Source organism: Spermophilus citellus (assembly GCF_964194105.1).
Source record: "Spermophilus citellus genome assembly, chromosome: 9".
Classification (NCBI taxonomy): Eukaryota; Metazoa; Chordata; class Mammalia; order Rodentia; family Sciuridae; genus Spermophilus; species Spermophilus citellus.
In genome coordinates this window covers 20,692,074-20,980,431 of record NC_138191.1, presented here as the reverse complement: position 1 = coordinate 20,980,431, position 288,358 = coordinate 20,692,074, and the positions used below count along the sequence as shown (strand labels likewise).

Sequence of the window (288,358 nt, the reverse complement as noted above, 5' to 3'; positions counted from 1 at the left end):
TGTCAAGAGTGAAGGGGAGCTTGAAATTTTTAAGTAGGATCCCAGGGCTGGTCTCACAGAGGAAGTGACTTAAAAGGCAAGTGGCTCTTTGGGGGATAGGCATCTCACAGAGGTCCTGAGGTGAGGTGAACCCCTAAAGCAACCAGCAGGGCAGGTAGAGCAATAAGGAGAATAGTAGAGAGAGATGAGGTCAGAGGGGGTGGAAGGGAGAGGGGACAGGTCATCCAGGGTGGCACAGGCCATTGGAAGGATTTTGGCTTACACCCAAGGGAAATGGGAAGCCATTGTCAGGTTTTGAGCAAAGTAAGAACGTGATCTGACTTGTATTTCAACAGGATGGCCCTGGTCACTGTGCTGGAAATATAGTGAAGGGGGCAAAGCTAGAAACAACAACACTGGTGCGAGGTCCCAGAGACCAGGATGATGGCAGTGCTGATAGCGGAAGTGACAAGTTCTGGATATAGCAAGAAGGTACCGACAAGAGCAGATAATGTTTTAGATGTGAATGGAAGAGAAAGGGAAGACCCCAAGAATGTTAACCAGGGAGCCGCCATTAATTCAGACAGGGAAGACCACAGAGGGTCAAGTCCAGAGGAGAGGAATAAAAAGGGCTCAGTCTTTTTGGGGAGGGAGGGCTGGAGGGGCGGTACCAGGGAGTGAACTCAGGGGCACTCAATCACTGAGCCACATTCCCAGCCCTATTTTGTATTTTATTTAGAGACAGGGTCTCACTGAGTTGCTTAGTACCTCGCCCTTACTGAAGCTGGCTTTGAACTCCTGATCCTCCTGCCTCAGCCTCCCAAGCAGCTGGGATTATAGGGGCATGTATCACTATGACTGGTAAAGGGGCTCATTTTTAACATGGCCCTTTTGAGATGCCCAGTGGAGATGTAAAGAAAGCAACTGACTGCTTGAGTCTCTAACTCAGGAAAGACGTATCTGAAGTCCTACATTTCAGCACAGAAATGTCACTTAAAGCCATGAGATTGGATGAGACGATGTCCCACCTTCATCAGGGATTTGCAGATGGAACTATAACCTGGTCTATGGTGGGGCAGGTCCTCGTGAAAATCAGCAGTCCCTTCCAACTGACCCTCTTCTGGAATGATCATTACAGGTTGTGAGGACAGGGGAGACTAACTTCCTCTGAGGGAAGAAGGTTGGCTTGAACCACAAAGAAGGCTTTGCAGAATTTAGGGTTTGAGGTCCTCAGTTGCATCAGGAATTATCCAGAGATCACCATCCCAATCTTCAGGATCCATCTTCTTTCCAATTAGTGCCCTGACTTTATTGTTATTGTTTTGTGTTTGGGGTATTTGGGGCAGTACTGGGGATTGGCCCAGGGCATATGGTAGGCAAGCACTTTAACACTGAGCAATAGCTCCAGCCTAATGCCCTGACTTTTACATAAAGGCACTTCAAGGTTTTGAATTTTTTTTTTCATAACAGCTTTTTAAAGATATAAGTGACAGGCCATACAATTCACAGTTCAACAACTTTTCTTACATTCACAGATGTAAATTCTCTTTGCACTATAAATCAGCCATCTTCAAGATTAGACCTTGGGTTTAGATTTCAAAAATCTTAGCCCTGCACCTACAGAAGGTAAAGTTTCCTTTCAGGGCAGTCATAGAAGCTTTCTGGATCATCACCTGGATGTGGATCTGGGAATGGAAAGCATTGAGCTCATTTTAGTTTTTACTTGAAGCGCTGGGAATTGAACCCATAGCCGCACACATGCTAGGACAGAGCTCTACCCACAGAGCTACATTCCCAGCCCTAGTCTTTTTTCTTTAACCCAAGCTTTCCAGTTCATTTAGAAGTAACTACGTTCCTTATATCTTTTATTTGCACTAAAATCGTATGTGGCAGCAACCTCTTGTCATTCAATGCCCCGCTTTCTCTAGGAGCTTGATTACAGGGGACTGTAGGCAGTCGTTTAGGTAGTTTTGACACTTCATTCCAGTGGATACTTGATCATCGGCAGTGTGGTACTTAATGTCATCAAATCTAGTTGGAAGGGCTGGGGCTGGGGCTAGCATATGTGAGGCACTGGGTTCGATTCTCAGCACCACATATAAATAAATGAATAAAATAAAGGTCCATCAACATCTAAAAAATATTTTAAAAAACTAGTTGGATTAGTGACTCAACTTGAGACTCCCCCTTAAGGTTCGATTCCTCTGGATCCACTTTTGGAACCAATAACTGAAACTTTGGGTGTTAGGATTTAGTGAGGGGGCAGAGTCGTCACAAAACTTATGGAATAAGGGAATTATTATAAGAATGAGACCTTTCAAAATTGTGGAAGGAGTTAGGGAAAGACCTGGAAGCAGAATTGGTTGATGAGGGAAGGAGCTGATTAAATGTGGGAAGGCAGAAACGTCCAACTCCTATGAAGGGGGACCTGTGGCTATCTGTGTGATGCTTTTTGGCCTTGGTGTGGCTAGCGCTTCCCTAGGACATAGTCAAGTGTTCAGTGGCAAGCCTGAGGCCAGACTTTTGGTCAGTAGGGCCAGCAGTTGTGGAGAAGAACTGGACAGGGACAGAAGGAGAGCAAGGGTCTGCTGGAAACTGCTGGGCATCTGTGCACTTGTCCTGACCAATGACATCTGACTATGACAACTTCCAAAGCAAAGCCTGCTGTTTCATTTCCACTTTCCAAATCTCATGTAAGTTCCTCTATGGCCAACTCCAATGTGGAACTATCCAGAGAAAGGGATTCTAGGAAAACAAATTTCCAGGTAAATTAAATGACACACGACACACTACAGCAGCACCCAAGGACCGGGCTCTGGGTATTGGAACATTCAGAGGTCAAGAAGATGAAGAGGAAAAGGAAATGAGTGGAAAAAGTCAGGTACCAGAAAATTCAGAGAAAAAGCTAAGAGAGTTTGTTGTCTCAGATGCCAGTGGAGAAAAAAAAAAAAAAAAAAAGCATCTCACAAATGAAAACAATTCAGAGTGTCAGATGCTGTGTATGGGTCAAGAACATTGACTGAGAAACAATCACTGACTATAGCACCATGAAAATCATTAATGGCCTTAAAGAGAACAGTTTCAGTGGGATGAGGGCAAACCTTGATTGGAATGGGTTCAAGAGAAAATGGGAGAGATCTGGAGACAGCACATATAAACAATGAGTTTAGCTGGAAAAAAAAGAAAGAACAAAGGTAGAGGCTGAGGGGGGATGGGATTACATAAGGGTTTCTTTGGAACATAAAATAAAAATCAGCATTTTTGTATGCTGACAGGAACGATCCAGTAGTAAGAAAATCTGATGATGCTGGAGAATATGCTTGAGGGGGCCAGGATTGTGGGGTAGAAGCAGGTATCCAAATGCTGGAGAGGCCTCAGCTGACAGCAGGGAGTGGCCATTGCCCCTTTAGGAGGGAAGAAAGAATAGATGCACAGAGACGAGGGAGGACTGGGGGATGTGGCAGTAAGAGTTTGTGGAAATTCTCTACTCCTTGAGGCAATTTCTTAGTGAGATTGAAAGCCAGGTCCTGATCAGAGTGCAAAAATGGAGTTGGGATTATTTGGAAGCTTGAGGAAAAGAAAAGCTTGAAGCAATTACAGAAGGTTATATTTTTCAAAGATGTCCAAAACAGTCGCTATCTCACTCTGCATGGTCTTCTCGAGATGGGATGTTACAATCTCTCCATTAAGAGATGGGAGGGTTGGGTTGTGGCTCCGTGGTAGAGTACCTGCCTAGCACATGGAGGCACGGGGTTTGACCCTCAGCACCACATAAAAATAAATTAATCAAATAAATGTATTGTGTCCAACACAATTTTTTTAAAAAAATTAAACAGAGAGAGAGAGAGAGAGAGAGAGAGAGAGATGGGGGTCTGTGTTCCCTCCTCTTGAACCTAGGAGGTTCTATGTAACTATTTCAAACAATATGATGCAGCAGAAGTGACCCCACATGTTTTCCAAGGCTAGGTCAGGAAAGATGATAAAGATGACTATCTCTCTCTCCCCGCCCTCTCCATATGCCTTTAGAACTCTTAATCACCATGCAAGAATTTTGGCCACCCTAAAGCTGCCATGCTAAAGAGATCACATGGAGAGAGGTAAAGAGATCTCTTTACAGATGTAAAGAAACCTAGCAGGTGCTCCAGATGCCCCTGCACTGACTCAACATACATGAGAATGAGTGACCCACAGATAACCCCAGCCCTCAGCCTTCAAGACACCTAGCGGAGCAGAGACCAATTATCGTCACCAAGCTGTGCCTCATTTGCAGATTCATGAGCAAAAGAAATATTGTTGGAGTTAAGCCACTAAGTTTGAGGATCATTTGTAATACAGCCAACATAATTGGATCAATACTTATCATTCTGTAGGACGCCATCCATTGAAGCTGTGGGTTTGGATTAATTTACCCAGGAAGTATAGTATAGATCCCAGTGACCTGGGGAACATTTTCAAATTATATATGCTAGCCACTTTTCTGTCCTAGGGCCTATCAGAATTATAGGGGAGCAAGAAAAATGGGGAGGTTCTCTTCAACGCTTATATTTTGAAATAATTCCATAGTAATTGATGCAGACTTCCAAGTTGAAAATCATCCGCCAAAAATCAGGAGCAAAGAAGGCTGGGGACCAAGTTCCCTGGGGACTGGCATTTGAGCATGAGGGAGAAGTGGGGTTGTTCTTGAAAAGCGCCTCTCAAACTTTCTAAACACTGGCTTTATTGAGGTATAACTTACCTATTATAAAAATTCACCCATTGTGAGTATATAACTTAAAGATGTTTAGTAAATTTATAGAGCTATGGATCCAGCATCAAAATCTACCCCAAAGCATTCCTTTGTACCTCTTTGCAGTTAATCCCCGTTAAATAAATAGGCAAGCACTAATTTACTTTCTGTCTCCACATCTCTCCTTTCTGCACAGTTCACATAGATGGAAACATACAATATGCAGTATTTTGCATTTGGCTACGTTGATAAAATGTAATGTTTATGAGATTCATCCATATTGTGGCATAGTGTTCCATTGTGTGGGTAAGTTATATTTTATTTATCTGCTCACCAATTGGTAAGCAATTGAATTATTTCAGGATTTTCGACTAGCAGGATAACACTGCTACAGTCAGTTGCGTACATATCTTTGTGTGGATAGGCATTTTGTTTCTCTTGGGTAGAATTCAAGAAGGGTAATTTCTGGATTTTATGGTAAATTTAACTTTTTAAGAAATTGACAAGCTACTCTTCAAAGAAGCTATACCATTTTACATTCCCACCAGCACTCAAAGTTGGCCTTGTAAGGGGCTTTTGTTTGGTTAGTTGGTTTTGATTTTTTTATTTTGTTTTTGTAGGTGATGCTGGTGAGAGGACCCAGGGCCTTGCATATGGGAAGCAAGTGCTCCACTTCTGAGCTACATCCTCAACCCCTATGTATTGGTTTGATTATAGCTGTTCCAGCAGGTATGGAGTGGTATCTCATTGTGATTTTTTTTTTATTGGTTGTTCAAAACATTACATAGTTCTTGATATATCATATTTCACACTTTGATTCAAGTGGGTTATGAACTCCCATTTTTACCCCGTAAACAGATTGCAGAGTCACATCAGTTACACTTCCACTGATTTACATATTGACATACTCATGTCTGTTGTATTCTGCTGCCTTTCCTATCCTCTACTATCCCCCCTCCCCTCCCCTCCCCTCCCCTCCCCTCTTCTCTCTCTACCCCCTCTACTGTAATTCATTTCTCCCCCTTGTATTATTTTTCCCTTTCCCCTCACTTCCTCTTTTATGTAATTTTGTATAACCCTAAGGGTCTCCTTCCATTTCCAAGCAATTTCCCTTCTCTCTCCCTGTCCCTCCCACCTCTCATCCCTGTTTAATGTTAGTCATCATCTCATGCTATTCTTCCCTACTCTGTTCTTAGTTACTCTCCTTATATCAAAGAAGACATTTGGCATTTGTTTTTTTAGGGATTGGCTAGCTTCACTTAGCATAATCTGCTCTAATGCCATCCATTTCCCTCCAAATTCTATAATTTTGTCATTTTTTAATGCAGAGTAATACTCCATTGTGTATAAATGCCACATTTTTTTTATCCATTCATCTATTGAAGGGCATCTAGGTTGCTTCCACAGTCTTGCTATTGTGAATTGTACTGCTATGAACATCGATGTAGCAGTGTCCCTGTAGCATGCTCTTTTTAGGTCTTTAGGGAATAGACCCAGAAGGGGAATAAATAGCTGGATCAAATGGTGGTTCCATTCCCAGCTTTCCAAGAAATCTCCATACTGCTTTCCAAATTGGTTGCACCAATTTGCAGTCCCACCAACAATGTACAAGTGTACCCTTTTCCCCACATCCTCACCAGCACTTGTTGTTGTTTGACTTCATAATGGCTGCCAATCTTACTGGAGTGAGATGATATCTTAGGGTGGTTTTGATTTGCATTTCTCTGACTGCTAGCCATGGTGAGCATTTTTTCATGTACTTGTTGATTGATTGTATGTCCTCCTCTGAGAAGTGTCTGTTTAGGTCCTTGGCCCATTTGTTGATTGGGTTATTTGTTATATTATTGTCTAATTTTTTGAGTTCTTTATATACTCTGGATATTAGGGCTCTATCTGAAGTGTGAGGAGTAAAGATTTGTTCCCAGGATGTAGGCTCCCTATTTACCTCTCTTATTGTTTCTTTTGCTGAGAAAAAACTTTTTAGTTTGAGCAAGTCCCATTTGTTGATTCTAGATATTAATTCTTGTGCTATGGGTGTCCTATTGAGGAATTTGGAGCCCGACCCCACAGTGTGTAGGTCGTAGCCAACTTTTTCTTCTATCAGACGCAGAGTCTCTGATTTGATATCAAGCTCCTTGATCCATTTTGAGTTAACTTTTGTGCATGGCGAGAGAAAGGGATTCAGTTTCATTTTGTTGCATATGGGTTTCCAGTTTTCCCAGCACCATTTGTTGAAGATGCTATCTTTCCTCCATTGCATGCTTTTAGCCCCTTTATCAAATATAAGAAAGTTGTAGTTTTGTGGGTTGGTTTCTGTGTCCTCTATTCTGTACCATTGGTCCACCCGCCTGTTTTGGTACCAATACCATGCTGTTTTTGTTACTATTGCTCTGTAGTATAGTTTGAAGTCTGGTATTGCTATACCACCTGATTCACACTTCCTGCTTAGCATTGTTTTTGCTATTCTGGGTCTTTTGTTTTTCCATATGAATTTCATGATTGCTTTCTCTATTTCTACAAGAAATGCCATTGGGATTTTGATTGGCATTGCATTAAACCTATAGAGAACTTTTGGTAATATCGCCATTTTGATGATGTTAGTTCTGCCTATCCATGAACAGGGTATATTTTTCCATCTTCTAAGATCTTCTTCAATTTCTCTCTTTAGGGTTCTGTAGTTTTCATTGTATAAGTCTTTTACCTCTTTTGTTAGGTTGATTCCCAAGTATTTTATTTTTTTTTGAGGATATTGTGAATGGAGTGGTTGTCCTCATTTCCATTTCAGAAGGTTTGTCGCTGATATACAGGAATGCCTTTGATTTATGCGTGTTGATTTTATATCCTGCCACTTTGCTGAATTCATTTATTAGCTCTAATAGTTTCTTTGTAGACCCTTTTGGGTCTGCTAGGTATAGAATCATGTCATCTGCAAATAGTGATAGTTTAAGTTCTTCTTTTCCTATTTTTATGCCTTTAATTTCTTTCGTCTAATTGCTCTGGCCAGTGTTTCGAGAACTATGTTGAACAGAAGTGGTGAGAGAGGGCATCCCTGTCTTGTTCCAGATTTTAGAGGGAATGCCTTCAATTTTTCTCCATTCAGAATGATGCTAGCCTGGGGCTTAGCATAGATTGCTTTTACAATGTTGAGGTATGTTCCTGTTATCCCTATTTTTTCAAGAGTTTTGAGCAAAAAGGGATGCTGTACTTTGTCGAATGCTTTTTCCACATCTATCGAGATGATCATATGGTTCTTATTTTTAAGTCTATTGATGTGGTGGATAACATTTATTGATTTCCGTATATTGAACCAGCCTTGCATCCCAGGGATGAATCCTACTTGATCATGGTGTACAATTTTTTTGATATGATTTTGTATCCGATTCGCCAGAATTTTATTGAGGATTTTTGCGTCTAGGTTCATTAGAGATATAGGTCTGTAGTTTTCTTTCTTTGAAGTATCTTTGTCTGGTTTAGGAATCAGTGTGATGTTGGCCTCGTAGAATGAATTTGGAAGTTCTCCCTCTTTTTCTATTTCCTGAAATAGCTTGAAAAGTATTGGTATTAGTTCCTCTTTAAAGGTTTTGTAAAACTCTGCTGTATACCCATCCGGTCCTGGGCTTTTCTTAGTTGGTAATCTTTTGATGGTTTCTTCCATTTCCTCAATTGATATTGGTCTGTTTAGGTTGTCTATATCCTCCTGTCTCAATCTGGGCAGATCATATGATTTAAGAAATTTATCGATGCCTTCACTATCTTCTATTTTATTGGAGTATAAGGATTCAAAATAATTTCTGATTATCTTCTGTATTTCTGAAGTGTCTGTTGTGATATTGCCTTTTACATCCTGTATGCTAGTAATTTGAGTTCTCTCTCTTCTTCTCTTCGTTAGCATGGCTAAGGGTCTGTCGATCTTATTTATTTTTTCAAAGAACCAACTTTTAGTTTTATCAATTTTTTCAATTGTTTCTTTTGTTTCGATTTCATTAATTTCAGCTCTGATTTTAATTATTTCTTGCCTTCTACTACTTTTGCTGTTATTTTGCTCTTCTTTTTCTAGGATTTTGAGATGAAGTATGAGATCATTTATTTGTTGGTTTTTTCTTTTTTTAAGGAATGAACTCCATGCAATGAATTTTCCTCTTAGAACTGCTTTCAATGTGTCCCATAGATTCTGATATGTTGTGTCTGTGTTTTCATTTATCTCTAAGAATTTTTTAATTTCCTCTTTAATGTCTTCTATAACCCATTGATCATTCAGTAACCTATTGTTCATTCTCCAAGTGATGCATGATTTTTCCTTCCTTCTTTTATCATTGATTTTCAGTTTCATTCCATTATGGTCAGATAAGATGCATGGTATTATCTCTACTCCTTTATATTGTCTAAGAGTTGCCCTGTGACATAATATATGATCTATTTTTGAGAAGGATCCATGTGCTGCTGAGAAAAAAGTGTAACTGCTTGATGTTGGGTGGTATATTCTATATATGTCAATTAAGTCTAGGTTGTTAATTGTGTTATTGAGTTCTATAGTTTCCTTATTCAACTTTTGTTTGGAAGATCTGTCCAGTGGTGAGAGAGGTGTGTTGAAGTCTCCCATGATTATTGTATGGTGGTCTATTAGACTCTTGAACTTGAGAAGAGTTTGTTTGATGAACATAGCTGCACCATTGTTTGGGGCATATATATTTATGATTGTTATGTCTTGTTGGTGTATGGTTCCTTTGAGCAGTATGTAGTGTCCCTCTTTATCCCTTTTGATTAACTTTGGCTTGAAATCTATCTTATTTGATATGAGTATGGACACTCCTGCTTGTTTCCAAAGTCCATATGAGTGATATGATTTTTCCCAACCTTTCACCTTCAGTCTATGTATGTCTTTTCCTATCAAATGCATCTCCTGTAGGCAGCATATTGTTGGGTCATGTTTTGTGATCCATTCTACTAGCCTGTGTTTCTTAATTGGTGAGTTTAAGCCATTAACACTTAGGGTTATTATTGAGATATGGGTTATCCTTCCAGCCATATTTGTTTATTTATGTTACTGAGTATGGTTTGTTTTCCTCTTTGATTATTTTCCCCCCTTTACTGTCCTACCTCCCACTGTTGGTTTTCATTGTTATTTTCCATTTCCTCTTCCTGTAATGTTTTGCTGAGGATTTTTTGGAGAGATGGTTTTCTAGCTGCGAATTCTTTTAACTTTTGTTTATCGTGGAAGGTTTTAATTTCATCTTCCATCTTGAAGCTTAATTTTGCTGGATACACAATTCTTGGTTGGAACCCATTTTCTTTCAGTGTTTGAAATATGTTATTCCAGGATCTTCTAGCTTTCAAAGTCTGTGTTGAGAGATCAGCTGTTATCCTGATTGGTTTACCCCTAAATGTGATCTGCTTCCTTTCTCTTGTAGCTTTTAAAATTCTCTCCTTATTCTGTATGTTGGGCATCTTCATTATAATGTGTCTAGGTGTGGATCTCTTATGATTATGCACATTCGGCGTCCTGTAGGCTTCTAGGATTTGGGATTCTGTCTCGTTCTTCAAGTCTGGGAAGTTTTCTCGAATTATTTCATTGAATAGATTGTTTATTCCTTTGGTTTGGAGCTCTGTGCCTTTCTGTATCCCAATGACTCTTAAGTTTGGTCTTTTAATGTTATCCCATATTTCTTGGATGTTCTGCTCATGGTTTCTTAACAGTCTTGCTGAGCTGTCTATGTTCTTTTCAAGTTGAAATACTTTGTCTTCATTGTCTGATGTTCTATCTTCTAAGTGTTCTACTCTGCTGGTAGTATTCTCAATTGAGTTTTTAAGTTGGTTTATTGCTTCCTGCCTTTCTAGGATTTCTGTTTGTTTGTTTTTTATAACCTCTATCTCCCTGTATAGTTGATCTTTTGCTTCCTGGATTTGTTTATGTATTTCATTGTTGAAGAGATCTTTCATTGTCTGATTTTGCTGTCTAATGTCTTCCTTGAGACTCCAGATCATCTGAAGCATGTATCTTCTGAATTCTTTATCTGACATTCCATCTGCTGCAGATATTACCTCTTCTAACGTTGAGTTGACCTGCATTGCTTGTGGTCCTTTCTTTCCTTGTCTCTTCATACTGTTCGCGTTTCTTTCTGCTTACTGAGACTGTTGTGTTGTTGAATTTTCCCCCTATATATTTGTATTACTCTTGTATAGTTGCAAAGTCTCCCGCGCAGGCGCGGGCAGGGGCTCTGCTCCTCCTCCAATTGGGGCACTGTGCCTACCACATCAGCAGGCCGCTGGGCCTGTTCTGCTGGTTGGTAGCAGGTGCACCTACCTTGCAGGCGCGTGGGGCGGCTCTGCCACTCCCAGGTTGCTGGGCCTGACCTGCTGGTGGGTTGCAGGTCCGGCTACCTTGCAGGCGCGGGGGGAGGGCGCACACCTATTTGTATTTAGACAGTTACTCGAAATGGAGGATGTAATGCTTGGGATGAAAGTTGGGGGGAAGGGGAAGGTAGGTGCTCTTGAAAAGAAAGAAGGAGAGGGAGATAGATAGCATAGAGGAGAATGGAAAGAGCAGTAAAACTTGGAAGGGGAGAGAGAGAGGGAAAAGGGAGAGAAAAAATTAAAATGAAATAGGAAATAAAATTAGGTCTTAGAGATCCATTTTCTTCTCTTCCCGTAGGCAAAGCTGTGCCCTCTGGGCTGAGTTTTGCCCTCAATGTGTCAACAGCAATCCCTGTAAGGCGGCTCCTGGGAGTCTCTCAATCCTGTTGGTCCAGAGCTGTTTCACTTCTACGGCCCCTCCTCCCCTTCCTCCTGCCAGCCAGCCAGGTCCTGCTCACCGGAGGCAGTTCCCCAAGGATTTGGTTACACTTTCAGCCCCACCGAGTGCTCTATTTCCCTAACTACTGAGCACTCTCCTGTCATTCATCTAAGCCCCAGTGCTGTGGAGCTGTGGTCTGGGAGTCAATTGTTTAAGTTTTCCGGACCCCTTTGGTGGGCACACCTTCGGAATCTGGCAGCTAAGACCATTGGTGTTGCTGCTGGTGGTAATAGGAGTTGGGGGTCGAGGATCCCCTCTACTTCCCTCAGCCCCTACAGTCACAACCACACTGCTGGCGGTAGGAGGAGTTGGGGGTCTGGAGTGTCCTCTGTTTTCCTCCGCCCCTACCGTCACACCCTCTCAGTTCGTGGTTGGGGGATTTGGGGGTGGGGAGTCTTCTCTGCTTCCCTCTGCCCCTACAGTCACGCCCTCGTCACTGGCAGTAGGGGGAGTTGGGGGGTCGAGAGTCCTTTGGCCCTTACGGTCACGCCCACAGAGAGATTTTGAAGTTTCCCGGTTGTTTGTATCTGGTGTGGGTGGGAGTCACACACCTGCTAAAGTAGATTCCGCTGGGAAGGTATCTCTTTGGCCGAACTTTGGTGACTTCCCCTCTCTGCTATGGCGGGCCCCTGGCTCCTTGCCAGAGTGTCCGAAGGGAGGGGTGGAACTGGCTTGTCTCTGGTCTGACACAATCTCTGGTTTTAGTTCCCAGTTCGCTATTTCGTAAAGGGTTGGTTAGATTCCCTTCACGCTGTCTCAGGGGGGGAGCCATTCGCTGGGTGGGTGGGGCTGTTAGTAGAGCCGGGAGGGCACGGGCTGTCTGCTGGGCCAGGCAGGGACACTTCTCGCTGGGCCAGGCCGCCGGGAGCTGCCTGTAGAGCCGGGCAGCTGTGGCCGCGTGGCTAAGATCCGGGCGGGCGGGCGGGGTGGCCGTTCGCTGAGCGAGAGCAGGGCCACCCCGGGACGGCGAGATGGGGGGTGCCGTCTGCGGGTTCGGGCGGGCCGCGCCGCTCTGGGCCACTGGCCGCTTGCAGAAGTGGCTGGTGGCTGCGGGACTGGACCTCCGCGCCCGCGTGGCCGGCCAAGATCCACTTGTCTGGGACAAACTGACACTTCTAATAAACCTACCAATTCCCGGCAGGTCCCCTCTTAACGGAATTTTGCTAGAAGTTCCTCAGTAGGTAGACTGCCGCTGTTCCAATGGATCTTTCTGATCCCGTTAATGTGGAGACATTGGAATCGCTGCTTCCTCACCAGCGCCCATGTTGGATCCCCCCTCTCATTGTGATTTAAATTTGCATTTCCCTAATGACTAATGATGCTGAGCATGCTTTATGCCCTTATTGGCTATGTATCTTCTTTAATGAAATATATATTGAAATCACTCACCTGTTTTTAAATTGGGTTGTTTATCTTATTATTGAATTCTGTTTATATATTCTGGACACAGGTACTTTACCAGATGTTATCTGCAAATATTTTCTCTCCATCTTTGGCTTTTCTTTTCATCTTCTTTATTGTGCCTTGTGAAGTGCAAAAGGTTTTAATATTGCTGAATTCCAATTATCAATTCTTTCTTTTATGGATCACATTTTTTCTTTTGTTTTGTTCTTTTTGTGGTAGCTAAACTCTGCTCAACCCAAGACCATGAAGATTTTTCTCCTTCATTTTATTCTAAGAAAATGACAGTCTTAGATTTTCACACTTAGGTCTATGATCCATTTTTAGTTAGTTTTTGTGTGTTTCTCAGAACATCAATGTACAAATTACTGGGGATCTTGTTAAATCCTGAAAACAAATGTGCATTCTGATTCAGTAACCTGGAAGGAGACCTGAGCTTCTGCATTCCTAAAATGCTCCCAGGAGATGCCAATACTGTAAGGTCCCTAGGCCACACTGGGTTTTGAGGATATTAGATTAAAATTGTCAGAAATGCAAAAGGGAAACTAGAAAAGATTGAAATCACAGAACTACAGGGAGCAGAGCATTTTAAAAAGCAGGAATTGGTCAACTGAGTCAAATATCAAGGACGTGATGGGGGGGTGCGGAGAATGAGTCTGAGGGAAAGCTGTTTCCAGGGAGTGATATTAAAATTGATATCTCAGATGGACCAAAGCCCAATAGTGGTAAATTGAGGAATAAATTAAATTAAATTAACTTTCTCACTGTAGACTTGAAGTGTCCTCTACTTTTCAAGGAAAAAGAGATGTAGGTGTTATAGTTTGGATCTGGAATGTTCCCCAAAGACTCATGTGTTGAAGGCTTAATGCCCCAAAGCAGCAATGTCAGAGGTAGGGCTTTGAGAAAGTGATTGGATCATGAGGGTTATGACCTTATCAATGGATTGGATCATGGATGGGTTTATACCTGAATGGATTGTTGGGAGGTGGAAATTGTAGGAGGCAGGACCTAGTTGAAGTGAATGGGTCCTTGGGGGTGTGCCCTTGAGGACAACATCTTGTTTCTGACTCCCTTTAATTCTTCCCTGTCCCGATCTCTCTTTTCTCTCCCACCATTAAGTGAGCAGCTGTGCCCCACCTCACCCTGTCCGCCATGATCCTCTGCCTCACCCTGGGCTCACAGATGTGGGCAGCTGACCACAAAACCTCTGAAACCATGAGCTAAAAATATCTCTTTCCCCCTCTAAGTTCTTTTCTTCAGCTATTTTATCATCATGATGAAAAACTAATTAACACAAAGTACAACCTGTAAAAATCCCAACCACCTGTTATTCAGTCCTGCACAAATCTGCATTCAAAGAAATAATGGAATGGCAATTCAAACTAATTTAAAGCAATTAAAATCTTTACAGTAGGTTTTCAGTAAAATTCTAGGAGGCAAAGACCATATTGCACTTTTTGAAAATAGATTTACTTACCTCTCTCATTTAAATAGCTCCTCCAAGGGCTGGGGCTGTAGCTCAGTGGCAGAGCTCTTGCCTAGCATGTGTGAAGCACTGGGTTCGATCCTTAGCACCACATAAAATAAATTAATTAAATAAAGGCATTCTATAAAAACTTTTTTAATAAAATAAAAAAAAAATAGCTTCTCCAAAATCAGTTACCCACAAACTTCCATTCCCCCTCCAACTTCTTATCGTTGGTGCAATTCTTCCAGTTTTCCTCCATTGGCCAGATTCTGCACAGCAAGGAAGACAAGCAAAATGCCTCCGGGAAGAAGGAAGGGAGAGAAATGGCTCAGCTGGCAACAGCCCAGTTCTCCCTGGAGGGTGGATTGAGGAGTCTGTGAATAGTCCCTTGTTGATATTTTTCTTCTTGTCCTACAGTACAGTAACTGGGGGCAGGTGTGTAGTGACAAGAATCTTTTGAGGAGAAAAATTTGAGCACCTTTATACACTGAAGAAGAGTTGGGACCGTTGGAGCAGGACATTTTAAAATTTAATAAAGAAATCCAGCCCCTGGGATCCCAGTTCCTTGGGGGCGGGGCCTGAGTCAGAAGGATCATGAGGAGTTCAAGGGCAGACCTGGCAACTGAGCAAGACCCTGTCTCAAAATTTAAAAAAGAAAGAAAGAAAAGAAAAGAAAGAGAGAATTCTGGGACAACCAGAGTGAGGTCATTGAGGTGATGACTGGTTGACGGCACAGGAGGGTGACATCTATGGCCCAGGTTGTGGGGGAGGGGTCCATCACATCACTAAGGGGAAATTTGGAAGAAAAATCACCTCTTGCACTGAGGGAGTTAGGGAAAGGAAAGGTGAGCACACTCTGGAGTCTCTGAGCTGCCAAGGAGCCCAGAGAAGACCTTGAAAGATGGCCTCAATTTCCCCAGAGAAGTAAAAGGCAAGGAAGGTCATTGGGGAGATCCAGGAAGATGGAAGTGTGTGTTTCAAGATGGACTGGTGGCTAAGGAGATGGGAGAAAGACTAGGACACATGGAAGGATTTCCAGGCAGCACCAAGCTCTGGAGAGTTGGAAAGCGGGTATTTGTATGTGACTTTCTTCAGTAATAGTTACTGATCTGTATGTAGAAGGCTGAAGGGCTGGAGTGTTTTAGGGTGGATGGACAGAAAGACAATAGGGTTAAGAAGGTAAAGGGAACAACGAGAGTGACCAAAGCCACAGGCCATGGGAAGAAGCAGCTAAGTCAAAGAAAACATGAAACTGGGCCAACTGAGCAGCTCTGGAACCAGAGTTTGCACTGGGGTCCAAAGTGTGTGTTAGGAAGCAGATGAAAGGCAGGGGCAGGGCGGGGGGGAGTTATAAATACAAGGAAATGTGGATAATACCAAGCCTCGGGTCAGAGCAGTGCTAGGGGCTAGATCCCGGCCCTGGGAGTGAAGGAGAGTCAAGTGAGGGTTTTAAAGTAATGGGGAACCAAAAAAGGGCTTGGTCCTCGTAGCGACTGTCAGACGTTTGTGCTGTAGACTCCACATTAACTTAGAAGTATGTAGTCACTTTCTGGAAGGAGCAAACACAAACCCAAGCAATGGACAAAGGGAAGGTAGGCCTCGGGCTAAGAAAACTCCCTCCCGTAGGAGGTGTGGGGCCCAGCTGATGGAGAAGGAGAACTAGGTGAGAAGGCTGTGGAACATTTGCCTGGGCCCTGGACTGGTCCTGAAGGAATGAATTGTCTGCCTACTGTCAACAGGCGTCATGAAAAATATGGGATGGCAAAAGGTGAAGGGAGGAAGGGAACCAACATTTCTCAAGGGACTGAGAGGTGCTCTTCTCTGCTCTGACGGCTTTATATGCAAAGGCCTTAGCTTGTGTCTCTTCAGAAAACCCACTTTACAGATGAGGATCTTGAGATTGGAGAGAACAAGTAACTTGCCCAAGGACACAGGACTAAGAAGGCCGTGAGCCAGGATCCCAAGTGCCCAAGCCTTTTGCATTTTTCTTTTTTGTTTGAGGAGCAAAATCAGAAGTCTGAGTTGCTGGGAGAGGCACCAGCTCCACCTTCACACAGGGCCTTTGTGAGGTGCCTTCTCCTACATTCACTCATTGATCCTTGTCTTAGAAAGGCTTGGGGGGCCAAAGAAATAGTCTGGCAGTTAAAGTAATTTCCAGAAGTCCTCAGACTCTTGACATGCATTTCTTAAGCACCACAAAGTGAACATATGGCTCTGGATGACACGTCCCAAAAGCCTTCTTCCCAAACTCACCTTCTTCCCTCAGCACCATTAATCCACCTGTCCTCTCTCTCCTCCCAATTCCTGGAGAGAAGATTTAAAAATCCCTTGCATTTTTCCCCAGCACAGAACCCTGTTCATCTTCCTCCGACCTGGGAGACACGTGGGCCACACAGCCTCCTAACAGTCAGGGGAAGCAGAGCGTCACGCACAAATTGATGGGTGTCGTGAGAAGAAATGCCCTCCTTAGTTTCTAGACTAAGAAACTGAAGTCGGGAATGGGAGACCAGCCCACGGTCATGCTGCAGAATTGAGGAAAATCATCATCAATTCCACCTTGAACTTCTGCATCAGTACCTTAAACTTGTGGAGCTGACACCATATAATTTACTGGTTCATTTTAGTTTGCCTTGTGTTATTCTTGTTTTGTTCTCTGGATGTTTTGCGTGCAATTGGAATAGCTTTCCTTAGCCTTGCGTTTCTGGTGTAATTATTCCACCACTGTCTCCCTTAATTACGAGGCTGTTGTCTTTCAACTCTTAGGTCCACGTGTCAGTATCATTTATTCTGAGCTTACTCCAATCCTTTTTTTTTTTTTTTTTTTTTTGGAAGGAAATGGAGCACAAAAGCATAAATAAAGAAAATAGCTGTTTCATGTGCATTCCTATTGCATCCCCAACTGGATTGGGAGCGCTTTGAAGACTGGTCGTGTATCTGCCTTTGTTTGCTCATGGCCCTCAACACTTACAGGGGTACCTAGAGGTGTTCCACAAACCTTGTTTCACAAATACTTGAATTGACTGAGGAGGGCAGGAGCTAGCATGTATTGGCTACTCACTCCCTGCCAGATCCTCAATATTTCAAACAATATTTCAACTCATCCATACAAGAAACAAGGTGTTAGATAGCGAGTTAGAATAAAAAGAGAGATGAGTCTCAAAGAAAATGCTCATGGGGGCTGGGGATGTGGCTCAAGCGGTAGCGCGCTCGCCTGGCATGCGTGCGGCCCGGGTTCGATCCTCAGTACCACATACCAACAAAGATGTTGTGTCCGCCGAAAAACTAAAAAAAAAAATAAATATTTAAAAATTCTCTCTCTCTCTCTCTATCTATAAAAAAAAAAAAAAAAAAAAAAGAAAATGCTCATGAGCATTGAGAAGAATAAGAGTGATCAGGAAGCATTGTAATTCCTGAGCGACATGTCCTTGGCCTGGGCCCTTGTAAACTGAGGGAGATGGACAGGCGCAGGGAAAACTGGTGTAAAATCACATGGCTCCAACTTCAGTCCAGCCTCTAACTACTGACCTGCTATAAATTCTGGAGCCCCAAACAAGGAAGGGCTGCTCGTTCTCTGGATAACCTGCATTCTCTCTTGAATGTGTATCTACTTCCTAAATAAACCTGTCTGTGCCTTTGGCTGATAGGTGCTGAAATTCTTTTCCATCACATATGCCAGGAACCCCACTGGTCCTGAGTCGAGTTCCCCTTCCTCTCTGGGAACTCCTTGGACCCCTCTTTGGAGATGTTTCTTCTCCCATCTCTTTTCCCATGATATTACTATTCCTGTTTTTTTTTTATTTTTTGTGTGTGATAAAGAAAATGACACATCATTTATTATCAGGTGACACTAGATAATACTAAAGAATCACTATTAATTTTGTCGGCAACATATAACAGTAGTATTGTTACATACTTTATGGCTATTAAGTCCTTACAATTTTTTTTTTAAAGAGAGAGTGAGAGAGGAGAGAGAGAGAGAGAGAGAGAGAGAGAGAGAGAGAATTTTTAATATTTATTTTTTAGTTCTCGGCGGACACAACATCTTTGTTGGTATGTGGTGCTGAGGATCGAACCGGGGCCGCACGCATGCCAGGCGAGCGCGCTACCGCTTGAGCCACATCCCCAGCCCAAGTCCTTACAATTTTTGAGGGAACCAATTATAACACCTGTTACATGGAAACATCTAGACCTTCATATTGTTCTGTTGTGGAAAAGCAAGCCTTATTTCAAAGTAGGAAAGAGAAGGGCGGTCAGGGGAAACACATTTACAAACTGGATGGGACACACAGACACTGTATCCATTTGGTCTTTAAAGGCTCAGGCAGAAGTCTCAGCAATTCCTGCTGATCCTCCAGTACCTACTCAGTTTCCCTCTTCAGGCTAAAACGAAAGAGTAGTCTTGAAGATGCCCTTGATGTCTTTGTCACCCGAACACACTCCCATTTCAGGAAAGAGGACACCTGGGTCTACTTTCTGGGAGATCTGATTAATTATTAAAATAAATATTTATATTGAGAATATAGTTAAGCTAGTAGCTTTCTTCACATTTTCACATTTTAAAAAGAACCACAGAGGTTTCATGTTTTAAGCAGGTGAGTTGGTAAAGATCCTGTCTCTATTTTATAGGAGATGGATTACATTCAATTACTCCTTACAACTGAAAGATCATTCCATGGCTTTTGAAGAACTGAATGGGCTGGCATCTGCGATGGTAGCGAAATAAATGAGATGTCTATGTAACACGCGCTGGTACTGGACACACTTGTTCTGATAATCCACCATACAGCAGGTCAGCTGGTCATTCTCCTCCAGAAGCTGCTGGATCCTCTCTTGATTGACTTCTGCCTTGCCCCTCATCCAGTCAGGTACAAAGCCCACCAACATCACGGGGATGCCCAGGTCTGCACCCCTCCTCAGAAAAAGACGCCCACCGTGCAACCAAACCTCCTGTTTTATTATGTTCCCAATTTGCTCGAGGTCTTCCCAGTTTTAGCACTTGAAGTCCTGGATCCCAGGCCAACCCAAGCTGGCTGCTCACTCTACATTTCAGAGATGAGGCCACTGAGTCTCAAAGAGATTTCTTCAACTTGAGGACTTGGATTCAGACCCAAGTCTGTCTAGAGTGTGGGATTATTAATAGGAGAGATTGGAGTAGGGAGAATAAGGAAGTAGAATTGTCCAGGGCACCTGGTAAAAGGCTCTGGCACATCCCAAACAGTGGTCCCTGGGTACAGTTGCAGTACAAAAAGAAAAGAAAGGCCTGTGGAAGAGATTGGGATGGTTCCAGAGCTGTAGCTGGCAGGCCCAGGGCAGGTTTGAGGACTAATCCAGGGGGATAGTGCCCCAACAAGCAGCCAGACTCCAGAGGAGTCTTCTCACTCCAGACTGGCCCTCCCAAACCTCTTGCTGCACCACCCACGGTGTGTCCACCCACTGATTGTATATGTCAAACTTGATTCAAGCTGACTGCATCCGAAGACACTCAATTTTCCATTTACAGAGTAACAAATGAGTAATTCGGACCCGATCGTTGCTCCCTGCTTACTACTCACGTGTCAAATATTTATAGAAACTAGTACAGCACTAAGTCCACAGCTGATGATAGGGCGGCCATTGGCTCCCCCTCGCCATCCTTCTGTCCTCTGGCAGAGAATCCGTCAGGCTTGAAGGAGCCCAGCTGAAGGCTCGACACTGCGTGAGAAAGATCTTGCTCCCTGCCTGCAACAAAGAAATGCTTTCAGGGGCTCTCTAGGTATCTTGCCGCTCCTTCATTTTTGCCTATTCAAGTTCTCTACTTCTGAATCTCTAAGTCTCTCACACACAAAGAATGGGGCCCCGTGGTCCCAAAGACCTGAAAGATGTGACTTCCACGCTTGTCCCCAGCACAGCTTCTGACATTTCCAGACAATAGGATGATCTACTCGGTGGCTTTCCTCAGGCTCAGGGATATCCAGGGCTGACTGTGTTGGGGCCTGGAGTTCAGTTGATCCCAGGTTCAGGGAGCTCTCCTCCTGGCCGTGCGTGGAGCCTGGAGCTCAAATTGCTCATGGGATATCAAGCTACTTACAGATTTAAAGGCACTTATGAAACAAGAAATATACACACCACCATGATGGTTTATGTTGCTGGTGTGATTAAAAACCAATGTTAGGTCCTCCAAACGACCCAGGATGATAATAATACGGAGCCACACAAGGACATGCTCACCAGTCATCAATTCAGCAAAATATTTCAACAAAATCACAGGGTAAACTAATTTATTATGGCCCTATGTGGAAAACACCAGAGAATTCATATACCTACAATGGTTTGTGATCCAATATTTTTTCCAGATTCCCTTTTTAAAACTTTCTTATCCAAACACAAAAAAAATTTTAAATGATCCAGGATATGTTATACACTCCTGGGTTTATTAGATAAACAATCCTGTGATTCTCCATCTCAAGCTATAGCAGGTGCTGATTCTTACAGTCTACAGCTGCTTTGACAGACTTTCATAAATCAGATTTATCTACAGTCATATAATTCTGATTACATTTATATTTCTTATTGTAAGTGAAATTAATATCAAGTGAAAGCTTACAGTTTTTAAAAGTGCTGGCTGAGCTCCCCTGATTCAGGAAGAATGAACTCTCACCTCAAATTGCTTTGATTTGTAACTCTTTCAGCAGTCAGAGCTCTAAAAGCCAATTTATGGGTCTGGATTTGAGAGTTTGCTCCTTTTAATTAGGTATATAAATTCCCCTACCTCGTTTTCCATTACAACCATGTGTGGACCCAACCTTGCTCTCCTGAAGTACACAATTCATCATGCATTGACTAGCAGTAAATCCATCCTGGGAGAGTTATCAGGTGGCCATGATCTATCAAAGGTGCTCAGAGATCAATGTTTCAAATACTCTCTAATGTGGATAAAAGAAACTTAGCCAATAATTTTTTTCACATTAGGTTAGATTTACTGTAGGCAACATGATATTATAACGAGCTGCCAATAAGATTTTTTAAACATTATAAATGATCCAGAGAGAAAAAAAGATACTAAGAAAAGAAACTAAGTGTGGTGTAGAAGGTAAGAGGAGATTGTTTGGTAATATTCCTTACCTGTAACCCATTGGAGAGTTCTACTAGCTTCTCCAGGTTTATTTCTTTGTTTTATTTCATTAAGGCCAGAAGATTAGCTTTTAAAGTTTCTGGTTTTTAGAACAATTCCTTCGAGAAGTTATGGGTTGCTAGGACCATCTAGAACTTCCACAAAATAAGCCCCTGACAAGCTGTCGGTGGAACTGGATTAACAACAGATACATGCTGAAAGAAAATGTGCATAAGAGACAAGCTTCCTTCTGGGAAAATGGATGATTTTAGTGCTTACATAAAAGGAAAAAAATTTACAAGAAGAATTTTACTCCCTCAAATAATCCGTATTTATCCCCAGGAGTTCTGTGGGGAAGGAGAATTGGCCCAACACATAAAGATGGAATTCATCCTTTCATCCTGTTAGCCAGTTTTACATCCTCTCCAAATGACCAAAGCCATCTCAAGGTCATGAGCTGTTGATCACAAAGCAAGAAATTATTCCTTTTTTGCTTTGTTTTGTTTTTCAAGACAGGGGTCTCACAATGTTTCCCCGGCTGGTCTTGAACTCTTGAGCTCAAGTGATTCTCTTATCTCAGCCTCCCAAGTAGCTGGGACCACAAGTGTTTGCCTCTATGCCCAGTTTAGGAAGTGATTCTGAGGTCTAGAGGGAAAAGAGTCAATAGTGGTATAAAATGCAAAGGGAACATTGAATGGCCCCAAATTTTCCATTAAACTTTCAAAGAGAACATTTCACATAATGCCTGTCACTCAGATTCACAACTCAACATTGAACCCCAAAGTCTGTAAATTATTGGCCCTTCAAAGTCAAGTTCTATTGGTTTTAACTTAGAACCTGGTGGTAATTGATGCCAAGATTCTGGGATCATGGAGAAGAACACAGCCTAGCTGTGCATGCTGGAAATCAGGGGGATTTATGTGGCTCAGCACAGGCAATGAATGAATGAAAACTGTTTCAAGGGAATATGAAGGTGGAGGGCAACCATTGTTATTGAAGACCTGCTGTGCCAGGTGCATTACATGTGTACTTCCTTCTAATCTCAGCATAAATGTGATTTGTTCCAAAGAAAATAGACAAAAATGGGAAGGGGGGGTCTTTCTACAGACCATAAGAGGTTTTTAAAATATGACATGCAAACATAAATATGTGATTATCAACCTGTCTGCTTTGCTCATAACTGGATCCCCAGAGTTTGTACTGAGCCACACACGTAGTAGGTGTTCAATTAATTCTTTTGAATGATGCATGTTTCCTCCTTCAGAAAAACAAAATGCCATATTATATAATTTAAAATTGTTAAATATCTTAATAAAAAATTAAAACTGGCAATTCTAGCTGCGGATGTAACTCAGAGATAGAGCACTTGTCTGCAATATGCAAGGCCCTGGGTTCAATCTTGAGTGCCAAAGAAACAAAGAGGAAAATGGAAAATCTGAACAAAGGCTTTCAATATCCAAACCTTGGCCATCCCTTCCGAGTGGCTGAGACTGGACTGCTCGAAAACTACCTTCTTAATTTTAGAAATAGTAGTTTTAGAAATCTAGCCAAGCATAGTGGTGCAGGCCTGTCCCAGTGATTCAGAGGCTGAGGCAGGAGGATCAAGTTCAAGGGCAGCCTGGGCAACTTAGTGAGACCCATCTCAAAATAAAACATAAAAAGGGCCGAGCATGTACCGCAGTGGTAGAGCATGCCCCTGGATTCAATCCCCAGTAATGGCCAAAAAAAAAAAAAAAAAAAAAAAAAAGGTCCTAGCTGCAGTTTAAAAATGAGAGAATGAGGGGCTAGGGTTGTGGCTCAGCAGTAGAGTGCTTGCTTAGCATGGGTGAGGCCTTGGGTTTGATCCTCAGCACCACATAAAAATAAATGAATTAAAGATATTGTGTCCAATACGACTAAAAAATAAATATTTTTTTTAAATGAGAGAATGATCATAAGGAAATTGTCACAAATATATGCCTACAGGAACTTTATACAGAGGTATCCATTACAGATTATTTACACAATCAAAAAGTAGAAACCATGATGAATGATATCCATAATAAATTATGTGACACCCATAAAATAGAATGTTGTTATCTTTACTGAACATCTAGAATTTTAAGAATATTTAATGACATGGAGAAATACTACATAAAATTATGTGGAAAAAGCATGATACAAAACTGTATGTGTATTGAAATTCATATACATCATGTAAGTGTGAGGATGTGTTAGAAGGAACACACCAGAATGTTAGCTGTGATTATTTTGGAGTAGTGGAATTATTAGTGATGTTTAGCTCTTCTTCATAGGTATCAGTATTTTCTATTATATAATGTAGACTATTATATTATGTATAATATAGAATATTATAGAATATAATAATATAGAATATATACAATATGCATAATGGAAAATACTGGCCAGTATGAAGAAAAATTAAACACTAATAATTCATATATATGTATACATACATGTATATGATATGTAGATAATTTTTAAAGTTTGAGATTTTTTTAAAGAGTATTTAGATAATAGATTGATGAAAATATAAAATATGAAATTGACTTTTGCCTGTGTCACCATCTGCTCTATGAAAACAGCAGAAGAAATTTTATACCAAAGAGAAGAAATTTTACATCAACTCTTTTTTGCTAAATAATTTTTAAGGGATTCTCCCCCTAATTAGGCTCATGACCAACACAGTTAGACTCTTTGCTGATTTGATTCAATAATTTTGTCTTTGTATTTTTCCAGTTCATCCCAGAATACAGTTGCTCTGAAACTTTGCAATCTAGAGGAAAGGCTTCAACGGTTAATAAAAGTGTCCCTTATTCACTCCAAAACCACTGGGCTCCAGGAACCTTGGTGAGTCCTGGGGGAAGCTCGTTCATACTGAGGTCTTCATATCACTCTGTAGATGGGAGCTTGAAAAGCTATTTACTTCTTCTTCCCAGGTGCTGCCACATAGTGGGGTGTGCAAGTAGAGCTTCAGGCCAAAAGCAAGGGTCTACACAGGTGACAACGAATTGGTCCTGCAGGCAGCTGGAGCCTGCCTGAAGGAGGTCTCTCTGTGCCTTCCTGTTCAGCTCAGAGGGCCTTGGAAAGAGCCCACAGGTCCTTACTAACCTTGCAAACCTGGATGGGCAGGTTCTTTGTTGAGGGGATCCATGGAGGACGGGGGAGTGGTGTTCAATTGGAAGGAAATACCATTTTTCGACTAGACTACTATTCTAGCTTCTGGTCCAGCATGCAAAGAGTGTGAAAACCACCACTCCATCCTAACAATAAGTAAAAAGCTGAACAAATCAAAAAATCAATAGCTCCTCTTAGATTCATCAGAGAAGTGAGGTTGCAGGCAAACCGCTGGCCCCCAAATTAGGAAGATTCGGGGAATCACAACACACCAAAGCAGAAACTCAGGAGCACAAACCCCTTCAGGAACCAGAGCCAGGGCAGGAGAAGCTGAACTGTGGTTGATAGATTGCTGGAGGCTTAGTAGGAACGAGTGAGGGAATTTAAAATTCCAGCACTTCATCACAGAGGAGTCCCCATGCTCCTGTGAGTTTTACCTGTGGGGGTTCAACTAGCTTCTCAGAGTAAATATAGAAAACAAATCTCCTGCATTTCTGGAGGGGGGAAGAGAAGTGGAAGCCACCTGAGCTAGGCCAAAGCACTCTGTTCTTAACCAGGTCTGTCCTCAGAAACTAGTTAACCAGAACCTCACCTGATGGGATTTTACCAAAACTTAACCACCTTGGGGGAAGGAAAATACCCAAATCCATCCTCCATCCTGTCACACTGAAGGTCAGGGGGACAAGAGGCAGGTGGAAGGTTCAAAGCCCAGGTCACAGGCTTACTAAAACACAGAGACCTACTCACAGGACAATGGAGTGCATTTCCTCCCCAGCACCTTATCACCTCATTACTAAAGGTCTGTTTACATCAGTACCTTTACCCAATACATCATGTCTAGCTATTAGGGGAAAAAAAATTAGAACACATATCACAAGGCAAAAAAAAAAAAAAAAACCAGTTTGAAAAGTGCAATAACTCTCAGAATCAGACATGGCGAGGATGCTGGAATTATCAGAGAATTTTAAATGACTATAATTAAGATGCTAAGGCTCAGCCAGGCATGGTGGTGGCACATGCTTGTAGGAGGCTGAGGCAGGAGGATGGCAAGTACAAAGCCAGCCTTAGCAACTTAGCAGGGCCCTATGCAATTTAGTGAGACCCTGTCTCGAAATAAAACATAAAAAGGGCTGGGGATGTGGCTCAGTGGTAGAGTGCCTCTGGGTTTAATACGAGGTACCAAAAAAAAAAAAAAAAAAAAAAAAGATGCTTAGGCTCTAATGGATACGCTAGACAGACAAAAAGAAATGCTAGAGTCCAAAACACTGTAACAGAATAAAGCCTGCCTTTGATGGGCTCTCTAGTAGACTAGACACAGAAGAGCTGTGTATGTCTGGGCTTGAGGATATCTCAAGAGAAACCTTTAAAACTGAAATGCCAAAGGAATAAAGACCGAAAAGGAAAAAAAAAAAAAAAAAAAAAAAAACAGGACAAAATCTTCAAGAGCCATTGGACAACTAGGAAGGTATAATGTGTAGATAATGGGAATATCAAAAAGAGAAAGGCACAGAAGAAATGTGTGGAACAATAATGACTAAGAATTTCCCCCAAATTAATGTCAGATACCAGTTCACAGGGTACAGGGAACTCAGCTGGACAAATGGGAAAAAAAAAAAAAAAAGACACCGAGGCATATTATTTTCAAACTTCAGAAAATCAAAGATAAAGAAAAAAGTTCTGAAAGAAGTCAGAGGGAAAATAAGACACACCACCCGTGGAGGACCAGAGGTAAGAATTACACCCAGGTTTTAAAGAAACCGTGCAAACAACGAGAGAGTGGAGTGAAATATTTAAAGTGTTGAGAGAGGAAAAAACACCAACTAGAATTCTGCATCCTGTGAAATTATCGTTTAAAAGTGAAACAGAAATAGACTTTCTCAGATGAACAAAATTTGAGGGAATTTGTTGCCAAAAGACTTTCCTTGCAATAAGTGTTCCATGTTCTTTGGAAGAAAGGAAAGTAATATAGGTCAGAAACTCAGATCCACAAAACAGAAAGCCAGAACATAGAGAAGGAAAAAAATGAAGGTAAAATAAAAGCTTTTATTTTTATTATTCTTAATTTACCTAAAATATAAATTTGTTCGAATATTAATACAACACTGCATTCAATCATATATGCTTTATGATATATGTATATATATTACACATATGCTTATATATGCTTATATATAAATGAAATGAATGATCGCAATAATACAAGGGATGGGAGGAAAGAGTTAGGTTATTAGAACGTATCCACACCACCTGGGAAGCTGTATAGTGTTATTTGAAAGTAAGCTCAGAGTAGTTGTGAATGTATGTTGCAAACTCTATGGCAATCACTTAAAATTTTTTAAATTAAAAAGTATTATTAATATGCTAAGAAAATAGAGAAGATGGAATCTTATAAAAAAGCTTAATTAAAACTCCAAAAGGCAGAAAAAGAGTGGAAGATAAAAAAATAGGGACAAAGAACAAGAGCAACTAATAGAAAACAGTAAAAAATATATCATTAATCCAACCATATCAATAATCACTTTAAACAGTAATAGTCTAAATGCACCAATCCAAAGATGAATTTTTCAGAATAGATCAAAATACAAGTTTCAATTGTATGTTTAAACAAAAAATACTTTTTTTTTTTTGTAGCAGGGGTTAAACCCAGAAGCCCTTAACCCATGAGCTACATCCCCAGCTCTTTTCATTTTGAGACAGGGTCTAGCTAAGTTGATAAGGCTGGCTTTCAACTTATGATCCTCCTGCATCAGCCTCCAGAGCTGGGGATTACAGGTATGCACCCATACACCTAGCAACAAGAAACACGTTTTAAACATAAAGGCAATTATAGATTTATAGATTTAAAAGTAAGGGAATGAAGAATCCATCCTGGGGGCTGGGGATGTGGCTCAAGCGGTAGCGCACTCGCCTGGCATGCGTGCGGCCCGGGTTCGATCCTCAGCACCACATACCAACAAAGATGTTGTGTCTGCCGAGAACTAAAAAAATAAATATTAAAAATTCTCTCTCTCTCTCTCTCTCTCTCTCTCTCTCCTCTCTCACTCTCTCTCCTCTCTCACTCTCTCTTTAAAAAAAAAAAAAAAAAAAGAATCCATCCTGTACCACGCTAACACAAATTGAAAAAAGCAAAATAGGTTCTGTTACATTCAGTCAGAGCAGACTTCAAAGTCAAGAAAGGTATCAGGGATAAAGAAGAACATATAGGGATAAAGAGGTTGATTTCTCAAGAAGACGTAACAATAGTTATACCTAACCAGAGAGTCTCAAATTGTATAAGATAAAGACTGGTAGTAATGCAAGGAAACATAGATAAATCCAACATCCTGGTTTGGAGATTGCAACATCCTTTTGTCAGAAATGAACAGATCTAACAGACAGAAAATCAGAAAAGGACATAGTAGTATTCTATAATACTATCAATCAATTAAGAATAATGGACATCTGTAGACTACTCCATTCAACAAAGGCCGAATATATATTTTTCTCAAACTTACATGGAACATTCATCAAGAAAGATTCCTTTCTGGCCTATAAAATACATCTTAACCAATTTTAAAAAATAGAAATCATACAGGATCTGCTCTCAAACCACAATAGGATTAAATAAAAGAAAAATATATAAAGTCAATGGTTTAAGCTTCCACCTTAAGAAACAGAAAAAGAAGAGCAAAATAAGCAGAAGAAACATCAAAAATCAGAAATCAATGAGATTAGAAATCAATAAAATTGAAAGCAGAAAATCAGTACAGAAAATTTATGAAACTCAAAGCTGGCTATTTGAAAAGATCAATAAAATCAACAAGTCTCTTGCCAGACTGAGAAAGAAAAGGAGAGGGCACAAATTACTAGTATCAGAAATGAAAGATGGAAGATCACTACAAAGTGTATGATCGTTAAAAAGATAGTAAAGGAGTACTACATGCTCACAACTTTATGCTCACAAATTTTTTGATTAATTAATTTATTTATTCTAATTAGGCATTGATGACATCAGAATGCATTTTGATTCACTGTACACAATTGCAGCACAACTTTTCATTTCTCTGGTTGTATAAGATGCAGTGTCGTACCATTTGTGCAGTCATACATGTAACTTTAGGGTAATGATGTCCATCTTATTCCACCATCTTTCTTATCCCCCTGCCCTCCTTCCCCTTTGCCCAATCAAAGTTCCTCCATTTTTTCCCATGCCCCTCCCCCCATCATGGATCAGTTATCAGAGAGAATGTTTGACCTTTGTTTGATTTTTTTGGGGATTGGCTTACTTAGCATAAACTCCAACTGCATCCATTTACCTGCAAATGCCATAATTTTATTCATTTTTAATGCTGAGTAATACTTCATTGTGTATATATACCACAGTTTCTTTATCCATTCATCTACTGAAGGGCATCTAGGGTGATTCCACAGTTTAGCTATTGTGAATTGAGCTGCTATAAACATTGATGTTGGTGCTGTCACTGTAGTATGCTGATTTTAAGTCCTTTGGGTATAGACCAAGAAGTGGGATAGCTGGGTCAAATGGTGGTTCCATTCCAAGTTTTCTAAGGAATTTCCATACTGCTTTCCAGATTGGTTGCACCAAGTTTCAGTGCCACCAGCAATGTATGAGTGTACCTTTTCCACATCCAACACTTATTAGTTGCTTGTATTCTTGTTAATTGCCATTCTTACTGCTGTGAGATGAAATCTTAGAGTAATTTTGATTTGCATTTCTCTAATTGTTAGAGATGTTGAACATTTTTTCATATATTTATTGATCGATTGTATACTATCTTCTGAGAAGTGTCTGTTCAGCTTCTTAGCCCATTTACTGATTGGGCTGTGTTGTTGTTGTTGTTGTTGTTGTTTGGTGTTAGGTTTTTTTAGTTCTTTCTATATCCTGGAGATTAGTGCTCTATCTGACGTGCTTGTGGCAACAATTTACTCCCAAAATGTAGGCTCTCTCTTCACCTCATCGATTGTTTCTTTTGCTGAGAAGAAGCTTTTCAGTTTGAATTCTCCCCATTTATTGATTCTTGATATTATTTCTTGAGCTATAGAAGTCTTGTAAAAGAAGTCGGGGCCTAATCTGATGTGGTGAAGATTTGGGCCTACTTTTTCTTCTATTAGACACAGGGTCTCTGATCTAATTCCTAGGTCCTTGGTCCACTTTGAATTTTGTGCATGGTGAGAGATAGGGGTTTAGTTTTATTTTGTTGCATACAGATTTCCAATTTTTTCAACACCATTTGTTGAAGAGCTATTTTTCTCCAATATATGTTTTTAGCATCTTTGTCTAGTATTAAATGGACCAATTCTTAGAAAGATGCAATCTGCCAAAATTAACACAAAAAAATACACAATCTGAGTATACATAACATATATAAAAGAAATTGAATCAGTAATTAATAACATTCCAAAACAGAAGACATTATACCAGATAGGTTTTACTTGTGAATCCTCCCAAACATTTTAAATTAAAAAAAAAGAAAGAAGACTTCTAAACTCATTTTATGAGGCCAGCATCACCCTAATACCCAAGCCAGACAAAGACATAATAAGAAAACTACAAACCTATATCTCTCATGAACATAGGTGTAAAAATCCTCAACAAAACGTTAACAAATCATATCCATCAATGTATAAAAAGAATTACCCAACACAACAAAGTAGGATCTATCACAGGTATGCAAGTCTGATTTAGCCATTTTTTTAAAATCAGTTAATGCAGACCATCACACAGACAAGTCTAAAAGAAAAGATCACAGGATCATATTAATAGATGCAAAAATAATCTATTTAATAATATCAAACACCTATGCATAAAAAAAATAAAAATAAAAACCACCAGTAAACTAGGCATAAAAGAGAACTTCCTCAACTCAATAAATAAGATCTACAAAATCCTACAGCTAACACCATACTTAATGATGGCAAACCATAAGCTTTCCAACAAGACAAGGATGTCCCCGTTACCACTTGTTTTCAACATTATACTTGAAATCCTAGCTAATGCAGAAAGACAAAAAAGAAAAAAAAAAGAAAACGTATACCAATTGGGAATGAATAAATAAAACTTTTTTGTTCACATGACATAATTGTCCATTCAGAAAATTCAAAACAATCAACCAAAAAACTTCTGAAATTAAGAGTAAGTCACTTTCTAGCATATCAGCAATGAACAAATGAAATTTGAAATTAAAAACCAATACCATTTACCTTGCATCTCCCAAAATGGAATAGTTAAGTATACATCTGACAAAATACATACAAGATCTATATAAAGAAAACTCCAAAATTCTTATGACAGAAATCAAAACACTAAATAAACGGAGAGATATTTTCATGTGGATGGATAGGAAGTATAGATAGCTGTCAGTTCTTCCCAATTTGATCTATAAATTCAGTGTAATCCCATTCAAAATCCCAACAAATTGAGCTGGGGATGGAGCTCAGCGGTAGAACACTTGCCTAGCATGCCCTGAGCCCTGGGTTCAATCCTCAGGAAAAACAACAGCAACAAAGATACAGCAAGGGGCTGGGATTGTGGCTCAGTGGTAGAGCGCTCACTTAGCATGGGAGGGACCCAGGTTCTATCCTCGGCACCATATAAAAATAAAGGCATTGTGTTGTGTGCATCTACACCAAGAAATAAATATCTTTTAAAAATACAGCAAGTTATCTTGTACATATCAACAATCTGAGAGGCAAAACCCCACAATAGTCAGCAATGTTGAAGGACAAGAACAAAGTCAGAGAGCAGGTACTACCTGACTTTTGATTTATTGTTAAACTCCCATCATCAAGACAGTGTGCTATTGTAAAAAAAGAAAGAAATAGATCAAGGGAGTAACCAGAGAGCTGAGGAATAGACCACATAAATATAGTCAACTAACTTTTGACAAAGGCATAAAGACAATGCAATGGAACATGATAGTCGTCTCAACACATCTTACTACAAGACACCCACAGGCCAAAAAAAAAAAAAAAAGATTCTGTACACAGACTTTTACACCTTTCACAAAAATCAATACAAAATGGACCTCAGGCCTAAATATAAAATGTGAAACTATGAAATTGCTAGAAAATCACATAGGACTTTTTAGTTGCAACACCAAAGGCACAATCTATTGGGGGGGGGGGGATTGATACACTAGACAACATTAAAATTAAAATTTTCTGCAAAAGACACTGTCACAAGAATGAAAAAATAAGCCACAGTTTGGGAGAAAGTATCTGCAAAAAACATATTCAATAAAGAGCCACTTTCAAAAATACTAAAAAAAAAAGAGTGTTCAAACTGAACAATAGAGCTGGTTGCAGTAACACACACACCTATAATCCCAGCAAGAGGCTGGAGAGGCTGAGGCAGGAGGATTTCGAGTTCAAAGCCAGCCTCAGCAATTTAGTGAAGCCCTTAGCAACTCATCGAGACCCTGTATCTAAATAAAATATTTAAAATGGCTGGGGATGTGGCTCAGTGTTTGAGAGTCCCTGAGTTTAATCCCTAAAACCAAAAAAAAAAAAAAAAAAAAAAAAACTGAACCTAAGGAAACAACTTATTTTAAAAGTGGGTCAAAGACCTTAATAGATTCCTCACCAAAGAAGATCTACAGATGGCAGATAAGCATATGAAAGGATGCTTCACATCATTTGTAAAAAGGGAAATGTAGATGAAAATAACAGTGAGATACCACCACACACCTATTAGAATGGTCGAAATCCAGAACATCAACACCACCAAATGCTGGTGAGGGTGGGGAGCAACAGAATTATCACTCATGGCTAGTGAAGATGCAAAATGGCCCAGTCACTTTGCAAAACATTTGCTTACAAAACTGAACACATTCGACCATATGACCTAGGAGTCCACACTCCTTGGCATTGACCCAAAGAAGATGAAAACCTATGTCCATGCAAAAACCTGCACACAGATGTTTACAGCAGCTTTATTCATAGCTGTGAAAACTTGGGAGAATCCAAGTCCTTAGGTGAATGCATAAATAAACTGGGCTTCTAGACAATGGAATGTTATGTAGTGCTAAAAAGAAACGATGCATGAAAAGTAGCAGGACATAAAATCAATACCCATAAAACAAATGCATTTCTATACATCAGTGATGAACCCTCTGAAAGAGAAATTAGGAAAACTACCCCATTCTCAATAGCTTCAAGAAAAAATAAAATAAAATACTTGGAAATCCATCTAACAAAAGACGTGAAAGACCCATACAATGAAAACTATAGAACACTAAGAAAGAAATTGAAGCAGATCTTAGAAGATGGAAAGATACCCCTTGTTCTTGGAGAGGAAGAATTAATATTGTCAAAATATTGCCATACTAACACATTATACATATTTAATGCAATTCCAATTAAAATCCCAACCGCATTCCTTGTAGAAATAGAAAAAGCAATCATAAAATTCATCTGGAAAAATGAGACCCAGAATAGCCACAGCACTCTTTAGCAAAAAGAGTGAAGCAGGAGGCATCACAATACCAGACCTTAAACTATACTACAGAGTTATAATAACAAAAACCACATGGGATTGGCACCAAAATAGATGTGTAGACCAATGGTACAGAAAAGAAGACACAGAGACAAACCCATATAAATACAGTTACCTTGCACTAGTCAAAGGCACTAAAAACATACATTGGAGAAAAGATAGCCTCTTTAACAAATGGTGCTGGGAAAACTGGAAATCCATATGCAGCAAAATGAAATTATATTTTTCTCTCTCACCAGGCACAAAAATCAACTCAAAGTGTATCAAGGACCTGGGAATTAGACCAGAGACCCTGCGCCTAATAGAAGAAAAAGTAGGCCCAAATCTTCATCATGACAGATTAGGTCCTGACCTCCTGAACCAGACTCCTAAAATGAAAGAAATAAAATCAAGAATCAATAAATGGGATGGATTCAAACTAAAAGCTCAGTCTCAGCAAAGGAAATGATCAATAATGTGAAGAGAGAGCCTACAGAATGGGGAAACATCTTTACTACAGGCTCTATCAGATAGAGCATTAATCTCCAAGATATATAAAGAACTCAAAAAACTTAATGCCAAAAATCAAATAATCCAATCAACAAATGGGCTAGGAAACTGAACAGACACTTCTCAGAAGAAGATATACAATTGATCAACAAATATATGGAAAAATATTCAACATCTCTAGCAATTAGAGAAATGCAAATCAAAACTACTCTAAGATTTCATTTCAACCAATCTGGAAAGCAATATGGAGATTGCTTAGAAAACTTGGAATGGAACCACCATTTGACCCAGCTATCCCACTCCTTGATCTATACCCAAAGGACTTAAAATCAGCATACTGCAGTGACACAACCACATCAATGTTTATATGCAGCTCAATTCACAATAGCTAAACTGTGAAACCAACCTAGATGCCCTTCAGTAGATGAATGGATAAAGAAAATGTGGTGTATATATATATATATATATATATATATATATATATATATATATACACACACACACACACAATGGAATATTTATCAGCATTAAAAGAGAATAAAATTGTGGCATTTGCAGGTAAATGGATGGAGTTGGATTTTATGCTAAGTAAGCCAATCCCCAAAAAATCAAAGGTCAAACATTCTCTCTGATAACTGATCCATAATGGGGGGAGGGGCATGGGAAAAAATGGAGGAACTTTGATTGGGCAAAGGGAGGGTAGGAGAGGGGAGCAGGCATGAGGGTAAGAAAGATGGTGGAAGCCAGGCATAGTGGTGCCCGCCTGTAATTCCAGCAACTCAGGAGGCTGAGGTAGGAGGATAGCAAGTTCAAAGACAGCCTCAGCAAAAGCAAGGTGCTAAGCAACTCAGTGAGACCCTGTCTCTAAATAAAATAAAAAATGTAGCTGGGGATGTGGCTCAGTGGTTGAGTGCCCTGAGTTCAATTCCCAGGACAGAAAGAAAGAAAGAAAGAAAGAAAGAAAGAAAGAAAGAAAGATAGATAGATGGTGGAATGAGATGGACAGCATTATCCTATGTACATGTATGATTGATGATTGCACAAATGGTGCCAGTCTACATCATGTACAACCAGAGAAATTAAAAGTTGTGCTCCATTTGTGTATAATGAAACGAAATTCATTCTGCTGTCATGTATTACTAATTAGGAAAAATAAAATAAAATAAATGATGCATAAAAGGATGTGCAGGAACCTTAAAGACCTATTATTTTTTTTAAAGAGAGAGAGAGAGAGAGAGAGAATTTTTTTAATATTTTTATTTTTTAGTTTTCGGCGGGCACAACATCTTTCTTTGTATGTGGTGCTGAGGATCGAACCCGGGCCGCACGCATGCCAGGCGAGCGCGCTACCGCTTGAGCCACATCCCCAGCCCCAAAGACCTATTATTAAGTGGAAGAAGCCAATGTAAAATACTACATACTGCCGGGTATAGTGGTGCATGCCTATAATCCCAACGGCTTGGCCAACTGAGGCAGGAGGATGACAAGTTCAAAGCCAGCATCAGCAACTCAGCCAGGCCCTAAGCAACTCAGCAAAATGCTGTTTCTAAATAAAAAGGGCTGGGGATGTGGCTTGATGTTAAGCACTCCTGATTTTTCAGTCCCTAGTACTAAAAATCAAATTAAATTAAAATAAATAAGTAAAAGACTACATTCTGTGATTCCAGCTCAATGACCTTCAGGAAAAGGCACAACTGGAGATAGTAAAAAGATCCACAGGTGCCAGTTGTTGGGCAGAGGGGGCTTATGATTAGGTAGAGCCCAGAGGATTTTTATGGCAGCTAACCTACTCTGTATGATACTACAGTGGTGGGTGCTAGCACCGAGAGTGAACCCTAACACAGACTAGTAGTTCTGAGGGATAAAGATGGCAAAGTGTGTTCATCAGCTGTAACAAAGGTACCCCTCTGGTGGGTGGTATTGAAGATGAGGGAGGCCATGCATCTGTGAAGGCAGAAGCTTAGAGGAAATCGCTGTAAATTCCTCTCGATTTTGCTGTGAACTTAAAACTACTCTTCAAAAAAAAAAAATAGTCTTAATGTGTGTCCAAGTTACACACACACACACACACACACACACATACATACACATACATCTGTAATGCTTTTGCCCAAATTAATTTGATAATAAAATGATGGTGGTGATGATGGTGTCAAGTGAGGAGGTAAAGGCAGCTACAGCAGAAGCGCAGGAGGCAGAGGTGCAGGGCCCTGGTTCAGGCAGAGGTCTCCCCAGCTTACACATCGACCTCGCAAAAGTGATGGGACTTCTCAGAGTCCTTGTCTGCAAAGTGAAGATAACTGTATCCCTCTTGCAGGTGTGTTTTGAAGAACTGGGAAGAATGCATGTAACATAACAGGACACAACGCATGACAGTATCAGTCATTCAATCAAGACAGCTCCAAAGCCCGTCTTACCCTGCACCCCTTCATCCTCTTACAGTTACCTAGAGTTACCTATGTTTATACAGCGAGGATTTTTTTTTTCTTTCTTTCTTTCTTTTAATGGCAGGTGAAACGCTGTCGGGAAGCTGGGAGAAAGTTCAAAATCAGGTGTTGTTGGAAGAGTGGAGGGAATCCTTGGGTCCCTCTCTCAAAGCCTGCGACTCGTGCAAGAGCGCCCCCTTCTGGCAGAGCGTGGCGTGACAGTAAGACCTGGGGAACTCAATCTGCTTCCCTACTTGGTTTCTTTTTCCATTTAAAAAAAAAATGGTATTATTTAATTCAGTCTGATTTGTGCAGCATTTGCAAAAATTGCTACACTTAGTATTAACTTTATCTGTGTTACTATATTGGATGATACACGGTTTAGAGCAAGTTAAAAAAAATGCTAATACCGTGATCTAAATGGGTCATCTCTCATGAACCTTGGGTATTAATCAGTACTTTTTTTTTTTTCACCCAAATTTTAAGTACAGCGAAATCCCCCTGAACCTTTATTAGCTTATCGGAATCCAGTTTGCCATTTCTCAAAACCACTGGCACCATTTCCATTTCATATGAAAGGAGCGAGCACTTACTGAACACACTCTTTACACAAAAACATTATTATTTTTTTTTAATATTTATTTATTTATTTTTTTTTAGTTCTCGGCGGACACAACATCTTTGTTGGTATGTGGTGCTGAGGATCGAACCCGGGCCGCACGCATGCCAGGCGAGCGCGCTACCGCTTGAGCCACATCCCCAGCCCCACAAAAACATTATTCTAAATATTGAGGAGAACACAGAAAAGTGCAGATTCTGCCCTCCAGGACTTTCTAATCTAGAAGACAAAATATACACACGTGAAATGCGTAAGTCAGCACGAGGATCTCCCTGGGTGACCCCGCGCTCCCCTTGGCAATACCTGGCACAGTTGATAGCACCCCACAGGCATCAATTGGTGTTGAGTAGCCTGTTAACCACAGAAAATAAAGAGGAGACACTGGCTACGTATGGAAGCGCACGCCTCTAATCCCAGCCGCTCGGGAGGCTGAGGCAGGAGGATCGCGAATTCAAGGTCAGCCTCAGCAATTCCGTGAGACCCTGTCTCTAAATAAAATACCAAAAAGGGGAGTGGGGATATGGCCCCGTGGTTAAGTGCCTCTGGGTTCAATCCCTGGTATTTAAAAAAAAAAAAAAAAAAAAAGGAAATACTGAGTGACTAACTGTAACCCCTTATTTTTTCTCTTTGCCACCTCCTAATACATTCTCATTTATTTTCTCTATCATCTGTTTCCTCCTCTAAATGAGGGCATTCTGAGGCCGGATAGTTGATCTGCTTGATTCACTGCATAACCACACAGCATAGGCTTGTATCTGAAACATCATAGTCACCTGATAAATGATGAATAAAATTTCTAGTGAATGAATAAATGCATGTTTCAGCCATAATTTACCAATAGAGTGTACATAATGGAGATCAAAGTTCCCAGAGTCTTGGGGAATTTCAGGGTCAGGATGAATGAACACAGGATGAAGCATCAAACATGTATCAGGGTGTTTGTTGCAGCCATGTTTATGATTATGGAAATTGGAAACAATTTAAAATAAGAGAAGGGCTATATTTAATCGTACATCTCTATAATGGAATCTCTAGAATCAAATACAACAAACCCACTAAATATAGCAGCATCAGTCTATATTCTTTTGGAGAGAAATTATGATATATTAGACGTGATAAAATGAAATCATAAAATACAGTCCTGTTTTCAAAACAATTGTGGGTGCCTAGAGGTATATGAACCAAAAAAGTCCATAGAATTTATGCAGAGTGTTATCAGCGGGTAAATGGTGGGATTTTCATTTTCTTCTTCAAACTTTTCATATCATCTGATTTTTGAAAATAATAATAATATGCATGCCCTGTTTTAAAATCAGAAGTAAAAAAAAAAAAGAGGGGGGTGTTTTTGTTCTTGAAAAGCAGCTGTGTGGAGATTCCATCCTGCAACATGCTGGCTGCCACCTGCCTGGGTCCCAACAGGGTCCTGGGTTACCACCTTCCCACATCTGCTTCCCTACACCCTCCCCAGGGGCTCCTCTGTGATGTAAATTACAGCTGACCCTAACTGATCCAGCCAGTCTGGGATCATCGATTTCAGATGGTGGTCAACTTTAATAGCCAGCCGTCACAAGGAGGCTTGCGACTCCATCGCTCTTGTTGACACACCGTCCTGCATTGCCAACTGAACTTCCATCACTGAAAGCCCTGGAAACTGCTGGCTCAGATCCCGACAGCAAGACCCTGTGCCCAACACCCCCTTCCCAAAGATCAAATAGCACAGACAGGGCCTTTCTTGAGTTGGGAGGAGGAGATAAATTTATTCCAAGGGATAAATATGCCTTAGAAGTCCCGCTAATTGGAATTGAGAAACTAAAGCATATTCCCCCTTATCTGAGGCTATGGGGGGACATTGAGTGTCCTCCAGACTTACGGTAAGAGTTTCAAACAACCACTTTTTCATGGCTCTGATTTAACCACCAGCTTTTAGAACTAGAGACAGGAAACAGGTATCCTCCTTTAATTTTTTTTTTCCTGGAACCCAGGGCCTCATACATGCTAGGCAAGAGCTCTACTACTAAGCCATATCCATAGCCCGGTATTGTCCTTTAGGATATAGTTTACTGGTCCTGAGACCCAGGGTGGTGCAGGCAATAAGAAACAGGAATAACATTTGCAGTTAGGTTATCACTTTGGACAAGGTCTTAAATTCTATGAACTTCAGTTCTCTCAACTATAAAATTGTTATTAATAATTCAACATCTCTAGCAATGGGGGAGATGCAAATCAAAACTACTCTAAGATTTCATCTCACTCGAGTCACAATAGCAGCTGTTAAGAATACAAACAACAATAAGTGTTGGTGAGGATGTGGGGAAAAAGGTACACTCATACACTGCTGGTGGGACTGCAAATTTGTGCAGCCAAAATGGAAAGCAGTATGGAGATTCCTTGGAAAGCTGGGAATGGAACCACCATTGGACCCAGCTATCCCACCCCTTGGTTTATACACAAAGGAGTTAAAATCAGCATACTACATGGACACAGCCACATTGATGTTTATAGCAGAACAATTCACAATAGCTAAACTGTGGAACCAACCTAGATGCCCTTTTAGTGGATGAATGGATAAAGAAATGTGATATATATATATATATATATATATATATATATATATATATATATATGATGAAATATTACTCAGCATTAAAAGTGAATAAAATCATGGCATTTTTGCAGGTAAATGGATGGAGTTGGAGAATATAATGCTAAGAGAAGTTAGCCAATACAAACAAACCAAATGCTGAATGTTTTCTCTGATACAAAAAGGTTGATTCATTGTGGACTTGGAGTGGGAGAAAAGGAGGATTAGACGAACTCTAGACAGGGCAAAGGGGTGGGAGAGAAAGGGAGGGGGCATGGGAGGGGTTAAAAAAGATGGTGGAATGAGATGGACATCATTACCCTAAGTACATGTATGAAGACACAAATTGGTGTGAATATACTTTGTATACAACCAGAGATATGAAAAATTGGGCTCTATATGTGTCGTATGAATTGTAATGCATTCTGCTGTCATATATAACAAATTAGAATTTGAAAAAATACATAAATAAAACACAAAATATGTTTTTAATAAATACTTCACATCATTTCAGCCAATACAGGAGACTCTATGAGATAATAAAATGTCCAACCAGTACATGGCATACAGCAGGTGTTCAATAAATGTTTAGTCTTCTAACAAGTTTTTCTATGGTCATGTAAAGAAAAAAAAAAGGAGAGGGACAGTATAAAAAAGGAGAGAATCACTAAGTCCAGTCATTGTCCTGGGTGCTATGCTTACATCGCCTCCTCACCCTCAATATCACTGTGTAAATCCCACTGCACAGAGGAAGCCAAAGAAGCTAAGTGACTTGCCCAGTGTCACAGCAACGTGCGGTACAGCTGACATTTGAGTCCAAGTCTGTATGCTCCCAAAGCCCGTTACTATAAACCATATTTAGGTTGTTCTAAATGAGAGCTATAGTATGAGATCCTATCACTTTCCAAGTGATAAAGTCCAATTTTACTTCAGTCATGAGGTTCTTGCCAAGTATTCAGCTGAAGGCTGAGTCTGAATATAATCCTACAGGATAGTAAGAGTAGCTCACATTTTTTTTCAGAAACTTATAATTTATCAGACTACGCATATCATACAGTTCATGTGGAATCTTATTTCATTTCCACGAGTCCACAAAGTGGGCATTGTTATTACCCCCATTTTACAGATGTGAAAACTGACACACAATGAAATTAGTTCACATGCCCAAATAACAGAGCCTGATTTGAGTACCTTATTGCTGAACTTCCTGCCACCTCTGGAGAGACACATCTTGAGGCAAGGAGGCTGGCGGCCAGCCTGCAGGGGAATTCTCCCTTGGAACTCCCGTGAGAACTAAGTGGCACCTGTTCACAAGATCTGGGAATGTCAGTCTGCAGACACCTGCTTTCTGTTCTCCCTTTCTGAGGCCTGGGGTGGTGATGAGAACCCCCAATCCTGACGTGGAGGCTCACCCCTTGTGGAAGGAGTGAAGGGCCAGGTCAGTAGGGGGTCTCTGAGCCTGGGGTCAAGGAAGGCATCAGGATCAGAGGTCAGGGAAGGGATCCTGGCAGGGAAGAGGGTCAAAAGGATTTGAAGCAGACCATTAATCACATGCTTTTCAACTTTCTGTGACATGGCTCACTGATGAACACTGCGTTACATGTGGAGCAGTTACGCAATTTTTCTTGCACAAAAAGAAAAATCATTGTCGGACTAAGAAATGACACAAACAAAAATACATACAGGAGACAGAAAACCCTAAAACCATAGATTAAATTTCACAGTATGAAGAAATATATGTAGACAACTACATTTCAGTATTTCCCATTATGGTACAGTAGAAAATGGTTATTTTTTTTTTATAAAAGATGAATTATTTTTGCAAAGGCTCACAGCACACAGGAAGGTCTTTCAAGGAACAGCATCCGGATACTGTTGATGAAGAAATGCAGGTTGTAAGTGAATCAAATTTTTCATCTCAGGTCTGTACACATTAGCCATCGGGTCTGCCCAAATGACAGACTCAAATAACAGGCCTGGGGTTGGTTAAAACAGAGCTAGTTCCCTGAAACAACAGCCTTCGATGTTTTTCAATCACGCACAAAACTTGGGGGCATGCGCCTCAATAGAGCATATTTATTCATCTATAAATTATATGCATGCACTCCCTGACTAGCTAATATCTCAAGGCCTGAGGTACACTTAGAGTGAGGTTTATCATGAATGCAGTGAAGGAGAAGTCATTGACCTCTTGATTATTTCCAAGTTTGCTTTCGTCAGCTTCTTGTCTGATCTGATCAGATGGTCGTGGTTTCTAACCTCATGTGACTGACAGTGAGCCTAGATTGAATTAGGGACAGTGCCACTTTCTTTTGTCTACATGGCTCTGCGTTATGGGTGTTATTTCTTCCTTCCTTCTTTGTAGGGTTCTTCTTAAACCACTCTTCCCTTTAGTGAGGATCCATTTAGTTCAAATTCAATAATACCGCCTGCCCTTCCTCTCATGTAGCACAGATAAGCTACAGTACTCTGAAAGCAGATGAGCTGGCCTGCGTGCTCGTAGCACACGTGTGTGTCATGTGTATCTGTGTGTATGTGTCTCCTCAGTGTCCCTCGGGAAGCCCCTTGAGGGGTTGATGTGTAACCACAGCCACACAAACCAAGGAAGCACCCATGGGTCAATCTGTATATTCACTTTAGGCAAGAGGGAGTTCTGTTTTTATTTTTAAATCAAATATTAGCAGACATTCAATATTCCCTTCCCATTTCTCTCGCCAGTCTCCCTCCCCTGGGATAGCACAGGCTGTTTTTATAGACTTGGGGTCCAATTCTAAGGGTAGATTTGTGAGTCCTGATTTCCCCATTGGCTCAAGTTACCTACAAAGAGGCCTCAAACTTCCCATCATGGAACAACCTTCTTCAGAAAGACTCTAGAAGGCAACAGAGAGGATAAAACTTTCCATCACCCTCCCTTGAGCCAGCCCAGGACAGCCTCTAACCTGAATCTGGTCATTGTTAATAAGAACAGTAGTTAGAGACTAAATGACTTTGGTAGAAAAGTCCATCCCAACAGGCAAATGAGGAAATTAGCAGACCTACAGATTTGAAGGAGAAAAAAATGGGATTTTAAAATTTTTTTTAAAAAAAGATACAAGTAGGGGCCCTGCTCCTACTCCATGACCTTCCATCACAAATACCACACTGGGCTTTTTGGAGTACCAGAGTTTATGGTCTCCTTCACTGTATTACAGGTTCCCTGAGGCAGGACCAACACAGTTTTGAAATCTCTGCTCCAAGCATAGTGCCAGGCAAATAGTAGATGCTCAATAAATCTTGTTAAATGAATAAACTCTTGGGGAATCCAAAGGAGCTACTGTATTAAAGTGCTTAATGTGGGGTAATAGCTCAATAAACACAGATTAATATTGCATAAAATAATACAATTGTTCAGTGAGCAATTTACAAAGTTATCATAGACTGCAAAACAGTATGTGAATTTATGGTTTTGAATACCCCAGTCTACATTGCAGAAATGAATTTTCTGAGAAATGTCAAGGGTCCTGAGTCTGTCTCGGGCCCTTTCCCCTCTGCAGGTTGAGACAGGCTTTGGATCAGGGGCTTGACTCTGTACTTGGGGAGTTATTGTTAATTATTGCATTTTACCCAGGTAAGATGTAAGATGAACAGTCCCCCTCCCGCCCCGCTTTCCCCTTGCACCCCAATTCTAGGAAAAACTTTACAGAATTTTGTGTGATTCACTCAATTCTAATGACATGTTGTTATTCTTATAGAAATAATATAACCACCAGCTCGTTATTCAGCGGCTCATACATTGAAATTCCAGAGGTCTCCACCTTTCAACAGTATATTCCAGGGCTTTCTCAAAATGTTTTACTCCTAGCAGGGTACAGTGGTGCACACCTGTAATCCCAGTGGCTCAGGAGGGTGAGGCAGAAAGGATTGTGAGTTCAAAGCCAGCCTCAGCAAAAATGAGCACTAAGCAACTCAGTGAGACCCTGTCTCTAAATAAAATACAAAATAGGGCTGGGGATGTGGCCCAGTGATTGAATGCCCCTGAGTTCAATCCCCAGTACCAAAAATAAAAATGTTTTACTTCTTTCTCAGAAATCCCGTTCTATGGGATTTTTAACTCTATGGAAGTTATCAAGAATACAAACAATAATAAGTGTTGGAGAGGATGTGAGGAAAAAGGTACAGTCATACATTGCTCATGGGTCTGATAATTGGTGCAGAGATTCCTTAGAAAACTTGGAATGGAACCACCATTTGACCCAGCTATCCCACTTCTCCATCTATACCCAAAGGACTTAAAATCAGCATACTATAGTGACATAGCCACACCAATGTTTATAGCAGCTGAATTCACAATAGCTAAACTGTGGAACCAACCTAGATGCCCTTCAATAAATGCATGGATAAAGAAAATTTGGTACATATACACAATAGAATTTACTCAGCATTAAAAGAAAAGAAAATTATGGCATTTACAGGTAAATGGATGGAGTTGGAGAATATTATGCTAAGTGAAGTAAGCCAATCCCCAAAAACCAAAGGCCAAATGTTCTCTCTGAGTGGATGCTGATCCCTAATGAGGGAAGGGGGGGATGGGAAGAATAAAGGAACTATGGATTGGACAGAGAGAGGTGGGGTTATGGGGGTAGGAAAGATGGTGGAATGAGATGGACGTCTTTACCCTAGGTACATGTATGATTGCACGAATGGTGTATCTCTACACCTTGTAGAACCAAAGAATTGAAATGTTGTGCTCCATTTGTGTACAATGAATTGAAATGAATTCTGCTGTCATGTACAACTAAGTAGAACAAATAATAATAATAATAATAATAATAATAATAAAGTTTAGTGAGCAAAATATTCACCTAAGAATTTGTTAAAATTTTTAAATAAATAAATAAACCCCTATCTCTTACCATGCACAAAACTCAACTCAAAATGGACCAAGGAATTAGGAATAAAATCAGAGACCCTGCTTCTAATAGAAGAAAAAGTAGGCCCTAATCTGCATCATGTGGGATTAGGCCCCAACTTCCTTATAAGACTTTTTTGGTGCAAGAATTAAAATCAAGAATCAATAAATGGGATGGACTCAAACTGAAAGTTTCTTCTCAGCAAAAGAAACGATTTTTGAGGTGAATAGAGAGTCTACATCTTGGGAGCAAATCTTTACCCCTCACACATCAGATAGAGCAATAATCTCTGGGGTATATAAAGAACTCAAAAAGCTAAACACCAAAAAAACAAATAACCCAATGAATAAATGGGCCAAGGACCTAAACAGACACTTCTCAGAAGATGATGGACAATCAATCAACAAATATATGGAAAAAAATGTTCATCATCACTAGCTATTAGAGAAATGCAAATCAAAACTACTCTAAGATTTCATCTCACTCCAGTCAGAATGGCAGCTATTAAGAACACAAACAACAATAAGTATTGACGAGGATGTGGGGAAAAAGGTACACTCATACACTGCTGGTGGGACTGCAAATTGGTGCAGCCAATATGGAAAGCAGTATGGAGATTCCTTGGAAAATTGGGAATGGAACCACCATTTGACTCAGCTATCCCTCTCCTCGGTCTATACCCAAAGGACTTCAAACAGCATACTACAGGGACCCAGCCACATCAATGTTTATAGCAGCACAATTCACAATAGCCAAACTGTGGAGACAACCTAGATGCCCTTCAATAGATGAATGGTTAAAAAAATGTGGCATATATACACAATGGAATATTACTCAGCAATAAAAGAGAATAAAATCATGGCATTTGCAGGTAAATGGATGGAGTTAGAGAAGATAATGCTAAGTGAAGTTAGCCAATCCCCAAAAAACAAATACCAAATGTTTTTTTCTGATATAAGGAGGCTGATTCATAGTGGGATAGAGAATGGGAGCATGGGAGGAATAGATGAACTCTAGATAAGGCAGAAGGGTAGGAGGGGAAGGGAGAGGACATGGGGTTATAAATGATGGTGGAATGTGATGGACATCGTTATCCAAATTACATGTATGAAGACACAAATTGGTGTGAATATACTTTGTATACAACCAGAGATATGGAAAATTGTGCTCTATATGTGCAATAAGAATTGTAATGCATTCCACTGTCATATATAAATTTAAAAAATTTTTAAAGCAAAAAATAAGGGGCTGGGGATACATCTCAGTTGGTAGAGTGCTTGCCTCACATGCACAAGACCCTGGGTTCAATCCCCAGCACCGCCATAAAAAAAAAAAAAAGAAAAGAAAAGAAAAAACAATTGAAAAAAAAAAAGAAAGAAACCCATTTCTCTTATAACAGTGATGAAAATCCTGAAAGTCCCTCTCTGTCCAGTCACCTGCCCATCCATCCAATAAATATGTATTTTCTCTGTGCCTGCTGTGTACCTGGCATTATAGTGGGTGCTGAGGGTGTAGTAGTAAAGAAAACAGACAAAAATTCCTCTCAGAGTTTATATCCTAAATGAAATAAATAAGACTGACGATGTTGAATGGTGATAAATCCTAAAGGAAAAAGTACAGTGGTCGAGGCAAGCAGGAACTTGGGGGTGAAGCAACTACTACTTGTGTTGATGGGGTGGTCAGCTGAGAAGGTGATACTAGTACAAAACCCGAAGGAGGAGAAGAACAGAGCTCGGCAGATGCTGGAGAGTTGCCGGACAGAAGGACCAAGCAAGGAGGGAGTCAGGGGTTTCACAGTCAGGGCCAGATCTGGTAAGACCTGTCGACTTGTGTAGAGGTGGTGTGTGGGATGGGAAGCCGGTGGCAACAGAGAAATGACAGGAGCTCACTTCTGCTCTCGGAGGGATGGGGCTGGACCCTGAAGGAAAAAGAGAATGAGTGGGAGCAGGGCACTCAGGAGGGGGACAGTACAATAACCCAGGTGAGTCATGTGTAATGGGAGAGGTGGCAAAAACTAACCAGATTCTGGATTTTTTTTTTCCAAGTAGACAATGTAAGATCTGCTTTTGAGGAGAGAAAGAAGCACCCAAATATGGAGGCCTCAAATGAGACACCACCCCTTTACCCTCCTGGCAGAAAGTCGTGAAATATTCTGTTTCTCTCAGCTTTTGCCCCAAACCTAAACCAATTTTCTAAATTTAGCCTTTCTTTTTTTTATCCACTGCTCAAAGCAAGCATTTCTTGAAGAGTCAGTGTTATGTGAAGTTTCCAAATAGTTTAACAGTACATAAAATATATGATCTGTGCTGATTCTCTGCAATGAATATCAATCTCTAAAACTCTTTGCTTCCCCGTAGAAATTCTATCAGCAAAATTAGAATTGCAATTTTCTTCGTCTTCGGTTGTCTGATTAAGGTTTCATTTAAGCCTTGGGCTTATGTTTTGAAAGCCTTATAAACATTTTACACACCTACTCATAGATTACCAAAGCCATTCTGAATTCAGCCTACAGTAAAACTAATTACCATGTCACAAGTCTGTCACATTTCAAGAGAAATCATAAATATTTACTTAGACCTGATTCAATGTCACTTGGAAATGAGACAATATTGGCAGCAAATTTCTTTGTATTACAGTACATTCTTTAGTTGGAAGAATTCCATGTAAATATATCCATAGAGTTTTTAGAAGACCATTTTCAACATTCAGAGAAGATAATAAATCAACACTCATGTCACTGCAAACATCCACAGGCCCATGAGACCCATCTGCTTTTCTAGTTCCCCGGGATGGTACTGTGGGGCTGGCAACCTCAGAGGCAGATGCAGACTGGAGGGAGCTGCGAGGGGGGCAGGAGATGCAGTTCTAGCAGGTGAAGCCAGCAGGGCACCACAGGCTGGGGCTGCCACGGCCAGGACCGTACTGCTGTCCATACCCTGAAATCAAGCCACAGCTTGCCATGCGGTGGGCCCAGAGGCCAGTGGCAGAGTGTCCCAAGAGCACACCAGACCACATGGGATCAGATCCCAGCTCTGTCATTTGACCTTAAAAAAGGAATTGCTCTTTGCCTCGGTTTCCTCATCTGTTAAAAAGTACCAAAGTCATGGGGTTGTGGTGAGGACCCAATGGAAGGGATTTAAAAGAGGACCCAATAGACGACAGGTACTAAATGCACACACACAAACACAGGCCCATACATATGTACACACAATCACACATTTATGTGTATATATGTACAGATATAGTGTAATAGTGTCTATATACCATGTATTTACATATATACACCATATAACATACATTTTACATATGTGTTCTCTCTCTTTATATATATATACATAATATATAGTATATATTATAAAAATATCTCTATATATATACACACACATACATGTGTACATGTGTGTGCTTATGCATGTGCACACACAAAGCACATTTATCCCTCCATATCTTCTGGTTCTGCTTCCTTGGATTTAACCAACACAGACCAAAAATATTTGAACAAAAATATTTGTGTCGGGGTGGGGGGGGCGGCTAGGGTTGTGGCTCAGCGGTGGAGCGCTTGCCTGGCATGTGTGAGGCAGTGGGTTCGATTCTCAGCACCACATATAAACAAATAAAGGTCTATCAACAACTAAAAAGAATTAAATATATATATATATATATATATATATATATATATATATATATATATATATATCTGTGTCAACACTGAACATGTACAGACCTTTCTTCTTGTCGTGATTCCCTAAACAAAACAGTATAAAAAGTATTTACGTAGCATTTACACTATATTAGGCATTATAAGAATCTAGAGTATTATAAGTAATCTAGAGTTTAAAGTATTGGGGAGGATGTACCTAGGTTCTGCACAAATACTTACACCATTTTATATAAAGGTTTTGAGCATCTGGGGGTTTTAGTGCCACCAGGAGTCTTGAAACAAATCCCCTGTGGATATCAAGGACAGATTATATAGTATGTATAATTAATTGAAGAACTGGTTTGAGTCCCCAGCTGTGTCACTGATGATAATCCTGCCTCTCTCCCTCAGTTTCCTGGGGTATCAATGATAATCTTGCCTTGGGCTTCTGAGGATTGAGTAAGATCCTGTGAACGAGTTCTGCAAGGTGTGAAGAAGTGTCTGCAGGTGTGGTCTGATATCATGAGCACGTTTGTTATTCCATGAGTCCTTTCTCACTCCTCACCTCTCCCACATGGTAGGTCTGGTCCTTTCTGGGTGGTTTGGGCTTCATGAACCTGTGCCCTTGACCTCCCACCTGGCCACTCACAGCCCCAGCTGAGCTGGCCAGCCTCCTACCCGAGGCCTGGCGTTCCTGTCCAGAGCTGCCCCTTCAGGGCTGTCTCTCAAGGAAGCACACGTCTCCATGGGACTGGAGCTGAAATGTGTAGGCTGAACTTTCTCACACTGATAATTTGGGTCTTTGTGCTCTGCGCTTGGATGACTAAAGTCACTGCTAAAAGGGGCGATGAAGAGGCTGCTGGGCTGGGTGAACTGAGAGGTTACATGTGGGGGAGGCAGCTCAGGGGAGCCAAATGTGTTCCTCTCCCTGCACTTCTCTGGTTCTACTGTCTTTAGCAGAAGGAGGATTCTGTGCCATTTCCTCCCCTCCAAGGACAAGAAGACAGAGCAGTTAAATGGAAAGGAAAAGATTTCAAGGCTGATGCTCACCTAAAACCTAGATCCAGAGAGCAGGGGAGCCCCAGGTGCTCTCTTCCAACTGTTTCCTAAGTCAAAGGGAGAACTCACCAACGATTTCTTTTGTCTGGCCTTCTCCACCCCAACCCTGGCCAGATATCAGCTTCATTGACTTATAATTTACATATCATACCATTCTCCATTAACAGGGCCCACTGGACTGACAGTTGTTTATACAGTGGTAGAACCCGCTCCAGTCCAGCTGTACAACAGTTCCGTTACTCCAAGTAGAATCATGGTGGCCACATGGGTTCATCTTCACTCCACCCATAGTCCCAGGCAAACACTGATCTGCTTTCTATCTCCCTAGATTCATCTTTTCTAGAAATTTCATATAAACAAAACCATATACCATACAGTCTTTCGTGTCTGGTTCCTTTCACTCGGCATAGTGTTTTTGAGATTCATACGTGTTTTTGCTTGTCAGCAGTAGTTCTTCTTTATTGTTAAATACTATTCCATGGCATGAATATACCACCTTTTGTTTATCCAGTCACTGGCTGATGAACATTTGAATTATTTGGGGGCCTCTTTTTAAAAGTTCCAAGGAAAGATCCATTTCTTTGAAGATTTTCTTTGTCCATCTTTATCAGAAATACTCCTTTGTGATAAGAGCCAGGACCCTTGAAATACAGTCTGCAGAGCCATTGCGAAAACATGGTCTTTCCCAACGAAACAGCAGACTGTCTGCTAGAATGCTATTCCCACAATCCAAGATGGCATACTAGAGGGAGGCTGCATTCCTTGTAGCTCCTGACTCGGGATTCAAGCAGAGGAAATACTGTTTCTCTGTGAGGCAGACATTGCCCACTGATCCCCTGCTGTTTACCCCCCATTTGTCTGCCATGATCGCCTGCCATCTGCCAGCATATCACCCGCCTTTTGAGCACAGATTGCTGGCTGACTTCTACTATCGTCCACCATTTGCCTACTTGTCCGCCTCTTGCCTGCCCATCGCCTACCTTTCACTGCCCACCGACTGACGTCCACTCACCAATCACTTGTCCTTAGCCTGCAGACCGCCAGCAGACCGCCAGCAGATCACCCACTGCCCACGGCCTTCTGCTGGCTGTAAGTCCATTGTCACAGTATCCTCAGGTTGGTTACACACGGCCACTGCCATCTTGGGACACCAGCCAAGGCATGCAGGTTTGCCACCACCACCACTGCCATTTCCGGTTGCAGCCACCTCAGTCTAAGGACTCCGTCCAACTCCTGGAGATATATTGTCGGGGTACCTGCAGGTCTGGTTGTACCTGAGGTCTTCCTGCTGGGTGTCCTAGTGGCCGCCATGTGGCTGCCTCTTGCAGGGTCGCTCCTTTGTGTGAGCGCATCCCCGACTCTCTGCAAGTAGAAATGGCATTGAGATACAGCAAGGTAGAGCCTGGGGAAGTTGAAGCCAAACCCAGATTGCAGCTGGGTTTGCATGGGCCAGTCTGGGTCTGGCAAGCCTTCGGAGTGGGGTTGAGGGGGTCAGGTTGGAGAAAGTGGAGAAAACCAGGCTCTCTCCAGTTCAGTGAGTCCCAAAGTGTGCAGGACAGAAGGGGCTGGCTACAACAGGTGGGAAGACTGGAAGAGGGTGTGAGGACCATCTTACTATCGGCTCATCTACCCAACTGCTCCTGCACCCACTGGACTGGAGCTACCATCAAACTTCAGACAACCCCATCTATCAGCAGAGAAGGGAGGCTGAGAAAATTTTTGAAAGCCAACAGAAGCAATCATTCAATTAATTTTCCATTTAGACTTTCCTTTTCTCTCTCTCTCTCTCTCTCTCTCTCTCTCTCTCTCTCATCTCTACCATCGTTGAATCAAAATATTTTTCATGCATCAATTTATTGAGGAATGTGATGCCTGAATAGTCTATTACAGTTTTGTTGTGTATTCTTATATTTTCACTTTTTTAAAATCTGTATATATTTTTTTTATCTCACCTGTCTCCTTGGATTCTCTTTCTCACTTCTCATACTAACAACCAACCTCTATTTATTCCTTCCTCCCTCTTACTATAAATTTTTACCTCTATCTTCTCTCCTTCTGCTTATAAACATCACATCTTACACTATTTCTGTTTCCTCATTGTCCATCATTTCAAATGATGAACCCTTTCAGCAAACTTACTATTTATATTGTAGACAATAATTGAACATCATTTCTGTTTATTGCAACAAAACTATAGATGTCTTAATAGGAGTTATTGGTTTAAAGGTGTCTTTTGTTTGCATTGGGTGTTGTTAATATTGGTCTTCCCTTAAAGGTGAGGCACTGGAAGCCTTCAGGGTAGAAACTGTGCTGCCTCAGATCCATACCATCAGACGGGAAGACACAATCAACAGGAAAAAACAAGGGAACAAAGTGCCTCAAACAAACCAACATGTTCCAACAATAGAATCCATAGACAACACAGTAAAAGAAATGTCAGAGAAGGCGTTCAGAAAGTACATGGTTAGTCCAATCTTCTAGATAAATGATAGTATAGGAGAGAAAATACAGGAAGTGAAAGATCCCTTCAATAAAGAAGAACCAAGGGGCTGGGGTTGTGGCTCAGCAGCAGAGCGCTTGCCAAGCATGTGCAAGGTGCTGGGTTTGGTCCTCAGCACCACATAAAAATAAATGAATAAAATAAAGATATTGTGTCCACTACAACTAAAAAATATATATATTTTTAAAAAGGGAATCAAGCAGAAATCCTCGACATGAAGGAAATAATAAACCAAATTAAAAATTCAATGGAAAGTATCACCAACAGACTAGACCACTTAGAAGATAGAACCTCAGGCAATGAAGACAAAATATATACTCTTGAAAATAAAGTCAACCACACAGGGAAGATTGTAAGAAACCATGAACAAACTTCCAAGAAATATGGAATAGCATGACCAAATTTAAGATTTATCAGAATAGACAAAGGCATGGAGATACAATCTTTTCCAGAAAATTTACCAAATCTGAAGAAATGAAAAATTAATTACAAGAGGCTTATAGGACCCCAAGTGTACAAAATTACAGTAGACCCACTCCAAAGCACATTATAATGAGAATGATTAACATACAGAATAAGAATAGAATTTTATAGGCTGCAAGAGAAAAAAATCAAATTACATTTTAAAAAGACCCAACGATATGCTGTCTTCAAGAGACTTACTCCTAACAAAAGACATCCACAGACTGAAGGTGAAAGATAGGGGAAAAACATCTCACTCACATGGATTGTGTAAACAAGCAGGGGTTTCCATCCTCATATCAGACAAAGTAGGCTTCAAACCAAAGCAAGTCAGAAGGGATAAAGAAGGATATTTCATACTACTTAAGGGAACCATACATCAAGAAGACATAACAATCATAAATATGTATCTACATACAACAAATTAACCCTTCTCAATTTCAAGAATCAGATAGACCACAACACACTAATACTAGGTGACATTAACACACCTCTCTCACCACTGGGCAGGTCTTCCAAATAAAAACGAAACTATAGAACTAAATAATACAATCAATGACTTAGACTTTAACGAACATACATAGAGTATTTCATCCATCATAGAGCAAATACACTTTCTTTTCAGCAGCACGTGGATCCTTCTCTAAAATAGACCATATGTTATGCCACAAAGAACTCTCAGCAAATACAAAAAAAAAAAAAATAGAAATACTACCCTGCATTCTATCAGATCATAATGGAATGAAACTAGAAATCAATGATAAAATAAAAAATAGAAGCTACTCCAACACCTGGAGACAAGTATAATAGATTAGTATAATAGCATGCTATGAATGATGAATGGATAGCCGAAGAAATCAGGGAGGAAATAAAAAAAAATACTTAGAGGTAATGAGAACACTGATGCAACATATCAAAATCTCTGGTACTCTAGGAAGGCAGAGCTAAGAGGAGAGTTTATTGCATTCAGCTCTTACTGTAAAAGAATAAAAAGCCAACAAATAAATGACCTAATATTACATCTCAAAGCCCTAGAAAAAGAACAAATCAACACCCAAAGCAGTAGAAGACAGGAAATAATTAAAATCAGAGCTGACATCAATGAAATGTAAACAAAAGAAATAATTCAAAAAATTGACAAAATAAAAAGTGGGTTCTTTGAAAACATAAGTAAAACTGATAAACCCTCAGCTACACTAATAAACAGAAAGAAAACTCAAATTACTAAAATTCATGATGAAAAAATAAATATCATGATGAACACTACTGAAATACAGAAGATAATTAGAAACTATTTGGAAAATTTATACTCCAAGAAAATAGAAAATTTTGAAAACATTGACAAATTTCTAGAGATATATGATCTACCCAAACTGAATTAGGAGGACATACAAAATTTAAACAGATCAGTTTCAAGCAAGGAAATAGAAGATGCCATCAAAGTCTACCAATCAAAAAAAGCCCAGGAACAGACAGATTCTCAGCCAAGTTCTACAAGACATTCAAAGAAGAATTAACACCAATACTCCTCAAAGTATTCCATGAAATAGAAAAGGAAGGAACCCTTACAAACTCATTTTGTGAGGTTAATATTACCCTGATACCAAAACCAGAACAAAGACATATCAAGGAAAGAAAACTTCAGATCAATATCCCTGATGAACACAGAAGCAAAAATTCTCAATAAAATTATGGCAATTGCATACAGAAACATATTAAAAAGATAGTGCACCACCATCAAGTGGGGTTCATCCCAGGGCTGCAAGGTTGGTTCAACATACACAAATAAACAAAAGTAATATGTCACATCAATAGATGTAAAGACAAGAATCATATGATTATCTCAATAAATGCAGAAAAAGCATTTGTCAAAATACAGCATCCATTCATGTTCAAAACACTAGAAAAACTAGGGATACATACATTGTAAAAGCTAAGCCCAAGGCCAACATCATTCTAAACAGAGAAAAATTAAAACCATTCCCTCTAAAAACTGGAACAAGACAGGGATGCCCTCTTTTACCACTTCTATTCAACATAGTCCTTGAAACTCTAACCAGAGCAATCAGAGGAAAGAAATTAAAGGAATACAAATAGGAAAAGAACCCAAACTATCAATATTTTCTAACAATATGATTCTACATTCAGACGGTCCAAAAAATTCTACCAGAAAACTTCTAGAACTAATAAATGAATTCAGAAAAGTAGCAGAATATAAAATCAATACCCATAAATCAAATGCATTTCTATACATAAGGGATGAAGCCACTGCAAGAGAAATTAGGAAAACCACCCCATTCACAATAGCCTCGAAAAAATAAAATACTTGGGAATCAAACTAACAAAAAAGGTGAAAGACCTCTACAATGAAAACTACAGAACACTAAAGAAAGAAATTGAAGAAGACCTTAGAAGATGAAAAGATCTTGGATAGGCAGAATTAATCTAGTCAAAATGGTCATGTTACCAAAACTGCTAAACAGATTTAATGCAAATTCTAGTAAAATCCCAATGACATTCTTCATAGAACTAGAAAAAGTTCTATTTGGAAAAACAAGAGACCCAGAATAGCCAAAGCAATCCTTAGCAAGAAAAGTGAATGAGGAGACATCACAATACCAGACCTTAAACTATACTACAGAGAAATAGTATCAAAAATGGCATTGTTTGGGCTCCAAAATAAACATATAGGCCAATGGTGCAAAATAGAAGACACAGAGACAAACCCACATAAATACACTTATTTCATACTAGACAAAGGCACCAAAAACATACATTTGAGAAAAGATAGCCTATTTAACAAATGGTGCTGGAAAAACTGGAAACCCATATATAGCAAAGTGAAATTAAACCTCTTTCTCTCACCATGCACAAAAGTTAACTCGAAGTGCATCAAAGACTTAGGCACTAGAACAGAGACTCTGCACCTAATAGAAAAAAAAGTAGGCCCAAATCTCCACATTGTCAGCTTAGGACATAACTTCTTTAACAAGACTCCTAAAGCACAAAAGTAAAATTAAGAATCAATAAATGGTATGGATTTAAACTAAAAAGCTTCTTCTCAGCAAAGGAAACAATCAATTATGTGAAGAAAGAGCCTACAAAATGGTAAAAAATCATTACCACATGCACATCAGATAGAGTACTAATCTCCAGGATATATAAAGAACTCAAAAAACTTAACAACAACAACAAAAAAAAAAAAAACAATCAATAAATGAGCTACTTCAAGAAGAAGAAATACAATCAATCAACAAACATATGAAAAAAAAATGTTCAACATCTCTAGCAATGAGAGAAATGCAAGTCAAAACTTCTCTAAGCCTTCATCTCACTCCAGTCAGAATGGCAATTATCAAGAATACAAGCAGTAATGAGTGTGAGCGAAGATGTGGGGGAAAGGCTCACTCATACACTGCTGGTGGGGCTGCAAATTGGTGCAACCACTATGGAAAGCAGTAGGGAAATGCCTCAGAAAACTTGGACTGGAACCACCATTTGAGCCAGCTCTCCCATTCCTCTGTTTATACCCAAACGACTTAAACATACCACAGGGACACAGCCACATCAATGTTTATAGAAGCTCAATTCACAATAGCTAAACTATGGATCTAGATGCCCTTCAACAGATGAATGGATAAAGAAACTGTGGTACATATACACAATGGAATATCACTCAGCATTAAAAAAAGAATAAAATTATGGCATTTGCAGGTAAATGGATGGTACTAGAGAATATCATGCTAAATGAAGTAAGCCAATCCCACAAAACCAAAAGTTTTCTCTGATAAGCCAATGCTGGTCCATAGTGAAGGGTGGAGGGTTTAGGGAAGAATAAAGGAACTTTGGATTGTGCAGAGGGGGGTGAGGGAAGGGGTGCGGCTGTGGGGATGAGAAAGCCGGTAGAATGAGACAGACATTATTACCCTATATACATGTATGATTACGCTACTGGTGTGACTTTGTACCATGTATGGCCAGAGGAAAGAGAAGTTGAGCTCCATTTGTGAAAAATGTATCAAATGCATTCTACTGTCATGTATAACAAGTTAGAACAAATTTAAATTTTTTTTTAATTCTGTACACAGGCATGCCTCCTCCTGAGAAGCAAAACCTGATGTTAAAGAAGATAAATTATTTATTTTTTAGTACATGATGCCACAAAATAAAGCAATTTTCCAAGTTGGGCATGGTGGCACAGGCCTGTAATCCCAACTCAGGAGGCTAAAGCAGAAGGATTGCAAGTTTGAGGCTGGCCTCAACAACTTAGCAAGACCCTGTCTCAAATAAAAAACAGAAAAAGCAGGGACTAGGGATATAGCTCAGTTGGTAGAGTGCTAGCCTTGCATGCATAAGGCCCTGGGTTCCATCCCCAGCACCACAAAAAAAGAAACAGAAAATGCTGGGGATGTAGCTCAGTGATAAAGTACCCCTGGATTCAATCCCTAGTATCACAAAAAGTAAACAAACACAAACAAAGGCATTTTCCAACTGGAGTAGATACACAGGGCTGATGCTCTCCTTTGAGTTTGAGTTAGAACCTGAACCGTGTGTTTGCAGGTGGTAGTCCAACACTGCTGATCACAAAAGGGACCAGAACAAGAAGCCACCAAATATCCAGGCCCATCACCTCGCACTAGCAGCAGGTAGCAGCAGGGAGCAAGCCATATTCCAATCAGGCCCCCAGGGGAGAGCAAGAGTGAGTGCCCCCGTCTCCCACCCTTCCCTAGGAGTGCACCCAGTGCAGAGGCTAACTGTGTCTGGATAATGTACTTTGTTCTTCACTCATTCCTAAGCTCCCCCTCCTGGCAGTGAGCTGGGGGAGAGGGTATTGCCAATAAGAGCCTTAAATTGCCTCCACGCTGCAGTGTGGATCCAAAGGGTAGCTCGCTGGAAACCCATCACCATCCAAGTAAAAGTACACACAGAGGACCAACCCTTGCCCAGTCAGTCAGCAAACACACATCGACTGCTGCCATGTATACAACAGGCACCGTGCCAGGCAGTGGGGTAGAGGAAAACCAGGGTTGCTGGCCTCCATGAGCTCACTGTCCAACAGGAGAGGCCGCTGATAAACAGATGAACGCAGTCCTGTAAACCAGGCTCTTCTGGGCCCCACGGAAAGCTCTGAGAACATGGTGATGAGGACTGAAGGAGAGGGGCAGGAGCACTGGCATTTCATCTGGGCCCTAAAAATAAGAAGTCCAGGGGCGGAGGATGTAGCTCCATTGGCAGAGTGTTTGCTTTGCATGCACAGGGCCCTGGGTTCAGTCCCCAGCACCACAAATAAATAAATAGATAAAAAGTCCAGGGGCTGGGGTTGTGGCTCAGCGGTAGAGCGCTGGCCTAGCATGTACGAAGCCGGGGTTCGATCCTCAGCACCACATATAAATAAATAAATAAACTAAAGGTTCGACTACAACTAAACGTTAAATATTTAAAAAAATAATAATAATAAAGAAGTCCATCAGACAACAAGTGGGAAAGGAGAGAGAAGTCTCCGATCTGAGAGTATATAATGAAGAGGTGGGGAAGGGGACTGAAATTGCTGTCTATCAAGGATAAAGAAACCATCCTAAAAATTTCCAGGGAGGAAAAATTTAATCATATACAAATTTCCACATTTGATCAGGAATCAACATGGCAACAATCATCTCAATAGCAACCCTGAAAGACAGAAAACAAACAAAACCTGTAAAATTCTAAAGGAAATTGTTGTTTTGTTGGGCAGTTACTTGACCACTGAGCTACATACTCCATCCCTTTTTAGTTTAGTTTTTTTTTTAAGAGAGAGAGAATTTTTTTAATATTTATTTTTTAGTTTCCAGTGGACACAACATCTTAAATTTTTTTTATTTTTATGTGGTGCTGAGGATGGAACCCAGCGCCCCGCACATGCCAGGCGAGCACACTACCGCTTGAGCCACATCCCCAGCCCATTTAGTTTTTAATTTTGAGACAAGGTCTTGCTAAGATACCCAGGCTGCACTTGAACTTGCAATCTTCTGCCTCAGCCTCCTGAGTAGCTGGGATTACAGGTGTGCTCCACCACACCCCACTCTGTGAGGGTGTTTTCTAGATAACATTAAGACTTAAGTTGAGGCTGAGGTTGTGGCTCCCTGGTAGAGTGCTCACCTAGAATGCATGAGGCACTGGGTTTGATCCTCAGCACCACATAAAAATTTTAAAAAATAAAGATACTGTATCCACTTAAAAAACTAAAAACTAATTTTTTTAAAAAAGACTTATATTGATGGACTTTGAGTAAAGCAGATTGCCCTGTATAATGTGGGAGGGCTTCAGTTGAAACTCTGAAAGAACAAAGACTGCCCCCTCCCCCCAAGCTGGAAGGAATTCTGCGAGTGGTGGCCTGGGACTTGAGCTGGGGTATTAGCTCTCGCCTGGGTCTCCAGTGGCCTTCCTAATCTCCCCTGATGGTGGACTTCCCAGGCATAATCACATAAGCCAGTTTCTTAAAATAAATCTCTCTCTCTCACTATGTACACACACACACACACACACACACACACACACACACACCCTACTTCTCTCTGGAGAACCCCAACAGATGCAGATGCCACCCAGGCAGGAATGGGTGGGGCACTGCGTAGAGGTTCCTCTGGGTTGTTATGAACCTGTTACAGTCTTTGATCTTTTAGATGACATGTATTAATTACTTGGGGTGGGGGGAAGGGTTACATTTAAAACCTGATTGACAAGATGATATGCTTTATAATCAGGTGGCCCTGGCTTAAACTCCAACCTCTGCCACTTACTGGCTGTGGCGTCAGACAGATTTCTCTGAGTCTGTCTCCCCATATGTGTATTTCTGACTCTGTCTCCCCATTTTACACATTAGGTCCTGGAAGGGTCTCAGGGGGGTTAAATGAACCAATCCGTCTGGAATCAGACGGGCTCACATTAAGGGGAGTTGTTTTTATGACAAAAAAAAAAAAAGCTTTTACTTTGGTCAACCCTCCCTGGCAGGGATGGAGTGTTTCATTGATTTGGTCAGGATTATTGTTCCAATAAAATACACTGGCAGGGAAACTCATTTTCTTGGGAAAGAGTGTGTGCCCTTTTAATATTTTATCCCTGATGTTCTTTAGAAGACAAATCCGCTCCTGCCTTCTAATTAAAACTCCTTGCAGCCCCGCGGCCAGGGCCTGGGAGGGAGGTCAGCGCATGGCCATGGCCCCGGGCGCTGCCGCCGCCGCCGCCTCAGCGACTCCTGCCCATCACCTGCTGCGCACAAATGGATTCGTTTTTCGAATGACCTGCTGCACGCCTGGGCCACTCAGGAAACTGAATGAAGAGGCGAAGAAGAGCCAGTTCTCTTTCGGGCTGCATTTCTTGGATGACAGAGTCCAGAAAATATAAGGTTGGAAGAGCAATTGCATCCAAGGGAGGCTGTCCTGCTGTCAGAACTGCCTGCGCCCCCTAGGGATCTCTCAGATGCCACTAAACAGTAGTCTTAGCGGGGAGGGGGAGCTGGGCTTGTGGCTCGCCCTGCAAGGTCCTGGGTTCGATCCCCTGCATCACATAAAAAATAAATAAATGAATAAAATAAAAGTATTGTATCCAACTACAACTAAAAAATAAATATTAAAAAAAAAAAACGGTGGTCTTCATCTGGTAGTCAGGGTGGGCTTCAGGGAGGTCTATAAGCTCCTTAAAATTGCCTTCAAGCTTCAATGTGAATATGCAGTACTCAGGAGAGTGTGTGTGCATACACTTGGGAAAAAAGTATGTGCCCTTTTAATATTTTAGTTTCGTTAGATATTCAGAAGAGTCTTCACCCCTCACAATGTGGAGTTTCCTTAAAGGACTGGTATCTTCTCCCCTGGGTTACTCTGTGTTACCCCAAGTGTGTAAGTGTCACACTGAGAAGTCAGCGCTTGGACTGGCAACGAGTCCTGCTTAATCCAGAGTCCCCTAGAAGCACAAGGTAGAAGGTGTCAGCCTTGGTTTCTCTCTCTCTCTCTCTTTCTCTCTCTCTCTCTCTCTCTCTCTCTGTGTGTGTGTGTGTGTGTGTGTGTGTGTGTGTGTGTGCATGCGCATGCATGCACACTGGCTGCTCAGATCATTACAGAGTGTAATGTGTGTGATGTGCATGTTTAGGCCTTTAAGCATCTGCACATCCTGCTTCCTCTGTCTGGAGTCCCTTCTTACCCATTTTTCCCTAGAGAAAAATCTACCCACCCTTTACCATTCAACCCAACCTTCCCTTGTACTGGGAACCTTTCCTGACCTGGCCCAAACCCCATCAATTTCCCCCATGACTGATTCAGCTCCTTCTTCTTTTCTTCACAGTCCCCACAGCACCATGCACAACCTTTTATTGCAGCATTGAACATATTGGGTCTTTTCTGTCCTTTTCATTGAAAAATAAAATCTATGAGGAAAGATGTTTTTATCCTTTTTCTCTCTGAAAACAATGAGAAATCATATGCCTCCCTTACTTGAACTATTTGGAAGCACTCACAATTCTCCAAATGCAATAAGCTCTCCACGACTCCTTGTTCTTCTCTGTACTGTTGCCCTGGGCTTAATACATGCCTGGGACATAGAATGTGCTCAATTAAAGAGGCTTGGGGTTTGCTTATTAAAAGGATAGATTGTTTCCTGAATGCTCCAACCCCCACCTAATCAAGTATCCTTGTCATGCTTCTCAAAAATGTTCGGAACAAGACACGACTTTTCAAAAGACAGTATGTTAACTCCTGAAGTAATCTCTGTTGTTCGTGGAAGGAGACAGAAAGAGATGGAAGGATTACAGAGGCAAACCTCTCCAGCCCTCTTGTGGCAGATGAGGAAGCAAGAATGAAAACAGAATTAGGCTCTACAGGGAAATGTCCTCAAAAAAAAAAAAAAAAAAAAAAAAAACAGCAAACTGAATCAGACAAGATAGATTCTGCATGTTTCTGTTTCTTGCCACGCTCACTGTACTGGCTCTTTATTTATTGCCTTCTTCATGGTCATATTTCTCTCTGCTCAAAAAAGATATTTGCCGGAGGCTGGCTTCTTTCCCATTAAGGTCACCAGAGAGCTGCTGAATGCTGAGAAATAGTAGCTTCAGCACAACGTCAGGGAAGATTTAGTAAAAATGAACTCTGAATTGTGCCCTTTGGTAAGGAGCAGAGCTGGCCAAGATCACATCCGTGGAGGCCAGGGCCAGACCGCACCAGCCAGGGCCCACCGTGCCATCCTGAGAGACCACGTTCTCTGATCAAGCAATAGTCGGTCTCCCCAGAGCACCAGCAAGGCAGAGAGGCCTGTGAGAGTGTGAGTCCACCTCGGGGACATCCCTATGACTGGCTCCTCAGCTACATCAGGACCCCCAGTCTTTCTGTTCACTCTCCAGAAATTACTCAAAAAACCCAAGCAATGATTCTTTAACTGATGGAGGAGCAGCAACAGCAATTTACATCGTGGAGTCTAGTCTAAAATAGACTCTGCTCCTGCCTGAGCAATGTCTCTAAACCATTCTTTCTCTTTGCCTTTAAAGCCAAACCTTCTGCCTAGAGACTGCCATCTTCAAAGGGATTCTAAGGTCCTTCTCCCTGGAAAAATCCTCTGTTCATCACAGAGGGCTTCAGCCACAGGTAGACCTCCTCTCTGGACAGGTCGTGCCTCAGGGAGGCACCCAGATAAGGAACTTATATTTAAAGGCTCAGGAGAAATCTTTCCAAATTTCCACTAAGGTGCTCAAAAGTCAAGCCAGCAACTGAAATCGTCTCTGTTCTTCTCTCAAACACAACACATTTCTGGTTCCACATGTTACATCCAAATGCACAGATTCATGCTTCGATAAATTCAAGCCAATTCACTCCCTCCCATCTTGGAAAAGATTCTGACACACAACTCAGGAACACAACTCATTCTGACTACTACACAGCTCATTGAAAACTTTGGAAAACAGGTCATTGACCAGGTCATCGACTAGTCCTCTTCCCATAGGACTGAATGAGAAGAGCTTCGTTAGCCTGAACCACTCACTCTCTGGACCCAATTTTCTTCCTCCACACCACAAAGTGTCACTCAATGATCCCCAAGGACACCTCCAACCTACTTCCATAGTAAGTGTGGCCTCTCTGGCTAGGAGAAAAAAAAATATTTTCCAAAAACTTACTTCCTTCTAGGTTTTAATCAAATAATGACTTTATTGGTTTCATAACAAATAAATATTGATAAGTAAAAGAAATTTAAACAAGTAGCCAGGCATGGTGGTACATGCCTGTAATCCCAGTGGCTAAGGAGGCTGAAGCAGGAGGATCACAAACTCAAAGCCAGCCTCAGCAACTTATCAAGGCCCTAAACAACCAGACCATACCTCAAAATTTAAAAAGGGCTGGGGATGTAGCTTAGTGGAAAAGCACCCCTGTGTTCAATCCCTGGTACCAAAAAAGAAAGAAAGAAAAGAAATTTAAACAAAATAGAAGAGTACGCAAAGCAAACTGTCTTTTAAAAACATCCTAGATACCATGGTACTAGAAGTCACCAGCACTAGTATTTGCTTTTGTTTTATGATGCAGGGTCTTCCTAAGTTGCTAAGGCTGGCCCTGGAACTTTTGATCCTCCTGCCTTGGCCTTCTGAGTCGCTGGGATGACAGGCATGTGCCAACACCCAGTGCTAATATTCGTTAATCATTATTCTAGACATCTTCTTGTGAATGTATTCATATAGCATCCATTAGATAGGTGGATGGAACAAATTTCAGAAAAATTGGATTATGTTTTATTTTTGGTAAATACAGCAAATTTCATATTATGCTTGAATTTAATGTGAAAAAGAAGATTGAAATGAAACTGGAAAATGCTCTATTACAAGAAATATGCAGTGACAGTTGTTGTGGCAGAATAGTCACAAATTCTTTGTCCTTCCTGCAACTGAGAAGAGAGGTCTATTTCTCTGGCTGGACTTGGGGCTGCTTTGAGTAATAGAGTATCGTGGAAATGATCCTGTTCAAGCTCTGGCCTGGCTTTTAAGAGAACTGGCAGCTCCTACTGCCTTGTTTTTGGAACGCAGCCACCACATTTCGAGGAAGCCCAGGCCATGCACATAGGTCAACAAGGGTGAGAACTGGAGTCCCGGCCAACAGCCACAGTGGAGCTCCCAGCCAACAGCCAGCCACAACTCTGCCAGCCATGTGAGTAAGCCATCTTAGGAGTGGCCCCTCTGCCCTGTCTAACAATGCCAGTTGACACCAGGCAGTTGAGAGACAAACTGTCCCTTTTCTGTGCCCTGCCCTAATTTCCAAATTGTGATCAAAAGACTAAGCTTGAGGATAGTTTATTATGCAAGAATGGATCACTGAAACAAAATCTCCCTTTACTTCTAGAAAAAAAAAGATAAAAAAGTTTAAGAGCTAGAGTTTCTCAATTCTGTATTTCACTCTTTAAAATTAGAACGACCTCAGCTGTAAAAGTAGATAATAAATAAAAATTAGCATGCTCTTACTTTCCTATTATTCGCTCCTTGACCTCTAAATTTCCTACATGTTATTATATTACATTGACAAGCTTACAAGTTTTTTTTTAATCTTTATATTCTGAAACAAACATTCTTTATGTTCTGAAACAAAATGCAGTGTTATTTAGTCTTGGTTCCACATTTAAACGGGTGAAATGAGCTGGGGGCAGTGGCGCACACCTGTAATCCCAGCCTCTCCAGAGACTGAGGCAGGAGCATCATGAGTTCAAAGCCAGCCTCAGCAACAATAAGGTGCTAAGCAATTCAGTGAGACCCTGTCTCTAAATAAAATACAAAAAAGGGCTGGGGATGAGGCTCAGTGGTTGAGTGCCCCTGAGTTTAATCCCTGGTACCCAAAAAATAAAATTTAATTTTAATTTTAGTAAATAAATAGTGAAATATGGATTTTTTTTTACATCTTCTCAGTTCCTAATTTCTATTGTTTAGTTTCATTACTTGGCTAATGGCTTTTCACCTATGTTCCTCCAACTCCACAGAGTTTATGGGTGTTATATCCCCCCATTATTTGATGTTCTGGAATATCTATTGGTGGCCTTTATTCTTGGTTAGTAACAGGTGATTATAATATTCAGAAGTCACAATTTTCCTCAGAAATTTTCTTCAGTAGTTATTGCTTTGTTGTCTTCAGTATTGTTACGTCGCTTAAAGAAGAAGACCAGCCTGATTTGATTTTATTTTCTTCTCTTTTTTTTCAATTGATTTGCTTTTTCTACCTTTTATTTGTAAAAGGTATTTGTTTTCCTTTCTCCTTGGAATTCAATGTTGTAGTCAAGATAGATTGGAGTCAAGTGTCACATGTTAGTTTCCCTGGGACAAAGTGGTCTATAGTTTTATTTATTCCTTCATTTCAGAGAAGTTTATTCAATTATAACTTTAATACAGTTTTCAATTTCTGTTCCATTCCTTGGGTTTTCTTCTTCAGAGACACTAACAGTTCTTATGTGGGCTCACTTTACTTTGGTCTCCATATTGAATATGGTTTCACTAACTGCTTTTCTATCTTTTTCCTTTTTTATTTTTTCACCTTTGCTGTTATCTCAAGTTCCCCCTTCTGTCAGCTTCTCCCAGTTGGTACAGGGAGATAAATTAAATAATATTGACTCACATCAGGAGAAAGTCATTTCCTCTTCCCTTTTCTTCATTCTGTTTAAATCAAGAAGAAAATCTCAATTCAGTGCTAGAGTATCTTCAACATTTTTCCAAACTTATTTAATTCTTCTTTTTAATAGATAATAGATTTTAAGGTTTAGACCTTTTGCTAGACAACATCATATACCTAGAATTGAATAATATTGATTTACTTTCACTCTTTGTTTTTATTCTATTTTTGACAAATTATTTTTAGTTTTAACAAAGTTTTCTCCTTCCTCCCCCCAGGTACTGGGAATTGAAACCAGGGGTGTTCCACCATTGAACCACACCCCTAGTTTGTTTGTTTGTTTTGTTTTATTTATTTTTTTTTTTTTTGAGACAGGGTCTGGCTAAGTTGCTGAGGCTGGCCTTGAACTTGTGATCCTCCAACCTCAGCCCCCCAAGTTTCTGGGTTGACAGGCATGCACCACCATGCCTGATGCAAAGTTTCCTTCTGAATTAGGCTGCTTAGGCTAAAGGGTGAGCTGATTTTGTGATAGTAAAAGCAAATGTGACTCCATTTTGTTTTGTGACTCCATTCTATAAAACAACCAGGCCAAGTACAAGGGTCACGACTGGGGCAAGATGTTCTTTTCCTTTTGCTATAGAAACTTTTAAGAACACGAAACTACCTAATGGAGCATTGTTTCCCGCCGCTTGACTGCACTGTCCCGCTTCTGTAACCTGGCTTGCTTGCATTGGCTAGACCCCCCCGCCCCCAAACATCCCTTTTGCAGTTTTTAGGCTTATAAGGAGCGCCCTTGCAATTGTTCAGGGCTGATCAGGGGAACAGCTTTATGTTCTGGTCAGTCGCCACTGGTGTGCTTTCATAAAAGCTTGATTTGATTATACGTGAGTGGTCTGGAAGTCAGTTATGAAACCCTGGGACGAAGCTTTAACTATAACAATTTAAAGAAAATATTAAGTATATGCCAGGCACAATGGTGTACACTTATAAACCCAGAAATTCAGGAGGCTGAGTCAGGAGGCCTCTGCAACTTAGCAAGGCTAAGGCAACTTAACAAGACCCTGTCTCAAAATGAAATCAAAAGGACTGAGGATATGGCTCAGTGGAAAGGCACCCCTGGGTTCAATCTCTAGTATCAAAAGAATGATGGAAGGAAGGAAGGAAGGGAAGGAGGGAGGAAGGGAGGGAGAGAGGAAGGAAGGGAGGGAGGGAGGAAGGAAGGCCTGGCTGTGAGAGGTTGGATCCTGGAGTCCTTCATTTCTGCCCCTGGCGGGAAGGGTCACGTGGCTGAACTTGTTGGCAGGACCCCTCCTCTGAGTTCTCCCAGCTCACTCCCTCTGACCACTTTTGTCCAGCCTGAAAGGGGAACTGGACCGACAGGAGAATTATCAAATGAAGAAACTGGGTCAATGGCAGAGAGAGCCAAAGTCAAGTCTTTGATTCGGGGTGGCTCTAGTAGGGGGACTGCCCCTTTCAGCTGAGGCTGGTCAGCTAGCCTAAGTTCCTACAATGTCATGTTGCCTTGGCTTCCATTTTGAATAAAAGCTCATCCCTGACGAGGTGACCCATTTACATATCTGCCTTATACAGCCACCACTGCCCTCTGAGACAGTGGATACAACTCCTGACTCCCCCCCCCCCGCCGTCCTCCACACCCCACATGCACTGTGCAGATATGCCACAGTGTAGCTGCACCTGTCCGTCACAGTGTGACTGTGGAACTTGTGTCTGCTTGCTGCAAAGCCGCCAATGAGGACTGGTCATGGGAAACCTGGTTAGGCAATGCCCTGGACTCAGGTCCCTCACTGTTTCTCTGTTTCTTTCTCCCCACCTGCTGGTTGAGCTGCAGGTCCCTCATGGCTCCCCTCTTCCTGTTGACCCTATGAGGTGTGTCCTCTTCTCCCCAGGATCTGTGAACACCACACTGCTTCTGCTTCTTCATGTGTTTGGTGAATTGCCACCTCTGGGTCTCGACCAGCAGACACACCCGAACCTCACTTCTTTCCTGGTCAGGGCTCTCCCCAGTGGCCATCTTAGTAGGAATGAACTGGGCACAAATAGGGCAATAGCCACAAGAGCAGTGCCAGTATAAACAAGTCTCTGTGAGAGGGACAGCTGGTCACAGGTTGCTCCAGTAGGCATTAGGCTGGCCACTGGAATAAAGACACATCCTGTGAAAGGCACATTATAAATATCCATGACCAAGTCCCCTAGAGCCCTATCAGGACAGAGCTAGGATTTGTAGCCACTCTCCTGAGAAAAGCCACAAGATCAAATTAGAAAAAAAAAAAAAAGAGCCAGGTGCAGTGGCACACACCTGTATTCCCAGCAACTCAGGAGGCTGAGGCAGGAGGATTACAAATTCAGAGCCAGCCTCAAGAACTTAGAGAGGTGCCAAGCCACTCAGTGAGACCCATTCTGTGAATAAAATTCAAAAAGGGGCAGGGATGTGGCTCAGAGGTTAAGTACCCTGAGTTCAATTCCCAGTATCAAAAAAAGAAAGAAAACATGGCGGCAGGCGCAGAGAGATCAAATCTCTGACCTCTTCAGCTGTGCAGGCATAGGGAGTCGTAAACAACCTAAATCTGTTTGCTCAGGATCACTAGGCAATGCTGAGCTGACATGGATCTGGGGCAAACAGTCTGGGCCTCTCAGAACACACACTGAGCCCGGATCGGCTGAATTCAAGCTCCCATTCGCCTGCTTCCCGCAGACAAACAGCTGTGACTCAGCACTAATCCATCCGGCTGAAACAACTGGTCAGCCCTTCTCATCCTACGGAGGTAAATGCCTACCGAGCCTTCATAGGTAGTGGCCACAGGTTTGAAACGGGGCTTGGGAGAGACAGTAAGGACCCACCCGTTGCATTGGTCGCCCGGCAAAGGGAAACGAACTGTCGCCATTTGCAAGAGACACCACCATGGCAGAGAACTGACGTCATCAGACTGCGGCGGCGGAGGAGATAACTTCATTGAAACCTGCGGCTACAGGTGTGTAATTCCCTAGCCTTCCCTCTCCACACATCGGGGAAACCTTAACGGCCCCTCCCAGCTCTCCCGTGAGCACGATAGCCAGACCCAGGGAATCAGAGGTGGTGCGGGACCCGCGGCGCGGAACTACCGCTCCCACCAGTGCTGACAGCTGAGGTCTCTTGCACCAGCTACTGGGGGAGTGGCTACCGGAGGGCAAGTAAAATTCGCTGAGGATTCTCAGCCCCAAGCTCTACAAACTTAGGGTCTGAGGGAATGGCAAACTGGAAGAGTGTGCCCAGTCGTTCATGAAAACAGGGCTCCCGGGAGCAGCAGACCTGGCGTGTAGCCAGTATTGTGGTGAGCGGCACCCGTGAGAGGGGCCTGGCTAGAAGAAAAGTGGGAAGTGACTAGACACAAGAGGAGGCCCTAGGCACTCAGGATTGGAGACTCGCCCAGTCTGGGAGGAGCTGCTGCACAGTGATTGGTTCCCGCGTATTGACAGGAGAAACTTGGCCTGGTGGGCACAGCGCCACCTACTGGAAGAGAAGTTAATCAAACTCTAAGACTGCATTTATTAGTTTTTTTTTTTCTTTTCTCTTTTTTTTTTTTTTTTGATTTGGGTTTTTCTTTCACTTTCATTTTTATTTCTTGTTGTTTTTTTAAAAATTTTTTTACAATTTTTTTAAATTTTTTTTCTTCTAATTTTAATTTTAATTTTTTTATTATTTTTTTTAATTTTTTTTCTTTTTTTATTTCCTATTTTTTTTCTTCTTTTGTCTTTTCATTTCTTTTCAATTATCTTATCCCCCCTTCCTTGAATTCTACCTGCTTGCTCTCATTCTCTTTAGTGACTTCTTCCCTTCCCTTCTAATACCTTTCCTCCCAAGCATCTAATAAATTTAGAGGAGTAAACAGTAACTCATCAGTCAAACAGAACAAGAAGTAACATGAGCAGCTTCAAAAAGCAAGGAAGAAAAGGAGTACAAACAATGCAGGACAGCCTAAATATTCAGGAGGACCTAGAGTCATCAGAAAAATGGTCATATAAAGAACTCAAGGAACACCTTAGACAGATGGAATGGAACCTTAAAGAGGATACAAGACAGCAAATTCAAGCAGCGAAAGAACACATTGAGAATGAATTACATAAACAGATAAAAGAAGAAGTTAAGCATCTCTATCAGGAGATAGAGATTATAAAAAATAATCAAACAATAATTCTAGAAATGAAGGAAACGATAAACCAAATTAAAAACTCAATTGAGAGTATCACTAACAGAGTGGAGCAAGTAGAAGCCAGAACGTCAGATAATGAAGACAAAATATATCATCTTGAAAAGGGTCTAGCCAACTCAGAAAGGCTGGTAAAAAATCACGAGAAAAACATCCAAGAGTTATGGGATAACATAAAAAAACCAAACTTACGAGTCATTGGGATAGAAGAAGGTACAGAGATTCAAACCAAGGGAATGAGTAACCTGCTGAATGAAATAATTACAGAAAACTTTCCAGAAATAAAAAAGGAAACAGATATACAAATTGAAGATGCACACAGGACACCGAGCACACAAAATCACAGTAGACCAACGCCAAGACACATTGTTATGAAGATATCCAATATACAGAACAAAGAGAAAATATTAAAAGCTACAAGAGAAAGGAGACAGATTACATTCAGGGGTAAACCAATAAGGTTAACAACGGATTTTTCATCACAGACACTGAAAGCAAGAAGGTCATGGAACAATGTATTTCAAACACTGAAAGACAATGGATGCCAACCAAGAATTCTGTATCCAGCAAAATTAAGCTTCAGGTATGACAACGAAATAAAAATCTTTCATGATAAACAAAAGTTAAAAGAATTTGCAGCCAGAAAACCAGCATTGCAAAGCATTTTGAGTAAAACACTACACGAGGAAGAAATGAAAAACAATAACCAAAACCATCAGTAGGAAGTGCCTCGGTAAAGACAGAGGGTGAGGGGAAAGATAATCATGGAGAAACAAACTAAATTTTTTAAAAAAAGGATAAATAATCAAACATGGATGGAAGTACAGACCATATATCAATAGTAACTCTGAATGTTAATGGCTTAAACTCTCCAATAAAGCGACATAGGTTGGTATCATGGATTAAAAAAACAAATCCAACAATATGCTGCCTCCAGGAGACACATCTGATTGGAAAAGACATACACAGGCTGAAGGTGAAAGGATGGGAAAAAATATACCATGCACACGGTCCTTGTAAGCAAGCAGGGGTGGCCATCCTCATATCGAATAAAATCGACTTCAAGACTAAGTTAATCAAAAGGGATAAAGAAGGACATTATTTTAAATTTTTTTTTAAAGGAAAGGCAGCTATTTAAAGCTTCTTTTTTTTTTTTTAAAGAGAGAGTGAGAGAGGAGAGAGGGAGAGAGAGAGAGAGAGAGAGAATTTTTAATATTTATTTTTCAGTTCTCGGCGGACACAACATCTTTGTTGGTATGTGGTGCTGAGGATCGAACCCGGGCCGCACGCATGCCAGGCGAGCGTGCTACCGCTTGAGCCACATCCCCAGCCCCAAGAAGGACATTATTTACTGTTAAAAGGAACCATTCACCAACAAGACATAACAATTATCAATATTTATGCACCAAATAATGGTGCTGCGACACTCATAAAACAAATTCTCCTCAAGTTCAAGAATCAAATAGACCACAACACAATAATTATGGGTGACTTCAACACACCTCTCTCACCATTGGACAGATCCTCCAAACAAAAGTTGAATAAAGAAACTATAGAACTCAATATCACAATCAATAACCTAGACTTAACTGACATATATAGAATATATCAACCATCATCAAGTGGATATACTTTTTTCTCAGCAGCACATGGATCCTTCTCAAAAATAGACCATATATTATGCCATAGGGCAACCCTCAGTAAATATAAAGGGGTGGAGATAATACCATGCACTCTATCAGATCATAATGGAATGAAACTGGAAATCAATGATAAAAGAAGGAAGGAAAAATCCTACATCACATGGAAAATGAACAATATGTTACTGAATGATCAATGGGTTACAGAAGACATAAAGGAGGAAATCAAAAAATTCTTAGAGATAAATGAAAATACAGACACAACATATCGGAATCTATGGGACACAATGAAAGCAGTTTTAAGAGGAAAATTCATCACCTGGTGGTCATTCCTCAAAAAAAGAAAAAACCAACAAATAAATGAGCTCACACTTCATCTCAAAGCCCTAGAAAAGGAAGAGCAAAACAACAGCAAATGTAGCAGAAGGCAAGAAATAATTAAAATCAGAGCAGAAATCAATGAAATTGAAACAAAAGAAACTTTGAAAAAATTAACAAAACTAAAAGTTGGTTCTTCGAAAAAATAAATAAGATCGACAGACCCTTAGCCATGCTAACGAAGAGGAGAGAGAACTCAAATTACTAACATACGGGATGAAAAAGGCAATATCACAACAGATGCTACAGAAATACAGAAGACAATTAGAAATTATTTTGAAAACCTATATTCCAATAAAATAGAAGATAGTGAAGACATCGATAAATTTCTTAAGTCATATGATTTGCCCAGACTGAGTCAGGAGGATACACACAATTTGAACAGACCAATATCCATGGATGAAATTGAAGAAGCCAAGAAGACTACCAACCAAGAAAAGCCCAGAACCGGATGGGTATACAGCAGAGTTTTACAAAACCTTTAAAGAAGAATTAATACCAATACTTTTCAAGTTATTTCAGGAAATAGAAAAAGAGGGAGCTCTTCCAAATTCATTCTATGAGGCCAACATCACCCTGATTCCGAAACCAGACAAAGACACCTCAAAGAAAGAAAACTACAGACCAATATCTCTAATGAACCTAGATGCAAAAATCCTCGATAAAAATCTGGCGAATCGGATACAAAAACACATCAAAAAAATTGTGCACCATGATCAAGTAGGATTCATCCCTGGGATGCAAGGATGGTTCAACATACGGAAATCAATAAATGTTATTCACCACATCAATAGACTTAAAGATAAGAACCATATGATCATCTCGATAGATGCAGAGAAAGCATTTGACAAAGTACAGCATCCCTTTATGTTCAAAACATTAGAAAAACTAGGGATAACAGGAACTTACCTTGACATTGTAAAAGCTATCTATGCTAAGCCTCAGGCTAGCATCATTCTGAATGGACAAAAGTTGAAGGCATTCCCTCTAAAATCTGGAACAAGACAGGGATGCCCTCTATCACCACTTCTATTCAATATAGTTCTCGGAACACTGGCCAGAGCAATTAAACAGATGAAAGAAATTAAAGGCATAAAAATAGGAAAAGAAGAACTTAAATTATCACTATTTGCAGATGACATGATTCTATACCTAGAAGACCCAAAAGGGTCTACAAAAAAACTACTAAAACTAATAAATGAATTCAGCAAAGTGGCAGGATATAAAATCAACACGCATAAATCAAAGGCATTTCTGTATATCAGCGACAAAACTTCTGAAACGGAAATGAGGAAAAACACTCCATTCACAATATCCTCAAAAAAAATAAAATACTTGGGAATCAACCTAACAAAAGAGGTGAAAGATTTATACAATGAAAACTACAGAACCCTAAAGAGAGAAGTAGAAGAAGATCTTAGAAGATGGAAAAATATACCCTGTTCATGGATAGGCAGAACTAACATCATCAAAATGGCCATATTACCAAAAGTTCTCTATAGGTTTAATGCAATGCCAATCAAAATCCGAATGGCATTTCTTGTAGAAATAGATAAAGCAATCATGAAATTCATATGGAAAAATAAAAGACCCAGAATAGCAAAAGCAATTCTAAGCAGGAAGTGTGAATCAGGCGGTATAGCAATACCAGATTTCAAACTATATTACAGAGCAATAGTGACAAAAACAGCATGGTACTGGTACCAAAACAGGCAGGTGGACCAATGGTACAGAATAGAAGACACAGAGACTAATCCACAAAGTTACAACTATCTTATATTTGATAAAGGGGCTAAAAGCATGCAATGGAGGAAGGATAGCATCTTCAACAGATGGTGTTGGGAAAACTGGAAATCCATATGCAACAAAATGAAACTGAATCCCTTTCTCTCGCCATGCACAAAAGTTAACTCAAAATGGATCAAGGAGCTTGATATCAAATCAGAGACTCTGCGTCTGATAGAAGAAAAAGTTGGCTCCGATCTACATATTGTGGGGTCGGGCTCCAAATTCCTTAATAGGACACCCATAGCACAAGAGTTAATAACAAGAATCAACAAATGGGACTTAATTAAACTTAAAAGTTTTTTCTCAGCAAGAGAAACAATAAGAGAGGTAAACAGGGAGCCTACATCCTGGGAACAAATTTTTACTCCTCACACTTCAGATAGAGCCCTAATATCCAGAGTATACAAAGAACTCAAAAAATTAGACAATAAGATAACAAATAACCCAATCAACAAATGGGCCAAGGACCTGAACAGACACTTCTCAGAGGAGGATATACAATCAATCAACAAGTACATGAAAAAATGCTCACCATCTCTAGCAGTCAGAGAAATGCAAATCAAAACCACCCTAAGATACCATCTCACTCCAGTAAGATTGGCAGCCACTATGAAGTCAAACAACAACAAGTGCTGGCGAGGATGTGGAGAAAAGGGTACACTTGTACATTGCTGGTGGGACTGCAAATTGGTGCGGCCAATTTGGAAAGCAGTTTGGAGAATCCTGGGAAAGATGGGAATGGAGGGCTGGGGATGTGGCTCAAGCGGTAGCGCGTTCGTCTTGCATGCGTGCGGCCCGGGTTCGATCCTCAGCACCACGTACCAACAAAGATGTTGTGTCCGCCGAGAACTAAAAAATAAATATTAAAAATTCTCTCTCTCTCTCTCCCTCTATCACTCTCTCTTTAAAAAAAAAAAAAAAAAAAAAAAAGATGGGAATGGAACCACCATTTGACCCTGCTATTGCCCTTCTCGGACTATTCCCTGAAGACCTTAAAAGAGCATGCTACAGGGATACTGCCACATCGATGTTCATAGCAGCACAATTCACAATAGCTAGACTGTGGAACCAACCCAGATGCCCTTCAATAGATGAATGGATAAAAAAATGTGGCATCTATACACAATGGAGTACTATGCAGCAATAAAAAATGACAAAATCATAGAATTTGCAGGGAAATGGATGGAACTAGAGCAGATTATGCTTAGTGAAGCTAGCCAATCCCTAAAAAAACAAATACCAAATGTCTTCTTTGATATAATGAGAGCAACTATGAACAGAGCAGGGAGGAAGAGCAGGAAGAAAAGATTAACATTAAACAGAGACATGAGATGGGAGGGAAAGGGAGAGAAAAGGGAAATTGCATGGAAATGAAGGGAGACCCTCATTGCTATACAAAATTACATATAAGAGGTTGTGAGGGGAATGGGAAAATAAACAAGGAGAGAAATGAATTACAGTAGATGGGGTAGAGAGAGAAGATGGGAGGGGTGGGGAGGGGGGATAGTAGGGGATAGGAAAGGTAGCAGAATACAACAATTACTAATAGGGCATTATGTAAAATTGTGGATGTGTAACCGACGTGATTCTGCAATCTGCATTTGGGGTAAAATTGGGGGTTCATAACCCACTTCAATCTATGAAATATGATATGTCAAGAGCTTTGTAATGTTGTGAACAACCAATAAAAAAAAGAAATAAATTAGATAACAAAGAAAAAAAAAGACAGAAAACATTAGCTCTTGAAGTTCTGTGAGCACTTGTTCTATCTCACATACTCACAATCATACTTCACACACTTTACAAAACATGCTCGTGTTCTTACACATATACACAAATGTACACACATATATGCCCTGATCCACATACACATGGATACACACATGGAATTCACACCCACAGTCACATACAAGTGAACACACACCTTCATACATTGCTACACACATTCTCCCAGACGTGCATGCACTCACACATGCCCACGTAGCCCCCCCCCAAGCATGCACATGCCCACACACATGCACACCCTCTCCATCTCATAGGCACATTTCTGTTCAACTCTTCTCCCCCATTGAAAGAAAAAAAAATTACTCCTGCATTTAGGCATCAGGAAATGGCATCTCCACAGGCACAGAAGGACTCTGAAAGGTTATCTTATTTGCTCTCAAAGTGTCCTGGAAATTTGCCAACTAAATTAAAATGCAAGGGCAGCCAACTCCAGGGGTCAAATGAAAGGAGTCAGGGTGAGAACAGGAGAGGTACTGGTGGCATTCATCTTTCCTCCCAATTGACTACATTTACAGTTTCCTAAAAAATATTGGAATCGTTATGAAACCGAAACCCAAATTCTCTGTTTGAGTTTTAGAAATCTCAAATATGATCTTTATCTCAGGTGGTAAAAGCTGAGTTCATTAAAAATACGTGTTAACCTAATTAGGTGACTGAGCTAAGTACACATTCTGAGTTGGAGGACGGGTGAGCGAGCAGGCAGGTGGAGCTGGGAGCTTAATCTCCCTTCGATCTGCTGCTGCGGCTGGTGATTTATTTTAGAAAGCTGCATCTTTAATTAAGTATGAAGAGCATCTGATTTATCACGTGTACCTAACATGCTATCACCAAAGTACCACTGTGCTCCAAGAGCCCTAAAGTTCCTGCAAACTAAATCAGCAATAAGCTTGTGTCACTGGGCAAACACAATAGACATCGCCTCCTGACTTTGTAATGTCTTCCGCTCCATGTAGTTGCTGTTTATAGCAGTGCCTGTTCAACAGTGCACCCTGGGAATCTCAGGAAGGATGCTGCTAAAGCTGGTATCGGTGCATCAGTCCCGGCTGAGCTCAGCCCACGTTGCTGTTGCAGAACAGGTGGGCTGATAACCTGGTGGGTGTCTGTTGACATCAGCAGATAGGCATGGGGGGAGGAGTTGAGGGGGTCTGAGCTAGTACTGAGCAGAAAAGAGGATGGGAAAGGGCAATTTTTGTCCCCACCACAATACTTCACGTCGGCTGGTTCCTGCCAACTGCAGAGAGGGGTTAGGATGGAAAGCTAATAAGCAACAGCCAGATCCACCCGGGTCAATAAAGCCACAAAGAGCAGCTGTGACAATGGTAGTCCTAGCACAGTGGCAAGAACGAGGTTCACCCGTGTGGCAGTGGAGGCTTCTGTGTCATGGCCCTCCACAAAGACAGCCAGCCAAGGAACTTGAGGAGACTCATCCTGAGTACCCTGAGTCTCCAAAGGTGCACAGAAATACCTGGGGAAGACTGAATAGTTGATAGGTTGAAATTCCACCTTCCAGAGAGGTTCAACGTCAGCGTCAATGTGACCTCTTTTGTTCCATCAGGCTACTGAACTCAGACATCCAACACACACTCTACAATCAGACGGTAAATTATCTTTACTCTCCCAAATCCCTGCAGGCCCAGACTGGCAGGCTGCCTCTGGGGAACTGAACTAGTCTACATAGTCCCAGCTTCCTTCCAGGCAGATGTCACGTGACCAACCCTTGGCAAATGGAATGTTGGAAGAAAAAAACACACCACTTCTGGGCCTGGCTTACAATAATCTCCCACTTTTTACAACCTATCTTTTTGCACTCCTCAGCTGAATGGAGAGGACTCCATGGAACTAGAGGAAGGCAGAGCCACAAGACGGAAGCCACCTAGCCCCTCAACTTTCCACATGGAGAACACAAGCAGAAAACTCTCATTTTACTTAGCCACTGAGATTTTTGGGATTGTTTATTATAAAAGCTGGTGTCACTTACCTTACCTGTTATACCAGAAAGTGGTTATTATACCCAATCTGCAAATGCAAAAATTGAAACTCAGAGGGTTTCATTCAGTGGTTTTTCAACCATGAGTGATTTTTGTCCACCAAAGGACATTTGGTAATATTTGGAGGCATTTTGAGTTGTCACAGCTGGGTGGGGAGAGGGGCTGCTACAGATACCTGGTGTGTAGAGGTCAGAGGTGCAGCTGACATCCTGCATGCACAGGACATTCCCCCGGAACAAAGAATCGTCCAGCCAATGCTGACCGTGCTGAGATGGAGAAGACATAAGGGGTTAAGAGATTTGTCTGACAAGATCTAGCAAATGGCTCATAACCACAGTCCTGTCTTTGTATCAGTTTCTGCCTTTACCTGGAACTTGTGGGTGAGGTGCCACATTACAGTGCCCCCATTCCCATGTTATTTCCTCACACAACTCTGAGGGAAATTCCCTCTAGGGTCAAAAGAAACTAGTTAAGGAATAATAAGTGCACATATATACATATTTTAATAAGTTTTATGGAACACTAATGCTGGTATTTCCTCTTAATGATATAATTAGAAAATAAAAAGTATTTCTTACATTCCGTCTTCCCAAGGAAGTCATGATCAGTGATTCCTTCATACTCTTCCATATTTGTTTCTATGAACATGCTAACAGTTATGTTTTTAATTAAGATATGCCTATTGTATTAGTCAGTATTCTATTATATAACAAAACATCTGAGATAATTAACTTATAAGAAAAAAGATTTAGGGCTGGGGATGTGGCTCAAGCGGTAGCGCGCTCGCCTGGCATGCGTGCGGCCCGGGTTCGATCCTCAGCACCACATACCAACAAAGATGTTGTGTCCACCGAGAACTAAAAAATAAATATTAAAAAATTCTCTCTCTCTCTCTCTCTCTCTCTCTCTCTCTCTCTCTCTCTCTCTCTCTCTCTCCCCTCTCTCTCTCTCTTTAAAAAAAAAAAGAAACCCTACAATTGAACTTTTCTGATTTCCCAGCCCCACAATTTAACTTTTCCAAAATTTGGAGATTCTTATTTGAGAGGTAAAGTTGCCCAAAAGTTTCCATTAAGTGATTGGGGCATCTCAAAAAAAAAAAAAAAAAATATATATATATATATATATATATATATATATGTATTTGACAAATATTAATTTTTTAGGGATTCCAAAAATTACACAAACTCTTTGTTGCTGTTAAAAATGGATTTTAAAGGAAAACTCTCCAGTATAGAAAAAAAAAAAAAAAAAAAAAACCACATTCAAACAGGATAGCTCTTCACTTGAAGTTCTGGTTAAATTGTTTTGCCAAGGAAGGAGTGTAGTGTAGGAACAGGGCTGGGGATACAGCTCAGTTGGTAGAGTGCTTGCCTTGCATGCACAAGACCTTGGGTTCAATCCCCAGCAGTGCAAAAAAAAAAAAAGGAATAAGTTGGTATCTACAGGCCAAGCATACCCAGGCTTAATCTAGTGAACTATTCAGAATATATTCAACAACTGAAGCCAGGTGTGATGGCACATGCCTGTAATCCCAGCCACTGGGGGAGGCTGAGGCAGGAGGATTGCAAATTCAAAGACAGCCTCGTGCTTCAGCTTTAGTCTTAGGCAACTTAGAAAGATCTTGTCTCAAAATTAAAAAATGAAAAGTGTTAGGGATGTTTGGTTTTAAGAGAAATAGAATGATGAACCTAGATTCAAGGTCAAAAATATCATCTTTCTCCTTACAGTCTTTGGAGATATTATACTTAAGAAAGTATTTTTCTGCTGGATGAGCTCCACAGAGCATTAATATGAAAAAAATAAGCAAAGCACACTGAGGTAAAACTCAACATATTAAAATTAATTTTCCTCATAAAATGTGTTTGCTGTTTTTTTTTTTTTCCCTCCAAAGCAACGAGGGGCCCTGTGACCATCATACAAATCTGTTTTGCCTCTTTGTCTGGTTTCTGAGGTCCCTGGGCTCCCTAAATTATTCTCTCTGAAATATGCTCTCTTCGGCAGAGGAGAATTTTTTTTCCTCACAGAAAGAATTGGTTGTTTAAAAATACCTTTTTCTGAGCACAGAATAAAATATTCATCAAATACTGTCTCCCAATCTCCCCACATCTACTTAGGAAAACTTACCATCAAGACTCTTAGAGTGACAACAGAAGTTCCCAGGTGAGAGCCAAAGGAACTGATTTACATATGACTTTCATATTCCCTGTCCAGCTTTTAAACATTCCACAGATCACTGTGTTTGTACAGAAAATGACTTCTCAAGTTTTCTTCCTTCTCAGTGACGAGCTGTGCCACACACACACACACACACACACACACACACACACACACAATATTTGAGAACAGGTGGAGAGGGCAGTTTAGAAGATCACTTATGATATCTGATCAAGTAAGATTCAGATTTCTACCTAGTGTTGTTTCTGGAAAATGAAGGAGATAACAGGTTCTTTAAAAGAAGAAGACATGATTTGTAAAGCTGACTGAGTCAACATCAACCAAGTGAGTTCCAGCCAGCGACTTGCTATTAATAGACTTATTTTATACCCTGGAATCATGTGGTTTCTCTGCTAGTGAGGAATGAAAGCCATTTGGTTTTCTGTCCAAGTAATAACAAGTCTTGTTCAAAGAAATGAGTTTTATTTACGGCTTTGAAGTTCTTTTATTTTTATTTTTATTTATTTATTTATTTTTGGTGGTGGGGTTGCTGAGGATTGAACCCAGGGACTTATGCATGCTAGGGAAGCACTCTACCAACTGAGTTATACTCCCAGACTCTAAATCTTTGAGATTGTTGGGGTTTTTTTCCCTCTCTCGGTTGGAAAATATATAATCAGCATTGAAAGTCTTGTTTCTTTACTAGAAAAAGGAGAAAACTCATTCTCTCAGCGTCCTCTGTGGAACTGGTACACCAAAGTTTTGCATCACCTCACCAAAGTCTGACTTGCTGTTTAAATGTTTTCATTTCATTTATTTAGCAAATATTTCTATGGAGTGTCTACATTGTGCTAACTGTCTACAATTGCAAGAAATTGACATGAATGAACTCTATTAATCTTTGGGTAGAAGATTCTCCTACTAATTCCTTCTTTTCTTACAACTTTAAGGTAACAATGGTTTATTGCTTCGGATAGGAGTAGTATTTCAATTTAAGTCTTTTTGTCCTTAAGGACCATCCCAAGCAGAGAGAAATGAAGGAAAATAACATTAACCTTTAAAACATGATTTTTGAATCAGTATCAGTAGAGTTATAACAGTCAGAAACCTGTTCAAAAAAAGTAAATATTTAACTTTGATGGAGCATGTAGTTAGAGGAATAGGCTAGTTTTCAATCATACAAGCGAACTACCTTGTATTTATTGTCTCAAAAAATTAGAAACTCGGGCTGGGGATGTAGTTCAAAGGCAGAGCACTTGCCTAGCATGTGTGAGACCTTGAATTCAATCCCCAGTACTACGAAAAAAAAAAAAAAATAGAAACTCTTAGACTGGGGCTGTAGCTATGGCACTGGGTTCGATCCTCAGCACCACGTAAAAATAAATAAAGACACTGTGTGTTTATCTACAACTAAAAAATATAAATTAAAAAAATTAGAAACTCTTGTCACAAATATGCCATAAAATACAATGCTAGAGATTAAGTGCTGGTGTAGAGTGTAGTTAATACAGTTTCACAATGCTTATTTAAACATTTAGAGAAAATATAACAGCGTAAAATAAGACTGTCTCACATGATAGAAGACCAGGGTTCTAATCCAATCATTCAGTTCTTATATGCATCTGAGGTTGTGTCCTTTGAATACAGAGATAGTGATCACAACACCTCCCCTCATGAAAGTTGGGGCTTGGTCAAATGAATCCCTGAAGTCCCTTCAGTGTGTTCCAGCATCTTTTTTTTTTGGGGGGGGGAGGGAGGGAGCGTGGGTATCAGGGATTGAACTCAGGGGCACTCAACCACTGAGCCACATCCCCAGACCTACCTTTTGTATTTTATTTAAGGACAGGATCTCACTGAGTTGCTTAGCACCTCGCCATTACTGAGGCTGGCTTTGAACTTTCAATCCTCCCATCTCAGCCTCCCAAGCCTCTGGATTACAGGCATGTACCACCTCAGCTCCTGCATCTTATCACTTATCTGGTGCATCCATGTACCCTCACCTAGCACAGCGTACCCCAGATTTATGGACCACCAGACTTACACAAAGATATGGCCTTCCAAGCGGCAATCTGTTTTAGAAAATCTGGGCCCTTTTGGAGATGCACCATGGAGAAGACTCCAAAAAGCCCACAGTGGGTGAAACTGGGTAGTTTTGTTTAGCTTCCCATAGTTGCTGGGAACACTGTGGGTACCACCACTTCACCTGACATAAACTCGAAACAACAAAAAAAAATTTTTTTTTTAAGTGAGGGCTGGGGTTGTAGCTCAGTGGTAGAGTGTTGCGAGCCAGCCATGGGCTGTGTGTGTGAGCTGTGAGTGTTTGAGCACAGGAGGGGACTGGACTGACGTTGCTGCTCTGACTGGGCTGTGCCACATATGTGTCCTTTTCCCTCCCTCTGCCTTTGATCCCACACAGCACCTGAGATGGGTGTGGCTTTCCAAGATGTCAGTCAAATCTGCTGATCCTGCAAAACAGCACCATCACCAAGCAACCCGCTGAAGCCCAAGCCCTTGCCTTATTTGGGTTGTCTTTCTTTCTTTCTTTCTTTCTTTCTTTCTTTCTTTCTTTCTTTCTTTCTTTCTTTCTTTCTTTCTTTCTTTCTTTCTTTTTTTTTTCCTAAAGAGAGAGAGTGTGTGTGTGAGAGAGAGGGAGAGAGAGAGAATTTTTTAATATTTATTTTTTAGTTCTCGGCGGACACAACATCTTTGTTGGTATGTGGTGCTGAGGATTGAACCCGGGCCGCACGCATGCCAGGCGAGCGCGCTACCGCTTGAGCCACATCCCCAGCCACATGGGTTGTCTTTCTTGAATGTCTTTCCTGCCAATAAATAGGATGGTCTCGGGCATGCTCTCTCTCTTTTGCCTGCCTCTCTTGGGAGCTGGGGCAAAGGAGCCATCAATGAACCCCAAGAAAAAGGTACTTTCTGTGTGTGATTATTTAGTGCCAGCCCAATTCACCTGGAGTGACCCTGACTGACTTAAGTTTGTTACGGCAGTAGACAGATTGCCTAGCATACAGAAGGGCCGGGGCTGGGAGTGCAGCTAATCCTAAACCTGCATCTACGAATATAAAATATCTTCTTTCAACCATACTTGATTAAAACAAATTTGAGTCTGGCCTCAAATTTGTCAAAACTAACCTTGAACTTGGGATTCTCCTACCTCTGTCTCCCAAGTCACTAGGATTACAAACCTGAGTGATCTCACCTGCCCCAGAGCTTAGAGGCTACCTGTTTATATGGCACCTGACCCTGGGGAATTTGGGGTAGGGGGATAGCACCCAGAGAGTGAGAGTCCCTGTGAGAGCCCTATAAAGGAGGTGGTTTGGGATCTGGGATCTACAGCAGCTGGTTTGCATATGAAAGATCTGTCCTCAGAATGTGATTTATTGCCCGTGGGAGCTAGCCAGCCCTAGAAGGATCAGTCTCTCTGGGATCAACAAGGCTTTAAATCTCAAAATTTATCAGAATAAAAAGATATGTTTAATATGATCTGTAATTTCAGAATTCCAGCTCTCACAGCCTTCCTCCCAATCCAAACCCATTCTCCAGTATTTGATATAGATCCTCGGAAATGTAAATATATATCCCTGGAAATGTGAATATGCTTACAGAATATTCAGTGAGTTTTATGTATGTATGTGATTTTGATTCGCATAGTAGTATTTATGTGAGTCGAAATCACATACATAAATTAAAAGAAGGAACGTGCTCGTTCTTCTTTTCAATACTGTTTGAAGAGCCCCCTCTGTTTTGCTGCAGTCTAACCACCTCGTGTGGCATGTAGCATCTCGCTGTAGTGTAATACTTATTAGGATGCATTTGATTTATCCGTTCCTTAAAGGCAGACTCTTGGTTGCTTCCAACTCCTCATCAGGAACAGTGCTTTAATATTCTTTTCCACAAGAATTTCTCTGGATTGGAAGTACTGTGGCAGAGGGCAGAGGCACCCTTAATGGCACCACATGCTGCCACCCTTTGGTCTTCAGAAGGGCCCTGCCAATTTATACCCAAGCCAGCCATGCCTGAGGATCTTCTTTTCTCCAAGTGCACTGGCATGACTGAGTTTCGTGTTATTATACAGCATCCATGTGGTTCTGACTCTAAATCATTGTACCCGACATAAACAGTGCAAGATCAGCTGCCCTGCTTTGAGTTCTCCTCTTTGATTATCTCAAATTACCCTCAGTGCCAAGAGTCTAAATTGGGAAAGCAGCAAACTCAACTTGATGTGGCTTCAAACTCCACTTCACTGGCTCTAAGAGGCACACTGTGGTCTCAAGGCTCTGATTCCTTGATCCATAAACTCCAACTGTGGCTTGAGAGTCCCGAGAATGGGAATATGGGTTTCACCTATAGAAAGGAGAGAGCATTTATTGATAAAGGGATCTTATTTTAAAGATAATATAGTATTTCCTTGGTTAAGGTACAGAAATGATTCCGCAAAAAAAAAAAAAAAAAAAAAAAAGAAGGCACTTAACGACTGGTTCGTGGAACAGCCTGACGTTAGGAATCATATCTACTCAGGAAACCAAGAAGGAACTGAAGTAGTTTGAAAACAGGACTCATTCTTACACTAGAACATGAACAGAAGAAAAAAATCAATAAATAAAGATTAATCAGTCTGCAGGAAGAGACATGTCTCCTTTGAAGGAAAGTTGGAAGAGGATGGACTGGTTTAGAAAGAGGGTGATGGGAAGGGGAGAGGTTTTGCATCTTACTAGACCCGAAAGAGTGACCTGGGCCCAGTGAAATCTGACAGAAAAGGCAAGGCAAGATTGAAAGAGGACTGGAGGCTTCCCAGAAATAGCTGTGGTGCAGGGTACTCCAGAAAGATGCCCAAGGAACCTGCAGATGAGAGCTCTGTAGGAACCAGCCCACTAGACTGGAGCCACTGGGCCACAGAGCTAAGGAAATGTGCATCAATAAATTAGTGTGGGGCTGGGGATGTGGCTCAAGCGGTAGCACGCTCGCCTGGCATGTGTGCGGCCCGGGTTCGATCCTCAGCACCACGTACAAACAAAGATGTTGTGTCTGCCAATAACTAAAAAATAATAAATATCAAAATTCTCTCTCTCTCTCTCTCTCTCTTTAAAAATAAATAAATAAATAAATAAATAAATTAGTGTGAAGTCCTGAGTTCCAGGGGCTGCAGTCGTCATGGGGGTGAGGTGGCTTTGGTCCTGAGAGAGTGTATATAATAATTTATGGAATTCCTTCTTATGGGACTTTACAGGAAGGTGCAGCAGAGATGAGACTAAGTAGAGGAGAGTGGAACAGGCTAATAATGGGCTGAGATGAGGCTTGCCTGGGACGCTAGACTGACAAGCGACATCACCTGACCAGGCAAACGTGACATAGGAAATTGAGGGTGGTGATGATTTGTGTAAAATAAGTGCCTTGGGCACAGTCAGACCTCATTGATTTCTTGTCTTTCTCTCTGGGAGACCTCAAAAGCAAAATTAAGAGGGGAAAAATTTTTAATTAAAGAAAAAATCAAGAGGAATAAAAGGAAAACATTTAAGTTCAGCCTTCAGTGCAAAGCTGCCGCAGTCTGGCTGGGCACAAAATAACCGAGCCGCCACACAGCCTTGTAGGTTCAAACAGCAACCTTTATTCCCAAACTCTCACCAGCACTCTACCCACACTTCCCGGGAACACACTGCCTCCACCGGGCTCCATGCGCCAATTCTCTCCAAACCCAGCGAGAACTCAATGGGAACTCCAAAGCAGTGAGCAGGATCCGCCCTATTCCCAGCAGGATCCGCCCTAATCCCAGAGCCGCCCTAATCCTGGAGCAGGGTCACCTTTCAACCATTACCTCTGGCAAAAATGCCAGGCGTCATTCTGACTAAACTGTGGCTCTCAACACAAAGCCTCCACAGTTAGAGAAAGAAAGGGTTGAAACTGTTAGAAACTCACTGAGATTTCCTGAAAGGAGCAGGAGAAAGGGTAGCAGCCAGGAAAGTAGTGCAGGTCTGCAATCTCAGCTACTCAGGAGGCTGAGGCAGGAGGATGGCAAGTTCAAGCCCAGCCTGGGCAATTTAATGAGATCCTGTCTCAACATTAAAAAAAAAAAAAAGGGCTGAGGATGCAGTTCAGTGCTAGAGCACTCCCTAGTTCAATCTCTAGTACTGAAGGAAAGGAAAGAAATCCCTCACACATTGCACCTCTCAAAAAAAAAAAAAAAAAAAAAAATACAGAGTACAAAAAATGTTGCAACCAGAAGCTGGGGAAAGAGTTCTTCAAGACTAGGCACTTCCCCTGCCAGCCTAAGCAGCTGAGGGCCTGCACGCCATGGAGGGCTGTGGAACTCAAACTCACTCTCTGGGCCAGGTTGGGCCAGGCTTAGTGGTTGTGGCTCCTCAATGATCCTGAGGCATTGGCTTTAAACAGGAGGAAGCATTTGGAAAAATTCAATACCTATACATGATTTTTTTTTTAATGAGACAGCATCTCACTAAGTTGCTGAGGCTGGCCTCAAACTTGAGATGCTCTTGCCTCAGCCTCCTAGGTTGCTGGGAATACAGGCATGTGCACCCATGCCTGGCCCTATACATGATTAAAAAAAAAAAAAAACCAGCAAAAGTAGGAATGAAAGAAAACTTCTTTAACCTGGTGAAGAGTGTCTATGGTTAACATCTTTCTTGATGGGGGAAAACAAAGTGTTTCCTCTCAAATAACAGGAATAAGACAAAGAATTCCATTCTCATCTCTTCTACTCAACACTAAATTCTAGAATTCCACACCAGGATATTAAAGAAAAACAATAGAATATACAGGAGAAAGGGGGAAAGATTATCTTTATTCACAGATGACATGTTTATGGAAATGGGAAATCCTAAGGAATCTACAAACAAACAAAAGACAAAAAGAAAAAGTTCCCAGAATAAATGAATTTAGCAATGTCACAGAATATGATATACATTTATTTATTAAATGTTTGTTTATTTAGGGTACTGGTGATTGAACCCACAGGTGCTCTACCTCTGAACTGCATCCCCAGTCCTTTGAGACAGAGTCCTGCTATGGTGCTGAGGCTGACCTCTAACTTTCGACCCTCCTGCAAAGCTGGGATTGCAGATGTGCGCCATCACACCCAGCTGAGATACACATTTAATGGTATCTCTATAAATAACAAACTAGACATCGGAATTTAAGAATACTATTTACACTTCAACAGTATAAGATTCCACGAGATAACTTTAACAAATCCCTGTAAGTGAAAACCTGGATAGTGAAAACTACAAACATATCTGAGAGAAATTTATAAAGATCTAAATAAACGGAGAGAAATATCATGTCCATGAATTGAAAATTAAATAGTTAAGATGTCACGTCTTCCCAAATTGATCTATAGATTCAATGAAATCTGAATTTTTTTAAGAAGCCTTTTTTTTTTTTTAAAGAGAGAGTGAGAGGAGAGAGTTAGAGAGGAGAGAGAGAGAGAATTTTTAATATTTATTTTTTAGTTCTCGGCGGACACAACATCTTTGTTGGTATGTGGTGCTGAGGATCGAACCCGGGCCGCACACATGCCAGGCAAGCGCACTACAGCTTGAGCCACATCCCCAGCCCAGCCTTTTTTTTTTTTTTAATGGAAGTTGACAAGTTGAAGAGCTGGAATTATGGTTCAGTGGTAGAGTGTTTGACTAGCATGCACAAGGCCCTGAGTTTGATCCCCAGCACAGGAAAACACACACACAAGTTAATTCTAAAATTTACATACAAATACAAAAAACCTATCACAGCAAAAGAAGTATTTTAGAATAGACCAAAGTTAAATGACGCACACCACCTGATTTGAAGATTCCCAGCAATCAATCAGGACAATGCTCTATTGGCATGAGGGTAGCCCTAGAGAATGATGGAACACAGTAGAATCTAGAAACAGAATTTTGACCAAGTTGGTAAGGTCTTCCAATAGGAGAAAGGACATTCTGAAAGGGTAAAGTTTCTAAGCTGCAAGGCCTGAGTTAAAAAGTGAAGGACCGGGTATTGTTAAGTTCCTCTGCTACACCCAGAACCTGAAATTCCTGAGGCAGTTAAGACAACGCCCTACTGGCCATTTAGTTGATTAATAGCCTAGGCCCTGTGCAGCTTGTCACGCAGGCATACAGGGCCTGAACCAATCAGTTTGAATGTGTACCCCACTTAGGAGTGACCAATCACCCCCGCCCGACCTGTTCCCGCCAATGAATGTACTAATCAAGTTTAAGAATTGTTTGAGGGCTGGGGATGTGGCTTAAGTGGTAGCGCGCTCGCCTCGCATGCGTGCGGCCCGGGTTTGATCCTCAGCACCACATACCAACAAAGATGTTGTGTCCGCCGAGAACTAAAAAATAAATATTGAAAAAAAAAAAGAAAAAGAATTGTTTGATTTTCCCACGCCTCATGATGATTTGTCCTGATGTATGCAAAGCCTCCGCCCTCCCCAAAAAGTGTACTTAAGCACTGTTTAACCTCTGCTCGGGGATCTGGGCTGCTCTCTCTTCTTGACTGAGCCTGGAGCCCCAGCGCACTGGAATGGATCCCCAGTAAATCCCCTTCTGCAATTGCATGAGTCAGTCTCTTGGTGGTCTCTTCCTCCGACACTTCGCCGGACCCTTACAATTCTTTTCAACAAATAGTGCTAGAAATAATGTACATACATGGGGCGGGGGAGGGGAGGGATTACCTTGCCTCATCACAACACACACACACACACACACACACACACACACAAATAGTTTGAAATGCATCACAGACCTAAATGTGAAAATTTAAACATGAAGTATCCACAGGCAACCACAGGAGAAAAATCTTAAAAACCGTGAGATAGGAGCCAGGCGCCGTGGTGCACGCCTGTAATCCCAAGAGATCAGGAGGCTGAGACAGGAAAATTGTGAGTTCAAAGCCGACCTCAGCAAGAGTGAGGCGCTTAGCAACTCAGTGAGACCCTGTCTCTAATAAAATACAAAATAGGGCTGGGGATGTGGCTTGAGTTCAATCCCATGAACCCTTCCCCCCCCAAAAAAAAAAAAAAAAAAAAAACCTTGAAGTGGGCAAAGATTTGTCAGGACAATGAAATCACTCACTGTAAAAAATAAGTGATAAGTGAGACTTGTTCAAATTTAAAACTTTCGTTCTTTAAAAGGCACCATCAAGAAAATAAAAAAGACAAGCACTCTCTTGGGAGAAAGATGCCAAAGGCTGAATTTACGAAGGCCACAAACTCAGGTTCCTTTCTCATCTAGTGCAGAAGTTCCCGGCTTGGTCCTCCCTCACTTTAATCCATTTGGGTTTTACTGAAGGTTTCACCATCTCTCTGCAAAGGTACGGTGGCTTCCACAGTCGCAGTCTGACTCTTTCCCCCTCTCCAAACCTGGCTTTTTCACAACTGGGCCATGGAGCCAAATGAGCTCAGGTGGCTTGTCTCAGAATCCAAGAAGCAGAGCCCTGGACCTAAGGATGGTCTAGGTGCGTGTTCACTTTTGTGCTTCTTTTTTCTTATTAAGTACATTCATGACTTTAAAATCAAGAAATGTAAATTAATCATCCAGAACTTACTGGTTGCAAGTGACAGAAACCCAGTTCAAACAGTTAATGGAAAGATTGTCTGGCCTCCTAGACAGCACATCCCCAACACAATAACCTCAAGAACAGCTGGATCTGAGGCTCCCGAGACATGCCCAGGTCCGCCCCATCGCTCTCCCTTCTCCTATCACAGGTGAGTTACATTTTTACCTGCCACCGACGGCTATCCCCAGACAGCCAGAGAGGACGGTCCCATCCTTCCACTGGGTCAAAAGCTAGTGCCTTTCATAACATTCACATATCAGGCCAAGAAAGATGAAAGATGGATCCTACTTCTGAGTTCACCCCTTTCGCTGCCAGGAGTATGAAGAAATGCCAGTGAGCAACAGGGTCTCCCACATATTAACTGAGTAGAATACCAAGACCCTGGGGACCCTCCTTGGGGCCCTGAACCACGTTTCCCTTCCACTCCCTGCCGATTGCTCAGGGCACTCCCACAACCCGAACCAGGCTTCACATTGTCTTTGATTCTCTCGCTCTTTCCCTGCCAACACCTTGCCAGGATGCAAGACTAGCTGAGGTCCCTGCCCTCGGGCCCCTGGACTAGAGGGCCCTTCTATACCTGAGGGAACTTCTGCCTCAGAGGCCCTTCCAAGGGACCTAGGAGCACAGAACCCCCAGGAACACCAGAGTGGAGACGAGTTCTACAAAGGAAACCCGCACTTGCCACAAATTCCTCCAAAAACTTCAAAATACACCCACTTTCCTCTGGGTTTATGAAAGGAAAGTGACCACAACACTCGGAGTGACCAAAAGATCTTTATTGCAGCAGTGCAACAAAGAGAAAAGAAGGAAGGAAAGAGAGAGAGAGAGAGAGAAAGAAGAGAAGAGATGAACAGGGAGAGAGCAAGAGCAAGAGAGAGACAGAAAGCGCGCGCAAGAAAGATAAAGAGCAAGAGAGAGAGAGCAAGAGAGAAAGAGCAAGAGAGAGAAGGGCCTGGCAGGAGGGAGTTTTTATAGCCCAAATCTAATGGGGCCTCTGGGTCTGCAAACTGCCTTGTTGGCCCAAGTGGGGTTGAGTGCTCAGCCTTGAGCAGGACTTGACACAAACAGGTGATAAAGGACCAGATAGAGGGGGGTTTGAGTGTGTGGGCTATCTTGCAGCCAACATCTGTTCAGCCTGCCCTGCAGACAACACAGTTCAGCCTGCCCTGCACCCAACAGTTTACACTTACAGGGTTGCCCCCCACCCATTCCTTGGAGCCCAAATCAATGGGTCCCTCTACCTCACAGTTGTGTGAACTTGAACACTTAAAATTACTTTCTTTTTTTTTAAATATATTTTGGTTGTAGGTGGACATGATACCTTTATTTATTTTTATGTGGTGCTGAGGATTGAACCCAGTGTCTCACACATGCAAGGCGTGTGCCCTATCACTGAGCCACAACCTCAGCCCCTAAAATTACTTTCTCTAAGGTATCATTACTCTGGCTTCCAAAGTTACTCTCAAGAGTCAGAAAACTAATTACTGCAAATGTTCCTCATTAGCTAATGTGAAAAGGAGGGGAGGGATGGTCATTTCAGTCAAACAGAACAGGAATTGGGGACATTCCAATCATCCCGGGTAATTTATATCGTATATTTATAAACTTGTCTTATCTATAATTAGATTTTGTTCAGAAATAGCAATGAAGTTCCCTAGTTCTTCAATTAGTAAGTACTTTCAACCTCCATGGGCATTAAAATATCAAAAAGCTGTTTGAAATGCAGCTCTAAGCTATAACGCGTTTATCCCAGAATGTTCTGCTATTTTGCATTTCTGTCTTTTGTTGTGTCGATAATAATGAAGATGAAATCTTAGTGCCAACTACTTTGGGCATGAAACTCAACCTTTCCTCTCTCTTTTCTATTAAGCCTGGAAGTGTTAAAACAAGTCTGCAGTCAACCTTTTCTGCATATCTCAACATACAGAAAATGCAAACACACCCATAAATATGTCCACAGTTAGATACCATTTATATAAAAGACAAATTTGAGGATCACTTTTTTTTTTAAAAAAAAGAGAGTGAGAGAGGAGACAGAGAGAGAGAGAGAGAGAGAGAGAGAGAGAGAGAGAGAGAGAGAGAGAATTTTTAATATTTATTTTTTAGTTCTCGGCGGACACATCTTTGTTGGTATGTGGTGCTGAGGATCGAACCTGGGCCGCAGGCATGCCAGGCAAGCTCGCTACCACTTGAGCCACATCCCCAGCCCAAGGATCACTTTTTGAACCTTAGCAAAAGGAATTCTTATCAGAGAATTCCTTAAAATAACATTAAAGGCTATGTCAAATCAAAAATGTCAATCATACCTCATCCATATGTACAATTATTAAGTGTGACTCACAAATAAAGCCAAAAAATTTTAAAGAAAAAAGAAATGCTGCATTGCTTTTGTATGAAAGTGACAAAATTCAATTTATAGGCAGCATCTGAGGGACACCTCTGTGTGTAAAGACAGACAGATTTGACAATCACTCCTATACGTGGCTTCATAATTTTTGCAGTAAGGGACAGTATGATTTCTAGGAAGAGTCCACTGAGAGGGCCATCTGAGCCCCAGTCTCCCTTCCAGTTCCGTGATGAATCCATACATTTGCTGATTACCCTTCAGGTTTTGGATCCAATTTAATATTTGGTGGGTAGCAGTTGTAGGGGAAATGTGGCACAGCAGATTGGAAATTTATGAACCTCCTGGAAAAGCTATTTGCTAAGCTTGTGTCAAACATGCCTGAGTAGGCTGTGGCAGCTGCAAAGTCGCATCACCCGCAGTGCAGATGGTACGCCTGTCCCATGGCCAAGGATGGATCCCCCACATCCCACAGCCCTCTGCCAAGTGGCTGGCCCTTCTTGTAGGGCACCTGCACCCCACTCCAGTCACTACCACCACCACCGAAGGCTGGGGCACTGACACATGCCTGGTGGCAGAGAAAGGTACAGAGGGTAGGTCTCATTGTGCCCCTGCACTCACCACAATTCACCATGGCATAGGCTTTGAAGGAGCATGCTCCCCCTCCAGCACCTACAATGCTTAGAAAGCTCCTAGGCACTACCCGAAATAGACACTTCCCTCCAGCAATGCAAATTCGTCCCCTTCACACTCAAAAGCTATCAACTGTCTAATTTGGCATCATTGGTCCCTGTTAGTCTAGATCTGTCTGCCTTCCTAAGCCTGCGCAGAACTTCATCTTCCAACAAGCCTCTCCGGGCCCTCCACAGAGTCCGGATTATTCCCTAACATTGTGGCTTGTCAGTGTTTACAGACTCTTAAACTGTTCCATCCATCCGTCACTCACTCACATATTCATTCTGTAAATATTTATTGAGCATCTACGACGTGCCAGGTGGTGGTGGAGACGCAATTGTGAGAAAGTTCTGTCTCAGTAAATAAGATAAATAAGCTCCTGCATTTAAGACTTTTCAATAAATAGGCAGATAAGGGGAAATCAAGATGTTGCAGGGGCACAGAGATCCAAGCCGACATGCAAGTCAGAGAGGGTTCATGGGAAAACTGATGTCTACACCACAACCTGAAAGGTGAAGAGGCATTGAGTCCAGAGTAGTGTAGCAAGAGGGGTGGGAGTAGATGGTGGCCCATACAGAGAGGCCACAGGCTCCAAGGCCCATATCCCAGAGAGCTGGAAATGAGTGCCAGAAAGGAAGTGGAAACCTATCCACTTGTGCTTCTTTTCCTTTTGTTTTGTGCATGCTTTTAAGTTTACATCTGTGCTCTTTCTCATATATTATTGCTTTATCCTCCGTGTAACACCCAATCCTTAACACAGAGCTTCATGATACCCCCTGGCGATGTTCCATAAAGCGCTATTGAATAGATTGCAGCTATTTGCAAAGCCATTAAGGCAGGGAGACCTTCCTATAGCTCCCCAGGTGATGTCAGGTCACATGTCAGCAAAGGACTTAACAGGGACACCAGCTGAGGAAAGGACTAAGTTTAAAGAGGGATATTCCAATATGGTCCACATCCCTTTTTTCTTGAAAAACTACACCTGGAGAATTAAATGACGTGCCCATCTCCCCTGACTGTTTTTAGGAAATAGCAATAATAATTCACACTCGTGGGCAATGGAGAAGAGAGAGATAGCAAAGGAGATTTGCAGCATTTTGTAATCCACTGATGGGCACATCTCAGACTCAGTTTTCTGGGTTGCTGGGCAGGATTCAACACCCAGAACCACTTGGTGCTGCTCAAAGCACCCTTCCCTCGTGGCTCCTGAATACAAGGCTCCTCCTCTTGCTACTCCTTTTCGGTCTCCTTCCAATGCAGGGAGGTCGCCAGGCCCCTTCCAAGTCCCTTCCTCATCTCGGTGCTCTCTTTCTTGCAATTTCTTCACCCCATCTCTCCAGTGGCCAACGCTTGGCTGGTTTCTATCAAATGTACAGCTCCTGCGGAAGTGGACTCCGGGAGTCCGCTGTCTTTTGGGGGCTGCTTAGGATTCAAACTATTTCCCATTCATGGAGAATTTCCCTCCTTATCAGTCTCCTTAGGAAGCAGAGCTCTGGTCCACCATAGGAGCTGGGGATATCAGGTCCTAATAGCTTCCCGGGCTTACTGAGCAGCTAGGACAAGATGAGTGGCCCAAGTCAGCCAGGCAAGGTTGCTTCAGAGTCTCAGTCTACATTTTTGCAGGTGACAAAGGTGAGGATGACAGCTGGGACCACAGAGTGTCAACGGTGCATGCAGCCACACCTGGTGATCAACAGCAGCTGCAGAGGCAGTAGAGACTGCTTGCACCTGACCGCTTCCAGGGTGTAGTCGGCTCTGGTTCTGAACACACGGCCTTCTTTTGATCTTTCTGCTTATTTCACATGGCTGGCTCTGCCGGCCTCCTGGTGATCCTGCAAACTAACTACCCAGGCTCCATCCAGTAAATCCCTCTGCTGCTTAAATAAGCCAGAATGGATTTCTATTCTGGTGCTGGTATTCAGAGGAAAATTTCCAACTGACTGTTCTGTTCCCTTTTGATCAGGGGCTAAGGCTTCACCTTCATACTGGGTCACCCTAAATCATCAGATTTCAAGGCGTGGTCCCCAGGCACCCAGCGGGTGGGTGTGTGGGTGGGGTGCTTTAAGATCTTCAAAGTTAAAACAATTTTTATAAAATTACTGAGGTGTGTTGGGCATGGTAGCACATGCCAGTGATCCCAACGGCTGAGGAGGCTGAGACAGGAGAATCACAAGTTCAAAGGCAGTCTCAGCAACTTAGTGAGGCCCTAAACAACTTAGTGAGACGCTGTCTCTAAATAAAATATAAAGAGGGCTGGGGATGTGGCTCAGTGGTTAAGTACCCCCAGTTTTAATCCCTAGTACCAAAAAAAAAATAAAATAAAATAAAATTAGTGAGATATTATGTTTCTCATTGAGGACACAAAGATGAGTAAACGTTTCACTGAAGATTCAAATAGCGGCTAAAGGAGCTGTGCCTCGGCATGAACCAGAGCTGTACCTTCAGACTGTCCCTCACCACCACACCCCTGCAGAAAAACAGAGCCAGTTTCATGAAGAACATCCTTTTCTTCATGAGAAAAGGACATGATGGCGTGCCCACCACTACTGGGAGGCTTGATAGAGCCCAGGAGTTTAAGAGTTTAAGACCAGTCTGGGCAACAAAGTGAGACTCCATCTCAAAAATAAATAAATAAAAATAAAGAATGTAAACAAATCCAGAGACCAAAAAGTGTGAGGGCCACTGCCTTACATTCTGTCCAAGTCCCCTACCGTCTGTTCACAGGACCTACACCGTCCATTACTGCAAGTTGAGTGTGGTCCACTGGATGCGGGGAGGGTCTATACTGTAGGCAGCTCTGTTTTTACTCTGATTCTGTCAGGATAAGAGCCTTCCCTTCTTACAACCACCCTCGCTCCCTCCATCCAAGTTGCGCGCTCTTCCTCCAACACTGGTCTCGGCTAGTTTTTGGAAGCAGAAGACTGACTCACTCATAAGGCCTCACCAGGCACTTCTGTCTGGCCCGTAGCCTTGCAGCCTCTTTGAGTTTTTATTTCTACTGGGGTGGTCTAGAGGAAGAGCAGCCGCTCCTGAAGGACCCAAAAGCAAAGGAATCGGAAAATGCACAGAAAATAAATTAAGATTTCACATAATACTTAGCTACCTTTGCAACTCAGAGCCCTGTCTGTGCAAGATGATTTTTCTCAGATTTCATATTGCAATTAATCTTTTTTTAAAAAATTTTTAGTTTAGTAGGACACTTTATTTTTATGTGGTGCTAAGGATCGAACCCAAGGCCTCACATGTGCTAGGCAAGCGCTCTACCACTGAGCCACAACCCCAGCCCTGCAATTAATCTCTAACAAGGAGGTCCCTTGGCCCAGACCAGTTGTCCTCTCCCAGTGTAACCTCTTCTACCTGGAGTACTCCCCTCACGCACTGCTTAGCTATCTCCCGCTTTTAACTCAAGTCCTACTAAGCTTAAATGCAGCTATCCCAAAGAGGCCTCCCTTAATATTCCAATCTAAACTGGGTCACTCCCCTCTGTCCCTTCCCTTCACAACATTGATCATCATTTTAACCTTATATTTTTCTGTGTTTTCTTGTTCATTATTTGATTCTCTCAGTAAACTATGGCCACCAGGAGGGTAGGAACCATGTCTGTTCTGCTCAGCACTTATAACCAAAATTAAGGGCTCAATATTAATGTGTTACATAAATTAAGGAGGCTAGGACTACAACTATTATTCTCTGTAGACCTTTGTTTTCAATGTAAGCATTTAAAGCTATAAATTTCCCTCTACTTACTGCTTTGGCTGCACCTCACAAATTCTGGTACATTGTATTTTCATCATCATTTCAGTTTCCATATTTTCTAACTTTATTCTTTAGTGATATAGAGATTATTTAGAAGCACATGGTTTAATTTCACCATTTTAGGTTTTCCTAGGTTTTGTATTATTGTTGATTTCTCATATTAATTACCCACTGGCCAGAGAACATATGTATATGAATTCAAACCTCTGACCATTATTGAGACATGTTTTATGGCCCAGCATGAAGTCTGTCTGGTGGGACTATATCATGCACAATGTGGACTCTGAAGCCATAAGGCATAGTGTTCTATAGTATCAGTTACGTCAAGGTTAATGATTATTTAAATCTAATTGTTGTTTACATCTAATTACACATGCTCTGATGTGTTTGTGAATTTTAAAAAATAATTTTTAGTCATAGATGGACACAATGTCTTTATTTTATTTATTTATTTTTATATGGTGCTGAGGATCAAACCCAGTACCTCACACCTACTTGATGAGCACTCTACCATTGAGCCACAACCCCAGCCCCGTGTTTGTGAATTTTAATGTCATCTAATTGTTTCTGTCTAGTTTTTCTATCAGTTGCTGACACAGGGGTTTTATGCTTTGTACTGCTTGAAGCTCTGTTCTTAGGTACATACACATTTACATTTGTAATGTCTTCCCAGTGAATCCATCTTGTCATTATGAAATGTCTCTCCTTTATCTCTGATTATACTTTTGTCTCAAAGCTTGTTTCATCTATATATTCCTCTCTTAAACTGAAATAAAATAGCATCATATAAACTCCAACTTTTCTACATTTCTCCTCCATGTTTTTATCGCTCTCTTATTTTCCAATCTCAGTGTTAAGCTGAAACAAATTAGAAAAACGGCACAGCCAGGTGCAGTGGTGCACACCTGTAATCCCAGTGGCATAGGAGGCTGAGGCAGGAGGATCACAAGTTCAAAGCCAGCCTCAGCAACAGGGAGACGCTAAGCAACTCAGTGAGACTCCGTCTCTAAAAAAAAATACAAAACAGGGCTGGGGATGTGGCTCAGTGGTCGAGTGCCCCTGAGTTCAATCCCTGGTACCCCCCACCTTAAAAAAAAAAAAAACAGAAAAATGGCATAAATGAAAAAGATTATTTCTTCAAATGCAGAAAGGATGGATGCAACCAAGCGACAGATTCATCTCCCATTTTCCTCTCTGATGCAGCAATCAATCACCAAGGAGGTGAGCGGCACAGCCTCTCTGCTCCCCAGCTTCACTTTGAAAATTTCGGCTCTGGGATCAGGAAAAGCAGCTCTACCCCTTTCTAACATTGTTATGCTTTTGACTTTATTAAACTTGGGACTTTCAATAATGCATGAAAAAGAAAACCATTTCATGGCTAATAAAGCAGGATCAGAAGACAAACTTTTTGACTACAGCTCTCACAAGCATTTCAGTCTAGGACAGATTCGGGGAGAATTTCATGGCACTCTGAGGAAATCAGAGACAAGATGAACTGTGATTTTTCTTCTGTTTGAACTTTTCGGAACATCTTCTATTCCTGTTGTGGGAAACAGCTGGTAATATAGATCTTTAGATTGCAACACTGAAGATTCACAGGGGTTCCCCTAAACATTCATGTCAATAAAAAGTTTTGGAGTTTTTTCTCCCACTAAATTTCTATGGTTTTCTGGGAAAATCTACTGCTGGTTTCAGACTATTTTCAGTCTTCTTGGAACTCTCCAATACCCACACTGGATGTCTAAGTTCATTAAAAATAAAATCAAAACTGATTCCCATGAGCTTTAAGTATCATATCCTATTATTCCCATGGCATGAGCTTTAAGTATCATATCCTATTATTATAGGTGCCTGAATGAATGTGTGTAGCAGTTACCTGGTTGATGGGATAAGGGAGGACTTTAAAAGCCATAGCACAGTAGCCCGTGTGGTGGTATATGACTCTAATCCCAGAGACTCCAGAGGCTGAGGTAGGAGGATTGAAAGTTTGAGGCCAGCCTCAGCAACTTAGACCCTCAGCAACTTAGCAAGACCCTGTCTCAAAATAAAAAATAAAAAGAACTTGGGATGTCACTCAGTGATAGAGTACCCCTGGATTCAATCCCCAGGACCAAAAAAAAAAATGTCCTAACACAGTAACAGACTGTCCCCCTAATTGTTACAGCTCACCTGCCACCACTACATGGGTGACATTAAAATTCCAAACATGGGGCTGGGGTTGTGGCTCAGTCTAGTAGGTGCTCCTCTAGTAGGTGTGAGGCACTGGGTTTGATCCTCAGCACCACATAAAAATAAATAAATAAAATAAAGGCATTGTGTCCATCTACAACTAAAAAATATTTTCAAAAATTCACAAACACATTAAAACATGTCTGTTTAGGGCTGGGATATATAGCTTAGTTAGTAGACAGCATGTCTCACATGCACAAGGCCCTGGGTTCAATCCCCAGCACAGAAAGAAAAAAAAAAAAAAAAAAAAAAATATATATATATATATATATATATATATATATATATATATATATATATGTATGTCTGTTTATCTGATCATTTAGTGGCACTAAGTACTAAGTTTTTGTCCTCATCACATGGTAAAAGATTTTTTCCTTTGGTCCTTTGCTCTTTTTTCTAGGTAGCGCTAATGGTTTTCATTTTCACTCCCAAATGGATGGTGCCCAATATACATTTCCAGCTCTGACCCAACACATTTCCAATCTCTGGCTTCCAGATAGCCATTCCCACTAGTTGATGATGAGCTGAAAATCAACTGCAATGGTTAATCTACTGTGTCAACTTGACTGGACAGAGATATTCAGATCCTGCAAAGCATTATCTTTCCATGTGTCTGTGAGGGTGTTTCCCAAAGTGATCAGCATCTGAATCGTAAGACTTAGTAAAGTCGATCCCTCTTACCAAATATGAGTAGGTACCATCCCATCTGTTGAGGACCAAACAGAATAAAAGAGTAGGAGAGGGGTGGATTTCTTTTCTCCCCCTCACTTTCTCTCTCTTTTCTGGAGATGGGTCACCTATCTTCTCCAGGCCTTGGCTCTCCTAGTTCTCAGGCCTCCTGACTTTGGAATTCACACCAGTGGTCTTCCTGTTCTCAAACCATCAGCCTTGGGGCTGAATTACACCTCTAGTTTTCCTGGCTCCCCAGCTTAAAGATGACATTCTCGGGACACTTTGACCTCCGTAATCTCATGGACCAATTACCATAATGAATTTCCATCTGTATCTCCTGTTGGTTCTGTTTCTCTAGAGAACCCTTTCAACTTCCAAATCAAAACTCATGATCACACCTTCATGCCAAAAGCTCTGATTTATTCAGGGAGTTATCGTTCTCCAGCCTCCCAGGGAATGCTCTCTTCCTCGCTGAGGAAGATACGGAATTCTATTCCTTTCTTTGAAGGTCTACTGGCCCCCCAAATAAAAAGATAGATAGGTGGTCTTGGGGACAGGTGGTCAGTGGACAAGAAGTTATGGGTGTGAGGAAGTGCAGTTGGATAAATATTTACTAAACTCCTCTGTTCCAAGAAAATCTGGTGTAAAACTGACAGAAAGGTGCCCTAGGGCTGGAGGAAGAAGCAGACAGAGCCGAGAATGCACAGAGTATGGTTTATTGAGGGAGTACTGACCGGTGCATGGTCCAGGACAGCAGCAAGAGAGTGGATCCATGTGACCTGGGTCAGAGAGGGGACTTCTGTAGGGGTCAGAATGAAAGTAACTCCCCTACCAGCCTGAACGCACCTGAGTCTCTCATGTTAATGTCAAAGATGTCAGGGAACCTTCCCGATGGATGAATACCTCTGGTTGCAGAGGGAAGGGTGGATGGGAGGGGGACAGGGCTGGAGGAAGGGAAGCCGGTGGCAATAGGTTGAAGCCTTTACTGTCCTGAAGGGGCATTATGTCCATCCACGGCTTTTCTTTTCTTTTTTTTTTTAATTTGTTCTTTTTTGGTATATGTGACAGTAGACTGTATTTTGCCATATTAAATATACATGGAGTATAACTTCCCATTCTTGTGGTTGTACATGATATGGAGTCTCATTGGCGGTGGACTCATACATGAGCATAGGAAAGTTATGTCGATTCATTCTACTGTCTTTCCCTTTCCCATCCCTCCTCCCTTCCCTTCATTCCCTTTTGTCTAATACAATGAATAACCTTCTATTCTTCCCTTCCCCTTTCCTTATTGTGTGTTAGCATCCATGCATCAGAGAGAACATTCGGCCTTTGGGTTTTGGGGACTGGCTTATTTCACTTAGCATGATAGTCTCCAGTTCCATCCATTTACCAACAAATGCCTTCATTCCATTCTTTTTTATGACTAAGTAATATTCCATCACCTAGCCCTTTTGATGGCCTCGTGGTAGATGCAGGACACTTACCACGTTGACTTTGGGCCACTCTGAGAAGAACGTGCCTCTGGCAGCCAACAGTCCTAGAGGATGACAAACAAATGGAACCAATCTAAACTCCACCTGCATTTTGAACTTGAAGCAAAGCCAGCGAAGCCCATCCGAGGTCACTGACCCTCAGCCAACTTGGAGCCTCCCAAGTGAGAAAGAAATGGTGGTTGTAAGACTCTGAGTTTTGGGGTGGTTTGCTACAAGAATTATTGCTTCACTAGCTAATCAATATTCCAGTTAAGAATGTATTGAAATAACTCAACGAGAAGATGGCAAAGGCTTGAAGTAAGGACAGAGGCAATCAAGACAAGGAGATGTGAAATCGTGAGATATCCAAGAGACAGAATATATAAAAGCTGAGCTAATGGTTTTAGATGCGAAATAAGTCAAGGAAGTCCTGTGGGATTCTAGCTGGAATGACGGCATGGATAGAGAAACATGTCCCCAAATGAGTTGAGGGATGTCAAAGGAAAAGTGTATTTGATGGAGAAGAGGATGACTTGGGTTTAGAGGTGGGAGCTTGAGCAGCCAGTGGGATGTTCAAGTGGAGAGGACTGGGAGGCTATTAGAGGTAATGAACTTGGTTTGATTTGGTTTGGGTCTTGCTGCCGAGCATCGGAACTCACCTTCAATGTTGGAGAATCTGCTACCTTCTGAGTTTGGTAGGAGGCAAAGCCTGATTCTGCAGAAGTCCAAGAGGCCAGACACCTATAATACCTGAGGTCATGGGTCACTCAACCCAAGTGCAACCCATTAGCGAATTCTACTTAACACTTTGTTCCTCCAGTGAAACAAAAGAGCAGAGAATAGTTGATGTTTCATTTAGAGGGCTCCAGTGGTAACATCCGGGTCCTGTGTTGGTGGGCACAGGAGGGTCAGCATCCCACAGTGATGGTGTCTATACCCTGCAGCCCCCTCTCCACCCTACTCTGGCTCCTACACATTTTCTAAGCCTGGCTCTCCAGCCTCCTATGGACTCTGCTATACAGTATCCCTCGTAAATCAATTCCTTTTCCCATTAAGGCAACCAAAGCTAGTTTCTGTTGTCTGAACTCAAGGACCCTGACTAGTAAAGAATTCAACAAGACAAAGGCACAAGGAAATTAGAGGGTTGACTGGAGGATTGGTTGTCAGAGTACAGGGCAGTAAAATCCAGTTAATGTTCAGGGGATCTAGCAGCTCCTGACTCTCAGAGGTAGATTGCTAGAATTAAATTATCACTTATAGTCACCTGGAATGAAGAACTCATTAAGGCAAAACTTGGAGGACCATATTGCTACTTGCATAGAACAAAATGAAGAGCATGAATCACAGGGAGTGTTGGAAATGTGGCTTCTCCTAGGAGGACTGGACAGTTTTAAAAACAGAAATGACAAACCTGAATCTCTCCATTTACAACCTGAAGACTTTCCAATCCTGTGATAACACAATATCTTATTTACAGTCTTTTAAAGGCTAAGATAGCTGAAAACCAAGCACAGAGTTGTACTGCCAAATTTCAACATCTGCTGGATTGGCCAATTCCCTTAGGTGTGTATGTGACAGGATATTGTTCACGAAAGACTGGGACTCCAAAATCCTAATAAGGACATTTGGGAAGGTCTAGAACATTGAACCCCTGATGAATGTCCCTTACTAACCAAAACATTTACCAATCCTTTGTCTGCCGAGACCAGTCCTGACTAGCTTGAAGATACCATAACTCCCCACTCACATTTCTTTGCAGAAGGAAAACCGTTCTACTCCTGCCTCTTTCCTCCGCTCCATGTCTCATTGCTTATAGAATTCATGCAGAAAATCAGATCCCAGCAAGTCAGGTGTGGTGGTACACACCTATAATCCCAGGGGTTTTGGAGGCAGAGGCAGAAGGATCTTGGGTTCAAAGCCAGCCTCAGCAACTTGGCGATGCCCTAAGCCAACTCCAACTCAGCAAGATCCCGTCTCTAAATAAAAATAAAAGATGGGGAGGAGAGCGTGGTTGAGGGTGTGGCTCAGTGATTAAGCACAAAGCAGTTAAGATTGAACCTGGGTTCAATCCCTGATTTAAAAAAAAAAAAAAAATCAGATCCTGGCATAACCCAGAAGCAAGGGTTGTAATGACTTAAAATGTTAAATCCCCATTGAAAGAATTACAGATGCAGAACCTTTCTTAGAAAACATTCTTGGGACCACGCCTCTGGACCAGAAGAGAAGCAGCCTTGGGGCGAAGGAAAAGCTCTGGAGCTGGGGTGACCCTTCAGAGCTCTTCTGAGTTGGGACCAAGGTGATGGGCTTGGGCCACAGTCATGGGATGTGGCTGCTCCAGGTCGGGTGTGACCCTGGGCAGAGCAGGTGTCTTCCCCTGAGGTAATTCTCACAGTGGGCTGCTGGCTGGGACCCCACTCCCAGCAGCTGGGTCCTTCATGGGGATATGGTGGCAGATCAGTGTCTGTCCTGGTGCATCAGCCAGAATTTAATCAGGTATACACTTGCCAGAGATCAGGAGTCAGTGTACTCTCTAGCCACTCAGTAATCCTAATGGCTACGTCAACTGTTGGTTTGGAAACAGGAACTGTATTAGTCAGCTTTCCCTTTCTGTAACAAACACCTGAGATAATCAGACTTATTATAATAAGACTTATTTTGGCTCACAGTTTTTGGAGTTTCAGTCCATGATTGACGGGTCATGCTGCTTTCGGGTCTGTGACAAGGCAGCACATCATGGTGGCAGCGCATGGCAAAACCAGTCACCTTGTGACCAGAATGCAAAGAAGAGAAGAGACTGGCATCCCACAGTCTCCTTTGAGAGCGCCCCCCAAAGACCTAAACCCTCGCACTGGACTCCACTCTTAGAGGTCACACCACCCTCCAATAGCACCAAGCCAAGGACCAAGCCCTCAACACAGGGGCCTTCGGGGAAGGTTTTAGATCCAGATCACGGCAATGGACTCGACTATGGCACATGCAAAGTGAAATTTCATGGAATAATGAGGGAAAGAAATTTTAAAACTTAGGGAGATTAGAATTGCCAAAGGAGATTTATCACATGTGACCTGCCCATACATCTGTTGATTCTGTCCTCAGGAAGGCCCAGAAGAGGCTGAGACAGAACACACCCCCTTCTCTGAGAATCAGTCCTGGGATGGATTTCCATAGACCAATAATGCCATCAGATAGACTTGAAATGGGATTCCTGATTTTAATGGGGGAGGGAAAGATACCAGACTAGAAAAAGCAGATTTTGTTTTATTTGTTATTTCTTTTTTTTTCTTTTTTAATGATTTTATTTTTTTTTAAATACATGACAGTGGAATGCATTACAGTTCTTATCACATATATAGAGCACAATTTTTCATATCTTTGTATATAAAGTATGTTCACACCAATTCATGTCTTTATACATGTACTTTGTGGGTTTTTTTTTTTTTGCATTACAATTCTTATTACACACATATACCACAATTTTCATATCTCTGTTTGTATATAAAATATGTTGACATGCAATTCATGTCTTCATACATGTACTTTGGATAATGATGTCCATCACATTCCACCATCCTTGCTAATCCCCTGCCCCCTCCCTATCCCTCCTACCCCTCTTCCCTTTCTAGAATTCATCTATTCCTCCCATGCTCCCTCTCCCTACCCCACTATGAGTCACCCCCCCTTATATCAGAGAAAACATTGGGCATTTGTTTTTTGGGGGATTGGCTAACTTCACTTAGCATTATCTTCTCCAACACCATCCATTTACCTGCAAATGCCATGATTTTATTCTCTTTTATTGCTGAGTAAAATTCCATTTTTTTTTATCCATTCATCCACTGAAGGGCATCTGGAACCACATTTGACCCAGCTATCCCTGTCCTCGGACTATACCCAAAGGACTTAAAAACGGCATACTGCAGGGACACAACCACATCAATGTTTATAGCATCATAATTCACAATAGCTAAACTGTGAAAAAGCAGATTTTAGGCGCATAACTGCCAAAGACAAGACAATCATGGCAGTTACAATAGGCAGGAAGGCTGACATGGTAATCGAATGGTCTTACCTTACTTCGCTGGTGCTGGTTGACTCTGAAGTCTGGGGTGGACATTGAAGTTCTCCTCCAACATCCACTCTCCTGTTCTCACCAATCAACCCTTACCTCCCCAGGCTCCTTCTAGTTATGTGTGGTCATATGACTAGCTTCTGGCCAATGAGATAGAAGGGACGTGGGCCGTCTCCATCTGTTCATACTGCTATAACAAAATACCTGAAACAGGGTAATTGATAAAGAACAGAAACTTATTTCTTACAGTTCTTGGGGCTGGAAAGTCTAAGATCAAGGTGCTGGCAGATGTGCTGTCCCCTGCAGGCCACCCTCCTAGCCGTAGACTGCCTACCTTTCTACCATTACAGGAGGGATGGTTTGCATCTGTTTAAGTCATTGATATTTTGGAGCTTCTCTTAGGCCAAGCAAAATAAGGCATGAAGTGGGTCGGTGATATCAACAGATATCACCAGGGGCTGTAAGTCAGTACAGGGTTGCCAGCGCCTTACATCAGAGGAGATAGGAGCTCTGACGGGTTCTCACTGAGTAAGCATTTTTTAGTGAATCCTTTTAATCCCATTTGATTTCCTAATCCATTTTGCTACGCAGTTAAACAGTTTTTTTTTCTACTTTCCATCTTTGTATTCTTGAAATTATTTTCACTGGCAATCATTCTTTTCCATTGAAGTTCTACATCATAAAGATGATTCATCACCTGCTTCGGGTCCGTATATATTCTGCCCATTATAGCATCTGCAACTGGGAATTTTCTTTCACGACTGTTTTCACAGTCAAAATTTTTAAATTCGGTGAAGTAGATTTATCCCTCTGTTAGATTTTAGTCAGGGATGAATTTTATCAACCGTAGCCTCCTTCACTATCAGTTTCATTTAGTGGGATTTGGAATGAATTGGAGAGCCCCTGAGGACTTGTATTTATTTGTGATTATATCTTGGTGAATCCATGATAAAACTGTGAAGTAGAGACCATGTGAGGAGAAGCAGAGGCAGGAGAAATATAGGGGGGGAAAACACTGTCCAGGATCAGATTCCTGATTCTGACCCCCTAGAAAGAGGTTCAAGAAGGGCAACCCTTTGCCTGTGCAGGGGCGCATGCCTGTAATCCCAGCTGCTGGGGAGGCTGAGACAGGAGGATCGAGAGTTCAAAGTCAGCCTCAGCGAGGAGCTACACAATTCAGTGAAACCCTATCACTAAATAAAATGCAAAATCGGGATGGGGGTGTGGCTCAGTGGTTGAGTGCCCCTGAGTTCAATCTTCCCTCCAGCAAACACAGGTGCAGAAGGACCCAGTGAGCAAGTCAAGGGAAAGTCTTCTTTGAGTTCCTGGAGGCTCACTGGGTCAGAGAGAGCCAAGTTTGCCAGTGACAGCCCTTACCCTAGAGACCCTCCCAGAGCCACACCCAAGTGGGGTCAGCCTGCAATGGGGAGCGCCACTCTTCTCCAGAGAGACCATTACCTGCCCCATGGGAGGGCCATGCACCTCATATGTGTATGAGGGTCTCCTCATACACCCACCTCCCCTCAGTGCCCAGGGCCCACTCTGGACATCAGTGAGCCACGCAAGAGGGGGAGCTTTGCTGGGAATGGAGCAAAGTCGGACAGATTTCAGACCAGGAGGACACTGGAACGTCCGGACCGTCTTGCCCTTCCCTCCTTCTCCACCTCTTTCTTCTGAATTCCTTCTCAAGGCATTGATGAACTTGAAGTGTGAAAGAGCAAGAGATGGGAATTGTTTAGCCAATGCTTTTCATCCTACTGGGAACCAAATAAAAATGGTGCTTTGTCAATTAGGGATTAGTGCCTGTTTCAGATGATCAGACTAAACCAGTAAGATCTTGTGTTATAAAACCTCCAGCCTCACTCCAAATGCCTAACAGACAGAAAACTCATGGCCTTCTCTAAAGTCTATCCAAGGGACTAGCAGCCCATCTCTGGGCTCCACCGGTTCGTGCCATCTGCAGCGCCCCTAGCGGCCTCCCAGCCATCGGGCCCTGCAATGCTGCGGTGTTCCACTAGGCAGTGTCCACCAGAGGGCGGCCGTGCTCCTCCGAAGAGAGCCGCCGACGCCAGTCTGCAAGGATGAATTTTAATGAGGCTGTGGAAGGCGGAGACCACAATGTCCACAGCCACGGTGCTTCACGATCATAAATTCACCAGAACAGGCAGCCCCGGGGTTTTTTACATCGAATTCACTTTACATCCTCTGAAGCAGTCCCTGTCTAGTAATAATAACAACAACAACAAACAATAACAATATGTATTTGTAATGGCCTTTTGCTCTAAGCATTTTCTGACCCATAACCTTGTCTTGGGCCAGAAAACCTTTAGGGTTTTCAATAGCCTAAACTATCGCCTCTCTCTCTGATATTTGCAAAAATTTTATTAATATTATTTTGTATCTCATATTCTGGTCTAGGCTTTTAAAGATTTATCAAAAATATCTCATTTAGGGGCTGGGGATGTGGCTCAAGCGGTAGCGTGCTCGCCTGGCATGCGTGCGGCCTGGGTTCGAGCCTCAGCACCACATACCAACAAAGATGTTGTGTCCCCCGAGAACTAAAAAATAAATATTAAAAATTCTCTCTCAAAAAAAACTCATTTAATTTAAACCTTAAAAAAAAAAAAGGCAGGTGTGTTGGTGCACACCTGAAATCCCAGCTATTCAGAAGGCAGGAAGATTGCAAATGGGAGGCTGAGCAATTTCGTGAGACACTGTTTCAAAATGAATTTTTTTAAAAAAGCTGGAAATGTGTGTAGTACAGTGATTGAGTCCCTGGGTTCAATTTCCAGTACACAAAACCAAAAAAAAAAAAAAAAAAAAAAAAAAGAACTCAAACAAATATTTTGTTTCCCTCTTCTAGGGTAAATAAAAAGATTCGGAGATATCATGAATACTGTTTTTTTTGTTTTGTTTTATTCTTTGGGTTTTTATGTTTTTGTTTTTTGGTAGCAGGGATTGAACTCAGGGGTGCTTAAACACTGAACCACATCCCCAGCCCTTTTTAGTTTTTATTTAGAAGACAGGGGTTCTCACTGAGTTGCTAAGGGGGCCTCACTAAATTGCTGCAGCTGGCTTTGAACTTGCAATCCTCCTGCCTCAGATTCCAGAGCCACTAGGATTACAGGTTGCACATCTGTGCGCCCAGCAGGAGTACTGTTTTTGCAAAAGTGCACAGAGCTAGTAAACAGCCCTTGAATTTGGGCTCTCCAACTCCCATCCCCCAGCTCCATCTCCCCAAATTCTTTGCTGCCCTACTGTGCAGGTCTGTAATCCCAGTGACTCAGGAGGCCTGAGGCGAGAGAATCTCAAATTCTAGACCAGCCTCAGCAACTTAGCAACACCCTGTCTCAAAATAAAATAAGGACTGGAGACGTAGCTCAGTGGTAAAGAGCCCCTGCGTTTAGTCTGCCCTACCGGAGGGTTTATGATGGTCTGGTTATTCTTGGGATCTTTAGGCTGACTTGAGCTCATCATGATGACCAGACAATGTTGGAAAGTCCCCAAAATTACAGGTTTCTCCAACTGTCATCTCTCTCTTTCCTTAATTTGTTTGTTGGTGGGCTAATAAACAGGACACAACATTGATTTACAGATTTTCCAGAAATTTTAAGAGTGACAGGCCAGAACTTCTGACTGGAGTTTATTTCCTCTTTCTGCCTAACAGAAGTTTCCTTTATGTCTCCTTCCTAGCTATTTTTCATTCCTTCTATCCTCTCTCACTTTCATGCTTGCCCGCATTACCTTTTCTGTTTGGTTTTTGGGGTAAGTGGCCCAACATGATCTGTTGGATCCTGTGGAGAGCGGGCTGTGCCCTGCTCTGAGTTATTTTGCCATATATAGAACAGAGGGGTTTGGGGTCTTGGGGAGTTTTGGTACTGGGGACTGAACCCAGGGATGCGTTGCCAGTGAGCCACATCCCCATCTCTTTTTATATTTTATTTAGAGACAGGGTCTAGCCAAGTTGCTTAGGGCCTCACTAAGTGGCTGATGCTGGCTTTGAACCTGTGATCCTCCTGTCTCAGCCTCCTGAGCCACTAGAATTACAGGCATGGGCCACCACATGTCTGGCTTCAGAACATAGTTTTCAGGTTGTGCTTAAACCTTTGTTACTCCATTCATAAAGCAGTAGTTTGCCATAAGCAACTCCATTTTGAGTTTAAGTGCTGAGTTGGAATGACTCACCACCTTGTTTGTATCAGTAAACAACCACCATCTGCCTAGCGCAACCATAAGGCACAAACTGATAAATTATCTGTGCTAATAAAAATGACCACCTGTGGACTTACTGAATTAATCAGAAGCACATGAATGCATGGCATATCAAACTCATATTGGAAAAACCAGATCCATGAGCTTCTTGAACACACTAGACCACCAAATGAAGCAATCCCTTACTTAAGGACGATAAAAAGAGGAGCACCCTGAGACTGGACACAGTGGTACGCTGTCCCCAGCACCTGGTCATGAGTCTTGCCAAGAAAAATCACCTTAGCAGGGTGTGGTTTCTCCTGCCCCTGATGACCACACATGGCCCAATCTGACATCTCAAACTGCCACTTTTGGAAATTGTCGGACCTTAGCCCAGAATGCTTATTCTAGGTTTTGTCAGCTCTGCACCTAAACAAGTTCTTTGGCTGGTTCATAATCTTATCTGACCACCCACAGTGACGCTTGGCATTCCTATCTGCTCTCTGCCTGTGCTCTGAGTTCAATCTCCTGAACCTTCTGTCACCGATATATACAATTGTGTGCAGTGAGATACGTGTTAAGACTGGAACAAGGGGCTGGGGATGTGGCTCAAGCGGTAGCGTGCTCGTCCGGCATGCGTGCGGCCTGGGTTCGATCCTCAGCACCACATACCAACAAAGATGTTGTGTCCGCCGAGAACTAAAAAATAAATAAATAAATAAATATTTTTTAAAAATCTCTCACTCTCTCTCTCTTTAAAAAAAAAAAGACTGGAACAAAAGAACTTGTGTTTGCCTGGCTTGTGACCACCAGGTGACCCACAAGTATTCAGTAAACAAGTGCGTCTGATGAAAAATGGTGTCGCTTTATGATCTTATTATTATTCAATCAATTCTGACATTGTGGAAAGACAAAAACACATTTGGTCTATGTTAATGACATAGCTCATTCATGACAGATCCCCCGAGTCAGGCCTAGGACTCCTATAACAAAAGCACAATTTGTACGGGGGGGGGGGGGGGGGGAGGGGGGGTAACAGGGGGAACCCTGCTATGGACAGAACACCGAGTTTCCGGGCTGAACCAGCTCCGAGCTCGGGCCCATCCCCTCCACAGCCAGGCCTCCAAGCCCTTCTCAGGAAATTGTTTTTCCCAAGCCTTGACAATGGCGTGGCCTGGAGATTAGGTAGAGATGAAATATCTGAATGATCCAAGTGGCAGTAGGAAATCCCAACCCAGCAGGAGCCCCAAGCATCCCCTCAGCCTCTGCTCAAGCCTGAGTTCCGGTGAATACATCTAACCCGCTGCCCTCAGCTCCACCATCTGCATTTTATTTCTTTAACCTCCCCCCCAATGGTCCTCCAGGAAGCTCCTGGCCTCCTTTGTTTTTCTTGTTCCCCAGATGTCACACCTAAGGGTTTTGAAACATAATAATGGAACCCATTGTAATTATCAGATTAATTACAAAAAAATGGTCTTTTTAATAAAGAAATAGAAAAAAAATTCTATGGTGTTTCCAGGAATCTGGAACAGACTCCTAATTAAATAATATGTCTTCCAAGATATAATGCATTTGTATTTTATGGGTGCATATAGTTAGGATTCAAAGGCAAGTGGGTTTTTTTTTTTTATTTTTTTCTTTGTTCTTTTAGTTTTATTTATTTATTTATTTTTGGCAGGAGCAACAATAATGCTTTAAATTTAATTTTACTTTTTACATATCTTTCTTGGTGCGTTATAATAATACACAATGGTGGGAATCATTGCATATTTGTGTACGCACACCATATGACAATGTCATTTGGACAATATAGTTCCCCAGTATCAAGGGGTTTTCTAAAGAAAAGCTCGTGTATTCATTTTTCCTACCAGGTGTAATTGCACTTACAGGCTGCATTTCCCATAGTGAAACAGCAGTTTTTGAGATGAGACTAAGATTCCCCGCTTCACCTATTTCCTTCTGGGTTCTCATGTCTCACAAATTTTGAAGAATAAAACCCAAGGATAATCATGGAAAGGAAGAGTCAATGTAGTCAGATTTATTGAAGCAAGTAGAGGTAGAACTGCTGACATGTGGGAGGGGGCTTGATAGCAGGAAAAAAAACATTTGGAGTGTCAGATCAGGAGTTTATACACGGTTCTGGTAGAGCATGGAGCAAAATTTATGTAAGATAGGCATTGAAAAAGTATGAAGGCGATCGCCTTCCCAAAACCTCCATCCATTCACCCCCACCTCCCTTACTGTAACCTCCACCTGGGTATGAACCCACTTTCTGTTTTCCACCTCTAGGACAAAGGAGTTGACAGGAGGTGCTCCCAAGGGAGAGCCTCCTCGGCTTTTACATTTGAAATAGGCCTTGCAGGTGTTCATTAAGGTCATTAAGCCTCCAGGGTGTTTCCTGGTTTGAATAAGACTGGCCACTGGTATTCCTATTCACTAATACCTTTCACCCCAATCTATCCCAAATGTTTTCTGTCACTGCTTCTAGAGTTGTTTGGTCAAAGTTGTTTAGATTCCCTGTGTCCTACCTATAGAGAGGGTTCCTCTGCCCCCTTCCCAGAAGATGAAGGTGACTTGGGGAGGAGGTTTGGCTCCTGAGGGCTGGTGGCTGGGCAGTGGCAGAGACCACGTTGGCCATGGAGGAGGCCAGTCAGCCAGTCCTCGGGCTGTCAAGGTCCTGTGTAAGGCTCTCAGAGGCTCCTGATGGAAAAATTCTGGTGCCCACTGACTGCCCTGAAGGGGAGGATCATCTCCTGAGCTGGTTCAGAAAGTCTAAGCACAGGAAACCTGGCCCAAAGGGGCTTGGAGGGCAGTCATTCTTGAGGTCTGGAACTGCAGCAACAGACCTTGCTCCCGATACCTCCTGAGAATGGAAAACTGAGAGGCTGCCCCTGAGCGAGGCAGGACACGAAGAAACAGACTATGACATATCTCTGACTTGCACAACGGAGCTATCTATATGGACATAAGGACATAAGGATAGAGATACCTCCTGCTGTTACCGCTGTTGACCGGTGACGAGTCCTTGCTTCCCCGATGTTGAAGAATAACACCAAAGAAGCACGCCAAGGCAAGGTCAGAGTAGAAATTAGAAGTTTATTAAAGGACAGCAGAAAAGACTTCTCCCGGAGGAAGAAGGGGACCCAAGAGGTGGAATCCGTGGAAGTGCGGTTGTTTCCCCTTCTTATAGTTTTGGGGATGGAATGTAGGTTGGAAGGCCCGAGGGGTGGGACACTTCTTTGTGATGGGCTATCTTTAAGTTTGCTGGGGGCTGTTCATTAACACTTCTTTGAGGTGGACTTTGGCCTAGGGCCTTTTCGGGACTTCGTCAACATTCCATGAGTTGTCCTGTGTTTTCCCTGAGTCATTCCCAGCATGGCCTCCATTTTAGATTTCACTCAGTATTAGACCCGATTTACCTAACTACACTGACTACCTAACTTTAAATCTGGCTTCACTGCCTTCTGTCCCACTGTACCCCCTCCTCTCCTACAAAAGCTATTTGTGTGGAGCACATCTAGTGCATGCCTGTAGACCCAGTTATTCTGGAGGCTAAGGCAAGAGGAAGAGGATTGCAAGTTCAAGACCAGCCTGGGCAACTTAAGAGATCTTGTCTCAAAATCAAAAATATAAATTATAAATAAATTATAAATAAATACAGCTGAGAATGGGGGTTGGGGTTGTAGCTCAGTGGCAGAGCGCTTGCCTAGCATGTGTGAGGCACAGGGTTTGATCCCCAGCGCCACATAAAATAAAGGTATTTTGTCATCTACAACTAAAAATATATATATATATATTTAAAAAAAAAACAGCTAAGAATGTAGCTGATTAGTAGAGCATCCCCAGGATTCAAACCCTAATGCCACCCCCACCTCCAAAAAAAACAAAACAGAAAGAATAAAATGAAATCTGTTTATGGCCCAGAGTATACCAAAGAAGAAGACTGGAGACAGTGTTTCCTCCTTTTCAAGCCTGGCTTTGACTAAACCTATTTTCCTTCATCGACCTCAGTCTCCCAAATTTCAGTGAAGCCAAGTGATGGAAAATTCTATCCCCACTGTCACTCTCAGCCCCAGCCCATTCCTCAGGCAGCAGCTGTTATGCTCGAATTCGGGACCCCCAAAGAACACCAGAGACTAAGATCAATGTAAGCAGCAAAGAGGTGTTTATTGCGAGCTAGCTCTGTCCTCCACGCGCACACACACACAGCAACTGGTGACGCTGAGAGGCCCCGAGCCCAGGGTTTGCAGCAGTTTTACACACTCTTTGGAGAAGGCAGGGACTTCGCATACATCATGGCATTTCTTAGCAAATCATCACACACCGAGGGAAAATCAAACAACAACTCTAAAACATGATTAGCACATTCACTGGCAGGAACAAGTTGGGTAGGGATGACTGTTTACTACAAGAGGGGGATTTGCCGCAGTCTGGCTGCAGCAAAATAACCGGGGGCAACCTGTGTAGATTGATACAGCAGGAATGGGAGCTGTTTATTGTAGGACAGGAGGGGTATATATATTCCACACAGCTTATCTTAATTAACATAAACTAGATACAGCAGTCAACCAATAAGGAATCTCCACACTTGATGGTTCGCTGGCGTTACTTCACAAACCACTCCCTCTGCAAAATGCCAGGCGCCATCTTGACTTGTTTACAGACCCTAACAGGGATTCATTTGAACTGATTGGTTTAAGCCAAGAGGGGTGTTCATGCTGAACTACATCCACCATAAACTACTGGGAGGGTCATCTGGCATCCCAGGTATTTCCCTGTCTCATGCTGATTGGTGGCTGCTAGGGGGTTGCTATGGGTCCCCACCTAGCCTGACTGAGTCAGGGACACCTGGCCAGCAGATCTCTCCTGTTATTTGTAGATAAACCACTTAGCAGGGTGGGAATGTGCCTAGGAGTGCTCTGTGGGTCTTTCCAAGGACAAAGGTCATGTCCCTTCCTTGGACAGGCTTTGCTCTGAGGTAGAGGCTGGTTTTTCACAGCCAGATGCTGACCTACTGCAAAGAACCTCCAACTTCATACCAACCTCGGGGGGGGGGGGGGGGGGGGGGGGGGTCTTCCTCCAGGAAGTTATCAAGGGAAAGACAAGCCCTCCAGCTCTCAGGACTAGTGGCCCCAGGCCTTGTGCAGCCTCAGGCACCCTCCTCCACCTCTGCAGGGCTCTACACATTAGAGCCCCCCTGCCACCCTGCCCTTTCCTGGGAACCCAGCAGCCCAGGAACCCAGCAGGACTGACTAAAAGTCACATCTGAGACCACACCCAACGACGTTTACATTCTGCTATTGACTTTTCTCTCTTCAGGACTTTCCTAAGAGCTGTGTCAGACCTGGTGATCTTGGACTTCTGAAATGGCCAGTTCTGAGGTTACCCAGCCAGGGGCCCCTGTCTCTAGGCCTGGAGCTTATTCAGTTCAGGAAGCGAGAGAAACCCAGGGAAGCTCCCATTTTCCTGGATCAGGCCCACCCCCAAGGGTCCCTGAGCCTCCTCCTGGGGCAGGCCGGCTGGGCCTGAGATTCTGTCTCAAAATAAAAAGAGTTAGGGATTTAGCTCAGTGGTAAGATGCCCCGGGTTCAGTGGGTTCAATCCTAGCTCGGGGAGCAAGGGTGGAGAGTTTATGTGTAGAGTAATGGATGGCCACAACCCCAGGGTAGGTGAGACCCACACAGTGCAACAAAGTGCCCATCCACATACAAAACCCACACTGTTTTCCCTAAACTCCTAGTTATTATGATATATGCTTTATTTTAAAAGAAGCAGGTCAGCATCTGAAAAACCAGCCTCTACCTCAGAGCAAAGCCTGTCCAAGGAAGGGACATGACCTTTGTCCTTGGAAAGACCCACAGAGCACTCCTAGGCACATTCCCACTCTGCTGAGTTGTTTATCTACAAATACCAGGAGAGATCTGCTGTGCCAGGTGTCCCTGACTCAGTCAGGCTAGGTGGGGACCCATAGCAACCCCCTAGCAGCCACCAATCAGCATGAGACAGGAAATACCTGGGATGCCAGATGACCCTCCCAGTAGTTTATGGTGGTTGATAACGTGTTGGGAAACCATGTAGTTCAGCATGTGCACCCCTCCCACTCTTGGCTTAAACCAATCAGTTCAAATGAATCCCCCTCTTGTAGTAACCAATCACCTCTACCCAACTTGTTCCCGCCAGTGAATGTGCTAATCATGTTTTAGAGTTGTTATTTCATGATTTGCTAAGAGATGCTATGATGTATGTGGGGGTCCCTGCCTTCTCCAAAGAGTGTATAAAACTGCTGCAAACCCTGGGCTCGGGGCCTCTCAGCATCACCAGTTGCTGTGTGTGTGTGCGCAGAGGACCGAGCTAGCTCGCAATAAACACCTCTTTGCTCTTTACATCGATCTTGGTCTCTGGTGGTCTTCTGGGGGTCCCGAATAGGAGCATAACATATGGGGGCTCGTCCGGGATCTACTTTATTTTAATAGACAGACCTACTGAGTGTGATTTATCTGATAATGGTACTGAACATTTTCTGAGTGACTCGTATGTGTACCATTGGTTTGACTCATTAAATCCACGCAGACCTTACAGGCAGGTAATGAGGAGACTGAAGCACAGAATGAATGAGTGGCTTGCCCAAGGCCAAGCTGGGGTTCAACCCCAGGCCCTCACTCTTAACCACTAGATAACTGTCAGGGACTAGAAGGAAATTCTCCTTCAAAGAATAGCCTGACAGCCCCTTGGGAGACATCCTGCAGCTACCTATCTCCCTGGAACATCCTGCGGTTATCAGGATCATCAGACATCTTGCAGCTGGCAGTTTTACCACCCACATCCAGCAATTGCTGATTAGAGAGCTTCCCCATCCCCAGCATATAAATACCCCTGTGTGAACAATAAAAGTTTGCAGCTTGATCAGAATTCCTGTCTTGCTGTCATCCTTCGCGTCTCTTGTCCCTTCATTCCTCCCCATCTAGGTTCGCTGCCCACATTGATGTGTCCTGCTGGTCGGGACAGATAACACTTCCAAGAATGGGGCAACAAAGAGAAAATATTTGATTGTCAGAATATGAGTTGTGGCTGGCACAGCAGCGCATGCCTGTAATCCCAGAGATTGAGGTAGGAGGTTGAGGTAGGAGGATAGCAAATTGGAGGCCTGCCTCAGTTAATTTAATGAGACCCTTAGTATTTGAGTGAGATTCTGTCTCAAAATAGGGATTTAGATATTAGGGATTTAGCTCAGTGGTAAAATGCCCCGGTTCAGTGGGTTCAATCCTAGCTCAGGGAGCAAGGGTGGAGAGTTTATGTATAGAGCTAATTATGTGTCACGGAGACAAGGGATCCAGGAAGGGGCAAGTACAGCCCATGGAGGACAGAACAATGAAGCCCCATTAGGAGCAAACAATGGAGGCCCAAGGCATTCCCCCACCCCTACCCCAGGGAACACTCACCATTAAATTCCCCGCCAGGCTGTAAGGGTAAAATTTCTAAGCTGATTCTAAACTGCAAAATTAACATGTAAAAGACCCGGGCATCACAAAGTTCCTCTGCTACACCCAGAACCTGAAATTCCTGAGATAGTTAAGACAACGCCCTACTGGCCATTTAGCCTAGGGCCCTGTGCAGTTTGTCACAGGGCCCGAACCAATCAGTTTAAATGTGTACCCGCTTAGGAGTGACCAATCACCCCCGCCCGACCTGTTCCCGCCAATGAATGTGCTAATCACGTCTCAGAGTTGTTGTTCAATTTTCCCGCGCCTCATGATGATTTGTTCTGATGTATGCAAAGCCCCCCCCCCGCCCTCCCCCAAAAAATGTACTTAAGCTCTGCTCAACCTCTGCTCTGGGCTCTGGGCTGCTCTCCCTTCTAGAGTGAGCAGGGAGCCCCAGCGCGCTGGAATGGATCCCCAATAAATCCCCTTTTGCCAATTGCATGGAGCCAGTCTCTTGTGTGGTCTCTTTCTCCGACGCTCCGCCGGACCCTTACAAGGCCTTCTTGCTTCCTTCTGGTATTGAACTTGGAGGGCACAGTCCTTCTCCTCTCCCTTCTGCTTCCCCCTTACCCTGGTTCTCCTTTCAGAGCCACAGACTCCCCCTGAAACCTGAGTTTCCACTTCTTCAAAACCAACCACAGTCCTCTGGGTGCCGTGGCACATGCCTGTAATCCCGGCGGCGTTGGAGACTGCGACAGGAGGATCACAAGTTCAAAGCCAGCCTCAGGAACAAGCGAGGCGCTAAACACCCCAGTGAGACCCTGTCTCTAAATAAAATACAAAAACTAGGGCTCGGGATGCAACTCAGTGGTCAAGTGCCCCTGAGGTCAATCACCCGTACCCCCCCAAAAAACCAACACTGTCGCACTTGAGCTGCTGGCACCAGGGCTGGCTGAGTGGGAGAAGCCTGCCCAACCTGAGCCCCCCTAAGCCCCCTCTCCCCGGGGCTCTTTCCTTTCCCACCATCAGGTTCTCCTTAACTTTCTGCCTTACCTCCTGGCCCTTCTCCCTTCCACCAGGTTCCCTCGTTTGTCTGGATCTGGTTTTCAGCATGATCATTACTAATCACAAAGGCATTGGCTGTTGAGTGGGGTTTTTTCCTCCCACTGTGTATTTTGCTAAGAAAACTTTCATCTGGGAGATTGCTCCATACACATATATGGAATAAATGAAAGAAGAATGTGGCCATCTAGAAAGTGCCTCGAGTCAGCTTATGTATGTGTGGCCCAGGCCTGGACCTGTGCTGGGTACCTGTCTCAGGTCTGAGATTTTCAGGGGCACAGGAGAGGTAACAGATTTCTATTAAACTGCTAAGTTGTAAGGAACTATTGTTAAGTTTGGCCTAAAGTTTTCCCTGTAAATAGCGAAGTGCAACCCAACTTGTGTAAATAGACTGTAATCCACTCTTATACAAATTCCTGAGTCTCAGCCAATCACCAGCAGCCTACCAGAGCTTGTTCAAATAAGGCAACAAGTGAGTTGTAACCAGTTGGGCTGCCTCTGGACCTCACTTCCTTTTTCTATAAGTCATTTCCTTTTCTCTGGCTATTCCCTATCATGTGGAAACAAGCATTTTGTTTTGTTTTGTTTTGTTTTGTGTGTGTGTGGTGCTGGCGGATTGAACCCAGGGTCTTGTTCATGCAAGGCAAGCTCTCTACCAATTGAGCTAAATCCCCAGCCTTGGAAACAAACATTTTGAACAATTTTTGGTCAGGACTGCTGCTCAGTTCTAGAATTGCAAATAAAGCCAATTATGAGCCACAAAACTAGAGTCCAGGGGTGTAGCTCAGTGGAAGAGCGTTTGCCTAGTGTGTGCAAGTCCCTGAGCTCCATCCTCAGCACTGAAAGGGTAAAGTTTCTAAGCTGGAAACCTTGAATTGAAATGCAAAAGATTAGGTACTATTAAGTTCTTCTGTTACACCCAGATTCCTGAGATAGTTGAGACAACGCCCTACTGGCCATTCAGCCTAGGGCCCAGTGCAGTTTGTCACAGGGCCCGAACCAATCAGTTTGAATGTGTACCCAGTTTAGAAGTGACCAATCACCCCTGCCCAGCCTGTTCCCGCCAATGAATGGACTAATCATGTATCAGAGTTGTTGTTCAATTTTCCCGCGCCTCATGATGATTTGTTCTGAGGCCCCCACCCTCCCCAAAAAGTGTACTTAAGCTCTGCTTGACCTCTGCTCTGGGCTCTGGGCTGCTCTCCCTTCTTGAGTGAGCACAGAGTCCCAGCGCGCTGGAACGGATCCAATAAATCCCCCTTGCCATTGCATGAAGCTAGTCTCGTGGTCTCTTTCTCCGACGTTTCGCCGGACCCTTACAAGCACCAAAAACAAAACAAAACAAAAAAATCTGAAAAACTAAAAAACTTGATTTGTTGTAAGTTTGTCTTTTGACAGGATGCAGAGGGTCACAGACTAACCCAGAACCATGACATTCCAAGATCTGAGTCAGAGCTGGGAGGAATGGCTCTTGGGAGGAGCCAAGTCTCCACCTTACTCACCTACCTACCAGGGTGAAGATCTGCTCTGTTCTCCCAACTCACACTTACTACTGCTGCTTTTAGGCTCCTTTATTTATCTTCTTCACCCTATAGCTTTGGCCTCTCTGGTTTCTATTTCTTCAAAACTGCAGCCAGTAAGACCCCTCAAAGCCCCAACTACTGCCTAGTCTTGCCCCACAGTGCAACCCTTCAGCTAGAGTCCCTGTGCTGTTCGATTTTCTCCATGTTCCCAAAGTACATGCCTCTCTTAGACCCAACAACCAGCCAACACCAGGGACAACCTGAGGTGGACCTTACAGGCTGACCTGATTTGAGGGAGCTACACACCAGGGGAATACGAGGCATCTCACTAAAGGCAGGAGAAGATTACTAGAGAATGTTAGAGACAATGAAGTCTGAGTGACATTCAAAGGACCAGTGTTACGCCAGGCACAGTGGCACACACCTGTAATCCCAGAGGTTTGGGAGGCTGAGGCAGGAGGATTACAAATTCAAAGCCAGCCTCAGCAACTTGACAAGGTGAAAAACCAGCCTCTACCTCAGAGCAAAGCCTGTCCAAAGAAGGGACATCACCTTTGTCCTTGGAAAGACCCACAGAGCACTCCTGGGCACATTCTGACCCTGCTAAGTTGTTTATCTACAAATACCAGGAGAGATCTGCTGAGCCAGGTGTCCCTGACTCAGTCAGGCTAGGTGGGGATCCATAGCAGCCACCAATCAGCATGAGACAGGAAATACCTGGGATGCCAGATGACCCTCCGAGTAATTTATGGTGGTTGATAACGTGCTGGGAAACATGTAGTTCAGCAGGAACACCCCTTTTGGCTTAAACCAATCAGTTCAAATGAATCCCCCTCTTGTAGTAACCAATCACCTCTACCCAACTTGTTCCCGCCAGTGAATGTGCTAATCATGTTTTAGAGTTGTTATTTCATGATTTGCTAAGAGATGCTATGATGTATGTGGGGGTCCCTGCCTTCTCCAAAGAATGTATAAAACTGCTGCAAACCCTGGGCTCGGGGCCTCTCAGCATCACCAGTTGCTGTGTGTGTGCGCAGAGGACCGAGCTAGCTCGCAATCAACACCTCTTTGCTGTTTACATAGATCTTGGTCTCTGGTGGTCTTCTGGGGGTCCCGAATTCGAGCATAACAAAGGCCCTGACAAAGGAGACCCTGTCTATAAATAAAATACAAAAAAAGAGTTGGGGTTTTGGCTCAATGGTAGAGCACTCGCCTGGCATGTGTGAGGCACTGGTTTCAATTCTCAGCACCACATATAAATAATTAAAATAAAGGTCCATTGACAATTAAAAAAAATATTTTTAAAAAATGGGAGTTGAGGGGACTGAGGTTGTGGCTCAGCAGTAGAGCGCTCGCCTAGCATGTGTGAGGCCCTGGGTTTGATCCTCAGCACCACCAAAAAAAAAAAAAAAAAAAAAAGACCAGTATTTCATGAGGCTCATAGAAAATCGAACTTGAGTGTGAAAGAATCAGTGTCAGGTCTGAGCTGCAAAGTGAGCCCAAGGTCCTCCGTCTTTATAATCTTCAAAGTTAGGATACATTATCGAGAATGTGGGGTCCAGAAACCCCCATTTGAAAGTCTATACCTGGGCTGCAAATCAAGGCCCCTTGCCTGTGTCCAAACAAGAGGGGGGTGTTTCATTCTTACTGATGAAATTTCAAACAGTGAAATTTCTGATTCCATGACTTCAGAGAACAAAGCTCCTCAGTGAGTGGGAGAACAATACTCACTCAAAGGAGGGACTGTGACAGTTACATACAGTGGCAGCGTGTCCTTAGGGAAAATGGTGCTTCCTGTAAACTTCACGGCTCACTTTATGTGTGTTGTGTTCCAGCATGATCCATGCCTGCCTCACACCCAAGAAGCAACCTCAGGTCTGCCCAGGTCATCTTTATAGGCAGGGTCCCAACTCCAGCACCAGGTGTCCTTGAATTGTGCTTCTCCCAACCTGCATCCCATCCGTTGAGGTTAAGAAGGATCCACGAAGGATCTCCTTGGGGCCTCCCTTCTGCAAGGTCCATCTTACATGGAAATGGGAGACCTAGCTCCAGAGCTTCCGAAAGTCCCTCTTACATTCTGCCCTGCTCAGGTTGAGAACATTACACCTTCTCCAATACGGGCTCCCTGCTTCCTTCTACCTTTCCAAGTTGAAGTCCATGTCCAAGAATATAGGGTAAGTGCAATGACAAAAAAAGAAAAAAAAAAGAGAGAAAAAAAAAGAAAAAGAAAATCTAAAACCACAGGGTTAAAAGAAACAGAAGTGGGCTGGGGATGTGGCTCAAGCGGTAGCGCGCTCGCCTGGCATGCGTGCGGCCCGGGTTCGATCCTCAGCACCACATACCAGCAAAGATGTTGTGTCCGCCGAGAACTAAAAAATAAAAAAAAAGAAACAGAAGTTCCTTGTCTTTCAGGCAACAGTCCAGAGGTGGACGGGCGAGCCAGGGCTGGTGTGTGGACCTCAGCACGTGATCTTCAGTTTCAAATCCAAATGGTCAATGCAATCCCTGCAGTGGCCCAGCCAGCGGGCAGGAAGCCCACACTGTGTCCTTTTAATCACAGGAATAGGAACTAGATGTCTTATTTCAGCTCACATCGTGTTGGCAGGATTGGCTCTCAGACAAGAGAGGCTGGGGAAGGTCCTAGGCTCATTGGTCCACATGCCCACTGCCTTCCTCCCATCCCACCACTGAGAGACACCACCTTCCTGTTGCCTAGCCTCTTCCTCCAGCAGGTGAACTTTCCCTTTTTGTCTTGTCTTAGTCTCCAAAGGAACCAGGGATTTTAACACTCCAGCCTCCCTGCACCCAGGCAAATGGAGAGGGTCTGCAGCTCCCAGGCAGGGGTCTTGCCCACCTGTGTCCCTGGTACTTGATTTCAGATGCCTGCCCACCTCTTCTTCCCTCCAAAGGGACCCCAGGAGCCCTGGAGCATGCTGAGGTCACTTGAGCCTCCGGGGCTTTTTCCAGTCTCCTCCAAACCGTTTGTTCTCTTCTCCTTCCCACAGGACCAGGCGGGTGTGGAGGACACTGAGGTTGTATGGGCCATCGTGCCCAGACCTCTTCCTGGCCACTCACCTGAGGAGATGTCCTGGCTCAGTGACAGACCGGGTGGGTAACTTTCCTCAGTGCACAGAGCAGAGTAGCAGAAGACAGGGTGGAGTCCCAGGCTCTGCAAGCACAAGCCCACTTGTCCCAGCCACCACAAACTTCAGGCCTACACCACCCCAGGCAATCCCCAAGGCCGCAGCCACAGGCTGACAGGCTGAGGCACAGGGCACAGAGTCTCTGGCCCCCAACAGATGATGGCACCTTGATGGGATAGACACTATCCTTAACTCATGCCAGATCCAGAGAAGTGGGAACTGATGACCAAGATGGATCACCCCCACCCACACACCCACACAAGATTGTACCCCCTCACCCGGATATATGTTCTTAAATTGCTGTGGAGGATATCCAGAGAAATGAATCCATGCCAGAGTAATAGTGACGTGGTGTGCCAACAGGCAGGGTGGTAGAGCAGTTAAGCACATAGACTGGAAGCCAGGTTAACTGGACATAAATCGAAGGTTTGTTAACAGCAACTGGAGCCTTAAGCAAATTATTATTATTGTTTTGTTTTGGTTTTGGTACCAGGGATTGAACTCAGGGGCACTCAACCACTGAGCCACATCCCCAGCCCTATTTTGTATTTTATTTAGAGACAGGGTCTCACCGAGTTGGTTAGCACTTCACTCTTGCTGAGGCTGGCTTTGAATTTCAGATCCTCCTGCCTCAGCCTCCAGAGCAGCTGGGATTACAGGCGTGTGCCACTGCATCAGGCTGTAAATTTTTTAAAATTCGCAGCTGGGATTACAGGCGTGTGCCACTGCATCAGGCTGTAAATTTTTTAAAATTCTAATTTGTTATATATGATAGCAGAATGCATTACTATTCATATTATATAGAAAGAATACAATTTTTCATATCTCTGGTTGTACACAAAATATGTAAATTATTATTTTTTAATATGTTTTAGTTGTAGATGGACACAATACCTTTATTTTAGTTTTTTATTGTTATCTGGTGCTGAGAATCCAACCCAGGCCTCATAAGTTCCAGGCAAGCACTCTACTACTGAGCCACAACCCCAGTTCTTAAGTAAATTATTTAACCCTTTGGTAGGTCTGTTCCTTTAATTTGCCATTTCAGGGCTGGGGATATAGCTCAGTTGGTAGAGAACTTGCCTCACATGTATAATGCCCTGGGTTCAATCCCTAGCACCTCGAAATAAATAAATGAATAAAGAGCCCATTGCATACTTGTCAGAGAGGACTGGAAGAATTGCTCTGCTGAAAGTGCTTAAAATAATACCTCGCACAAAGTAAGTACTGAATAAATGTCGGCTATTGTCATCCTTCTAGAATGGAGGATGTCATTTTAGGGGGCTGCCCGTAGAGAACTGTCCCAGGGAGAAAAGAGCTCCCGAGATTGTGAAGTCGGGGAAACTAGATCACAATCAGTCTGACTGTGCCTAACACATCAGGGGCAGGCAAGCTGCAGACCCCCGAGGCACCTGGGGCCTCCTGCGGAAAGTCCAGGTCACTCCCTTAGCACTCCATGGACAGTCCTACTCCATAGCAACAGGAGGGGTTGTGTGGCCCCTGCTGTTGTAGATCTTAGATTAGGGAAAACGAGACAGATGCATTGAATAAGTATGCAAGGACATTCCACACCTCGCCATGCATGAGGTCAGGAAAATGAGAATCAGTGGTTTCGTCTTATAACAGTGACCCCAAATCCATCCCATAGCAGCAGCTGTACTTGGGAAGAGCCCTGGGGTGGGAGTGCCAGTAAGATCACGAGCTTCTTGAGGTGGCAGTGGCTCTGACTCACTGTGTGGCACATAGGTGACACCCAGCAAATGTTCACTGGATGCAGTCAAGAAACCATGTTCCAGGCTCCAGAGGCAACTAACCAGTAGAGTCATCTGGTCCATGATCTCTCTCACAGGGCTCCCTTTACCTCTCTACCTCTGGGCTTCATGTGTGACATTCCAGTGAGGAATAGGATTCTGTCTGTTCCCCACCTGGAGGCTTGCGAACCACCGAAAGAGATCTGTCTTGGGGGAAGACCCTCTGGTCTCACTCTCCTTGACAGTGAGGAGAACAAGGAGTTGGAGTGGCGTGCATGTAGAAAGGCAGAGTTCCCTGCTTGTTTCTTTTGACTGCTGAACAGTGGCTCCTGAGATGCCTTGCAGGAGGCATGAGTGGGGAAGGGGCTGGTTAAGGAATTGAGAGAACACCTGCAAGAGGCTGGGGATATAGCTCAGTCGGTAGAGTGCTTGCCTTGCATGCACAAGGCCCTGGGTTCAATCCTCAGCAACACACACACACACACACACACACACACACACACACACTTCTGGCAGGAGAGGAGATGCAAAGAAAGTTTGGGCAACAGCTCCCCAGGGAGAGGCTGAGAGGTGGCAGGGTTTGCAGAGAACCAGAAGTGATGGTAGAGGGGTCCCAGCAGCAGCGGCAGGATGGTCTGGGAAGAGCAGATGGGATTGGCAGATGGGAGCTGAGAGGCCAGCCAGGGCAGGCAGGTGGACAGCCTTTCTCAAGAGGCAACTCTGCTGAGCAGCCAAAGGGAGAGGGGCAAGGTTCAGCTACTCCCCCCTCCCCCATAAGCCCTTCTCCTTCCCTAGAGCCTTTCTAGGAGACCCTGTGGGTAGGGGGAATCTAGGACTAGGAAGTTGGGGTTACATCCCACAATTAATGATAGAATTTTAATTAGAGATGGGTAACTTAATTAGATGAGATTTCTTCTCATCTGAGTTGGGAAGAATTCATTAAGTAGCTTCTGAGCAAAGGCCCTCACTGAGATGGTGAGATCTGCTCTGGCCTGGACGGGAAGCTCAGGCTAGGAGGAAAACAGGCAGCGCCTCAGTCTCCCCACAGTCACAGGAGGGAAATCTTCCCACCACGAGAGCCAGTGTGTATGAAACGGAAGCCGGCTTGACTTATAGATCCCTACCTGCAAGCCCTTCTTCTGTCTCCTCCTCTTTATCCTAAATGATAGGACACAGATCGCCCTGTCTGTCCTACAGACGGTTCCTCTGCTGCCTTAGTGCTACTGGAGGGTGGGAGCAGAAGGTGCAGGTCCTGGATGGCCAGGAAGGTGGTTAGTCACCATGTCCCGGCCACAGAGAGCTTTGCTTTTCCCTGCTGGCATCACAGACCTCAACAGAGCCAATCCCTGCAAGATTCAATGCCAATTTGGGAGGCTGAGGATCGCAAGTTCAAGGCCAGTCTGGGCAAGTTACTGAGACCCTGTCTCAAAATAAAAAATAACAAGGATTGAGGATGTAGCACAGTGGTACAGTGCCCCGGGGCAAGGCACACGTGGCCCCGTGGACAGGTGAGGCCTAGTGCTTCCATGCCCTTCACAGCACCTACAACTCTTGAATCCATGAGTAGACTAAGCTTCTTTGGGTAGGTAACTTGCTGCAGTGTGGACTAAGGTAGCCCAGCACCTAGTAGGTCTCAGTCGTCATCGCTGAATGAGGCAGGCTGGTAGGAGGGGGTGGGGTGGGTGTAGGACTGAACATTCTTGCTTCTTGAGTCATTCAGCAAATCTAGAGACTTGTCCTGGGTGTGGGTCCCCTGCCATCTAAGGACAAATGAGTTCCTGTAGAGACTGGGTTGCAGAAAGGCTGTAGCCACTCCAGCCCACTAGGAAATCCTCCCGAGGGTGGGTAGTTTTTGTCCTAAGCTTAGTGGAATTTGGTGAGAAGAAATGAGAAGGGTGCTCCAGACTGAGGTGGAGAAGGGTGTCCTGTGGGACTGAAAGAAACAAAGCCTTGTGAGGGGAACAGGGCAAGGGATGTAGCTGGGGGGTAGGGGTGTTTGGTGTTTAGAATTTACTTTCAGGCAGGTATCTAGCATCATAGAGTGGCATGTGCTAAGTAATCTAAGATTTAGACTTCATGCTTCAGCATTCAGCCAAGGAAAAAGCTGCTAGGGGATTAGGCAAGGTTTCTTGGAGAAAAGCCTTTATCTGGATAGGAAGAAGTCAGACATGCAGATGTGGGGGGTGGGTGGGGGGGTGGGGGGGTTGTGATGTTAATTTCAGGTTTGAAATCTTTATGCTCTCCTCCCCCATTTCTAGTGGGCAGCCAGGTTTTCTAAATTCTTGTTAAAGAATTTAATTAAGTTTATTTATCTTGGTCCATTTGGTACAGAGGACTTACCAGGCACGCTTTACCACTAAGCTATATCCCCAGCCCTTTTAATTTATTTTTTTTTTTTAATTTTGAGACATGGTCTCACTAAGTTGCTTAGGGCCTTGCTAAAATGCTGAGGCTGATCTCAAACTCTTGATTCTCCTGCCTCAGTCTCTGGAGTCACTGGGATTACAGGCATGTGCCACAGTGTCTGGTCCTAATGTGTCCTCTTTTATCAATTTTCTTCACTCATCATTTCAATTTGTCCTATACTCCTGCAATTAAAAGTTCCTCAAAATTTTTCCCCAGTTACAATTGTTTTATTAGTAGCATCTGTTTTCATTGTCAATTTTAGTACTTTTCAAATTACTTGTTTGGACCCTGTTTAGTTCTTAGAGTGATATGTTGTAAAACAAAATTATGAATTTTTTTAAGTGGCCCAGGTATGACATTATTCAATATCCATCCTCCAGACAGAGAAAGAGAGAGAGAGAGAGAGAGAGAGAGAGAGAGAGAAAGAGAGAGAGAGAGACTGTTCATCAAGAAGCCAACACTCACAGCCCCTGGGCTAAATTCAGTGGATACACCAAAGCTGATACTTGGCCAGTACATACCACATTCACGGTGTGTGTGTGTGTGTGTTTTTCTCCAGCTACAAGGAAGTTTATTGCAATATAACAAAAATGCTTTTTTTTAAAAAGCTTTTTTTCTTTTTTAATATTTTATTTGTTCTAATTAGTTATACATGACAGTAGAATGCATTTTGACACATTGTACACAAATGGAGCACAACTTCATGGTTAAAATACTGAAATATTTCCATGGTAATTTCAGGAAATGTTAGCGAATAATGTAAAAATAAAAAATATATAAAACCGATTTAATGCCAGAAAAATTCCAGACTGTCAAGCCCCTGGATGGATCACACACTGTATACCACTGTCAAGGCTTATTTAATGATCTTGAGAACCATTCTTGACTCACAACCAGCTATCATCACTCAAGGCTTTACCTAATTGCCAAGCATGATCTTTCTTTGGAAGACAATGGAGAGGAAGGTGTCACTTTTTAATTAAGCAGCCACTTCAACAGGAACAGAAACCGGTTAGCCAAGCAGTAACAGGGGTTCTCCTACTACCAAACATCAGCATACAGACTGGCTCCTGTTGCAGCCTCATGCCCAGGGACATGCCTGTCATCCACAAGGGTCCTGGTACCCAGAAGAATGGAAAATACCAAGAGGCAAGAATTTAACTTCAAAGGCAAGACTCTACTGTTTATTTAAATGTAGGCAGAAGTTTATTCAGTAGATTGAAAAAAAATATATCTTCCAGAGACTCAGCAGTTAGGAAATCTCTTGTACAAATTAGCAAACAAATAGTCATGTATTGACGGACATCATGTAGTCAGGAAGATTATGCATATGGAAGTAGAAGAAGGTCAACACATCTGTGATGAAGGACCGAAGGATAAGGGATGGAGACAGGATGAAAAGATCATGAGCTTAGGGAGATCATCAAAGAATGAAAAATCTAACCCCGAACCCTTCGGTTGGGTTTTCTTTTCTTTTTTTTTTTTTTTTTTTTTAAGAGAGAGTGAGAGAGGAGAGAGAGAGAGAGAGAGAGAGAGAGAGAGAGAGAGAGAGAGAGAGAGAGAATTTTTTAAATATTTATTTATTTTTTTAGTTCTTGGCAGACACAACATATTTGTTGGTATATGGTGCTGAGGATCGAACCCAGGCCGCATGCACGCCAGGCGAGCGCGCTACCGCTTGAGCCACATCCCCAGCCCCTCGGTTGGGTTTTCTAATCTTGGGGAGGAAAATTGAATAGAAAAGAAGTTGGTATTTTCTTTTTTAGTTTCTTTAAAAGGAACTGTATAAAGTAAGCATTATTTCTTCTTCATATGATTGGTAGAATTAGTAGAATGGGCGTGGTAGTGTGCCTGTGGTCACATCTACTGTGGAGGATAAGGCAGGAGGATCACTTAAGCCCATGGGCTTGAGGCCAGCCTGGATAACATAGGGAGACCCATCTTAAAAAAAAAGTAAAATAAAAAAACCCAAAGACATTTATCCTCAGAGTTTTCTCCTGTGGATGATTAATTATGGATCTAATTTCTTTAAATTCACATCAGTTTGATTTTGACTTTTTTTTTTTTTGGTGGTGTTAGGGTTTGAACCCAGGGCCTTCTTCATGCAAGACAAGCACTCTCCCAACTGAGCTATATCCCCAACCCCAGTTTGACTTTTTTTTTTTAGGAACTTGTTAATTTCATCTAAATTTTCAAGTTTATTGGCATAAAGTTGTCCAGATCTGTTTTTATAACTCATTTACATCTTTAAATTGTGAGCTGGGGCTGTAGCTCAGTGGCAGAGCACTTGCCTAGCATGCGTGAGGCACTGGGTTCGATCCTTAGCACCATATAAAATTAAACAAATAAAGGCATTCTGTCCATCTACAACTACAAAAAATATTTTAAAAATCTTTTTAAATGTAAAAATAAAACATATATAGAAAAATAATACAACTGTATAGTTTAGCAAATTTTTATAGGGTTGACATCCTTGTAACTACAAATCAGATCAAGAGATAAAACTCCAATAGCCATCCCAGAAAGCACACGGTATGCCACATTCCCATCAGCCCACTGCCTCCCTCTGAAAGTAACCAGCATCCTAACCTATACTCATGATTTCTTTAAGGATTTTTTTTGGGTGGGGTAGGGTGGGGAGAGTTGTTTATTTGCTTGGTACTGGGGATTGAACCTAGGGTGCTTTACCACTATTATATCCCCAGTTCTAAAAATGTCACTAAAATGAATTTTTCACTTCATTTTATAGTTCTATCAGTCCTTCTCTCTTTTGAATTTATGTTTTTAGGTGGTTACAGTTTATTATAGTTATATATTCCTGGCAAAATGGCTCTTTTATCATCATGTAGTGAATTTATTAGTATGCGTAGTATTTTTCTTTTGGGGTGGCCTTACTGAGGATTGAACCCAGGGGCACTTTATCACTGAGCCACAAGCTTAGCCTTTTTAAAAAATTTTTTATTTTGAAACAGGGTCTCGCTAAATTGCTGAGGTTGACCTTAAATTTGCACTCCTCCTGCCTCAGCCCCTAGAGTTACTGGAATTGTAGATAGGTGTGCACAACCACGTCCTGTGGCTATATGGATTTTTAAATGCAGTTCTTTTTTACATTTCTATTCATTAACATTTGAACCTATTTTTATATTATTTTTGCTTTCTATTCATCATGTTTAATGCACCACTACTCCTTCCTTCCTTCAGATTTTCTCATCTTCCCTTTTATGTATATTACATACTCTATTTCTATTATTTTTTTTAAGGGTTACATTTTAAGTTGTTTTTTGTTTGTTTTTAATTTCTTTTAGTTGTTGATGGAACTTTATTTTTATTTATTTATATGTGGTGCTGAGGATCGAATCCAGTGCCCCACACATGCTAGGCAAGTGCTCTACCACTAAGCCACAACCCCAGCTCCCGGTAAATAACATCTTACCATCAAAAAATTCAAGAGTCAAAATGTTTTGATTTTGAGTTCCCTTTCCAACTTATATACTGTTATCATTCAGTATTTTTATTCTCTTATTGTTTCTCTCAGATTGAGATATTTCACACATTATACAATTTGCCCCCATGCAGTATAAAAATCCAATATTTTTAGTATATTTATACATATTACACGATCTTTTTCAGTTTTAGACCATTTTAATCACCTCCCCCCAAATACATACCTTTTAGCTATCAACCCCACCAATCCATCAGTGCCCAGCTGTAAGTAAACACTAGTTTATTTTCTATCCCTATGAAGTTTCTCTTGCTGAATATTTTGTATGGATTATGAATTGAGTGTGCAGTGTATGCATGATTCACTTCTTAGATTTAGAATGTTTTCAAGGTTCATTCATATTGTTCCTTTTTTTCTGGCTAATATTCCATTCTATGGATAAAATATATTTTGTTTATACAGTAGTTTGATAGGTTGAACAATTGCTAGACTGTTTTCCCAAGTGGGTGTGCCAGTTTACATTCCCACCAGCAAATTTTTTGTTTTATTTCAGTATTAGGGATTGAACTCAGGGTTGCTCTATCACTGAGCTACATCCCCATTCGATTTTATTGTGTATTGTGAGACAGAGTCTCACTAAGTTAATGAGGCTGGCCTCCTGAGTCTCTGAGCACCACCATGCCTGGTTAGTGAAATCGATTTGGATTGCTCATTGAAAGTGTGTAGAAATATAATAGCTTTCGTACATTGACTTTATTTATTTTATTTTATTTATTTTTTTTAAAAGAGAGAGTGAGAATTTTTAATATTTATTTTTTTTAGTTCTCGGCGGACACAACATCTTTGTTGGTATATGGTGCTGAGGATCGAACCCGGGCTGCACGCATGCCAGGCGAGCGCGCTACCGCTTGAGCCACATCCCCAGCCCTCGTACATTGACTTTAGATCCTGTGACTTTGTTGAGCTTGTTTATTGGTTTTCAAAGTTTTTAAATTCAATTCCTTAGAATTTTCTATGCATAATTGTATGTGTATGAATAGAGATAGTTTTACTTCTTCCTTTCCAATCTTAACTTCTTTTTTCCCTTGCCTAATTGCCTTGGCCAGAACTTCCAGCACAATGCTGAGTAGAAGTAGTAAAAGCAGTAAAAGCAGTCATCCTTTTCTCCTGACATTGAGAAAAAGCATTCAGCTTTCACCATGATATCACAGGGTGATATTTCACCATATTTTTTTTTTGGGGGGGTACGGGGGGTGGTGGTAGTGGGGATTGAACTCAGGGGGCACTTGACACTGGGCCACATCCACAGCCCTATTTTTTGTATTTTATTTAGTGACAGGGTCTCACTGAGGTGTTTAGAGCCTCCCTTTTGACGAGGCTGACTTTGAACTTGTGATCCTCCTGTCTCATGCTCCATGTGCACTGGCCCTGGCTCTCAAGATGATATTTTCATGAGTTATGACATTAATGTGTGTTTTTCACAGATATTCTATCAGGTCGAGGAAGTTCCCTTTTGTACCTAGTTTGTTGAGTGGTTTTGTAATGAAAGGACATTGGATTTTTGCTAAATACTTCCTCTGTAATTATTGGAATATTATGTACTTTTTGTATTTTATTACATTAACGTATTACATTTACTTTCAGATGTTTAACAATTTGACTTTACATCCCAGGCATAAATTCTGCCTGATTGCAGGGTGCAAAAGAAAAAATCTCCACCCGCCCTCCTCCAATTTCCCACTGAGCAGGGCTCTAGCCTAATTTCCTAAGTTCCGTTATATTTTACCTTCATTTCTCATTCCAAAGTATTTTCTTATTTTATTCTTTGACCCATTAATATTTAGAAGTGTTGTTTAATAATTCTACATATTTATAAGTTTCCCAATTTTTTCCTTGCCCTCTATCTCTGATTTCATTCCACTGTAATTGAAGAATGTTTTGTATTATTTCTATTCTTTTAAATTTTCTGAGGTTTGTTTTATGGACTAACACACTCTTTCCTTTCCTGAGAAATGTTTCATTAGTGTTTGAAAACAATGTATATTCTGTTGTTTGTTGAGAGGAATAGTCTATAAATGTCCATTAGATGAGTTGGTTTATAGTCTTCTGTTCCTTATTGATTTTTGGAGTTATTCTATCCATTATTGCAAGTAGGGTATTGAAGTCTAGACACATCCCCAGCCCTTTTTCATATTTTATTTATAGACAGAATCTTGTTGAGTTGCTTAGGGCCTCACTAATTTGCTGAGGCTAGCTTTGAACTCGAGATCCTCCTGCCTCAGCCTCCTGAGCCACTGGGATTACAGGCATGCGCCACCAGTCCTGACTTGCTGTCAGCATTTGCTTCATATATTTTGGTGTCCCATCAGAAGGTTTATTAATTTATGTTTACCTGTTTTATCCCCCTGGTAAATTAACCCTTTTATCTTATATATAAAAAGTCCTTCCATATAATTTTGTTTTAATTTCTATTTTCTCTTTAAGTCATTCTGATGATTACTGTTTGCATGACATATCATATTCCATCCTTTAAATTATTTCATTTGCTGGGGATCATACCCAGGGACTTGTGCATGCTAGGCAAGCTGAGCTACACTCCCAATCCCATCCTTTTACTTGAATCATATTTAGCTTTATTTATTTATTTATTTTTTTTTTGAGAGAGTTTTTTTTTTAAGTGAGAGAGGAGAGAGAGATTTTTTTTTAAGTGAGAGAGGAGAGAGAGATTTTTTTTAATATTTATTTTTTCTTAGTTCTCGGCGGACACAACATCTTTGTTGGTATGTGGTGCTGAGGATCGAACCCGGGCCGCACGCATGCCAGGCGAGCGCGCTACCGCTTGAGCCACATCCCCAGCCCCCTCATATTTAGCTTTAAATCTAAAGTGTCTCCTTTATATACTTGTATCATGTTTTATGAATCTATAATGCCTTTTGTTTAATCCAATTATATTTAATGTGATTATTGGTATGGTTAGATTTACATATCTTCTTGGTTTTACATATTTTTATCTTTATTTCTCTATTAATGCTTCTTTTGAATTAAGTGAATATTTCCTAATTGTAGCAGTTTTATTTCTTTAATGTTTTCTCACAGTGTATTCTGAGGATATTTTTAGCTAATCTGGTCTTTGCCATTTACATCTCATCAGAGTATGCTTCAAATTTACACTAAGCAAATTCCATATAGAAGCACTGCTCTTATTAGTATTAACATGTGTTTAATTTGCTTTTTTACCCCATTAATGTCACAAATCCAAAACCTTGTTATTTTTACCAACTGTAATGTCCCTGTTCCTGTACAATTTTGCTCCAGGCCCACCTCCTTTGTTCTATTAGGAAACACACACATTTATTAAAATTTTATATTTATAGGGCAAATAGTATGTATATAATTGTATTCAATTATTTTAAAATCAATCAAGAGGAAATACAGATGGTCTTTTATAAGAATTTGACTTGAAATTTAAGGGATCTGTATTCATTTGTATTGGCCCATGTGGTAATTACATAAAAATCACTTGTTTCAGCAGAATCTTCCTTTAATATTTCTCGTAGACAAGTCTGCCACAAATTCTTTTTATCTGAGTGTATTTCACCTTTATTTCTGAAGGGTTTTGCTGAACGGAGAATTCTTTTTGCAGGGGGCAGGGTACTAGGGGTTGAACTCAGGGGCAATTGGCCATGGAGCCACATCCCCAGCCCTGTATTTTATTTAGAGACAGGGTCCCACTGAGTTGCTCAGTGCCTCCCTTTAGAAGAAGCTGTCTTTGAACTCATGATCCTCCTGCTGGACAGTTTTTTTTTTTCTTTCAGCATTTTGAAAGTTATCCATTACCTTCTAGCTGCATTCACTGTGCAAACAGCTGTTATCTCCATGAAAATAAGATGTTTTTCTCCTTCTACCTTTCTTCTTGTCTGTCACCATTTGTTGTTTTTATATCTGTTGAAGTCTTTCTGTGTATGCAACTTAGGGTTCATACAGGTTTCTGGATGTGCAAATAATTTGGGGAGTTTGGGGCTGCTATTTGGGTATGTTTTCCTTTCTCTCCTTCTGCTGCCTGTGTTGGTATTGGTTGTCACTGAGTTGTTTCTGAAGAAATGTTCATTTTTCTTAAGTCTGTCCTCTTGGTCTACCATTATTTCTGCCAGTTAAAGTCTACCATTGAGTCTCTCTAGTGAATGTTATTGTTCTTTGCAACTTCAGAATTTCTATTTTCTTCTCTTAAATGTCTTTTATTTATTGTGGTACTGGGGATTGAACACAGGATCTCACATATGGTAGTCCAGCGCACGATCAGCCCTATATCCCTAGCCACTATTCTGTGTTTTGAAACAGGATCTTAAGTTGTCCAGGTTGGCCACAAGCACGCATCACCATTCCCAGCTGCACTACTTCTTTAATCAGTTTTCTTTAATTCTGGAAACATTTTTTTATTTGTTTGAGATATGAGTCTCACTATGTTATGTTGCCCAGGCTGACCTTGATCTTTGGGGTTCTAAAGACCCTCCTGTCTCAGTCTCCTGAGTAGCCTAGACTACAAGGTACACCAGTGTGCACAGCTTGCTCTGGAACATATTTTAATGGCAATTTTCAAGTCTTTTTCTTATAACACGACATCTAGTCACTCTGTTGCCTGCTTGTGTTTTCAGTGTATGAGTTGCATACTTGGTATGTTAGGGACTGGATATTTTAGATCATATGTTGTAGCAACAGTGGGTTCTAGTCCTTCCTTTCCCACAACCTGGGATTTGTTATTGCTTAGTGACTATCTCAGTGATGAAGTCTATTCCCTCCCCTCCATCACTATTAAGCTTCTGCTGAGATCCACAGACGGTTACAGCTTTGGCCATGCCCAATTTCTTTGGAATGAAAGAAGTTTTAGGGATGTCTTATTTTCCTTGAACAAGCCCAGATGTTAAGTCACCACTGATTGCTCTATTACTTTCAACAATACTCTGGGACACCAATTGCTCTATAAACTAATCTGACCACCTTCTGGCTTCTTTGAAGGAATTCTGAGGTCTGTGTTTTATACTTGTCTAATACCAGGAGATCTTCTATGAACTTACTCCCCAATCCTTCCCTATAGACTAAGAGGACCCATGGTTTAGACAGTACTTTCAATCTCAGCTGCTTTTTATTTTTAGTACAACCTCCAGTATTGTGCCTTTAAGTTTGAACTTCACTTCACTTTTACAAGTATATTTTTCTGGAAAAATTGAATTCGTAGTCTGACAAGGAACCTGTTGTTCTTGGCTAAAGTAGTCCGGAGTCTCCATGCTGCTAAACAAGAAAGGAAGAGGAACATATGGGATTAGATATCACACACATTTCCTACAGAATTTTAATGGGTTTTCTTGAATAGATTTTTTTTATCCAAAGGGCCATTTACAGAAGATTTACATGTCTGAAGGCCCGGTTTTTTTTTTAATATTTATTTTTTTTAGTTGTAGTTGGGCACAATACCTTTTATTTATTTTATGTGGTGCTGAGGATTGAACCCAGGGCCTTACATACATTAGGCAAGCACTCTACTACTAAGCCACAACCCCAGCCCTCTGAGGGCCTTTACAGAAGCTTTACATGTTTGGTTTGTTTTTTTGAGAGAATTTTAATATTTATTTTTCAGTTTTCGGCGGACACAACATCTTTGTTTGTATGTGGTGCTGAGGATCAAACCCGGGCCGCACGCATGCCAGGCGAGCGCGCTACCGCTTGAGCCACATCCCCAGCCCTAAGGTCTCAATTTTTGTTCTAAGTATTTTAACTGGTGCATCTCAATTACACAGAATGTTGGGCTTCACTGTGGCACATTTCCACACAAACACACATATATAAACAATTTAATTAATTTCATTCCCAAACACCCTCCTTCCCCAACTTGCCTCTCTTCCTAATGATCATCCTTTTACCTTCATAGTGTTCCCTTTTCCCATTTTTTCCCTCCAGCTCCAATATGAGGGAAAATAACGGAAACTTAGATTCTGAGTTTGGCATATTTTGCTCAAAATTATGGTCTCTAATTCTATCCATTTTCCTGCAAGTACCATAATTTTGTTGTTGTTTGTGGCTGAATAAAACTCCACTATGTATGACACTCTATTATTAAATGTTCATTTATCTTTTAAAAATGTTCTTTCATATATTCTGTAGCTACAATGCGTACTATTTAGTTTCTTTTCATTTTGGTCTTGCTTTATGTGTTTTGCTTTTCATGTCCAGAAACTTTATAGTTTTCAAACGACTGATCCGTCATTTTATTTCCAATATATTCTTGCTTATTCTCCATCTCCATCAATTATATTTTTATGTTTTGTTACTGAAGATTTAACTCAGGATCACTTTACCACTGAACTATATCCCCAGCCCTTTTAATTTTAAGACAGGGTTTCACTAGTTCCGGAGGGGGGGGCCTTGAACTTGAGATTCTCCTCCTTCAGCCTCCTGAGTTGCTGGGATTGCTGGTGTGTGCTACTGCACCCAGCTGCATCAATTCTAAACATATAATTCCTTATTGACAATTCTTTTCTATTCCTCACGTATTTCAAATTGCACAGAATTTAAGCAATTGCGTATCAAAAGAAACACTTTTTTTTTTTTTTGGTACCATCAACAATGCCAGGAGCTGGTTAGATTCATAGCTCAATGGAGTGCTTGCCTAGCATACACATGGGATCGATCCCCCAGCCCCCTGCCACCCAAAAGTCAAATTAGTACTATAATATCATTTGCTTTTAGAGATTTTTAAAAAAAATAATGTACCTTTGAATTCATTCAGCCAATACTTTCAATATCTGCAGTTTTTGCAGGATAGATTGTTTCTCATTTATTCATAATCATTATTTTTTGTCTTTTTTGGGACTCTGACAAGGAGTCAAAGATAACTAGAATGCTATCTATGAAAATTCTTTGAGGGCTGAGGTTGTGGGTAGAGTGCTGCCTAGCATGCATTAAGACACTGGATTTGATCCCCAGCACCATATTAAAAAAAAAAAAAAAAAAAAAAACAACACTAAATAAACAAAATAAAGGTATCGTGTCCACCTACAATTACAAAATATATAAGAAAGAAAGAAAATTAACTTTGAGATTGATTTTAAAGTGTTTTCCTTACAAAAGTATAACACTGATTTCTGTTAAGTGCCCAGAAATCGCTTCAAACCTCTTAAGTTTTTAACCACATGAGTTTAAGTTCTAAATTGCTTGTCAGGCAGGAATACAAATTTTCAGGGGGATTTCCCCCACCACACACATTTTTTTCCCACCCAGTTTCCTCACTCATCTGAGGTAGCATATTTTGGCCTATTTTTTCACTGACTATATTATCTTTTGAAGTTCCAGGTTTGAAAGTCTCTCATTTTGACTCCATACTTATATTGGCTAAAAGGGTTTGTCTTCTTTCTGGAGCTTAGCCCATTCTAAAGTCATTTAAATAAAAGAATTGTCACAGCCTTCAGAGCAATTATCATTTTTTAATACTGCTACTTCTCTATATTTGTAATTTTTGTTCAATCCCACACTAAATTTTTATTTTTTAAAAAATTTCAAGCATACAAAGAAGTTGATACAATACTCATCTACTTTTCACTAAGACTCACTGGATATTATTCTGCTGCTGATATTTGAAGTATCTCATACATATTTTATTTTATTTTTTTTAAAAGAGAGAGTGAGAGAGGAGAGAGAGAGAGAGAATTTTTAATATTTATTTTTAGTTCTCGGCGGACACAACATCTTTGTTGGTATGTGGTGCTGAGGATCGAACCCGGGCCGCACGCATGCCAGGCGAGCACGCTACCGCTTGAGCCACATCCCCAGCCCTCATACATATAACAAATAGAATGACATTTCTAGCAATCTCAGCATGCATGTCCAAAGAAAAAGGATATTTTTCTACAAAAGCACAGAACCACTGTCTTACCTAAGAAAATTTAACATTATTCCATATTATGTAAAAGTTCATATACAAATTTTTTGAGATGTCCTTGAAGCATCTCTAATGACTGAGGTTATGTAATTCAAAAATCAAATCCAAATTCACTTATTCCACTCGATTTGTGTGTCTCCTTACCTGCTTTAGATATTTACCTTTTTTTTTTTTTAAAAAGAATACAAATCAGAGGTCTTATAAATGTCCCACATTCCACTTTTGTTTATTCCAGAAGACACATTCAGTGTCAATGTTTTTGGCAATAATGCTATATAGACAGTGGGGTGAAGTTTTGAATATCTTTATAACTAAAGATTTTTTAAAAATGAATCTTATCCAGCTTTCCAAGTATTTTATGTCATTAGGGACATGAAGCCTGCATAATGTTAGAAACAAATGTCCCTATGTACCACTGTTTTTCAGATAGCTATTTTCAAATGAAAGAACAATGGTACATTTACTACCACCTGAGACTAGATAACATGAAGAGGAAGCTTGAGATAATTCTATATATTTGGTAGTTTTATTTTTTTTAAAACTCCAAAGCCTGTTATGGGTGTTTGTTGGAATTTAGAAATCTAATCAACTAATGTAGAATTACATTAATTTGGGGGAGGAGGCGTACAAGGGATTGAACTCAGGGGCACTTAACCACTGAGCCAAATTCCCAGCCCTATTTTGTATTTTATTTAGAGACAGGATCTTGCTAAGTTGCTTAGCTCCTTGCTTTTGCTAAGGCTGGCTTTGAACTCCTCATCCTCCTGAGCCACTGAGATTACAGGTGTGTGCCACTGGGCCAGGCTAGAATTACATTAATTTTTAAGAGCTGAGGACAAATTTAAAGGATGCCTTTTCTCTCATCTCATCATTAGAACAGGAGAAATGATTTTCTAACCTGCCCCTTTTCATGGTGATAGAAGACATGAAAAAGAAACCAAATGTTTGTGAAGAACTCACTATGTGTCAACCATATGCTATGACTTAAATTCATTTTTATATGAATTTCATAAACCGGATATGACTATCCTCATTTTCACAACAAGCCAAGTGAAACCTAGATCATAAGAGAACTGGAAAAACTAGGGTTAAAATTAAAACTTCACGGGTAGTTAAAACCCAGGAATTTCAGGCTATACAAAATCCCCCAGATTAGAAATTTGCACTTGAATGTTTTACTTGGCTATTCATGGCTGTGTAAATTCTGTTTAACCTAAGGAAAACTTAAAGCCAGAATTCCTGGAAAACCAGAGTATGCTCAGTCAGTTGTTCCCTCCATGCCTCACTCATTTAATTAACACACTCCTTGTTGCAGCTCTATTTGGAGTAGCTCTTACCAAGGCCATCTATGGTTTTGTCACAGCTAAACTCAACAGCCACTTTATTTATTTATTTGGTGCTCAGAGGCACTCAACCACTGAGCCTCATCCCCAGCTTTATTTTGTGTTTTATTTAGAGACAGGGTCTCACTGAGTTGCTTAGCGCCTAGCCATTGCTGATGGTGGCTTTGAACTCCTCTCAGTCTTCCCAGCTGCTGGGATTACATGTGTGCGCCACTGGCAGTCACTGTATCTTTTGCCAATACTTAATATCACTAATAATTACACCACACCTTCTTGAAACCCCTTTAGCTTATGTTCTATTATCACTCTCCTTTCTTCCCACCTAACATAGGTCTTATAGCGCTTTCCTTTTCTACTTCTTTTTTGTTTCCTCTACTCTTTCAATAATTCTCTTCTCATTATATAAATTTTGTAGAAAATATACTTTATATTGCTTGAGTTACCAGCTATTATGTTCTTAGCTCAACTTCAGACACTTACTAAAGCCTATCATGAGGCATATTCACCAGAGAATAAAAATAGGCACGATTCCCAATAGATGGTTCTTACAGCTTTCTTCAGTCCAGGGATCTCTCATAAGTGCCAGGACCATGACTACCTGCACCTTATCTTCCCTTCAGTACCTCAAACTCAACATATCCCAAAATTCAACAGTTATCTTCTCCATTCCACTGCCAGATTGTTAGTTTTAAGGCTCACATGGATTATTTATAGCCTACAAGTTTGTCTTTAGCTCCATGCTTCCCCATAACCCATTCTTCACAGTTAATTTGGACTCCTTGTTTAAGACCAAAACATTTAAAAAAAAAAATTTGGATTAGATCCTTCCCTGTGCATTCCAACTATTTCTGTATTAATCTCTATCACAACATTCTTTATTCTAACAGAGTCTAAATACTATAAGGCAAGGTTTATATTTTATCTTGTTGACAACTCTATCTCCAGAGCCTGGCACACATTTTTAAAATGAATTGAATTGGAATTATGAAGTCCCAACTCACAGAAGAGGGGAGGAAAAAAAAAAAGAAATTCATTTGAAAATGTTTTCAATTTTCTAATTTAATAGAAATAACCAAAACAATGTGGTTTTTCAAACAAGGCTTTAAACTAATCTAATACAACTTCTACAACACATTCCAGAGCATTATAACAAGAATTATTTACAGGCAGCTAATGTATTAAATAACCATGAAAAGAAAAAACTTGCTCTTATTACACACCAGCAAAAAACACAGGAATAGAACAATTAGAAACTGCAACCTTGTTTAAAAAAATTAAATATGATCATTTAGAGAATACAATACCACAGAAACAGCACTTTTTCTTTAAGAATCATATTGAAGGGTAGTTAACTATGTGCAAAAATAATAGTAATAGTAATAATAAAGAGGGGAGGAGACCAGTTGAAATACTGGACGCAAGGAACTAGAGTAAGGCTGTGAATTTAACCCTTTTGTGTGTAGGTATGTCTACATAGAAAAATCACAGGCTTTCCAATTGCACAATCTTTGTTTTATAGGCTAATATACATGTTTTGCTGTTTTAAAACATAGTAAATGCCTACATTTTTCAGACCAGGAGCAGACATGCATTTCATTCTTAAGAATGAAATTTAGGCCACAATTGAATGGGAATATTGCAATGGCACTTGCAAAATCATTTTGGTGCCTTCCCACATGTGAATTTGGTGAATTTAAAATAGAATTTTCAATTTTTAAAGATCACTGCTACAAAGGGCTAAACTTAATTTTATACATCCTGTAGTTTAATATGACAAATGTGCCCAAATTAACTAATCTTTAAGATAATTTTGTTTCTAAGATACAATAAAAATATATAAAAAACCATGTAAGCAAACATAAGAAACCAAGATGGAAGAAATGCATTTTGACCAAGTAAGACATGCTTTTGGCCAAGTAAAAGAAGCCATTATATTCAAGAGTACATGTTGAAATCTGAAATGTCTATGTAAACTGTGGCATATAAATTTTTTCCTTAAAAAAGTACCTTCAATTTTTTTTTTTACTCAAACACCTACTTTTAAAAAAATATGCAACTTTCCCCAATTTTTAAAATAAAATGCCACAATATATTGTTATTACCTCCAGCATACATTTAAATTTCTTAATTTTTTTAAAAGATAGATTGGGTGATATGCATACAAACTTTCCTATAAAATCACCATCCAGGAGAGAATTATGACATGCTATTAGCCAACAGACTTAAAGCAGTGTTATTGCTTTATCAAGGAGAAGATAACTGGGAGGGAGAAAAAAATTAACATCCACATCTGATACATGATCCAACTATAATACACCTTCAAAATCTTGAATCACCTTCAGCAGATAATAAATATAGGTGCATAAATTAAGAGTTCATGATGCAAATTTAAAACAATTGCTTTAACTAAGGGATTTAGGATGGGCAGATTTTATAAAACTACTCAATGATCCAGTGTTGAGCAGGCAAATAAGCAGTGCTGGTTCTGACAAGAAATGAGATCTTTCTTTTATGGGGTAGGGTGGGCAGTACTGGAGAGTGAACCCAGGGGCACTTCTACCACTGAGCTACCTCCTCAGTCCAAGGAATGATATCTTTGTTTCATGTGTTATATGTGAATTGGTGTAGAGTATAAAGGCTAAGGGAGAAGGGAGCAACAGCATCTAGTCCCATTTTGGATAGTAAGAGACAATCCAAGGGCATAGTCGGAAGACTTGAATCTACTGGCTTATCAACACTAATCACTAATAATTAAACGGCAGGATACCTGCTGAGGTAATTGATAAATCTACAATTTGCACACTTTAAAGCATTATTTCTTTGGATTAACTAAAAATTTCAAAATCTTTTACGAGAAAACAAATGAGAATTTAAATGACTTTTAAAATTATCTAAAATTCCCTTATGTAAGAAATAGAAGTTAGAAAAAACCAACTTGTTGATTCCCAAAAGAAGAATTTCAATAGTATTATCTAATGCCTTCTCATTTCAGTGATGGTTTGATGTACAGAGCATAATCTACAATCTAATCATACTTTGGAACTTTCACACACTGCACCTTATACAGCAATTCGTTAGGCCAGTGAATCAGTGGAGCCAAGTGCTAAAAAAAAAAAGGGGGGGGGGGGTCCAGCAGAACAGACTGAGGAACACTTTGTTCTCATTTCTCTGATGGGAGAAATAAACTGAACCGTGGCCAAAACTTTGAAAGCTTTTAAGGAAACACTGTTAGGTGGACTTTTCTCCAAATCTAAAACACTAGCTATAATAAATAAAATACTAGAATAAATTCTTAAAAAAGAATAGAAATGTGAGGATAACAACTGCCTTCAGGAGTTCAGTATTTTTTTTTAACATAAATTAATAGGAAAAACATTTAACTGAACATTAATACTTTGTAACCACAGTTATTTTAGAACTGGACAAATGAGGTTAGAAACACAATGATCGGCGTGCAAGAAAAAAAAATTTAATAAAATTTAAACTGAATATCTCCAAAAAGTGGCTTATTGACAGCTATTAATTTAATACTACTTCCTCAGCAGTAAAAATAATCTTTGTTAATAGAAATGGAGCCTACTAAATGCTGACATTTATTATTTTATATGGCTTTTTAACTGACTGACTTAACCACTCCAAAATTAAAAGAAACAAGGGGGGGGGGGGAATCTACCTAACATGAAAATGTTTTTATGGGAACACATCATCTTTTAGGGTTCCAATTATTAAAAGTATTTAATTAAAATTTGCTTTTACCTTCATTTGATAGAATCTACACAGGAATTTTGAAAAGTATTCATATGAAAAGCAAAAACAAAACATCAGAACTCAAATATCAGAACTTCATAAAATGAAGTTATACTTTCCAAAAAGTACCATTATATATATTTTTACTCATTAAAATCATGGATATTGTGGAAAAAAGGGAGTAGGCAGAGGTAAAAAGCATTTTTAAATTATTTTTTCACTTACAAAAAAAATAAAATAAATTCAAAAAATTTTAAAACCCTCTTCTTAGGAATTTGAAATTTGAGTGAAATAATAAAATAGTTTAGTCTATATTTTTTAAAAGCCTAATTTACAATGAAAAGAAAAAGGAGAAGCTAAAAAGAAGTTAGAGATGAAAGAAGCAATAATAAAATTAGTACTGTTTAAATATACCATTAGAAGGTCTGAATCATATTCCTGTTTACCCCCACCCCTTCCTTGTTAAGAAAGAAAAACAACCCAAAGAAATCTGTATAATAATTTCTTTAGAGCACTTTATTTGATTCAATACGCACTAAAAATATTTGCTTCTTAGACAATTATGTCAAATAATCTGAGTAATCTATGGTCTGAATTGCTTAAACTGAATTTTTAAAAAGGTGAGTGATTTGCCACAAATCTGCTGACGTCTGAAAAATATTTAATGGCAAATTCTTCTATTTTGGTCACTTTATATTCTAATGTGTCCATACAAAAGTAGGACTAAAGTTTTTTAATCCAACAAAAGAGAAGCCTGTATACAGTCTAGAACACACATTTTGAATCTGAGCATCACAGATGAAGAGAAGAAAAATGAACCAGAGCCACGTTGGTTATCTGCCTCAAGTACTATAATCAGGGTAGCAAAGGTGGGTTTACTCCAGTAACCATTCAAGTGGGGATTGGCTCATTTTTAGGATTTACTTACAGGTCTCTTCTAAGTCCTTTAAGCCCCCAAGTCCATGCAAATGTCCCACTTGGTGGACGGATGAGTAATCTAACCCCACCGGGTTTATTTCAATATTTTGATATTTCAATAATAAGCTGCTTCTGAAGAGTTTGAGAAGTCTGTTCTCTATTAAAATAAGATAGAACCTCAAAATATGAATGTGAACATTAGAAATAGACAGCATATATTACAAATTCATTCTTAATAGGAACATTAGTAAGAATACACATTAGCTTAAAAAACAGGCTCAGCAAATGTTGCTGATCTGCCAGAAGTTTTAGTTCACTATTTACAAATAAGACAAAGTGAAATACAGAAAATTTTACACATTTGGTAGTTGACAGATTACTGTTTGCCAATAGTGGTCTATCAGAAAACTGATATGAAGGAAGACTGGATAAGAGCCAGTTGTCACCTTCTCAAATTCAAATGTACAGAAAACTAGATTAATTTTGAAACAAACATTCTGCCTTTCATGGGAATAATTGTATGATCAGATGATGTGACTGGGAAGTACAACTGTGTGGAAGTGTTTTCTGGAAATGACTACTATAACTCTATATGATCCACTACTGAAAAGTTACCATACTTATTTCAGTAGACCACTGAAGTTGATTAAATGATGATCAATGGTCATGTTTCCTAGATCCTAAATATCAATAGAAAATAAAATTGCTGTTGAGTTCTTTAAACCAATTGAAAAAACTAAGGCCCAACAACATCAAAATGAGAAAAAAAAATATATATATTGGCATGATGATTCAATTTATACCTGGTTGACATTAAAGTGGAATCTGAGTTACACTGATTTTTCACTAGAAAACAACAAAGTATGTTAATGTATGTGTAGGGAGGAGGCTTAAAAGTTGTCTAAATAACTGTGCTCTAATTCAAAAAAACAATTCATCAAGCAACATGAGCCTTACATGTTTACTTGTACACCCAGTATCCTGCACCAATCAATACCGCATGATCATAAACATTTGCAATTTCTAATAATCAGAGAATCATCCTCGTTAGTAACAAATCTTCAAGTCATTTCACTTTTACTTTTTGTTTTTACTTTAAAGTTGCAAATCGAGTTCTCTCCCCTTTTCTTGACAAGAATGTTTTCTGTCCATTATTTCAATCTAATACTGTATAAAAGCTATCAGCTTCTTCAAGGAGGTGCCCACTGTAGGCAGGATATTCCAGCAACACTTAAATAAAAGGCTTTTTTTTTTTTTCCTTTCCTTTCTTTCTTTTTTTAAAACAACTGATTTAAGTTCATGCCATTTTATTTTATATGTACTGGTCTCTCGTCTGACTTTAGGCGTTTTCTGCGGGGCTGTATAAAGTCTTCATCAGAGTCCTCAGTTACCTCACCATCATCCTCTTCCTGCTCAAATTCTGGCAAAGGTGCGAAGGTCCTGTCTGAGTAGATCTCTGTGAGTTTATCTTCAAAGAACAATGCAACTGCTTTCCCTGCCTGAGCTACTTCTGAATCAGCCTGCAAGCAAAAGATAGGAATATTCACCTATTGGTAATGCATATTCCTTCACCAAGTTTGCATGGTCTGAAAAGCTTACCTTCAAATTAATCTCTTGTGTGTCTGCATAAACTTGAACAACTTTCATCATCTAAAAAGGACACCAGAGTCAAAAAAAAAAAAGGGAAATTATAATCCTTTCTAAAGTTATGAGACTGCACAGGATTGGTGACGAAAGTCAGCCATACTAGGGAGAACAAATTGCTATAACCAGATTAAGTGCCTTCTAAAATTCTATAGAACAAGGAACCACTTTCTTTACAAAGTTCTGTTACTAAAGCTACTGTGAAACCTCAATAATTGCCTCATTCTAAATTAGTGAGGTTAATCTTAGCAGGAATTGGTCAGAACACATCAATCTATTCAAGAGAAAAACAACCAGATTCTATCTTTAAGGTAATATGTTAATAAAATTAAGTAGGTAAACTGGGTCTTTCTGTCAACTATAGTTCATAAAAGCACATTTATCTGAAAGCAATAAAACTAATTAAAAATAAGACAAAAAACTTGGGACTATATTTTAAAAATTTATATTAGTGAGATTTTAATAATTTACTCTATGGCATATTGCTATAAAGGTGACTAGACTTTTAAACTCATAAAGATTTTGTATGTTTTTAATATTAAAATGCCATCTGGATGCCCCCAGAAACTATCAGTAGACTTTGACTCAATGTGATTTATTTTACTAAGTCATATGGCACCCAAATTTCATCAGCAATAAAAAGATTTTAGTATTAATCTTTATAAAGATTTTACGGATTCTTATCCAATTCCATTTTCTTTTCCTATAATGAAAACTTCTACAGTAGCTTTGATTTTATCCCAAAGATAAATACAAAATATTATGTAACACATTTCTTCTTGAGGTGTATATAACTCATTCTTATCCTCAAAAACAACAAAATCCTAAAGTTAATAAAGGTAACATTGTTGAAATCAGTAACTCATCATTACACATTGCAAGGTATTATTCAAGATGAGTCAACAAAGATATGTTCATGATTTTAAGGTTCTACATTTCTGTGGTTAAAAATAAAATTCAAGAACATGAGTACATATATATTTTCTATAAGTATCCAAAATACAGGTTATTCATAACCATACCCTACAAAATCTACTTAACTGTGGGCTACTTATCTGTACCCAAGGGATATTCAATAACATTCTTAATATTAATTATATACTCCAAATTATACACAGTAAACTTTCTTCTTTGGAGCTGTAAATAAAATCAATTTTTACTTTTGACGGGACTGAAGCAGGAAAAATGTCTTAATCAAAACTCCTTCAGATAAAACAAAATCCAAAAAACAAATAAGCAAACCAAAAACTAAAAAATTAATATTCTATAGGTTGGAAGCTAACATACTTCATTAAACCTTTCACAGTTCTTGAAGATCAAACGAACATCAGCCACAAAGTCATCTGGGATTTGGTAATGTTGGGAATGTTTTTTCTGAAGCTTCTTTTTCACGGTGGATAAATCCATTGGTTTCTTTATAATTTTATAGTAGTTTGGTATCTAAAATAAATAAATAAGGGCAGATAAGAATTTTCTAAAATGCCAAACTGATTTAGTTTTAAAATGCATAGCATATTCATCACATTAATAGTGGATATATTGGAGAATAGTGAATATACTTTAAATCTTCTGCCAATTATATAATAAAAACCAAATCTTATTGCAAAATATATGCCAATCTCCACGGCTATGGAATTCAAAGACAAATCTTTAATAATAAGTAGACATAGAAAGTAAGCAACCAGCAGGGGCAGCCTATACCAGTATTCTCTCTCTCTTTTTTAAAAGATGCTGATGGACCTTTTTTATTTTATTTATTTATTTATATGTGGTGCTAAGAATCAAACCAAGTGCCTCACACATACTAAGCAAGCATTCTACCACTGAGCCACAACCCCAGCCTTATACCAGTATTCTGTTTGGGGGGATAGGATGGGGTGGAGTGGGGGAGGGACTCAGGATTGAACTCAGGGGCGCTTAACCTATTAGCCACAACCCCAGCCCTATTTTATATTTTATTTAGAGACAGGGTCTCACTGAGTTGCTTAGTGTCTCCCTCTTGCTGATGCTGACTTTAAACTTGCAATCCTCCTGCCTCAGCCTACTGAGCTGCTGGGATTACAGGTGTGTGCCATCGTGCCCACCTATACCAGTATAGGTGGGCACCATATTTGGCTCATTAGCAGTTTATGACTCCTAAAGAGTTTGTTTTTTCTAAAGGAGAAAAGTTACAAAATAGATTAATGTTATGATTAGAATATGATGCCTTATAGAAGACATCCTAGAAATTATTACTTATAAGTTTTAGCTCAGCAACTCCGAAAGAAAAATTGTTATAACAACATAAAAGAATGTATTAACCATTTAGTATTCTTCTGACTTTGTCCATGGCCAAATATATTTCTACTCTTGTGAAATAAGTGAACAGAGAACAACTATTTAAATACTCCATGAAAAGATTAAAAAAAAAAAATGAAAGTCATTTGCTACTTTGAAATCCCTAAACTGAAAAGAAACACTTTCTAGAATCAGATGACTACTACTTGTATAAAACACCATCTTTATGTCTAGACCTTTTGTGCTTTAAAATTAATTTCAGTCTATCCTATAAACTATCACTTAATATTCAATAACAGAGGACTAGCAAATAAAATGTATGCAACATATTCTTATCCCACTTATTAGGCATTGAGAACCTCTGTCTTTATCCTTACAATAGTCATCTGTAAGATAAACAAAAAGCACTGACCTGCAAAACTTCTCCAGTGGTTTTTTTCCTCAATCTTGACTGTGTAAGAAGGCTCATGATGGCAGTGCCAGTGTGAAAGACTGAACTGTATATTTTTATTCAATTAATATTTACATGGCTTGTTTTTTACCCAAGGTAAAGAATAGAACTGAAATCTTAGAAATAATTTAGCCTAATAATCCCACTTTACAGTTAAAAAGGAAAGGTGTACAGTTTCACCTAATTATAGAGTTACAGAGTTGTTTGTTGCCAGAACCATGAGAACAAATTTTTTTTAATTGTAAATAATAAATACCCACTATGTTATCCGGTACCATGCTAAACACTTTATATTGATTATAATCCTTAGAATAACCTAATTAGGTAAGAAATAGTATATATGTATTAAATTACCTCACCACAACCCCATAAATTTTACGAAAGAGAGGGTCGGGGAGGAAGACGGAAGGGGAGAGAGGAAAAGGAAAAGGGAAGGAGAGGAATTAAAAAAAGAGATCAAGTGAAAAAGTAAATAGTATCAGAATATACTGTGTCTTAGATAAGCTGAGCAGCTTCTTGAAGAAGCCTGAGTTTCAATACAGGTCCAGACTAAGATAAGAGAGCCCACAGTCCTATTCAATGAGACATTTTTCATTAGGCAGGTAGTATCAAGGTGCACAACTCACCGAAGCAGGAACAGGCTCCTGGAATTCAATACTTAATTCATGGCAATAGAGGTAAAGCAGAAGACGTTCACATTTCTGGTCCCCAAAAAGAAAAGGAAGACATGTGAAGTATTTGTCTCACCTAATAAGACATTCTTGAGAATGAGAACACTATCACTACAAAATATTATTGGGGGAAAAAAACAAACAAACCCTGAACATCAACCTCCTACAAAACAGCTATCCAAGTCAACTGAATCATATACAAAGAAAACCACCTTGCTTCCAATTTAACTGAGATTACGTTTGTCTCTATTTTAAGGAAGTGTCTTTATTCTAATATAAGATTTTCTCAACTCATATTACTTATACAAATGGAAAGTGAGTCATAAAAGCAAAATGTATTGCTCTGTACAAAAACATATATTACCTGGTAATAAAAAAGTAAGTAACTGACTACAATTGCACCCAATTATAATTCTCTGAGGCAGGAAACAAACATTATCTCCTTTCTTCAAATGACTCCATTCGGATTCAAAATAAATAAAACCTGTCTGTCTTTTCAATCTAATTACAAACTCTTTCTTTTCATAGTCAGGACACTGACATACATTTTATATTTGTAGTTTTCTATTTATTTCAACTTCTTTAATTTATACATTTTTAAACACATACTTCCTCCTCAGATAATGGAGAAAGGATTGTGTGTGTGTGTGCGCACATGCACGCATGTGTGTATCAGATTAGAAACAAACTTGATCAGAGAACTATGTGACAGATATTTTGCCTCTGGAAATAAGACTATAGATTAAATCACCAAAAGTCTGAAGTGAGGACAGAGCTCTAGATTTATTTTTTAAATGATGAAAAACTGTTTTGAGGATTTTAAGCAAGGAAAGGAAGTAACAGACTTGTTTATTTATTTATTTTTTAAAAGAACACTATGCAGTGTAAAAAAATGGAGTTTAGCTACAAAGTTATAATAAAGGCCCAGATAAGAAATTATGATAGACTGGGTATTGTGACACACATTTATAATAATCCCAGTGTCTTGGGAGACTAAGGCAGGAGTATCATAAGTTTGAGGTCAACTTCAGCAATTTAGCGGGATTCTGTCTAAGACCAAGAAAGAGATTACGATAGATGTCTAGGGTGGCAATAGTGACGGAAGTAGGAAAAGTCATGTTTGAGTATTTTTTCATTTCTAATGGGATTTTAGTCTGAGCAAGAGGTGAGTGGTGGTGCCATTAAATAATGGAAAACATGCTGGGCGCAGTGGCGCACAACTGTAATCCCAGCAGCTCAGGAGGGTGAGGAGTTCAAAGCCAGCCTTAGCAAAAGCGGAGTACTAAGCAACTCCTTGAGACCCTGTCTCTATATAAAATACAAAATAAGGGTGGGGATGTGGCTCAGTGGTTGTGTGCCGCTGAGTTCAGTCTCCAATACCCCCCATCCCCCTCCCAAAAAAAAAAAAATTACAATGAAGGTCTGAGTGCAGTTTTTAATGTTATTTGCTTTTGTTTTTTGAGGTAGAGATTAGAAATCAAGATTTTTGTTGGGGATTGTGGATGTGGCTCAGTAGTAGAAGAACATTTGCCTGTATGGGTGAGGACCTGGGTTTGATGCCCAGGACTACAAGGGGGAAAAAAAAAAAGATTTTCACTGGGACACGGTAAGTTTGAAGAAGTTGAATATAGAGGGCTGGGAATATAGCTCAGTTGGTAGAATGCTTGCCTAGCATGCACAGGCCCTGGGTTAAATCCCCAATACCACCAAAGGAAAAGGAAAAAAAAAAAAGTTGAATGTAAGAGTCTGAAGCACAAGGTTAGTAACAAAGATTTCAGAAGTCATAAATGATGCAATCAGATGACAACAAGATTATAAAGTAATAGGTTATGAGCCTATCTGTACATTACACAGAAAAAAAAGAAGGATGTATCAACAAGTAACTACAGAATCCTCAGTAACAAATCAACTTATTTGACACTTACCCTTTGGTCCACGGGGCTTAATCCCTGTGCTGTTTTCCCCTTCTTACTGTGTTGCAAATTATCACAATCATATTCAACTTCTGGCTTCCCAATATCTCTGCAAAATGTGCATATCCAGTCCCCACTAAACAGGGAAACAGGCAATCAGTCCAAGTAATTACATCAAAGTCTGCTTTAGAGACCCTAGTTCTCTGGATGCAGGTCTCTAGTTTGTTTTCTTTAGTTTCCAATTCTGAAAACAGTGTGAAACCCTCCTACTCCCAAACTATTCCAACTCATCCTTCAAGTGATTACCTTCAGGGAAAATGTAAGTGAAAACACTGCAGTAAACGGGCCTATGTAGTTATAGCACAAAAATGATAAGCATTTGCTGTATAAGACCAAAGACCAATTCTCTCAGGTCCCCATAGTACCATAACATGGACCTAGTCCCCGAATAAGAAAAAAAAGAGTAGAAGACATGGAGTTCCTCAGCTATCTTATACAGTTTTGGCATGCACTAAACATGCCAACAATAAATCAAGTTTTTTTCATGGCCAATCAAAAGACAGAAAATACAAACACATATCTGTAAGTACAAGCATGTAGACACACACTGTGTATCTTTTATTGTTTGTTTTTGTTTTTTTTGGTACTGGGGATTGAACCTGGTTCAATTTTACCAGACTGAACTGAAGCATATCCCCAACCCTTTTCTCACTGAGTTGTTTAGGGCCTCACTAAGTTGCTGAGGCTGGCGTTGAACTTGTGCTCCTCCTGCCTCAGACTCCTCAGCCAGTGGGATTAGGTCTATACTTTGTTTTTTAAATATTTTTTTTTTAATTGTAGAAGGACACAATATCTGTATTTTATGTTTTATTTTTATGTGGTACCAGGGATCAAACCCAGTACCTCACACATGCTAGAAAAGATCCACCACTGAGCCACAACCCTGAGCCCTATACTTTGTTTTTATCAGGATTTCTATCAAGCTATAAATTCCAAAACGATTCATTCACATTTCTATTCTCTTCTCTCTTTATGGATTCAGAGATATACTGATACATACATCTAGTATATATCTATTTATTTGGTACTTTTACCACTGAGCTACATCCTCAGCCCTTTTGTTTTGAGGCAGGGTCTCACTAAATTGATGAGGCTAGCCTTAAAATTTACCATCCTCCTATCTCAGCCTCCCAAGTTGCTGAGAGCACCTCTGTTCCTGACTTAACTATTATTTAAAAAGAAATTGGGGCTGGGGTTGTGGCTCAGTGGTAGAATTCTTTTAGAACTTCTAGCATGTGTGAGGCACTGGGTTCGAACCTCAGCACCACATAAAAATAAATTAGACTTTGGGAGAGGGGCTAGGTAATCAAACCCAGGACCTATGCATAATAGGTAAGTCCTCTACCACTGAGCTATAGCCCCAGCCCCAAAAATTAAACTTACAAGTCACCTTCAGAAGCAAACAGACTTTCTCTAGCTCACCGATTCCCTTGCTCTTCTCCATCTTAGGAGTTTTACCAAATTTGCTTACAATGAGTATAAATTGAAGGCCAGGAGATGACATCTACTCTTTAAGTTAATACTAAAGTTTTATAGAAATGGTATGTTTTGGTAAAGAAGGCCATTTGTAGCCAGGTGTGGTAACATTCACCAGTAATCCCAGCTACTCAGGATGCTGAGGAAGGAGATACTCAAGTTGAGGGATGGCCTTGGCAATTTAGAGAGACACTGTTAAAATAAAAAATAAAAAGGAGTGGTAATGCAGCTCAGTGACAGAGAGTTCCTGGGTTCAATCCCAATTATTGCAAAAATAAACAAAAAAGGGCTTTTTGCCCTGAATAACTTTTTGCTACATTTTTAACTTATGACAACATAAAACAAAAATGATTTATATCACCAGTACCTTGGAAAGCTTAGAAGGGTTGGAACATGACAAGTTAGATGAAAGACCTTTGGACACTTTTCACAGCACAAGAGATCCCCTCCATTTTGGCAGACAGCACACCAGTCTTCATTTGGGTCATCATCTTTGCTGTTGCCATCTCCTCCGATCCTTGCTGACCTGTGAATCAGGCTTCGAATTGGAGACTTTCCATTAACTAGACTGCTGAGCCCCGACTGTTTGCAGCTTTCATTCATATCTGTAGGTTCAGTTTTCACATGGTTTTCCAGGCTTGCTAATGCATCCAACTCACTTTCTAGATGCAAATTGGTTGAAAGAGGTGGTGTCAAGCTGCTCTCAGGACTGCTCAACTGAAAGAAAACAAAGACAAATTCTTGGGAAAAAAAAACATTTAATCCTTATTGCATACTGTGTGTGTGTTATTTAAAAGCTACATCAATATACATACTGACATAAATTAAAATTATTTTACAAATCATATTAGTAACTTTGATTAATGGACTCAAAAGAACTCTAAGGTTATTTGTGATTTTGGGATACTTGTCCCTCTATTACTGGTTCACAAAGATAACAAGGAAATTAATTATACCATTAAATACATTGAGAGGTGTGCCCAGAGTTATAGAAAACCGATAACAGCACTTTTCTTCCACAACCAGAAGCATTCTATCCTATCCTTCTGCTCACCTACCATTCTATTAATATAGGAAGATCATGACATTGTAAAATCTTTCACCAATTTTTTTTGTGTCCATTTTTATGGGGTACTTTGCAAATTAAGTTTTGAAGGCAGGTGTGACACTGCTTTAAATCCAAGACTAAATCTGTTGCTCTCTAAATCTATGTATATACTATGTTGAGTATACTAATACCCTGAGATAAAAATTTCTATGTTCCATGATATGAGAGCCTGCAGAATGGGAGAAAATCTTTGTCAACTATACTTCAGATAGAGCATTAATCTCCAGGATATATAAAGAACTAAAAAACCCAAATAACCCAATCAATAAATGGACAAAGGAACTGAAGAAACACTTCACAGAGAAATATGGTCAATAAATACATAAAAAAAAAGTTCAACACAACTAGCAATTAGAGAAATTCAAATCAAAACTACATTGAGATTTCACTTTAGTTACAGTGGCAATTAAAGACTAGCAGGGGCTGGGGATGTGGCTCAAGCAGTAGTGCGCTCGCCTGGCATGAGCGCGGCCCGGGTTCGATCCTTAGCCCCACATACAAACAAAGATATTGTGTCTGCAGAAACCAAAAAATAAATATTAAAGAAATTCTCTCTTAAAAAAAAAAAGGACTAGGTAGCAATAAATATTGGCAAGGATATAGGGAAAAAGGTGCACTCATACATTGTTGGTGGGACTGCAAATTGGTGCAACCTCTCTGGAAAGCAGCATGGAATTGCTAAGAAAATTTTTTTTTTTTTTTAAAGAGAGAGCAGGAAGAGGCCACACTAATCCCACCCATAAGGGTGGGGCCCTCATGTCCTAATCGCTTTTGAAAGTCCCACCTTTTTTTTTTTTTTAAGAGAGAGTGAGAGAGAGAGAGAGAATTTTTAATATTTATTTTTAGTTCTCGGCAGACACAACATCTTTGTTGGTATGTGGTGCTGAGGATCGAACCCGGGCCGCATGCATGCCAGGCGAGCGCGCTACCGCTTGAGCCACATCCCCAGCCCTGCTAAGAAAACTTGACCCAACTATTCCACTCCTGGGTTTATACCCAAAGGACTTAAAATCAGCATCCTGTAGTGATGTAGTCATACAAATGTTCACAGCTCAATTCGCAACAGCTAAGCTAGGTGCCCTTCAACAGATGAACGGATAAAGAAAATGTGGTACATATATACAACAGAATATTACTCAGTCATAAAGAAGAATGAAATCCTGGCATTTGCCAGTAAATGACTGGAACTGGAGACTAACATACTAAGCAAAACAAACCAATCCCCCAAAGCAAAGGACAAATGTTCCCTTTGATATGTACCTGCTGACTCACAATAGGTGGGGGATAAGGGGGGGGCCAGAGAGGAGAGAGGGCACAGGAATGGGAAAGACTGTAGAATGAATCAGACACAACTTTCCTTTGTTTATATATGAATACGACCAGTATTAACTCCACATCATGTATAGCCACAAGAATGGGAAGTTATACTCCATATTTGTACAATGTCAAAAATACATTCTATTGTCATGTATAAAGACAAATTTGTATAAAGACAATGAAGTTTTAAAAAATTCTCTATGTTCCAATCATGTAGAAAGTAAGATAGAAACCTGGGTAGAAAAACAAAAAAATCAAAATTTTTAAATAAAGAGGGACTGCTTTCTTCATTTTGAATTATAAATTTTATAAAATATTCCATCCTAGAAACTCTAGAATGGTCAGTAATTTATAAGCCAAAAAGGCAATCTTCCCATCCCAAGTATTTGATCAATCAACTTCTTTCATATCAGCAATCTTTCTTTTTTTTTGGGGGGGGGGGGGATACCAGGGATTGAACCCAGGTGCACTTAACCACTGAGCCAAAGCCTCACCCTTTTTTAAAATTTTGAGACAGGGTCTTTGCTAAATTACCTAAGGCCTTGCTAAGTCACTGAGGCTGGCTTTGAACTCAAAATCCTCCCACCTCAGCTTCCAGCCCACTGGGATTATAGGCATGTGCCACTGCACCCAGTCCTGGCCCCATATACCAGCAATCTTAATGCTGAGCTCATAGGTCATGGACAACACATAAAGACATTTTGTTGCCTGACACTCACTTCAAATATCAAGATGATCAATACATTCAGAACAAGATAAAACTCAATTCAGCATCATGTCAAAAATACTAACCAAATACAAATTCAAAGATAATTTCAAATGAGTACTCAACACAATAGTCTTTTTCTGATTAATTGTAGCTGACTCTTAGACATACCCTGCTGCTCCCCTAAAACCACCCAAAATAAAAAAAAACTTGTTAGAAAAAGAGACACTTGTACTTATCAGGCATAAAAATTCAAAGACAAATGAATATACCTAGAACCCCTATTCAGTCTGATACACTCAGGGAATCAGTGAAGTGACCTCCTTAACCCAATGTCAGACCCTGGTAGGAGCTTACCATGCATGCACTCCTCCTGCCATCTTCAGTTTTTTCTTGTTTCACAGCTCCTGAAAAGCTACATATTTCATCTTCAGTCCCAGGTTCTTGCTTGACCTTCACTGGATCAGATTTGAAACTAAGGCCAGTCTTCTCAGCTGTTCTTCCTGATGATCCACAACTAATAAAAATAAATAAATAAATAAACAACACAAATAAAGGTCACATGTTTGTATGGTGTAAATTTAAAAAGAAAGAAAGAAAAGTAACATTAAAGTTAAAGCAACACACAATCATTTCACAGAAAATAAGGACAACTTATAAAGCAGTTAAGCCTAGCTACAAATCTCTTCAAGAATGTAAAGCAAACATTCAGAAGACCCTAAAAATACACTTTATTATTTTTATAGTAAATCATTTAAGGAGTGTAGGAAAAAAAATCAATTTTCCATGAGTCTCCCATATCTGAAATGCTTGGTTTCAGAAGTGCCTGAAATTTCAGATTTTTAGATATCTGCATATACATAATCTGAGGGATGGGATCTAAATCTAAAAATAAAATTCATTTATGATTCTTATATACATTATTTGCATAGCCTGAGGGTAAATTTTATGCAACATTTTTAGTGCACACTGGATTATGACTATGACTAACCACGTGAGGTAGAATGGGAATTTTCCATTTGTGGAATTATGTTAACACTCAAAAAATTTGATTTTAGAGCATTTTGGATTTCAGATTTTCACATAGGGGTGCTCGACCTTAGTATAAAAGGTCCATGATTGCTTCTCTTTCTACTTTCAACTAAACAATACAAATAGTGGTTCATGGGGGTGGGGATGTGGCTCTGTGGTTCAATCCCCAGCACAACAAAAACAACAATAAAAAGGCTGAGGCTGTATCTCAGCAGTAAAATGCCCCTGGGGTTCTATCCCCAGTACCAAAACAAAACAAAAACAGCAGTTCAGCAAGACTCATCTATGGAGAGATTATTTTGGCTTGTGAGAAAAGGAGACTGAAAGAAGCAAACAACCTGGAACATCCTTATATGATTCAAAATCATCAAATGAGTGGCAAAAGGAGAGGTATAAAACTAATTACTTTTACCTAAAACACAAAAACAAAATCACTATTAAGTAAATAACTGGTAAGACTAATGTTATATAAACTTTCACTGAGTTTGTATGTTCTTTCAAAAACTAATTAAGATTGTGAGTTCAAAGCCAGCCTCAGCAAAAGCAAGGTACTAAGCAACTCAGTGAGGCCCTATCTCTAAATAAAATACAAAATAGGGCTGGGGATATAGCTCATTGATGGAGTGCAATCTCATGTGCACAAAAACAAACAAACAAACAAACAAAAAAAGAAACAAAAAAAAACACCCCATTCATGTAATATCTTAAATAAAACTGTAGACTGTAAACTACTTCAAGTACAAAAGAATAAAAAACAGTCAATGTTTATTATATTTTATCTTAAACATACACACACACATACACATTCCTATGTCTTATCTCTACCCACTGAAAAGACTTAAGAAACAATGCACAATTTAGTAGTAACATATGCCCACTAACATGACTAGGATTTCTTAAAAAAAGGGCTGATTTAAGGACAGAGGCAAGAAACATGCAAGATGAACCTGGCACATTGTTTCATAGGAAATAAGGAGGCTAGGATTATAGAAAAAGTAAGAAGCAAACCCGAAAAACCTCTGACAAGCCAACTGAATAGCTTAAGCTTCAACAAAAATAACATTTATGGTGGATTAAAACAAAAATATGGGTAAATATATGAGTTCATTAAAGGTAATAATAAAACTAGTTGCTTAGTCTTGGAGGATGCTGGGAATCAACTCATTATCATGAAAGAAAGTTAATAATAAGAATTTGTCTTGCTTTCCGAATTAAGCTGATAAATGATGACAGAGTCTATCTCTTTATAAAAATATCCTAAACAAATAAAGAAACATGAGAATCAGAATAACGTTTTTCAATGATCATTAATGGTTGCCACCATACACACACACAAATGAATATTAGGTGTCCCTGATGGATATACAGTACTAACATGAAGTGAAAGTATTCTTGTCCTCACTTCTCCCAAAGCAAACATGAAATATGATCAAACCTCATCGGAATGTCAACATACACAAAAAACATATTTAAAACATTTAAATGACAAGATGGGGAAACAGGGAAAGCTCTATAGGAGAAACTTCATCTACAACGAATAAATTGATACTGATATAAGCATTTCAGATGATGACAACCTACAGAGCTTATCTTGAATCTGATTCAAAGAAATCTGAAATAAGATTCTGTTAAAAAATTTTTTTTGGCAAAAATTGAAAGCTCTGAATATTAACTGGATCTGTACTGATATTAAACAATTGGCTACCAAATTTTTCTAAATGTGATAATGGTTCTATGCAAAATTTTTAAAAATTCTTATTTTTAAGGGATACTAAAATGGTCACAAGTAAAGTGACATGGTATCTGAGATTTATTTCAAAATAATACAGACCAGGAAAGAAATGGGCAAAGGATCAGTTATAACTTAATCAATGTTGAAACTATGTGACAAGTATATAGGGACTATATAGTTTACTTTTATTAAATACTTGAATTTTTTCATAAAATGAAAAAAGTTATTAATAGCATAATACTTACCTGCCTCGACTGCCAGTACTAGAGGTACTAGGGGGTCTCACTGGTGTGTGAGAATTGGATAAACCTAAAAAATAGTAAGTCAAACTGAGTACCAATGCATATAAGAATGTTCAGAATTCAAGGCTACTATAATGCAATTCAGAAACTCCTGGAAATAAGAGCAAAATCAGTGATGGCATGTATAACCATTGGCAGACATCAACCAGTTTCTCTTTGCAGAGCCCAGACATAGCCTTAGAATCCTCTTCAGAATACTACCCAATCAACAAAACTATTTGACAAAATATTCTACTCACATTACCATTCATTTGTTTTAGAAGTCCTACAATAATTCTTATTATACCTTAAAAATTTTTGTGATTCAAAAAATGTTAATGATGTACCTCATTTAAAATCTACATTTATATTTGAACTCTCCTTGCAGAAATAATGAAGTGGTCTGCCTCAGTAAGAAAAAAGTAGGGTTATATCAGAAAAATGTATTCCATAACCACTTCTGGATTGTTAACCTATCTAGTACTGCTTCAATCATGTATTCCTGAGTATTCAGCTGAATAACCTTGTAGTAGGATCAAAAACCAACCAACCAACCAAACAAACAAACAAAAAAACAACTGAGATTTTGAAAGAGAGCTACACCTCATGGGTTTCCAGTGATTTTTAAAAAATTATACTTGGAAAATTCACTTGTCATTCCTCAGTTTTTAAACAAATCTTAAAATTTTAAAGTTATGTCAAGACCAAAGAACTCTTCAATCTGTATTGTAAATATATAAGATGGTACTTAGCTGTTTGGCCAAACACTATTCTAGCTATTACTGTGAAGATGTATTTGTAATTAGCATTTAAGCAATAGACTTTGAGAAAAGCAGATTATCCTTCACAATGTAGGTAGGCCTTATTTAACCTGCTGAGACTTTGAGAAGCTGTTTCTCTCCACTCCCCTAAAAGAATTTTGCCTACAGATTCTGGAATCAAGACTGTAACATAACTTCCCTGAGTCTCTAAGCAAGTCAACTTCTACCTGTACATTTTGGACTTGACAATACCCACAGTCACATCATCATGGGAGTTAATTCCTTAAAGTCAATCATTTAATCTCTTTGTGTGTGTGTGTGTGTGTGTGTGTCTTCTGCATCCACCTATCTCGTTTCTGCTTTTCTTAAAAAAAACTTTCTGATACAGATACTAAGAGACTTTTTTTAAGGTGTTAAAGAAAATGAGGCAATATCCCTGTGTGCTTTACCTGATGATCCTGGAGATAGGGCAGAGGGTCCTGGGGAAGGATTCATGGTGCTTGTAGGCTGTGGGGGTAGGTGACTGCCTGAGATGTATCTACTTAGTAGATTATCTAAACTACTTGAGCCAGCATCTTCCAACTAAAGGGAAAGAAGATAAATTTGCTTTGATTAAAGCAGAGCAGAGAAGTAATCAATTTCATTACTGTCACTACTTATATTCAGTCTACTAATAAACTAATAGATTTTCTAATATCAAGCTCCACTTAATTGTTGCTTCTTTATGCTTCTCGGAGAATTCACGCAGTACAAAATTTACGTGAGTTGAGACTATAATTTATTTATTTATTTTAAAGAGAGTGAGAGAGGAGAGAGAGAGAGAGAGAGAGAGAGAGAGAATTTTTAATATTTATTTTTTTAGTTCTCGGCGGACACAACATCTTTGTTGGTATGTGGTGCTGAGGATCGAACCCGGGCCGCACGCATGCCAGGCGAGTGCGCTACCGCTTCAGCCACATCCCCAGCCCCGAGACTATAATTTATATTAATCACTCAAGACAAAAACCTAATGATCAATTAAATCCTGTATGTTCTATTATGAAAAAAGTTTGGACACTTTAATGTTTTCTCAAAATTGCTACAGGACTGTACTTATCAGTCTTCTTGTCCCTAGTTTCCTTCTCTCTATTTCAATGTCCATAGCCTTGCCATAATCATTCATTCAAGTAGAAATGCAATCATGTCAAAACCCAAAAAAAGCAATAAAAAGTTATTGTAGTCCACAGAAAGCCTGGCATACAAGGCCTCTTATTATACACATGAAACAGAGTCCACAGGACATCTGAAACTCTTTGTACTTAAGAGACAGTAGAATAAGAACAGAGGACCCAGCACTGTGATTTTGGTCAGGTTCCCAAAATAAATACAAGTTCCTGATCTTTAAAATATCCCATCTAGGCTGGGGATGTGGCTCAAGCGGTATCGTGCTCGCCTGGCATGCGTGAGGCCCGGGTTCGATCCTCAGCACCACATACAAACAAAGTTGTTGTGTCCGCCAAAAACTAAAAAATAAATATTAGAATTCTCTCTCTCTCCTTCTTAAAAAAAAAAAAAAAAAAAAGATAACCTTTAAAAAAAATATCCCATCTACAGTGCTGAACTGTGATGACTGAATAAGAAAATATATAAGCAAGAGTAAAAAGGTATTAGTAAAGAATGAACACTACCTTAAATTTGTACCATTTCATACAAGATATGGTAAAATTGTCCTTGCTACTCTTCTTGCTTATAGGTCTGTTTGTATCTATACTTGCCGGCTTTTCTATCTCCTCTCCGAGTAGGTCAAATTTTCCAACACCTTGCAGGGCAAATGCTCTACTACTTAACCACATTCCCGGTCTCCAGATTATTTCTTATACAACTGTATTTCTGATTCAAGACAAAAGCGAACACATGCATTTACTTCCTGCTCTTTTTTTCCCAAAGGGCATTGGTTTTTCACAACTACAACAAAAAAGGGAAATGATAACATCCAAGTACAGGCTCTGGTGGAAACTATACATATAAACCAAAGTAGAGTTGGGACTGAAAGCAATTTACAACATACCACAGGCACAGAAGATCCTCCTAAGTAAATAGGATAATTTTCTCAAAGTCCATAAAAAGTCTCATGACAGAGACATGAAAGACTAAAGGTGAGAGGAGGCTGTGGATTAGATGGAAGGACAATTAAAGGATAATAATAGTTGTGTCAATTTATCCTGTGGCCATGACTATTGGCTAAGGAATCACTTGTAAGCTCATAACTATCCCTAGCTGCACCTCAAATTAACTGAAGGTTTGTGAAGAGGGAGGATGTTAAAGGTAGGCCACAGAGAGACGTAGGGCTACATAGCACCTAAAAACAAATGAGAAGACACGAAAATCCCATATTATCTGCCTCTACTTCCACTTCATTTATATTTTCCACTTACAACGTGAGTCTCTGACTGGACATATAATCCTAAGGCTACAAGAGTGAAGGTTAGAAAAGGTGAACAAAGCTGTATATAAAATGGCTTGATAACATTATAGTGCCCAACAAGGAAATGCCACCAAAAACATTCATTCACCTCTAGTTTTCATTAGACACGAGTCACTAAAGTTAAAGTCTTAATTAAAAAAATATCAGCTCATTTATTAAACCAATGTTTTCATTTTTAGCATCCTTGAATTGCATAGAACGTATATATATATAAGTGTTACATAAATAACTTCTATGATACAAAAAGGAAAAAGAATTCAATAGAAAAAATGAGCCAAGACATGACAAAAGACAAAAGATAATTCGCAGAATAAAAATAACTCATGAACATTAAGACAGCCAAACCACACTAAAGAGATGAAAATCAAATCAACAATGTCATTTTGCCTATAAGAAAAGATGGACAAGTGTTGGGAAAACAGGCCAGAAATAGGTACTTTCAAAATGCTGGCACAATGTTTTTGAAAATGTCAATAGCAAAATTTAAATGTGTAATCACTTTTGACCCAGAAATTATACTTGTACCAAACTCTCTTACAGAAGTATTTGTATGTGTTTTCAATTACATGCTTACTGTGCCGAAATGCAACTTTTTATAAATAGCACTAACGAATAAACAATATACAATAAAATAAACATATTCAAAGAAACTGGAAAACCAAACTGAAGAACAGTGAAAAAATTCATTATATTATCACCCTCCTGCCCTCTCTCAACCTGTCTGCAATCACTGATCTGCTTTTTATCAGTTTTAGTTAGCTTATAAAAACCCCTAGAGGTTTTTTGCTGTTGTTGTTGTTTGTTTTTCTTGGTACTGGGGATTGAACTCAGGGGCACTTGACCACTGAGCCACATCCCCAGCCCAATTTTATATTTTTATTTAGAGACAGAGTCTCACTGAGTTGCTTAGCACCTCACTTGTGCTGAGGCTGGCTTTGAACTTGCCATCCTCCTGCCTCAGCCTCCAGAGCTGCTGTGATTATAGGCATGCACAATTGTGCCCAGTCCCCCTAGGGTTTTATGTAAATGGAATTGTACAGAATGTACTTTGTTTATTGAAGGGGGACATTTAGATTGATACCAGGGTCCTACTGCAAAATAAAGCTGCTATGAATTGCTGTGTAAATCTTTACATGGCATATATTTCTTTTTCTCTTCAGCAAATACATAAGTAGAATGGTTGGATCATTGTGGTACACGTATGTTTAACTTTTAGGAAACAAAGAAGCTATTTTTCTAAGTGGTTATTCCATTTCACATTTCCACCAATGATGTATGAGGCCTCTAGTTTGTCCACTTTCTCCCCAATATTTGTTATGAGTCTTCTAAAACTGTAGTCATCTTAATAGGTGTGTCATGTTATCACTCACTGGGTTTAACTTTCATTTACCTAATGACTAATCATGTTAGCATTTTTTCACAAATGCTGCTTAACTTCTGATAGTGAGATACGAGAAACAAACCAAAGGTTCACCAACAGAGGGCTTAATAAAAAAATGTTTGTGTGTGTGTGTGTGTGTGTGTGTGTATGTATCTCCCCATCCCCCCAACAAATCAAGAAAACTGTATGAACTAATATGAAAAAAGTACAAAAACATAAAACTTTCAAGAAAATATTTATACTACATACTAGGCAAGTGCGTATAGTACAATCTCATTTTCTGTTACTTTTTATTTGTATATATTTTTGGAAAAATATCTGAAAGATTGTACACCAATTAGTAAAAGTGCACTTGGTTGGGTGAAAAAAAACTGGGGAGACATTCATTTTTCCTGAGAAACTTTTTTTTTAAAAACTACAATGTTACTTTTATAAGGTCTAGAGGTCTTTTAAAAATTGAGTACATCAAATAATAGTTTTTAGGGCTAGAGTTGTAGCTCAGAGATAGAGAGTGCTTGCCTACCATGCGTGAGGCACTGGGTTCAATCCTCAGCACAACATCTACTCTACAAGAATAGCTCTAATGATCAGTACTAAGATAAATCAGCAAATATTCAAAGTTTGGCTTTTGTATGTATTTTATTTGCTTTGCATAATTAATACTACCTCACCTGCTCTCTATGTAGCCTCCCAGGAGTTTCTTTTTACTATACCATTCTACAGAAGGTTAATGGGGAAAGTAGGTGACTTCAAGAGACAGAGATTTCTTCTCTATTTTTAATTTATATTAACTACTTTGTTGGTGCTTTTGTTGTAACCACATCTAACTGCTTGTTTTTGCCCGACAGGGTGGTACATGTCTTCAATCTCAGTGACTTGGGAGGCTGAGGCAGGAGGATCAAAAGTTCAAAACCAGCCTCAGCAAAAGCAAGGTGCTAAGCTAAGCAGCTCAGTGGTTGAGTGCTCCTGGGTTCAAACCCCAGTACCCCTCAAAACAAAACAAAGAACAGGTGACTATAACAAGTATTGGTGAGTATACAGAGAAACTGAAACCTTCACACACTGTGGATGAGAATGTAAAATGATGCAACCATTGTGGAAAACAGCTTGACAGTTCCTCAATTAGTTAAAGATGCTCACAGTATGACCCCACAATTACACTCCTAGATGTTTACCTTAGAAAGCTGATAAACTATATATATACAAAAACTTAGGAAAATGTTGCTGTAAATTTTTCTCTATTAGTCTAAGAGTAGAAACCCAAATGTCCACCAGCTGACAAAATGTAACATATCTATACAATGGAATATCATTTAATCATAAAAAGGAATTAGGTACTGACACCTGCAACAACACAGAATTGGAAAATACTCTTTCACGAAGAAAAACCAGCCAGCCACAAAAGGCCACACAGTGTATAATCCCATTCACATGAAATGCCCTGAAAAAGCAAGTATATACAAATGGAAGGCAGATTAGTGGTTTCTAGGGGCTCGAAGAGAATACAGAGTGACAGTTCTTAGGGAACCATAAAAATATTCTGAAATACAGGTGATGGTTAAACAATCATATAACATACTAAAAAACACTGAATTATATGTTTTGAGTGAATTTCATGGTATATGAAACATAACTCAATTAAAACACCCTAATAAAACAGAACACATCTGCAATTAAAGGGAAGAGAAAGGTTTATAGGAAAAGGCATGGAATCTGCTCCTCCTACCCCACTCTAAAAAATTAAAGATAGGAAGTTTCTTGTCTTGATCTTAAAGTTCTTCTGAGTAGAACAGGGTTAGGTCTAATACAGGTTATGATGCTCAGCTTTTCAAAGATGTAGAGCATCTACACTTACTCCATCTGGTTTTTGTAGGAAGACTGAACCCTAGGAAATTAGGTTAAATGTGACATGTATAATCGGCCTTCTCCCTTTGTTAACTTTCTTATCAACTGGAACCAAGTCTTATTTGTCTTCTTGTCCTCAATACCCAAGGAGTTAATCATATATTAAGTCCTTAGTAAAATGTGAATTACTCACTTAACAACATGCATGCCTCTGGTTGCCCAAAGACTCTCCATACACTTTTCCAGGCCTACAATTCCAAACTGTCTCCTTATTATTGCTGTGGATAGTGGAGAGAGACTGGGCTTTAAATTTCAACCTTTCCATTTACTGTGTGACTCTGGGAAAATCATTAACCTATCTTACTCACATCATAAAATAGGGATATTACATATCAAATTAGGTGAATTCAAGTATTAAACTAATATAATACCTGTGAAAGCACTTTGCTTTGAACTTAGAAGTGTGACTTTTTAATTTATATTTATATTTTTCCAATTGTCCATTCTACATGGCCCAGGCCTCCTCCACTGCCATTCCCTTGGCCAAAAAAGCTCTATTAGTATTAGAGAAGAAAATAAACTAAGAAAATTCGCAAGTCAGTGGTTTTCAAACAATTCTGAAATAGTAAGAACATCATTTAAGACTCCTACATATACTGATAAGTACACAAAAATATTAAATGACAGCCACAGGAAGAGTGTTAAGGGCCCTGCTGTTTCAGCAGTTGCACTGCTCCTTGCTACCATGGTGACCTCTGACACCAAGTAAGTAATATAATGCAGGACATTAATTCAGTATAATCCTTAAAGGTTATACTTACATTTAAAAAGAAAATGTTTTGGCTGTCTCTCTCTCTCTCTCTGGAGATAGCCTGTATTCTCCCTTGAATGCACAGTCCTTGCTGTACACCAAAGACATCTCTCTCTGGAGATTCCCCCATGCTCCCTTGCACATGTGTTTATTTGGCTTAATAAACCCATCTATGCCTTTGAAAAATAAAAAATATTTTTAATTCAAATTAATTAGAAATTCCAGAAGGCAATGGAGATATCTGTCTTCAGAGATATGCCAGAGTTGAAAGGGACAAGAAACTTTAGAGGCCCTTCATAATCTAGCAATTATTCCTCACCATTATTTTCTTTTTACTGTATGCCTCATAGTGCCTGATATCTATAACTTCCATTCTTAGCCCAACAAGACTGCAAGAGGAGTTAACTATCCTTCCTTATCAATCTAAAAGAAGAACAACAAGGGCTGGGGTTGTGGCTCAGCGGTAGAGCGCTTTCCTAGCACATGCTGGGCCCTGGGCTCGATCCTTAGCACCGCATATAAATCAATAAAATAAAGGTATCGTGTCCAATTACAACTAAAAAAATAAACATAAGAAAAAAAAAAAAAAAGAAGAAGAATGACAAAAGATTTGACCACATTTTCATCCTGGTTTACCTCGCTGGCTACAAACTCACAGTAGGAGTACAACATCTGATACAAAGTGTGCTTGTTGGCAGGTGGAAAAACAGGAAGAAGTAGCCTATTAGCAAGGCTGATATTAATCTGTTATTTTATTAGATAGTCTCATAACAGAGAATATTCAAATTCCTCTAACTTAAAACTACTGAGAAATGCCAGCTCTAGCAAAAGAACTTATCAAAATTCAACTATCTATTCCTTCTGGAAATTTCAAATTGTTGGAATTTGAAAAAATTAAAAAACAAAACAACAACAACAGGGCTGGGGATGTGGCTCAAGCGGTAGCGCGCTCGACTCGCATGCGTGCAGCCCGGGTTCGATCCTCAGCACCACATACCAACAAAGATGTTGTGTCCGCCGAGAACTAAAAAATAAATATTAAAAATTCTCTCTCTCTCTCACTCTCTCTTAAAAAAACAACAACAACAACAACAAGAACAACAACAAAAAAGAACCACTCTGGAATAAATACTCAACTCTTGAATCAGTATGAGATCAATATGAGGCTTCAAATGACTCATTCAACTCAAATACAAACCTGTATGGGTGGAATATCTGGCAATGATGGAAGGTTTTCTGGATTGGTAACTGAGGGGATAAGCTCTATTGCTGTAACAGATGGGCTGGTGGGACCTCGGTTTGCATTGGCCATAGTTGCTGTAGTAGGGCTTGTTGGGTTGATTGTGGTGTTGTGTACCGATACGACAGGAAAGGGTCCAGCATGCCCTGGGTTTGAGTGCTGTTAAGAAAGAAGACATTATTATTTGATCTGCCAGGATATCTGAACTGTACCTTCATGGCGATTCTTTGTTTAGAAAAGATTCTGATGTGTTTGGGGCCCGTGGCTGAGCAACAACATGGCCCCTCTCAAACTTATGCAGAAGAGTTCAAACTTAGCCGATTCATTTTCTATTCATTTCTGTGTAGTATCTATAGAAAAGGACTTGCCAATACTTTTTCTACCTGTCAGCCTGGTGATATGATCCTATTTCAGGACGGACAAGAATATACTTAAGAAGGCGATCTGGAAGCCCCCAAGTTGTCACTTACCAGGCCAAGAAAGTCACCATTTTCTCCATATACTTCCTTGATCCTTTAGACTCTTTTCTAATAAAAATAATTATGTAATGCAGCTTGACATGGCAGAAAGGACAATTAATTTATAGAGACTAAATATGACATTGACTCTTGGCTCTAACAGTATACGACCTGAGCCAAGTCACACAATCACAGCAATTTAGAAATAAGGATAAATGATACCTCACCTGTTTTATTGTGACAAATGTTACAAGGATGATTGAAAGTCATGTACATAAAGATGTTTGGGGAAAAGTTACTATACACATATAATCATCTGAAATATTTAAAAACTACAACTACTAACATTCAGTGATTCTGTAGGGTCAGCCCTAAAATTTAAGGAAAATGTTCTGAGAAAGTTGGCTAGCCTGATTCTGTTGCTTCTGTACTCTTTGAAATGGGGATCACCTAGCTTTTCATAATATTTAAAGGTTCAGTGCTTTCCAGGAGCTAAGGGGTACATGGGATCTAAAATAGTTTTAAGAAACTTAATATCTAGATCCTCAATCATCTTATTTACTAATCTTTACAAAGAAAAAAAAAAAAGAACTTTTTGTGTAAGAATGTAGGGCCGGGGTTGTGGCTCAGTAGCAGAACATGTATGAGGCAATGAGTCTGATTCTCAGCACCACATAGAAATAAAGGCCCCTTAACAACTAAAAAATATTTTTTTTAAAAAAAAATGTGCTACACTCTACTATCTTTTCACCACTTCTTTGGCTCTTGCCCTTCTTCCACTTAATTAATAATAGTGTTGGGTGGGTAATAAGTGACTAACTCTGAAACTTAACAAATCTTTATAATATTTGATGAACAACAAAAGTGAAGACCTGATGAACCTATCACTGATTAAAACAATTTTCAAACAGTTCTGGTAGATCACTGTTCTTTTTCGGGATTGGATTGGGTGTGGGGGTGGAGGAATGGGAGGGTATCAGAGATTAAACCCAGGGGCACTCAACCAGTGAGTAAAATCCTCAACCCTTTTATATTTTATTTAGAGACAGGGTCTCACTGAGTTGCTCAGGGTGTTGCTAAATTGCTGAGGCTGGCTTTAAACTCTGATCCTCCTGCCTCAGCCTCCTGAGCTGTTGGGATTACAGGCATGTACCACCACACCTAGTTAGATCACTGGTTCTGATTTATAATCTAGAAAATTTGAAGAACCAAAGAACATTTCTGTAATAAAATACTTTTAATTCCTAAATACATATTTTTTAGAACAAGCTTCCAGAGCAACTCATGAAAACATAAACCAAAACTATTAATAAAAATCAATGTTAATTTTGTTGACAAAAAAAAAAAGAAAAACTAATATTGAGCTGGGTGTTGGAGCACAGGAGTAATCCTGGTGCAATCCTCCCAGAGGATTCAAATTCAAAGCAAGTCTTGGTAACTTAGGTTATCTCAAAATGAGAAAAAGGGTTGGGGATGGAACTCAGTGGTAGAGTGCTTTTGGGTTCAATTTCCAGTACTCCCCAACCCCTCAAAAAAAAAATTCAGTGTTGGATTCTTATTCTGACAACATGCTATATAGCATACAAACATATATATATAAAGGGGTAAAAAGACTCCATCTATCTCACAGAGATGGTTATAACCAAAGGAATTTTTTTTCTCTCTTTTTGTAGTCCTAGAAATTGAACCCAGTATTTTCTTTTCATTTCTTCTCTTTTTTAAAATTTTATTAGTTGTGAAGGACCTTTATTTATTTACATGTGGTGTTGAGAACCCAGTGCCTCACACATGCTAGGCAAACACTCTACCATTGAGCCATAACCCCAGCCCTGAACCCACTATTTTCTTTTTTTTTTCTTTATTGTTAATAGACATTTATTTTATTTATTTATATGCGATTCTGAGAATTGAACCCAGTGCCTCACACATACCTGGTAAGTGTGTGCTACCGTTGAGCCACAGCCACAGCCATAGTCATATGAACCCACTATTTTCTAATATTCTTATACCCGATTAAAAAATATGTGGGGCATGATAGCAAATGCTTGTAATTCCAGCAGCTCAGGAGGCTAAGGCAGGAAAACTGAAAGTTTAAAGCCAGCCTTAGCAACACAGCAAGGCCCTTATCATCTCAGCAATGTCTCATTAAGTATCCCTAGGTTCAATCCCAGGACCAAAAAAAAAAAAAAAAAAAAAAAAATCTGTTTCAACAATTATGTAAAAGTAATTTAATGATAATTTGTATCCACAGGAAAAATTTTGAAATTTAATGTCACCCTTACTGTCACTTAAAATTTAACAAAGCATCATGAAGTAATTGCTTTTCCTGCAAAAAATTACAAGAAATACATTAAGCCTAAATACATTAAGGCACTGTGACACACATCTGTAATACCAGCGGCTCTGAAGGCTGAGACAGGAGGATCGAGTTCAAAGACAGCCTCAGTGAAAATAAGGCAATAAGCAACTCAGTGAGACCCTATCACTAAATATAATATAAAACAGAGCTAGGGATGTGGCTCAGGGGACAAGTGCCCCTGAGTTCAAATCCCAGTACCAAAACAAAAACAAATAAAAAAATTAGAGTAAGATAAAATTCTGCAGTAAAATTTGAGTTCAAGGACAAAAGTATGTAAAACTTTAACTTTCAAAAGAGCTTGCCATGGTATTTGAGATTCCAATAGTCATTTAAAGAATGCTAAGCCAGGTTTGGTGGTACATACCTGTAACCACTATGATTACAGGAGGACTAAGTTGGAAGGATTATAAATTTGAGGCTAGCCCCAGCAATTTATCAAGACCCTGCCTCTCACAAAACAAAACAAACAAACAAACAAAAGAATGATGTCAAGGTTTCATTTTATAATGCCAAAATTATTATACTAGGAAGTATGTCTTTTGCAACTATTCATAAACTTACAATGAAAAATTGAAATGAAACCTGCCAAATGTGAGGGAGGATATATTTTTCAAAAGTCATTCTGGAAGTACTTGGACCAAAAAGCTGAGGGATCTCAGCTTTAGAATACAGTTTTCTCAACTTTTAGCATGCAAGCTGATCCGAGAGACTTAGTAAAAGTTTACTAAGTAATAGTTTATTTATATATTTATTTATTTTTAAAAGTTTTAACTCAGTAAAAGTTTACTAAGTACTCTCCTACTGGAAATTCTGATTCAGTGGCTCAGAATTTAACAAGGCCCCCGCATTCTACGTCAAGCTGACCAGTGATTCTGATGGCTTTTGAAACATGTTTTGAGAAACACTACTACAAATTAAAATATGAACTTTATCATTTTGTGCACCACCGTGCCTGGCTTAATGTATTTTTTTACATTTATTAGTCTTTTTTGCAGGAAAAGCAATTACTTTAAAATCCTATGTAAAACTTTCCTCATTTTATAATCATATCTCCTATACAAATATGATATACTATTCAGGTAAAGATCATACATTTGTCTCTAAATACATTTGGGGGATTAATGTGGATTGTTCCTAAGGCTTGTGCATGCTTCACAACTGAGCTAGATCCCCATCCTACCCTTATTTTTAAGGTTAAACATACACTCTACACTCTAAACAAAATAATACTTCAGAAAAGAAAAAGTTATATATAGCTATATGTATTACTTTTCAAAGTCCTGGTTAATATTCGGATTAAAAAGTCACATTAAAAGAGCAAAGGAACAATATCAGAAAATTGAAATTCTAGGATTGACTTTATCATTATTCTCTTGTGATTATATGTACATCAAAAGTTCCTGAGATTATTTTTCACTTTGTTAGTAAATAGGTTGGACTATATCACGGATCCTTAACCCAAATTGTACGTGATGGGATTAAAAGGTCAAAGCAATTCTTAAAATTGAAGACAAAATTTCAAGTGTATGTGTACTTTTCTGGGACAAGAGGACATACAGAATTAATCACATTTCCAAACATATCAAAGAACTGCTCCCACCAAATAATTAGGAAAAAAAAATATGTCTTTTTAGTTTTAAAATTGTATGATTCTTACAAATGTAACTCTAGGCATACTTGTCTTTGGAGATGTGGCTGCATCATGGAATATTGAGGGCCGCTGTGCCTGGGTATCCCTGGTATTCTGGCAGCATTCTGAGCCAGTCTCATTTGATGGGCTTGAAAAGCTCCACAGTTCATGTTGCCTCTTTGCATGGTTTGCACACTGATTAATCTTGGAGGCTATAAAAAGTAGAAATTGCAATTTATATAATATTTTTTATAAATATCTTTACATTACAAAATGTTATGCTAAAAAATAATTCAGTCAGGATAGAAGGGTATAAAGCAAAATATCAAAGTCATTGTTCTCAGAGAAGTATTAATAATCAAAAGTGTGTGTATCACTCCAAAATTTCTTGTCTCATGTGTGTGTGTGTGTGTAATTAAAGCACACTAACTTATCTCACCCAGAAGTAAGAGTTTTGAGTGTGAGGGGCAGAAAGAGCAAGAAAGACAAAGAGATGGGAATGATTTGGAAAAAAAAAAAAATGCGTAAGGAACATATCAGAGCTTAGACAATGTGGTTCTTTCTCCCACAGCCATGTGAAAAACAAAAAAGATCCTGTGTGGAAGACAAGAGCCTCAGCACTTTTGGAGTAATAAGAAGTTCATTTTGTTTCCCATGGTAAGTTATTTATCTATAGTTTTTCTTCTTCACACTTCCCCTGCAGTCCTATCACAACCAGAGCAAATAATCTGACCTTTGAACTCTATTCCTGCTAGTAACTTTGAATGTATGACTCATTTATATAAGATAAAGAATAGTCTCGATTTATTCATTATGTGTATCAATAATGTAGTGATACAATACTCACCTGTTGTTGTAACATCTGAGGAGCTGCTTGTCTAGGATGCTGTTGTGTTGTTGTTGTTGTTGTTGGTACAGGAGCTGGTGGTTGCTGCATCCTCATCTGTTGCAACTGCTGATGTTTCTGAGCATATACTTGTTGTTGCATGTGCTGGAGTCGAAGCTGTGCTAAATTAATCTGTCCAGGGGTTTTACTAATGTGGTTTGTCCCTGGAGGAACTTGCCCAACTACAACATTAGGAGTATAACCAGGAGCTGGTTTACTCTCTATTACTAGATTACCTGAGGATTTAAAAAAATAAAAAGAATTTGCATATAATCAACTACTTCGAAGATTATTCACTATATTCTCTTCCTTTTCTGACAACTCTCAGCACTGCAAAGCTTCTAGTACGCGGGTATAGCAGGGATGGGAGCTGGAGGAGGGGGGAGGAGAGGAGGCGGATGGGAAAGAAGATGATCAGAAACCTAACATTGTGACACCCTCCTCCCAAACAACTTTTAAGTAATCAGAATATATAATCTGCTCTTATTCTTTGTTTATACAGGTTGTATAGAAAATTAAAGAGCTGAGAGACATGCCCATATAGACTGTCTAATTCATATTTATCTCTGTCTCTCTCTGATACTGGAGATTGAACCATGGTATCCTAACCAATGAGCCACATCCTCAACCTGTTTTATGTTGAATCTCACTAAGTTGCTGAGGTTGGTCTTGAACTTGCAATCCTCCTGCCTCAGCCTCCTGAGTTGCTGGGATTACAAGAGTACATCACTGTGCCAAGCTTAAATATCTCTTCATGATAAGACTCAAAAGATATTAATTCCAGGGCCGGGGCTGTGGCTCAGTGGTGGAGTGCTTGCCAAGCATGCATGAGACATCGCTGACACCACATAAATATAAACAAATAAAATAAAGGTATCGTGTCCATCTACAATTAAAAATAGTTTTTTAAAAAAGATACTAAATTCCTTAAGTTTTTGAATTGCTGATATATGAAGGACAAAGTACTATATTGCTACAAAACTGTGTTCTATGGAAATATTGCATGGTTTGAACCATTTATAACCTTAGAAGTGACCATTTTCCCGGCTTTTCCCAGAGCTATTACTTTCTTTTTTTTTTAGTTGTTTTTTTTATTTCTATTTTTTATTAGTTGTTCAAAACATTACAAAGCTCTTGACATTTCATATTTCATACATTTGATTCAAACGGATTATGAACTCCCATTTTTACCCCATATACATATTGCAGATTCACATCGGTTACACATCCACTTGTTTACATACTGCCATACTAGTGTATGTTGTATTCTGCTGCATTTCCTATCTTCTACTATCCCCCCTCCCCTCCCTTCCCCTCCACTCCCATCTTCTCTCTCTATCCCATCTACTGTAATTCATTTCTCTCTCTTGTTTTCTTGTCCCTTTCCCCTCACTTCCTCTTATATGTAGTTTTGTATAACAATGAGGGTCTCCTTCCTTTACCATGCAATTTCCCTTCTCTCTCTCTTTCCCTCCCCCCTCTCGTCCCTGTTTAATGGTGATCTTCTTCTCATGCTCTTCCTCCCTATTCTGTTCTTAGTTGCTCTCCTTATATCAAAGATGACATTTGGGATTTGTTTTTTAGGGATTGGCTAGCTTCACTGAACATAATCTGCTCTAGTGCCATCCATTTCCCTGCAAATTCCATGATTTTGTCATTTTTTAGTGCTACGTAGTACTCCATTGTGTATAAATGCCACATTTTTTTTTATCCATTCATCTATTGAAGGGCATCTGGGTTGGTTCCACAGTCTAGCTATTGTGAATTGTGCTGCTATGAACATGGTTGTAGCAATATCCCTATAATATGCTCTTTTAAGGTCTTTTGGGAATAGTCCAAGAAGGGGAATAGCTGGGTCAAATGGTGGTTCCATTTCCCAGCTTTCCAATGAATCTCCATACTGCTTTCCAAATTGGCCGCACCAATTTGCAGCCACACCAGCAATGTACAAGTGTACCCTTTTCCCCACATCCTCGCTAGCACTTGTTGTTGTTTTGACTTCAGAATGGCTGCCAATCTTACTGGAGTGAGATGGTATCTTAGGGTGGTTTTGATTTGCATTTCTCTGACTGCTAGAGATGGTGAGCATTTTTTCATGTATTTGTTGATTGATTGTATGTCTTCCTCTGAGAAGTGTTTGTTCAGGTCCTTGGCCCATTTGTTGACTGGGTTATTTGTTATCTTATTGTTTAATTTTTTGAGTTCTTTGTATACTCTGGATATTAGGGCTCTATCTGAAGTATGAGGAGTAAAAATTTGTTCCCAGGATGTAGGTTGCCTATTTACTTCTCTTATTGTTTCTCTTGCTGAGAAAAAACTTTTTAGTTTAAGTAAGTCCCATTTGTTGATTCTTGTTGTTAACTCTTGTGCTATGGGTGTCCTATTAAGGAATCTGGAGCCCGACCCCACAATATGTAGATCGGAGCCAACTTTAATACCAATACTTTTCAAGTTATTTCAGGAAATAGAAATAAGAGGGAGCTCTTCCAAATTCATTCTATGAGGCCAACATCACCCAGATTCTGAAACCAGACAAAGACACTTCAAAGAAAGAAAACTACAGACCAATATCTCTAATGAACCTAGATGCAAAAATCCTCAATAAAATTAGAACTATTACTCTCTAGAGTTAGAAGGCAAATTTTAGCTATGTGTGATTTAGGGCAGAAGTTGTCAGGCCACATAAAAACCTGCCACACAGATTCTGATTTTGCTTGTTTTTAACAAAAATTATAGACAAATTTGTATATAATTTTTAACCCAAAGATTACTATTTTAAAAAACAATTATAGACAAATTTGAATATATAGATATTTTTTAACCCAAAGATTACCATTTTTAAACAGAAACCCATGAAAACTCTACTTTAACCATTCCCAATGTTAAGGACTTGTCTATTCTGAAAGTGCATTTATTCGTTCAGTTAGACATTTCTATCTGATGGGCAACTTTTTATTTAAGACAGGGTCTCACTATGCTGCCCAAGTTGACCTCAAACTCCTAGTCTCTGAGAAATTCTCTGGGTAGAATTGCCCTCTTTCACCCACCACCATTTTAAAATTAGAGCTGTTTTTCTCTTTCTCTATAATTTTTTACCCATGGTCTTTAGGTCCACAATATGGAGTAACAAAAGCAAAGTCCATTTTTCATCTGTGTGAAAAGAGCTGCTTTTGTCTTTCAGACATTCCTCAGGACATGACTATTGGATACAGAAGCTTTTTGAAGGTCCTTCTATAGTGCATTATTTGGCATTATTTAATTACTAAGTATCTACAAAATTCTTCCAGAGAATGAATAATCATTTGCTAAGATGTCTACAAAACAAAACAAACAAAAACCCCCCATATTGACAAACTCTTAAGTATTAAGATGTAATGAAATAGCAACACAAACCATAAGTAGAGTTTCCAATGAATAAATATATTCCAAGCCTTTCACATTTTAAGGTTAAAAACTTCATCTAAAACTTGCTTGACATGTTTTCTTCTCTCAATTTGGTATTTGAAAGTTATACTCATAAAATGATTTCTCACCTAAATTTACTACATTCTTTGCCCAGAAGGTAGGATCACAATGGAAACGTATTGCTCCATTAGCAGCAGGAACAGGATCACATCGTGCTTTCAAAATATGACGCAATTGAAAAGTAATCTTAGAGGGAAAAAATTCATATTAGTCTTATACATACAAGACAGAAACATAGAAAAAAGTCATCACACAGCCCAATTATGTCAAATCTCAGATGAGACAGTGTCAATATTTAAATTAGCTCTCAAATAAAATGTATATACTTCTTCTGCCATCTCTGACAATAAACTATATTAAGGTACTAGGTATCTAAAAAGAATAAATACAGTCTGATTTCATTTATATCAAATTCTAGAAAAGGACAGCAATCAGATTAGTGGTTGCCTAGGGTCAGGGGTAGAAGGGACAAGGATACAATGAAAACTTTTTATATCTTGATGTGGGAGAGTTACACTTGCCAAAATTCAAGCTGATACTTTTAAACAGTTGTAGTTAGTTCTCCGATTGTAAATAATACCTTAATGAAGTTGATTAAAGAGAAATAAAGATATTTTATGTCTTACCAGTCGCTTGCTGTACAGTAGTGCTGTGCTGCTGCCACTAGCAATTGCCCAGTTAGTAAAGTTCATAACATGCTTCACCTGCCTGGAGAGGCCTGTGATGTCATTCTGCTGCTGTAGTAGCTTCATCTGTCTTTCTTTTGTAACATTCTGAAAAAAAACAAGAGCTTTACTGAAGAATAAAAATCATATATAAAAATCATATGTACACAATACCTATGTTTACTTTAAAAATAAGATAACTGGACAAGCTCATGCTTATTTAATGAGCCTATGATCCATAAGAGGAAAGATCAGTTAACAAAAGTGGGACTATAACTTGAGTTTACTACGCTAAAAGAATCTATAAATAGAAATTAATGTTAGTTGATGTCGGCTTTTTTTTCTTACAGGATATAAAATGTCTGTTAAAATAGTGTCTTCCTATTAGGTTAATCCAATATACAATATGAAATTATAAGCTGACCTTTAGAAATACTTTAGAAACTTTCTTTTTTTTTTCTTCTTTTTTTTTTAATGAATCTTTTTTGTAGATGGACACAACACAATGCCTTTATTTTTATGTGGTGCTGAGAATCGAACCCGGGTCCCACGCGTACTAGGCGAGCACTCTACCACTGAGCCACAATCCCAGCCCTAGAATTGACTTTCTAAACTACCAAAAATATTTTTACTGGTGTGGCATGATGCTGAAGTTAAAATTTCTTCAGCTCAAATTAAATTAGTGAAAATTTTATATTAACTTAGTCTAAAACAAAAAGATAAATTCCAGAGCTCTAAGGGTAGAATTAGGAAAACTTTTTAAAAAGTGTTTTTAAAATTTTAATATACGTTTTTTAGTTGTAGATGGACACAATATCTTTATTTTATTTATTTATTTTTCTGTAATGCTGAGATCGAACCCAGTGCCTCACACTTGTTAGGCAAGCGCTCTACCACTGAGCCACAACACCAACTCAGGAAAACTTTTGACATGACAAATTCAAAAAGAACAAAGAGGGGCTAGGGATGTGGCTCAAGCGGTAGCGCGATCACCTGGCATGCGAGCGGCCCGGGTTCGATCCTCAGCACCACATACAAAGATGTTGTGTCCGCCGAAAACTAAAAAATAAATATTAAAAAATAGTCTCTCTCTCTCACTCTCTCTTTAAAAACAAACAACAACAACAACAAAAAAGAACAAAGAAGTGAAGACTGACCAAACTAGAAAAACCAATTTCAGAAATCCCTGCAAAGGAAAAATAAACTACTTAACAGAAACTGAAATCCCTTGAAGGAATGGGTAATATCTGATATATTCTGACATTCAGCCTTTCAAACAACCTGCCTACTTATTTCTTAATCTTTTCTCCCACCAAAATTATTCAACTTAATTTATTGCATAATATTTTTGACTAAGGAAATAAGTGTCTAATTTTATAATGAAAATCAATGAATAAAAGTATCCAATTGACAAATTTGATTTACAACCTCACTAGAAATCATTACTTTTATAAAGCTTAGGAAAACCTCTCTTTTACAAAGTGTAGGAACATATTACACTAGAAATTTTAAAATTATTATCATGTTAGGAGTATATGGCATATTCATTATTAGGTATTTACATACATACACTTTATCCTTAAGAGGCATCTTTTAATTCTGAAGCCCTTGAAATGGTTTTTAAAATGTCTTCTTGGATGTATAGCTAAAATTTATTTATAATACATTAACCTGTATCAAAAATAGTTACTGCTAAATGCTCTCCATTCACACGGTCCTCTGCAGGAAGGTAAGAACCATCTGTTAGGGTTGAAAGCAACTAACCAGATGTACAACAGGAAAGAGACCCCCAACTTCAATGATATGGGCAAGAATACTTTTAATTTCACAATTGTGTTTCAATGGAAAGATGTATTTAAAAGACAGAAATTCAGAGATAATATTTTGTTCACATAATTTCTTTTATTTGCATGTAACTAATGTTTCTAATTTCTTAAAAGTTCTAAGCAGAAATTGAATGGAAAAAAATTTAAGGGCAATCTGAGATAAATGAAAGTTACTTAATCAATACATAGCTTAAATTAATATTCAATGGTGTAAAGAACATAACCCCATATTATTTGAGCCTACTTAATTAAGAGCACAAAATTTCAAACAGGAAATTTCAAGATGAGAAGTTTCTTTTCTGAGAAATTCAATTTCTCAGAAAATTCACATTTGAAATGTTGAGACCTGTAGGCAATAAAGTCACTGATTTAAAATTAATTTGAATTTAACAAAGATAACTAGATACACCTCTAGAAATTAACATCTACATAATCATCTAAAAATATGTAACACAAAAACCTAACACCATAAAAATATCAATATTGAAAATTTATAAATTTCAACATAAGCCGCACGTTTGGCAAAACTATGGAAACATTTTAAAATAAGGTGAAATATACAAATGGCTCAAGCAGAAGCCCAACATGCATTTAAATGAAAAAAATTAAACTGAGGCCCCTTGTTAGGGGGAAAGAAAAAAATGTGACAGGCCTGCTTTGTCTTCACTTATATCACATTTCAATAATTTTTTTTTTCATTCCCAGAGAGGATATCACTAACTCTATGTATACAGCTAAAACTAATGTTATCAAATTGGGCTGCAAGTAATTAACTAGAAAAAAGGTCTCTTTCCCAATAGAAAATTAAAAAAAAAAATTTTTAATTTTACTTTACTTCCATATCCCCAACCATTTAAAAGAGTTTTCAATAAACATTAAAAACAGCTGAAGAGCAAGAGAAGCAGTTTTTGTTTTATTTTGGCTTTGAACCATACCTCTAGCTGCTGTAAGAGAGATTTTCCTTTCTTATTAATTTCATTGATAAGGGTGAAAATGGCCACTTTAATTTCCTGTTCTACTCGTTTGTTAGTCTCATTTACTTCTTTTATCCTGAATAAGAGAAATGCATCATTAGGTTATCAACTTATCCTATGTCTTGGAGTCATCAACTGTTACAGAAATTCAACTGGGCACTTAAACAAGAAATTAAAGTCAAAACTTTGTCAAAGTGTACAACTTATGTTTCAGCAGATCTACCACTTAAATTTGGTCCAAACAAGCTATGTATAGAGACAAAGAATGAATTTAATATTTAGGAAATTTAAATCAAGCTTATAAAAGGTCAGTTCATTAAACTGGAGAAAAATCTCCTTTAATCACTAGGACATGAATGAGATATACAAACATCTAATACACCAAGGACTGCTGGCTAGTGTCAAATTTGGCCCATTAGTACTATTTAATATTAATATTTTCCTTGAATAATGTGCAAAGATGGGAACCTATTATCACCCTTTGAAAGGGCAGGTATCAAACTTGAAAGCATTTGTTTGATTTCACTTAAAACTTAAAACACTTCAAATGTGGGTTCTGATATTCTCCCTCCTTCCATAACTTCCTCTCATAACAGTTTCTTAGTGTATACAGTAAAAAGAACATTAAAACATTTTCAATCTTGTTTTTCTTTTCTTTTTTTGTCGGGGGGTGGGGGGCAGGTGCCGCTGGGGATTGAACCCAAGGCTTCTCACAATTTAAGCATGTGTTCTACCACTGAGCAACACCCCAAATATCTCCGGTCCCTAGATCCAATTTTAAAAATAGCCATTGGTTTTAGAAATAGGTATGAGCACCCATAATGGTTGTGGAAGTTTTGATAACTTACAAGATGGGACAAAAGCAATCCCATCAATATAAACAAATAAAATGCCAACATAAAACCATAACAGGCAGTCTTTACTTTTTATATATTTTACTTCGGTACAAACTGCCTTTCATTTGGTTAAATTCATATCTGAGTAATTTTAATATACTCTAAGCAACAGATTTATAGTTTTTTTTTCCTCCGTTGCCTGTATATCACAGCTTGTTTGGGCACTTATTTGTAAATTTTATTGAATTCTGTCATTATTAAAGTGAGTGGAATACATTTTTTAAAAAATAAAGGAACTAATTACTAGGGATAAGAAATGTTAAGTCCTATACATAAAATGACTGAGCCAAAGATGAAAATCATTAAGCATGGTGAAAACAAAAGAGTTAGCCTGAGTCTTATTGGACTTAAGCAAGAAGGAAGAAAATATGTACATTTAAAAATAACAGGCCATCTAAAAGCAGGATTTCGGGGGACATAAAGGAAGCAGTGTTAACCTGTCAGCTCCTGCCTGGCTATCCGTACTCACCTGCTGCTGCCATGCTTCCTGCCATTTGAATAAACAATGTTTCTATACAGCAAAAATAAATAAACAAATAACAGGTTGGATATGGTACTGTATACCTGTAACCCCAGTTTATTGGGAGGCTGAGGCAGTATGCTGAACTTAGTAAGACCCTGTCTCAAAATAAAATTAAAAAGTGCTGGAGATGTAGCTCAGCTGTGAGCCTGTGCCTACCCCGGTTTTCACCGGTGCGTGTGTGTGTGTGTGTGTGTGTGTGTGTGTGTGTGTGTGTGAGAGAGAGAGAGAGACAGACAGACAGACACGGGTGGGGGCGGGGGGTGGATGTAACTTTGTGTGGAACACTTCCTTAATATGCATGAGGCAAATAAAACAAACAAAAAGGAAAGTACATTTCTCTTTCCTGTGAAAAGAACTGCTTTTATTTTTCAAACGTTGTTCAGGATGTGACTACTAGATACATTAGCTTTTTGAAACTCCTCAAAAACAAAAAGGAGAGGAGAAGGGAGATTATTAGAATTGTAAGAGTTTTTTTAAAGCTTTCTGATGAAATCATTAATTTACCCAAAGTTATATAATATAAAAGATAAACATTTTGTTCTATTTCTGAATACAAATCCAGGAAGATATTTAAAAATTTGGGGTTGCCATATGAATCAACTATCTTCCTCTGAAAGGGTCATCTATCAATAACTTCCGAGAAGACACATTTATCTTTTTCAACATAAACCACAGCACATCAGCAATTTAATCTAAAACATCCTGACATTTCTTAAAAAAAAAAAAAAAACAAAAAAAAAACAACCAAGCATCATTCAACAATAAGCCTCTCCACCCCCCAAAAGAGAAAACCATCAATGGACAGTATGTGCATTTACATTTATTATCTATAGGAGCCTTTCATTTTCTTTTGTTATTACTTAGGATGAAAAGTTCTACCATGTTTAAAGCACTATTTTCATTCATTCAACTATTTGATATTTTTGAGCATCTGTTGTGTGTGTGTGTTGTATTTTGTTTTGTTTTGCGGTACCAGGTATTGAATCCAGGAGCACTTAACCACTGGGCCACATCCCCAACCCCACCTCCACAGCCTTGCCACCACTTTTCTTTGATATAGGGTCTCACTAAGTTACCTAGGGCCTTCCTAAATTGCTCAAACTGGCTTTGAACTTGTGAACCTCCAGCTTTAGTCTTTGGTCTCTGGGATTACAGGTATATGCCATCATGCCCAGCTTGTTATGTGCCATTTTAATCATAACAAATTAATAAATTTTAATAGTCAGGAGAAAGTTCCAATATTTGTGAGCTTATGCAATAATTATATTGTGACCCTATTCATACTTTTAAGAATTTTCATGTTTTAATTATGCCAGCTCCAAGTGTTTGTCTTTCTAGTGTAAGAGTCCTAACTTTGTTAACCTATTTGCCCATGGAACTTATTCCTGTTTTCCCCTATAAATTAATTTTTTAAGAAATGTACCAAAATAAGTATAACTTCTTCTCTTGATAAAAATAACAGCAGCAGCTAAAATCTGGGTGCTTACAATATGCGAAAAACTATATTATATATTCATGTTATAATGCTACTAATATGATAAATACTGTTTTTAATGCTTGTTTTAGAGACGGGAGAATAAATTTGTTCACTATACTTGTTCTTGCTCCTCTATACTGTACCTCCCACACAATCTTTACTTTAAATTCTATAATTCAATTCTCTATATATTAAATTCTTTTTCCAAGTTTAAAACTTATACAGACTAATCTTTTTAATTATAAAATAGTGAAATACATATGCTAAGAGTATAAAAATTTCCTAGTCAATTAAATTTTGCTTAACAAATACTATAAACCCAAACTCAAATTACATCATTATTTTTTAAAAATTAGGTTTCCTGTATATGTTTAATAATAAACATTTTTAAGTGGATTTACTCCTCTTTAATAATTCTTAATATAAAATTATGGTTTTAAGGCAATACACTTACCTATTCTGCACCTGAGTAGCTGCAAAATGAACATAATTCTTCTTCTCAAGAAGCTTAGCCAATAGGTTTTCAATTGCACCTTTCTGATTTTGAAAAGCTTCTTCCAAAAACTGATACCTTTAAACAAGAAAAACTACATTTAAAATATAAAATTTAAAATTGAAATCAGGATATAAAGAAGAATAACTTAAGTCAACCTTGAAACCTTACATAAATAATCAACTCCACATGCTAGCCACTTGTGTATTACTTCAAAGGCAACTTTTAAATAGAAATTCCTTTTCTTCTAATCATGGACAGCTATTATTAAAGAAAAAAAAAGACTAAAATAATGTTTTCTGTTAAAATTTTGATTGATGATCATACTTTTAAAAAAATCCAAATATTGGATTGTTATAAACATTTTAAATCATAAAACACAAGCATACCATACAAATATACTATCAAAAGAAAGGAAAAAACCACTCTGTTCCAATATCACAAAACCCACTATTAGCACTATAATATACAGTTCCTTGTTTGTCTATGCGGGGATTGCCAGAAAAAGCATTCTACTACTTAACTACAACTAATTATGCATTTTCACATGTATGTGTGCTCATACTATATATGCAATTATGAGTCTGTATTTGATTCTTTATCTTGTCTTTATAATCATACTTGAAATAATTTTTGAATTTGAGATGCCTTGTCAAACTTTTCAAAATGATTATATCAATTAAAAATATTGGGCTGGGGTTGTAGCTTAGGAGTAGAGTGCTTGCCTCACATATGTGAGGCACTGGGTTTTGATTCTCAGCACCTCAGATAAATTTTAAAAAAAGGCCCATCAACAACTAAAAACGTATTTTAAAAAAATATAACCAATACCAGTTTAATTTCAACTCTGTCAACTTGATTTAGTATATGTTAGAATTTTCTAGTGAAGGAAGTATAGACTTTACTGGTTAGTCATTATTAGAAAGCTAAAATAATAGTTTTCTTTCCTTTTTGTAGTTTATCTATGTGATTTCTACATGAGTAAAAAAGATTCATCTGGCTCATAGTATAGTTAATATATAGGCACAAATATGAGCTGATACCACACTGTGACAAGAGCTATAATGGTGGTGTATATAATAATCTAAAACAAGAATCTACTAACTAAATCAGCCTCAACAGCAAGGAAAACTTCACAGAGATGTCAGAACAGAAACCTCTGTTGGCACAGTTAATATATTATAAAGACATTAAGATGGTCAAAGGAATATGCAAAGGACAGAAGATAAAGCAGTAACTGATTTAAAAAAAAAAAATCCAGAGGCAGCTAAGCATGGTGATGCACACATCTAATTCAGTGACTTGGGAGGCTGAGGCAGGAGAATTGCAAGTTTGAGGCCAGCCTCTGCAACTTAGTGAGGCCCTAAGCAGCTCAACAAGACCCTGTCTCAAAACAAAAAATAAAAAGGGCTGCAGACTTAACTTGATGGCAAAGTGCTCTTGGGTTCAATAAGGAAGGAAGGAACAGAGGGATGGGATGGGGGCGGGGTACAAATTAATGAAGAAAGAAAGGAAGGTAGATTATTCCAGAGGCAGACTGTAAATGACCTAGTATACCATGGTACTTCTGCATTTAGTCTCTTAAATAATGGGAAACCCTTGAATATTTCTAAGCAGAATGTAAATATCAGATTTACATTCTAGGAAAATAACTAGACAGAAATAGAAAAATATCTAAAGAAGAGAGTAGAAGTGAAAGACCAGTTAAAACTCCAAGATAGGTGATAGACCATTCAGATGATGGAACGGAGTACTATTACTGGTTGATATAACCAAACAAGCAGGAACAAATGACTCTATAAAAGATCAAAAGCAATGTTGATCTGGGAGGTGGTTATGGCAAGGCCCATAGTTAGAATTGAAAAATTCAATGCCTAGTTAAAGCAAAGTCAAGGAAAAGTCACAAGGAATGAGGCATCCAAGATACTGACAAAAATGTAATCATCCTTTAAGACACTGGTATCACAAAAGTAAAGGCAGGAATAGACATGCAAATAAAAAGGCTAAGAACACTTAGATGTCTTTATCTCAGGTAGATATGGGGAAATGCTATAAAATTAACATAAAGGGAAGTTTACTAGGTTAAGAATGGAGGGCAGTAAGAAAAAGTGTAGAGCAATATGCAGATCTGTGTTATAAAAAACTGTTGATCAGGTTTTTATTTTGTGTGCTGATTTAAAGAAAAATTTTACTGTGGTAAAATACATATATTAAAATATGCCAGGGGCTAAGGATGTGACTCAGTGGTAGAGAGCTTACCTGATATGAATAAGGCCCTGGTTTAACCCAGAGCACAGCCAGTTTAACTATTTATCTATTTATTAATTAACTATTTATCTTTTATTTATACAGGTACCACAGATAAAACCCAGGGGTGCTTAACCACTGAACTACATTCCCAATAATTTTTATTTTTTATTTTGAGACAGGGCCTCACTAAATTGCTGAGGTTGGCCTCAAACTTTGAATCATCTTATCCTCCCAAGTCCCTTGAATTATAGGTATGTACCACCACATCTGGGCAGTATGACTATTTTTAAGCAATCAAACTGTTTGTAAGATTGTGCATATTAAAACTATCTAAGATATTAATTAAACAGCCCCCATTATACATGTGGTTTTTTTAATTTAGAAGACTTTTAGCAGGGCATGGTGATACATGCTTGTAAGCTTACCAGATCAGGAGGCTAAAGCAGGAGGATCACAAGTTCAGCCTGGACAACTTAGCAAGACCCTATCTCATAATTTAAAAAAAGGGCTGGAATGTGGGTATACTTCAGTGGTTAAGGGGCTTGCCTAGCATGCTAAAGATTCTAGGTTCAATCCCCAGCATCCCAAACACATGTGCACACATTCCACTTTAAAGCTGTCCTATTTTTGGATAGGGTTACCCATGAGAACTGGTTCTTTCATTGAAGACCAGCATTTGATTTATTCCATATACAACGATTTCTTTATGGCCAATAAGAAATGTTTTACTATGCTAAATCTATACAAATAAAGTACAAGTATCAAAATTCCATGCTAATCCTTTTGACTTAAAAAACACTATCACGGGCTGGGCATGTGGCTCAAGCGGTAGCGCACTCGCCTGGCATGCGTGCGGCCCGGGTTCGATCCTCAGCACCACATACAAAGATGTTGTGTGCGCCGAAAACTAAAAAATAAATGTTAAAATTCTCTCTCTCTCTCAAAAAAAAAAAAAAAAAAAAAAAACTATCACTGTGAAGAAGAAAGACCTTTTGAAGCTGAGTGTGGTGGCACATACCTATAATCCTAGTGATTCAGGAGGCTGAGGCAGAAAGATCACAAGTTCAAAGGCAGCCTCAGCAACCTAGGGAGACCCTAAGCAACTTAGTGAGAACCTGTTTTTAAATATTAAAAAAATAAAAAGGGGTTTGGGATGTGGCTTGGTGGTTAAACATCCCTTGGTTCAATTCTTGGTACCAAAAAATAAATGAAATAAAAATTTAAAAATAAAAAGGGCTGGAGATGTGACTCAGTGACTAAGTGCCCCTGGATTCAAATACCCTGTAACCTTCACCCCCAAAAGAAAATATTTTGAAGGAAGGCTTCATTATGTCTGCAAATAAGAAGACATTTGGTGGAAAACTCAATTACCATTATCAAAATTCACAAAATCCTAATTCATAAATTTAACTTTGAACAAATATCATTCTTCCAAAATAAGCATTCAAGTGAACAAGAAACAAGCAAGTATGGTATTTTCCTAAACATGTATACCTAAGTGAAAATATGTATACCTCCCTTTCCTTATATAGTGATTGACACTTAAGTTGAATGCAGAAGGATAAATGAATGATAGCTTTCTAGGGAGACCAACTTAGAAGAATGTAATAACTGCACTGAAAACAAACAAAAACCCTAAAAGTACAGAGTTTTAAAACTACCTGTTATTTTCAGGTTGACGTAATAGAAGGCAAAGGTAGAAGAGTGAAGAAGTACTAAAGCTAAGAAGCTTGTGCATTTTGCTGAAGATAGGTTCAGATAATAAATAAGGGTAAACGGGCTGGGGATGTGGCTCAAGCGGTAGCGCGCTCGCCTGGCATGCGTGCGGCCTGGGTTCGATCCTCAGCACCACATACCAACAAAGATGTTGTGTCCGCCGAGAACTAAAAAATAAATATTAAAAATTCTCTCTCTCTCTCTCTCTCACTCTGTCTTAAAAAAAAATTCATTATAAATAAGGGTAAAACGATAAATGCTGGCGAGGATGCAGTGGAAATTATACACAGACTGCTGGTGGGAATACAAATTGGTACGACCAGTCTGGAAAGCAGAAAACTTGGAATAGAACCACCTCAGAAAACTTGGAATAGAACCACCATTTGATTAAGTTAACCTACTCCTTGGAATGTACCAAAAGGACTTAAAATCAGCTTACTATAGTGACACTGCCTCATAAATGTTTATAGCAGCTAAGCTATGGAACCAACCTAGGTGCCTTTCAAAAAATGAATGGATAAAGAAAATGAACTATAACTCAGTGATAAAGGATGGCATTTGCTGATAAACAGAAGGAACTGGAAACTATCATGCTAAGAGAAAAAAAGCCAGTCCCAGAATACCAAAGACCTAATGTTCTCTCTGATACGTGGACACAATGGGAGGCAGAAAGGGGGAGGTCGAAGTTCATTGGATTAGACAAAGGGAAATGAAGGAGGGTGATGGAAATAGGAAAGACAGTAGAATGAATCAGACATAACTTGTTCATACATGAATACACAACCAATGTAATGAATCAGATATAACTTTCCTATGTTCATACATGAATAAACAAGCACAAGAATGAAAAATTATACTATGTCAAGTACTCTCTACTGTCAATGTATATCTAAAAAGGGCATATAAAAGCTGGGCATGGTGATGCAGCTGGGGAGGCTGAGGCAGGTGGATTGCAAGTTCACAGCCAGCCTCAGCAGCAGCGAGGTGCTAAGCAACTCAGTGAGACCCTGAATAAAATACAAAACAGGGCTGGGGATGTGTCTCAGTGGTTGTGCGCCCCTAAGTTCAATCCTCAATACCAAAAACAAACAAACGAATGAAATATAAAATTTTAAAAAATACATAATGGTGAATTATCAGGAATTTATTTAAAAGTGATGATCAAATTGTCTGTGTTCACTTAAATAAATTTCAATTGTACGATCAGAACAAGAGAACACTAGAGTTTTTCAAACAGGTGAAATAAAACAAAAAGGGGAAAATATAAAGGTAGTTTTGATTATAAATTATCTCCCGTAGTTTATAGATTTAACCTAGCACAAATATTTTTCTAATTCATCGAAAGTCTAACTGAAATACTTTAGAAACAGGAAAAAGGAAGAATAAATGAATGAAATAAGTATAAATTTGATTAATATAAGAACATTTGAAAGTATTTTTTAATTTTAATCTTGGATTGTGAATTAACAATTATTAATGTGCTTTCTCAGACACAATGTTTTCACTAGTATTTCAAAACATCTAAGTAAAAATTATATATGCCAGGATTTAATTTAAGATGAAAATCTAAGAAAACGTCCTAAGCTTTAGGCTAAAATTATAGAAACTCAGTATAATAAATATACAACTGGTAATCTGTTTTTTTTTTTTAAAAGAAAGAGTGAGAGAGAGTGAGAAAGAGGGAGAGAGAAAACTTTAATATTTATTTTTCAGTATTTGGTGGACACAGCATCTTTGTCTGTATGTGGTGCTGAGGATCGAATCCGGGCTGCACGCATGCCAGGCGAGCGCGCTACCGCTTGAGCCACATCCCCAGCCCCAAGGTGTTATCTTAAAAGGTTGAGAACCACCTCAGCTAATAACTTCAAACTTTTGAATGCACACCTTGTGTTTTAGTAAATCCTGAACATTACTATCTGACTTGCCAAATAAGTACTTAGTGACTGTTAATGATTTAATTCTGAAGCATGTGGGAAAACATTTATGCTAGTTTGTATTCAAATCAAATTAGCCTGGGAAACTTGATTGGGAATTTGAACCCCAGATTTTTTATTTTTTTTTGTACTGGGGATTGAATTTAGGGGCACTTTAACATTGAGCCACATCTGCAGCCCTTTTTATTTTGAGACAGGATCTTACTTAAGTTGCTGAGGTTAGGATCAAACTTGTGATCTTTCAGCCTCAACCTTTTCAATTGCTGGGATGACAAGCATATGCCACTACATCAGCTACTACAGACCTTTTTAAAATTTTTTATTTAGAAATAGGGTCATCACTTAATTGCCTAGGCTGACCTTGAACTTACAACCTTCCTGCCTCAGCCTAATGGCTGGCATACACCACCATGCCCAGCAAGGGGTATTTTTTTTTTAGATGTTGATGGATCTTTATTTTATTCATTTATTCATATGTGGTGCTGAGAATCGAACCAAGTACCTCGCACATGCTAGGCAAGCGCTCTACCACTGAGCCACAACCTCAGCCCAACAAGGGGCCTTTTTAAAAAATCAGCTGTCATTTTTCTTCAGTTATTTCACTTTTTGAAATTAAAGAATTTTTTGAAATTAAAGATGTTTCAAACATACATTCGAGTCTCAAATCTACTGAACCTATCATCCACTTTCAAAATTGATGGCAAATTTTAATCAACATATTCACCTACACCATCTCCTAGATTACTGTGAAGAAAATCTTGAACATCATTTTTCATTTAAGCACTTCTCAATCTACAGATAGCATCAGCTAGACTTTTTTGAGATTTTTTTTTTTTGAGAATTTGAGAATTTAATAAAATGTCATATGGATTCTCTCACTAAATCCCCCAACCCCCACCCAGTCCTGGGGATCTAACCCAGGTCTTGTGCATGTCCAGTAAGCCCTGGACAACTGAATTATATGCTTATACCATCAATACCACCAGACCTTACATCTTTAGAAAAACTTAATGATTCAGATACTATTCTTTTGCAGGGAAGGGGGCACTGGGGATTGAACTCAGGGGCACTCGACCCCTGAAACACATCCCCAGCCCTATTTTGTACTTTATTTAGAGACAGGAACTTGCTGCATTGCTTAGTGCCTCGCTTTTGCCAAGGCTGGCTTGAACTAGAGATATTCCTACCTCAACCTCCTGAACTGCTGAGATTACAGGTGTGCGCCACCTCGCCCAGCTCTAGATGTTATCTAATTAGTTGGGTGCTATGGACAACTCAATATTTACCTTTATAGAACTATACTAAGAATAAACTGGTCAAAACACATAAAGCACCTAAGGCTTAAAGGTATTAATAAGAGTCATAAGAGTTTAAAGCCTGATATCACTGATATCATGGATTTCGAATGGAGTGAGGAAACTAGGCAGCAGTGTCTCCAAAACCAGCAGCACTTATAGCAAGACTGACCAACTGTTGGAATTGCAGATTACAGAATTCAAAGAAGTTTATTTGTTATTGTTGTTCCATTATTTGACAAGGATGGTGATAGAAGTGCAACAACAAAGAAACAGGGAACTAAAATGAAGTCTCCTGGGCAGATTTCCACAGAAGAGGATTTCCACAGGACATAATTAATGATGTAGATGCTGATAATGGCATAGCTGATGATATTAAACTTCTGACAATCGTGGAAGAAAAATTAAAGACACAGACAGTGAAGAAGAAATTAGAGAAGAATTCTGTGTGATTCAGGCTGGCAATGCCTCTAACAGTACAGCAGAGCTTCACCAGGTGATGACTAATCTTGAGAAGTTAATGGATGAAGAACCTGCTAAAACGATCAGGGAAGCAGATACTGATGACAATGGACAAGTAAACTATGAAGCAATGGCAACAAAGGAAAGACATTGTACCCAATTATTAAATTTCTTGCAAAAAACGACTTGACTTTTGTTTGTAACTGATATAATAGGTTTCCCCCTACTGTCCAAAAGTTATTTTTTTTGAAGGCACGTACAGTAATTAGGACTTCATTCCTTAAGGTTTCTTCCCTTATTTTACTGTCATTGTACTAAAACTTTATTTTAGAAAATTACTAGTTGATAAAGTAACATTTTGTGTATGGCTTGATCTGTATATATGTAAGCCTTTTTGCACTTTTAAAGTCAGAGGAGCTGGTCAAATAAGTGAACATCTGGGTTATTTCTTCTTGGTAGTTTTATTTAGGATCTGTGGGCATGTTGTAAAGTGTGGAGCTATAACTGCATGTGGACTATGAATGGTGCAAAAAATATGTACTTAAAAGTTGCACTACTGCAAAACAGGAGTATTATACTGGTACTTGTATGCTTTACTTTCTATACTGCTGGTCTTATACTAGAAACATTTTCTTTCGTATTTATTTGTTTTTTTAAAGAAAAACATTGTGCTGTTTACAGCACAATTTTACTCAAATCAATTCCAGTTCTATATGTTTTCTAATTTAATAAATTACAATCTTTTACTCTCCTCCCCCATACACCACACACATCTCTATCTAATCTTTTCTTCTATAAAGAATCCGTTATTAATAGTTTGCAAAATGAAAACAGAAAAACTGGAGGGAATCAAAGGAAACAAAGGTGGCTCCTAACTACAATGATATAAGGTATAATTGGCATTGCAAAGAGAAGAAAAAAAAACTGGAAACATGGCACCTTGAGTAAAAATAAACAGAAGTAGCAGAGGAAGAAAAGATCCACTAACAGCAGCAAAATGTCTATGCATGAAAGAATGAAATACTAGAAAATATTCAGGCAACAATCTTAAAGGCCTAGTGAAAAGCAAAAAAGACATCTGAAATTTTGCGGGGAGGGAGGCAACTCTATGAATCTATAACTTTATGTCTCAAAATTTTTAAAAAATTTAAAGGGGGAATGGTTGACAGCTTTTAAATATATTACATGCAATGGGTGGGCTTTAGTAGCAGTTCAGACAGCTCAAGAAAACATCTGTGGAGGGCATGGTGGCACACACATGTAATCCCAGCCACTTGGGAGGCTAAGGCAGGAGGATTGCAAGTTCAAAGCCAGCACCAGCAATTTAGCAAGGCCTAGGTAATTTAGCAAGACCCAGTCTTAAAAAAATAAAAAGGGGTGGGGATGTTGAGCACCCCTGGTTTCAGTCTCTGTTACAAGGAAGGAAAGGAGGGAGGGGGAGAGAATAAACCAAAACATTTCTCAACTGAGATTGTCTTGCATTTTGAACATTAAAAACTGGAAGACACAGGGAAAAAAAAAAAACCACGAAAAAAAGGTTAAAAGACAATAAAGAATGCAACAGATTCAATATTTAGAGATTACTGATTGAAAAACATAATCCTAAACCAGATTTTAAAAATATTTTTGTTACTCTTTCCACTAGATTTATAGGTACTTCTGTGTTTATGATGCATCTTGAGATTTAAAGCAGTTGTTATTGGTAATGCAATGACTCTATATTTGCTAGGAAGAAATAACACAATAAACAAGGTAAAACAAAGTCCCATTTTTCCTTTCCTTACATTGTAACCAAGAAGAAAACAAAAACTTTATTAGGGTGATGTGATAAAGAGGACTAGTGGCTAAAAATTCTACACTGTATGGATACACAGACAAGGGCTCCTCAAGTCATGATATTTCTACCATCTCAAAGACAGAAAACAGGCATACAGTAAAAGATCAGAGATAAATAAAAAATGTTTAAGTCAAGTTGCGCTGCTCCAAAGAAAAGTAGCTAATTTATGGGATTTCAATCTTTGTAATAAATTTATCAATTAACACAATTTTCATCCAAGATACCATTTAACCCTTTGGCAAATGGGTAACACTTATCTGTGGAAATATCCACTCTGAATGTTTTTTATGTTTATTTTTAGAGTTTTTTTGGTTTTGGTTTTTAGTTTTTTTTTTTTTTTTTGAAAGAAAATTCTTCTGGCTGTTTTCTTGTTTTTTAATATATATATATATTTTTTTAAGTTGTTGATAGACCTTTATTTATTTGTGTGTGGTGCTGAAAATCCAACCCAGTGCCTCATGCATGCTAGGCAAGCATGCTACCACTGAGCCACAACCCCAGCCCCTGTTTCTTCATGTTTTCTCTCCTGATATTCCTCTCTTTCAAGCTAACTCTTAGTCATATTCAAATATTCTCTATCATAAACAATCATTTTGTTCTATGGATTCCTTGGACAGTATTCTACTAGGCCCCCAAAACTATGATATTAAAATTAACATAGCTAATCCCAGTTATTCAGGAAACTGAGACTGAGAAGGATCACAAGTTCAAGGCCAGGCTAGGCAACTTAGACTCTGTCTCAAATAAAATGAAAAGGGCTCAGTATATGTGTATGTGACTAGGGATGTGACTCAGCGGTAGAGCTCTTGCCTAGTATGCATGAAGTCCTACGTTCAATTCCTCAACACAAAAACAAACAAAAAAAAGCTTAAATAAAAATAAAAAGGGCTGAGCATACAGCTCAGTGAGAAAGTACTTACCCAGCACAAGTTAGACTTTGCATTCAATCGCCAGTACTACACACACACACACACACACACACACACACAGAGAGAGAGAGAGAGACAGAGAGAGAGAGAGAGAGAGAGAGCAAACCTCTGTTTGAAGCAATACCTAAATAAAGCAATTTTATATTGGAGATACTTTGATGAACTATTATGGAACCAGAGCCACACACACAATCTCAGTCTCACAGACTACAAAATTCTAAGATAGTCACCACCTACTATGGTATCTGGTACATGGTGAGCAAGAAAGTATCTACTGAACAAATAAGATCAATAAATACTGAATAAGCAAGTTATTTTGTCTCTGAAAATAAATGTGTTTAGTGAAAAAAAAATGTGCTTAGATAAGAAATACTGATTTATTGCCATTATTCTAAATCTAGCTTCCTAAGAGGACTGATTATATACATATGTACACTTTTTAACCAAAAATGTATTCAGAACTTATCTGAAAGATTTTTTAAATTTTTAGAAGAATTGAAACAATAATTTTGGCAAAGGTCCTTCTAAGGAAGTAGTTCTTCACCTTCACTAAATAAGGAAAAACATCTGAGGTGATTTACCAGTATTATTTAAATACCATAAAATGTTTTTGCTATGCAGGAATAGAACTAAGGCAATAGTTATTTTCTTTTTTAATCTCCTTAGGGAGTTCTAATATACATCTAGGACTGAATATATGCTTTAAAGCAAACACTTTAATTTAAAAACATAATGCCAATAAAAACTATTTCTTTAGGAAAACATTTTAGAGGAATTTCACTTATACAGTCCCATAAAAGTGACCATTATTATATCTTATTCCTTAAGAAAAACATCTATTATTAGGTTTTAAGCAGCCACTTTTTCAAACCACACTGATCCTTAAAACACAAAATTGCTATAGGATATAAAAAATTTTAAGGTAGAGCAAAGGTGACTTTCACTTTCACCCATGACAGAGTAACTGGCACCAGACTAGTCCTGTCACTAAAATTGTAAAACAAGACAGAAATATAGGAGGCAGCTATATAAAGTCACTGGACCACAGACAAAGTATGAAATCCTTTAAAGACTGCAATTTTTGCAAATTACCCTCTCTTTAAAGAGATTTATCCTTTTTGTGTGTGTGTGGAGGTAGGGGGTCTAATCTAGGACCTTGCATATGCTAAGCACACACTGTCTCAATAAGCTATTTGCAGCTCACAATTTTATAACTCAAATACATAGCTAGTGATCCAGCAGACCACACACAGAAATTTTAGAACTTCTGAGTGGCTGGAGTGTAAGGGGCAGGGCACAGAAATACAGATATACAGAAGGTGAGGCTGAGGCACAAAGAGGCTAGGAAAAGGAAAGATATAGAATAAATGTTAATACCTCACAAGTCCCTGGTCAAAATCTGGGTGGTTATGCACAGGATGAGATTATGCAATGCTTGCTAGACAGAATTCCAATTTATTCCCCTTCCAGGGGAAAAAGGGACTTGTGTTTCCTGGGCAACCTACTCGAAAAACCAGAAAGGTCACATTTTGATACAAAAGACCACACCCTGGCACTAACTTCTAAGTCTAGGCCTGTCCTAGCCTAAAAAAAGGCTAAACCAAAACTTGACAAGATCTTCCAAGAAACAGTTTAGAAAGTGAAGTTACAAAGGCTTAAAGGAAATACCTTGGACTCTTCACAGATCTTTCCTAACAAAGTATAGATACAAACTTATAAAAGAATAAAAGTGATCCATAATTAATTTAATTGCCTATCAGAATAACCAACAGTTCTCGGAAGATGAAAAGAATTTAAACTTTCAACAATGTGTTATACACAATGACCAAATCACAATAAAAATTGGTAGACAGGATAGTATTATACTATAGCATCTGCTTAACATGCACAAAGCTGTAGGTTAAATCCCCAGTACCATAAATAAATACATTAGAGTGTGTGTGTGTGTGTGTGTGTGTGTGTCTGTGTGTGTGTGTGTATATATAAACAATCAAAGAAACAATAAAGAATGAGTCACAGTAAATACAAGCATACTCAACAATAACCGGACACCAAAATAGTTCACGTTTTAATAGCTGAGACTTTAAATGGGCTATTGTGTATTCAAAACTTTAAATGAACACAGGTGCTCAATGAGTACATAAGAAATCTCAACACAGAAAATAACCAAAAAAGCAGCAAATTAAAATTTTAGAGAAATACAATATCTAAAATTTTAAAATTCCTTGATGGACTTAGAAACAAATCAGAGATAACTAAAGAAAGCATTAAACAGCCAGGTGGTGCTGGCCTGTAATCCCAGCGGCTCCAGAGGCTGAGACAAGAGGATCACAAGTTCAAAGCCAGCCTCAGCAATGATGAGGCACTAAGCAAATCAGCCCTATTTTGTATTTTATTTAAAGACATGGTCTGAGTTGCTTAGCACCTTGCTTTTGCTGAGGCTGGCTTTGAACGAGATCATCCTGCCTCAGGCTCCTGAGCTGCTGGGATTACAGATGTGTGCAACCATGCCCATCGAACATTTGTTTTTTTGTTTTTTTTTTTTTTTAAGAAATAATAAACTAATCAGTGGCATATGTCTATATTTCAAGACACTATGGAGGACTCAGGCAGGAGGATCACCTGAGCCCAGGAATTCAAGGCTAGCCTGAGCAACACAGTAAGACCCCAACTCTTCTTTGGGGGAAAAAAAAGGTGGGGGCATAGATAAAAGAAGTTCAGTGAACTGCACACAGGATTAACAGAAATACATATCTGACAAAAATCACAGCCAACAGGAAGATCAAATATTTTTTTGTGTGTGTTGCAGGTGAATACTGGGAGTTGAACTCAATGCACTCTATCCTTGAGCTACATACCCAATCCCCCCTCTTTTTTTCCTTAATTTGGAGACAGGGTCTTGATAAATTGCCCACACTGGCTAGCTTGGAATTTGTGGCCCTCTTGCCTCAAGACTCCTGGATGGCTGGGATTACAGGTGTGTACCTGCTCCCAACCAATAAAAAAAAATTGGCAAAGCAAACAGAGAAAAGCATATAACATGGAGGAAAGAATGATACGGACATCAACACTGGCAAGGATACAAGTAACTTTTTTTTAAATGTTGAAAGGAAAAATTGTCAACCCAGAATTTTAGAGGAATTTATCCTTCTAAACTAAGGATTTTCATATGAACAGAAGCTGAGTGGAGTTGCTAAACAAAAAATGCTGGAGTACAATTTTCAGGCAACAGAATATAACAGATGGAAATTTATATATTTAGGAAGGAATGAGGTGAAACAGCAATGGTAATAAGTGAGTAAGTACAAAACACTAGGCTTTTATTTTCCTTTCTTATAACCGTCTTAAAATTGTCAGCTATTTTTTCAAAAAAGCACTATAAGGTAAGTTATAATGTGTTTTAAAAAATAAAAATAGGGATTGGATAATAAATTACTGTTTTATAAGGCTACTATAAGGTTACTAATAAAATCTTAAAAAGTGAGAAATGGTACAATACTTTAAGGAGTCATTAAGTTAGAGCTGCAAATCATTATCCCTAAAGCAATTACTCATAAGCATGAAGAGGTACAGCTTTAAAAGCCAAGAGCTGGGGATACAGCGGCTCAGGGATACAGCGGTCGCCTAGCATGTCCAAGGCCCCGGGTTCAATCCTCAGCACCACATAAAAATAAATAAAGGTACTGTGTCCATCTACAACCAAAAAATAAATATTTAAAAAAAAAAAAGGCCAAGAGCAGATCAAAAAAAAAAAAAACAAACAAACTGTTGGGCTGAAATGTAATTCAGTAGCATGTGCAAGTCCCTGCATTCTACCCAGCAACACAACAAAAACCAAATAGTACATATAAACCTAACATGTAAATTATTATGTTAAGTGTAACAGGGATTAAACATTCCAATTAAAAGATAGGGAAAGGTCCTCCAACTAAAAGATAGAGCCAGGGTTTCTCAACTATTTAAAAGCAGCTACTATGTGCTTGAATACTTGTGGAAGTCTGTTACTAAATAGAATGAGCAGGAATGATAGAAAACACGGCCATAAAGAAAAATGCATGAAACTAGTACAATTACTAGAAATGACAATATCCAGTATATCGTTATAGGACTGTGACTACCGCAAAATAAAGAACAAGAACACTAGAAAAGAGTTCAAAGAAGACAGGTGCGGTGGTGCATAGCCTGTAATCCCAGGAGCTCCAGAGGCTTAAGGATGATCAATAGGGCGCCAAGCCAGACCTGAGGAGGAAGTACGGCCCCGCCCCAAGTGCTAGCCCGGAGGAAGCCCATCAACCCTTAAAAACCATCAAAAGGGGTGTGGCTACCAGCACGGTTCTAAGGCTGATCCAGGTACCCGGTTTCCAACTCCCCCACCCTTAGCTGCGATAACTCAAAATATTTCCCACAAGCTTTTGGGGGTTGTAGCTATCAATGCAAAACAACAACTGTACAGGCACCTGGTTTCTACCTCAGAGACTAGAGCAGGGAAGATACAGGTGGAAGCTCATTGCCTTTCACACTGGCTATACCCACCACCCTGAATACAGAGGCTCAAGCTAGGAAGAGATAACGCCACCTACTGGAAGCAAGGAAAACAGTGTTCTGAGAGACTTATTTTTCTCTTTCTTTCTCTCTTTTCTTCTCTCTCTTCCACAACTTCAGCATATGTGAAACCAAGAACTGTGCATGAACAACCGAATTAGCAAAGTAATATAATATAGAGGAACTGCATATACCCCACCTTCCCCCCATTTTTTTATTTCTATCTTACTTTCCTTTTCCTTCTCTTATTTCTCTTTTCTTCCTTGTTTTTTTTTCTTTTTTTTTTCATTCGTACTCTCTATCCCACTTTCAATCTCCTAACCTTTGCTATCTATACATAGGGTAACTATCTAAATTCAGATATGAGGTTGAGTCTATACATTCTTCCATAAATTACCAAAGGTGCTAAGTTGGTTTAACCTCATACCCTCACTCCTTTCCCTCTAAGTATAACATCCTTTGTCTGAAATTAAGTTTTCTATATGCCACCAGATATGGTACACCTTTTATGAAACTAATGAATATATTCTTAAGTAATAATTAAAACCAATATCTATAGTCTTAGAATCTAACTATAAATGTATTAATAATGAAAACTTGTGCTTAGATAATGTACTGTTGATATTGGGAACTGTTAACATTGTCTTTCTCCGCAAAAGAGGGACTTTGGAGCTATACAAGAACAATACAAATATATAGGGGGAAAAATATTAGCACAACAGTTTCACAAAGCTAGAAAGAATCATGAGCAGTATGAAAAGACAAGGAAAGAAAGGACCACAAATAATACAGGTCAATTCAACATTAGATGAGGTAATATCTCCAGCTGATGGAATGTCAGACAAAGAGTTCAGGATATACATGCTTCAGATGATCTGGAGTCTCAAGGAAGACATTATACAGCAAATTCAGACAATGAAAAAATCACTTTGACAATGAATTACATAAACAAATCCAAGAAGCAAAAGATCAACTCTATAGGGAGATAGAGGATATAAAAAACAAACAGAAATCCTGGAAATGCAGAAAACAATAAACCAAATTAAAAACTCAAATGAGAGCATTACCAGCAGAATAGACACTTAGAAGATAGAACTTCAGACAATGAAGACAAAGTTTTTCAACTTGAAAAGAACATAGACAGCTCAGTGAGAATGTTAAGAAATCATGAGCAGAACATCCAAGAATTATGGGATAACATCAAGAAACCAAACCTAAGAGTTATTGGGATACAAGAGGGTATACAGGTCCAAACCAAGGGAATGAGCAATCTATTCAATGAAATAATACTTGAAAACTTCCCAGACTTAAAGAATGAAAAAGAAATCCAAATACTAGAAGCCTACAAGACACCAAATGTACAAAATCATAAGAGATCCACACCAAGACACATAATAATGAAGATGCCCAACATACAGAATAAAGAGAGAATCTTAAAAGCCACAAGAGAGGAAGCAGATTACATTTAGGGGTAAACCAATCAGGATAACTGCTGATCTTTCAACACAGACTCTGAAAGCTAGAAGATCCTGGAACAACATATTTCAACCGCTGAAAGAAAAAGGGTTCCAACCAAGAATCATGTATCCAGTGAAATTAAGCTTCAGGATTGAAGATGAAATAAAAATCTTCCACGACAAACAAAACTTAAAAGAATTTGCAGCTAGAAAACCAGCTCTTCAAAACATCCTTGGCAAAACATTACAGGAAGAGGAAATGAAAAACAATGAAAACCAACAGCAGGAGGTAGTACAGTAAAGGAAAAACTAAGCATAGAGGAAAAACAAACCATGTTAAGTAACAAACATAACCAAATATGGCTGGAAATACAAACCATATCTCAATAGCAACCCTAAATGTTAATAGCTTAAATGCACCAATCAAAAGACATAGGCTAGTAGAATGGATAAAAAAAAAAAAAAATCCAACAATATGCTGCCTACAGGAGACTCATCTGATAGGAAAAGACATACACAGACTGAAGGTAAAAGGTTGGGAAAAATCATATCACTCATACAGACCCCGGAAGCAAGCAGGGGTGTCCATACTTGTATCAAATAAAATAGACTTCAAGCCAAAGTTAATCAAAAGGGATAAACAAGGACACTACATACTGCTCAAGGGAACCATACACCAACAAGACTTGACGATCATTAAATATATATGCCCCAAACAATGGTGCAGCTACATTCATTAAACAAACTCTTCTCAAGTTCAAAAGTCTAATAGACCACAACACAATAATCATGGGAGATTTTAACACACCTCTCTCACCACTTGTCAGATCTTCCAAACAAAAGTTGAATAAACAAACCATAGAGCTCAATAATACAATTAATAATTTAGACTTAATTGATATATGCAGAGTATACCACCAAACATCAAGCGGATACACCTTCTTCTCAGCAGCACATGGATCCTTCTCAAAAATAGATCACATATTATGTCACAGGGCAAATCTTAGCAATTACAAAGGAGTTGAGATACTACCATGCATTTTATCCGATCATAATGGAATGAAATTGGAAATCAATAATAAAATGAGAAAGGAAAAATCCTACATCACATGGAGATTAAACAATATGCTACTGAATGAACAAAGGGTTACAGAAGACATCAAAGAGGAAATAAAAAAATTCTTAGAGGTAAACAAAAACTCAGACACAACATATCGAAATCTCTGGGATACTATGAAAGCAGTACTAAGAGGAAAATTCATTTCATGAAGTTCATTCCTTAAAACAAGGAAAAGCCAACAAATAAATGACCTCACACTACACCTCGAAGCCTTAGAAAAAGAAGAACAAATCAGCAACAAATACATTAGAAGGCAAGAAATAATTAAAATTAGAGCTGAAATCAATTAAATCGAAACAAAAGAAACAGTCAAAGAAATTGACAAAACTAAAAGTTGGTTATTTGAAAAATAAATAAGATTGATAGACCACTAGCCATGCTAACAAAGAGAAGAAGAGAGAGAAGCCAAATTACTAGCTTACAGGATGAAAAAGGCAACATCTGAACAGACAATTCAGAAATACAGAAGATAATTAGAAATTATTTTGAAACCCTATACTCTAATAAAATAGAAGATAGTGAAGGCATCGATAAATTCCTTAAGACATATGAACTACCCAGATTGAGTCAGGAAGATATAAACCACCTAAACAGACCAATATCAAGTGAGGAAATAGAAGAAGCCATCAAAAGACTACCAACCAAGAAAAGCCCAGGACCGGATGGATACACAGCAGAGTTTTACAAGAACTTTAAAGAAGAACTAATACCAATACTCCACAATCTATTTCAGGAGATAGAAAAAGAGGGAGAACTTCCAAATTCATTCTATGAGGCCAATATCACCCTGATCCCCAAACCAGATAAAGAAACCTCAAAGAAAGAAAACTACAGACCAATATCCCTAATGAATTTGGATGTGAAAATCCTCAATAAGATTCTGGCAAATCCTGTACAAAAACATATCAAAAAGATTGTGCACCATGATCAAGTAGGATTCATCCCTGGGATGCAAGGCTGGTTCAATATACGGAAATCAATAAACGTTATTCACCACATAGATAGACTTAAAGATAAGAACCATATGATCATCTCGATAGACACAGAAAAAGCATTCGACAAAGTACAGCATCCCTTTATGTTCAAAACATTAGAAAAACTAGGGATAACAGGAACTTACCTCAACATTATAAAAGCTATATAGGCTAAGCCTCAGGCTAGCATCATTCTAAATGGAGAAAAACTGAAGGCATTCCCTCTAAAATCTGGAACAAGACAGGAGTGCCCTCTCTCACCACTTCTATTCAATATAGTTCTCGAAATACTGGCCAGAGCAATTAGATAGACAAAAGAAATTAAAGGCATTAAGATAGGAAAAGAAGAACTTAAATTATCACTATTTGCGGATGATATGATTCTATACCTAGAAGACACAAAAGGGTCTACAAAGAAACTACTAGAGCTAATAAATGAATTCAGCAAAGTGGCAGGATATAAAATCAGCACGCATAAATCAAAGGCATTCCTATATATCAGAGACCAATCAACCTAACAAAAGAGGTGAAAGATTTATACAATGAAAACTACAGAACCCTAAAGAGAGAAATAGAAAATCTTAGAAGATGGAAAAATACACCCTGTTCATGGATAGGCAGAACTAACATCATCAAAATGGCGATATTACCAAAAGTTCTCTATAGGTTCAATGCAATGCCAATCAAAATCCCAACGGCGTTTCTTATAGAAATAGATAAAGCAATCAAGAAATTCATATGGAAAAATAAAAGACCCAGAATAGCAAAAGCAATTCTAAGCAGGAAGTGTGAATCAGGAGGTGTAGCGATACCAGATTTCAAACTGTACTACAGAGCAACAGTAACAAAAACAGCATGGTAACGGTACCAAAACAGGCGGGTGGACCAATGGTATAGAATAGAGGACACAGAAACCAATCCACAAAATTACAACTATCTTATATTCGATAAAGGGGCTAAAAGCATGCAATGGAGGAAGGATAGCATCTTCAACAAATGGTGCTGGGAAAACTGGAAATCCATATGCAACAAAATGAAACTGAATCCTCTTCTCTTGCCATGCACAAAAGTCAACTTAAAATGGATCAAGGACCTTGATATCAAATCAGAGACTATGTGTCTGATAGAAGAAAAGGTTGGCTCCGATCTACATATTGTGGGGTCGGGCTCCAAATTCCTTAATAGGACACCCATAGTATAAGAGTTAACAACAAGAATCAACAAATGGGACTTACTTAAACTAAAAAGGTTTTTCTCAGCAAGAGAAACAATAAGAGAGGTAAACAGGGAGCCTACATCATGGGAACAAATTTTTACTCCTCACACTTCAGATAGAGCCCTAATAGCCAGAGTACACAAAGAACTCAAAAAATTAGACAATAAGATAACAAATAACCCAATCAACAAATGGGCCAAGGACCTGAACAGACACTTCTCAGAGGAGGACATACAATCAATCAACAAGTACATGAAAAAATGCTCACCATCTCTAGCAGTCAGAGAAATGCAAATCAAAACCACCCTAAGATACCATCTCACTCCAGTAAGATTAGCAGCCATTTTGAAGTCAAACAACAAGTGCTGGCGAAGATGTGGGGAAAAGGGTACTCTTGTACATTGCTGGTGGGACTGCAAATTGGTGCGGCCAATTTGGAAAGCAGTATGGAGATTCCTGGGAAAGCTGGGAATGGAACCACCATTTGACCCAGCTATTGCCCTTCTCGGACTATTCCCTGAAGACCTTAAAAGAGCGTACTACAGGGATACTGCCACATTGATGTTCATAGCAGCACAATTCACAATAGCTAGACTGTGGAACCAACCCAGATGCCCTTCAATAGATGAATGGATAAAAAAAATGTGGCAATGGGGCTGGGGATGTGGCTCAAGTGGTAGCGCGCTCGCCTGGTGTGCGTGCGGCCCGGGTTCAATCCTCAGCACCACATACCAACAAAGATGTTGTGTCCGCCGAGAACTAAAAAATAAATATTAAAAATTCTTTCTCTCTCTCTTTAAAAAAAAAAATGTGGCATTTATACACAATGGAGTACTACGTAGCACTAAAAAATGACAAAATCATGGAATTTGCAGGGAAATGGATGGCACTAGAGCAGATTATGCTTAGTGAAGCTAGCCAATCCCTAAAAAAAAAATGCCAAATGTCTTCTTTGATATAATGAGAGCAACTAAGAACAGAGCAGGGAGGAAGAGCAGGAGGAAAAGATTAACATTAAACAGAGACATGCAGTGGGAGGGAAAGGGAGAGAAAAGGGAAACTGCATGGAAATGGAAGGAGACCCTCAATGTTATATAAAATTACATGTAAGAGGTTGTGAGGGGAATGGGGAAAAAAAAAAACAAGGAGAGAAATGAATTACAGTAGATGGGGTAGAGAGAGAAGATGGGAGGGGAGGGGAGGGGGGTCGTAGAGGATAGGAAAGGTAGCAGAATACAACAGTTACCAATATGGCATTATGTAAAAATGTGGATGCATAACCGATGTGATTCTGCAATCTTTGTAATGTTTTGAACAACCAATAAAATAAATTTTAAAAATGAAATAAAAATTACCTTTATATAATTCTTAAAAAATAAAAAAGGATGATCAATAGCTCAAAGCCAGTCTCAGTAAAGGCAAGGTATCAAGCAACTCAGTGGGACCCTGCCTCTAAATAAAATACAAAAAATAGGGCTGGAGGTGTTGCCGAGTGGTTGAGTGCCCCTGAGTTCAATACCTGCTACCAAAAAAAAAAAAAAAAAAAAAAGAGTTCAAAGAACACAGACTAGGAGTTCTGAAGAACCAAATTTACATACACTAAAATTGCCAGATATTAAGATCATAGTAGTATTCCAGAGTTTACCACTGAGATAGAAGCAACAATCTTCAAGAGTAAAAGGGAATGGAGATTTTTTGTTTTGGGTTTTGTTTTTTGTTTTTTTTAATTTTAGTTGTAGATGAACACAATACCTTTATTTATTTTTTATGTGGTGCTAGGGTTCGAACCCAGTGCCTTACACATGCTATGCAAGGGTTCTACCCACTGAGCCACAACCCCAGCCCAGGAATGGAGTTTTTAGAGGACAGCTAGAAGGAGTTGTGCATGGTGGCATAAATTAAAATCTGGATATTATAATATAAATTAAAATCTGGATATTCCAAAAGAAGGAGGAGAAAGAATGACCTACAAATAGCAAAGACCTATCTCACCTCTACAACCAGTGATACATAGGACATGAAAGAAAAAAAAATTCACCAGTTAAAAAGGCTGCAGAGGAAACAGTATATTATAGCAAAATGCCCCAGTAAAAGATCAAAGTTGAGGATCTTTCTCTTAACAACAAACCAAGAAGTTCAGAGAACAAGTAGAAGAAGGGTCAGAATTGGGCATGTATTGAGTCTTATAGGAATTAAAGGATGACAGATGGAAAGACAGTACAGAACTTTTTTGGTAAAAAATAAGGATAAAGGAGTTGGTAGACTCAAGGCTGGTTATAATGGAGAAGCTGCAAAGGTTGGTGGTAAAGAGGATTGGAACCTGGAGCTATAATCTGTGAGATGGACAAGAAATTCTACTTCCAGTAAATCAACCCCATCTTTACCAGGTAAGGACTGAAGAATGAAAGTGATCTTACAGTGATCATCATCATCAGGAGAAAAAGACTTACTTCAAGAGACAAGTTCTCTCTTATCCCATTCTGACAATCTCTTAACGTTTCTTATGATCTATCATATATCTCAAATTTCTGTCAACATTGTTTTTCTTTTTTTTTTTTTCACTTTCAGATTGATTTTATTACATTGAGGCATAATTCCTTTATGTTCAACATTGTTTTTCAATTAACCCAATAACAAATATCGTAGATATGGTTCCATTTTTACTTTCATTTCTTTAGTCTAAAAATTGCAGAGCTGTTGTTTGAGGTATTCCTTTTACTTTCTTTGGTTTAATAAATTATTATGGAAGATCATATCTTCTGATCTTTCCATAAAGAGGTACATGGGAGACAAAGTTTCTGAAATTTTGAATGCTAAAAAGGTATAATACATTTTACACTCACACCAATTTATAGTTTAACTGTAGTATTCTAGGTTGAAAATTTTTTCCCTTCACCTTTCAATTTCTGAGGTCACTATTCCAGCATCTTCTAGCTCCTGATATTGCGATTTTTTTTTTTAAAGAGAGAGAGAGAGAGAGAGAGAGAGAGAGAGAATTTTTAATATTTATTTTTTAGTTTTCGGCGGACACAACATCTTTGTTTGTATGTGGTGCTGAGGACTGAACCTGGGCCACATGCATGTCAGGCCAGCGCGCTACCGCTTGAGCCACATCCCCACCCCTGTTAATTTTTTAAGGTCCCATTTATGATTCCTATCTCATTGGCTGGCAACATTCTAATATTCTTTGGAAACTTATGATCTTAATTTTAATCCATTGTACACTGTAATTTTTTGATAGTATACAATTCAATATAGGTCTTTTTGTTTGTTTGTTTACAATCATTCTAGAACTAAAGACATTTCATTTTGATGACTTTGGGTTCTTCAAAGAATTTCTTGCCTTAGTTATCTGATAATTTTCCAAAAATTTGTTTTTTCATATTGTATGTCTGTCAGAACTCATAATCTAAACATTTTTATTTTCCCTTCTTTTGCTCTGGTTTCTAGGGGACTACCTAGAATTTATTGACCAAAACTATTAATTTTTCATTTTAACCATTATACTTCTAGGAGTGCTTTCTATTTTGATTATGACTTTTACAGAGATTCTGTCCTTATACTAAGAAGCTGTGACCAACAGCTTCTTAAATCTTTGAGGATGTTGTAATTTCTAATAATTTGGCATCTCCTTTGGTTCCTACATCATGCTTTTTCATCCTTCTTCTTTTTTCTCTAGTGCATCTTGGTCATTTTTCATGTGCATCCAACTGTAGTGACTAACAGTGGCTCATATAACAAGACACGAGCTAAGCACAGTAATCCCAGCGGCTCAGGAGGCTGAGGAAGAAGGATCGCAAGTTCAAAGCAAGTCTCAGCAAAAGCTACGTGTTAAGCAATTCAGTGAAACCCTGTCTCTAAATAAAATACAAAATAGCGCTGGGGATATATGGTTCAGTGTTCAAGTGCCCTGAGTTGAATCCCCAGTACTCCCCCTCCAAAAAAAAAAAAAAAAAAAAAAGACAGGAAATAGGTAGTTGATGTGTTAAACAGTTCAACATCAAATCTAGAACCCTTGAGAGTATTTTCACTTACCCTCACCAGCAGATAGTAGTATCAGATTTCCCAACATCACATCCAAATTCAAAGAAGCCAGAAAAAAGGCTGACACCAACATTTATTCCTTTTTATCAAGAACAAAACATCTGCACAATCTCTCACTAAGCAGAATTCTGCCTGTATTTAAGTGAGCCTAAACTATGAATTTACAGTTATCCTGATACCACAAATGTTTCAAGAATAGATTTACAAAAGATAGAAACTGAAATTTGGCAGGGTAGGACAGGGATGGGGGTGGATATGGGGATTGAACTCAGTGACACTCAACCACGGAGCCTATATCCCAGCCCTATATTGTATTTTATTCAGAGGCAGGGTCTCACTGAGTTGCTTAATGCCTGGCTAAATTGCTGAGGCTGACTATGAACTTCCTGCCTCAGCCTTCTGAGCCACTGGGATTATAGCCACCATGCCCAGCAGAGACTGGAAATTTTTAACATATCACACAACATAAGTAGCTCCCCTCCAATATCATAATCCTCAAACATCCATTCATACTTAATATACTTAAAAGACTCTTCGATTCCTGTGAGAGAACAGGATTTATGGACTGGAGTACGAAATCTGCAAAAGACCCAACTTTTAAACTAGAAATGAACCTCAAGTGCCAAATTTTAGCAACCTCTTTTTATCATTGACTTTCTCCACATGATGAAAAGTTTAGTGCCTAAGAGGGATATAGGAAGGGATTATAAAATGGAAAAGTCTCACTATTGGAAATTCAGAAACAAGTGGGTAGAGGGTGCTCCTACAGTTTAGTCAGCAAATTTATAATCTTTTCTATTTTAGCCTAGTATCTTATCCTAATCCTTCATATTCCCAAATCCAAAGCGTCTCTGATTTTATTTCTCTCTAGAGAAAGAGCTCAACTTTTACGCTATTTATCATCTCAAGATCCTGAGATACTGTGCGTTTCTGAAAAATAAACTGATTGGCTTCTTTTATATTTCCTTAGCATACCCTGAGTTCATTCAACTCTACCAGATCAATTATCAGATCTTCCACATCTATTTTTCCTAGCTTCTATATACACTTTAAAGAAATATAAAATTATTTTCAAACTGCATAGTTTATAACCAACATAAGTGGGCACTAAAATGCAAAACAATATCAGTTGATAAAAACAATGACAATTCAAAGCCTATATCATATATGATGATATAAATGCAAAAATCTTTAAAACATAATTACTTCAACCACAATTTGAAGGTATATTGAAGGTATCCTTAATCTCATGATGCCTAGGTCTCAAAACACCAATTCTCGGGGCTGGGAGTGTGGCTCAGAGGAAGAGTGCTTGCCTTGCATGTACAAGGCACTGGGTTTGATTCTCAGCACCACAAAAATGTAAAATAAAGATATCCACCTAAAACTAAAAAATAAAAATAAAAAAAAAGAATCTCTCTGTAATCCCTATCTCCTAAGTATTGAAAATCACAGTCAGGTTACTTTTTTCCCATGCATTTGGTATGGCTATTTGTTTTTACTTCATCCCAACATTTGCCCATTTAAAAACTGCTCTTTTTATTTTGTAAACTTTAATCTTGGAAATTCTTTTTTCACCTTTATCTTGTTCATAATCATTTGCAACTGAAGATCAAACCCTGATTCTTTGAATCCAAGTTGAAGCCTTATGGAGAATTACATGTATTTTATTCAACTGTCCTCACTGGTTAGTATTTAGCAGAAGGGTGAGCTGGGGAATTGTCCAAAAGTAAAATGCTCTGACATCCTCTTCATGAAGTCTTAGAATATTAGGTTGAAAATACTGGACTTCAAGAACAAAGTTTTGAAAGAATCATTCTGAAAATAATTCTCTGATGAACCAAGCATCTTTACTGGGTTTATACATCACAAGTAATATACCCATGACCTCTATCACATTGGAGACAGCTTGGATTTGCCAATAAGAAGTGATTTTTATGAGTTCCCTCTATATTTGCACATAAAAAGGCAGACAGCCATTCTTTATTTTCCTCCCTGGCAGGGAGATTTTTCTACTTTCCTGAATGCCTTCTGGCATTGACTTTCAAAAGAGGTCATGCTCATCCCCATTATCATAGACAGTTTTTATCTAAATGGCACAGCATTTTCTGAAGCTGAACTTAGGACTTGTTCCATACATACTTTTTGGTTCCTGATTGTATGCCCATTTGGAAATCTAAAAAGCCAAGCAAACAGACCTTTCCAGGCTGTTCACCCAAAACATTGTATAAATCTCTGTGCAGCAGCCTAAAGCTTCACACCTCTAACAGGTCCAGCTAGGTGTTTCTATTGGTACCACATGTAGATGGCATCATCTATATCACTGTATTTTGCTCCTGTTGTCTTCTTTTCTTCTCAGCCCCTACTAATGGCATGTCTTACTTAAGTACAAAGTCTAAAATAAATTTCTTAATTCTTTTTAATGTCAAAAAATTTTGACTTCCTGATTCCAAATTTATCCATTACAATTTTAAGAAATCATTCAGCTTCAATCCTAGAAAGTTTATTTTTAACTCCAAACTCAATGTTTCCCTTACTTATTCATACTGAAGTTGATTTGTAACAACTAACAGGTGAAAAGAAAAGGGAAAGTATTATTCAATTTGGAAAAACATTTTAAAACACAAAAAGGAAACAGAAGGTTTAGGCATTTGTATTAGACAGTAATACAAAGTAACGGGTTGAAAGGCATAACGGCTCATGACTGAAGGGCTAGTCTCCTGTACTAGAAAGCTGCCATTGCCAAAGTCTTGTCTGGCTATTGCTATTACAAGACACGGGAAATCAGTTTTTGGAACACCCTGTCTTTTCTCTCCCTTGACAGATAGAACTGATCCCATCAGGAATAACAGGAATACCTGCATATTTTCCCTAACTGAACAGAGGGAAAAAGACAAAATGAAGAGGGAAGGCACTGAGAGACGTGTGTTAACAAGAACAGAACCAGGTGGCTAAATCAATACAACACGATAATTGAGAAGAATATGAGAAAGACTAAAAGGCAATGACAAAGTAATCTTATATAGCAGAAATGCAGTGTGGCTTCTCTTCTTCTTAAATAACTTGATTTTACTTCATCGCCAGAAAAGAAAACAATGCTCATGTTGGTCTGTATTAGCAGCACTCACTGGGCAAAAGTTCATCTACCTGTATAAATGCCAAATCTCAAGGGCGCTGACATTAAAACATCTGGAGAGCTGGAACTTGGGAACAGTTGTGTAGAATCTTTAAGTGAAGGAAAGCAGGTCAGTTTTGTGGCACATATGAATGAAATCCAACATTGATTCAATGTAGCAGTCTGAAAGACCAAGCCTAATGTCTGTTATGCTGCCAAGATCATATGTATATAATTTGTTAGAAACACTTTTCCATTCTGAGATCTTCTTCCTTGGGTACACTTCTTAAGTATCCTTTTTTCAATGAAATGTTTCATATTTGGAATATTATCAAGATTCAGAATCATGTAAATCCTTAGAGACGGGTCTGAAACTTTTTTTTGAATTTTTTTTAATATTTATTTTTTAGTTTTTGGCGGACACAACATCTTTGTTTGTATGTGGTGCTGAGGATCAAACCCGGGCCACACGCATGCCAGGCGAGCGCGCTACCGCTTGAGCCACATCCCCAGCCCTGGGTCTGAAACTTTGAAAAATATTTTACCATAGTTAAAAATAAATAAAGTCTACTATTTCATTTGTTTCCTAAATTTACATTAGAATGCTAAATAACATGCTTTTCTTTTTTTTTTTTAAGTTATCGGAGGATACAACATCTTTGTACGTAGTGCTGAGGATCGAACCCGGGCCACATGCATGCCAGGCGAGCGCGCTACCGCTTGAGTCACACCCCCAGCCCTGCTTTTCATATTTGAAACTGTTTCCTCCTCAGTGTAGATTTTACTTAATTTGAACCAGGAATCAGCTGTCTGAAGAATTCAAAAATTTCCCTACTGGTGTTTCTGATCAATTGTTTGCCATAAGTCCTTCTGCTGGTAAACTCTTCTGTAGCCCTGTGCTCTCAAACAGGCCTTCCAAGGCCTCCTCATGCTGCCCAAAGTCATTCCAGGTCTTGAGAAATTTCCTACTCTAGATTAATTTCATGGGTTTCATTCCAGATATAAATTCAGTGGTTGGGGGGAGGGGGACGGGGGATGTAACTGCCACTTTTATCCATTCCAGGTACTCACAAGAAAAGTGTTACCAGCTGGTCCACTGGCACATGCCGGTAATCCCAGTGACTTGGAAAGCAGAGGCAGGAGAACACCGTTCAAAGCCAGCCTCAGCAACTTACCCAGGCCCTAAGCAACTCAGTGAGGCCCTTGGCTGGAGGCCCTAGGCAATTCATCGAGAGCCTGACCCTAAATAAAATATTTAAAAGGAAGGGGGTGTGGCTCAGTAGTCAAGCACCGGGAATATAATCCTGGTACCAAAAAAAAAAAAAAAGAAAAGAGAAAAGAATTAACACCTATGATGAAAACACCATGCCCGCAGAAAGCCTATAGACCCCTCAGGAGCCATCTCTGATCCAGGACACACCCGACAGGCACCAAATCCCCTCTTTCTCAAGGAGGGTGTCATGAACCCCACACACTGTGGCAGGCAAGGGAGGACATAAGCACAGGCTTGTAGTAGGGCTGGGCTTGTGGCCCCTGTCTACGGGCACTGAGCTTTTGAAAACTAACTGAAATTTCCACTATACTTTCTTTCCCATCCTCTCTGTCCCCCATTAGGAATTGAACCCAGAGGCATTTTTTAAAATATTTTTTGTTGTAGATGGACATAATACCTTTATTTTATTTATTTCTTTTTATGTGGTGCTGAGGGTCAAACAGAGTGCCTCACACTTGCGAGGCAAGCGCTCTGCCACTGAGCCACAATCCCAGCCAGAACTGAGGGGCATTTTACCACTGAGTTACATCTTATTAAGTTATTTGCTACATTACTGAGGTCTAGCTAATCTGCTGTGAGTGGTCTTGAACTTTACACTCCTCCTGCCTTAGTCTCCCAAATCGCTGAAATTAAGTGTGTGGGCTACCATACTAAGCTCTATACCTCTTTTAATCCTTTACTGTGAATAAACCTTTTATAGAGAGAGGAGGAATAACCCCATTGTTGGGTAGAAACCTCATAAGACTTTCAGGTACAAAATTTCATAGTTTCATAGCTGCTTTCCTTTGTGAGAATATCCAAGGTCATGAAGTATGCCCAAAACCTCAATAAAGTGATTTTAAAGATAAAAGAAAATTTGTAGGTCAATATGTTAGTAACAGTCAATCAAAACTACATTATTATGGAGCACTTACAATGTTAAATACTTCGTAGGTACAATTCTCAATCTTCACAACAAACTTTAAAGTTGGTAATATATTTTCTCCATTTAAAGATACATATAACCAATTCCAATTTTAAGTATATTAAAAGTAACTGTCTCCCATGTTGCCTGAATATGGCACTGTGTATATGTAATGGTTTAGTTTACATGTTTTTCTTATTGTAGTTTTAGTTTTACTAACCTTGTTATTATTAATAAAGTTGAACAGTTTGCCTATTGTTTAAAAAAAAATACATGTAGCCAAGTGCAGTGATGCATAGCTGTAATTCTAGCTACTCTGATGACTGAGACAGGAAAATCCCAAGTTCAAGAACAGCGTAGGCAACTCAGCAAGACTCCATCTCAAATTTAAAAATAAAGAGCTGGTAGTACAGCTCAGGGGTAGAATACCCCTGGGTTCAATACTCAATATCAGGGGGAAAAAAAAAAAAAAAAGATGTGCATAGACACACTGTTCACCAGGGCTGGGGTTGTGGCTCAGTGGTAGGACACCTGCCTAGCATGTGTGAGGCACTGGGTTCGATCCTCAGCACCATATAAAAATAAATAAATAAAACAATGTCCATCTACAACTAAATATTTTTTTTAAAAGTTCACTATCTTTATCACTATATTATGTATCAATTTTTCAACAAGCTGAAAAGGGGGAGGAAAATATAATCAAAACTAAATTACTGACTATAGAAGTCAATCATGTTTGAAAGAAGTTCAATTTGTACTCAGAGGAAAAATTCACATCTTTCTGATAAAGCAGGAATTCAACATAAAGATCTAAGAAAAGTAATATAAAATCAAACTAAGGGGAAAATGAATAAGGATAAAAGAGAACTGTGAGAATTACGAAATAATAGGTAAGTCACTAAATGGCCTATAAAAGCCGCAAACTAAGCTAATAAAGAATAAGGGGGAAAACTCAGCTAATTTCATAAAAGACAGAGCCACAGGTCTTCAAAAAAAAAAAAAAAAAAAAACTTAATGTTTTCATTCAAAAAGAAATGGGAAGCATGTCTATAAACCCAGCTTACTTGAGAGGCTAATACAGGAGGACCACAAGTTCATGGCCAGCCTCAGCAATTCAGGCAAACCCTTGTTTCAACATAATAAAAAAGGGCTGGGGATGTAGCTCAGCAGTAGAGTGCCCTTGGATATACCTGGGGTGGAGGGGAAGGCAAGTTGTGGGGGCATTGAGAGGACCTGACTTCACTGATAAGCATATAAGAAATTTAAAATCAAACAGGCCCTACAAATGATGAAGTCCAGATAGAGAAGGAGGGACAAAGGAAAAGAAAAAATGAAACAGAACATGTTAGTTAAGATAACACATAGAAGTGAACTAGTTTTAAGGTCATATCAACTCTACTAACAGATAAGGAGGGTGAATCTATAAGTCTAAGAAATTACATGTGCAAAGGCAGAGAAGTTTGGAACAGTACTGTTTTACTTGAGTACAAGTGGAAGATAGCAAATTATTTTGTGAAAGATTTAACCTTGCCCAAAGAGAGGTTTACCTTTTGCCTTCAGTTCCTGGAAGGTAATCTCTAAGCTGAAATGTCCCATCAAGTATCTTTGTTACCTGAGGATCTTGAGCCAAGCTGGATAAGTAAATGCCAATAATATGAATATAAGTACCAGATCAACCTCATGATGGGCTGTCCTGCAAACTGAAGTTTGCCATGTGGACAGTGAACCATGTCCTTATGATGAACCTTGACAAAAATTCTGGACACCAAGACTCAAATGAGGTTCCTTGGTTGGCAATATTCTTGCACACTGTCACACATCATTGGCAGGGGGAGTTAACAATAACTATGACTACACTAAGAGAAAAAAACTGGAAGCTCCACATTTGTAACTCTACTAGACTCTGCCCCATGATTGCTTCTTTTTTTTCTTTCTTTTATTTTGTTAGTTCCTGGGGATTGAACCACTAAGGCATATCCCCAGCCCTTTTTATTTTCAGACAGGGTCTTACTAAGTTGCTGAGGATTTCAACTCAACTTTGAGCAACTCCGACTCATCGAAACACATCGTTTGGGAAGAGGTAGGATAAGAGGCCAGGAATTAATAAACTTTTGATTCCTATGCTGCTGGAACTGCAGCTGCAGTTACTAGAAGTAAAAGTTGACAATGAATAACCCTATACCTAAGGAGCTGACTCACCAAATAAATATATCAGCCAGTCTAAGATATCACAACCAGTCTCAGTGTCACTTCTAAAGGAAAATTTATCCTGGGGCATTGTACCTGGTAACAAGGTAATCCAAACAAGAAAAAGACAAAATCAGGAAGCTACTAAACCAAAGAGTTATAGTAAGAGAAACTGTCTCATTTTGTAGATCAACAGCATCAGCTTCCTAAAGAAAAACCTTTACCAAACTAGATTATGAGAGTGATTAATACAGAGGCAGTATCTTTGGTTTTGAATGCTGTGGAATGTAATAGCATATTTGAGTTGATTTAGGTCACACAGCTCACTACTAAACACCCATTAATTGTTATACATGATCCAGATATACAGGTTATTTCTTAGAAGACAGGTAGTTTGCTGGACTCAATAAAAGCCACTATTTCTGCCTTCAGAAGGGAAAAATGTCCTCCTATAAATGCTCAATGGAACTCCCCAAAATAAGCAGCTGAAACACTTCTCACACAGCCAAGCTAGACTGTCACTATTGTTAAGAATAGTCATCTAGGAGCTGGGAGCACTGTAATACCAACAACTTGGGAGGCTGAGGCAAAAGGGCTACAATTTCAAAGCCAGCCTCAGAAACTCATCAAGTCCCTAAGCAACTTAGTGAGATCCTGTGTAAAATAAAAAATAAAAAGGGGCTTGGAATGTGGTTCAGTAGTTAAGTGCCCCTGGGTTCAATCCCTGGTACCAAAGGGGGAATGAGGGTGGGGCGGGGGTGGAGGATGAATAGTAGTCTAGTGAGTATGCATCATAGTTGTGCAAAATCTAAGAAGTCTTATAAGATTTTAGTATCTCAGCTTCTCTTTGTGGGTCTTAGAGATCTACAGAAAATCAATGACTCCCAAGAAAGCAGGAAAAGATAAAGGGAAGGAATCAATAGATTTACCTCACATTTGGTTATGTAAAAATATGATGAATAAAGTAGACATTAATGGGTTTGAAAGGAAGGTCTTAATGCACCATTAACCCGGTGGACCAACAGGAACCCCATCTAGTCCCTAATATTTAAAGAACCTTAAGTTAACTTTACCCAGTTTGAAGAAATTTTAAAATTTTAAGGAATTTTTTTAAAAAACTGAAATGCCTAGAAGAGGCAAAATCTTCTAACTCAACCCCTAATTGGGGAACCAAAGCAATACAGGGTCAGGGAATACTGACCCGATGGGTGTAAAATCTAAGTATAACATGTGACTCCCCCCAAACTTAACTACTAATAGTCTGCTGCTGACCAGAGGCCTTCCCAATAACATAAACAGTTGGTTAGTGCATATTTTTATCATATATATATTATACACAGTGAAATATACTACAGAACATGGAGAGATCACGTTTTACTATAATACAAAATATACTGACAAGATGAATTGCTCATATAGATTAATATCACAAGGCATTTTAAACAGATACTCCCAATACCCAATACCACAATTTAACAGGGGGTGACCACAATATTATTGCCATAGTACAGTATGCACTACAGTTAATTTCTTGCAGTCATAATTTGATACTACATCTTTCTGTTTACATTTTTCTTAACTGAAAATGGGTTGTTATTTAAGTTTTGATAAATTTTTTTAAATATTTATTTTTTAGTTGGAGTTGGACACAATATATTTTTTATTTATTTATTTTTATGTGGTGAGAATCATGTTAGGCAACGTTTGACTCTACCAGTTAGTCAAACCCAGCCCAAGTTTTGCTAAATTTAAAAAATTTTCATAATAGACATGTATATTTTATGGTGGTAAAATTTTTGAGAATATCCTATTACCTTCATATTATGCATTAATAACATTTCTAATTTCTTTCTGTTTAATTCCCTGACAGGGAAACCCGATGCACTTTAAGTCCAAAATCTTACTGTTCTAATAATTATTAAAGTTAAGTTCTAACAAATGTTAAGGTTAGACCGGGAGGTGGTAATGCTGCTGGGATTGAAGTGATTGTTCACATTAAAATCAGAATATATTCCCAGCTACTTGGAAGGCTGGGAGGAAAACTGGAAGCTCAATGCCAGCCTGGTCAAGACTCCATCTCAAAATAAAATTTAAAAGGATACTGGAGTGAAACTCCATAGTAAAGAGTACTAGGGTTTTAATTTCCAATAACAAAAAATAAAATAAAATTAGAATATTTTAACAAACTTTCTGTGAATATATCACCGATATGGATATTATGTCTAGTATGCTTCACCCACCTAGTATTGGAAAACAGAAGGCTTAGAGTTCACAGAAAAGCCAGTCTAATTAGACATGCTAAATGGGAGCCTCTAGAACTGCTCAAGTACATAGAGGTTGTTAATTTGAAATAGCACAGGATACATGGTAGACAAAAAGAGATTATCATTTTAATAAAAAATAGAAGGTGGTACCAATGAATTCTCTATACAATATGTCCTGCATGGCCTGTGGAAAATCGTGAATACCTCATTGAGACTCACTCACAGTTGACTATTAAGATTAGAATAAAGTAGTGTCACCACTGTATCAGCAGTCCCTGATATGGTCTTTTTTTTTTTTTTTTTTAAAGAGAGAGTGAGAGAGGAGAGAGAGAGAATTTTTAATATTTATTTTTTAGTTCTCGGCGGACACAACATCTTTGTTGGTATGTGGTGCTGAGGATCGAACCCGGGCCGCACGCATACCAGGCGAGCGCGCTACCCTTGAGCCACATCCCCAGCCCCCCTGATATGGTCTTAATATAAAAATAAATAACTGCCTAAGGAAGACTGGTACTCAGTGGCTGAACTTATGGAAAAAAAAAATTCTTCTGTCTCCATCTCAAAAAAGGGCCAGCTGGGTACACTGGCGAATGCCTGTAATCCTAGTGACTTGGGAGGCTAAGGCAGAAGGATTGTGAATTCAAAGCCAGCCTCAGCAAATTCGAGGTGCTGAGAAACTTGGTGAGACCCTGTCTCTAAATAAAATACAAAAAAGGGCTGGGGATGTGGCTCAGTGACTGACTGCCCCTGAGTTCAATTCCCAGCAACCCAAATAAAAAAAAAAAAAAGCCAACCACTACCTACTTTCAAAATGGGAGGGATCCAATTCATACCTGTCATATTGGCACAAGTTTATTTCCATTCGCCAGTTTAATTGTCATAACTTGATTAATAGAGATTTAGACTACATACAGGTCTCAAGTATAATAACACTATATGGATAACATTATGATAATATCAGAAACCTAAGAACAAGGTAACACAAACTTAAATGCAATGGTTGTATGACCAACAGGGTTTGGTTAAAAAATCCAGAAAAGGTTCAGACTATTCAAATGGTTGTAATTTTAAAAAATAACCTAGATCATGACACTTCACAAATCAAGAAAATCTGCTGTTATGACGTACCTTAGAAATAAGCTTAGTGTTTGTTGATATCTTTGAATTTTAAAGGACATACACTCCAAATATGGGAATATCACTATCTACTGTGATTAAATACCCAAAAGTACAGCTTATTGCCACTGCCTAGCATACTGCATATTGCTAGTCTGGGAAAAGATCAAAATTCCAAGTATAATTTCTACTGAACACATATTACCTTTGTGATATTTTAAGTCAAACCATCTTTAGAACCATCTATATACAGTATTATTTAGAAAACAACAAAACACAACCTGCAGTACATTTTTAGTACATTGTAAGCCACAACTAAATGTTGACCTTCCTCATGTCTGGAATAATCTTCATAATTTCCAGGGCAAAGAGGGAGAGAAGAACGTATGTGGGGTACATAGGGGGAAAAAAATGGTTGAAGTTATGTGCTGGGAAAATCGGGGATTTTTTACTATTATACTTTTATGTATGTATGAAATTTCCCACAATAAAGACACAAAAAATAAAAAGTATAAAACCAAACAAAACTAAAAGGGGGAATAAAACATCCATATTTGAATGAGGCCTGAACAGGTCATATCCAAATTATAGAAAGCAGTCTCTTCTCTCAATACTTTTGGGCCACTATGATCCACATTCAAATGTGATTTTAGAAATGACAGCAAAATATACTTATGCCAACTAGAGCTTAACAAAAGACTGTAAGTGCCATCTACAGGCAACCATGAGAATTCTAGAACAGAAAACTTCTGGATATTATGATACAATATACATCATCTGAGAAAATATTACCTACTTTTGTGCATTTGTTGAGAATGTATGACTGGGCCGTGGTAGACACCTATAATCCTAGCTACTTGGCAGGCTCAGACTAGATTGCAAGTTAAAGGCTATCCTGGGCAACTAAGTCCATGTCTCAAATTTAAAAAAAAAAAGGTTGAGGGATGTAGCTCAGTGGTAGAGCATATTCAAGGCCCTGGGTTTAATCTCCTGTACAGGGAAAGGGTGAAAGATGACTTTAGGATATAAAATAATCCTCAAGCCTGAAATACCCATGTCCTCGATGATGTAAAACAACACTCTATTAAGGAAGGCAGTGTCAGAACAGTTCTGACACTGGAAATAGTTTACACAGGAACACACAACCAAGAGAATGCAAATAGGTACTCTTCACATTTACAAATACGTATCCTCTTGCCCTCCTCCCCCTAAGGCTAGCTTGTGAACCAACTAAGGATTATACACTAATAAACAGCTCTCTATTAATCAACAGTTGCATCATTTATGGGCAGCAGTTCCAAGGTAAATAGACAGCATCCTTTAAAAGCTTCTACCCTTGGGCTTGGGTTTTGGCAGGTGCAGGGCCTCTCACATGTGAGGTACTGGGTTCAATCCTCAACACCACATAAAAAATAAACAAAAAACCACCACTCTTGCTAAAGAAGGTAAAAACTAATCAGTTCAAAAGGCATGTTATTTCCCCTTAAATGTGGGTTTTCAGTGAATGTCAACAGAGAAGATGGTCTTATTATATATAATTTTAATGTACCAATGAAAATAAAGAAAGGAGAAGTAGTAGCAAAGAGAAGGAGGAGGAAAAGGAGAAGAGGAGGAGGAAATAGAATGATGGTGGTAGTAGAGAAGGTGTTCGCAAACAGATGATAAAGATGCTGGTAGCAGGGAGGGGTGAGGCTAAGGTCAGCCTAGGCAACATAGCAAAGCCCCATATTAAAAAAAATACTTAAAGGAGAAAGATGCTAGTTAAATTAATAATGTATGCTATGCTGAAAACTTGGAACTCTGACTGTGAGGGGAACGCTGCAGTGTTTTGTTGTTGCTGCTTTTTGGGGACACTATACTTCAGCACAATAATCCTGAGAGCAATACTGACAGAATGAATTTGACACGGCAAACCTCAAACCAGAGAGACCAGTTATAAATCTGTTGATAGTAATAAGAACCTGAGCTATTTAAGTCAAATGACATGAGTTCTGTCAATAATATATCCAAGAAAAATATGATAGAAATACACACAAAAAGAAAAGTATGATTTTATGATACAACACATAGTCATACAACCCTTAATAATGGGACAGGTTCTGAGAACTGTGTCATTAGAGACAATTTCTTCACTGTGAAGATCTGAGAGCATACTTGCAAAAACTTATATGGCAAAGATAATCTTAAGGAACCAAGATGTATCTCTGTGTATGTATATACAAACATATATATACATATGTATACACACACACACAATATAAAAAAATTGTAGGGGCTGGGGATGTGGCTCAAGCGGTAGCACGCTCGCGTGCGCCCCGGGTTCGATCCTCAGCACCACATACAAACAAAGATGTTGTGTCCGCCAAAAACTGAAAAATAAATATTAAAGAATTCGTTCTCTCTCTCTCTCTTAAAAAAAAAAAAGAAGTACCTCCTTGACTATGTTTGGAACATAACTAGCAAATGATCTAGCAAACCCAAGTCACCAGTTTACAAATAATTGTCGTCTTCACTTTCTGCACAGTTTCCACAAACCCTGGAATCTCTGAAGTGGTAAGAGTTTTTAATATGCTGATTTTTTTAATGACTGATTGCTTGGGGTCCAGGATAGCCAAGGAAACCAACAAGAAACCAGCCAGATGATTAGAGGGTTAGACCTTCTAGTCTTATCCTCTAAGCTTAAAGGAAGAAAAGAGGGTCTGAAGGTTGAGTTGATTACAAATGGTCGATGTCTTTGTCCATAACACAGTGAAGCTACCTAAAAACTTAAAAGACAGGACTTTGAAAACTTCCAGGTTGCTGAATACACATGTTCTAGGCAGTAACAAGCCTAGAACAGAAAGAGACTGGAAGCTCTTCCCTATGTAACTCATTATTGGGGTGTTCATGTGTATTATTTAAAATATCCTTCATAATAAATCAGCAGTAGTAGGTTAAGGATGTCCCTGGGTTCTGCAAGTCACTCTAGCAAATGATCTAGCAAACCCAAGTCATCAGTTTACAAATGGCATCTGAAGTGGGTAGTCTGTGGGACTAGACCCTTAACCAATGGGATCTGATTCTTAATTCCAGACAGACTCCTAATTCCAGCTGGTATCAGAGAACTGGTCAATGTGAAAGAAAAAATCCACACAAATGGTTGGGGTCCTGAATTAAGCATAAAAAGAGAAAAAGGTTACTTTTTCCTATATTCAGGTAGACACATCAATAGATTATTACTCATATCTAAGTCCGAATTAAGAAATATAGTGAAGGAAAGGGAAGGATCAGAGTAAACTTTGAGATGGAGGTAGTTGAAGCTACTCTTTCTTTTCCTTTCTAATTCCCCTTGGGTTTAAGCCATGCCCAACAAAGCTATTTTTCATGGGAAAAAGTATAACATCTTCCTTTTCTTCTTGCCCGTCACCATGAATTTAGAACACTATATAAGAAACCCGGAGAAGAGCCCGCCTGCCGCACGGTAGCCCAAAGACCCAGAGGAGAGGTACATATAAGCTTGAGGCTGCCACCACCACCAAACTGGGTATCACCGCTTTTATCAAGGGACAACAATAAGGACCTGATAAGACATCATCAAGGTCCCTGTGTGCTGGCTGCACCAAAGGTATCACTACTAGGGGAGCTAACAGTTATCCTGTTGCTGAGGTAACAGGGAGTCTTGCATGGGATTGCCTATCTCTTGTTTCTCCTACTAACAGCCAACTTCTTATGATTATCCCTCTCACTTGTCATATAATCTAATACCTCCATATTCTCACATCCTACTTCATAAACATCTCAGCCAATCCCCCAAACCCCCCTTCTACAATTAGAAACTGTAAACCATTATACAAACCTACTGACTATAAGGTAGAAGATATCCAAGCTCATCATTTCTGATTAGCAACAAAACTGTATATGTAAAAATAGAAGCTAACTGATATATGCCTACACGTTGGGTACATTGAGTGCTGTAATATTGATCTATCCATTAAAAGTGAGGTATTGGTAACCTATAGGGACACTAAAAGACAATAAGGCAGAAACTAAAATATCTCAGATCTACACTGCAAGAGAGGAAGACTTATAGACATCATGAAAAAACAAGGGAAGAAAGTGCCCCAAACAAACCAATATACTACAACAATAGAATCTATAGATGGTGAAATGTCAGAGGAGAGGAGTTCAGGATATTCATAACTAAAATGATTTGGGAATTAAAAAAACGACCTAAGTGAGTAGATACAGGCAAAAATTGATCACTTGAACAAAGAGATGAGAGAGCAAATACAACTTGCAAGAGATTACTTCAAGAAAGAGATAAAGATACTGGGGAAAAAATAGTAATACTTGAAATGAAAGAAACAATAAGCCAATTAAAAAACTCAATACTTAGCATCACCAACAGACTAGATCACTTGGAAGTCAGGACCTCAGACAATGAAGACAAAATATACAATCTTGAAAATACAGTTGACCTCACAGTGAAGATAGTAAGAAACCATGAACAGAATATCCAAGAATTATGGGATACCATCAAAAGACCAAACTTAAGATTTACTGGGATAGAGGAAGGTTTTGAGATTTAAACCAAAGGAATGTACAATCTCTTCAAAGAAATAATAGCAGAAAATTTCCCAAGCATGAAGGATGAACTGGAAAATTAAACACAAGAGACCTAAAGAACATCAAATGTACAAAATTACAACAGATCTACACCAAGACACATTAAAATGAAATGCCTAGCATCCAGAATAAGAAAAGACCAATTCGGATCTCAGCAGATTTTTCAACACAGAGTCTCAAAGCTAAGAGATCCTGCAACAACATACGCCAAGCTCTAAAAGATAATGATGCCAACCAAGAATCTTATATCCAGCAAAATTAAGCTTCACACTTGACAATAAAATAAAAACCTTCCATGATAAAAAAAACAAAAGCTAAAAGAATTTATAACAAGAAAGCCTGCACTACAGAACATTCTTGGCAAAATATCCCAAGAGGAGGAAATAAAAAACAACAATGAAAATCTGCAACGGGAATAACTACAATAAAGGAAAAGCCAACCAAAAGAGAAAAGGTCAAGCTAAATATCAAAAACAAACAAAAATAACCTGTAATACAATTCATGTCTCTTTCAACTTTTTAATAAATTTTACACAAAAAAATTTAACATCATCTAATTTTTCAGATTTTTGTTTATTTCATATTTTTTATTTTCCATTTCTCTTCACAAAGTTATGCATATATGTTCTTTAAAAGTTTTAGGATTTTATGTTATATTTTAATATATAATTAATCTGGTATGTGTATCTACATTGCCTATGATAGGAGATGAGGTATATTTTACTCTCTTATAATTTAAAATTCATTATTCAAGATTCAAGGATGAAAAAAATCAATCAGCAAAAATTGTTTAATAAGGTAATTATAAAGGTAAGGGCAAGGTTGAGGGTATCTAACAAATTTTGTGAAGCACCTTTCCTCCTGTAAACTTGGAGAGGTAAGAGGTGAAATAAGAGAGAGCCATTATAAAAAATTTGCAGGAGAAGGTGACCTAACTGAAGTTATTCCCACCAAAAGCATGTAGAAACCAACTCACAGTATAAAACACCTTGCTCTACTCTTGAATATTCTAAGTTCATCTCTTTGGTGTCCCTTTCTGATGGAACTCAACAAGAAACCACATAACAAGGGGACTTATCAGGCAGCCTACAGCATATGTCTCACCAAAAGGTGAAAGATGGAGAAAAGAGCCAATATGGCAGCCACTGGTTACATGAGGCCAATGAATATTTAAAATATGTATATGTATAGTGTGCTATGTGTTAAATAGATATTAGACTCCAAAGAATTACTAATACAAAGAAAATGAACATAAAATCTTACTAACAATTATTTTTTTTTTACGAATTATGTTGGCAATCCATTGGGTTAAATGGAAATATATTAAAATTAATTTCTCTATTTAAAAAAATAAGTAAAGGACAAGGTAACATATTCTGTATCTTGACAACAGTACTATATATCCATATATGCTGACTTTTTTATACTTGTGTTATCAAAATTCATATAACTATAAAACTAAACGGAGTAAATTGCCCCACATATAAATTATAATCTCAATAAACATGACTTTTAAAAAAATCTAGTTCATGGTGTTTTAACAATATTGGACATATACTAACCACCTAATAAATAATGGTTATTATTATGATTCTTGAAAACAACCAGCCTCAAGCTGTTTCATAGTGAGGTAGGGAGGGGGAGCATGGGAGGAATAGACAAACTCTAGATAGGGCAGAGAGGTGGGAGGGGAAGGGAGGAGGCATGGGGTTAGAAATGATAGTGGAATGAGATGGATAGCACATCCAAAGTACATGTATGAAGACATGAATGGTGTGAATATACTTTGTATACAAAGAGATATGAAAAATTGTGTTCTATAAGTGTAATATGAATTGTAATTCATTCCGTTGTCATATAACAAACCAGAATTAAAAAAAAAAGGAATGTAAGTGCTCAAAAAAAATACCTCACTACATCTCTGAGAAAGGTAATCGACTGTCTTAATGAGACCATTTCAAAATAATCAATAAGATTTGTCCCTAGGGGATGAGATTATGGCTCAGTGGTAAAGCAATCGTCCAGCAGGTGCAAGGCCCTGGGTTCAATCCTCAGCACCACACATAAACAAGGGTATTGTGTGCAACTACAACTAAATAAATAAATAGACAGATAGATAGGATTTGTCCCTAAAGGTGAAGGCATCCATAAGATTAGTCACTTCAAGTAAAATATTAGCCACATTCCAGGTAAAATAAGACATTTCTGAACAGAACAAACTAAGGCTAATACAGGATTAGTAAGTATTCTTTTAGAGTAGTGAAAGTTGCCATTAAAAAAAGAATAAAAAGCATTTTCTTTTACAATCAAATTTGAGATATTCTATCTACTGTACTTTATATACCATATGGAGTTTTGAAACCTGAATGTGAGTGCTTAAATCCTGATTCTAGCACTTACAATGGGACCCTATACAGACCACTACAGCTTTCTGTGGGGAGATGGTCTCCCTTTAAAACAAGTCATAATGCCAGTACTTATAACTCATGAATAGCTGCTGTGAATTAAAGGAGCATTCAACATTCAGAAAAGTGCCTGGCACAAACTGGGCATGGTATCAAATGTCTATAACAATCTCAGTGACTCAAGAGGCTGAGGCAGGAGGATCTCAAGTTTAAGGCCAGCCTCAACACCTTAGTGTGACCCTGTCTCAAAATAAAAATAAATAAATAAGACTTGGGGGGGGGGGGTGCCTGACACAAAGTAAAGATGCAATAATTATTAGCAATTAGGACTATCAGATCCAATTAACATGAATTAATTCATTAAAGAAATCATACAGTTGCACACACCTACAATCCCAGCTACTCAAGAGGCTGCCGCAGGAGAATTGCAAATTCAAGGCCAGACTACACAAGCAACACAGTGAGGCCTGGGGACATATACATATACATACATACATACACACACACACACACACACACACACACACACACAAAACCTAAGTATGGTTAAACTAATTTCTCCTAACCTTTCTTGACAATAGATTCATAAAACTTATTTCCATCCATTAGAAATATTGTTCTTTGAAAGAATAGTGTTTTAAAATAGTTTTTTAACTAAACATAATAAAAACATGTTCAAAAATTCTAGACTATGGATAGACTAAATAATCTTTTTTACTTGTAATACACAGGTGCCATGGAAGGTGGGAAAATTTATAAGAATTTTCTTATATACCTGACTTAAGACTTTCAGTACAGTTTCAAACAGTTCAGATGAAAGGGACTTATGATGAGTGAATAAATATTACTAATTCTCAAGACAAAATATGGTTAAAATACAAAGTTGTGTATTAAAAGAATAACTAAGCTTAGTGCTTATATTTATTTAGCTGTTTATAAATCCCTAAGTTTCCTGCAAATAACACATCCAATTTGAAATCTATATTTATGCTTTGATGTTAGATATCAATTAGCTGTATTTATGAGAATGTCAGTTAACCATCCATGAGGACATTGCTTTTCAGATTATAATCCATAATCTAAGTACATTACAGTTGGAAATAGCTTATTTGAACCACAGGAACGACAAATAAATAATATAATTCCATTCTTGCAAACCCAACCCTACATAATGATACATTTTGACAAATATTCATAAGACAGTCAATTAGACATGAACATGAAAACAAATAATCCATCAATCAACACACACTACTTTAAGAAATAAAACACACAAAAGTTAGATTTAAAATGCTAAGGGACAAAATTGGGGGTCGATATTTGCTTTAAGAAGAAGAAGTAATTTTTAACCACTCAATAATTGAGTATGACTTCTGTACCTATGTTCTTTGTGTTCCAATAGTTGACAGTCTCTACATGTCAATCTATCGCATGTTTCACAGAAGAGTTTCAACTGTTCTTGTTTGTGTACAGGGCAGAAAACAGGGCGCTGACCAGATGCTCCAACAGACTCTGTAGCAAAATTTAAAAAAAAAAAAATAGTTTTTTAACTAAACATAATAAAAATTTTGACTAATTTTCTAAATTCTTATTGATGCTAGTATCCAAAACTTATAAAAAAGTAGAAAAATTGTATAGAATCAAAAGAAAAAGGTTAAAAACACATGTATCTTACCTGAAACATCTTCTTTTTTCCTGATCAAGTGATCTTTAGTGAATTTTACTCTTTGATGTGCTTCAATACATGTCTTACATAGCCACTCTCCACATTCTACACAAAAGCCAACGGCACTTGCATTGTCTTCACAACTAGTACATACCTGAAAGAATATTGATCTATATTAAATTCACCAAATAGAGATCTACAAAATAAAATAGGGAAAACTTTCTAACTGGGTCTCAAATACACTGGTTAATTCACTATACAAAGAATAAAATTATTCTGTTATCTATTTATCTTCAACAAAATCCTTTTCCTTATATATCAAACATTTAAGTAATAAAAAAATCTAAGGCTTAGAACACAAGGTCTATGCAAAACTTGACTTTTAAAGTTTTATATTTAATGTTTGAGAGTAGAGAGCCATCCTTTATTTTCAATTTGAAACAGACCTATCTATAGCAGTACTATCCTAAACTACTTAACTATCCAAACACATTTTTCTTATAATTTACATTTTCATATCAAGACATTACTATAAAGAAAACTTGAGAAGCATACCTGTTCTGATTTCTCATCAGAACTGCTAGGAGCTTCTGATGTGTCCTTCACAAAATAGTTATCCACAAGGTCTATCTGTCTGCATTCTTGGCGGCATACTGGGCACCGTATTACACCAACTACAACACAAAATGGCAACATTAAATAATATTCTTCAAAAGAAATAAAAGGAAATTGTGAATGATCAAAACCATTCATTTATCACACACAAGATCAAAGGAATGAGCAACAAGAGAACTATGTAATATAACCCAGAGTTATTTCAGGTGCGGGGGATATCCTAGAGGAAAGAGAAAACAAGTGTTAATATGCCCTCAAAACAGTGTTTTGTTTTGTTTTGATTATTGTAAGATGCAGTTGGCAGAATGGCCCCAAAAGAAATCCTTATCTTTGAAACCTATAAATGTTACTTTACCTGGCAAAAGGAACTTTGCAGATGAGACTAGATTAAGGCCCTTGAGATTAGAAATATTTCTGGAATGCCCAAAAGGCCCTAAATGTAATGAATTGATTTTATAAGAGGGAGGTACATGCAGATTAGACTACAGATAAGCAGAAGGCAATTGGTAATGGAAACAGAGATTAAAGTGTTGTACTTTGAAGATGAAGGAAAGATGGACCACTAGAAGCTGGAACAAACAAAGAAATAAGATTTTCTCCTACCAGAACCTGTGGAAGGAATCAATCCTGCCAAAACTTTGGCTTTAGGCAAACCTAAAACTGATTTCAAACTTTCAGCCTCCAGAACTATAAGTAAGATATGTGGTGTTCTAAGACATCAAGTTTATGGTTATTTTGTTTACAGCAGCTATAGAAAACTAAAATACAATCTTATAACCTCAAATTATGACTTGGTCTAGAGATACTTTAATTTATGCTACTGTGGGAAGTTCATTTATACTACCAAAACTGCTGAGGTAACATAACATTTTTTAAAGTTTAAAGAACTTTAAAAAAACACCAAAGTCAATACAACAATCTATTATGTATCAATAAAATTGAAGATAAGAATGAAAATGACATAGTCCTTGCCTTTACGAAAGAGCTAAAGAGGGCTGGGGTTGTGGCTCAGTGGTACAGTGCTTGCCTAGCATGTGTGAGGCACCGGGTTCAAGTCTCAACACCACATATAAATACATAAATAAAATAAAGATCTATCAACAACTAAAATTTTTAATTAATTAATTACAGATATTATGTCCATCTACAACTATAAAAAATTTTTAAGAAAAATAAATAGAATGATTATAAAGGAAATAAGTATAATTAACTGCAGGGGCAAAGATATGGGAGCAACTATTTTTATTTGTGGGTAGGGGGTGGGAGGTTTTACTGGAGATTGAACCCAGGGGCATTCTACCACTGAACTATATCCCTAGCCCTTTTTGAGACAAGGTCTTACTAAATAACCCAGGTGGCCTGGAACTTGGAATCCTACTGTCTCAGCCAACTGAATAGGTGGGATTACAGGCCTAAACCACCACACCCAGCTGTAACTAACTCTTAGAAGGTAGCTTTTTGCTGAAGAGATTATGCTCACCTGGAGTCTTAAAGAATAAACATGAATTTATAGTGTGCAAGAAAGTATTTGCTTGGCAGGCCTGAGTTAGTCAAATTTTGCACATTCTTAAGGCCTGTCTCAGAACTGGAGATGACCTTTGAACCAATGGGATGGGCTGCCTGAATAAGAGTTTTTATTTTTTTATTATTTTTGTTGTAGTTGGACACAATACCTTTATCTTAATGTAGTGCTGAGAATTGAACCCAGGGCCTCTCATGCTCTAGGCAAGAGCTCTACCTCTGAGCCACAACTCCAGCCCAGTAAGAGTGTTTTTAGCATGTTGGAGGTTACAGGCAACCAAGTACTTTTAGACAGACGGTTTATGCCAATAGTATGACTTAGGGAGAATGCCTGTTTTAGTATACCAGAGGACTACTGCATTCATATTGACTTCTGAGGGGATTGGCATCCATAGTTGCTGCTGTCAGCTATACAGAGGCTGCATCCCTTAAAGATTGATCCCCTGATAAAACCCCTCAATCCCAAGGCTCAGGTGAGATTCCCTGCTTGGCAATATGCTGTGTACTGTCCAACATTTTTTCCTAGGATAGTTAAGTACCTCACAGTTTAACTACACTAGAAGGGAACATCTGAAAGTTTGCATCTTCTTTCTCTAGGACACCTTTTGTCTTTGCCAATTTCAATACGTATCCTTTCACTATGACAAAACGGAGTCTAGCAGTTTTTCTGAGTCCTGAGAATCCTTCTATTAGATTATCATTTTCCAAGTTGACAGGACAACCCAACTCAACTAAGAATGGAAAAACAGATGTAAAAAGGATAGCATACATAAAGTTCACTAAAGATAAGGGGCTATAAAAGATAGCATAAGGGCTGGGGATGTGGCTCAAGCAGTAACGCACTTGCCTGGCACGCGCAGGGTGCTGGGTTCAATCCTCAGCACCACATAAAAATAAAATAAAGATGTTTTGTCCACCGAAAACTGAAACTGAAAAATAAATATTAAAAACTTCTCTCTTCTCTCTCTCATATATATATATATATATATATATATATATAATTTATAAAAAAAGATAGCATAATATATGTATATATACACACATATAATTGCATATAAAAATATTTTAAAAGTTAATGTAGGGGGCTGGGGTTGTAGCTTGGTGGTAGAGCACTCGCCTGGCACATGTGAGGCACTGGGTTCGATTCTCAGCACCAAATAAATAAATGTGTTGTGTTCATATACAACTATTTTATTAAAAAGTTAATGTAAACCTTGCAACACCAAACTAAAGGAATATTTTTGTTAAAGAACACAAAATATGGAGCAACAGTCTATGCTCACAGTAAGACAGACTCAAATTGGGATTGGGTATGTTGCTCAATGGTAGAATGTCTGCTTAGCATTCACAAGCCCTGGGTTCAATCCTCAGCATCCAAAAAAAAACAAAAAACAAAACAAAAAAAGATACTGGGCACAGTGGTGCACACCTGTAATGCCAGCAACTCAGGTGGTTTAGGCAGGAAGATCACAAGTTAAGAGTCCAGCCTCAGCAACTTCAAGGCCAGCATGGTCAATTTAGCAAAACCCTGTCTCAAACTAAAGAACAGGGCTGGTGATATGGCTCAGTAGTAAAGTACCCCTGGGTTCAAATCCTAATACAGGGGTAGGGGGAATGTCAATATGATCAAAGTACTCATTATTCCTGTGTAAATGGATGATTCAATGTTATCCCAGTTATTCTATTTCTTTTGAAGCTCAACAAGCTCTCAGGTTCTTTGAAATTTTCAATTTAATCTAGCAGGCTGACAACACAAATTCACCTTTTTCTCATTCGAAATCCCCATTAAAATATTAAGAAATTTAGAAGATTGACACACTAACCCTGGAAAAAAACTTGAAGGTGGACAAAGGGGCAAGGCACACAAATCAACAAGCAGCAATTTTAAGAGAATTTAAATGGAAAAGTATAACTGAATAGTGAAGAAGAAACCCCTCCAAGTGTACATCAGAAACACAAGGATACACCTAAGAAAGACTCGTTTGCTGAAAAGTTTTTCAGAGAAGCTTGGAATTCAGAAACATGAGATTAAGGAAGTCCCAGTGAGACATAAGATAATAAATGCAAGTCTAAGGACATCAGCAAACCCCACTAATTAATCTATAAGAACAAATTGCACAGCAACCAGTATGACTGATCCCCAAGACAGTTGAAATTTGCTTAGGGATCATTTTGTTATATGTTTCTTTAATTATCAACAAATCTTAAAATTATATAAATGTCTGCATTTAAAATAAGAGCTATTTTACACTTTTCAAGTGAATTCGTGAATGAGTAATTACTGTATAGAAAATGAGCGTGCTCCTGGCTTAATCATTCAGTGCTAATTGCCATGGTGAGTTCTGATCATTATACAAAACTGACATTCAAGCTTCAAAGCCAAACCTAGTGGCCAAAATATCCCTTAAGCTGATTTCATCATTTCAAAGACTAAGTTCTGAGAGACCCACTTGTGCTTTCTAAATTGGTGTCTTAAATGCCAATTTGCTAAAAAGTTTCATTTGGGGATGAGGGGAGAGATGCGCCTCTTTTTAAAAGGCAAAAACAGGGGCTGGGGATGTGGCTCAAGCGGTAGCGCGCTCGCCTCGCATGCGTGCGGCCCGGGTTCGATCCTCAGCACCACATACCAACAAAGATGTTGTGTCCGCCGAGAACTAAAAAAATAAATATTAAAAGTTCTCTCTCTCTCTCTCTCTCTCTCTCTCTCTCTCTCTCTCTCTCTCTCCTCTCTCACTCTCTCTTTAAAAAAAAAAAAAAAAAGGCAAAAACAGAATTGGACTCAGTGGTAGCATGCTTGCCTGACATGCCCAAAGAGTTGGGTTTAATCCCCAGCGCTATAAAAAACGAGAGGCCAAAATATATTATTGGTCTACAAAGTAATTTGTCTTCACAGTGTTAAGTGGAATTACTTTCAGTAAATCAACTGGTATACTTAAATGACTGCAGTATAACTGAAGAGATTTGAAAAGGTGGAATGACACCCTCTCAAACATATAAAATGGCTAAAATTAATAAATTTTAAAAGTGGGCTGGGGTTGTGGCACAGCAGTAGAGCACTCGCCTAGCACCACATTAAAAAATAAACAAAATAAAGGTATTCTGTCCAACTACAATATATATATATATATATATATATATATATATATATATATATATTAGTGTATTTTTCAAAATAAATACACAATTAAGTCTGGAAGCAAGAAGAAATTTTGAAGTACCAAAACAGGAAACTCAAAGCCCAAGCAATGCAGCACTGATTCAAGTAGGCCACACAGGATCATTCCGTACAACTGCTGAGAACAAGGCAACAAAGTTTAAAAGTTGAAATAACTTCCTTTTATAAAGCTATGGAGTAGGATTTAGGTGTCCTACAGATTAAAATCCTCACCAGACTTAAGAGTTAACCACAATAAGTCATGTGACAAACAAAAAATTCAATGGCTTATTTTCAAAATACAGTTATTTAGCCTTAATTGGGATGTAAGATCCAAATGTAGGAATTTTAACTAGCCAGGTGCAGTAACATGACCTTCTAAGCAGAAGTAGTTCACATTGCCAGGCTATTTCCGAGCATGTGTTTGATTCCTTGGTGTTTCTACCAATTTTGTAAAACTCCTGGTATTTCTTTTTCTTTTTAAACAAATTCTCCAAGTGATTCTTTTTTTTTTTAATTTTAATATTTATTTTTTAGTTTTCGGCGGACACAACATCTTTGTTTATATGTGGTGCTGAGGATCGAACCCGGGCCACATGCACGCCAGGCGAGCGCACTACCGCTTGAGCCACATCCCCAGCCCTCCTGGTATTTCTAACAATTTTGAATTTCTAACAATTGTTTATTTAGAAATTTAGAAATTGATATTTAGAAATTGTTAACTTCTAACAATTTTGAAAAATTCCTGGTATTTCTAACAATTTTGGTGCCCAACATGGGGCTCCATAAGTCAACTAGGGGGTTGTGAGGACTCCCTCCTTACAGGAGACACAACCCAACTGCCTTGACATAGTGGCTTCCGAGTGGGGAAGGAAACTGTAATTCCTGAGGCCAAAAAATGAACCCAAAAAAGCATCACAGTGACAAGGTAACTCCGTGCATAGACCAAGGTAGGTAAAATCTATTCTCAAGAAAGAGTACTTCCTTGGTGGTCAGGATATACCAGAGGCTGTTTGAGTGTTACTAAGACATGAGTGCAAGAAACCCCTATGAAGGGAGGAATTGAGACTATATTCAGAAACATGAAGCCATACCTAGGAAAGGGGAATGGGGAATGTGCAAGAAATCCCCAGTAAGAAGGATTGAGCACACAGAGCACCTGGAGTATACAAGAAACCTCCAATAAGGTGTAGGGATTGAGGACATGGGGAAAACTTAATTACAGTAACAGGAACAAGAAAGAAAAGAAAGAAAAGGGAGGGAGGAAGGAAGGAAGGGAGGAAGGAAGGAAGGGAGGAAGGAAGGGGAAAAGAAAAGAAAAAGAAAAAGAAAAAGAAAAGAGGGAATAAAAATTCTAGGTTTAGGGACAGAGAAGGACAATGAAAAGATCCAATATGTAAAAGTCTTCTTTTCCTCTGAAGAGTCCTAAGAATGGAAAATAAACAGTGGTGATGATGGAAGTAAATCTGCCCACATTGAGGATGAGTGGCCACCTGAACCTTTGATTTCAGTGCCCACCATAACTGACAGGCACTATTCCTATAAACTGCACAAGCCCCTTTCATGTCTGAGTCATACTGTAAAAATCTGTGACAGGCTCTATTTTAATTTCTAAAGGGTTAAATATAATAGTTCTTTTACCTACCTATAAGGATTTAAGTTACCAAATCTTTGTTTCCTGTCTGTTTTATGTATAATTGTGCACACTTGTGTATTGTATCATATCTATATACATTCTTCAGTCTATATCATGGTACATGATATCAAAATTTGCATATAGATATTTATATAGATAACATCATGATTTAATGAATGGATCCAAATGCCCTTCTGTTCACGGGACTTATAGAGTCTAAATCCAAAATTCTAAAAGCTAAATGCTCCAAAACTCAAAACTTTCTGATAACCAAAATAAGACCATAAGTGGAAAATTCCATTCATAACCTCATGTGACAGTCAACAGTCAAAACAGAGGTACACTAGAAATATAGTATAAAATTACCTCTAGGCTTACTGTTTATTATACAACAGTGGGGGGGGGTGGAGCTTGGGAGGCTAAAGCAGGAGAATCTCAAGTTTAAGACCCTGTCTCAAAATTAAAAGGCATGGGAACATAGCTCGGTGGTAGTGTTCTTGCCCAGTATGCATAAAACACTAAGTTCAACCCCTAGTACTAAGAGATGGGGGGTTGAGCTGGAGATGAAGATGTAATTCAGTGGTACAGCATTTGCCTAACAAAGTTATGGGTTCAATCCCCAGCACCTCCAAAAGAAAAACAAGAAGAAAACTACAATAAAGCAATTCCTTAACACAATATCTGAGGGCCTGGAAATTGGGTCATATAAAATAGTCAAGTTGTTGGAAAGTGAATATAGTCTATGGAAGCCTTACTAAGTAGCCAATAACAAATTTCAAAGATTAAGACAACAACTAGGTGCCACGCTGAAGCTACAGCTTTGAGAACAGTACTTTAAGAATAACTGTTCTAAAGCACAGGCGAAAAATTCCACGAATCGCTAGGTGCAATGGTGCATACCTATAATCCCAGCAATTTGGAAGGCTGAGACAGGATAATCACAAGCTCAAGGGCAACCTCAGCAATTTAGCAAGAACCTGTCCAAAACAAAAAAAGGAGGCTGGGATATAGCTGGTTGGTAGAGTGCTTGCCTCACATGCACAAGGCCCTGGGTTCAATCCCTAGCACACACACACACACAAAAAAAAAAAAAATTAAAATTAAAAATAACTTTGAAAAAAAATAAAAAATAAAAAGGACTGGGGATGTAGTTCAGTTGTAAAGTGCCCATGGGTTCAACCCCAAGTACAAAAAAAAAAAAAAGAATTCCAAGAAATCTCTGCTGGTTGGTACAAATTTTTTCAGCCTGATTCACAAAAATTGACTTATAAAAACTACTGCAGGGACTGAGATTGTAGCTCAGCTGTAGAGCACTCACCTAGCATGTGCAAGGCCCTGGGTTCAATCCTCATCACAACATAAAAATAAATAAATAAAGGTATGTGTCCAAATACAACTAAAAAATATCCAAAAAAAAAAAACCTACTGCAGACATGTGAACTTTACTTTCCGTTGCCTATGCCCCTTGTCTAATGTTTCCCAGCTCAACCTTGCTATATCCTGCACTTCTGTCCTCACTCAAGAATTCTAGTTTCCATTTGAGAATGAAGGCTTTGCTGAAGATAGGAGCCAATCATGGTCAAATTACATTTACATTAATATAAGATTTTACTATAAAATTAATATGTATTAGTTCATTTAGACCTGTTAAAGTAGGTTCAGTGACTCTCGGTGACTCTCCACACTGATAAGGAGAAAGAGGTTCAGTGAGACCAGGAAACTTTCTCAAGGACATATGGTGATATTTATAAATGGTGGAGGGAGGCCGGCAGGGCAGGCAGCATCTGAAACCAAGATGTGAGGGACTACAACATGAGTCCTTTTTTTAATTTTTTTTTTTTAGTTATACATAACATTAGGATTCGTTTTGACATAATTATAAAAGCATGGAATACAATTTGCTCTAATTCAGTCACCAGTACTTCCCCATTCTCTCCCCTCGTCTCTACTGACTTTTCTCCTATTTATTTAAAAGTTTTTTTTAAATTAGTGTCTTGTGGATATTCACATATGTACATAGGAAAGTTAGGTCAGATTCATTCCACTGTTCTTCCCTTATTCCATCCCTCCACCTTCTACCTCAACCCTTTCCTCTGCTCCACTGATTTTTCTTCTATTTTAATGGAATTCTCCTACCCCGCTTTATTTTGGACTAGCTTCCACATATCAGAGAAAAGATTTAGTCTTTGACTTTCTGGATCTGGCTTATTTCACTTAGCATGATAGTCTTCAGTGGCATCTGTTTACCAACAAATGCCATAATTTCATTCTTCTTTATGGCTGAATAATACTCCATGGCATATATAAACCACATTTTCTTCATTACAGAATGAGCTCTTAAAAACTATGCTAACCTACCTTTCTAATTAAAAAGTTGGTCTATTGTCTATTAATAACAAAATAAGATTAAACTAAGACTCCATAGTAATATAGATGATTATAATTAGAGATGAGGAAAAATCAACTGGCACAATAAATGACTGCATGATGATGGGAGTAGTATTAGTTACAGTAAGGAAGAAATTCAAAATTTTAGATGATTCTCAAGCTTCTGGTGAGGGTCATCCATGAAAAATTACACAATTACTCAATGAAAAAAATGTATTTTCACCAAAATGTAATGAGTAGGCTTTAAGTACATCCTACTTAACTAGCACAGTTGTGAATTTGAGGAGTCTGTATAAAACCCACCAGTACATAAGTAATTCAAATCTGATAAGGAGTTATGATTACTAAGGAAAAACCATGTCAAGGACAATACCTCGGACTGAGATGTAGCTAGCTACAGAGCCTAACACGCACAAAGTTCTGGGTTTAATCCTGAACATCACCAAAAGAAATTTTAAAAGACAGTACCAATATTTATTAGTCTATCAGAAGAAAAGGAAGTTTCAGATTTAGAAGATGGCTTTCAGACACTGTCAACTGCAAATTCCAGGATGTTAACATCAAAATAAAGTATACAAACATATATGTATAACTGAAACAAGAATCAAACTACTTTTCCATTTATGGTCAACTTGTCATCACTCTTATCGATTTACTTTTAGAATTGCATACTTTTTTGTTGTTGTTGTTTGCACTTTTTGTTTTTTGGTACCTGGAATTGAACCCAGGGGCACTTAACCGCTGAACCACATCCTCAGTCCTTTTTGTATTTTATTTAGAAGCAGGGTCTAGCTGAGTTCCTTAGGGACTCACTGGGTTGCTGAGGCTGGTTTTGAACCTGCTATCCTCCTGTCTCTGCCTCCCGAGTGACCAGGATTACAGGCATGCACCACCGCACCAGCACACACTATGTTTAAATGTTAGCAGACTCTTGGCCTTGAACCTAACAATCTTTTTATTTAGTCACCCTTAGCCTCTCTTGCTAATACCCTCCAGCAGCCACTTCAATCAACCTTCAATCAACAACACTCTCCTTTCTCTCAGAAAATAATTATAAATGAAAAAGATACATTTTCAGGTGGAAAAAGAAGTTGAGGGGATTTATCACTTATGGCCCCTACCTAAGTAGGAGGCTAGTACAAGTAAGTAGGAGGCTAGTACAAGTAATGAGAAACTCCTTGTGGGTTGAGTTTTTGAAAGTCTGAATTAAATAACCCAGGGAATGGAAAGCTGGAGAGAATAAGATTGTCAAGAGGTGCCAACAGCCCTGAATTTGAGAGGTATAATCATCCTTAAGCAAATTCTTCTCTCCACCATATACTATGTCCATTCATCTCTATTTCCACCCTATGTGTACCCAACAATAGGCAGCTAAGAAGAAATATGTATTAACTAAGGGGCATGAAGGCAAAAAAAGAAAATAACTAGATTCTGAAACAACAGGTCCACTGATCTTTTAGAGATTTTATAGCAAAGGAGGTAACAGCAGACAGCTGTTAGCATGAGGAGCTGGAGATGTAAAATGTTCGTTGCCCTGTGATAAGAGCTGATAATAAAGAGAAGCAAAGAGAATGACTGCAAATTAAAACCTAGCGTGTGTAATTAAGCAAGATTCTGTCTCAAAATAAAAAGGGTTGAGGATATAACACAGTAGTTGAGGTTGAGCTCTTGCTAAAATGACTGAGGCCCTGGGGTTCAATCCCCAGTATGTCAAAAGGTGTGTGGGGGGGTGACATTTATATTTTTAAGGGAAAAGAGAAAAATCTATAAACATTGTATGCAGTCCACAAAGCCTAAAATATTTACTATCTGGTCCTACAAAGAGTTTACTGAACATTGCATAAAATTGATTTTTCACTAAACCAAACAGAAATAATTCTTCATAATGATATATGTTCACAGAAGGCAAGGCTTTGGTTTGCATGTGCACACGTGTGCTTTAAACTTGCATACAACTAGATTTTCTTTTCTCTTGTGCCAGGAGGAGGCAGAGAATTATAATGGCCCAGTGGAGTCTCAGCTCATAACCATGAAGACCCAAATTCCATGGCTGCCTAGATCCAGTAAACTACTTATTTACTGTTTTCTTTAGGAGGTCATTTGAATTCTGCACTAACAGACTTATCAGTTATGAAAGGATTATGAAAGGTCATCTTCTCTAACTCCAGCTGTACTAGCTGAGCAGGGAACAGTAGAGGCACTGCAACTCTTTGGAAAAGATATTAAATTTCAAAAAGTATCAGTACAGAGCAGATGAAACAAAATGTATCATGTCTACCCTGGTCTAATGGTTCACCAATGACCACTAACCACATAATCATGGCCAAACTTGACCCTGTAAAAGAAGCCATACTCACGAACAGGCAAAGAACAAGTATATCCCATTTAAGGAGGTTCCATAACTTGAGGGCAACCAAGCTGAACAATCAGAAAATGGGACCTGTTGTCTCATATTCTCTCCAAATAAGGCAAAACTAATTGAGGAGGCAGCAGAGGAAGAGGTGGCTGTGGCAGAGGCTACAGCAATGAAGCAGAGGTGAATATTGAGTTTAAAAAAAAAAAAAAAAAAAAAAACAAGAGAGAGAATGGGATCCTAATTAGAATAAATTATACTCCTTGTAAGTATAATATGTCAAAATACACCTCTACTGTCATGTATATATAAAAAGAACAAATTTTTTAAAAAGGACTCAGAACTCTTATAAAAATGCAATTACAAATAAACATAATTTCTATAGTATAAAAATTAAAAGACCTGGAAAAAGGAATGACAACTCTTTAGAAGAAAATTAGTAGTCAGGAAAATCAAATTTTAAGACGTAACCATTGAAGACTCTAAAGCACAGGGAACAAAAATTGACAAATGATATTATATCAAACAAAGAAGCTTCTGCACTAAGAACAGAGCAGGGAGGAAGAACATGAGAAGAAGATTACCATTAAACAGGGATGAGAGGTGGGAGGGAAAGGGAGAGAGAAGGGAAACTGCATGGAAATGGAAGGAGACACTCACTGTTATACAAAATTACATATAAGAGGAAGTGAGGGGAAAGGGAAAAAAAATGAGAGAGAGAAATGAATTACAGTAGATGGGGTAGAGAGAGAGGAGGGGAGGGGAGGGGAGGGGAGGGGAGGGGAGGGGAGGGGGGATTGTAGAGGATAGGAAGGGCAGCAGATTACAACAGACACAAGTATGGCAGTATATAAAAACGTGGATGTGTAACCGATGATTCTGCAATCTGTATATGGGGTAAAAATGGGAGTTCATAATCCACTTGAATCAAATACATGAAATATGATATGTCAAGAGCTTTGTAATGTTTTGAACAACTAATAATAAAAAAATAAATTAAAAAAAAAGAAGCTTCTGCACAGCAAAGTATACAAAAGGGTGAACAGTCCTCATAGTGAATAAAGTATTTGCAAACCAACAATCTGACAAGGAAGTAATATTTAGAATAAATGAGGAACTCAACAGTTAAGAATAACAACAACAACAACAACAATCATCCAATTTTAAAAGGGGCAAATAAGGGCTGAGGATGCAGCTTTGTGGTACAATGCTCTTCCAGCACGAACAAGGCCCCAAAGGAAATTAGCATATGAAATAAGGTTCAATATATCAATCAACCAGGAAATACAAATCAAAGCCACAATGAGTTACCTCACTCCAGTTGAGAATGGCAATTATCAAAAATACAAAAAATAACAATGCTTGTAAGGTAAAACAGAAAGGGGAACACTTTCATACACATGAGTGGGAATGTAGATTAGTATAGTCATTATAGAAAACAGAATGGAGGTTCCTCAAAAGCCACAAATAACTACCTTACCATCTACTTATCCAATTCTGGAAATATCCCACTAAGGAAATGAAATCATTAGTAAAAGAGATACCTGTACTCCCATATTTATTGTGGCACTATTCACAATACCCAACATACAGGATCAAAATGTCCCTCAAGGACTTGGGTTGTGGCTCAGTGGTAGAGTGCTTGCCTGGCATGTGTGAGGCCCTGGGTTCGATCCTCAGCACCACATATAAATAAACAAGTAAAAAAAAATCCACTAGTAGCCCCCCTCCCCAAAGAAAGTCCCTCAATAGATAAATGGGTAAAATTGTAGCGACATGGATGAAACTGGGGGATCTATGTCAAGTGAAATAAGAAATAAGGCAGGCACTCATCTGTGAAAGCTGCAAAAATCATTCTCAGAAAAGAATGGAATAGTGATCACTACAAACTAGAAAGGGAAGAGGGTAGAACCAATAATGGGAGACTGAAATACACTTAGTAGGAGAAATGAGTTCTGGTGTTCTACAGCACATTAGAATGAGCATAGTCTACAAGAATATATAATATCAAAATACCAAGAAGAAATTGAAAGTTCCCAGTAAACAGAAATGATAAATATTTTGAGGAAATGGAAACGCTAATTACCCTGTTTTGATCATTACACACTGTACAAAATATACCAAATTATAGTACTGTACCCCACAAATATGAACAAGGGTAATGCATCAACTAAAAACATATGTAAGTCAGTGGTAAAGTGCTTGCCTGGCATGGGCTCTGGGTTCAATCCCCAGACACACCACACAGACAAACACACACATAAAACTGGCCAAAAAGGATCTGACCCCAAAGCTGAATCAATAAATGAAATTTTTTTTTTTAAAGAGAGAGTGAGAGAGAGGGGGACAGAGAGAGAGAGAGAGAGAGAATTTTAATATTTATTTTTTTTCTTAGTTCTCTGCGGACACAACATCTTTGTTTGTATGTGGTGCCGAGGATCGAACCCGGGCCACACGCAAGCCAGGCGAGCGCGCTACCGCTTGAGCCACATCCCCAGCCCAATAAATGAAAATTTTTAACTTAGAAAAAGAATCTGTTTTACTATGTCCACAAAACTATAATGATGCGCCTTCGCCATAGTATTATGGTTTGAATATGAGGTATTCCCCCAAAGCTCCTATGTTAATGCAGGAACATTTAGGTGAAGTAATTAAATTACTAGAGCTGTGATCTAATCAGTGGATTGACCCATTTGCTGGGTTAATAATTTTGAATGGACTAACTGGGTAGTAACTGCAGGCAGGTGGGGCTTTCCTGGAGAAAGTAGGTCACTGGGGCATGTCTTTGGAGTCTATATTTTGTACCTGTTGTCTCATATTCTCTCTGCTTTCTGGCTACCACGAGGTAAGCAGCATTCCTTCTCCATGCCCTTCTGTTAGTCAGCAAAGAAAATCTGACTAACCAGGGAAAAATTCTAAAAATTGAAGATTTTACTACATGGGTACTATGGCACACACTTGTAGTTTTAGTACTCAGGAAGCTACAAGCTAAAGGAAGAATCATTAGAGACCACCAGTTCAAGATTAGTCTAGGTAACAAAGTGAGACCCTTTCTCCAAAACAAGATTTTTCTGACTGCATACATATGGACATAATTCAATAACTCTTTTTTTTTCTTTTTTTCTTTCTTTCTTTTTTGGGTACCAGGGATTGAACTCAGGGGACCTCAACCACTGAGCCACATGTCAGCTCTATCTTGTATTTTATTTAAAGACAGGGTCTCACTAAGTTGCTTAGTGCCTTCCCGTTGCTGAGGCTGACTTTGAACTTTCGATCCTCCTATCTCAGTCTCCCCAGCCACTGGGATTACAGGCATGTGCCACTGTGCCCAACAATTCAATAACTTAAAAAAAAAAATGATGAGCTAAGAAACTGAACAGATACTTCAAAGAAAAATAATTGATCAACAAACATAAAAAAAATGTTCATCATCTCTAGCAATTAGAGAAATGCAAATCAAAACTAAGATTTTATCTCACTCCAGTCAGAATGGCAATCATCAAGAATACAAATGGGCTGGAGATGTGGCTCAAGCAGTAGCGCGCTCGCCTGGGCATAGTGGCACACACACAATCTCAGCTACTCAGAAGGCTGAGGCTGGAGGATTGTGAGTTAACATAGCAAGACCCTATGTCATAAAAGTTCTGGGGATATAATGTAGCTTAGTAGCAGAGTATTTGCCTAGCAAGCTGTACACAAAAATAACAAAAATTTTTATAATGATAAAAATATCAATTATGTGGAAGATATGATTAAAACCATATGTGCACCTAATAATTCACCTTCAAACCTATGTAAGGAAAAATCTGGTGAAATAAAGGGGAAACAGAAAAAAAAATAGCATGGAGATAAACAAAATAAAACAGAAAAGCAGAGACTCATCACCTGCAGGAAAATTAAATGGTCTAATAAATGTGTACATATAATCTTGTTTTATTGCACTCACAGTGAATTAAAGGTTAGTGGCAACCCTGTATCAAGAAAGTCTATCGGGGGCTGGGGATGTGGCTCAAGCGGTAGCACGCTCACCTGGCATGCATGCGGCCCGGGTTCGATCCTCAGCACCACATACCAACAAAGATGTTGTGTCCGCCGAGAACTAAAATAAATAAATAAATAAATTCTCTCTCTCTCTCTCTCTCTCTCTCTCTCTCTCTCTCTCTCTCTCCCCCCCCTTTCCTCTCTCTTTAAAAAAAAAAAAAAAAGAAAAGAAAGTCTATCAATGCCATCTTTCCAACACATGTACTTAACTTCATGTCTGTCACATTTTCCTAAATTTTCACAGTATGTCAACTTTTTCATTAGTATTACATCTTTTATGATGACCTGTGACCAGTGATTTTTAAATATCACTATTATAATTGCTTTTGGGGCACCACAAACCACACTCATAAGATGGTGACTTTAATCAATTTTGTGTGATCTGATCATTGCAGCCCCAGTCTTGCTTTTTCCTTGGGCGTCCTTATTCCTTGAGACACAATAATATTGAAATTAGAGCAAATAAATATCCTACAATGGCCTTGAAGTGTTCAAATGAAATGAAGAGTTACCCTTTAAGTCCCACTTAAAAGATCAAGCCTATGAAGGCATTTTGAAAGCTGAGATAGATCAAAAGCTGGGACTTCTTGTGCCAAACAGTTAGCCAAGTTGTGGAGACATATGAAAAGTTCATGAAGGAAATGAAAGTGCTACTCCAGTGAACACCCAAATGATAGGAAAGCAAAACAGCCTTGTTTTATCACTGATACAGAGAAAGGTTTAGCAATCTGCATAGAAGATCAAACGAGACACAACATTCTCTTAAGTCAGGCCTAATCCAGAGCAAAGCCCTCAATCTCTTCAATTTTATGAGGGCTGAGAGAGGTGAAAGAAAAGTTGAAAATATCACAGGTTGGTTAATGAGACTTAAGAAAAGAAGCTGTCTCTGTAACATAAAAGTACAAGGTAAAACAGCACCAAGTGCTGATTTAGAATTTACAGTAAGTTATCCAGAAGATCTGGCTATGATAATTGATGAAAGTGGATATGCTAAACAAAAGATTTTCAATTTAGGCACAATTCTACAGAAAGAAGACACTATCTAGGACTTTCATAGCTAGAGGAAAATCAATAGAACAGGCTGACTCTCTTATTATGGGCTAATGGCACTGGTAAGTTTAAAATGAAGCCAATCCTCACTTACCACTGCAAAAATCCTAGGGCATTTAAAACTCATATTAAATCTACACTACCTGTACTCTAAACTGAACAACAAAATCTGGATAACAATACATCTCTTTACAACATGATTTACTAAATAATAAATCCATTGTTGAAACTATTGAGTGGGGCTGGGGATGTGGCTCAAGCGGTAGCGCACTCACCTGGCATGCATGCGGCCCGGGTTCAATCCTCAGCACCACATACAAACAAAGATGTTGTGTCTGCCGAGAACTAAAAACTAAATATTAAAAAATTCTCTCTCTCTCTCACTCTCTCTGAAAGAAAGAAAGAAAGAAAGAAAGAAAGAAGAAAAGAAAGAAAGAAAGAAAGAAACTATTGAGTAAAAAAGATTCTTCTCACAGTATTACTGCTCAATGACAAAGTGCCTGATTACTCAAGACCTCCAATGGAGATATGAGATTAAGGTTAGTTTCATGCCTACTAATACAACATCCATTCTGCAGTTCATGGATAAAGAAGTAACTTTTACTTTAAAGTTTTGCTATTTTTTTAAAGAGGATATTTTGTAAGGTTATAGCTTCCCTAGGTAATAATTCCTTTGAACTAACAGGACAACGTATATCAAAACCTTTCTGGGGGAGCTGGGGTTGTGGCTCAGTGGTTGAGTGCTTGCCCAGCATGTGCAAGACCCTGGGTTCGATCCTCAGCACCACATAAAAATAAATAAATAAAATAAAGGTATTGTGTGTCCATCTACAACTAAAAAAATAAAAAAAAGAAACATAAAAAAAAAAAAACCTCTGGAAAGGACTCATCATTCTGATGCCACTAAGAACATCTGTGATTCATGTGGGGAGGTCAAAATAAAATTATCAAGAGTTTGGAAGGCGATAATGCATGCCTGTGATCCCAGCAGCTTGGGAGGCTGAGATAGGAAGATCATGAGTTCAAAGCCAACATCAGCAAGGTGCTAAGCAAATCAGTGAGACCCTGCCTCTAAATAAAATACAGAATAGGGGGCTGGGGACGTGGCTCAAGTGGTAGCGCGCTCGCCTGGCATGCGTGCGGCCCGGGTTCGATCCTCAGCACCACATACCAACAAAGATGTTGTGTCCGCCGAGAACTAAAAAATAAATATTAAAAATTCTCTCTCTCTCTCTCATTCTCTCACTCTCTCTTTAAAAAAAAAAAAAATACAGAATAGGGCTGGTGATGTGGCTCAGTGGTCAAGTGCTGGAGTTCAATGCCTAGTATCAAAAAAAAAAGTTTGGAAAAAGTTGTTTCTGATACTCGTGGATGTCTTTGGTTCGGGACTTCAGCAGAAGATGTAACATTAGATGTGGTAGACATACCAAGAAAAGTAGAATTAGAAGTGGAATCTGAAAATGTACCTCAAATGCTCAAGTTCTTGATAAAACCTGAATGGATGAGGAATTGCTTCTCATGGGTGAACAAAGAAAGTGGTTTCTTGAGCTGGACGCAGTGGCACACAAAGTAATCCCAGCATCTCGGGAGGCTGAGGTAAGAAGATCACAAGTTCAAAGCCAGCCTCACCAAATTAGTGAGACCCTGTTTCAAAATAAAAAATAAAAAGGGGCAAGGAATGTAGCTCAGCAGTTAAGCACCCCTGGGTTCAAGCCCCAGTACCAAAAGAAAAAAGGAAAATCAGTTTCTTGAGATAGAACATAGCCCTCATGAAGATGCTATGAATATTATTGGAATGACAACAAAGGATTTTGAATATTATTCAACTTAATAAAGTAGCAACAAGGATTGAGAGGACAAGATGGTATCTTGTCAAGTGTGGTAGCACATGCCTATATGAGGCAGGAGGATCACAAATTCAAGGCCACAATAGGCAACACAGCATACTCAAAAAAAGGGGACTAGAGATATAGCTCAGTGGTAAAGAACCCCTGGATCCAGTCCCCAGAACCACAAAAAGATGGCGTATCACTATGTTGCCCGTGCTGTTCTCAAATTCATGGGCTCAAATAATCCTCCTGACTCCAATTTATTTATTATTTTTACAGTGTAGGGGACTGAACCCATGGCCTCCCACATGCTAGGTAAACCTCTATAACTGAGCTACACTTCTAGCCCCTGACTCTGATTTTAAAAGTTGCATTGTGGGTAAAATGCTATCAAAAAATACCACATTATCAAGAAATTTTTCATGAAAAAAAGTCAAATGAAATGACAAACTTCATTGTATAAGAAAATACTAAAGCCACTCAATTGACCAATTCAGCAATCGCCACCAGAAGACTCGGCAAGCATCAACATTGAGGAAAAAGACTCTACCAGGAAAGAGATTACATTATGTTGAAGTTTCAAATAGTCATTTGTACTTTTACTAACAATAAATGGTATGTAGGGGGAGGGGTGTCCATGAGTATTTTGTTTTTGTCTTTTGGGGTGGTGCTGAGGATTGAACCCAAGGCTTCATACATGCAAAGTAAGTGTTCTACCACTCAATTACATTCTCAACCTAATAAAGTATCATTTAATAAAGCATACACTGTGGGGTTTTTTGTTATTTTTCATTTTTTAGGCATAATACTATCACAAACTTAGAAGACTACAGTATAATGTAAACTTATTTGCACTGGGAAACAACAACAACAAAAAAAAACTGTCTGACCCAGTTTATTGCAACATTTGCTTCACCACAGTGGTCCAGAATAAAACTAACACTCTCTGAGGTGAGAGAAATGAAGTATTAAATAAGACGAAAAAGGATCAGAAAAATATTTTAAGAACTAATGGCCAGTTTTCCCAAACAATAAAAACTATAACCCAAGAATGTAAGAATCTCAATAATCCCTGAAGATAACATCTCTACATAAAAGCATGCAAAAGCACATCATAATCAAATTGCTAAAAAAACATTAACAAAATGTCTTAAAAGCAGAAGGACATACTTAAACATAAAGAAAAGTAATAGCAGTAATAGCATACTTAAACATAAAGAAAAAGTAATAGCAGAACTTTCATAAGAAACTATAAGAGGGATGGGGATGTGGCTCAAGCGGTAGCGCGCTCGCCTGGCATGCGTGCGGCCCGGGTTGGATCCTCAGCACCACATATAAACAAAGATGTCGTGTCTGCCAAAAAATAAAACTAAAAAATAAATATTTAAAAATAAAAAAAAGAAAAAAGAAACTATAAGAGCCAGAAGTTAATGCAATGACATCTTTTTAAAAGTAAAAGCATCTGGGTACTTTGATACATGTCCATAATCCCAACTACTCAGGAGGTTTAGGCAGAAGGATCACAAGTTTAAGGCCAGTCTGTGCAAGTTAGTGAGACTCTAACTCAAAAAACAAAAAGGGTTAATAATGCACCTCAGTGGTGAACTACCCCTAGATTCAATCTCCTATACCCTGCCCTCGGACCCAAAAAAAGAAAAACAGTGAAAGCAGACAGACACAGGAAAAAATATCAACCAAAAGTAAAAATGAGTGAAAATTAAATAAAAAGAGATTGTAAGTATAGAACTAATACATTAAACATAAAGAAACAGTACATTTAACTATGACAAAGAAAAAATATGAAAATAGTTACCTAGAAATAAACAGAAATCTAGAAATAAAATTAGCTAAATAGTAACAGGAAAATCATTTAAATGAAGGGAAGCTATGACAAAAATAAAATGACTTCTCAGTATACTTTTCAAATGAGGTAAAAAAGAAAATGCAACAGGTATGGATAACTTAAAAGAGTTATTTATATATTCCTAGAATAGAAAACATACATTCTTTGGTATGTCTGTGAACATTTAACAAAATGTGTCCTTGTCTTTAGCTACCAAAAACAAGAAAAACTTCTCCCAGGGGCTGGGGTTGTGGCTCAGTGGTAGAGTGCTCACCTAGCATGCATGAGGCCCTGGGTTTGATCCTCAGCATCACATAAAAATAAAAATATTGTGTCCACCTAAAAATAAAAAAATAAATATTTAAAAAAAGAAAAACTTCTCTCGATTCAAAGGGTACCAAATTTTATAGTGCACATATTGGTTATATATATAACAATTTAAATTTTACAAAATAAAAAAAAAAGTTTATTACATATTGTTATGGTTTAGATGTGAGGTGTCCCCCAAAAGCTTATGTGTGACAATACAAGAAGGTTTAGAGACCAAATGATGGGGTTAAGAGAACCTTAACCCATTCAGCCCAGCGGCACACACCTGTAATCCCAACTGTTCAGGAGGCTGAGACAGGAAAATCCAGAATGGAGAATTCAAAGCCAGCCTCAGCAATGGTGAGGCACTAAGCAACTGAGTGAGACCCTGTCTATAAATAAAATTCAAAATAGTAAAATTCAAAATAGGGCGGGGGGTGTCCAATCCCTGGTACCCACTAAAAAAAACAGAGAGAACTTTAACCAAATCAGTGGATTAATGCCCTAATAGGGATTAACTGAGTGGTAACTGTAGGCAAGTAGTACATGGCTGGAGGTAGGTTCCTAGGGGCATGCCTTTGGGGTTTATATTTTGTTCTTTTTGAACAGAGATCCCTCCCCCCCCCCTCTCTGTCATTCCTGATCATCATGTCCTAAGCTACTTTCCTCCACCATACACTTCCACCATTATGTCCTGCCTCACTTCAGCCATATATGAACTGAGACTTCTGAAACTGTGAGCCACAACATAAAATTTTCCTCCTCTAATTGTTCTTGTCAGATCTTTTGGTCCCAGCAGTGAAAAAAGTAGACTAAAACATAACAAAAGAAAAATCAATTTTAATTTGGTGCTAGGTTCGATCCTCAGCACCACATAAAATAAAAATAAAGATAAAAAAAATAACAACTATTTAAAATATGTAGAAATTGACCCAAGGACACACAGCAAATTGTGAACTATTTAGTCAGGGAAAAACTACTAAATCTTGGTAAACACAAGTAAGGTATAAGGCACTTGAGCTAAGACCCATGCTTTCTCCCTCCCCATCAACTCAACACAGTGACAGCAACTCCAGTCAAAGATTTCCCCCACCAGCTTCAAGTCAAGGGCTAAGGCACCTTCTCCAAGGAGATATGGTATCCCACCTAGCTCTGGACTGCAAATGCTAAATTCAAAGCAGTGTGTACCCAGAAATCACAAGCTCCCTTCTTCTAACCAATACCAATTCCTAGAGCAAAGATAGCCAAAACATGTTGGAACAGCTCACCTGGATCCATGCCAGGAGAGGCAAGTCAATGAGACCAAATACTACTGAACCCAACAAACTGCTCATGTCACCCCAAAAAAGTAGATCATTGTTTCCAGCAACAACTTTGAAGCAGAGGCTCAAAGACTTAATTTTCCAGGAGAAAATGAGGACTATAAGAATAAAGAGCTGGAACAAAATGATGGATAAATTCAAGCCTAAGGGCACTCTTAAAAACAGGAAATTTGGGTGGCAAATAATTAAAAGGAAGATGATAGCTCCATAAGAATAGCAAGCTAAACAATGGGGCCAACTACTTTACAAGAGAGAACCAAAAAGATCTCTAAAGAGTTCTGCTAGGGTCAGAAGAAACCTAAAACTAACCTCAAAACCTATGGGGGGTGGAGGAAGGATCAATCACAACAGTCTGTGGAAAAACTTCTGTCCCAATGAACTGTTAAAAACAGAGTAATCAAAACAATTAATAGAGCCTAACAGCTAGGTATGATACCAACAGGGAGAGAGTTTAATAGAGATAAGAGAAACAGTCAAGGAGAACCCTGACAAAAACCATTATATCTTAGGTAATTATATCATTTTTCATTATAGCTCATGCTCAAGACAATGCCCTCTGTGGAGACATGAGACTTCCACACTGTAGTGGACAACAGCTTCACAGGTATATGGGGGGAGGGTGAAGCAATAAATATGAAATAATCAATAATGGGAACCATTTCTATGGGAAATAATGAAAATATTCTAAAACTAACTGTGGCAATAGTGCACAATTCAGTGAACATACAACTACCAAAACATATACTTCAAATGTCTGAAATATGGTTTGTGAATTATGTCAATTAAGAGGGGGAATGGGGTGAGTTAGTTGTAGTTCTGGAACTCAAACTCAGGGCTTTGCAGATGCTATGCAGGCACTATACCACAGAGCTACTACATACCTACCTTCCAACTGTTTTTTTGTAGGTAGTTTTTTGGTAGGTTTTTGTTTGTTTGATACTGGGAATTAGAACCCAAGGGCACTTTAACTGATCTATATCCCCAGTGTGCCTATCTACCTAGACAAGGTCTCACTATGCCACCAAGGCTGGCCTCAAACTTGCAACACACCCGACTCTGATTCCCAAAGGTTTTTTCAGCTGCTTGCTTGCTTGTTTTGTTTTTGCAGTGCTAGAGATCAAACCCAGAGTCCTATGCGTAGTAGGTTAAGTGTTCAATCATTGAGCTATATATACCCACAGTTCTAAGCATTTTTTTCTTTTTAAAAGTGGCTGGGGGGGTGGGGGCTGGGGTTGTGACTCAGTGGTGGAGCGCTCACCTAGCAACATGCATGGCCCTGGGTTCGATCCTCAGCACCACATAAATATAAATAAAGAAAATAAAGATATTGTGTCCAACTACAATCAAAAAACAAATATTTTTTTAAAAAGTGGCTATATTAGGGCTGGGGTAGAGTGGTAGAGTGCTTGTCTAGCATGTGTGAGGCACTGGGTTCGATCCCCGGCACCACATATAAATAAGCGAATAAAACAAATGTCCAACAACTAAAAAAAATATTTTAAGAAAAAAGAAGTGGCTATATTAATATCAGATTAAATAGGCTTCAAAGTAGTATTTCCATTTACATAAAAAAATGACTTTAGGAGCTGGAGGTATAGTTCAGTGGGAGAGTGCTCGCCTAATATGCACAAGGCCCTGGATTTTATCTCTAGTACACATACCCTCCCCAAGAAAAAGACTTTATTTGCTCTGACATTGGGTCAATTCTCATTATTCAGAGTAGTTAGGTAGTATAAAGTTGATGCAAACAATAAATTAGTAAATTCTAAATAATGCTCCTGGGGAAATATAGGATTAGGTTTCTACAAGCCTCTGGTCACAATATTTTCATTCATCAATATTGCTAGTTCATTAACGTGGAATTCACAGCCTAAGTACTGGAACTTAAAGCCTGAATGAAACTTCTCTAAGTTATTTTCCCCATAAAAGCACACATTTGGTGCTTTTAAGGACACAAGAGGGCATTTAGGGCATTTAGGTGTTTCAGTTGGGGGTCATTTTAAGTAGTGAAATCATCAACAAAAGGCACTAAAGAGGATACTTGTTTACAATGAGAGTTGAAAACAGGCAGAGCAGTGCCTTGTTCAATCTCAGCTGGAAATACAGGAACTGCCAGGCAAGTCAAATTTTTTGCCACTCTGCCCAAGTTTATGAATGACTCTAAAAGTAAAGCAACTATTTATACTACGGTTACAAATGAATTTTATTCAGTGAATTCTACAATAAAGAATTCACAGTCAAAACTGATTTTTAAATATATGATAAAAAATATCTCAAATACATGATTTTAAAATCACTTTTTAGAGCATTTCTTAGTGTTATAATATATATAAAACAATATTTGCCTTTTTAAGATGGGATCTTGCTAAGTCGTTTATGTTAGCCTCGAACTCCTGGACTCAAAGCAATCCTCCTGCCTCAGCCTCTAACTGAGCCTCTGCCACCAAATCCAGGTGGTAATGATTAGATGCTTGCAAAACATTGTGGCTCTTTTAAGGCCACATAGCCGTATACATAAAAATTAAAATGGCTATGTGGGCTTAAAAAGGCCACAATGTTTTCAAGCATCTAATCATTACCACCTTTTCCAAAACTTTTCATCATCCCAAACAGAAATGCAACAATTCAACATTCCTTCCAATCTCCTGGCACTATAATCTAAAATCAACTTTCCATCTCTATGAATGTGCCTATTGTGAATGTTTCATTATCAGTGTAGACACTAAAATATTTGCCCACTTGTGTCTGGCTTAATTTACTTATATTTCCAAGGTTCATTCATGTTGCAGCATGTTTCAGAATTTCATTTCATGGGCAAATAATATTCCATTTTAGGTACATAACATTATTTTATCACTTCATCTGCTGATGGACACTTAGGCTATATACACCTTTTGGTTAGTAAGTAATGCTGCAATTAACACTGATTGGTATCATTGAATCAATGTTGTTGTTTTTTTAACTCTAGGAGATTCTTTTTTTTTTTTAAGAGAGAGAGAGAGAAAGAGAGAGAGAGAATTTATTTATTTATTTATTTTAGTTCTGGGGGACACAACATCTTTGTTGGTATGTGGTGCTGAGGATCGAACCCAGGCCGCATGCATGCCAGGCGAGTGCGCTACCGCTTGAGCCACATCCCCAGCCCCTGAATCAATGTTTTCAACTTTTGGATATGAAAGAATATAGGAATGGAATTAATAAGCTACATATTAGTACTACATTTAACTTTCTGAAGAATCACTATTCCTACCAGCAATATATAAAGATTCTAATTTCCCTGCATCCTTTCCAACATTTGCCACTTTTTAAAATTAATTATTTATTTACAAACATTTATTTCCACAAATATGGAACACTTTGTGAATTTGCATATCATCCCTGTGCAGGGGCCATGCTAATTTTCTCTGTATCATTCCAATTTTAGTGTATTTGCTGCCTAAGCAAGCACTACCAGTTTTGTTTTGTTACTGAGAATTGAACTCAGAGAGCTCTCAACTACTGAGCCACATCCCCAGTCCTTTTTTGATTTATTTAGAGACAGGGTCTCACTGAATTGCCTTTGAACTCATGATCCTCCTGCCTCAGCCATCACACTGGGTGCTAGTTTTATCCTACTTGGCATAAAATGGTATCTGTCTTCCTTTCCCCATCCTTCCCTCCTTCTTCTCCTCCCTTTCTTCTCCTTCCACCCCTCCCTTTTTACTTTCCCCTCCAGTGCTGAAAATCAAACTCAGGGCTCTGCACTCTATCACTGAGCTATATTCCCACCCAGGGCTACATTTCTCTTCATGACAAAGAATCTTGGGCATCTTTTCATGAGCTTTTTTGGGGAGTGGGGGTACTGAGTATTGAACTCAGGGGCAGTCGACTACTGAGCAACATCCCCAGTCCTATTTTGTATTTTATTTAGAGGCAGGATCTCACTGAGTTGCTTAGCGCCTCGCCTTTGCTAAGGCTGACTCTCCAACTCCTCCTGCCTCAGCCTCCCAAGCTACTGGGATTACAGGCCTACGCCACCATGCCACCTTCATGTGCACTTTTTTGGTCATGTATATATCTTCTTTACAGAACTGTCTATTCAGATATTTGGCCAACTTTTTAATTTGGTTATCTGTCTTTATTATTAGTTTGTTAAAGAGTTTTTTAAACATTCTGGATACTACATCCTTATCCGATATAGGACTTACAAATATTTCCTCACACTTCATAGGTTATCTTTTTACTTTCCTTTAATGCACCAAAGTTTTTTATTTTGATGAAATTCAATTTATCTATTTTTCCTTTTGTTGCTCATATTTAAGAATGCATCTCCAATCTCAAGTTCATGAAGATATACTATTTTTTTCTGAGTTTTGATTTCAGTTTTTATTTTTAGGTTGTCAATCCATCGTTGGGGGGGGGGGGCTACTAGGAATTCAACTAAAGGGTACTCAACCACTGAACCACAGTCCCAACCCTAATTTGTATTTTATTTTTAGAGATAGGGTCTCACAGACTTGCTTAGCACCTCGCCATTGCTGAGGCTGGCTTTGAACTCATGATCCTCAAGAGCCATTGGGATTACAGGGGTGCACACCACCACTGGCTTATTGATCCATCTTAAATTAATTTTTGCATATGCATGGGAAAGGCCCAACTTCATTGTTTTGTACTTGAATATTCAATTGTTCCAACACCATTTCTTTGAAGAGGCTATTCTTTCCAACAATGAATGGATTTAACATCCTTGTAGAAAATCATTTAGATATACTAAAAGACAAAATGAACTATTAACACATGCTACCTATTGGGGAGACAGGAACTAGATGAGAACAAGGAGTGGGAAGGAGGATTTTCACTATGTGATTTTGTGGACTTAATTAATTTTTGAGCCAATATAAAAGTACTACTTACTCAAAAGCTAAAATAAATGTAAAATTCTAAAATATAATTACTAGGCAAGGCCAGGTGTCATTGGGCACACTTGTAATCCGAGCTATTCGGGAGGCTATAGGTAGGAAGATTTGTCTAAGTTCATGGCCAGCCTTGGCAACTTTGCAAGACTGTCTCAAAATAAAAAGAGGCAGGGGCACAGTTCAGTGGCAAAGCCCACCTGGGCTCAATCCCCAGTACCAGCAGAGGGAAGGGGGACAATTACTGGTGTGTGTGTGTGTGTGTGTGTGTGTGTGTGTGTGTGTGTGTGTGTATATATATATATATATATATATATATATATATATATATCTGACAACATATCTGACAAGGGATTCATGCTTGGAATATGAAAAGAATCCTACACACACCCAGTGGAAGGGAAAAAAATTTAAAAGGGCAGACAATCCATTAAGAAAAAATATAAACCAGGCGCAGTGGCACACACTTGTAATCCCTGTGGCTCAGGAGGCTAAGGCAGGAGAATTACGAGTTCAAAGCCAGCCTCACCAATGGCAAGTGAGACCCTGTCTCTAAATAAAATACAAAAAAAGGGCTGGAGATGTGACTCAGTAGTTAAGTTCCCCTGAGTTCAATCCCCGGTCCCCAAAAAAAGAAAAAGAAAAAAATGTAGGCACCCAGAGCTGGTGGTAGAGCACAAGCTCAATGGTAGAATATTTGCCAGGCATGAGTGAGGGCTGGGTTTGATATCCAGCACCACCATCCCCCCCAAAAAAAGGGAGGGGGAGGAAAAGGCCATAAATACACAGAAAGATGCTGAACTTTACTAGTTGTCAGGAAAACACAAATTAAACTACTCCTACAAAAATGGTTCGACACAGAATCAGTAAAATTCTGAGGGTACCTGTAACACAGGATAGAAAAACTTATGAATTTACTTTGAGACCTAAGCATCATTTATTTATGCAGCATTATAATCAACTTTCCAAATTTCACTGTAAGACTTATGTACACAATTTGAAAAAGCTCTTGCATTTGTTTCTCCAACTAGATAAAAAAAAGCAATACTGACCAGTACAGTGATGCTTACTAATGAACATATTATGCTATAGCTTACTGAATGGAAACACTCTAAAGAAAAAAGTTTACTTAAGTACTTAAGCTTTTAAAATTAAGAAGTCAAAAAAAAAAAGAAAATTAAGAAGTCGAATTATAATTAATTATATCCAATACAAATAAAGAGACTAATAATAAGATTCTACTAAGTTAGAACAAAGGCAGAAAACTAGCAGTCTACCTGGTATTATTTGGCCAAAACAGAGTACTTTTTAAATTCAAATTTCAATTCAAATCAACTGATTTTTTTTTTTTTAAGTTCAATTTTAGGCTAGTTAACCTCCACTACACCTTATGTCTTACAATGGTTTCTAAAGGTACCTGAGGCTTATCCTACTATCTCCACAGGGAAGATTTCCCCACTCTGCTTCAAGAGAAACAGAGACAGAAAGAGACACAGGGAAAGGGAAAGGAAAGAGGGTTGATGCAGTGGCACACACTGGTAATCTAGGGAGGCTGAGGCAGGAAGATCACAAGTTCTAGGATAGTCTGGGTAACTTGATGAGACCCAGTCTCAAAACAAAAAATAAAAAGAGCTAGGGTTGTAGCTCAGTGGTAGAGCACTTGCATGCCCGAGACCCTGGGTTCAATCCCTATATTACTAAATAAAAGAAAAACACAATGACATACACATTTAGTTCCAATTACTCAGGAGTCTATGGCAGGAGGATCACTTCAAGATTAACCTGGACAGTAGAACAAGACCTCTTAGAAGGGAAAGAAATTATTGAAGGTTTGGGGTATAACTCACTGGCAGAGCATATGCTAAGCAGGTTCAAGGCCCTGGGTTTAATCCCCAGCACCAAAAGAAAAAGAGGATAATATTACCCCTTTGAGAGAATTTTTTTAAATATTTTATTTATTTATTTTTAGGTGTAGATGGATACAACACAATGTCTTTATTTTTTATGTGGTGCTGAGAATCGAATCCGGGTCCCGTTCGTGCTAGGCGAGCACTTTACCGCTGAGCCACAATCTCAGCCCCGAGAAATTTTTATGAGCAAATAAAGAAACATGAAAGGGTTAGGGCTGTACCTCAGTGGTAGAGTGTTTGCCTCACATGCGTGAGGCACTGGGTTTGATCCTCAGCACCACATAAAAATAAATAAAGATGCTGTGTTCATCTATAACTAAAAAAAATTCTTTTAAAGTAACAAGAAAAAGCTTTACCTTGAAACTGATGTCATTTTATAAGGAAGTTGTTGAATTAGTCAAATAATTCAACAATCCACATAATTCTTTCCACACTATCCACGCTAATTCTTGTAATTCAAACAACCTATCTTGAAAGTATGCAACATAAAATGAAGAAGGAGGGCTGGGGATGTGGCTCAAGCGGTAGCGCGCTCGCCTGGCATGCGTGCGGACCGGGTTCGATCCTCAGCAACACATACCAACAAAGATGTTGTGTCCGCCGAGAACTAAAAACTAAATATTAAAAATTCTCTCTCTCTCCTCTCTTTCTTAAAAAAATAAAATAAATAAAATAAAATGAAGAAGGAAAACAGAAAAAGGGAAAATTGAATAGTTTAGAAGTAATTATAGCCAAAAGCATAAAATCATCTAAGAAAAGGTGATCATCACCTCTAAATCAACAATAAGAGAAGCAGTGAAATTCAGCCATAACTAATCAGAATCTTCTACTGAACAATATTTCAATGAACACTTGATTAGTTTACTGTTACAGTATGTCTTATGCTATTTAATACTCTTGAGTATTAGCTCTTCAGTAAGGTTTAAGGAGTTCAAGGTTCATTACATATATCTCTTTAATATTTCTCAAACACATAAAGGTAAGACTCAACACAAAGCAGGAAAAAAAAATTTTTAAGGTGGCTTAAATGTCAGTCTTTACCCCAGTGTTATTTGCTGTTTCTGTGGTGCTGGGGATTGAACCCAAGTCCCTGTACAGGTTAAGCAAGCACTCTACAGATTAACTACATCCCAGAACAAAGCAGAAAATTTAATATAATGAAGGAGAGCTGAAATTCAGTGCTTAAAATGAGTATTTCCAATTTTTCAGAAGTACTCAACCCTTATATTTTCTCTATTGAAGATGAAAAACCGATAGGTTATCATTTCAGTGACAATTTTTGTGTAAGTACTTAGAACATGAGATTTACTTTTTAAGCCAGTCCCAGTAATGGAAAAAAAAAGTTATATAATTTGGATATTGGCGTTCTGTTAGTAAACCACATAGTAATTCATACTTTTTATTCTGCAGTCATTTGTAATATTAGAAGTAGAAATTTAGAAATTTTTACTCTTACAAATCCTGGACAATAAGGTAGGCTATATACATCACACTTCTTGAAATCTGACTCATGACCAATGTCTAATCCTTCCCACTCAATTCAAGTGTGGGATATGGCATCAGAAGTCACAGTAAATATTTTAGGCTTTGTGGACCAACAGATAATATTAAAAGACATTATGTAAGTACTTAAATAAGAAAACAAATTTCTAAAATTTTTATCAACAAAATTCAAAATATATTAATCTAGTAAAAATTTTTTTGGGGGAAGCAGGGTACCAAGGATTGAACTCAGGGGCTAGCAACCACTGAGCCACATCCCCAGCCCTATGTTTTATTTTATTTAGAAACAGTGTTTCACTGACTTGCTTAGCACCTCCCTTTTGCTGAGGCTAGCACTAAACTCCCAATCCTCCTGCCTCAACCTCTTGAGCCTCTGGAATTACAGGCACGTTCCACCGCACGTGGCATAAAATATCTGTAATAAATCAACTAATAAGAATGAAATTCTTTTTGGAAAATAACATTTTGCTGTTTAACTGAGGAGGATTTATAGGTTTTTGTTGTTGCTTTTGTTTTATTTTTATTTTGACATGGAGGCCTTGCTATGCTGTCTACACTGGTCTGGAACTTATGATCTCAAATGATCCTCCTGGCTCAGCCTCCTAAGTAGCTGGACTGTAGGTCCTCACCTAGTCCTGAGGATGATTTAAATTAACTCACCACAGGTAAAGGGCTTTCTCTGCTTGGCTAATAAAGGCGTCACTCGGAAATTTACCTTGGTCTTAGCCTCATTTTCACTTTTATCTTTAAAAAATTCCGCTGTGATTAAATATTCATTTTAAACTTATGTTGCTCTGGGGCTGGGGATGTGGCTCAAGTGGTAGCGCGCTCGCCTGCCATGCGTGCGACCCGGGTTCGATTCTCAGCACCACATACAAACAAAGATGTTGTGTCCGCCAATAACTAAAAAATAAATATTAAAAAAATTCTCTCTCTTTCTCCCTCTCTCACTCTCTCTTAAAAAAAAAAAAAAACTTATATGTTGCTCTCCTGTGAGTTGGGAATATGACTAGCGCTTAGTCTGGTTCTATGTATGCTGCATGCTGTATCTTTTAACATAACTATAAATCAAAGTATAAAAACACTATGCTTGGCCAACACCATGAAAATAATTCACTGTGCCTTTAGAGCAAAATATATAAAATCCACTCTCCTCTTTTGTTTGAAATGATTGTATGCAATGGTATTTTTTATTAATGTTGCTTGAATAGACTACAGGACTGGGGAACTAGCTCAGTGGTACAACACTTGCCTAGCATGCAGAAGTCCCTGGTTGATCCCCAGCACTGAGGGAAAAAAGAAGGGGGTAGGTAGAGAAGAAAAAAATAAATAGTGAGAATAGTAAAATATCTAGGGGATGTTAAACTTAATTAGTATCCCCAGAGAAAGAAGATATTAAATCCACAGTGGGGGGGGGTGGGGAGTATTCTATGAAAATAAACCAAATAAAGCTCATAGAAATGTGAAATGTAAATGATTTTTTAAATCCAACAAAAAAATCTTTTGGAGCCAGGCGCACTAGCACATGCCTGTAATCCTAGCTGAGGCTGAGGCAGGAGTGTGGAGAGTTCAAGAGGCTGAGGCAGGAGTATGGAGAGTTCAAAGCTAACCTCAGCAAAAGCAAGGTACTAAGCAAATCTGCAAGACCTTGTCTCTAAATAAAATACAAAATAGGGCTGGGGATGTGGCTCAGTAGTCTCATGTCCCTGAGTTCAATCCCTGGTACCAAAAAAAGGATTTTTCAGAATGTCGGTTGAGCCAGGCATGGTGAACAAGATATATGTGAAGAGCATATTAAATAGCTATAGAGCAACATGGGGGTAGGGGGAGTCTAGCAACTTGGGAGCCTAAGGCAGGATCAAGTTCAAGACCAACCTGGGCTACTTGGTAAGATTCTGTCTCAAAATAAAAAAAAGAAGCCAGGCACAGTGGTGTGTGCCTATGATCCCAGCAACTTAGGATGCCAAGGGAAAAGGATCCAAGTTCAAAGCCAGTCACAGCAACCAAGGGGGCTCCTGTCTTGAAATAAAAAATAAAAAGGGCTGAGGATATAGATCAGTAGTAGAGTGCCCCTGGGTTCAATCCCCAGTACCACAAATAAAAAGCAAGGCATGAAGGGTGGGATGGACTGATTAAAAGTTTTTAAAACACTCAAACATGAAAAGTCAGCTCTCTATAAAGTAAAAATCAAGTGTATCAGTTATCTATTGTGTAACAAATTATTTGAAAACAGTGGCTAATGGGCTGGGGATGTGGCTCAAGCGGTAGCACGTTCGCCTGGCATGCGTGCAGCCCGGGTTCGATCCTCAGCACCACATACAAACAAAGATGTTGTGTCTGCCGAAAACTAAAAAATAAATATTAAAAATTCTCTCTCTCTCTACCGCTCTATCTCTCGCTCTCTCTTAAAAAAAGAAAAGAAAAGAAAACAGTGGCTAAATCAAGTGTATCAATTATCCATTGTGTAACAAATTATTCCAAAACTCAGTGGCTTATAACAATAATTATTTCTAAAAGTTTCCTTTAAATAGGTATTTGCAGGGCCATGGCTAGCAGCTCTGACTCAGTACCTCTGATAAGGCTGCATCAGACATGAGCCAGGGCTACTCATTCATATGGCTGTTGGTGCTGGGTATTGGCAGAAAACCCCAGTTCTGGCACTTTTAAAGGACTACTATAGTATTCTCACAAATGGCAACTTTTTTGCCCAAGAACAAGGGATCCAAAGAGCAGGGAAATAGCTATATTCTTTTAATGACCAAGCCTGAGAAGTCATAGTTGATTCCGTTATACTCTCTTGGTCACAGAGACCAGCCCTGAGAAACTGTGTGTAGAAATCATAGAAGCAAGTAAATAACCAGGAGACAGGAATATGGGGCCACCTTGGAGGCTGACTACCACACCAAGCTATAAGCTCAGAAAAAAATCTTCAACTTCCATAACCAACAAAAAAAATTATATGAACTCTATAAAGAATGTTTATAAAACAAATAAAAATGTAATTTAAAGAAAAATAAAAACACATGGACAAATAATTGATAGATGAAACATAAATCATACATTATAAGCATTCAAAAAGTATTGCTGGGGCTGGAGATATAACTCAGCAGGAAAGCACTTGCCTAACACGCATGAGCCCTACATTTGATCCCTACCACCATATACACACCCATACTCACAAAGTACTGCTCATTATTACTATATAGTGCATATCATTTATATTACTAGAACACAAGCTTTACATATTTTTCTGAAAATGGTGTATCTGACTGGGCACAGTAGCACACGCCTGTAATCCCAGCAGCTCAGGAAGCTGAGACAAGAGAATCTCAAGTTCAAAGCTAGCCTTAGCAATGGTGAGGCACTAAGCAACTGAGTGAGACCCTGTCTAAATAATATACAAAATAGAGCTGGGGGTGTGGCTCAGTGGTTGAGTACCGTGAGTTCAATCCCCAGTACCAAAAAAATTTGTATCTGCATTCATTCATTCTTACTTTTTTCTCACTTCCCCTTGGATCCAAACACTAGGAATAGAGAGGCAGTTATCTACCTCCTTGATCCCAGTCTCTGAACTTGGCCTCAGCAAAGTACACTGAGGGAACTTTAAGTCATAAATATGGGGGAGGAGGATGAATCGGATCTACAGTAAGCTATTTATGAAAGCTAAGCTTCAGTTACTAAATACTTACTTCATTTTTACTCTATTGGGGGTAGGCTCTATATTGAACTGTGATGGGTACCAAAATTAAAGACAATAAATGTATAAATTTGCCACCTCCTACTGTTCTATAATTTAATATTCTTCCTTCTGGCCTGATGAATCTAAATTATCACTTTCTTATTGTCCTTTAAGGGAGCAGGTCTCAAACATTTTAGTCTCAGGATCCCTTTTTTACTAATTTCACTGAGCCACATCCCCACGCCTACTTTGTATTTTATTTAGAGACAGGGTCTCACTGAGTTGCATAGTGCCTCACAGTTGCTGAGGCTGGCTTTGAACTCTCCATCCTCCTGTCTCAGCCTCCCGAGCTGCTGGCATTACAGGCATGCACCACTGCACCCAGCATAATTACATTCTTAATTACTGAGAACTCAGAGCTTTTGCTTAGGTGATTATAGCCATCAATATGTAAAGCATCAGAAACTAAAGCAGAAATTTTAATATTAATTTATTTTAAAATGAGTTATTACTGGGCATGATGATGCACATCTATAATCCCAGCTACTCAAATGACATGTCCTGAGCATCCCAAAGCTCAAGGCCAGCCCTGGCAACTTAGCAAGACCCTGTCTCAATATAAAATAACAAGGGCTGGGGGTATAGCTCTGTGGTTGAGGGCTTGCTTACCATGTACAAGGCCTTGGGTTCAACCTCCATTACTACAAATAGAATAATAATCATTAGCAGCAGCATCTCGTTACACGTTTATTATGGTTTGGATATGAGGTGTCCCCAAAAGCTCCTGTTAATGCAGGAATATTCAGAGGTTAAATGATTGTATTATGAGAGCTATAACATAATCAGTCCATCCTAGCCTGAATGTACTGACTGGGTGGTAATAACAGTCAGCAGGTAGGATGTAGCTGGAGTTGGTATATCACTCGGGGCATGCCCTGGAAGAACTCTTCCCTGTGGCCTCTTCCTCCCCTCTCTCTCTCCTGACCCTGCCAAGAAGGGAGAAGTTTTCCTCCACTGGGCCCTTCCTCTGTGGTGTGATACCTCACCTTGGTCCCAGAGCAATGTAGCCAGTTGTCTATGGACTGAGACCTCTGAAACTGTGAGGCCCAAATAAACTTTTCCTCTTCTAAGTTGTTGTTCTTTTTTAAAATTTGTCCTAATTAGTTATACATGACAGTAGAATACATTTTGACACACTGTATACAAATGAAGCAAACTTCTCCCTCCTCTTCCTATACATGGTGCAAAGTCACATTGATATGCAACCATACATTTATATTGTCCATCTCATTCTACTGTCCTTCCCATCCCCCTACCCTCGCCCCTCCCTCACACCCCACTGCACAACTCAATGTTCCTCTATTCTTCCCTTACCCCCTGGCCCCCAATTATAGAGCAGCATATCTACTTCTAAGTTGTTGTTCTATGGTACTTCAGTCACAGTGATGAAAAGCTGACTAAATAATGCTCAAGTAACTTTTTTTAATCAAAACTAACTTATTTTCCAAATAAAAAAAATTTATGGGGCTGGGAATGTAGCTCAGTGGTGGAGTATATGCTAGTGCTAGGCCCAGGTTCAATCCCCAGAATCATAAAAAGTATTTACACATATAATTGAATAGCACTGTCCTACATTTTCTCAATCTCTGCAATGTGTGTTTTCGTACAGGACATCTAGATACATACTTCTGCATTTCATCTGGGGGCTTTTGTTTATTAGGACAGGTGTCACTATGTATCCCAGGCTGACCTTAAACTCATATATATGGACTTAAGGGAGCTGCCTGCATCTGCCTTTCAAGTAGCAGGGACTCGGGCTGGAGATATAGCTCAGTTGGTAGAATGCTTGCCTGGCATGCACAAGGCCTTGGGTTCAATACCCACCACTACAAAAAGAAGAAGAAGAAGAAGAAGAAAGCACTATGAAGTAGCAGGAACTATGGGTGTGAACCAAACTCAGCTCACTTAATCTGTTTTGACAAGTTGTTTTCTTTGAATAACATAAAGAATATAAATTTTGAAGAAAATCTAACCTCATATGTCTATGTCTACATGCTTAAGAAAAGGGAAGAATACATTTCAATAGCCTCTTCAAATAATTATGTAGTCAGATAACTGACTATGTCATCATATTTTTTAAAAAAGGGGCTGGGGATGTGGCTCAAGTGGTAGCGCGCTCGCCTGGCATGCGTGCGGCCCAGGTTCGATCCTCAGCACCACATACAAAGATGTTGTATCCGCCGATAACTAAAAAATAAATATTAAAAAATTCTCTCTCTTAAAAAAAAAAAAAAAAAAAAAGACTTAAAAAGTATGCTTAGCCAGGCACAGTGGTACATGCCTGGAATCCCAGTGGCTCAGGAGGCGGACAGGAGGATTGCAAGTTCAAAGCCAGCCTCAGCAAATTAACAAGGCCCTAAACAACTTGGCAAAACCCTGTCTCTAAATATTTTAAAAAGGTTTGGGAATGTGGCTCAATGGTTAAGTGCCCTGGGTTCAATCCCCAGTACCAAAAAAAAAAAAAAAAATAGAAAGAAAGTACATTACTTAAATGTCAGCTGTAACATGTAACAATTCTCTAATTTTAAATTCTATTTATTGATCTACTTTGCATTTTGAAACTTTCCTATGCATAATTTTTCATCATTACACATAGGTTGTTTAGAAAATACTGATTGAGTAAGTTATATAGACCTTCCAAATACTGACACTGTTCCCACCCCCCAAAAAAACAAAAATACACATTCATTATCATTACCAACCTCATCAGAAAACAATTTAAACATTGAAAACTGTCAATCAACTCACAGAAGCAAACATAAATTTTCCAAAATTCTAATTTCCATTTCAAAGCTCAACTTTTATCATTAGCAACATATCAGCTGTTTTCCTGAAAATGACAGGCTCAATTCATTCATTTTTGAGAAAAAAGCTGCCAAATACTCATGCTGAAAAAACAGTTTGTCATTCATGTAAAAATTACTTTTCATGGAAAAAAAAGAAAGTGTATAATTTGCTGGGCATGGTAAAGCATAACTATAATCCCAGCATCTAAGGAGGATGAGACAGGAGAACAAGTTCAAGGCCAGCCTCAGGAAGTTGTGAGGCCCTAAGCAAATTAGCCAGACCCAGTCTCTAAATTAAAAAAATAAAAGGATTGGGGGTGTGGCTCAGTGATTAAGCACCTGAAGGTTCAATCCCCAGTACTCCTCCCCACCTTCCGCATTCTGGCTGGGCACAAAATAACCAAGCCACCACAAAGCCTTGTAGATTCAAACAGCAACTCTTTATTCCCGAACTCTCACTGACACTCTACCCACACTTCCCGTGAACACACTGCCTTCACCTGGCTTGATGCTGAGAGCCATAGCCAAGTAGGAATGACGCATGGCAATTTCCTTGTCAGCCTACCCAATGTTGCTTAGAGAGAGGACTCTCCATTGTGGAAATGGGCTTGCCTTGGACCCAGGTCATTTGCAGTGACATTGCATGAATGTTTGAGAGTTTTGATTTGAAAGGTGACCTTGCTCAGGGATTAGGGCAGATCCGGGTTTAGGGTGGCTCCAGGTTTAGGGTGGATCCTGCTGGGGCGCGAGCTCCTTGAGTTCCCTCACGGGATTCAGAGAGTATTTGATACGCAGAGCCTGGTGGAGGGGGTGATTTTCCCAGAACGTGCGTGTTGAGTGCTGGTGAGAGTTCGGAATAGGAATAAAGAGTTGCTGTTTGAATCTACAAGGTGTGGTGGCTCGATTATTTTGTGCCCAGCCAGACTGCGGCATTTGGCTCCCCACGCCAATTCTCTCAGAACCCCGAGAACTCAACAGGAACTCCAAAGGAGCCAGCGCCTGAGGCAACAGGATACGCCCTATTCTCAGCAGGATCCACCCTAAACCTGGAGCCACCCTATTCCCATCAGGATCCACCCTAAACCCGGAGCCACCCTAATCCCCGAGCAGGGTCACCTTTCAACCCAAAATGCCATGGGTCATTCCTACTTGGCTATGGATCTCAGCACCCACCCTCCCAAAATTTTTTTTATTGGTTCCAAGTAATTCAACTTGAAACCAATGTGGCAATAAAGATACAATGAATAGTTTAAAGCAACTATATTAACTTATGCAAAGGTGTTAGCAGTTTCATCCATTATTGCTATCTCACCATTAACATGTCAGCATAGTAAATAAGGTAAATAATGGACTACTAAAGTTATGAAATCAGTCGTAAACTTGCAGAGCTTAATAGGGACTCAGAGACACCATGATACCTACATTCTGGGGACCAAACTAAAGATCACTGCTTAGTAGGCCTGGCTGCACTTACACCTTTATTCCCAGCTATTCAGGAGGCTGAACCAGATTGATCATTTGCTATTATTACAAGTTAAAGATGGCTAGAGAGGTCTGACCGTTAGCTCCCTTTGACACATCTTTTAATGACTGGTTGCTGATATGATACCATATTACCATCCAAAAATTCAAGGGATTGGGAATATAGCTCAATTTACAGCCCTTCCCTACCATGCGTGAGGCCCAGATTGGATCCCTAACACTCCAACTTATTTCAGTAAAATAGGACATCAGAGAAAGCTGGGAATAAAAAGTGCCCAGATAAGTCATACAGAGGTTAGAACTGCTGTGCAGTATATGTATTCCTAGGGTAAGAAATTCCAAGGGTTCAAACAGAAGACTTCCCAGAGTGGCTCACCATGGTGTTTGATTAGCAGAAATATGAAGAAGTACTCTTCATAATAAACCCAGAGGTATTTCCTCCCCATTACCATCTCAGGCTTTTTACAATAAACTGAAGAATTCAGAAATAAAATAGTTTTTTATGTTGATTCTTCCACTCCTTCCCACAAACTATAATACTAAGCTTAAACAGATATAAAAAGTTAAAATAAGATAACAGAATTTAAAAAATAACAGAATCATAGAATTTTACAGGTAGGAACTCTGCCTCTTTATACTACTTAAAACCCTGACAAGATGCCTAGTGCCTTTCCCAAAGACCACATAACTTCTTAAGAGCAGAACCAAATGCAACTTAAGTTCCTCAAAGTGTCGGAGGTATAACCTGCTCCAGAATCACATATAGTACTTAATAAAAGTGTAGATGGTATGCATGTCTGTATTCCAGCAACTCAGAAGGCTGAGGCAGAAGGACAGCAAGTTCAAGGCCAGCCTCAGCAATTTAGCAAGTCCCTAAGCAACTTAGTGAGACCCTATTTCAAAATGAAAAATAAAAAGAGTTGGGCATTTGGCTCACTACTTAAGTGGACCCAGGTTCAAACCTTGGTGCCAAAAAAAAAAATTTTTTTTTGATAGTGTATGCCTATAATCCTGGCCACTTGATACTTTTGAGGAAGGAAGATGATAAGAATCATTCTGCATCAGAATCACCTAGAGGACTTGTTAGCAAGATCCTGGGTAACTTAGCAAGATCTTGAGTCAAAGTAAAATTCAAAAAGGATAGAGATGTTAGCATGTGTAAGGCTTGTTTTCACCCCACCCCACCCCACTAAAGAAAAAAAAGAACAGTGCTGATGCAAAGTCAATCCAACTGAATCAGAATCACTGAAGAATTTCTCAAATCAGTATTTTAATAAGCTCTCCAGGTGAGTCTTGTTCATCCAAAGTTATTTATTCATTGTACATTCTACAATATTCTTTTAGAAAAAGAGACAAGAACTAACATTTTTATTTTAGCTGTGTTAAGATACAATATGTCACAGAGTCACCTGGAAAACTACTGTAAAATGAGTAGTCAATGGGCTGGGGATGTGGCTCAAGCGGTAGCACGCTTGCCTGGCATGCGTGCGGCCCGGGTTCTATCCTCAGCACCACATACAAACAAAGATGTTGTGTCCGCCAAAAACTGAAAAATAAATATTAAAAAAAATTCTCTCTCTCTTCTCTCTCTCTCTCTCTCTCTCTCAAAAAAATAAAAAAAAAATAAAATGAGTAGTCAAGAAAAAAATCCTTTCTAAGGCTAGGGATATAGTTTAGGTGGTAGAGTGCTTGCTTTGCATGCACAAGGCCCTGGGTTTGATCCTTACCCCACCCCACCACCAGGCAAAAGAAAGCCTTTCTAAGGACACATTTGATGTGAGAAGCTCTTCGTTCAAGAACAGTGGTTCTCAAATTCAAGCGTGCATCAGAATCACCTACAGGACTTGTTAAAACAGACTGCCATGCCAGTCAGAAGGTCTGGCATGAGGCCCAAGAATTTGCATTCATTTTTTTCTTTTTTAAAGAGAGAGTGAGGGGGGGGAGAGAGAGAGAGAATTTTTTTTAAATATTTATTTATTTTTTTAGTTTTCGGCGGACACAACATCTTTTGTTTGTATGTGGTGCTGAGGATCGAACCCGGGCCGCACGCATGCCAGACGAGCGCGCTACCACTTGAGCCACATCCCCAGCCCCAAGAATTTGCATTCATAACAGATGCTGCTGCTGCTGATAATGATGATGATGGTCTAGACACCACACTTTGAGAACTATCAACCTAGAGAGACAGTAAAACCGTGAGAATAAGTTTATCAAAAGATTTAGAAAAAAAGATCAGTTAGGAGAGAAAGAGTAGTATACTTGTGATTGTTTGAGAACCACTTAGGAAAGATGGTGATTTGAACTACCAGCTATGGCTCTCCAGAATAGAAAAGATGAAATCACATGTTGTTTAATAATACCTTGCATTTTTAAAGCATTTCAGTTATAAAGCAATTTCAGATTCAAAATTCAACTTAGTGAATGTTAAAGAATGACATTATAGAGATAAAGAAACTATAACAGAAAAAGCATAAACTACCTCTAATCAAGTGGCAAAAATATATTCCCTACCTCTAAATTCAGTGTCCTTATTAGCATTGCCTGTTCTCATTTTTCAGGAGCAAAAGGTACATGAGTTACTACCAAAAAGGTATTTTTTATATGCTCTACCTAAAAACAAGGTAGATTCCCACATTCAATTTTTTTAGATGTTGTTTAGAAAGCAATTACTTAAGATTTCTTGACAGTATCAACTTGCTTCCACTTATTTATTCTAGTTCAAAAACAAATGATAGAGAATTGAAGAGGGAATTTACAGATTATTCTTCTCTCCCCTGCATAAATTTCAGAACCAACTCTATAGCCTCAGTCACAAACATAATTTGCATGTTGGGTTCCCTCTAAATCTCTCACCTAATCCAGGTTTTCACAAGAACATTGAATCCCATGTGTCTTATCATGCTCATGGGGCCATAAGCAGCTATCCTTGATACATCTTCTCCATCCACTAAAACCTTATTCTTTTTTTTTAAATATGTTTTTAGTTGTAGATGGACACAATATATTTATTCATTTTTATGTGGTGCTGAGGACTGAACCCACTGCCTCACACGTGCAAGGCAGGCACTCTACCACTGACCTACAGCCCAGCCCTGTTATTCTTATTAACATTCTTCCCTGCATGTCCCAATAGTTCAAAACCATATCTGACAGAACTCATCATTATATCCTCCCTCCACCACACACACCTGCTTTTGTGCCTGTTTTTTGTTTGTTTTGGGTTTTTTGGTTTTCTTTTTTTAAGAGTGCTGAGGATTGAACCCAGGGCCTCACACATGCTAGGCAAGCACTCTACCACTGTACATCTCAAGCACTCTACATCTTCCAGTCCTATGCCTGAATTCTTTATTTACATTAACAGACCTACCACCCACCAAACAAGAAACCTGAAATTCATCCAACATGTGTCCCCTTCACATCAATCTCAATGCCCACCTCCACTTAGTCAGTTATCAGTAATAAACTAGTTGCCATTTCATTGGTAACTACCATGTACTTAGTCACTTTACATTTTTTTTACTTCATTCTCTCAATATCTCTTTTAAGTATGTATAGTTTTGTCCCTATTTCACAAATGAGAAAATTGAGGCTAAGAATAATTAATCTATCCACACAGTAAGTAAAAAGTGGCAAAGGAGACATGCAAACTCAGTGTTTCACAAAGTGCCTACCATTCCCCCATACAAAAATGCTTCCTTGTGTAACACCTCATTTTCAGTCCTAAACTACCATTCAAATTATAATTTCTCACCTAGATTACTTCTGAGATTCTAACTGGTCTCCCTGCTTCCAGCCTCACCTGCCTTTATTTCTCAAGTACTTCAAGTGATCTTTCTGAATCACAAATCTGATCCTTTTAAACTACTGATATAAAAGCCTTCAGGAAGGCCCTCTATTAAACAGAATACTCTACAGGATAAACTCCAACCCTTTAGAACAGGTCCATAATCAAAATTTAAAAGTTCTGAAATTTTAGCCAGGCGTGATAGTGCACACCCCTCCAGCTCAGGAGGCTAAGGCAGGAAGATGGCAAGTTCAAAGCCAGCCTCAGCAACTTATCTGGGGATGTGGCTCAGTTGTTAAGAATCAGTAGGTTCAATCCTCGATACCAAAATAAAGTTTTGAAATTTTAGTTTTTTCATAAGCTTGCAACAAAACCAACCTGAATCTCTGGAGGCTACTGTCTATCTCAACAACATGATATTCAACATGATATTTTAATGCAGAAATGTAAACATGTTGATAGTAAAAAGTTAAAAACAGATCCCACTAGCATACTACATAAGAGATCTTACTAGAAAAAGGTAAATTCCAAAATACTATATTTTTTCTGAAGTCCAAAACACACCTAGACCTAAGAGTACAGAAAAGGAACTGTGGAACCCTCATCTATTCCACCCATTAATCCAATCTAACTTCCTCCAATCACACTACACATCCTTTAATTCTAGAAATATAAAAAGGGGCTCTGTTGCCCTGAATATCCTCCTACCCGGTGATGTAGTCACCCTTCAAGAAGCCGTCTCAAGGATTTCCTTTATTGCAAAGTTTGCACTGTGTCACCAACCATGGTACCGAATACCAGCCTCCACTATTGTACGATATATATTCGTTTTCTCTCTAGAGTGTGAATGACATTTTCGTTGGGTATTTTATTCATTCCTAGCATAATGCCCTAACTACAAGCTCATTAACGTACAATAAATGAAGCAAATGCATGCCCAACACTCCTAACTCCCATGTCCCTTCCAAGTTCATTTCTCCTTCATCCTCAAATCTTAGGATTTTCCCTAATCACCAAGGCCCTTCACAGCTATTACCACTTCCCCAGATTCTCCTTCCCAATGTCATCTTAAAATTATTTTCTAACACGAGCCTTGTTTTGGCCCCAAGCTTCCAAATGTCTTTCACCTACCTCCATTTAAGCTGTAGTTCTTTCTCCTAACCAAGAACAGGTCCATTTCCCTCCCTGAAGAGCAATCCATCCTCACTGCCGTTATCTCCTACCCACTCTTTCAACAACCCTTCTCCAGGTACGGGCCTTTCCCCAAAAAACCCTACTCACAACGGGTCTCACAAACCCCTCTTTTCTACCGGTCAGGGTCCACACGCTGCAGAACCTGGCTCGACTAGTATCCGCACCTCAAACCTCCCTCGCAGCCAGAGTCCCTTCCCCCAGTGTCTCGCAACCGGCACCCCTCCCTTCACTCTCCCCATATCTCTGGCGGTCCAGCCGCTCTGGAACTGTCCCAGGGGCCATGTCTTTAGCGTCTTAGACTCCCCCTACCCCACCCCCGCCACAGGACCGCGCCGGTCCGCGCAGCCTCGGTCCCTAGCACCTGGTTCCCAGATCCTCCTGGGCTCTACAAATCCCCTGCGGCCCGACGTAGGGCAGGGCCTCCGACTCACCTTGCTGGATGTCGCCGTTGCTGCCCCCCGGAATGGGCACGCTGAGCTGGCGCTCCGGCTCCGGCAGGCAGCGCAGGCAGAAGGAGTGAAGGCAGGGCAGCAGCTTGGGCTCCGCCTCACGCCGGCTCTGCAAGCTCTGCTGACACACCGCGCAGGTGTCCAGGAGCGAGGCTGGCGGCCCAAGCGGCGGCCCCGACAAGGGACCCGGAGCGGGAGCCGACGCTGGAGCTGGGGCCGGCGTCGATACGGCTCCCCCGGGCACTCCAGGGCCCACTGAGGCCGCCGGGGCAGAGGCAGCAGGGGCCGATCCCGAGGAGGCCGCGGCCACCCCCCCGTCGTCGGGCCCGGCCGCGCCGCCCTCCGCGCCAGCCCTGCTGCCTTCCTCCTCCTCCTCCTCCTCCACCAGCACCGCGGCGAGAGGCGGCTCCGCCTCCTGCGCCGCGGGCCCGGCAGTCCCGGCAGTTACCGGCGCGCTGCCGTTGCCCCCGCCGCCGCTCTCAGCCTCGCCGCCGCCTTTGTTTTCCGCCATGTTTTCCTCTTTGAACCCGCCGGACCGCCCCGCGCCGCCCGCCGCCCGCGTCGCCGCCGCCGCCCCCAGCCCCAGCCGCAGCCGCAGCGAGAGCGGCCGCCGAGAGCGAGCAAGCGAGCGAACCAACGAGAGCGTGCGCGCACGGGGTGCCCCCGCCCTCGCGTCGCGCGGTTAAGGGAGAGAGGACGCGGCGCGCGCACGTACGCACGGACGTCCTCCGGAGGGAGGCGGGAATTCGGTGCGCGGGCGCGGGGCCGTCCTCGACTCCTGTTCGGCCTTCAGGGGCCGGTACGTTGCGTCAGCGCGACGGCCTTTTAGCTCCGAAGGAGCTTTTAAAGCTGGAGGCCGCTGGCACTGGATGGCCTTTGCCTGGAGGTGGTTATGAGCTCGGACGCAGGGGTGGTGCGATGGGGAGAAGGGTGGAAGGGTTGGAGTCTGGGCCGGATTCCTTCCCGAACGAATGTCTCCCAGGCGGCACCATCCCTCGCGACGGGCGCGTCTCCGGGGAAGCTTCACCTGCGACTCAGTCGGACGCTGAGTCCTCTTGGCTCCGCTGTGGCCACCTCCTGGGTCTCTGCGGTGCTTTGACGCCTGTTCAATTGAGAGGTGGTGACCCAGGGGAGCGGTAAAGCGGGCTTTTTTTTAAATATGGATATATATATATATATAGTGGTCACCAGAATAGCCTGAAAAGACCCACTAAGGAAGCAACTCCTTAGGCTCTTTATAGCTTCTTAAGGTGCATCTCAAACGTTGCTACGAAGCAGTCAACTGAGGAGCTTTTTAAAGCCGAGATGCCACGGCCACACCCCAGACCTGAATCAGGAAGTGGGAGAGAGAGCTGATGGATGCTGAAAAGTCACTCAAGCAGATTTTGATGTGTGACAGTGTGGGGTATCACCGCTCTACCCAATATTATTACGTCCTGGGAGTCCCGGGATTAGTAGGGTGGCAGCGCCCTAAGAGTTGTCTTTTTATTTGGAAAAAGTATTTGGGGGTTTGAGGGCTGGGGTTGTGGCTCAGTAGTAGAGCGCTTGGAGGCACTGGATCCGACCCTCAGCACCACATAAAAATAAAATAAGTAAATAAATATTGAGTCTGAAGGGAAAGTGAGGAATGAGAGACGGTTAAGCGAGAAATGAAAGCCCAAGACCAAGCAGAGGTACACACCAGAGTTTATTTGTGAGACCTGACAAATAAAGGCCATCTCTCCATAAGAGAGAGAGGCAAAACAGGCTTGAGCTCTGGGACTTATGGGGCAGGCTCAAGAATGTATGGGTTGGGTTGGTATGAGGGAGAGACCTTGGGCGGGAGAGTGAAACTTTTTCCTTAAAATGGCGGGCTGTCACTTAAGATGGCCATCCAGATGCTAAGCAAGGACCTTATAGTGTCCATCTACAAATTTTTTAAAGAAAATTTTTTAAGTATTTAGATGGGTTTATGTATTATAATGGCTGCTTTAGTATTCGGCTCATAAATTCTTAGTTTTTTGACAATATTCCCAAGAAACTTACCTGTATACTGATGTAAGTCTTTAAAATAAACCACATAAATGGTGACCCATGCCTGAAATACTGAGTCTGTAATTCGCAGACTCAGGAGGCTGAGGCAGGAAGATTGAAAGTTGAGAGGCCAGCCTTAGCAATTTAGGGAGCTTAAGGAGACCCTGTCTCAAAATAAAAAATAAAACCAAGGGGCTGGAGCTGGAGCTCAGTGGCAGAGCACTTGCCTAGCATGTGTGAGGCACTGGGTTCCATACTCAGCACCACATTAAAAAAAAATAAATAAATAAAGGCATGATGTCCATCTACAACTATTAAAAAATAAATTAAAAAATAAAAAAAAACGGAGGCTGTGGCTCAGTGGTTAAAGGACTCTGGAGTACCAAAAAGTAAACCATATGAAACTGTCCGTGGTGGCATGGGTCTGTAATCCTAGCTACTCCGGAGGTAGAAGTAGAAGGATAAGTTAAAGGCCAGCCTGCCCTATGGCTAAAAAAAGAACATTTTTTACTCATTCAAAAACAAGTGTTGGAAAAAAAAAGGTGTTGGGCTGGGGATGTGTCTCAAGCGTAGTGCGCTTGCCTGGCATGCGTGCCTCCCGGGTTCCATCCTCAGCACCACATACAAACAAAGATGTTGTGTCCCCCGAAAACTAAAAAATAAATAAAATTCTCTCTCTCTCTCTAAAAAAAGAAAAAGAATAGAAAATCAAGTGTTAACCTTGTTTTGTGTCAGACTTAGCTGAGATTACACAGCAAGAACAAAACAAAGGAGCTCCCTGAAAAAATAAGAGTGAAAGGGATAGATGATTGAGGAATGTCTCTGTTGATTAGGTGAAGGACTCTGTGTGTTCCAAGTAGGGGACCAGGTAGCAAGTGTAAAGGCCTGAGGCAAACAGTGATTCTTAGCTTGTTAGAGGAACAAGCTAGGAGTCATTGTGGCTGGAATGCCTTGAGCAAGGTTGAGGGTAGAAAGGCCTAAGATAAGAGAATTATTAAGGAGACCAAGCCAGATACAGAAGTGGTCTTTAATTTTTATAAAATTTTATGTCCATTAAAGAATTTTTGGAAAAAACATTTTCTCTCCTCAAACATGTTCAGTTGACTCTACAGTTTTTCATAAGTTTAAACTAGTTGCAGTGTAATTTCTTTTCTTTCTTTTTTTTTTTTTTAGAGAGAGAGAGAGAGAGAGAATTTTTAATATTTATTTTTTAGTTCTCGGGGGACACAACATCTTTATTGGTATGTGGTGCTGAGGATCGAACCCGGGCCGCTCGCATGCCAGGCGAGTGCGCTACCGCTTGAGCCACATCCCCAGCCCCTGCAGTGTAATTTCTGACATTTTGTAATACTGACATTTTTTAATTAAATCTAATGGAAAAATGGACACTAAATGAGTTTAATACCCTCATCCATTTTTTTTGTTTTTTCATTATTAGCTATTGAACCCAAGGCCTCCCACCGACTAGGCAAGCACTCTACCATGGAAAAGAAAGCGAGGAACCAGGAGACAGGGGAGCAAGAAATAAAAGAGACCAGGCATGGGGCTGGGGATGTGGCTCAAGCGGTAGCGTGCTCGCCTCGCTGAGTGCGGCCCGGGTTCGATCCTCAGCACCACATACAAACAAAGATGTTGTGTCCGCCGAGAACTAAAAAATAAATATTAAAAATTCTCTCTCTCTCTCTCACTCTCTCTCCTCTCTCACTCTCTCTTTAAAAAAAAAAAAAAAGAGAGACCAGGCAGATGGGGCAGGCTCAGGGATTGGAGCCAGGCGGATCCTAATGCAGGTGGTTAAGGATGGGGTGGTATGAGGGAGTGGTGAGCCTTTCTCAGAAAGGCCCATGGGTGGGAAAGTGAAACTTTCTCTTAAGATGGCCATCCAGATGCTAAGCATGGACCTTACATTCTCCCCTTTTTGTTGTTATTGGGCTCCTTAAGGGACAGGGGCGTAGATCAATCTTCTATAGCTTCTTTCTCCCTGGAAGGGATGGCATCTGGACCCTTGTTAGGGGCAATGGTGATGGTCAGGAGGTGCTGGGCAATGCTGACTCTGGATGGCCCAATTTTGGTGAGGGGTTAAAAGTCCTGTATAAGAAGCTGGTTTTCAGTTTGGCTAGAGATTCTTTGAATCTGGTCTTGAATAAATCTAATGACACAGGGGGCGAGCATTAGCAAAAGGCCTATGACAAGGAGAGAGGTCAGGAAAGGAAATGCCCACTGGAGAAGGGGGTTACTTAGCTGCCATCCTTCAGTTCCAATGGCAGTGGGAAGCATTGAGGCCTGAAGGAGACCGGAGATAAAAGGAGCATTAGTAATTGCGTTCTCTTGGTGGTGAGGAATCCACGCTCCTTCCAAATAGCAGAGTGGGAGAGAAGTATGTGGAAAGAGTATTTAGAGTCAGTGTAGACATTGAGGGAGCCTCCCTTTGCCAAAGTGAAGGCTCTGATGAGGGCAACGAGTTCAGCCTGCTGATTAGATGTATTATTGGGGAGAGGAGCTGCTTCCACAACAGAGGTTAGAGAGACTATAGCTTGCACTGCCCGATGAACTCCCTCCTGAAGGAAGGAGGCGCTATCTGTGAACCATGTGTATGTTGCCTTCCCATTACCCCCTTCCAAGGGGGCTTCCTGTATGTGGGAGGGATATGGGAGAAACTTCTCCAAAGTTTCAATGCATGAATGGGGAAGAGGAGAAGAGGTGGAAGAGTCCTGAGGAGCTGGGAGGAGAGTAGCAGGATTTAAAGGTGAGCACATATGGAAAGTAAGACTGGGATCTTCCACCAGGAAAATGTGTAGAGATAAAAGCGGGGGTAAGGAATGTAAGCCCTTATAAAATGGAGGGGGTTTTTGAAATGAATGTGAATGGGCTCATAGTATAAGGCCCTTCTGGAGAGAAGGAAAGTGTAGCCCCCAACTTTGTGAGAATGTCCCTTCCCCTAAGGGGAATAGGGCACTATGGAATGACCAAAAAGGAGTGGGTGAAAACTGAAGAGCCAAAGGCACAAACAAGGCTAGATATTTGCAAGGGCTGGTAAGGTTTGCCCTCTACCCCAACAATAGAGGTCATAGAATGAGTGGTAGGCCTCCTTGAGGACTGAATATGTAGCCCCAGTGCCTAGGAGGAAGAGACAGCCTACCTGAAATACACAGAGTTACCCTGGATTCCCACAGAGTGATGGTAGTAGTCAGGTGATGGGGACCTGGGCCTTGTCAGTCCTCTGCAGCCAGTCCTAAGTGTTGGAAAGGGGAACCAGAAGGGCTGGATAGCCTGGGGCTACTATGGGTTCAGGGACATTCAGCAGAACAGTGTCCCTTCTGATGGCATTTAGGACAAGGGCCCAGAGACTTGTGAGGCTTAGGACATGTATGAGACCAGTGAACAATCTGACCACATTTAAAACAGGGTCCTAGTGGTCCCGAGGGACCCTTCCATGGGCCAGTGGAACCAGGGATAGATGCTGAAACTGGATGGATGGCTTGAGCAGATTACCTTCTAGTCTCTCCCGTTAAAGGCAACTCCCAGAACCTCACCTTGGAGAGTTAGGGGGCCCCTCTCAGGGCACCTTAGTTTGGCCTTAATATTGGGGAAACTCTGGGAGAAAAAGTAGGTCATTAGTAGTTGTCTCCCATCTGGAGTCTCAGGGTCCAGATCAGTATATTGTAATAAAACCTTGGTCAGGTGATCTAAAAATGCTGAGCATTTTCATTTTTATCTTGGATGACTTCCTGGAGCTTCTCATAATTGATAGTCTTATGAGGTACCTTTCTAAGTCCTGAAGTAATGAATTGGTTTCTACTAGTTACTCCTCCAGGCTAATTATAATCCCAGTTGGGGTTCCAATCAGGGCCTGCTCCAGTGCCAATCAGATGGGGAGGGGAGGTCTGATGTACCTCATCAGCATAATTTCTACCTTGCTCCCAAACTCACCTGTGCTCCTCAGGCAGGAGGGTGTTAGACAAGATCATACAGACATCATGGAAGTGATATGATTGGGTCAGATACTGAAATTTTGGTGGGGCTTGAAGTATAGGACCCAAGCGGCTTTTCTATCTGTGAAATATCTGACAAAGAGAAAAGCACATGAACCCAGATTACACCATCTACCCAGGCCACCTCGCATAGAGGACACAGAGATGTGGGTTGGGCAGCAGTAGCCCATGATCGTGTAGCAGGAGGAGAGAAGGGTGGAGGGGCTGAGGGGACATTTGCTGAGGTGGCCTCATCAGAAAGAGAACTGTGGTATGGTGGAGGCTCATGAGCTAGGTTGAAGAAGGAAGAGTCCTAGGTAGGATTTTTTGTCCCTTTGGAAGCAGGCATAGGGGAGGTGAAAGCTAAGAGCACTTGTGCTAGAGAGCAAGAGTTACAGAAAGAGGGCTTAAAACTAGAGAGGAGAAGGCCTGAATATGATATCCTTTTCATTTTCCCTTGAAAAGATCTCTGATAATATTTGGATCTAAAGTGCCATTAAGCAGCCAGTTAGAGTCCAAAGGATATTAAGGGCAGATCTGGTTGCACAAACAGATAAGTTTTGGGGTTTTTAGGTCTGGGGTGAGAGAGAGAGACTCTAGGTTAGCCAGGAGGCAACCTAGGGGACTACGGGAGAGAATGGATGAGGAGCTATCCATGGTGAGATATAGGAGGTGAGTTTAGAGGTGGGGCTTCCCCCAGTCTCTAGTATCACCCAGTCCAGAGGACTGGTTACACTCAGGGGTTGTCACCACCACTGGGTAAGCATTGGGGGCAGGGCCCATAGAGGCAATTGGGTGCCCAGCTAGGACTACATAGGGCAGAAGCCCGTAGAGATTAAACCAAGCCTGAGAGGTCTCACTTGGGAATCAACCTAACAAAAGAGGTGAAAGATTTATACAATGAAAACTACAGAACCCTAAAGAGAGAAGTAGAAGAAGATCTTAGAAGATGGAAAATATACCCTGTTCATGGATAGGCAGAACTAACATCATCAAAATGGCGATATTACCAAAAGTTCTCTATAGGTTTAATGCAGTGCCAATCAAAATCCCAACGGCATTTCTTGTAGAAATAGATAAAGCAATCATGAAATTCATATGGAAAACTAAAAGACCCAGAATAGCAAAAGCAATTCTAAGCAGGAAGTGTGAATCAGGCGGTATAGCGATACCAGATTTCAAACTATATTACAGAGCAATAGTGACAAAAACAGCATGGTACTGGTACCAAAACAGGCGGGTGGACCAATGGTATAGAATAGAGGACACAGAGACTAATCCACAAAGTTACAACTATCTTATATTTGATAAAGGGGCTAAAAACATGCAATGGAGGAAGGATAGCATCTTCAACAAATGGTGTTGGGAAAACTGGAAATCCATATGCAACAAAATGAAACTGAATCCCTTTCTCTCGCCATGCACAAAAGTCAACTCAAAGTGGATCAAGGAGCTTGATATCAAATCAGAGACTCTGCGTCTGATAGAAGAAAAAGTTGGCTCCGATCTACAGATTGTGGGGTCGGGCTCCAAATTCCTTAATAGGACACCCATAGCACAAGAGTTAATAACAAGAATCAACAAATGGGACTTAATTAAACTTAAAAGTTTTTTCTCAGCAAGAGAAACAATAAGAGAGGTAAATAGGGAGCCTACATCCTGGGAACAAATTTTTACTCCTCACACTTCAGATAGAGCCCTAATATCCAGAGTATACAAAGAACTCAAAAAATTAGACAATAAGATAACAAATAACCCAATCAACAAATGGGCCAAGGACCTGAACAGACACTTCTCAGAGGAGGACATACAATCAATCAACAAGTACATGAAAAAATGCTCACCATCTCTAGCAGTCAGAGAAATGCAAATCAAAACCACCCTAAGATACCATCTCACTCCAGTAAGATTGGCAGCCACTATGAAGTCAAACAACAACAAGTGCTGGCGAGGATGTGGAGAAAAGGGTACACTTGTACATTGCTGGTGGGACTGCAAATTGGTGCGGCCAATTTGGAAAGCAGTATGGAGATTCCTGGGAAAGCTGGGAATGGAACCACCATTTGACCCTGCTATTGCCCTTCTCGGACTATTCCCTGAAGACCTTAAAAGAGCATGCTACAGGGATACTGCCACATCAATGTTCATAGCAGCACAATTCACAATAGCTAGACTGTGGAACCAACCCAGATGCCCTTCAATAGATGAATGGATTAAAAACAATGTGGCATCTATACACAATGGAGTACTATGCAGCAATAAAAAATGACAAAATCATAGAATTTGCAGGGAAATGGATGGCACTAGAGCAGATTATGCTTAGTGAAGCTATCCAATCCCTAAAAAACAAATACCAAATGTCTTCTTTGATATAATGAGAGCAAATATGAACAGAGCAGGGAGGAAGAGTAGGAAGAAAAGAGTAACATTAAACAGTGACATGAGATGGGAGGGAAAGGGAGAGAAAAGGGAAATTGCATGGAAATGAAGGGAGACCCTCATTGCTATACAAAATTACATATAAGAGGTTGTGAGGGGAATGGGAAAATAAACAAGGAGAGAAATGAATTACAGTAGATGGGGTAGAGAGAGAAGATGGGAGGGAGGGGAGGGGGGATAGTAGGGGATAGGAAAGGTAGCAGAATACAACAATTACTAATAGGGCATTATGTAAAATTGTGGATGTGTAACCGATGTGATTCTGCAATCTGCATTTGGGGTAAAATTGGGGGTTCATAACCCACTTCAATCTAATGTATGAAATATGATATGTCAAGACCTTTGTAATGTTGTGAACAACCAATAAAAAATAAATAAAAAAAATTTGTGATATTGTTGCATTTGTCACAGAGATGTATGGATTTACTAGAGGATTTATTCATGTATGGATTTACTTTATCACCTCCTTCAGTTGTAAATCTACTGTACTATGGTCAAATAGGACGTGTTGTCTGCCCATTTTAAATTACATTTATATTTTATTTGATGTTAAAACTGCTGTGTTTTTATTGTGTAAGTATACAAATTGATCACTACAAGGAATGGTCCAGGATGCTGGTTTGGGATTGGAATACAATTGCTGAGGGATTTTATGGCTAAGGTCCCCACAAAACCATGAAAGAATTGAGATCCTGACTAATATAGAGGGGTAGGTAGCAGGTACAGTACTGGGGCAATTCTTCACCATTTAGGTGTGGAGGGAAGATGCCAAAGGTTACGAGTCAACAAACTAAAGGAGCCCAAAAGCCAAATTCAAGCTGCTGTATGTTTTTTTTTTTTAAGTTTTCTTTTTTTTTAAATATTTATTTTTTAGTTCTTGGCGGACACAACATCTTTGTTGGTATGTGGTGCTGAGGATTGAACCCGGGCCGTACGCATGCCAGGCGAGCGCGCTACCGCTTGAGCCACATCCCCAGCCCGAGGTATAATTTTCATTCTTCTGATTGTTCATGTTGTAGGATCACATTGGTCATGCAGTCATATGTATACATAAAGTACTAATGTCTGTTTCATTCTACTATCTTTCTATCCCTATATCCCCTCCCATGCTTTAGGAGGCAGGGAACAGGTCTAATTGATTTCAGGTATTTGTTGCTATAAATTAAAGCATGAATCAAATAGATAGCTAATAGCTAGAGAGATAGTGATTAATTTATACAAGATTAAAAGACAGCTGAATGCAGTAATACATGCCTGTAATCCCAGCAACACTGGAGGCTGAAGTAGGAGAATCACAAGTACAAGGTCAGCTTCAGCAATTTAGTGAGACGCTCAGCAATTCAGCAAGACCCTGTTTCAAAATAACAAAAAAATAAGAACAAAAAGGACTGGGAATGTAGCTCAGTGGTAAAACACTCCTGTTAAATTCTCAGTACAAAAAAAGAAAAAAAGATTTAGAGACATGTCACAATAATTTTAATAGAGATCCATTTAATAATACAGTATATTTTCAAAAAAATTTTTCTTTTCATTCAACTTATGCTTCAAAATAGTCCCATTTTATCATAACGACTTGGACAACTTTGAAAAATGCCATTGCTAGCCAGGTGCATTCCCCAGCAATTTAGGAGGCTGAGGAAGGAGGATCACAGATTCAAAATCAGCCTCAGGAACTTAAAGAGGCCCTAAGCAACTTATCGAGACCCTGTCTCTAGATAAAATATATATTTTTTTAAAAAGGGTGGGTTGGGGATGTGACTCAGTGGTTAAGTGCCCCTGGTTTCAATCCCTTATACCACAAATAAAATAAAATAAAAAGGGCTGTGGATGCAGCTCAGTGGGAAAGTATCCCAGGTTCAATCTTCAGTATGAGGGGGAAAAAAAGAGAGAAGAAAAATGTCATTGCTAACTCTTCAGATTTTGTCCATTTATACATGTTTCATTCTAAGTTATACAGGAGATTGACTCACTCAACCTTCTTTCTAAACAATTTTTTTTGCGGGCCTTACTCCAGCATAGAGAAGTGTGTTCTAGACCCTCTTTCAGCAAAGTGTGACCATGTGACTCAATTCTGGCTAATAAAACTTAAGTGGAAGTCATTTGCTCTTTTTTTTTTTTTTTTTTTTTTTTTTAAGAGAGAGTGAGAGAGGAGAGAGAGGAAAGAGAGAATTTTTAATATTTATTTTTTAGTTCTCGGCAGACACAACATCCCTGTTGGTATGTGGTGCTGAGGATCGAACCCGGGCCGCACGCATGCAAGGCGAGCACGCTACCGCTTGAGCCACATCCCCAGCCCTGCTCTTTTTTTTTTTTTTTTTTATTGGTTGTTCACAACATTACAAAGCTCTTGACATATCATATTTCATACATTAGATTGAAGTGGGTTATGAACTCCCAATTTTACCCCAAATGCAGATTTCAGAATCATGTCGGTTACACATCCACAATTTTACATAATGCCCTATTAGTAAGTCATTTGCTCTTGACTCTTCCTTTGTCTCCTTGTTTGGAATATGTATAATATTCCATCAATTAGCAAGAAAATGGCAGGAAGATGGAAACAGCCTGGTTTTCTCTGGTGGGGGAATAGGGTAGAGAGGCACTCTACCACTAAGCCATAGTCTCAGCCTTTTCTATTTTGATTTTTTTTTTTTTTTTTTTTTTTTTTGTGTGTGTGTGTGTTACTAGGGATTGAGTCCAGGGCCTTGTGCATGCAAGGCAAGCACTCTACCAACTGAGTTATATCCCTAGCCCTCTATTTTTATTTTGAAACAAGGTCACAATAAGATTCCCAGACTGGCCTCTAACTTGCAATCCTCCAGCCTCAGCCTCCAGAGTTGAGAAATAACCATGCTCAACTAAAGCTGGTCCCCCCATCCCTTTTTTTTTTTTTTTGTACTGGGGATTGAACCCAGGGGGCACTTTATCGCTAAGTTACATCCCCATATCTTTTTCTTTTTATTTTTTAAATTTTGAGATAAGTTCTCACTAATTTTCTGAGGCTGACCTCAAATTTTTGACCCTCCTACCTTTAGCCTCCCACATCCCTGGGATTGTAGGCATGCACCATCATACCCAGCTGAAGCCTAGTTTTTTCTTTTTTAGTTGTAGATGGACACAATATCTTTATTTAATTTATTTATTTATGAGGTCTGAGGATCAAACCCAGTTCCTCACACATGCTAGGCAAACACTCCACCACTGAGCCAAATCCCAGATCTGAAGGCTGATTCTTTGATTCCATCTTTCAAATCTTTTAACTAGTCGTGGTCTATGTACTAATGACGTTTATAAATAAACTTCTGTGGAGAAAAGGCTGTGCCCTGCCCTGAGTTACCCCATTTTATGAGCAGCAGTTTGCTCGAAATCAACCAACCTGTGACAGGCTTTTTAATATTTTGCAGGTACCTCTTTAGGATCTCTGTATATTAAAGGGTTTACATCAGTAGGATCCTTTAAATCTAATTTTATCTCCTCTGGGGCTCTTATTGCTCTCTCTCTTCTAACCTCCTGCTCTGTGGGGTACCATGGATCCCTGAAGACAAAGCACCATTTTAGGGCATTTCTTTTTATTCTGTTCCTTATCTTCTTCCTAAAGCTAATTTTTTTGGTTTCCTAGTTTTCTTGCCCACTCAAATAATTTCTTAGTATAATTCTGTTGTCCACCTTACAGAGGAATAATTGTAGATGTGTGAACTGAGGTTTGTTTCCCTTATTTTTGCTACTTTATATGTTTCTTTTTGTAAACCAGTTCTCATAACTGGCTTGAGTGCAGGCTTGAGTGCCTTCCAGATCTCCAACCTACCACACCTCTCTGCACACATCTGAGGTGTGCTCTCCTTCCAGGGCCCTAGTTGGGTTTCACCACAAATGGTTTGCCTTAGGTTGGCAGAACTTGGTATGGGTGCCAAAATTTATCTATATTGCCATTTTTACCTATATTTTGAATATTTTCAATTATTTTGCCACTGTTTGATCATTGGATTCCTTCTCTAAGGAATGGAATCCTGCCAACTATGCCAGTTGTGAGTGTGCTATGATGTTAACATAAGCCAGACACGTTTATGTCTTTCCACAATGTCAGAATTTATCAAATAACAATAGATTCACAGGGACCTCAGTGTCATTCACTTTATTTTATTTTATTTTATTTTATTTTTGATGCTAGGGATAGAACACAGGGGTGCTCAACTACTGAGCCACATCCCTAGCCCTTTTTATTTTTATTTTTTTAATTTTGAGACAGGGTCTCACTAATTTGCTTAAGGCCTTGCTAAATTGATAAGGCAGACTTTTTGGGGGTGGGAGGTACCATAGATTGAACTCAGGGGCACTCAACCACTGAACCACATCCCCAGTCCTATTTTGTATTTTATTTAGAGACAGGGTCTCACTGAGTTGCTCAACGCCTTGATTTAGCTGAGGCTGGCTTTGTGTTTATGATCCTCCTGCCTCAGCCTCCAGAGCAGCTAGGATTACTGAGCTGCGCCCTCTTGCCTGGCTCACAACACCCATATCATGGCATGGATTAATTCATGTGCCTCTGATTTAATTCAGTGTGTTCACAGGGACAGGTGGTAAAAAAAAAAATTTTGGTACAAATTATCAGTTTGTGCTTTATAGTTGTGCTGAGCATCTGGGGGTTGTCCCTTTCCATCAATTCTGTATGTATATCCAACCTCTAGTGGTTATCTATCTGCCCAGACAAGTTACCAAGTCATTCTGCCTTAGCGCTTGAACTCAAAATGGAGTTGCTCAGAGCAAAATCCTGATTATCAAATGCAATAGCTCAGAGCAGGGGACAACCTGGTCCCCATATTTCTTTCTTGTTTAAGAAAGTTTTCTGGCTGGGCATGCTGTTGCATGTCTATAATCCCAGAAAATCAGGAAGCTGAGGAAGGAGGTTTCCAAGTTTGAGATCAATTTAGGGAGACTTTGTCTCAATGTAAAAAATAAAAAGGTCTGGGGGACTGGGGATGTAGCTCAGGGGTAAAGTACCCCTAGGTTTGATACCCAGTACTTCAATAAATATATAAATGCCAGGGGGTAGCTCAGTGGTAGAGTGCCCCTGGACCACAAAAGAAAAGAAGCAAAGAAAGAAAAAAATGAACAAAGGAAGAAAGTAAGTTTAATAGCAACTTGCAATTAAATGTAGTTTTGTTACAGAACCCAGGTTTAGGCAGGGCATGGTGGCACAGGCCTGTAATCTCAGTGACTCCTAAGGCGGAGGCAGGAGGAACTGTAAGGGTCCAGCGAAAAGTCGGAGGAAGAGATCACCAAGAGACTGACTCATGCAATTGCAGAAGGGGATTTATTGAGGATCCAATTCAGCGCGCTGAGGCTCCAGGCTCACTCAAGAAGCGAGAGCAGCCCAGAGCCCAGAGCAGAGGCTAAGCAGTGCTTAAGTACACTTTTTGGGGAGGGCAGGGGCTTTGTATACATCAGAACAAATCAGCATGAGGCGCGGGGAAAATTGAACAACAACTCTCATACATGATTAGCACATTCATTGGCAGGAACAGGTCGGGCGGGGGTGTTTGGTCACTCCTAAGGGGGGTACACATTCAAACTGATTGGTTCGGGCCCTGTATGCCTACGTGACAAGCTGCACAGGGCCCTAGGCTAAATGGCCAGTAGGGCGTTGTCTTAACTGCCTCAGGAATTTCAGGTTCTGGGTGTGGCAGAGGAACTTAACAATACCTGGTCCTTCACTTTTTAACTCAGGCCTTGCAGCTTAGAAACTTTACCCTTTCAGAACAAAAGGTTGAGGCCAGTCTTAGGAACTTAGACAAGACCTTGCATCAAATTAAATAAGGGCTGGGGAAAATGCCCATCAACAGATGAATGGATTAAGAAACTGTGTTCTATAGAGAGAGTGGAGTTCTAATCAGCCACTAAAAAGAATGAAATTATGGCATTTGTCAGTAAAGGAATGGAAAAGTGTTGCACACTGTAATCCCAGCAGTTTGGAGGCTGAGGCAGAAGGATCACAAATTCAAAGCTAGCTTTAGTAACTTAGGGAGGCCCTATGCAGCTCAATGAGACCTGTTGAGGGCCACAGCTGAGCCAGAAGGGAGTGGTTGAGAGGATGATGGTTATGTTAAGCTATGTATTCAATTGTATATTAGACCTTTACAGTCCGGCAATAGGGCCACTCTTGCTGCCTCAGTCGCCCCCTACTTTGGAGTTCCCGTTGATTTCTCCCGGGGGTTCCCAGAGTGAGTGCGAGTGCAGCCTGGTGGAGTGGAAGAGAGTTCCTGGGGAGTGTGCGTGGAGTGCTGGTGGAGTTCGGGCAATAAAGTTTCCTGTTTGAACATACAAGTGCTTTGTGGCAGCTCGGTTATTTGTGCCCAGCCAGACTGCGGCAGAGACCCTGTCTCTAAATAAAATATAAAAAAGGGCTGGTTAAGTGGTTAAGCACCCCTGGATTCAATTCCTGGTACAAAAAAAAAAAAAGGATGAAAATGGAAAATATCATATTAAATAAAATTAGCCAAACTTAGAAACTCAAAAGTTGAATGCTTTCTCTCATATGCGGAAAATAGAGTAAAATAAATGAAAGGGGGAGGGAAGGATAAATTTTTACATAAAGCACCAAATACAAAATAATAAACAAGCTAAAGGAAGTCTGGTAGAGTAAAGGGAGGAGAAGGGGAGAGGAGGACGAGGAGAGGGAGTGATCATGAACTGAAATCATGAAATCATCCACACATGTCTGAATTTGTCAGGAGGAATCTAGCTACTATGTATAACCATAAAGATCTTTAAATATATATATATATATATATATATATATATTAGTTGTAGATGGACACGATACTTTTATTTTATTGATTTATTTTATTTTAGTGCTTTATTTTTATGCTGAGGACCAAACCCAGTGCCTAATAAGTGCTAACAAGTATTCTACCACTGAGCTACAACCTCGGCCCCATAAAAATCTTAAAGGGCCCAGGGAGGCCTTGGGATACAGCTCAATAGTGAGGTGCCCCCTGAGTTCAATCCTCAGTACTGAATCAATCAATCAATCAAATAACCCAGGTTGGCAGGCTCATCCCATGGAAAAACCAATGCCCAAGAGATGAGTGTTGGGGCCTGAGAAAGGCTTTATTTAGTAGCCAAAGTGTGGAAAAGAAGAAGCTTTGCTCCCAAATCACCTTCTCCAACTTCTGGAATAATGAGGAAGAGGAATAGGTTAATAAAGGGGAAGAACATTCATGTCCTTTCTGGGAATAGATGAAGATCTTGGGTGCCACGTCTCTTCATTATGTCTTGGTTTCCAATCATGGTGGTTGCAAGTGCCTTTAGCTTTAAAGTCTGGGTCAAATTAACTCTATTTTTAATTTGTTTTTTAAAAAATATTTATTTATTTTTTTTTAGATGTAGATGGACACAACACAATGCCTTTATTTTTATGTGGTGCTGAGGATTGAACCCGGGTCCCGCCTGTGCTAGGCGAGCGCTCTACCGCTGAGCCACAATCCCAGCCCCTCTATTTTTAATTTTGGACAAAACATTTCTCAAACCTTTAATAGGTCTATGGGCAGAGTTGAGTAGAATCTGATGGACAACACAGGAGACAGACACAATGTGAAGAGAGAGATGCCAAGCCTTTTCATCCCCTTTCAGTCAGGCACCCATCAAACTTGGGCACTTTGTTTTCAGCAAAGTGGCCTTCAGGTATCTAAAGAGTAAACTAGGTAACCATTATCATCTTAATCCACACATCAGAGATGTTATCTAGAGGGAGATTAATAATGGACCACCCGGGGTGGGGCTGTGGCTCAGTGGTAGAGAGCACTTGCCTAGCATGTGGGAGACACTGGGTTGGATAAGCTCAATTTAGTTTTTGCCTTTTTTTTTTTTTTTTAATGGGATGCTGAGAATTGAAGTTAAAGACCTGTACATGCACACTACCACTAAGCTATGTTCTATTCCCAGCCCAGTTTTCTTTTTTTCTCTCCTTCTTTTTTATTTAGTCAGGTCTCATTAATAACATGGTAGAAAGCAGCCAAATGTGGTGATACACACCTGTAATCCCAGCTACTTGGGAGGCCTTTCCAGGAAGATCACAACTTCACTGCCAGCCTTGGAAAATTGGTGAAACCCTGTCTCAAAAATAATCTCAGGATATATCTCAATGTTAGAGTGCTTGCCTAGTATGTGTGAGGCCCTGGGTTCAATCCCCAGTACTGAAAAACAAATAAAGGAATAACCCCCAAAATCATGCCATTCTTTTGTATATATGTGTGTGGTGTGTGTGTGTGTGTGTGTGTGTGTGTGTTACTGGCGATTGAAACAGGGCCTTGTGCAGATGAGGCAAATATTCTACCAACTGATCTGTGTCTCCAGCCCCCAAATCATGCTGTTTTGATTTTTGTTTTAAAAAACTTCCAGATCCAGCCAGGCGTTGTGAAGCACACCTGTAATCCTGGCCATTTGGGAGGCTGAGGCAAGTTCCAGGCCAGTCTGGGCAATTTAGCAAGATCCTGCCTCAAAATAAGAAATGAAAAGGGCTGAAGATGTAGAGTTCAGTTATAAAGAACCCCTGGGTTCAGGGCTGGGGTTGTGGTTCAGTGGTAGAGCACTTGCCTCATATGTGTGAGGCACTAGGTTCAATTCTCAGCACCACATATACATAAATTAATAAAATAAAGGGTCTATCAACAACTAAAAATAAATAAATAAATAAAAAAGAACCCTTTCGGTACCAAAAGAAAAAAAAAGAAAAGAAAAAGAAAAATGTTAAAGATTATGACTGTTATGGGTTTTTGTAGAGGTATGAGGGATTGAACTCAGGGACACTCAACCACTGAGCCACATCCCCAGCCCTATTTTGTATTTTATTTAGAGTCAGGGTCTCACTGAGTTGCTTAGCACCTGCCTCACTGTTGCTGAGGCTGGCTTTGATTCTCCTGCCTCAGCCTCCCAAGCCACTGGGATTACAGGTGTGCACCACCCACCCAGATCTCTGTTATGGTTTTGATCTGGAATGCCCTCCAAAATGTCATGTCTTCAGAAGTGGAGCTTCATAAAGGTTCTGACTTCCTTAGTGGGTTAATTTCCATTGTATGGATTAATCCATTAATAAATGAATGGAATACTGAGATGTGGGACCTAGATAAAGGTAGTAGGTCCCTGGGTGGGCCGGGGCTGGAAAAGTTCATCTTCTCCGAGGCCCTTTCCCCTCCCTCTCCCTCTCCGCCCCGCTCCTTCTCTCTGTTTCCCAAATGCCTTGAACTAAGCAGTTTCCCTCTACCGTGCCCTTCAGATATGATCTCTGCCTTACCTCAAGCTCAAAGCATGGAGCCAGCAGATTGAATACCCTAAACAAAAAACACTAAACCAAAATAAATATTTCTTCCTAAATAAAATATATATATATATATATATATATATATATATTCAAATAATTATTTATTTATTTTTATGTGGTGCTGGGGATTGAACTCAGGGCCTTGTGCATGCAAGGCAAGCACTCTACCAACTGAGCTATATCCCCAGCCCCTCTAAGTTGTTTTTGTCTGGTATTTTGGTCACAGCAATTAAAAAAAAAACAATGGTATTCTTTTTTTTTTTAACTTGGTGATTTCATAGTGATATTAAAAGAGAGAGAGAGAAGCAGATACCATTGATGCCATATTCCAAATCCTCTCAACCCATCTGACTTCTGTTACAGCTGTCAACAGTTCCCAGTACCCTACAGAGATTCCCATTCAAGCGCCTGTGTTTCTGTCCTTCTCCAACGGAGGTCTTTTTCAGAAATCTCCAGGAATGTATAATTGCTGAGCAACACAATCAGAGAGGTGGAAGTGAAGGGACTTAATATCTGTCGGGGAGGGCGGCCACCAACTAATGGGTGTTGGTGAATAAGAATATCAATGCTCAGTCTTATTCAAATGCAGAAAACACACCTGGAGGCTAACCCTTAGACAAATTAATGAGCACCAGCAAGGCCTATTTCAATGTAAAAAACCTGTGGCTCTCCTGTCGGAACACCTCCGGTCAACCCCATTGTCTCAGAGTTGGAAAACAGAAAGTAAGTGGGGCTGGGGTTGTAGCTCGGCAATAGAGCACTGACCTAGTATGTGTGAGGCCCGCAGCACCACAATAAAATAAATAAACAAAATAAAGTGTTTTGTCCATCTACAATTAAAAAATATTATATATATATCAGAAAGTAGGGGTGAACTCAGATGGAAGACAATAGGAAGGTAGGAAGGCTATAGCCTTGATACTATATATATATATATTTTTTTCTTTTAAGTTGTCAATGGACCTTTATTTATTTTTTTATATGTGGTGCTGAGAATCGAACCCAGTGCCTCACACACACCAGGCAAGTGCCCTACCACTGAGCCACAACCCAGCCCTTGTTACTTTTTCAGTTTCTATTTAACATACATTTTGCTCCATGATCTCCCCAGAACTACATATAAACTCCTAAGCTGGCACACCAAAATGGAGTTTTTTACTATCATGCCCCCTCCTATATGGTGGAAGTTCCATCTCTTTTCGCTTAAAAAATCCTGCTCCGTTTCCTTTTCCTTGCATGACTGTCCATGGATTTTATTCTTCAAAAATTTGGGAGACAAGAACCCAGAGGAAACTGGTGACTGACGTGGGGAATCTCCTCTCAAACTCTCATCTCAAACATTGAAACTCCGGTTTCAGTGACATCAGTGGAAGGATTCTGAGGCATTTCACGTGGTTTCTCAGCAGGACCCCAGCAAAACAAAGTCCCAGTTGCCCACAACAGAACTGTTCATCTGTAGACTCTTTGTTGGCTTTTTCCTGCCATGTGCCACTCTCTGCTTCTCCATCCTTTCTGGTATCCTTTGCCATATAATCTACCTACGTTCACAGTCCTAATGATAAGGTCTGTTTGGGGGGTTCATCAAAGCTAAAGGAGTTAAAATAGAGAAAGGGGAAAAAGTAAGCACCCTTACAGACACATGCTAGCTGAAACCAGGGTGCAGTGGCACAGGTCTGTTCATGCCAGTGACTCGGAGGATTGAAAGTTCAAGGCCAGGGGGCTGGGGATGTGGCTCAAGCGGTAGTGCGCTCGCCTGGCATGCGTGCGGCCCGGGTTCCATCCTCAGCACCACATACCAACAAGGATGTTGTGTCCGCCGAGAACTAAAAAATGAATATTAAAAAATTCTCTCTCTCTCTCTCTCTCTCACTCTCCTCTCTCACTCTCTCTTTAAAAAAATGAAAAAAAGAAAGTTCAAGGCCAGTCTCAGCAACTTAGAGAGACCGTGTCTCAACATGAAAAGTAAAGGGGCTGGGGTTGTAGCTCAGTGGTAGAGCACTTGCCTGGCAGGAATGAGGCACTGGGTTCAATCCTCAGCACCTCGTAAAAATAAATAAAATAAAGGTATTGTGTCCATCTACAACTAAAATTTTTTTTTAAAAGTAAAAAGGGCTTAGGGATGTAGCTCAGTGGTAGAGGGCCCTTGGGGGTTTACTCAGTGGTTTTACTACCCATGTTTAGCATATGTGATGTCCTGGGTTTAATCTCTGACATACAACACACACACACACACACACACACACACACACACACACACACACATTACAACAAAAACCAAACAGAACAACTTATTCACAAACAAATTATTCATCATTTGTTTAATTCCTTGGCGCTTTGGTTGATAGATATGTCCTCCCCACCTCACACACACACACCCTTTTTGAGTAGTTTTACTTGCTTTCCTTTGGCCTGTGAATGCATATTTCCTTGAGTGTGTTGGCGACTCTTTCTGGAAATGCCTATTGGAAAAAGATGAAAAGCCAGATCCTAGTTCTGTGTTAACCCAGAAAAGTTTAAGGAGAGAGGAGGAGAGTAGCCCTAGGGTAGATATCCCCAGGTACTACAAAACCAATTAATCATACCTCCTCCCTTTCCATTAAGTAGTAATTCAGAGTTTGAACCTCACTATCAAACCCTCTGGGAGAAGGACCACTGGGGGAAGCCCTCCCTGGATTGCCATCCACCAGCAGAGGGGATTTTTTTGGTTAAAGAGGAGGAAGAATGCCCGTGGCCAGTCCACCCCCACCTCCCCATTTTTCTAACTCAT

The 288,358-nt window shown here is 39.5% G+C and overlaps 2 protein-coding genes across 3 annotated transcripts; both read right to left on the bottom strand.

The window, feature by feature from the left end:
- Positions 1 to 19,029: 19,029 nt before the first annotated feature.
- Positions 19,030 to 19,248, bottom strand: LOC308657087 (SS18-like protein 2; the record flags this gene model as incomplete). Its single annotated transcript, XM_081308544.1, has 1 exon — positions 19,030 to 19,248. One exon carries the CDS (start codon positions 19,246 to 19,248, stop codon positions 19,030 to 19,032), a length of 219 nt encoding a protein of 72 aa, XP_081164670.1.
- Positions 19,249 to 142,973: 123,725 nt separating this feature from the next.
- TRIM33 (tripartite motif containing 33) lies at positions 142,974 to 268,525 on the bottom strand. 2 transcript variants are annotated; one of them, XM_081306549.1, is made up of 20 exons: positions 267,838 to 268,524; positions 224,611 to 224,729; positions 224,065 to 224,209; positions 223,769 to 223,901; positions 180,706 to 180,822; positions 177,317 to 177,431; positions 174,517 to 174,663; positions 173,959 to 174,076; positions 170,387 to 170,661; positions 169,587 to 169,751; positions 165,051 to 165,251; positions 157,801 to 157,933; positions 156,555 to 156,618; positions 153,903 to 154,062; positions 150,782 to 151,131; positions 148,891 to 149,014; positions 146,921 to 146,995; positions 144,854 to 145,006; positions 143,522 to 143,572; positions 142,974 to 143,442 (listed from the first exon to the last, which is right to left on the bottom strand). In XM_081306549.1, exons 1-20 carry the CDS (start codon positions 268,364 to 268,366, stop codon positions 143,230 to 143,232), a joined length of 3,387 nt encoding a protein of 1,128 aa, XP_081162675.1. In that variant the 5' UTR covers positions 268,367 to 268,524; the 3' UTR covers positions 142,974 to 143,229. The 2 variants fall into 2 exon arrangements, with proteins under 2 accessions (XP_081162675.1, XP_081162676.1); XM_081306550.1 differs by lacking the exon at positions 143,522 to 143,572 and having other exon boundaries at positions 267,838 to 268,525.
- Between the last annotated feature and the right edge of the window lie 19,833 nt (positions 268,526 to 288,358).

Bases quoted from the DNA above. Each gene is read 5' to 3' on its own strand.
- TRIM33 (XM_081306549.1), bottom strand. From the start codon at position 268,366: ATGGCGGAAAACAAAGGCGGCGGCGAGGCTGAGAGCGGCGGCGGGGGC. The intron at 149,015-150,781 runs GTACTGGTGATA...TTCCCTGTTTAG, and splicing joins ACCCTTCTAAGCTTTCCAAG to TGGGGACTGGATATGCACAT. The intron at 143,573-144,853 runs GTATGTTAGCTT...TGTCCTTTTTAG, and splicing joins ACTGTGAAAGGTTTAATGAA to ATGATGAAAGTTGTTCAAGT.